This window comes from Melanerpes formicivorus, unplaced genomic scaffold, assembly GCF_026170545.1.
Source record: "Melanerpes formicivorus ecotype bairdi unplaced genomic scaffold, bMelFor1.0.p_v2 SCAF_46, whole genome shotgun sequence".
Taxonomy (NCBI): Eukaryota; Metazoa; Chordata; class Aves; order Piciformes; family Picidae; genus Melanerpes; species Melanerpes formicivorus.
The window spans coordinates 626,767-890,938 of NW_027142398.1; the positions used below are offsets into that span (position 1 = coordinate 626,767).

At 46.7% G+C, this 264,172-nt stretch overlaps 11 protein-coding genes and 1 long non-coding RNA gene across 31 annotated transcripts; 10 read left to right on the forward strand and 2 right to left on the reverse strand.

Moving 5' to 3' along the window:
- Window positions 1-16,956: 16,956 nt before the first annotated feature.
- On the forward strand, window positions 16,957-40,160 carry TSPAN2 (tetraspanin 2). The gene is made up of 8 exons (XM_068159503.1): window positions 16,957-17,158; window positions 18,774-18,876; window positions 31,072-31,169; window positions 31,607-31,681; window positions 32,239-32,340; window positions 33,515-33,589; window positions 34,283-34,366; window positions 36,186-40,160. Exons 1-8 carry the CDS (start codon window positions 17,090-17,092, stop codon window positions 36,249-36,251), a joined length of 672 nt encoding a protein of 223 aa, XP_068015604.1. The 5' UTR covers window positions 16,957-17,089; the 3' UTR covers window positions 36,252-40,160.
- Window positions 40,161-41,989: 1,829 nt separating this feature from the next.
- Window positions 41,990-63,041, reverse strand: TSHB (thyroid stimulating hormone subunit beta). Of its 6 annotated transcripts, XM_068159506.1 has the most exons (9): window positions 62,320-62,592; window positions 60,814-60,922; window positions 59,859-59,955; window positions 58,998-59,065; window positions 58,611-58,752; window positions 52,272-52,451; window positions 49,607-49,653; window positions 42,753-42,915; window positions 41,990-42,285 (listed from the first exon to the last, which is right to left on the reverse strand). In XM_068159506.1, the coding sequence occupies exons 5-9, from the start codon at window positions 58,701-58,703 to the stop codon at window positions 42,043-42,045; spliced, it is 726 nt and encodes a 241-aa protein (XP_068015607.1). In that variant the 5' UTR covers window positions 58,704-58,752; window positions 58,998-59,065; window positions 59,859-59,955; window positions 60,814-60,922; window positions 62,320-62,592; the 3' UTR covers window positions 41,990-42,042. The 6 variants fall into 6 exon arrangements, with proteins under 6 accessions (XP_068015607.1, XP_068015608.1, XP_068015610.1 ...); XM_068159507.1 differs by lacking the exons at window positions 60,814-60,922; window positions 62,320-62,592 and adding an exon at window positions 62,599-63,041; XM_068159509.1 differs by lacking the exon at window positions 60,814-60,922.
- Window positions 63,042-64,175: 1,134 nt separating this feature from the next.
- On the reverse strand, window positions 64,176-78,053 carry LOC137451768 (bile acid receptor-like). The gene is made up of 12 exons (XM_068159504.1): window positions 77,772-78,053; window positions 77,329-77,446; window positions 72,423-72,549; window positions 71,739-72,101; window positions 70,887-71,027; window positions 68,879-69,018; window positions 68,681-68,785; window positions 68,484-68,583; window positions 67,520-67,648; window positions 66,162-66,278; window positions 65,809-65,922; window positions 64,176-65,620 (listed from the first exon to the last, which is right to left on the reverse strand). The coding sequence occupies exons 3-12, from the start codon at window positions 72,484-72,486 to the stop codon at window positions 65,382-65,384; spliced, it is 1,512 nt and encodes a 503-aa protein (XP_068015605.1). The 5' UTR covers window positions 72,487-72,549; window positions 77,329-77,446; window positions 77,772-78,053; the 3' UTR covers window positions 64,176-65,381.
- LOC137451770 (uncharacterized) lies at window positions 71,269-81,710 on the forward strand. The gene is made up of 6 exons (XR_010989892.1): window positions 71,269-71,378; window positions 71,667-71,755; window positions 76,105-76,173; window positions 76,757-76,805; window positions 77,257-77,318; window positions 81,304-81,710. It is a non-coding gene; the product is annotated as an uncharacterized lncRNA (long non-coding RNA).
- Window positions 81,711-85,693: 3,983 nt separating this feature from the next.
- On the forward strand, window positions 85,694-89,651 carry SIKE1 (suppressor of IKBKE 1). Of its 2 annotated transcripts, none has more exons than XM_068159513.1 (5): window positions 85,694-85,963; window positions 86,047-86,152; window positions 86,670-86,812; window positions 87,736-87,849; window positions 88,220-88,320. In XM_068159513.1, the coding sequence occupies exons 1-5, from the start codon at window positions 85,805-85,807 to the stop codon at window positions 88,229-88,231; spliced, it is 534 nt and encodes a 177-aa protein (XP_068015614.1). In that variant the 5' UTR covers window positions 85,694-85,804; the 3' UTR covers window positions 88,232-88,320. The 2 variants fall into 2 exon arrangements, with proteins under 2 accessions (XP_068015614.1, XP_068015613.1); XM_068159512.1 differs by having other exon boundaries at window positions 85,695-85,963; window positions 88,240-89,651.
- Window positions 89,652-90,321: 670 nt separating this feature from the next.
- On the forward strand, window positions 90,322-109,874 carry CSDE1 (cold shock domain containing E1). 2 transcript variants are annotated; one of them, XM_068159514.1, is made up of 20 exons: window positions 90,322-90,411; window positions 93,989-94,421; window positions 96,386-96,584; window positions 97,726-97,835; window positions 98,179-98,271; window positions 98,924-99,021; window positions 99,182-99,263; window positions 99,610-99,738; window positions 99,896-100,021; window positions 101,224-101,436; window positions 103,062-103,202; window positions 103,292-103,450; window positions 104,354-104,461; window positions 104,901-105,076; window positions 105,447-105,559; window positions 106,202-106,321; window positions 106,545-106,723; window positions 107,264-107,427; window positions 108,210-108,342; window positions 109,661-109,874. In XM_068159514.1, the coding sequence occupies exons 3-20, from the start codon at window positions 96,386-96,388 to the stop codon at window positions 109,706-109,708; spliced, it is 2,391 nt and encodes a 796-aa protein (XP_068015615.1). In that variant the 5' UTR covers window positions 90,322-90,411; window positions 93,989-94,421; the 3' UTR covers window positions 109,709-109,874. The 2 variants fall into 2 exon arrangements, with proteins under 2 accessions (XP_068015615.1, XP_068015616.1); XM_068159515.1 differs by lacking the exon at window positions 98,179-98,271.
- Window positions 109,875-111,194: 1,320 nt separating this feature from the next.
- Window positions 111,195-117,355, forward strand: NRAS (NRAS proto-oncogene, GTPase). 2 transcript variants are annotated; one of them, XM_068159516.1, is made up of 5 exons: window positions 111,195-111,402; window positions 111,950-112,128; window positions 112,573-112,732; window positions 113,492-113,615; window positions 114,230-117,355. In XM_068159516.1, the coding sequence occupies exons 1-4, from the start codon at window positions 111,292-111,294 to the stop codon at window positions 113,609-113,611; spliced, it is 570 nt and encodes a 189-aa protein (XP_068015617.1). In that variant the 5' UTR covers window positions 111,195-111,291; the 3' UTR covers window positions 113,612-113,615; window positions 114,230-117,355. The 2 variants fall into 2 exon arrangements, with proteins under 2 accessions (XP_068015617.1, XP_068015618.1); XM_068159517.1 differs by lacking the exon at window positions 114,230-117,355 and adding an exon at window positions 113,761-113,849.
- A 3,920-nt stretch (window positions 117,356-121,275) lies between these two features.
- On the forward strand, window positions 121,276-133,397 carry AMPD1 (adenosine monophosphate deaminase 1). The gene is made up of 15 exons (XM_068159518.1): window positions 121,276-121,376; window positions 126,322-126,496; window positions 126,958-127,123; window positions 128,458-128,620; window positions 128,823-129,042; window positions 129,454-129,583; window positions 129,881-130,075; window positions 130,303-130,434; window positions 130,529-130,692; window positions 130,816-130,942; window positions 131,394-131,557; window positions 131,935-132,055; window positions 132,525-132,698; window positions 132,872-132,982; window positions 133,142-133,397. The coding sequence occupies exons 1-15, from the start codon at window positions 121,355-121,357 to the stop codon at window positions 133,295-133,297; spliced, it is 2,220 nt and encodes a 739-aa protein (XP_068015619.1). The 5' UTR covers window positions 121,276-121,354; the 3' UTR covers window positions 133,298-133,397.
- An 89-nt stretch (window positions 133,398-133,486) lies between these two features.
- DENND2C (DENN domain containing 2C) lies at window positions 133,487-156,109 on the forward strand. Of its 6 annotated transcripts, none has more exons than XM_068159521.1 (19): window positions 133,487-133,526; window positions 137,394-138,326; window positions 139,937-140,085; window positions 140,611-140,723; window positions 141,071-141,238; window positions 143,160-143,256; window positions 143,941-143,985; window positions 145,280-145,467; window positions 147,619-147,728; window positions 148,227-148,296; window positions 148,648-148,725; window positions 149,584-149,724; window positions 150,052-150,200; window positions 150,586-150,763; window positions 151,066-151,107; window positions 152,090-152,195; window positions 153,821-154,060; window positions 155,530-155,616; window positions 155,974-156,109. In XM_068159521.1, exons 2-19 carry the CDS (start codon window positions 137,482-137,484, stop codon window positions 156,003-156,005), a joined length of 2,838 nt encoding a protein of 945 aa, XP_068015622.1. In that variant the 5' UTR covers window positions 133,487-133,526; window positions 137,394-137,481; the 3' UTR covers window positions 156,006-156,109. The 6 variants fall into 6 exon arrangements, with proteins under 6 accessions (XP_068015622.1, XP_068015625.1, XP_068015626.1 ...); XM_068159524.1 differs by lacking the exons at window positions 133,487-133,526; window positions 155,974-156,109 and adding exons at window positions 133,640-133,797; window positions 151,692-151,708; XM_068159525.1 differs by lacking the exons at window positions 133,487-133,526; window positions 155,530-155,616; window positions 155,974-156,109 and adding exons at window positions 133,640-133,797; window positions 151,692-151,708; window positions 154,153-154,928.
- Window positions 156,110-156,279: 170 nt separating this feature from the next.
- BCAS2 (BCAS2 pre-mRNA processing factor) lies at window positions 156,280-160,016 on the forward strand. The gene is made up of 7 exons (XM_068159526.1): window positions 156,280-156,402; window positions 156,488-156,580; window positions 156,678-156,748; window positions 156,868-157,029; window positions 157,545-157,595; window positions 158,241-158,321; window positions 159,601-160,016. Exons 1-7 carry the CDS (start codon window positions 156,310-156,312, stop codon window positions 159,728-159,730), a joined length of 681 nt encoding a protein of 226 aa, XP_068015627.1. The 5' UTR covers window positions 156,280-156,309; the 3' UTR covers window positions 159,731-160,016.
- Window positions 160,017-160,868: 852 nt separating this feature from the next.
- Window positions 160,869-200,074, forward strand: TRIM33 (tripartite motif containing 33). 4 transcript variants are annotated; one of them, XM_068159527.1, is made up of 21 exons: window positions 160,869-161,328; window positions 171,698-171,816; window positions 171,920-172,067; window positions 174,271-174,403; window positions 176,806-176,922; window positions 179,476-179,590; window positions 180,250-180,396; window positions 180,759-180,876; window positions 183,517-183,761; window positions 183,998-184,162; window positions 185,018-185,218; window positions 186,920-187,052; window positions 187,855-187,923; window positions 188,499-188,562; window positions 188,854-189,013; window positions 190,281-190,627; window positions 191,083-191,206; window positions 192,103-192,177; window positions 192,898-193,050; window positions 194,750-194,800; window positions 194,883-200,074. In XM_068159527.1, the coding sequence occupies exons 1-21, from the start codon at window positions 160,893-160,895 to the stop codon at window positions 195,093-195,095; spliced, it is 3,333 nt and encodes a 1,110-aa protein (XP_068015628.1). In that variant the 5' UTR covers window positions 160,869-160,892; the 3' UTR covers window positions 195,096-200,074. The 4 variants fall into 4 exon arrangements, with proteins under 4 accessions (XP_068015628.1, XP_068015629.1, XP_068015630.1 ...); XM_068159528.1 differs by lacking the exon at window positions 194,750-194,800; XM_068159529.1 differs by lacking the exon at window positions 187,855-187,923.
- A 13,582-nt stretch (window positions 200,075-213,656) lies between these two features.
- Window positions 213,657-252,331, forward strand: SYT6 (synaptotagmin 6). Of its 4 annotated transcripts, none has more exons than XM_068159532.1 (7): window positions 213,657-214,066; window positions 233,381-233,717; window positions 236,503-237,061; window positions 240,977-241,097; window positions 242,576-242,747; window positions 244,858-245,008; window positions 250,727-252,331. In XM_068159532.1, exons 1-7 carry the CDS (start codon window positions 213,913-213,915, stop codon window positions 250,796-250,798), a joined length of 1,566 nt encoding a protein of 521 aa, XP_068015633.1. In that variant the 5' UTR covers window positions 213,657-213,912; the 3' UTR covers window positions 250,799-252,331. The 4 variants fall into 4 exon arrangements, with proteins under 4 accessions (XP_068015633.1, XP_068015634.1, XP_068015635.1 ...); XM_068159533.1 differs by having other exon boundaries at window positions 244,858-244,987; XM_068159534.1 differs by having other exon boundaries at window positions 213,980-214,066; window positions 233,464-233,717.
- The last annotated feature ends 11,841 nt before the right edge of the window (window positions 252,332-264,172 follow it).

A 264,172-nucleotide genomic window follows, 5' to 3' on the forward strand; every position in this document is an offset into this window, starting at 1 on the left:
CCAACTGACACCAGCATGGCTGGAATGATTTGCAATGGATTGATTACAAGCTAGTGCAGATCATTTTGGCAAACTTCTGTGATGGGAGTGCACAGTTTGTGCAGGACAAACTTCTATGGGGACACGCTCCTACAGCATGGTGCTGGGCTTATTCAGAAGCCTGTGCAGCTGGGAGTTGAAAAATATGGAGCCTGGCTCCAAGCTCCTCTCTCTAAGGGGAGCATCCTTCAGCCAACTGAACTAAGCTGAACACACAAATAGAAGACACTAAAAAATGCATGGATATGTATGGAAAGCAGGGGAAATGGGCAAAGGCAGCTGGAGAGCATCAGGACCAAAAGCAGCCATTTAAATGCAAGGAAAGAACGAGTAACTAAGGGCAAGGAAAGAACGAGTAACTAAGGGCAAGGAAAGAGCGAGTAACTGAGGGCAAGGAAAGAGCGAGTAACTGAGGGCAAGGAAAGAGCGAGTAACTGAGGGCAAGGAAAGAGCGAGTAACTGAGGGCAAGGGAAGAACGAGTAACTGAGGGCAAGGGAAGAACGAGTAACTGAGGGCAAGGGAAGGACGAGTAACTAAGGGCAAGGAAAGAGCGAGTAACTGAGGGCAAGGAAAGAGCGAGTAACTGAGGGCAAGGGAAGGACGAGTAACTGAGGGCAAGGGAAGAACGAGTAACTAAGGGCAAGAAGAATCAAGCAGTGAGAATACTCCACATAAGAGGCACAGGGACGCAATGGGAAGGAGCAGGAGACATTAAAGAGAAAACCGGGAACCAGCCTGGCAGGAAAGGCCTCAGACTGCCCCCAGCACCCAGCCCCGCCAACGCCTACCTGCTGCCTCGGTGGCTGCGGCGCCTGGGCAGACTGCCCCGTGCCACGGCAAACCAGACCGTGCCGGACCAGACCGGACCGGACCAGGCTAGGCTGTGGGCGCGCTCCGCCCGCTCGTTACCAGCTGAGCACAATCACGTGCGCGAGGCGCCAGCGAGGCACAGTCTCACAGCATCACCAAGGTTGGAAGAGACCTCAAAGATCATCGAGTCCAGCCTGTCACCACAGACCTCATGACTAGACCATGGCTCCAAGTGCCACGTCCAATCCCCTCTTGAACACCTCCAGGGACGGTGACTCCACCACCTCCCTGGGCAGCCCGTTCCAATGACGAATGACTCTCTCCGTGGAGAACTTTCTCCTCACAGCAGCCGCAGACCGGCGCGGGCCGGGGCCGAGGTCAAGGGCTGCGGCAGGCTCTGGGGCCCTGGCGGCTGCTGTCACCGTACGGGGGGCGGCAGCTCGCCTGGAAACGGTCAGCGGTTGCACCGGACAAGACGAGGAGCTGAACGCAACCGCCACCTACAGAACCAGAACCAGAACCAGTGCCTTTGAGCTGCCCGAGGGCCAGGCTCGACTTGCGATGCTGTGGTAGAAGTGCTGCAGCACTTCGGGTCTGTGGCTCCCCTACCGCAGCAGGGCAGGGCAGGGCAGGGCAGGGCAGGGCAGGGCAGGGCAGGGCAGGGCAGGGCGGGTGAGAAACCTTCCAGTGGGAGCCCCTGCAAAAGCTGAAAGGAACAAGCAGCGTGTGGTGCTTGTGATAGCAGGGGACTGGCATCTGGCTGAGGAAGAGGATGGAGTTCCAGCTCTGAAGAATAAATGAAATTATCTAGGAAAAGGTGTGAGAAGTACAAGACACAGACTGCTGCAGGGGACTCCATGTGGTGGCAGAAGCAGGACAAGCTGAGTATTAAAAGGTGTAATAGAACGAGATGATAGCAAGGATGAACACGGAGAACAAGAAGATCACTAGGCTGGCCAGTAGCTCTTCTATGACCGAGTGAGGGTGATTGGCAAAAAGTGGATGTTCCACAGTAAATAAGAGGAGTCCTTGCCCTTTGTAGGAAATTTGACTCCACAGAAGGCCTATAAATCGCCCAGAAACTCAATTGCAGCGTGTAGCTTCATTTTGGCAACATCTGTGAGTTGAAGATGCTGTGAACTGGAGTTTAGTTGTGTCTGCTATCAGGGCATAAGAAGAGCTGTTTCAAACTTAGCAGCCAGACATGGCCTGCTTTGGAGGCAGCTGCCAACTCTCAAGACTGTTTGGTTTATACATATATTACAATCATCTGCTGGAAATGAATTTTCAGTTGTGTCATGCAATAACATCTGGAGTCGGATGGCTGCTAACAATGGATCCTACAAACAAGCAGAAAGAAAATGCCCAGGGAGCTGCCCTGCTTTGGGCTGGACCCCTGGACTACAGCCTGAAAATGGCAAGGGCCAGATGCTACACTGGAGAGGTCTTGCTCTCAGAGAGGTGCACATTCAGTTCCTATAGCTGCTAAGTAAACAAAACTGCAGAGAGTGAACTGGAGGGGGGGTTATAAAGTAGAGGGAATGTTATGGGCTCCTGGCAAGTTAGAATCCATTGCCAATAGGACAGTCAGTGGTGTGCTGTGTGCTTTTTATTACAGCCTGATTCATGGAATTTTATGGCAGGGAAATGGGTTGCAGAGAAAATGTCAAAAAAATTGATCTGCATAAGCACTAAATATTCAAAGAATATTAACAAGGCCATGTGTATAAATGATGCCCTGAGTCATTTACTTCAGGACAGTTAGGCTTGGGGCTGTTTCTCAACTAGTTAGACAGTAATTAAGCTCAGAGACTTTGTCTTTGTTGCATGTGTCTGAAGAACAATGAATACTTGAGCCATGATACAAACAAAAGCTCAAATCCTTCCTCGGGCTTCTTTGTGTATTTTCCACACTATAAACCACATCAATATTTTTGCATAGTTTTTAACCAAACCTCTGAAATTCTGAAGTGTTGGGGTCTATGCAGGTCTCTACTACCTTTTCAAGTCTTTGGATTTCATTATGAATGCTTTTTGGAAAGGCTGTCAAATGGTGTTTGTTCCATTTCCACACAAGCAATCCTTTTAGGGTACCACCTGGAGAGGGAACAGAACCAAAGCAAGAGCAATACAGTGGGAGGCAGACTCCAAAGAGCAGCTCAACTCTATTTTCTTTAAGCCCCCCCAAATATCCCACATTTCTGTGCTTGATGCCTGTACAAAACCAAAACGCTGCTGCAATCTCAGCAATCATTACATGTTTTTTCTCCTCATTCCTTACATGAGCCATAAGCAAAAAAAAAGGTCCTGCATCTGGGTCGAGGCAATCCCAGGCACAAATACAGGCTGGGCAGGGACTGGCTGGAAAGTAGCCCTGAGGAGAGAGACTTGGGGGTGCTGGTGGACAAAAAGCTCAACATGAGCTCTCAGTGTGCACTTGCAGCCCGCAAAGCCAATCAGATCTTGGGCTGCATCAGGAGAAGTGTGGCTAGCAGGTCGAGGGAGGTGATCCTCCCCCTCTACTCAGCCCTGGTGAGACCCCACCTGGAGTACTGTGTCCAGTTCTGGAGCCCCTATTACAAGAGGGATCTGGAGGTGCTGGAACGTGTCCAGAGAAGGGCCACAAGGATGAGCAGAGGGCTGGAGCACCTCTCCTATGAGGACAGACTGAAGGAGCTGGGGCTGTTCAGTCTGCAGAAGAGAAGGCTCCAAGGTGACCTAATTGTGGCCTTCCAGTATCTGAAGGGGGCCTACAGGGAGGCTGGGGAAGGACTTCTCAGGATCTCAGGTAGTGATAGGACTAGGGGGAATGGAATGAAGCTGGAGGTGGGGAGATTCAGGCTAGATGTGAGGAGGAGGTTCTTCACCATGAGAGTGGTGAAACCCTGGAATGTGTTGTCCAGGGAGGTGGTCGAGGCCCCGTCCCTGGAGGTGTTTAAGAGCAGGCTGGATGAGGCTCTGTCCAGCCTGATCTAGTGTGGGGTGTCCCTGCCCATGGCAGGGGGGTTGGAACTAGATGATCCTTGTGTTCCCTTCCAACCCTGAATGAAACTATGAAACTATGAAACTATGAAAATTTACACCTGGAAATTTACCTACTCTCCCACAGTAGCCTGTTGGGGAAGATCAGTAACTGTTCTAGCAACCTGGTATCAATAAATCCTGCCAAATCCCTATTCAGCTCTGTCCATTGCTGCTCCAGAGGAAGCATCCTACCCTTCTGACCTTCACCAACTTCGGATGAAACAGCTCAAGTGCCCTCTAGTGTGGTTTCAGAATATCTAGGTCCAGCTTTTCCCACTTCAGTGGAACTAAATGAGAGGGTTTGTATTTGGGTTGAAAGATTTTTAAAGGTCCATAGAATTTTATGACTTAAACCACTGTGAAATATACTTTGACTGGAAAATTGATACTGATTGTGATTATTTTTACTATTGTTATTTTGTGGTTCAATTGCTGAATGATAGTTCTGGCTTATTTCACAAGCATGCTACCTGCTTTATCCCCAAAATGCAAACCAGCCACATTTATTAAATGCATCTGAAGCTTTCATGACAAAAAGGATACTGTTGTTGGCTGGGGTTTTTTTCCCCTCACAGATGGGTTTAGAGCATCACCATTCTGGGAGAAAAAAATAAAAGTATGGTCCTTCTGCCTTGTATTTCCAAGAGAGTTGGTTCTACCTTTTTGCTCTGCTCTTGTGAGACCCCACCTCAAATACTGCATCCAGTTCTGGTATCCCCATCATAACAAGGACACACAGTGAGCCCAGAGGAGGGCCACAAAGATGATCCAAGGGCTGCAGCACCTCCATTATGAGGATAGGCTGAGGGAGCTGGGGGTGTTCAGCTTAAAGATGAGAAGACTCCAGAGGGGCCTTAGAGCTGCCTTCCAATACCTGAAAAGATCCTGCAGGAAAGCTGAAGAGGGACTTTCCATGAGCAATAGGATAAGGGGGAATGATTTGAAGCTGAGGGAGAGCAGGGATAGACTGGATCTTAGGAAGAAGTTCTTCAGTATGAGGATAGGGAGACTTGGGAGTAGGTTGCTCAAGGAGGTTGGGGATGCCTCCTCTTTAGGGGTGTTCAAGGCCAGGTTGGATGAGGCCTTGAGCAGCTGAGTCTAATTGACTCATGGTGGGGAGGTTGGAGTTTATGATCTCTGAGGTCCCCTCCAACCTAAGCCATTCTGTGGTTTATCAGTGCAAATTTTATCTCAATTATGCTTTTAGTACCTTTGGAGCCACAATCAACATTTTCTGAACTGCTCAATTGATTTTTTTTTTTTTTATTTTTCCTATTTGAATTGCTCTCCTGGCTGATTCAACCCTTAGAAATTTGGCCCTTTCAAAGGTATTCACACTCTGAGTAATGAACATGCTTGGATCATCTCAGAGCATGTATTTCTGGAAGCTTTCCTGGCTGTGCTGCAGAGTCTTTGAAACAAGCTCCCTGTTGAAGCTAAGACACTGACTGAAGTTTCAATAGTGTGCACACCAGGAAACAAATAGACTCAGGCACCAACTGGGTTTGGTTTTTTCCAAACTGAAGGTAGAAATGGGAATGGACCAATACCATTGTTTCAGACATCTCTGAGAGCAGTTAAATTCTCAGAACTGACTTGAAAGAAATGCCAAATCTACAAATATTTTTTGCAATCTTTACAAGGGCTTGTAGTGCTAGGATGAGAGGGAATGGGCTTCAGCTTGAGAAGGGGAGATTTAGGCTGGATACTAGGAAGAAATTCTTTACAGTGAGGGTGGGGAGACACTGGAACAGGTTGCCCAGGGAGGTTGTGGATGCCCCCTCCCTGGAGGTGCTCAAGGTCAGGTTGGATGGGGCCTTGAGCGACCTGGGCTGGTGGGAGAACAGTTGAACACCTTTACAAGTTGCCAAATATATCTGAGCTCCTATGAGTACATTTTCTTTGGAAGGACATTTTGTACATCTCTAATGCTAGCAGTTGTTACAGATTAAACAACTTTGTATAAACTGGACAAGAATAGCTTTGGATGTATCGTTTTAAAGAATCCCTCTCTAGTTCATTGCTTCCTAGCAAATTTCCATGGAAGATGCATGCAAAACTCAGCACTATTTCATTTTGAGATGCAAACATTTATATGACAGAATGAAGCTCATAATGGGACCTTTTCCTTTCTGTTTTGTCCTTGCAAAGAAGTAACTCAGAGTAAAACTCAGAGAACCTATTTAGACCCCTCAGTCAGTGACTGAGATTTTGTTCCTCACCAAGAGGAACTGTGCTTAGACTCTGGACCACAATGCTTTCACAACATGCATAGTGCATGTAAAGAAGCTGCCCAGTCAAAGGAGTAGCTTCTTATATCTGCCTGTACCTCCAGAAGACCTACCAAATATCTGCACTCAACATGTAGCCCAGCAGAAAAATGTAGACCCTGAGTAAGGAGGAGAAGGAGAAAAGTATTCCTGTTGCCAGCCCCTCAGATGGCTAACTTGAGTCAGGCTATTGAAAGTGGAGCTCTTACTATTAGGTAGTGTATAGAACAGATTGAATAGCAGAGAAATCTTTCCCCAAAATAATATCATTTACCATAAACTGGCTGAAGATTTCTTGCAACAGATGCCAAAACTACTTCTCCATAACTAAACTCTATGTCCAAAATACTCCTCTGATACAACACAGGCAGAGTTTTCACGTGCCAAGAGAAAAATGATATTTCATAGTGAGGGTATAGCAGGCAGCTGGGTGGTCTCCCAAATAGAACACTAACCAAATTCTACTAATGGTGTAGCTTCTAAACTCCAGGATATTGTCTGCTTCAAAAGCTGTCTTTCTTGATTTAAACCCATCAAGCACTCAGTGAAACAGAAGAAGAAATTTGGCTTACTAGACTTTCCCGGTTCCCTTGTTGGGTTTTGGTTTTGGTTTGGTTTGGGGTTTGTTGTTTTTTCTTTTTTTACTATATAGTAAATAAAAAAACCCCAAATTTTCACAGTTTAAAACAATAGATAATACATGCTCAGATATCTGTCTTGGTTTGTAGTGAGCATTTTTCTGTACTACTGAGCACCTGCTGTAGTTTGTATATTATCTTCTGCTGCTGTCATTATTACATAGTGAACTCAAAAAACAATCAAACCCTCCATCAAGCCTTAGGTTAAATCAATTCTGCAGAAGCAGACACGAATAGAATAGAATAGAATAGAATAGAATAGAATAGAATAGAATAGAATAGAATAGAATAGAATAGAATAGAATAGAATAGAATAGAATAGAATAGACCAGGTTGGAAGAGACCTTTGAGATCATTGAGTCCAACCTATCAGCCAACACCATCTAATCAACTATGGCACCGAGCACCCCATCCAGTCTCTTCCTAAACACTTCCAGTGATGGTGATTCCACCACCTCCCTGCACAGCCAATTCCAATGGCAAATCACTCTTTCTGGGAAGAACTTCTTCCTAACATCCAGCCTAAACCTCCCCTGGCACAGCTTGAGACTGTGTCCTCTTGTTCTGGTGCTGTTTGCCTGGGAGAAGAGACCAATCCCCACCTGGCTACAACCTCCCTTCAGGGAGTTGTAGAGAGCAAGAAGGTCTCCCCTGAGCCTCCTCTTCTCCAGGCTAAGCAACCCCAGCTCCCTCAGCCTCTCCTCACAGGGCTATGCTCCAAACCCCTCAACAACTTTGTTGCCCTTCTCTGGACATGTTCCAGCAAGTCAATGTCTTTCCTAAACTGAGGGGCCCAGAACTGTACACGGTACTCAAGGTTCTTCACTTACGTCTGCTGGGCTACCCCATCCACTGTCATCATGAGATGCAAGCTCTGCAGCTGCTATCCAATCCCTGCTCACAGCCTTCATCTTCCATTGCTGGAATGATTATGCCACATAGAGGTAGATCTGAACGGAAGCTGTATGTGTTGGGGGGAGCATGCCAAGCAATGCCTCACTCATTCACTCCCCAGGAGCTGACCCCACTGACAGAACTCCCTGGTGGAACCGTTAGTTACAAACCACCACTGTCCTTTAGGTCAGCAGAGCGCAATGCACAAACCCCATGGCACGTTTCACCACGCGGTTCTCTTGTTTCACATTCCCGTCTTGACGCATTTCTGAAGGACCACAGAAATGTGGAGTTTAAGACCTGTCTAGTAAACTTCCTTGATCCTGAGGCATACGCTTTGAATTTAAGCAACTTTCATTTTTCCATTGCCCTTTGGAATAGTTTCCTTTTCCTCCTTGGCTCAAACGGTTTTCAGATCTAGACGGCAGCAACAGCACGTTCCATCCTGTGCTGCAGATTGTGAGTCAGAGCTTTTGGGATCTCCGTGCTGACTGGATGAAACTACATGTGCCCCCCAGGCAATTGCTCCAGGGGTATTCCTAGCTGCACAGCTTGCAGTACCATACAGTACCCTGAATTTCTGCTGCTGAGACACAGCACAGGAACCCTGTTACTCTCCAGGCAAAGAGCAGAGCTGCACACCCTCCCCTAGATGATGGCACACAGCACAGGGTTTAGAAGAGCTTTTTATAGGCTTTCCCTAATAAACAGTCCCAGACTACTATGAAAGAACCTTTTTAATTGTCTACAGAGAACAGAATTACATGGGAGTCAACCACAAAGCTGACCCAGGGCAAGTACTCAAGAATTTGTAGTTCTGGGATCACTCCAGCAGCCCAGTCTCTGCAGAAAATCTCCACTTCCATGCTAGGCCTCACACTGGTTGGGATATGTGTCTCACAGACCTGTGAAAGCATCCTGAATCCAGGAAAATGAACCCACAAATCCAGAAGATCTAGAAAACCAGCCTTTTCATGTGTCACTGGGCATTGGGGCCAGGGGGCATTGGCAGTACCTCAAGGCATTCAGTCTGTAGGAATGAGGATTGTAGTGTCAGACCCTCACAAAGAGAAGGCTGTAAGTACAAGAGAAAAGTACCTGTGTAAGTATTCATCCACTTCTTGGTATATGCAGTCCAAGAAGAATTTGCAGAGTCTGTAAAAGACAGTGTTGGAGCCCATGCTACCCTTCCCAGCTGTACTCCAGTACGTATTTGTACTTACATCATAGTCTCCACCATGGCCAGTATAAAAGACTTGAAGAATAAAATGATTTTTTAAGGACTGATGCTTGAGCCACTTTCTTTGTGTTGTCTGAATACTACCTGACTTTGCCACCATCAGAATACATTCTAGGATGTTGTAGTTCTGGAGTATTAAGATCTCATGTTATAATGAGATGTACAGGTGAGGATCTAGCTTTATGCCTTTCCCAGCAGTGCATACAGCAAGGTTGGTGGTTTCTACCTTGTGGCAGTTTCCAAGTGAAAAGCAGCACACTTTGATTTTGGAGGCATGGGGTCCTGATTGAACAGGGCATTCTTATTGGTGATAGAAGGAGTACTAAGGCACAATTATATTTTAACATGCTGTGTGTAAGGGAGCATACTATAAAGCCAAACCTGCACTGGGATCCTCTCCTTTTAGGTCAAAGATAAATGTCTACTACTGCAGACCAGCACATTCTCCACTGCAAAGCAGCATGGTGAAGAAGGCTTCTCATGGAATAATTATCATGAAGAAATCTGCCTCAGCTGCAAAACAGTTGTGATGTGAAAGAGCACACAGGAAATTTTAAAGGAGAACATGGAGAGGGAGTCTAAGGATCACATACAAAAGAGGGAGTAAAAGAGCAGGTAGGCAGCGTCAGAATCTGTCATACTTCAGGGAGAGCATCTCACCTCCTGAATTCAAGGCCCATTAAAGACTCATTCTGCAAAGGCCCTTTTCAAAACGTTTTTTACTTTGTGCATAAAGCTTGCACTGTAACATGATACATGTCCTGGAAAGTGTCAGTGTGTAACAGAAAGGCCTTGTGAAGAAAAAGTATCTCACATCTGATGATTGGTGGCATACTTTTTTTAGGCTATACAAGGGGGGTGTGTTTTAAAGCATGGCAGAAATTTATGTTCAAGAACGTGACATCAGGCTGTCCATAGGCAAATGCCATTCACTGTCGTGGCCTAAGCACTCCCATTCTGCACTCCCATGACTGGCGGCCAGTCAGTAGTGGAGTCAGTAGTCAGTAGTGGAGTCCCCCAGGGATCAGTGCTGGGCCCCATCCTCTTTAACATCTTTATTGATGATCTGGATGAGGGCATTGAGTCTATCATCAGTAGATTTGCTGATGACACCAAGCTGGGGACAGGAGTTGATCTGCTAGAGGGTAGAGAGGCTTTGCAGAGAGACCTCGACAGGCTGGACAGATGGGCAGAGTCCAACGGCATGAGATTTAACGCATCCAAGTGCCGGGTTCTGCACATTGGCCACAACAACCCCATGCAGTGCTACAGGCTGGGGTCAGAGTGGCTGGAGAGCAGCCAGGCAGAGGGGGACCTGGGGGTGCTGGTTGATGGTAGGATGAACATGAGCCTGCAGTGTGCCCAGGCAGCCAAGAGGGCCAATGGCATCCTGGCCTGCATTAAGAACAGTGTGGCCAGCAGGAGCAGGGAGGTCATTCTGCCCCTGTATACTGCACTGGTTAGGCCACACCTCGAGTCCTGTGTCCAGTTCTGGGCCCCTCAGTTTAGGAAGGAGGTTGACTTGCTGGAACGAGTCCAGAGAAGGGCAACAAAGTTAGTGAGGGGCTTGGAACACAGCCCTATGAGGAGAGACTGAGGGAGCTGGGGCTGCTTAGCCTGGAGAGGAGGAGACTCAGGGGTGACCTTATCACTCTCTACAACTACCTGAAGGGAGGTTGTAGACAGGCAGAGGTTGGTCTCTTCTCCCAGGCAGCCAGCACCAGAACAAGAGGACACAGTCTCAGGCTGCGCCAGGGGAAGTTCAGGCTGGAGGTCAGGAGGAAGTTTTACAGAGAGAGAGTGATTGCCCATTGGAATGGACTGCCCGGGGAGGTGGTGGAGTCGCCGTCACTGGAGGTGTTCAGGAGGAGACTTGACAGGGTGCTTGGTTACATGGGTTAGCTGATTAGGTGGTGTTGGGTGATAGGTTGGACGCGATGATCTTGAAGGTCTCTTCCAACCTGGTCTATTCTATTCTATTCTATTCTATTCTATTCTATTCTATTCTATTCTATTCTATTCTATTCTATTCTATTCTATTCAGTACTTACTCACACTGTGATCTACAGCAGAGACTCTTAGGCCTGGGCTAAATAAGTTTATCCCCGTACAGCTGTTCTGGACCTGCTATGACTCATCACAGAACTAGTTCCATATTTCATTTTCCATGCTGACCCAAGCAACTAGATTAGCACAACCTGATCTTAGCCATCATACATAGCAGAAAAAAAATCCTTCTAACTAAACTGTGAGGAACAGTTTTGATACTTTGTTTTTCCTTAGCATTTTCCACTGTTTGACAGATGATAGTACTCTCTAGCCCAGATTTCCTGGGAAGCAAAGCATCTCCTTACTCTTCCAATCTTTCCAGGGAAAGGAAGCCAAATGAAAGCATTTTGTGGGGATTCATTAAAATTTATCATATTCATGGAGCTATCGATGTCAACTGCCCCGAGCATGTGACTGCTTAATGGGTAGCAGATACAACTAAACTTGCTTTTTGTAGCAGTCACTTCTTGTCCAGGAGAAATATTAACCAGGGACAAAGCTTCCTTTCTGGGCAGCGCTTTGTTTCATACCAAGTCAAGGAAACACTCCACTTGGGAGAGCTGCATGTTGCTATGGCAAAAATGCAGGAAAGGAGCCCTTCACAAAGGTGCAAGCCAGCCCCAGCTTCCGTTATGGGTGTTTGTCTCCTTCCATTTTCTGGAGGGGAGCACATTCTTTTAACATAAAGATGACAGCAGATAGTTCAGCTGTGATTTGGAATCTCACTTCTGTTCTTCCTTTGGCTAGGGAAAATTCAGTGGCAATGTGAATTCAGAGCATGGATGGTTGCATCCAAGAGGCTGTGCACACTGCAACTGTTTGTATGAGCCTATGGACTACCTCATCATCAGTCCTTCTGCTGACATGCTCTGATCACCCAACTCACAGTTGGGGTGGTCATTTGTATAATATTAAGGACCACTCATCTGCAGAGGAACTTAAGAAGAGCAGCTGAATCAAAGTGGAAGTGTACAACTCACATAATTGGCAATCTACCCAAGTAGAGAGAAATCAGTCAGTCCCAGAGAGCAGAAGGAATCTGCAAATAGAGCATCTTAACTGGTAACTGGATGAACAACTCACATTTCTTCAGTGGAGAGCTGAGGGGGGACTCGAAATGCCAAACTGGGGCTAAGAGCAGCTTACTGGAAGAGAACAGAGCGAGGAAAAAACGTATTCTTCTGTTCTCATTCCTGTTTTGGCCATTAAGGGGAGATGCTAGAAATAATACCTGGATGATGCTTGCAGCAGAAATTAAGTAGTTTACAGGATTCCATGATTTTACAGACTTGCAATGCTTTTCTGAAAACAGCTTTCAGAGATAAGCCAGGATTTGAAGCACAGAAATGCTGGACACTCCTAAAGAGGAGAAAACCAGGCCAGTGCTTGGGGACCCGATCATAGTTCTCAGCAGCCTTGGATGAGCTTTGCAGACTGATCAGTTGTGCAAATGCCTGCTGCAATATGCTTCAATGAATGTTTCTATTTAATAAATAATTCTATTTGTGAAATGTACTTTTAAGCAATTAAAATATGGGGAAGGAAGCAGAGGAGCAGACTATTTGTTCAGGCAGTTGGAGAAGCACAGTCCATTCTGACCTCCTTTGTAGACCAGGGAGCAATTCCTGAGCTGCATTCTGGGACAGAAGCAGTGTTGCCAGGCCCTAGAATTCTGGCAATGGAAATGGAAACAGCAATGCAGATGCCAACAGTATGATGCAAGTTTCATTGTCCTTGTCAGAATGGGAGTCCATTATGGTTTCTGGGCTCTTTGCTTGCAATTTAAAGTCAGTTGTGGTTCCATGTAAATCACACACTTAAACTGGGAAATAAGATTATATTTTTATGAAGGAGCTCCTTCTCCTTCTCTGGTCTGTGCTTCCCTGAAGGGCTATTTGGGACCCTGAATGAGGAATTTGATCTTAGCATTAATGGAAAGAGCTGAGAAGGAGGAAACTGAAGGGAAGAGGGATAAAGGCTTTAAACTGAAAGAGGGTAAATTTACAATAGATATGGGGAAGAAATTCTTCACTGTGAGGGTGGTGTGACACTGACACAGATTGTCCAGAGAGATTGTAGAGGGATGTCCCATCCCTAGAGGTGTGCAAGGCCAGGCTGGATGGGAATTTGAGCAACCTGGTTTAGTGAAAGGTGTCTCTGCCTATGGCAGGGGGATCAGAGCTAAATGATCTTTAAGGACCTTCCAACACAAACCATTCCATGACTCTATTTTATGGTTCTGTGAAATCTGAACAGTCCTCTGCAGAGCTAATAAACATGCATATGAAAGCTTTGCTGTTCATAAAGCATAAAACTGGAATAATTGTAGGTGCATGCTTGTAAAACACTTAGGAAACTGTTGAACACCTGAAAGAAGTAACAGTATTTTGCCCTCCTCATCTCTCAAAGGTTAATGCTCAAGCAGAGAATTTGGAAGACAATGAAAAACAGAGGAAAAGTAGGTCAGACCTGGAAGAGGAGCAAACTTCAGGCCTGTTGGGTTACATTTTAAATGTTTTCATGCTGAAGTTTAGAGATGATCTTTATGGGATTAAAAACTCAGGCATACTTCTGGTAATTGAAATTAAACAGCACTTGCTCAAGCAAGGAAAGCTTTGTATCCATCTGTCACTACAAGCAAGACCATATGTTTGGCAGCATCTAAATATCTAGGGCTACAGTGAGGAGGTCTCTTCCAACCTTAGTGATACTGTGATAACATTTCTTTCAAAGGTTTCTCAGCATGCTATGGAGTGAGAAAATGACCAAAACTAAATGCTCTTTGCCTCGGGATCTGCATCACTGTAAATCTAACTACAAAGACATTTCCAGGTTAGAGATCTGTTACATATACCCTTATCCTTGTTTCATCTACATTGCATTTGAGGTAGAAATCTACTTGTCTGGTGGCAGCTGCCCTTGTTACAGTCTAGTGTGGGGTGTCCCTGCCCACGGCATGGGGGTTGGAACTAGATGATCCTTGTGGTCCCTTCCAACCCTGAATGATACTATGATACTATGATACAGTATCAACACTCAGCCCTGGGACCTCAAGTGGCTGGAGAGGCCAGGCCAAGCCTCCTCCTCCAGACGCCGCCGCCCCGTGACACAGCGGCCAGCAGAGGGCGCTGTCGCACACGGAATGCGGAGCTGGGCGGAATGCTGGGCTCCCTCCAGCTCCGCGCTGCCCCTGCTCCGGCTCTCCCCAGCTCCGGACCTCCCCGCTCCAGGTCCCTCCCAGCTACAGGCACCCCCGCCACCTCCGGTTTCCCTCTGCTACGGCGCTAACCCCCTCCGGAACCCGCCGTGGTCGTGGGCAGAAGAAGGGTGAGGAGAGAGAGCCGGAGCCCTGCTGAGTCCTGCCCAGGGATTCTGCTTTGTTGTCGGCATCGGTTCCGCACAGAAGACTGCAGAGAGACTTTGGTTTCTGTCCTGTATTTTGTCCTGGCCGTCCAGTGACTGCGGGCCCATCCGCTGTGCCACACTCGGGTCTCAGATCTGGCAGCAAGAGAGCTGCATTCTTGTAAGCTGGACTTTCATGGCTCTTTCAGAGACTTTTTGAGGTCTTATAACATCACTGGCTGTCAGCTCAGCTCAGTTACTTGACCCCTCCGTGCATGACTGTTCACAGAGGTGCTGCAGAAAGGAAGCTGAAATTGTCAAGTGTGGAAGCTAAGGACTATGTGGTGAATGTTTGAATTCAGGTGGGTCAGCGTGGAAGGCTGGGAGAAAAGGAAAGATACAGACCCCACACACTTCCTGCCACTAACTCTCTGAATAATTGGCTCATCCTAATTTGTATCTCTTGTAAAGTGATTGTGCAATCACTTGATTAAATATGCTCATCTGCCAAAATAGGTTTCCTGTGGTGATTCAGGTAGCACCCACTGAATCTAGTCAGGAGACAGCTCTCCCTTTCAAAGTGAAGTGGTCCTGTCTCTATACCTCCTCCCTTGCCTCTCCTTGAATGTTTTACTATCATCAGCTCACAGAAACTGTTCAAACCAAACCAACAAACAAACAAAAGGACTTTTCTGAAAGAAGGTATTTCATTTTAATCCTGGATAGCTCTACCCAAAATAAAGGCACTAAGAAGCAAGACCTTCCTCCTCTTGCCTGAATGCGCATGCAGTAACTGTCTCTGCCCTGAAGAGCATGCACACTAGGTAGATGTGACAAACCAGGGCTCACAGGTTAAGTCAGCTGTCCTGGATCATGCTCAGGATAGCTGATGTGACCCTGCCATGACCCAGTTCATTGTCCACCCAGTAAAGCTGTGGATACTAATTTAGTCAGAGATGCCTTCAGCCTTCCGCTGTTGCTTACTCACCTGTCTGATAGATTAAAAGGTTTTATCAACAGCTAAATTAAACCCCAAATGTACATTTCATTTGTTTCTCTTGGAACCTGGACTGCAATTTGTAATGATACAAAACTGCAAACAGTATTTACTCAAATCCAGGAGGTTGGGTTCAAATTGAAATATAAAGAGAAAGAAATAATAAATCCTTCATGTCTCCCTGTTATTGACAACTGCCTTTAACTCCTAGGGATGGGCTTTGCCAGATCCAGATATTGAGGAGTCTGAAAGTCCTGCCCAGAGCTCTCTGAGAAATTGTGGAGGTCTAAAGGGCAGGTTTCAAAAGATGATCTTTTGATCTGCTTTGAGAAGAGACATTTTGTGCTACAGAACCTCTACAAGAACTTGGGCTTAAGAGACTAAAAAGCTAAAAGACCACTTGTGAAATGCTTCTGAGACAAAATAATCACAAAAGGATTAAATCAAGTCTTGACCTCACATTTCCTGAATACAGTCAAAAGAGACAGACAACAGCTCTTGTCACCACGAATGTCTTAATTCTGGATGCAATGGAATACCAACATAAATGTGTCTGCAACAAATGACCAGACAAGCCCAGCCACAGAGAGGATATCTGATGTCACGATTCACACCACCAGTTGGAAGTGCTAGCTGGAAAGAGCAAAACCTTCCTGATTAGATGAGTGTAGCTGCATTTGAAATAACCAGACATAGGGATCTTTGCCTTTTTGCACACACCTGGGGGAAAAATTATTCACAAAAATGAAAACAATGTGGACAGGCAAAACTGTACACTACTGTAACACACCACAAACCAGGAAAGAGCAGCTTTATTCATTAAACACTGAATGGAAATATTTAACATAGAAAATCCTCCTCTCGGGAGACTCTGCCTTACCTTGTGCTCCCCTGGTGAAGCCCCCACAGGCAGCTTCAGAAAGACTTTCTGAAGACTGTGAAAGAAAATAGCAGGTGTGAGAGGAGAAAGATCTAAGATTTTGACAACAAAGTCAGCATTTTTTGTCATTTTTTTGAGAACAAAACTGGAAGTATTAGTGACTGGATAACGTGCGTTATGGGCCCTTAGTTCATGAAAGTGAGCAAAAGCAGTGTTAAGGGGAGTGGCCCTTTTCCTGCTGTCCTCGGACTTCACACATCAAGTCCCCATCAAGTCCACATCAAGTCTAAGTTTCCTTAGAATTTTGTGGCCACACACCCCACTATCTGCAGAATTTAAGTGTCTAAGGGATAAACATGAGACGCATGCCACGCTCAGAAGGCTGAGAGGGATTTTACGGAGCCCACACGGATGAAATGGTGACAGCGCCTGCCGCCCGTCCCCGACAGCCGCTGCTGTCCGCGGCAGCCGGGCGAGCGAACGGAGCCGGAGCCGGGGCCGCCGCCGTCCCCACAGTAAAAGCCGGGGCCACACCGCCCTTGCTGCCGCTGCCGTCCGAGCCCCGCCCGGGCAGGGCAGCCAGACCCCGCGGGAAAACACCACCCTACGGCGAGCGGCCCCGGCCCCTCAGGACAGCGCCATGGCCCCCGGGCATCGTTCTGGGCACAAAGCCCGGCTGAGCCCTAGCGCCGCGGGTCGCTCCCGCGCACTCCCCAGCCGCCATCCCCGCCGCCTCTCGGGGCGGGTCCAGGCCGGCGGTGCTGCTGACCCCGGCCCGCCCCGCGTCGCACCCAGCCCAGCCCCGCACCTGCCTCCCGGCGCCGCCCCGCTCCCCGCCCCGCGCGGAGCCTCCGCCGAGTTCGGCCGAGCCGCCTGGGGAGCTGCTGCCGGAGCCGGCCCCCGCCATGGGCACCGTGCGCGGGCGGATGCGCTGCATCAAGATCCTGCTGTTCATCTTCAACCTGACCTTCTGGGTGAGCGGCGGGCCGGGCTGGCGGGGCCGGGCGGAGCCGTGCCTGCTGCGGCACCTGCTGCGGAGGCGGCCGGAAAGCCGCGACCCCCGTGGCAGCACTGGGGGCGCCGGGGGGGAGCGCGGGCAGCAGATGCGGCTGGCGGGGCCCGGGGGACCGAGCCCTGGGGAGGGGCGCGGGTGCCTTGCTGGAGCGCTGCGGGACAGGCTTCCCGAGCCTGCCTTGCGGGAGTGCCCTACCCGCGCTCCCGGCTTGGGCTCCTTCGGCAAGGCTGTAACTCTACCCTGGAATGTACGAGCTCGACGTAAGATGCCATTGCTGACAAAAGGCATCTCTCTTAGCTGACAATTCATAGCAGCGGTCGTTTCCTCAACAAACATAACATTTCAAACAACAGGAGGCTGTGAGAGGTTCTTGCAGCATTTCATGCAGTGGAACGCTTCTTCACGATGTTATGATGCCTTTTAGTAATTTCAAATAGCGAGCCAATGGCTGCCACATGTTTACAAGTTCATCCTAAGAGAAAATCCTTGCATAGTATTGCACTTGCTCTGCTGAAAGCTACCCTAATGTCTCAGTGAACAGTGCCTACTGCAGAACCATCAAGTGATTCAGATGAAGCCCTCATTCCTCCTTAGTTTCACAGCACAACTGAATGCCATCTTTTTCCTTTCGCTTTCCCTCATGTCATGCTCTCCCTTCCAGTAGCTTTCCAGTTTTTCACACTGTAAAACAATTAGCAATGTCATCTTCTTAAATGTCTTTTTCTTTATGATCCACTGTTTTCTGAAAAGAAGCCACAGAATAATCCTGTTCAGCCTCTCTGGAGCAGGCATTTTTGGGCTTTTGTCTCCTTTATGCTTGAAGCACAGTTAAACCAAATGCTTTTCCCTCTTGGTGACAGCACTGCAAGCTCCGGGTACACAGTGCTGCTGTGCTCAAGCTGTAGGAGCAGAGTGATGTTGTCCAGCTGCAGCTGCAAGTCAGGAGAGGGACAAAGCTTTGTGTTATGTTGTTTCATAGAAGTGACAATTACTGTGTTTTGTTATCTGCCTTTTTGCTGACACAGGAGAAACCATCTCCTCAGCAGAACTGGGGGCATTCATTTCAGACACATCTCAACTACTAGAAGCACTTAGAAGCCCAGACTAACAGGAGGGGCTCCTCGATTCCAGAGCCTGAGTGGCCACCTCCATACTGCCTGACTACAGTAGAGTTCTGAGGGTTAGGAAGGAGGGCAGAGTGTTCCTCATTGGTTTTGCAGCCTGTTCTTCTCATGGGCACTCGCTTCCCCACACTAGCACAAACACACACACACCACCACCCCATTGCAATGCAGGCCCAGTTTGTGTGACTAAATGAGCTTATTTACAAGGCTTGGAAGTCACTGCTTAAAAGTTCAGAAGCTGAACTTTACACTGAAGAGCTGAAGGAAAGGAAGTACATCTCACTACAACAGGAATTCATTGGTATCAAACACCAGCAAATGCTTCCTGGGTTTTCTGACAGTGTCTTCCTGAGCTGTGGGATTTCGAGAAAGCATAAGGTGCCAATGACATCTCTTTGAGCCTCTCTAGTAATTGTTACTGAAGTATTGACTAGTCTGTTTACCTTCCAGCTGGCAGGATTGGCTGTCATTGCCTTTGGTCTATGGCTGAGGTTTGGTGGAGTTATGGCAGACTTTGCTTCAGATAAAAGGTCTCCAGAGTATTTCTTCATGGGTAAGTTAAAGTGCCTGCAATGACAGTAGCTTTGCCATGGTTTCATCCTGGGGCATGTGACACACATTATGCACTGAATTATCTGAAGGCAAACAATTCCTGGGCTGAACTACACAAAAATGGACATTCTGGTGCTGCGTGTCATGAGCATGATGGCATTGATCATTTCTCTGCTTGCCATCAACTTCCTACCTGAACTCTTCTCTCAGATTTGATGCATTTCTCATGTGTCTTTAGTGAATTGCGCTAATCCTGTTGTACTAGAAGTTGAGATGGGTCAGAGACTCCAGGAACCCTGGATGTGTTTAAAGGTCATTTGGATGTGGTGCTTGGGGATATGGCTTAGGTGTGAACCTTGTAGAGTAGGGTTGTCAGTTGGACTTGGTGATCCTGAGGGTGGTTTCCAACCTGAATGTTTCTGTGATTCTGTGATATCCTTCCAGAGTTTTCTGTGCAGCTGCCAGCCAACAAAACAACAGTGTCGCTTCAGAATGTTTGTCATACCAGTCCAGCAGTAAAACTTTTCCTCACCATTTCTCCCTGTGCCTGCACACAGAGGCTCTCAGTGTGACTTTAAGTATCAGAGCAAATCTTTCCACAGCTGAAAAACAAAACTACACACTGTTCAGTCATCTCAAGAGCTGTTTGTCCAGCCTGTGCAGGAATCAAGCAGTTCCCCAGGCCCACAGAATTGGTATTGGTCATATCTAATTTTAGGCATTTAATATTTTTTTCCCCCTCTCTCCCTAGGATTTCCAGTTGGGTTTTCTGGTCATGCCACCTGTATTACATACCTATAGACATTCTTAAACAGAAGTTGTCTAGGACTGCCAGCAACTGCTTTTCTCTGTCCAAAGACAATTTTAACATGCCTTCACCTCAAAAGAGTCAGATTTTTTTTCTGGTTTAGTCTATCACCCCTGAAGATGGACTCAATAAAATCCAACTGGTGCAAACGTTTTTACCACTTAGAAATGCCAGGTGTGAATGAACACCCAGTCCTGCCTTGTCTATCAAGCCACGCTGACAGGATGGGCTGGAATGGAAGTTCACCCAAGATGTCCTGCAGCAGTCAGTTACCCATCACAGAAATACTGTCTGGACTCTGCAGTTTGTTTAAACACCCCCAGTTCTCTTAGTGGAGATCTTGACTCTGATATACCACAGTCCTAACCACAAACTTCTTTAATATATGCAACCAGGCTAGAGGCACAGAGCCGACTGTACAGTACTGTGGGAATAGATGGATAGAATGTTACATCCAGCAAAGTGTCTGTGGGAGTTTATGAGGCTGAATAAAACCATTCAGTAACCTGAGGGTTACTGTAGAATACCCTGTAGCACCTCCAAGGACATGGAGATCCAGGATATATGATTTACTTTTTCTCTTACATCTGAGCTGATATGTCAGCAGCGTATTAGATCATAAACTTCATTTCCAGATCCAATGTACACCTCCTGAATTTCCTGTGCTGTATTTTGGAACTCTTCCTAGCCTCATTCACTTACTTTTGACCCAGGAGATTCAACAAGACAGAATGATGTTCAGAACCCAGAAAGTAATACATCCTGTGATGTTAGTAAGCACCACAGTCATGTCACAGCTTTGCACTGCACAAAGAACACACTCTTTGGTTCATGTGTATTTAAATCTCTAAAAGATTTAATCTGCTTCAGTCCTGAAGAGGCATTACAGAAGCTGTTCAGGGTTGTCAATTTTGGGAAGTCTTGGAGAATGCTCTTGTAGAAGTGTTGCTGTATACCTTGACACTCAGCTGCTGGGCTGTCACATGTACTTACAGAGCTGTATGCTGTCCTATGTAACTGCTAGCAGAGGATGTGCTGAAGAACAGGGCATAAATATGTTGAGAATTGTTTTAAACTTGCTCTTTTGACTGAATTCTAAAGGGGAGTTTTTAGCCCTTTTTAGTCCATTGTGCTCTGAAGGGAGCATTGTGGTTAAAGGTAAACAAAACATTTTCTGCTGCCCTGCCTCATTACAAATCATGTTAGATGCTGTTGCGGCTTCTGAGCATCTGATGGGGCAGCCATTCAGAAGTCTGATGGTGCTAGTGATCTGTGACTAAGACAGTGGTAACTGAATGGTGACAAGTTCAGTAAAGGTGGGATTGCTGCAGCAGACAAGGCTGTGTCTGGATGGTCCTGCTCCAGACCTTCACCTCCAAGAGATTTCAGCTCTGAGTCCCCCTTGACAGTTGTGTTTTGGGCCCTTCTCACACAGAGTTCAGGAGTGTTGTTTATGTGGCTTTGTGTGTTTGCATTCTGGGGGACAGCCAGAATTTTGCACAGGAATTCTCAAGACGGAACACTTTGCAACACACAATGAGCAGCTTGCCCAGGGGGCTGAAAGAGAAGGCAGATCATCACTAGGACTTGGAGATACAAACAGATGACTATTTATTTAAAAATCATTTCTTTAGCTCTGTTCCACTGACCATTTTTGTAGCTGCCTTGTGATATCCCTCACCCCTGTGATCAAATCAGCTTTGTGTCAGTGCTTGGAACAGTGTAGCTGCATTCAGAGTTTGCTTTGTAGGTTGAAGCACTGTCCAGAATCACCATCTTGTGGAAAACATCTCATTTTCTTGCTTCTAAGCAATACCACATTCTGCTCTTGTTGTACCTGGACTGAGCTGCCAGCTGACTCTAACCAGCTTCTTTCTTGTGCTTCCTCATGAAGTTGATTTTCTTTTTTTTTTCCTGGATCTGAAATGTTGGTTTAGTTTGGAATAATTGATAATTATATCCTTGCATTTTCCATTAAGCTAGGATGAGTCTCCTTAAATAGCCTTGTTCTTTACCAGCAGTCCAGCTGTCTTTTCTGCCCTCTGGAATAGTTTGGGCCATGACTTGGCAACAAGGCCTGTTCATCTTTTCCAGCCACTGAAATGTTTTTGTTGGTTTGAGAACAACTTACAGGCAGCAGTGTTGATGGCAAGCACATATGTGTTCTTAGTTTTCTGTTGCCTGCTTTGTGTCCAGTGATCCATATGCCCCATTGCACCTTACAGTTTTTTAACCTACAACATAACACCTACATACCTACAACATAAAAGGTTGGAATTGGAACTCTTTGACCCATGCAATTTTCATCTATTTTGTTGCCATCACTGGAGGTGTTTAAGAGGAGACTGGATGAGGCACCTGGTGCCATGGTTTAGTTGATAATGGGTTGGACTTGTTGATCTCAGGGGTCTTTTCCAACCTGGTTAATTCTACTCTACTCCACTCCACTCCACTCCACTCCACTCCATTCCACACTGGAGCAGCCTCCTAAAATTGGACATCCTCTCTTTGCATCTCCCTAGCTTTTGGAGTACCCACTGCAGTAGTGGACATGACAACATTTTTATGTTACTCCATCTCATTATACCTTTTTTTGTGACTGTGCTTCAGGTGGTGAGGCAAAACTGTAGCTTTGCTGTTCTATTACAGTTCAGGTCCAGTAGATCTCATATATTCTTAGCTGTACTTGAGAAACAAACAAAGAAGTTATCAAAGGTCAAATCTGGGCAGTTACCTCTTTTATCTGAGCTGTCTGTGACACTGTACTGACCAGAAGAGTCTGTAGATCTGTAGAATAAAGGGAATTCCCTTGGATTTCTTGTTCTTCTTGAGACTCCTGCACCAAGACTCTGTCAAGTTGGGTTTTTACTGGGCAGGAAAGCCTGCAACAATCAGAAGGAAAAGAGAGATGCTCATGTGAACCCAAGATGTCAGCACTGCTGTCTCACAATTAACTGAGCCTTAAATTTTTGTAGTATTGCTGTTCTTAAACATCCCTAAAGCACAGAAGTGAAGACAAAGTGCCTGCTGAGTGCAAGTTGAGCATTTTTAAACTGAAAACTAGCCCAGGGAGTTTTTAAAGGGCAGTTCAAGATACCTGTTCTCCACCTGTTTTGGTGGATGAAGAGGAAATTCTGTCCAGGTTCCTTGGGCAACATGGAGGACAAACTCTCTGTATACCTAATAAATAAAGTGCAGACGGTCCCACCACTGCCAGCAGTAGTAAAAATGCAGTGTATGAACTCAACAGGTCCTATCAGGAATGGTAACAAAACCTGATGAAAGTGAAGGAGTCAATCTGGATGTCTCTTTCTCAAAACTGGCAGCCCTGGAGCATTGCTTCTCCTTCACAGCCAGAGATCACAAAGTTTCTGCTATGTCACATTCTCTTTGCTCCAGTTCCATGATCCAGTCTGTGGTTAAGGCATTCAACAGGGCCAAAACAGCTGTAGAGAGAAGTTTATGGGTGGCTGTGGCTTTTTCTTGGGGTCTGTGAGAGCATGAGTGATCATTCTGGCTTTGAAAGGTACAGTCAGATGGCACATGCCTTAGGATATGAAGTCATGTCTGGAGTTCAAGGATATTAGTAGTTTCTCTCCATAGTAGTGGGTGCCCATACAAACAAGTTGGCCAGCAGTTAAATCCATGTAAACTGCAACTCTCCTGCTCCTGTGCTTCATTTTGTGATATTCATGTATTTTGGAGTTAAGCACTACACTCTTACTCAACAGTATTTTCCTTCCAAAATCCATAGCCTCTCTATCAGCCTTTAAAATGAGAGCTGTTGGCAAAGTAGCCTCTGTGTTGAGATGCAATACCACATGAGGAGCATCAAATGGTCCTGCCATCATGTGCTTTGAAGTAGCTTTTAGTTTGTACTTAAGTCTTAAACAACAAACTTACCCTCGTGTCATCTTGTCTCTTTTTATGCAGCTGAGGAAGAGTGGTTTAGAAAAGGCCAGTCATGGCCCTGAGTGGAAAACAAAAAGTGCTGACTGGAAAACTGATTAAATTACTATGACACCACCACTACCATCTCCCTAAAAAAACCTGACTCAAAATGAAAGTTGTTCAAAAGCCTTTGGTCTCCGTGCTGGATCACAAAACCTAGCAATCAGTCCCCAAGGGTCTGCATTCTGCCTGGCAGAATGAAGGCAAGGCCAGCACAAAGTTAGAATTCTGAGAAAAGCAGCTAATTAAGCCTAATGGAATAACCTGTCCATCTACCTCAGGCTGATGGGTTTATACCTGCAATATGCTGAGATTCAAGAGGATTTTTTCTTTCCTTTTTAACTGATCACTTAAGCATGATAATGCACTTTATGTTATTTGCCTGTTAAACTGTCCTCCTGGGTAGACCTTTCTCCCACCCCACTCTCTTTATGTGTAGCTGCTGTCTATAAGCCAGCCAGTTCCACACAGTAGCTGAACTGGCAGTTGCACCATTTCCTTTGACCCACCCTTTCCTCCTGTCTCTAGGCAGCTGCAAGTCACCCTGGTGCCTGCACACTGATGGCATTGCTGAACTCTGACAGTATTGCTTGCTGAGTACCTGGCGTCTCCCTTGGCCTACCTCAGTGAGTGATGAAGCACTTGCATCTGATTCTGGTCAGGCTGCCCACACACAGGCCAGGGTCCAGCACCACAGATCAACACTTTTACTCTTCCAGAAACAGCCACCTGTAGCAAGAGACACAGATGACTAAGGATAGAGCTGTCACTGATCCTGCATGAAGTAAAAAGACATTAAGATCATAGAATCATAGAATCAATAAGGTTGGAAAAGACCTCAAAGATCATCAAGTCCAACCTGTCACCCAAGACCTCATGACTAACTAAACCATGGCACCAAGTGCCACGTCCAGTCCCCTCTTGAACACCTTCAGGGATGGTGAGTCCAGCACCTCCCTGGGCAGCACATCCCAACGGCTAACAACTCTCTCTGGGAAGAACTTTCTCCTCACCTCCAGCCTAAACTTCCCCTGGTGCAGCTTGAGATTGTGTCCTCTTGTTCTGGTGCTGCTTGCCTGGGAGAAGAGACCAACTCCCTCCTGGCTACAACCACCTCTCAGGTAGTTGTAGACAGCAATAAGGTCTCTCCTGAGCCTCCTCTTCTCCAGGCTAAACAATCCCAGTTCCCTCAGCCTCACCTTGTAGGGCTTGTGCTTGAGGCCTCTCCCCAGCCTTGTTGCCCTTCTCTGGACATGTTCAAGAGTCTCAATGTCCTTAAATTGAGGGGCCAGAACTGGACACAGTACTCAAGGTTTCCTCTTGTTGTAGCAGCACTCTCAGCTCCAGGAAGGCTCAGGCATTTTTCACTCTTATGCTTTGTTCTTCACATATACTCGCTTTAAATGGACTAACTGTGCTCTGGATGCCATTCCCTAAAGTGGTTTTCACTCTGACAGAGTGGAAATACAACAGGACTGTCTGCTATGAAGCTATTAAGAGGAAAGCTTTTTGTCTGCTGGAAAAAAAAATAACAGGGGAAAAAAAGGAAAGAAAGGGAAAAAAAAAAGCCCCTAGCTCCCTTTTGGTTTGTGTCAGTTCAAAATCACCTACAGAGAGGGTTTGGATTGAATTGGCTTCTTGTGATCCAGCACCTACTTTATCTGCACTTGGGTGGGTAAAGAGAGCTATCTGCAGAGTCCTTAACTTTTGCTGCTGTGGGGGTGGCAGAGTTCCATGAATGCACTATGGTCATACTCTCTTTTCTGTTTGGGCTGGCTTGGAGCCTCTGCATTTAACATTAGAAGTGTGTAACTGTTGTTGATATCTGCATGGAAAAATCCTAATCTAGAGAGGATTGCAGAGAATTGTGAAAAGATTGAGAGGCCTCCAGCACAAACTTTATGAGGAGAGGCTGAGGGAGCTGGGGTTGCTTAGCCTGGAGAAGAAGAGACTCCGGGGAGACGTTCTTGCTGTCTACAACTACCTGAAGGGAGGTTGTAGCCAGGTGGGGGTTGGTCTCTTCTCCCAGGCAAGCAGCACCAGAACAAGAGGACACAGTCTCAAACTGCACCAGGGGAGGTTTAGGCTGGAGGTGAGGAGAAAGTTCTTCACAGAGAACTGGAATGTGCTGCCCAGGGAGGTGGTGGAGTCCCCATCCCTGGAGGTGTTCAACAGGGGATTGGATGTGGCACTTGGAGCCATGGTTTAGTTAGTCATGAGGTCTTGGGTGACAGGTTGGACTTGATGATCTTTTAGGTCTTTTCTAACCATATTGATTCTATGATTCTGTGATTCCAGAACACCAAGTGAGTTGAATATTAAAAAGAGAGATAAAATACAGCATTTATAAAGCAAAGTGACCTCAAGTGGTAAGAATTAATCTAAGCAGTATAAGCACTGACAGATTGTAAATTAGCTATAACTACAGAGAAACATGGTCTTAGACTCACTGTCAGTTGCTCTTAGCAGAAGTACCCTGCTCAGCTGCAGTCTATAAGGCATATTAATGGCAGCAATCACAAAGAGAGGAAATTAGAATTCCACTGAAAAGTTTTAAGGTCATTGTGTAAATCTCCAGTGCACTTAGTGCCTTCAATGCTGTGTGTGAGAGGATGCAACAAAACTAGAAAAAGTACTGAGAAGCTTGACAAAGATTATTATCATCCTATGAGCTGTGAACATCTTCCATATTAGGAAGCTTTTTACACTGTTTAAATCATTCAGTTGTAGAATCCACTGCCGCAGGGTTCTGTGAAGTTCAGCTGCAATAGTACAGCTCCACCTCACACAGGCATCTTGCTTACATTGGACACAGTGAAGTTTGCTCTAGGCTTAAGTAGATAAGGACAGAGCCATTGCAGATTACTCAGAAGGTAATAGCTGACATACTTTATCTTCTATGAATTAGGGACATAATTATTTAGGGTAGTGAGATGCATGTGAGCAAGACATGTAACAAGTGCTGGTATTGTGTGGGAAGGGGGAGGCAGTGGACTGGGATGTCACATTACAGTGAGGTTGCTTTTAAATTGAAAGGATTTGTGCATCAGCAGAAGCCTGCAAGCGTGACTGGTATCTGTAATGCCTCTGTGGTTCCAGGAAGATTAACCATGAAATGTCTGTCAAATTCATACAAGACTTGTAATTATGTCTGTGCTTTATGCTCAGACTAAGGAAATGTTCCAGCTCTCCAGAAATTCATCTTCTTTCAGAGCACTCTGCCTCGCTTCTCCACTTTTGTAGATACATTTTATACATAAATATACTAAAAATCTATTAACACAAAGATGGGCATCTCTAGTAAGAAGCCTGTCTCAGAAGCTGGCTCTGCTACCATGTGCAATGTACACAACTGTCCCTGTCTGGCCTGTCATTGCCACCTCCTGCCTGTGCTTCTCATCTTTTCTAATGCTGCATTTGCACTACAGGTTCCTTGGTGCCCTACTGAGGGCTTGACAGCCTCAGTCCTTCTGTGGAGGAGCATTTTTGCCTCCCAGATTGTAATGCACACACAACCTCAGGATCATCTCTTCAAGTCATGTCTGGGTTCTAAGCCTACTCTGGTCACTGCCTCTGGATCCTTTACACCAAGAACAGAGCTTCTTGTTTTCTCCATGGAGGAACTCACACTGAACAAGCTGCCAACTGTTCATATTCCACTGAGAAAACAAGAAGCTCTGTTCTTGGTATAAAAGGAAAAATTAGAACTATTTAAAATGGAAAGTGACCATAGCAGCCAGGTAAACAAGAAACTCATGGCAAGTAAAGCTGGACAGAGAGACAGTGGATGCTTGTCTGCTCCTGCTCTTTGCAGTAGGCTCTAGACAGGGATATGGATCTCAAAGGCCCTGAGTAAGATTAAAAAGCAAAAGAAAAAAAAACCCCAACCCAAACAAAATCAAAATCACAAAACCAAACCAAACACAAAACCCTCACCACCAACCAACCAAACAAAACAGAGTAAAACCAGCCAAACCAACCAACCAACCAACAAAACCCCAACCAAACAATAAACAACTCTGGGAGTGGGTTCTATGCCAGACTCTGAAATTAGATCTCCACCAGCCTAGGCAGCCAGTGGGAGTGTGTCTGGTGGCAGTGATGATGGTTCATGCATGGTCTGAAATAATAATGGGTTCAATGTTCACATCAGTAGATTGCTATCTGCCTATTTTGGGTTGCAGTGTTTCCTTTCTGTTCACAAAACATTGTGCACACTTCTGCCTGCTGTGATTCTTTGCAGTGGGAAGGACTCTGGTTCTAGCAGTACAGATGTTAGTCTCTTCAAGTGATGTGACAGACTAAATGACTGGTACCATTTCCTTTCAGATTAGTGATGTATAGATTTGCATGTTACCTTCAGAGTAGTTTTCAGTTGTTCCAAGGAGCAAAGAACAGATGTCTTGCAGATTTCACACATCATCTTTCTAAAAATGGGGCTCATCCCCCCCTCAGTCTTGCTACACACAAAGACATATTGCAGTCAGCAGCTATAAGATTCATCCTTCTCTTCTACCTAGTCTAAAATGATGAAATTCTGTATTCACTGCTGATCACAACAGTTTCATTCATCCAGAAATGACACACACAATACCATTTATCCTCCTTGAGGTTGCAGATCTACTGTCTACTGTACAGCCCCAGTAGGAGCAATGTGCTTATTCCCAGAGGGAACAGTATCTTATGGAAAACTGTGCCATGAACACAGATCTCTACTGAGCTGTGGATTTGCCATCCTTCACTGTTGGAAGCTACAGGTTGCTCTGAGACTTCCAGGTAACTTTAATTTAGGAACAAGTTCTTTACCATGAGGGTAGTGGAACCCTGGAACAGGTTACCCAGGGAGGTGGTTGGAGCCCCATCCCTGGAGATACTCCAATTGAGGCTCGACAGGGCTCTGGGCAGTCTGATCTAGATGAGGATGTCCCTGCTTACTTCAGTGGGTGCTGGACTAGATGACCTTTGGAAGTCCCTTCCAACCCAGACCATTCTATGATTCTATGAATTCCCCTTGTAAATGCAAAGCAGAGTCTGCTAGAAAATGGGAATCCCTCCTGTTGGAATTTTCAGAGGGAATACCCCTATGTGGCATTTCCATTTCAGGAAGTAATTATTGTCCCCATGGGATGAATCAAACATCAGATACATAGAGAAAAGCTGCTGCTTTGCTGCATTCCAGATCTGTTCTTTGCAGAGGGAAGCAATGGCTGAAGTATGGGCTTCCCTTCTGCTACATGCTCTATTTTTCAGCCAGAAGGGAGATGTTGTTATTAGGTACTGTTGAAGTGCCTCATTCCTGTGTGAAAGCTTATGTGTGTGTGTGTACAGTAGCCAAGTGAAAACATCTTTAGTTGTGTGGACTTTTTCTAAGTGTCATCTCTTTGAGCCCTCTCTGAATAGCAGCAACTGCTAGTCTCTGGCTGAGAAGAGGCAAAGTCTGGAATGAACTCTGTTGAACAGAAGATGGAAGAAGGTGATTTTAAAACTCTGGCTGGCTCAGCTGTGGGGCCAGACACACAGCAAGCTGAGCTTTGTTTAGTGAGTGGTGTGAGTTTTTCCTGTAACACGCCTTAAAAGGGAAGTTCTGATTGAGGTAGCGGTTTAGCTCTGAGTCATGCAAGCGAAATGTTAAGTCTGTTTGTCAGACAAAAGCAAATCCAAATTCCTCAAAGTGGTCTCACCCCTGAGCCTCAGAGAGCTTCATCCCTGCGAGGGCTAAGCAACAAAAAGGAACGGGAAGACTTTTTTCCAGTCTTCTTCATCAGCAAGTCTCTGCTAAGTTGCTTGAGAAGTATTACAGAGACTGGAGTAGGGAGCAACATGCAGAGAAGGGTCCAGGAAACATCTTTGTAATTGCATGCTGTTTGTTACCATGGAGACCTCAGGAAATGGCTGTTTTGGTTGTGCACCAGAGAAGTTGTTTTGTTTTTTTCCGTTTATCTTCCATGAGGGGCTGACCTTTTTCTGTTGAGCCATCTAGATCTTTATATACTCCTCCCTCAGTACAACCCACTCTGTGGTGGATATGTGTACAAACAGTAGCTTGAGGAATGCTCAGTCCTTCTAAGTCCCAAGCTGCTGAAGATTAAAAATGCAGAAAACACAGCACATGAACTGCCAGCCCAGTCAGCAGCAAATCCCATATGTCTGGTGCCACAGGCCTGGCAAAGCCATATTAATTGTAACTGGTTCATGGCTATTTTAGCAGCCTGAGATCCTCAGCAGCAACCCTTGGCACAAGAAAGGTACTGGGACAAGGATGGAGGGGAAGAGAAGGATCACAATAGTCGGGCTCGATATCTGGCTGATAGGCAGTGACTGGACAGTGATGCACCAGTGATGGGCAAGAGGCAGAAGCTTGCCTTCTCCAAGCTGGCTGCATCTAGGTGGCAGAAGACCTAGATGCCCTGCACTTGTACATTGATGATATTGGTTCCTCTTTCCATTTTCCTAGCAATCACTGCAAACTGCCTTTTAATTGCAAACATTGCTTTCTAGTCTAAGTTACACAAATCTTGCTGACAGTAAACGCCAGCAGCTCTGTTAATCCTAAATAATGATAAGGTTTAACCTGGTAACTGAGGATAGGAAAGGCTTCATTAAGGGTTTGTGTAGTCAAAGCCGGGAGCAAGGCTCACTGTGCCCTCTAGTGTCCCCTCAAAGGCAGGAGGGAAATGGCAGATTCCTGCAGGTCCTTCACGCTGCCCACAAGACAAAGACTACAATTAGAAGGCAACTGCACTGAGCCTGTTGTACTTTGGTTGGCATAGTACCCAGAGACAAGGCACAAACACGGTGGTTGTGGTCTGATGGGAGCTGGCACTGCACATGAATGAATATACTGCCTGAGCACAGAGCAAGCATGCAAGTTGGCAGTGAGGCAAGTTTCTGTGCTCTAGTTTCTTTTTGTCTTAGATAAAGCCCATGCAAAACAAACAAACAAACCCACCCCAAAACCCCACAAACAAACAAAACCCTCTGCTGAATGTGAGTATTTCTAGCAGATTTACAGGTGGCAGAGATGAATATTCCCTTTGCCTCTACAGTTCTTGTCAAGTTCTGAACACAGCTAGGGTCCTAGATCTTTAACTCTGTATGGGGCTATACTGACACCCCTAATTTCAACCCAATACATCCCTGAAGCTTTGTAGGGTAGTTCTGGATGGTATATGGTATATGTTCTTCCTGCACTGAGCTGCCCTTGGGACAGTAAACTTGAGAGCTGGAAGTCTTCTCACTTGTCTTCATGAGATGCTCCAAGAATTCTGAAGAAATCCTTGGGCTCCTTTTGTTGCAAGAGAAGCTTTTCTGTGTAACAGGGGTTGTTTGTGAGAGCCAGGGAGCATTGGTACTTACAAATGTGTGGGTTTGACAAACGAGGTAGCAGACTTTGGGAAGAAAGCCCCTGAATTCTTGTCTGATTCTGATTTTTCACAGGACTCTATGTCTTGGTGGGAGCAGGGGCTCTCATGAGCACAGTTGGATTTTTTGGGTGCTGCGGAGCAGCGCGGGAGTCTCAGTGCTTACTTGGAGCAGTAAGTAAAAGGTTTCAAGGGCCTGGGCTGCAGTCATTCAAGAGCATGCTTTGTGTCATTAGTGGAAAGACCTTTACTGCCTTCAAATGTCTTATGTTCTTTCACTGGCTAATCTAAGGTCTCTAGGCATTGTGATATTACAGAGCTTCCATACAGGAAGAAGTTCTATTTCTTGTCTCATGTGGTATGTTTCTTGGAACTACCTTCTGTCTTTTCTGACACTACCACATGAGTCACATCTTTGCCACTGCCACCTGTGTTTCCATATTACAAGAAGTATCACTTGACACCCTTGTTACAAACCCTGCTTACCATCTGTCTTGCAATCACTGTGTGGGCTGTTGAGGCCTGGGCAAGGAGGAGGGACTGACTGACAGTTCATATAAAGCAGAATTGTGCCAGCTGTATTAATGTGACATTCTTTTCTCTCTCTGCAGTTCTTTGCTTGCCTGTTGGTGATATTTGCAGCTGAGGTCACTGCTGGAGTATTTGCCTTTATAGGCAAGAAAGTGGTAAGTAGCAAGCAACTTGTAAGTAGCAAGCAACTTCTAATGTAATGATGGGGCAGCAGTGAATTCCAGTGCCAACAGACCTGCAGCCTGGCTCTGGCATAGGAAAACTCTCCAGCAGACTTCCCAGGAAGACTCTCTGACATTCTTATCTGGAGTCAATGACAGTTTGTGTTATCACAAGTCCAGATCAGATGCAGTGTTTGCTTCCCTCTATTAAAGAAAACCTGTAGGTGTGGTTCAACAGTACACCCCCAAGGAACATCAAATAGAACTATATGATAAGAGGGTATTCCTTGGGAAAAGGGCAAATGCATTCAAGCACTAACCTTGTCCAACTCTTAACCAAAACACAGACTACAGTGTATGTACATTCAGACCCCTGCAGAGTCTCTCTGAACGCAGTCAGGCCATAAAACCCTCCTACCTTTCCAGCTGTGGTACTTCAGTTTACCAGGCCTAATTTTCTGCTCTGGAGTTTGATGACAGAAGCTGGCAATCTGCACTGGACTGGGGGTAAGACTTGTTTGCCACTCACTTGGGAAGTCTAATTTCTGCAGGCAATACAGGAAGCCCAGAAAATCTATGAAGACATTTATGATGACTATATGAAAAACCCAGGCGGGAAGGTCAACAGAACCATCTATCACTTACACGTGGCTGTGAGTAGTCCTCCTGAACTTTAATACCCTGCACTACTGCTCTGCTGTCACATTACCCTTTAAAATTTGGAATGCCTTCCACTGAGGTATGAAATAATAAAACTAGCTGTTACTTAAAACAGAGCCAGAGCCACACAAACCTGTCAGAATCGTGGTTTTTCAGATCCCAAGTGATCCTTACCTTTGAAAGTGAAAATGAGCAGGCTTTTAGATTTCATCTGATGCTTCTGCTCTGTGTTGTGCAGAAGGTATGACTATTGTGGCCCAAGAACTAATATTTACAAATGCAGGGAGAGGTGGAAAGGTCTGAATCTCTCTGCATTTGCTGAGAAAATGAACTGTGACCTGTGTCCCAGGATCTGCAATGTGGGAGATGCTGCTACTGACTGAACCAAGTAGGTAAAGAACCAAAAGCACATAGAATCATAGAATCAACAATGTATGACTCAGCTCAGGCCACCCAAAAAGTTAGTGCCTGAATTAGACCCTGTGACCTCCTGAATCTTATTTGTGCCCATCTTGTATCTAGACTGCCTCCCACAGAGATCAAGCTCAAGCTTTGTTGCTCCTTGCAGCATTCCCACGTTCTTTAGAACAAACATTTCACAACCTCGGACCCTTTTGTCCTTCTCCCATAGCTGTTATTTCTGACCCAAAGAGGAATTCCAAGCATTTTGTGGGAGATAGACAAACAGGAAAAACAAATCCTCTGAAACACTCCTGATTTATTACTGTCTCCCAGCCAGCACTATGTTTTGTCAGAAGTAAAGAATCTAGCATTCTCTGTTGCAGCTTTTGTGCATTGTCAGTAATTCTGTAAGCATTCTTTGAACTTTCTGTCTCTCCTCCTAACAGCTCCTGTTTGCTTGTAAGCCAGGGCTCTGCTTTCCCAAAATCCACTTGTTTGCTTTGTTCTGAGATACTATCATAAAAATCCCTCCTGCAAGTTGTTGTTGCTAATTTCTCTCTTTTCCTGTGCCTTCAGAAAACTGAAACTGATGTTTGACAGGTTTGGCCCACACAGTTGTAATTCTAGCAGAGGTAGCAGTTAATGCAGGGAATTATGACTTGACCTGCATTGTCTCTTTTTCAGTTGTTTATTGTCCCACTTTCAGTATGAAAAAAAATATATCTATGGCTTCCCCTTCTTTTGTTCTTTGTCTCTCTCATTTAGCTCCACTGCTGTGGTAAGGATAACATGGACCAACCAATGGGATTACCCTGCCCAGAGAACATCCAGTTGCCAAAGGCAAGTGTCCTCACTACTGCTTGTTCTACTAACTTTTTGATGTCTGTTGTTTAGTAAAATTGGAAACATTCTGTAAGTAAAGGAAAGGGAAAACTTCCTTTTAACCTTGCAAATTACAGCATGAAATCCATATAAAATGGAGCAGTGGAGGCAGAAGATAAATTGGAGGTCATGTTGAACGTGCTCAGCCCTCATTTCTGAAGCTTGCTTGTGGCAGACCTGGGGTGGCTGAGACAATATTACATCCTCTGAAAAGAAAAAGTGAGAAGGACCTAGCAGAACAGTAGTCCTAAGCGCCTGCCTTAATAATGCATGCAGGCTCCTGGCTAGAAACTTTGTTGGTGTTAAGAAGATACTGTTATTTCTGTCTTGGGTGGAACCTGCTTGTGAGTTACCACGTCAGCCTGCATGGCCAAACTTCCTCATTTGGCATGCCCTAGCACATGAAGGGGCTTCAATTCAGGGAAAACTTATTGTAACAAAATTACTTGTAACTGCCACCCTGTAGAGGCAAGAGGTGCTGCTGTCTCACTAGTAAAATTGCCTAACAGAACACAAGGCATAGATGCAAGCATTAGGACAGTGACTGCAATTGTGTCTTTCAAGCTCATCTGTTGTTTAGTGAGAAGAGCTGACAGAGTTGATGGGAGTGTATTTTTCCAGGAGTAAACCTTTCCATTTTGTTTCTGATAGAACTGCCTGGTTGAAATCCAGAATGTAATTGATGCTAATCTGCATTTACTTGGAATTGTTGGAATTGCAATTGCTGGCATCACAGTGAGTAAATCCATGTTCTTACTCTCAAGTCTGCATTTGAGCCCAATACCCTGTCCCTTACTCACATCTTTGTGGAAAGTGTTTTGCAGGGTGCAGCTATTCTTACCACTTTCAGTGTATTCTCCCTTTGGGAATTGTCCCACACCAGTACAAGCAGACTTGCACGACTTGGTTTCACCAGTTCTTTCTCCTGTCCTTAAACAGAGATCAAAGTATCTAATGGCAGTCTTGTTTTGCTACAACATTAGGAAAGCAGAGTGCACACGAACCAAACTGAAAGCAAAAGGCTGGAGCAACATTTCACCTACTCCAAAACAGCTGCAGACTGATGAGTTAGGCCCTTTGAGGATCTGCTCCCTAGGCTTCATAAGGAATAGAGAGCACCTTCCACTTGTACAGAAATTGCTGTGCAGGAAAATCCTGACTACAGCACCTGGTTCAGTGTGAAGGACAGTTTCTAAGCAGGTTTTCTAGGGCACAGGCGCAGTGATCAGTATGAATGTTGCTAAAGGGACAGGATTTAAACTGCATCGTTTAGAGAAGAGCATTGTTTCCCCCAAACACACAGCCCCTAGCACAGGTGACTGTTTCATCATGTTGTGTCACCAAAGCCTTGATAACCTTTCTTGCAGGCCACTTTCTCCCACAAGAGCGTACTGCTGTCTTCTCAAGGTCTGCTCCTTGAGGACAGAGCTGTGACCAATAGATGTCACCCTGCTGCAAGCATATGACAGGAGTGGGCAGTCTCTATCAAAGACAGGCTTGAACAGAAAGCATTTTTCAGCATGCATGTGCCACTACATCCTTCAGGCTCCAGGCTGAAGCAGCATGAGGAGCCAGAATGTTAGTAAAGAAATGCACCTTGAGCTGCTCTAAAGAGCAGGAGGTTCACAGACTTATGTGAACACTTAAAAGCAGATGAAGAAAAACCATGGATTAAAGACCCCTGTCATGTGTATAAAATGTGAATGTCCTCAGAAATACAGCACAGCAACGTGGGTGGGACAGAGTTCCTGTAACCTCATTGCTCAACAAGGACACAGTAGAAATGTGAACAGTTTTTCTATGGTTTCCCACCTCAGATACAGCAGAAATTATGAAATGATAACCTCTTTAGCAGCAGAAACATGCCTGTGTGGGGTGTGACTGGTCAGCTGTCTCCTTCCTTGGGGAGGGGTGTGGGGAGAGGGTATGAACACCGGGGTACTGCTCATACCCCTTCACAAAGCCTCACGAGATAGCTGCTAACTGCCTTGGAGATTCAACTTAGGGCAAAAAAAAGAACTTTCTGGAGACTCTGGCAACACCCCCAGTTCTCTGCTTGTAACATTCCCTCTAGTTAACTGGCTCCCTAACACACACAGAGTTTTATTTTCGATCCATAATCTTGATCTTGATCTTGAGTAGCAACTGTTAAGAGCTTAGCTTCCTCTGTAAATCCACAATGCTCTTACTCTACTGTGTATACAATACTCCTTGTAGAAGCATTCTGAAACTCAGAACCTTTTGGTGCATAGCAGTAGTCAGAGTTACTGATACCAGTGCAATTTATGGTAATACTGTTAAAGTTTGTGGTTGTTATGGTGGCCTTTAAGATTTAAAACAAAAAGAGGTTAAACTCTGAGTTTGAGCAGATAAAAATCTTAGCTTTGAGTATCAGTGAAATCTTTTTTATGTTACCTGCCTGATATCTTGGGGTTTGTACATGGAGGCAGTCTCTTGCTACTCTGCCACAAGAACCTTCAGATTGTTCTGATATGCAGACTATGTTATACCTGTCTTGTAAGTGGATCCTTAAATTGCATCCCTTCTCTTCTAGATCTTTGGCATGATATTCAGCATGGTTCTGTGCTGTGTGATCCGTAACACAAGAGACATGATCTAAAACTTTCACTGCACAACTATGTTCCAGGAGTTCCAGACTAAGCTTTACAAGAAGTGCTCTTCTACCCAGTTTTAATAACTGTAATGCATTTAATTAGTGTTTTAACATACTGAGAGGAAAATATCCCATTAGATGAGCAGGTGAATTGTATTAGTTGCAGTAAAAACTGACATGAAGGGGGAAAAAAAAAAAAAAGGGTAAAAACTTCCTTTTTAATGAGAAGAAACCAAGGTGCATGTAAGACTAATTTGATTTTTAATGTCTGTATATGTGCAATTAAGAGTTTACATTGTGTGAGCACATGCATATCTCTGCTTACAAATGTATGTGCCCATGACCAGGTACCTGTACATACAGTCCCTTGTTTAGGTGAGTGTGTGTTGTGTGTGCACATTTGCATGCTCAGTTCTTCCAGAGTCTCACTATGCAAGAATGTACACACACCCAGGGGTACAGAGTGCTTGAAACCCTTTTGTACTGAGCCCCTGTTTGCCAAGAATTATCAGAGGAACAAATGCCATTGTAAAAAATTAAGCTCTATAATCCATTTTGTAACTGTTCTTTCCAAAGCCCCAACAGAGTAGAATTAATAAAACTGGACTTTATTTTAAAACATTAATCAATGCCCAAGGGCCTGCTCCAGCCAACTTTTAATTCATGTGAGTAGACCTATTGACTTCACTGTCACACAGAGATTGGATTCGGGGGGGTTTTAGGACTGGACCCTTCATGCACATGCAGAAAGTTCTGGGGGAGAAAGGTAAAGAAAGAGGGGGAAAGAGGTGGGAAGCTGGCAAGATAACGTGGTCATTTGGGAGCAATTGCAGTGTGAAGTGTGCTCAAGCTTGCCAAGCCAGCCTGAGACACACTCCAAAACAAGAATTAAATAGATATATATATGAGTTAAAGGGGCCACTAAAACCTCTGTTCAGAAGTCCCTTTATCCTGCAAGACTCTGTGCTATACATGCTGGTGCAGGAGTGGAGCCTATATCCAGAAAAGCAGCAACTTTGTCAGATCCTCTGTAGAATCTCACTGGCCTGTGGAAGCCAACTGAAGAGCGAAACTGGTCGGGGAAAAGACCACACAGCACTTTAAAATCATCTCCTTCTGCTTCTGTGACTATCACAGCTTCCACGGGACACTTACCTCAACCTCTCACCCTTTCTTGCGGGTGCAAGGCAGGGAAGGAAGAAGAGACCTTTTGACAGAGCCATAAAGTAGATTTTCTTACTGCCACCTTTAGATTGCATGTCAGGAGACAAAAAGAAACGACAGTAATTCACTGTGTGCTTGAAATACCTCAGGGCTTGCGTTTACATCGTTTGTTTCTGTAGTTTTATTTTTCTATTTATCATATTTATTCCTAAGAGAATGTTCCTTTCAAAACCAGCCTAGAAGGGAGAAAGATTGTCCCCCAGAAGGGGGAAAATAAATGACATCAAAGGCTCTGAATATCTTCCTATTTGGCTTACTCAAGATGATTCACCATTTCGGAGAACAGCTCTTTGCTGACACTATCCACGGAGCAGCTCTGTCTCTCTCTCTCACTAGTTCAGATTTCTGTTGCAGTTGTTGCACACACGATGGGGACAAGTTCAGCAAAACTACATGTCTCATGGAAATGGTCCACCATGTCTAACAGGACTTGGCATTTCCAAGCCATGAGGTCTTTATCAATGGAAAGAAATGGGGTTTCAGGAAAGGTGTGCCTTCCAGTATGCTTATTTTTGTGGAAGGGACAGCCCTGATGATATTCCATTCCCCAAAGAAACTCAAACTACCCTAGCTTTTCTGGGATTGGAATGCCTGTTGCTGTTCCATGTATCCAGTTGGACACATCTTGCTGTCTTTCACACAGACTTTTCAAATTGTTCAGCCAGGACCTGTGACACTGAGACAGCTGTGCACTAAATGCTGGGTATGCAGCAGGCACTGCCAGCTGAGCAGCTTCTGAGCCTAGCTTCAGGTGCCCTGCTGAGAGGGAGACATTAGATTGTAAGCCACAGAAGAGTTAGGGTTGTATCATTCCTTTCACAGCCAACTAATGCCACATGAAAGTAGGGCATGGGACTTTATACTGCAAGCATCAGTGCAGGAAATAGGGCCCTGACCTGCTGCTGTCTTTTCCCAAGAAAGGCTTAACTGGGAGAATGACACTGGCAGCACATCCATGAGGGTAAGTTCCTCACAGCAGACACCTGACATAGTCAAAGCAGTTTCCTAGGTCCCAGGTACACTTGAGACTGTCCCTACAACTAGTTCTGCTCTAAATCAATAATGGGATAGTATACATCTGGGGTGTTTTCTGCCTAGGTAATACTGACAGAAAGAAGAAACTGCTGTATAGTGTCATTTTTGCCATCCAGAGCAAGACATCTTTCCATGGAAACCAGTCAAAAGAGCACAGTAGGGAAGCCAGTGGTTAGGGTTTCAAGATTATCACCCTACAGAGAGAGAAATTTACTTAAAGCTCTTTCCTTCTGTTACATTCCCCTTCTTAACAGCAGTACTTTAGTTATCCTTAAAAGCATCTCTGTATAATTGCTTTTATTTCCTCAAATTTGTAGCACCACAATGCAATGACCAGACCAGAGTTTCCTTTCTTTGTTCACTGTTTAAGTTGGAAGATGCCCACTCCTGCTTTTGAGATGCACTGAATAAAAAAAAGGCAGCTTGCAGAAAATTCTGTTGCTTCCCCAGCCCCTCTCTCCCCCAGAAGTGCAAAACCATCTAAGTGCCTTAGGAAACAAACAAAAAAAAGTGGTAAAAAATAATCTTTCTATAAATTCAGCCTCAAACAGCCTTACTTTCTGCTGAGGTGTTTTGGATTTGTGGGTTTGGTTTTTTTTTTTCTTCCTCTGAACAGTGCATTTGTTTTTCTGAGCTTACACTCTTAGGTTTTACTGCTGTCTAGGTATATGGGATACCTGCACTGCGTATCAGGAACAGAATAATACCATTTATTGGTTTAGCTCTCTAAGTTATTGGTGTAATTAAGTGGGGAATCAGCATGTTATGCATCCATTATTGGTTTTAACAGAATCCAGAGACAGAGCCTCTTCTGCTGGTTCCTGCTGTTGTGAGCTACATAAAATATTTGCCATTTTCTCTGCATCTTCGTAATTGAAAGTCTTTAACTTATTCAGGGACAGAAAACACAGCTGTCCATTCCCTGTCAAAGCTGTAAGAATGATTTCCTGCTGCTTTTTGAACATTGCTAGTTTGCAGCTCCAGTTTCCATTCATTAAATGCTCAGATGTCAGATGCAGGGTTATGGTTATCGAAACTGATTTACACAGTGTCCACAGGTTATTGTGCTGCTGCTTTTTCTTTTCAGCTCTTGAAAGTTCAAAACCTTTGCTCTTTATCAGCAGTACAAAGTAATTTCCAGACCACCATATTGTATGTCTTCAGTAAGAAAGCTTTGCAAAAGCAACTAATCCAAACCAATATATAAACTTCCTCAAAGCCAGTTCATACCCCAGAACTGCATGCCAGGGTTTCATTAACAAGCTTCAGTGCTTGTATGTACCAGATACATGACTGCCATGTAAGTCAGCAGCAGTACCCATTTTATTCCTGTTCCTTATGCCTCTTTCAGAGGAAAACAACAAAAGATCAAATCCCTCTGTGTGATAATTCTGAAAGCACATCACACACTTCTCCTGTCAGTTTGTTCTAAAGTATAGATTCAAACTGTTGACTTTCATTGCGACTCTAAGCATCATTATTCACATTGCCCTTGTCCATTGTTTCTAAGTGACTTCAGCAGGAGCTTCATTTGTTACAGGAAAACCTGTAAGCCACTTTTGATACCTTGCAGAGCACACAGGAGCTGATGAAGCACAGCCCTGTAATATCCCTACAACGAAGCTTCATATTTCACTTTTCCTCATGCCAGAAGTGTGAGTTTTATAGCAAAATATATTTCATATGCACTGAAAAAGAAATTGAGCTCTCTCAAGCCTTTAAATGCTACATTTTGCAGCCTTTGGGGGCTACTGATTACCAGCATCAGATGCCATTCAAGGCAAATGTGCATGAATAAAGCTTTCCAAATTTCTTCCTCACTCTTGGTGCTCTAACCACTAGATTCGCCAAACCACAGCCAACTCCCAATACAGCCTATTTGTTTCTATAGCATAAATTCCGATTCCGGACAGAGCTGGCATATCGGTTTATGCTGCAAAGTCTGTAACAGAATTACTTCTATGGCAGCTCGCTTTGAGAGAAAAAGAGAAACCGTAATCCATTGCTGAAATCACTTTTCACCTCCCTTTAGTCTAATGGTTCTGAAGTACTGTTTTATCGGCTTTTCTGTCTTGAATTTCAAACAGCTTTCTAATAAAAATAACCTCAAATAAACGACTACCAGAGAGACCTTGCCTCCGTGCCCGCTTCACCCCGGGGAGGTTCCTCCGCCCCCTCCCGTCCGCTGCTCCCCGCCCAGCAGAGACCCTCCCCGCGCGGCAGGGCTGCCTGCGCCTCACCTCCTGCCTCCTGGCTTCAGCTCATCCCGCGCACCGCCTCCGGGCAGCCCCTGCGGCAGCGACACCCAGGTCCACGGCGGCTCCTCGGGCCCGAGCGAGGCTCGCCCGTCATCCTCGGCTGTGCGATGTCCCCGGCGCCGGGCTGCGGGCAGGCGAGAGCCCGGTAAAGGAGGCGCCAGGCAGGAAGCAGGGCAGGAACCGATCCCCCGGTGGCTGCCACATCGCCGCGGCTCCCCTCAAGGCCCGCGCGGTGGAGCGCATCCGCCCAGCGGACAGGGGAGGGGCGGCGGGCGGCGCTCCTCCTGCCGTGGCTTCGCAGCGCGGATGGGCGCGGAGAGGCCGGAGCGCGGCAGCCGAAGCAGGGGCTGCGGCCCAAGGCGGCAAGGGCGCCGCGGAACCCCAGGATGTAGAGCGGCCGAGGCGGCGGCGGGGCCGAGGCGGCAGCGGGGCCGGGGCCGATTAGGCGGTGATTTGGCGCGCGGGGTGGGCACGAGCTCCGCCCGCGCTCCGGCCTGCGCGGGAGGGCTGCGAGAGACCCCCCCGGCGCCTGGGCGGCGCTGCCCGCCAGCTCGTGGCGAGAGAGGGCTGCGGGCGAGAGTTTGCCGTAAGCCTGTGCCAGAGCCCCAAGCTTTCCGCATACTCCCTGCGTGGTGGAGGTTGGAAGGAACCTGGGCATCATCCAGTCCACCCCTCTCCCCCTCCCGCTAAAGCAGGGGCGCCCGCAGCATCCTGCCCAGCATCAGAATGGCCAGGTGGGTTTGGAATGTCTCCAAAGAAGGAGACTCCACAACCTCACTGGGCAGCCTGCCCCAGGGCTCCAGCACCCTCCCACCGAAGAGATTTTTCCTTATCTTAGGTCGAACCTCTTGGCTTCCAGTTTGTGCCCGTTGCCTTTGGTCCTGTCACTGGGCACCACTGAAGAGTCTGGCCCCATCCTCTTGCCACCACCCTTCAGACATATATTGAAGGTGCAGTTCATAGCAAGGAGCCAGCCCTATCTTGGGTGTAGGAAGAGAAGCACAACCCATCAACTCTGCTTTATCTTCAGTCTTTTCCTCCCCTGGGATTTTATACCTTAACTCTGATCTCAACCAAAGTGACATCTTTGGTGATTTGGGGAGAGTTGAGTAATACACATGTTTAGCATGCACTTTGTTAGGCTCATTACCACATTCAGAGGTGTAACCTTTAGAATAAAACTTTGTGCACACCAATTTGCAAACCTGTTATGGGATACACTTTTATTTATGTTTACTTGTGAGCGGAGATGTACGTTTTGACCACCTTGTGTTGGAAGCTTACATGTTACACAGCTTCTGTGGCTTAGTGCAATAGTTTGTCCTAACCTTCTCATGAACACAGTCACTGTAATCGGTGTTACATTTACCACACTTGCAGCTCACAGCTACAGGGTAGGAATAGTAAGGGATGGTGTGAGGAGGACAGCCTGGAATCAATGCTGTTTGATACAACATCTCTTTGTATGTGCACACGTTCTGAGACAGAGCACTTTTGAGTAGCAGCTTCTTGCCATTGCTGTCCTGCAAGGAAAAAAATGCATTGTTTCACTGAAGTGTACAAGAATGTCAGAAAGCTTCCTTTGATGTTTTCTCAAACATCCAGAAAGCAAACCTCTCTACACTTAGACTGGCTCTGATATTTTCAGTGTACTTCTGATCATGCAGTAAGGATGACTCAATATAATCTGCTTCTCACCTGTTCCATCCCAACCCCACAAACTGACTACAGAGGCTTTGACAGCAGCAGTCAGTTCTCTGCCATGTTATGATGTTATTAACTCCATAGTTCTAGAGGCTTGTCACTTCTTATCCACACCTTTGCAAACAACTAACTTGAAAACACGACCATAGTGGTTTGTTTGGGTTTTTTTCTGTGACAAACATCATTAGCATTGGATCATTTACCAAGTTTCTGGTAGCAATAGGCACTTGTTTTGCAGTGCTGGCATTACAGAAACCCCTGCTAAAATCAGAGTAATGTCTTGTACCCGAGTCATGCAAAATCCAGCGCAGATGGTCGTGTTGATGGCCAGGCAGTAGGCACATTCCCTTTTCTCCACATGGATTGTATACTCCGAGGGAGCACACAGTGATGCTGTTTGGCCAAAAACCAAGCCAAAGAGAAGAGACATCACAAGGAAGGGATTCATGCTAGATGTGGGGAAAGCAAACAAACAAAGCAATCCTAAGCAAAATCAGATTTACCTTCCAGCCTTTTTTCCTCAGAATTTGACAAGGACAGTTACAATAGCCACAGACTAGAAGCAACCTCAAATATTTTATCTACAGCCCAACACCTTTCCAATCTCAGACCTTCAATTGAAACAGTACTCACCACTGAACAGAAAAATAAGGGTAAACAGGCCATTAACATATACTACAAATTAACCTTTTCCCCTCTAAAGCACATTACATATTACATTTTCACTAATGAGTGATAAAATGCTGACACAGAAAAACAACAGGAGCTAAAGGAGTGGAAAATGTGACCTATGTGAGAGAACATGAGCTCTAGAATTAACCAGAGATGCTAAAGTAATCTCACTGGTTTAAAAGAAAGTTTTAAAGAAAGCATCTTATAAAATGCTCAAGAGAGGTGGGGAAAAAAATTAATGAACTGTGATATCAGCCATACCACTGTACTTAGTATCAGAGTATCATAGCATCATAGCATCAGTCAGGGTTGGAAGGGACCACAAGGATCATGTAGTTTTGGGCAGGGACCCCCCATACTAGATCAGGCTGGCCAGAGCCTCATCCAGCCTGGGCTTAAACACCTCTAGGGACGAGGCCTCAACCACCTCCCTGGACAACCCATTCCAGGGCTTCACCACTCTCATGGGGAAGAACTTCCTCCTCACATCCAACTTCATTCCATTCCCCCTAGTCCTTTTTACTCTCCCATTGGCTTAGAGGCATGATGAAATGGGAACACTGACAAGAATTAAATGGATTCAAGTAAATTACAATAAAGAACATCAGCAAATAGTTCAAATCAATGAACCCCCACTTTACCTGTCTGTTGTGCTGACCTCGTTTCTCAGACCTCCTGGGGTTCCCAAGAACAAAGCTTTGATTAGCTCTGAGACAATTCCAGGGGTTACTCTCTAGCCTCTAAACTAGAAATGACAGTGTCTACAAACACATGGACATCACCCCCTAGTCTCCTCCAGCTGTCAGTTGCCTGTCACAAAAGCCAGTCATTACACACTCTAGTTTACCCTGTAGCTGCAACAGTGCAAGTCTGGAAAGACCAACCTCTTGTCAGCTGAATTCTTCCCTATTACAGGAACCTGATCCTGCCTTGAGCTGGGAGAGGCAGTGACCCAGCACAAGCTCTGTGGGTGCTTTATATTCTCCAGGCTAATTCCAGGCTGATCTTACTGTTTACATAATTGGATCTGAATTGCTGCTTTCTTATCGCAAAGTCATCTATTGAAAATTCATACTGAACCACTAAGCAAATGCGATAGGAACAAATGTGTCCATAATATCCTATCCTGGAAACTGGAGCTGGAAAGCTAATTATTTTAACAGTCATTTTCTCCTCAGGCTTTTAAACTAACCACTGCTTCTAAAAAGTTATTATTGATTAACTTAATTGCTACATAGGATAGCAACGGTGCAACAGGAAGGCCAGCACGGAAATGGAGCCATCCTGAATCACATCTGATTCTACACCGATGTTTTGCCAAAGTTAATGAAGTCTGGTTCACTCCACTTGCTCATTACCTGGCAGGCACAACTGAGAGATGCTGCACTAGACACAAAGGAACACATCTCAGATCAAAGCAATTGCTCTACAGTAGGGTAAGGGAGAGCCTGACTTGCCATGGGCAGGACACCCCACACTAGATCAGGCTGACCAGAGCCTCATCCAGCCTGGGCGTAAACACCTCCAGGGATGGAGCCTCAACCACCTCCCTGGGCAACCCATTCCAGGGCTTCACCACTCTCATGGTGAAGAACTTCCTCCTCACCTCCAGCCTGAATCTCCCCACCTCCAGCTGCATTCCATTTCCCTTAGTCCTATCACTACCTGATATCACAGTATCACAGTATCAGTCAGGGTTGGAAGGGACCACAAGGATCATCTAGTTCCAACCCCCCTGCCATGGGCAGGGACACCCCACACTAGATCAGGCTGGACAGAGCCTCATCCAGCCTGGGCTTAAACACCTCCAGGGATGGGGCCTCAACCACCTCCCTGGACAACCCATTCCAGGGCATCACCACTCTCATGGGAAAGAACCTCCTCCTCACATCCAGCCTGAATCTCCCCACCTCCAGCTGCATTCCATTCCCCTTAGTCCTATCACTACCTGATATCCTGAGCAGTCCCTCCCCAGCCTTCTTGTAGGCCCCCTTCAGATACTGGAAGGCCACAATTAGGTCACCTCGGAGCCTTCTCTTCTGCAGACTGAACAGCCCCAACTCCTTCAGTCTGTCCTCATAGGAGAGGTGCTCCAGCCCTCTGATCATCCTCGTGGCCCTTCTCTGGACACCTTCCAGATCCCTCTTGCCATAGGGGCTCCAGAACTGGAGGCAGTACTCCAGGTGGGGTCTCACCAGAGCTGAGCAGAGGGGGAGAATCACCTCCCTTGCCCTGCTGGCCACACTTCTCTTGATGCAGTCCAGGCTCTGATTGGCTTTCTGGGCTGCAAGTGCACACTGAGAGCTCCTGTTGAGCTTCTCATCCACCAGCACCCCCAAGTCTCTCTCCTCAGGGCTGCTTTCCAGCCAGTCCCTGCCCAGCCTGGATTTGTGCCTGGGATTGCCTCGACCCAGCAGCAGGACCCTGCACTTGGTCTTGTTGAACCTCATGGGGTTGGCTTGTGCCCACCTCTCCAGCCTGTCCAGGTCCCTCTGGATGGCCTCCTTTTCCTCCAGCGTATCTGCTGCACCACACAGCTTGGTGTCATCAGCAAACTTGCTGAGGGTGCACTCAATGCCACTGTCCATGGCACCAACAAAGATGCTGAACAAGCCTGGTCCCAGGACTGATCCCTGAGGGACTCCGCTTGTCACTGGCCTCCACTGGGACATGGACCCATTGACAGCCAGGTCTTTATCCATCTAGTGGTCCACCCATCAAATCCATGTTTCACCAGCTTGGAGACCAGGATGTGGTGCGGGACAGTGTTTAAACTGGTAAACTTGGTCACCTTGGGCTATTGGAGAAGTGATCCAGCCAGTCCCAATTGGTGTGCATGAAAAACATTGCTTCTTTTAGCTGTGGTTTTGGACTGCTACACACAGCTTTGTGTTCTGGGCTCATTCTCCAAGGGTTTAGGTTTTTTTTTGGATAACATGATACAGGTGTTTGTCCTATTAAGACTAGCCAAATGCTTTCAATTTCCACGGGGTCTTTAATTCTGGGTTCATTTCCTCCATATAACTTCTCAGGAATTAAATATAACTCTTTCTGGCTCAGGACATGAGCAGAGTATTAATTGTACTCTCAATAACATCTGTCCATCTACACTTAGCAACAGAAGCATAACACTGACAGTTTGCCACTACTCCAATGCATTATTTAACTCTGTATTATTCTGACGTATTTTAAATGCAGTTAAATGTACAGGCTAAGGAGCATACACATCCACACACTCAGATGTAGATATGTGTACACACACACACACTATAGCAGTGCTACAGGCTGGGGTCAGAGTGGCTGGAGAGCAGCCAGGCAGAGGGGGACCTGGGGGTGCTGGTTGATAGTAGGATGAACATGAGCCTGCAGTGTGCCCAGGCGGCCAGGAGGGCCAATGGCATCCTGGCCTGCATTAAGAACAGTGTGGCCAGCAGGAGCAGGGAGGTCATTCTGCCCCTCTACACTGCACTGGTTAGGCCACACCTCGAGTACTGTGTCCAGTTCTGGGCCCCTCAGTTTAGGAAGGAGGTTGACTTGCTGGAATGAGTCCAGAGAAGGGCAACAAAGTTAGTGAGGGGCTTGGAACACAGCCCTGTGAGGAGAGACTGAGGGAGCTGGGGCTGCTTAGCCTGGAGAACAGGAGACTCAGGGGTGACCTTATTGCTCTCTTCAACTACCTGAAGGGGGGTTGTAAACAGGCAGAGGTTGGTCTCTTCTCCCAGGCAGCCAGTACCAGAACAAGAGGACACAGTCTCAGGCTGCACCAGGGGAAGTTCAGGCTGGAGGTTAGGAGGAAGTTTTACACAGAGAGAGTGATTGCCCATTGGAATGGACTGCCCGGGGAGGTGGTGGAGTCGCCGTCACTGGAGGTGTTCAGGAGGAGACTTGATGGGGTGCTTGGTTACATGGGTTAGTTGATTAGGTGGTGTTGGATGATAGGTTGGACACGATGATCTTGAAGGTCTCTTCCAACCTGGTTTATTCTATTCTATTCTATTCTATTCTATTCTATTCTATTCTATTCTATTCTATTCTATTCTATTCTATTCTATTCTATTCTATTCTATTCTATTCTATTCTATTCTATATATAAGCATATATACACTACCTATACATGTTGCTGCTGTTTAAAACCTTAAGCAGGAGCAGGACAGGAACAGGAAACAATTCACAATACTGAATCCTGGAGAGGACAAAATCTGCCCAAAATAAGAATAAAAAAGAACATTCCTTAAGCAAGAATATGCTTATGGTACCCCTGCATGCACAGCTGAGGTAGGAACTAATGATTCTTTTAAGATTTCACAGTGATTTACAGGCACTTTACACAGTTGGAGTTAACACTGATGCTGACAGGAAGACACCCAACATCCAGATTAAAGTATCCCCAACATTACATGTAAGAATATCGGCAGAGGACAGATCAGAATATGACAGAATCCATTGTTTGCTGGTTCAAAGTGCTAATTTCTCTGATTTGAGAAAAATGGCTGTAACTGGATGTGACACAAAATTCAGATTGGGGTAAAAAAGGATGAAGAATTTAACAAGATTTAGGGAAATCTTGTCAGCAAACATCAGTAGTGAAGAAAAAAAATTATCATAACAAAGCTTGAAACTCTATCATAATGAAGATGAAAGAGAAGGCAACAGTAAAAACCACAGCAAGAAGAAAAATGGGAAACAGTCAGTTACTGGCAGAAGTAAGAGAAAATAAAAACCTCACATAGGAAGCTGGAGGTTTACAGAGGTTGACAGTAATGCCAAGAGACAATTCTAGATGAAGGCAAGCTGTTGGTGCAAAGTCTTCAGTAAGTAGCTGTGCATTTGACAAAGCAGTAGCTGAACAAGCAAAATGCACATGTGCAAGAACAAGACTTGAAAAAATTCTATAAGCAATAAATATTTTTAAACCAACATAATCAGCCATCTAATGTTGATTACAACAAGCCTTGGAATACTGAGGCAATCTCAAAACATTACAAAAAATGCTAGCACTATGCCAATATTTAAAGAGAGAATGTTCACCCAGGTAATTCTCCACCTGACATCTATCCCTGAGAGAACAGGTAAAATAACAGAAAGTTGATCCAGGATTTGAGCAATAAAAGAATTAACTGGTAAGAATGTAATTAATGCCCATCAAGGTGGTGTTACATAAAATAGGTCATGCCATATAAACCTGATTTCATTGAGGGGATTACAATTTTGGTTGTTAAGGTAACTACATAGATGCAGTGTTGTTAGTTCCATCTTTCCACAGCCCATGTCATGAAGATATAGCATTGTTACACAACACATAGAACATTAGGGGTTGGAAGTGACCTCAAAATATCATCTAGTCAAACCCCCCTGCCAGGGCAGGATCACCTAGAGTAGGTCACACGGGAAGGCACCCAGGTGGGTTTGAAAGTCTCCAGAGAAGGGAGCAGTTATTGTAATCTCTGCACCATATTTATTCAATGCAGCTCCTTTACCCAGCCTCTGACTGCACTGCATTGCATTACAGAAATATCTGACCAAGTGTTAAGAATGAAAATTAACTTATCTGGAAGCACAATAAATTAGCCTAGGTGAGACTCATGTGACAACTCCTCCTCATACTCAGGTGAGCTCCACACTGGTATGACACAAAACCTCTTCTTTGCTGGCATCACATTAGCCTGCCCATCTGTCAGAGACGCACTAAACATCACCGGAGCGAATACACAGTCACATCTCTTCTCTAATTTACACAAACTATTAAGCTGGTAAAAGAACTTCTCCTTGATTGTCCTCCTGGATGTGACCAGAGAGTTCATTTACTACTGACCTGTCTGAACACTCAAAGGGAGTAAGATCCCTCTGCATACTGGGAGCAGCAAGTTAAAAGCCTGGCAGGACAACGAAATCCAGTGTGGCAATCTGTGAGTACCCAAGGCTTCTTTCATCATTTCCCAAACCCCATAGTTAAAAGCCTGATGCTTATGGATTAATTTCTTTTTTGCCCCCCTACTGACCTGCAGGCTATTCAGTGACAGAAATTTTTTATGTGCTTTTATAGACATCAGCTTTGTAGCCCTGTTCTGCAACAGCCATTTACACTGTTAATTATTTATCTTTAACCTTTCTCTGAATTAAAGCAATCCATTCACTGACATCAGTTGTTTTACACTTTCACTGCATGAAAACTGTACAGTATGTTGATGTTCTGCAACAAGTGTTTTACATGGTCTCTCTAAACAGAATCTAGTAACCATTAAATTCTTGGCTCTCTGTAATGGGCTGGAGAAATTCAGTGCACACCACACCTTAGATGTAGAAGTAATTTAATAGAACTCTCTCCCCCTAACCAATGCCTACCATGGTTGCTATCCACTGTTCCTACAATGAGGAACAACGAGAAGTTTTCTCATGTTATTCCTACTCACCCTTCCCCTGTTCATAGTACAATACAATGAGGACTTTGTGATCTTAGGAGCTGGTTACCTTGTAGGGCAGAGTAAGTCTTGTTTCCACTGTGTGTAGCACTGTGGCTATCAAAATAAAAACATCAGAGAATTAGAAGCTATGCTGATGAAAACCAGACAAAGCCAATCACATTGAGTTCTAAAAGATCTGTATTCTGGTAGGGGAATTATTTCCAACCTGTTGCAGAGTTCCACTGATGATGCAAGATCATCATAAATAAGTGTTTCTGCTACATTTTGCTAATTTTTCAGAGCTAATCTGTCTATTGCAAGTAAGAGCTTGAAATGTAGCTTCCATCTCTTACAGATTCACAGCAAAAAAAGCTTGCAAACAGATTCCAGGATGAATCCAGGGTTTTGATTTTTCATAAAGCTTCAAGATGTCTCTCTAGGTTTTTTTGTCATCTCTAGGCTCTGAAGGACATTGTTGTGAAAGCAAGAATAACGAGGGAGTAATGCAGAAATGTATATTGCTCTAAAGTATTCTTACACTTACATGGCAGAAGCTGTTAGTCTTTAGGAAGGCTGTCTGGTGATTTTTATCTGTGTTCTAATACAGAAAGCAACAACATTTGGTCCCAAACTTTATGTTTCAGATAAACATTTTAATGACATCTTAGCACTGTTTTTACAGTCTTAAAACGTGTGTGCCTATTTTATTCCTTATGGAGCTGATGTTGTTGTCAGCCAAAGTAATTCTATTGAAAATTCAATTTCAAAAGCTTCAAAACTGCTTTAACAGACTGAAATAGTAGCTACTGAAATCTAAAAAAGACAGCTTAGTGTTTACAGTGAATGAAAAAGCAAGATGACATCAGCTAATAGTGCATACACTTTAACAGCCTCAGTATCTTTCATGACACAGTATCCTTTTTGTGGACTACATATTAGGAAAGAGTAAATTTAAAATGAAACTGAATTGCTTTAAAACCAGTATTTCTAAAGCCAGATGTATTTCTTTTTTCCTTTTCTATGTAGTTAACACTTAGTTCAGAATTTTTAAATGGGCTAATGGCTCCCCTGACTTTCTACAGCACAGGAGATGAAATGTAGAATCTGCTCTGCAGGTGGATTGTAGTTGTGTATCTATAGAATGTATGTGTCTATAGGAAATGAATGTAGTGCTAAACATGCTGAGTATGACAGAAACTGTCACCATATCAACTGGCTCTGAAAGAAGAACAATACTGTGGTTGTAATAATCAGTGCTGTAGTACTAGCAGTTTGTAAATTTTAAGTAAGGAGTTTTTCAGCTTCCTTAATTTTTCTTTTCCTGTCCATTTTAGAAACTGCAATCCATCCAGCCTCACACATTTTTCTCATGGTTGAAAGTTTCAGTACAGCGCCTGGAGTTTTTGCACTTGGTGTAGGTGGTTTCTAAGATGAAAACACAAAGCCATTCATTAGTTTCTATAACCAATTTATGGAGCTGTTTTGGTATGAAGGAAGGCTAAGGTACTTTAGTTTCCATAACCAATTTCTTGAGCTGTTTTGGTATGAAGGAAAGCTAAGGTACTTTAGTTTCTATAACCAATTTATGGAGCTATTCTGGTATGAAGGAAAGCTAAGGTACTTTAGTTTCTATAACCAATTTATTGAGCTATTCTGGTATGAAGGAAAGCTAAGGTACTTTAGTTTCTATAACCAATTTATTGAGCTGTTTTGGTATGAAGGAAAGCTAAGGTACTTTAGTTTCTATAACCAATTTATTGAGCTGTTTTGATATGAAGGAAAGCTAAGGTACTTTAGTTTCTATAACCAATTTATTGAGCTGTTTTGGTATGAAGGAAAGCTAAGGTACTTTAGTTTCCATAACCAATTTATTGAGCTGTTTTGGTATAAAGAAAAGCTAAGGTACCTTTTTTGGAGTTGTGGCATAGAACTGTGAAGCTTAAGGACAATCTTTGTACAATTTTTTAAACATTTCTTCCTCTGAGACTATGCTCTGAAGTTAAAAATTTAAAAGTTACTATATCACACTATATTAAAAACATGTATTTTCCTTCCTCCTAGAAATATTAGACTATGAAGAATATAAAAAAGAAAAAGAAACTTGTTATTATGAAACCTCAACAATTCAATAAAAACAGTGTTAAAAATCATGGTGAAAGTTAAGATGCATTTTTGTACCGTGGCACTCTGTCACCTAGTTACTAAATTATGCACATTTACATTCATTCCAGAAAGAACCAATCAAATGAAAATACATAAATATTGTGTTTGGTACAGAACCCCAGGTGCTTTTTATACATTCTTAGATACAGCAGCATGCATAAAGAACTGTTAAAGTACACTACTGGCTCTGTTTTTTACCAGGAGGTCACTGAGTTTGGAGCTGTCTGACTGAGCTTCCAGCTGTAGAAGCACTTTTTGCTTTTCCCTCACACACTGATCTGAATGCAGATTTGTGCTTTCACTTTGCAGTTTATGTCCTGGAGCAGTCTTTATAATATATGTCTAGGAAAGAAACAGAGGCATCTAAACTTGTATTTCCAGTGGTAATTACATCATGCAAACCCAAATTCATAACCCAGTGTACAGACTGAGTATTCAGATCATTAAAGGTGCTATGGAACACCCAATCAAGGAGAATGAACAGGAACCTGTGGAAGAAGAACAGGAAACATCTACAGAGAAGAAATACAGTCACAAAAGAAAACTATTTACTATTATGAGTTACAAACCTTTAACAAAGGACTCCCCAAGGCATTTCCCTCAGGTACTGAAGGAGGCATTTCTTTCTTTCCCATCATGTTGAATTTCATAGGAGCATCTTTTAGGGTCTTTTCATGTTTTACATGAATAGATTCAGAGTCCAAATCTAAATGAGGTTTAGGAGTCTCAGGAAAGCAAGTCTGTATTTTCTAAAAGAACAAAAAAGTTTTAAATGAAAAGTCTTTCAATGTCTTTTGTTGAATGTACATAATTTATCATGAAATGTGACAGTTTTAGGCTATGCCTTTAAGAAGGACAGTTACTGAAACACTCTAGCTGAATGTTTTGGTGTGAAAAGGAAAACCAAAGAGAATTCTAAACGAATTTCATTGGTAGCAATATAACTTTAATTTTAGTCTTAGTTCAGTTTGTGTCTCAGTCTGTCTGTTTCAGTCTGCCTGGGCAGCTGCTGTCTTTCTGTGCTTGGCGCTGTCCTTGGACTAATGAGATAAGAAACTAATTCTTTTTCTTCCCTTAGCATATGCTTTGAACTAACAGAATTTCCCCCTTAATAATTACTCTTCTCTCTCTAACCCTTTTGGGGAAAAAAAGGAGGAAGGGGGAGAAGGAGGTTTTGGGGGGAGACCCTCCTCCAGCAAGGAGGGGCAGGTTTTCTGTGTTATGTTCTTTCCTGTATATTTTTGTATATAGTGTGAATACTGTCTATTGTGTATATATCCATTGCATTTCATCCTGCTAGTACAATATAGCTCTTCTCTATTTTGCTTCTTCGACTGAGTTAGCCTGGTTTCGGGGGGGGAGAACCGAACTTCTTCTCACTACCACATGAAACTTCAGTTAAATTGCACACATATAAATATTACCAAGTTCTAAAATCAAATCATCATTAAGTTGCACTTTCAGGAACTGTATTTTGGGCAAGTTCTTTTGCAAGCTTCTCCTAAAAAAGAGTTACATGGTAGGAAGTATTTCATTTGAATCCAGATGTTGAAAATCTTGGTGTAATTACAGAACATAGTCCACAATCACACTCTCTTACAAAACTTGCATGAATATACAGCCCAGGTTTAGTCAAATTTCACCACTTCACAGCTATCATCATTATAGTGCCTGAGACCAGGCCAAATATGTCACCCATACTGCTACATTTAATACAAACCAAAACAAACACAAAACCCCCAACCTTCTCTTCAATTTCTGCTTTGAGTTGTTCCTTAAGGGCTGACAGTTCACTTTTCAAACATGACAGCTCAATTTCTTAAAACCAATTAGATAACAGATAGGGTTAACTGTGCTTAAGCTGGAAAGAAGCAAACAGTAATTAATAACAGCAATTAATAAGTTACTTACAGTAATTAATAATCATTGTAAACAAAACAAAATTCCATTTGTTCAATACAGCTAGCTTAGCCATAAAGTTAGCATGCTAAGAGGTATCTATAATTCATTTCTAGAATGATTCAATCTCTAGAACAGATGGTCAAAGAAGCAGTTACCAAATGAAAAAAAACCAAAACAAACACAAAACAGATGTAGCCCTGAGTCACATTTCCTTTTACTTCAAAAAATCTAACTGAACAAAAGCTCTATGAAGGGAATTTTCTGGAGGTGGGGAGATTCAGGCTAGATGTGAGGAGGAGGTTCTTCACCATGAGAGTGGTGAAACCCTGGAATGGGTTGTCCAGGGAGGTGGTCGAGGCCTCGTCCCTGGGGGTGTTTAAGAGCAGGCTGGATGAGGCTCTGGGCAGCCTGATCTAGTGTGGGGTGTCCCTGCCCATGGCAGGGGGGTTGGAACTAGATGATCCTTGTGGTCCCTTCCAACCCTGAATGAAACTATGAAACTATGAAACTATGAAATACTGCAGCTGAAGTGGATGCAGTAGAAATACTTTTGTGAAAGTCTGAAGGGGATGTTGGTTCTTAGAACAATCCTCAAACATTCCCAGACAGGAGAGGAAAAAAAGCCAAAACACAAAAGGGCAATAAAACAGTAATGCAACTCTAGACTCAAACTTTTCTTTCAGTTTGTTCTAAAAAAAGCTGAAGTACTAACAAGAACCAGGTACTTGACCAGAACTGTTCAAGATAAGAACTTTAAAAGCCTGTATGAACAGAGAGGTAGAGGGTGGAATCCAACTATTCCAGACAAAACTTTGTTATTCAGACAGTGAGGTTAGAACATGACATAACTCAGGAAAAGACAGAACAGCACAGCTGCTCCAATTTATTTTTAGAAACAACTTGGGGTTTTAATGCACATAATAAAAGCTGGAAGAAAATAACAGTAAGCAGAAAATAGTGGGTTGATCTTTACTGTGCTTATTTGTGGCATTTAAGATATTTGTAAAGCAAGAGAGTCTTCATATGAAAAGCAAATGCCATGAGAATAATAAAAAGAACATCTACCACTGTTTCTGACAGCTCTTCAAGTTGCATTTCTTTGTCACATTTTAGTTCAGTCATCTATTCTACAACACATGCAATGTAAAACTAATTGCACAGAAATAATTTGACATATTCAGCAGGCAGTATAAAGCTTTTACCCCTTTGCAGTGCCCAGTTTTCAAAACTCATTGGATTAAGTTCAGAAATTCTAAAGACAAATGATGACTTCCTGTAGAGCTAAATTATTCAGAAAGCCATTAGCAAATATGTATCTGAAGAGAAACTAAAATTCAGTCTATTATGTTTTCCACAATCATGGTTTGAAATAAACTGCAAGGAGAGAGTAATAGTTTCATAGTTTCATAGTTTCATTCAGGGTTGGAAGGGACCACAAGGATCAGCTAGTTCCAACCCCCCTGCCATGGGCAGGGACACCCCACACTAGATCAGGCTGGACAGAGCCTCATCCAGCTTGGGCTTAAACACCCCCAGGGACGGGGCCTCAACTACCTCCCTGGACAACACATTCCAGGGTCTCACCACTCTCATGGTGAAGAACCTCCTCCTCACATCTAGCCTGAATCTCCCCACCTCCAGCTTCATTCCATTCCCCCTAGTTCTATCACTACCTGTCGTAGTTTGGGCTGGGTGCCCTCTGCTACAGGGCTGCTTCCTGTGTCCAGAAGTCCAGCCCAGTGGGTGGACACAGGAAATTAGGTTATTTCCTACCATGATCCCTTGCACCACTATAAGTTTCGTGGCGGGGTCTGGCACTTCCTCTTTTCTTCCTCCTCCATCAGCCGGTAACATGGGGGAGAGATCTCCTGGCTTTGGGCCTGGCTAGGCCCAAGGCCACGGGGGGATGGGCAGTCTCAGATCTGGCCAGCTGAGACTAGCCTAGCAATGGGAGGGGGAAGAAGGAGCCCTGAGGGTCTTGGGTGTACCCTCAGGTAGGGATGGGTCTCTCTGGGTCTGTTTTTTGGGTTTCTCTCTCTTGTCACTGTACTTTTAGTTTTTTTTTTCCTGCACGCACTCACTGTTCTATTTAAACTTTCCATCATCTTTGCAATCTGTTTGTCTGAGTCGTTATTTCTGCGCGTGGTGGGGAGGGGGGCTTTCCCCAACCCATTACATTTTTGGCGCCCAACGTGGGGCTGGCTGTTGTGCCCACTCTGCAGATCGATTGCAAAGGATGGAGAGTTTAAATTCAGTTCTGGGCGTCGGTTTGGGTTTGGCAGTTGGGGGCTCAAGTGATGTTGCCGGGGCGACCGTGTGAGTTCTTGTGGATTGTGGGGGATGACTGGTGCGCTGCCGGTGGCGCGGACCCTCTGCTATTTCAGGCAGGGGTGGTTCTCGACCATCGGCATCGGGGTACCGCTTGAGAACGCGGAACCTGCCCCTCCTCCGCGGCGGGAAGCGAAGTGGGGGAGGGGCAGCGGCAAGCAGATCAGAGTCAGGTCCGTTCTCGCTGCGGGGATAGAGCCAGCCGCTGCGAGCGGGCGAGCCAGCTCCCGAAGCCCCGGGGGGCCGACGGGGACTCCGGCTGGAAAGCCGTTTTCAAGGGCTCTGAGAACGCGCGCATGGCTTTCGCTGGAGAAGCCGTTTGAGTGTCCGAGGGGTGGAGGTGATTTTGATTCTGCGCCGCGGCGGCAGAGGTGGGCGGAGCCCTGCTGCGGGCGAGCGGCGCCGGCGGACCCGGCCGTACGCTCGGGCTGCGGCGGGCCCGGCCCTAGTCTCTTCCCCGACTTTTTCGGACGAGTTCCGAAACTGGCGCCGAGCACCTGGCTCCACCTCCCTTCTTCTCAGTGAGCTGTGGTGCAGCCCCTCCCTTTCCAAGGGGGGTGTGTGCAGCCGGATGCTGTCTTGCTTTGGTACTGGTACGCCTAGTGGGGGGGCAGAGTACCTTGGACAAGCATCCGTGTGGTTTTGGACCGCAGTTGGAAGCGGTTGGTTGCGGCACCCTGGATGGATTGAAAAAGGCAGTCGTGGGTTGGATGGTTTCGACTGGCCTGCCCCAGGGGTGGAGAATATGCCGCCGAGTGACCATGGGTGAAAAGTAGAGGCTTGGCTGAGAAGTCGTGAGGCTGTTCCAGGTGACCAGGATGCCCAACAGATCCATGGAGAACTTGCACCGCAGGAGAATGTGCTCTGCATCGCCGGGAGGTTCCACTGGATGAAGGAGGAAGAACTGGAATGGACAGACACTAGAGCCTGACTGAGAGACTGTTGGAGTGGACGCCCAGATGAAGACACGGACTTCGCCGGACATGTCATCAGTTTTCTGATTTGATGATGTGTTTGGGTGCAGGCATCATGGTTTGAAATAAAGGGGTGGATCCTGTCGTAGTTTGGGCTGGGTGCCCTCTGCTACAGGGCTGCTTCCTGTGTCCAGAAGTCCAGCCCAGTGGGTGGACACAGGAAATTAGGTTATTTCCTACCATGATCCCTTGCACCACTATAAGTTTCGTGGCGGGGTCTGGCACTTCCTCTTTTCTTCCTCCTCCATCAGCCGGTAACATGGGGGAGAGATCTCCTGGCTTTGGGCCTGGCTAGGCCCAAGGCCACGGGGGGATGGGCAGTCTCAGATCTGGCCAGCTGAGACTAGCCTAGCAATGGGAGGGGGAAGAAGGAGCCCTGAGGGTCTTGGGTGTACCCTCAGGTAGGGATGGGTCTCTCTGGGTCTGTTTTTTGGGTTTCTCTCTCTTGTCACTGTACTTTTAGTTTTTTTTTTCCTGCACGCACTCACTGTTCTATTTAAACTTTCCATCATCTTTGCAATCTGTTTGTCTGAGTCGTTATTTCTGCGCGTGGTGGGGAGGGGGGCTTTCCCCAACCCATTACACTACCTGAGATCCTGAGAAGTCCTTCCCCAACCTTCCTGTAGGCCCCCTTCAGATACTGGAAGGCCACAATTAGGTCACCTGGGAGCCTTCTCTTCTGCAGACTGAACAGCCCCAACTCCTTCAGTCTGTCCTCATAGGAGAGGTGCTCCAGCCCTCTGATCATCCTTGTGGCCCTTCTCTGGACACGCTCCAGCACCTCCACATCCCTCTTGTAATAGGGGCTCCAGAACTGGACACAGTACTCCAGGTGGGGTCTCACCAGAGCTGAGCAGAGGGGGAGAATCACCTCCCTTGCCCTGCTAGCCACACTTCTCCTGATGCAGCCCAGGATCTGATTGGCTTTGCGGGCTGCAAGTGCACATTGAGAGCTCATGTTGAGCTTTTTGTCCACCAGCACCCCCAAGTCTCTCTCCTCAGGGCTACTTTCCAGCCAGTCACTGCCCAGCCTGGATTTGTGCCTGGGATTGCCTCGACCCAGATGCAGGACCCTGCCCTTGCTCTTATTGAACTTCATGAAGTTGGCTTGTGCCCACCTCTCCAGCCTGTCAAGGTCCCTCTGGATGGCCTCCCTTCCCTCCAGCGTGTCTGCTGCACCACACAGCTTGGTGTCATCAGCAAACTTGCTGAGGGTGCACTCAATGCCACTGTCCATGTCACTGACAAAGATGTTGAGGAAGACAGGTCCAACATCTTTAATCACCAAGTATTGATGCATCTGCATATATCCAGAAAAAACCTGTCCTGCTCAAGATATTCACATGGATATGCTGAGAAAGGGAACCACTTATTGGTAACTTCTAAGTGTTTTCTATCTGCACATGCCCTTTACTGGTGCTTTTTGCAAGTACTGGATACCAAACTCATTTTTGCTCTGAAATTCTCACAGGTCACATCTCACTTTGTTCTAGACAAGCATTAGCAGTTGACTTTTGAACACTTTTGTTTAGATGTCCTTGATACTTACAAGGACACCAAATTACCTATTTCTCATCTATCGTATTAGGATTAGAGGCACATGCAGCACACTGGGAAAACAGTGCTAAAGACAGATTCTTACCTGGGGGGCTAGTGCCTATCTACACATCACAGGATATCAAAACAATATTTAAATCTAATCACCATCAGTGTGATTCTACATCCAGCATGGGGAGAGTGGTCTGCAGAAAATCTTAATGCAAGTGTTCTGTCTCTGCTGCAAGACACAGAAGTCATTCCTGGAATCTACTGCTTCCAAACAGGTCTGCAGTGCTATCAGTCCTAACTGAAAGACAGCAAGAGAAATTAAAATGGTTTCCAGGAGGACCCATGTATGTGCAGTCTGCACAGCAATGTCATGCAATTGTTGCCAGCTACAATGACTACCAGACAAAAGGGAGTCAGAGGAGTGAAAATAAATGTAAGCACTCCTGACAGTTACAGGGTACTGTAAAATCATTCCTCTGAGCCATAGGGACAATCCATTTTCAGCAACAGTTAGCTCATTTTCTTTCTTTCTACAAATCTTACCCAGTTCAGCAGACTTATTTCTGAGCTCCATGGCAAGTAGCTTTGCCTCATCTTCAGATTTCTTCAAACTAAAAAAATGGTAATAAAAAAAAAGAAGTGTAGTACAAAGCATTGTATTTGAAACTTAAAGGGCAGCAAGACAAAATCCTAACCACAAGCATTTTAACAACATTTGTCTTTCAACAGGCAGATGATACGTCTGCCTCCAACATGTATCATGTATTTCACCTTTACAGCTTTGGAACAGCAGACATAAAAGTAAGCAAATACATGCATACATAAATCTAGTGGGCTGTTAATGCAAAATCATGAAAGGCACAAAATGAAATGTCAGAGCCACCTTCAAGTGCTAGTAATTCAAACAACCAGACTGGTGAAGGGCTGTTTAAAAAAGTTATTAGTGATTAAAAAACCCCAAACAAGTAATTATGCCAGACCAGATATGAAGATACAAGATTGATGTTTCATTCCCAGATGATGTTTTATTCTCAGTCATACAGTATTTTACCTGTAAGATCATTCTTTAAACTGTGAAATGTACCTATTTTGCTCTTCCTGCAGCAAGCTTCTCAAATTGGAAATGGAAGTCTCAAACTCCTTTATTGTGGATGCATGCATAGCCTTAGTTTTTTCACATTCTTCCACCTGTGCTTCTTTTTCTCCAGTGACCTGAATTAATGCTTGCATTGCAGACTGCAATTCAGTTTCTAAGCTCTTTTGAATAACCTTCAAAAACTGTATGATTTCTAAGCATGTTTTGCAATAAGCAGCTACAATTATTTCACACCTAAAGTATGAGTAATTATTTATGCAACTGCTCATCTAGTCTATTTATACTGGAAAATTGTAAGCCAGCTGTACCTCTTTTTTTTTTGCAATGAAATTTTGGCTTCTTCCAGTTCTTCCCTCAAGAGTTCTCGACTGATCTGGGATTCCTTTAACATTTCTCCTTTGTGTCCTAAGAGTAAAGATACATGCTTATATTAAAAACCCCAGGATTTGTTAAAGAATGCTTGCATTTTCATTTTACAGGGAAATACACTCCTTCAACTTAACCAAGTTACATAATGCACCTGATGGTGATTTTGCAAAACTCAAGCAATGTCTTTTCCCAGTACAGTTTTCAAGAGCATTCACTACTTGACTCACCCTTAAAAAAGAGCCCTTCCAAAACAGTTATGCTTCCAAACACCATTAATCATTTGCCTGTTTGCAAATAAGATTTGTTTTGGGGTGTTATTTGGCAAAGATGTCACACCATCTCTTGCTGAATACAGAACAAGGATACTGATTTTGGACAGCTGAAAAAAATATTAAGACTCTAAAGACCCTTCACTAACTTCATTTGAAACACATCAGTCCAGTAACCAGAAAACACACATTTATCTGTTATCGTGCCATGTTTACTACACAAGTTCAACAGAAGCTGAAAACTGTCCAGAACAGGGGTAGGGTCCTGACAAAATTTACTTCTGTTCCAGGAAAGGAATAATACCTTTACAGTAATATAGCATGTTCACACTAGAGTTTATTGAAAAGAAAAATCCCTCATAATGAAGATGCCATGTTGAAACACAAACAGGGTGTAACCTGAGCCTGAAGAGAAAGCCTTTGTTATGAAGTAAGGACCTAGATTTCATATATAGGGAGATTATGCTACTAATCCTGATTCCCTATCAGCAGCTTCTCTGCCAAATAAAATTTGGCCTGCAAGGCCTCAAAATTCTCCTGCTGCCTAGTAACAGGTTAAAATTATAACGATCCTGTTTCCTATACTTCTACAATTACATTTTAACATAACACAGAGAACTCTTACTTTTTTCTTCTACTAAATCAGCAATCTTATTTTTTGATTCCTGCAGCTGATTCTTGACATCTCTTATTATATGATCTTTTTCATCACTCTGTACAGTAAGAACTGAAATCTAACAAAATTAAGACAGTATTATAATGAAGCCCAGGAAAAAGGACAGGGTCTGTTACATTTCTGTACAACGTATGATTAGCATAGAAACTGCTGTCATTCAAGTTAAATAAGGTGGTTGGGTTTAGCCAAATATTAATGATGTCACAAGACAATGAAGAAACTCTTCAGTTCAAAAACCAAAATGAATTCCAAGAGATGAAAGGAATGCCATGAAAGTTAGCACAATCTGAATCAAATGAAGCTCCAGGTGGAGCATCAGCTTTCTACAGAACTAGTCCATTATTCCATAGATTAATTTCTTATTACAAATATTAAGTAACAAATGTATATGCAGCATAAGTTCAGTATTTCATTTTCTGTAGCTATACATTTAAAGAAACCAATTAAAAAAATAAAAAGTAGTAATCTCTGGAGTCTACCTCACAGACAAAATGTAAGACTTTGAATGACTGTTTGAAAAGCCCCAAATCTGACCCAGTGGAAAAACAAAAGGGCCCTGGCATTTAAAGCAGGCAGCATGAGTAACAGAGGGTCCAGACTGTCACAATGTGAACTGTTCACCATTCCAACACTTCTCATTTTTCTGGCCTGAAACTGTATGCAGTGAAAGCCTGCAGCATAAAACCAAGAACCAGAATTCTCACATTTGAAAGACATTTCCAATCTGTTATTCTCTGCTTGCTCATGAAGCTCTTCAAATGCCATTATCATTCTCTAAAAGTAAAATTCAGTATAAAGTTCATATAATAGTAAGTACTTCCAGTAATGAAGAGCTATGGTTATGGTTTATAAACAAACAGTATTACAAGCTCAGCCATATTTGTAGGAGAATTCAGAGCACATATTTTGAGTTAACAATGTTAGAATATTCAAAGTTGGAAGTTCAAGAATTTCTGTACTCAAGATCCAAACAATTTCAAGGATGAAATATTTTGACTGGCCCTTGTTTGCAGATCCCTAACACAAGAGATGAGATCCTGTACTTTGGTTAGCTGCTATAATGTGCAATCAGTATTTAACCATTATACCATGTACTCTGCTTAACAAGTTCATCACTCCTAAACAACAATGCCTCACATTTCTCTGTTATAAGTATACCAAGATCTTATCTTTCACACCAGAATATTTAATAACAAAAATAGGATGAATTAATTTATTTGGCAAGACTGAAGATTAAAAAGGCAAAAGTTCTGTTAAATCAAGGAATACTCACAGCTTATGCTACTTATTTCACACAGAATCACCCATTTCAATAATGAATTTTCTTGTTCTGTCACTCAAAACTGAAACTGGTTTTTTACTCCTCTTTATTTTATATTGCACTTTGCATTCAATATGAATAACCTTAATATACCCAAAACCTGACTGAACACAGCCCTACGTAACCTGCTATACCTGACCCTGCTTTTAGCAGGGGAAGTTTTCCAGGTGTTCTCCAGAGGGTGCTTCCAACTGGGGTCATTTTGGAGTCATCACCAAATAGGTGAAAGAAAAGTACAAAAGGAAAAGAGTTATAGTAGGCATGAACACTAAAAAGATCACACATATCACACCGATCATATGGATGTACATCCCAAACACCATTGCATTTTATCCAATACACATTCTCTAGACAAAAACTATTCTTGAAAAGGAACAGAAGGCTTACTTCCTGCCTCACATGACAGTACTAACCGTATTATCAGAGATTGTTCTTGCACAAATGTCAACGTATGCATGTAACTTTGGGACTTTTCACAAGCTCCATCACTTAACTCAAGGTTGTTATTAAGTTCTGTGTAGAGTTGTCTTGTTTCTTCCCTTTCACGCTCATCTGTCAAGTAAGAATGTGCCAAAACATTTTCCTCTTCAAAAACAATGTAAGCTGTCCAAGCCATTATGCTTACACAGCACAGGGAAGGATAGAAAGAAAATGACACTTCTGAATTATCCAGGATCAAGTTAGTAGATTTTTAAAGGTTACAAGAACAATTTTGAGTTTCATACAGAAAAAAATCCCAAGTCAAGAATGTATTTTAAAACCTCAAGAATTTAAATGTTGGTAAGTTGTCCAGCTGTCCTGGCTTAGTCAGTGAAGAACATTTGTCACTCAGCATCTCTGGTTTGGACCTTTTTTCCCCACAAATCTGAAACTGCTTTAAACAGGGTAACACCAACTCTGGTAATTTGTTCAAACAAGCTGGAAAAGGTAACTACAGTAGCTTCTATTGCCTAAACACTGCCATGGCCTCATCTGCCTTATCATATTCAAGGCATCTGGATGGGACAGACAAGACACCATGTGTTTTTCACTTGACTCCTATACAAAGCAGGAAGTAAAAACCAACCCTTGAGCTCTTAAAACACACACAAAAGTAAAAAAAAATAGTTCTACTAAAGCAGAAAAATGTTGATAAAGATGCTGTAAGAATGTAAATATTGAGGACAGCCCCCCCCCTAAATCCATTGGTTCCTAGATAAAATAAAGCCAGACAAGGCAATTGGGATAATCTGCTTCAATTTTCCAAATACTCTGCCTCAAATCCTTCTGCCTTTCAACAGACTATTCAGAACCAGTTTCACAAAGTTCTTTCAGAGCCTGAATTTTATTCTGATTAAAAATTCTTGACTTCCCAGACACTTAAAATATATTTAAAAATAAATAAATCAAAATAACTTCATATTTAACCCTTCATCTCCAGTCATATTCAGTGAATTACAAAGCGATTCAGCTTTAAACAGGAGACAGAAAATTGTTATTCCCCTTTGACCACTTCCTTTAGCCCCAATGTATCTGCTGAACACTGCTTTAAGCATTGCTTTGGGAACAAAAGACGACAGCAGAAATTGGATAAGCAGTTTATACTTAGCTGACCTCTTCATCTGCCTCAGAGCAAAGTTTTCCTCGCTGTGAAACTGCATCTGAAATATGAAGAGATTTTGATGAATGTATTTCCAAAAATAGCAAGTGAACCACTGTATTTAGCAGTTGGAGCAATGAAACTCTTAAACTGGCAATGAAAAATGTCAAGAACATGAAAAATTTTAGGGGACGTGCACGGTAAATGCTTATTTTAGCCTTACCTGAATCGGTGATTTCACCAGGGTTTGGTATTACAAACGGCAAATTGAAACCATCACCTGGGCACTTGTTAAAACCCTGCACAGATTAAAAAAATTGGTTTCTTGTGGGTAAATCTATAAAGGGGAAGGAAAAAGGGGGAAAAAAAAAAGAAAGAAGTACAGCTAATGTGAAAAATAGGATTTTCAGTTAATAAACTACCTATCATTTTCAAAGCCCAAGGTATTGGAGATGGCTTTGGAATTCTTTTGCTTCTTACTTCAGAGAGACCTTTCTAACTGTTGGGAAGCTTTGTAGTTTGCTTGACAGACGACCCTGTGATCAAAGTGAGAGCTTTTGATGACAACAACTCAGGAACTATTTCATACCTGCACACAGTTTCAAGGTAAAGAACTCATTAAGCAAATCATTTTCCCAAGTCCAGTACTTGACATTTATTGGTTTTTTTTTTGCCTTATTCCCACGAGTAGCTCTAAAACAGATCAGATTATTATGTTTTAGCGTGAAAATTTCATTTTTACAAGGGGTTTTGGAAAGTCACAGAAATGTGTGGTGTGAATAGCGCCACTCATTTCCCACCGGACTACCGCGATTGAAACGTATTTCACAAGGAGTCAGCGTGGAAAACCCTCTCGTGTTCAATTGGCACAAGCCCCAGCGCAGCGCAGCGCAGCACAGTTTCACTGCGCACTCCGTCTGGTGGGACCGGTAAATCAAAGCCAGTTAAGTGGATCCCAGCGGTGTACTTCCCATGTACTGCTGTGAACTGCCCACGTCAAGCACCTTTATCATCGGTGGTGCACAGTTAAAACACACGGCAAGAGCTGGAGGAGATTATTCTCTTCGGTTTTGATTGGGGGGGGGGGGGGGGGGGAGTAAAAGTCTTATGTTCAGATGTTCCCCCCAGGACCAGTCCGAACGGTTTGCAGAAAAAGAAGGAACGCAGGGCACTTTCCCGCACACTTGTGCGTGTGTGCCTCCCAGGACGCAAGCTCAGCACTTTGCCGGGCTACCCGGGAGGATCGCTCCCCCTCGTGTCTGCGGGGAACGGCCCCCGACCTCTCTCACCACTGTCCCCCGCCGCCTCCAGAGCGACACCACGCGAGGCAGGAGGCTGCGCCATTTACCTGACGCAGCCCCGCCGCCCCGGGTGTTCCGTCTGGGGTTTGACTGCAGGCACCTGCCCACCGCTCAGGCACGGCGGCACGAACAGTTTTAAAGAGTTTTTCATTCTCCATGGCCTCGGAGAAAAGGGGCTGAGAGCCGGCCCCTCATGACGGGCACGCTCACAACGCGGCACTCGCCGGCTGCTGAGGGAAGACAAAAAGGCGGGAGGCGACAGCGCGCGACGGAGACGAGAGGGTAGGGGCGGGAGCGCGGCGATGCGACGGCCCCGTCACTGCAGGTCCCAGGTCCCGAAAAGCAAAGGGGTCAGACGGGGGTCCTTCGTCCTCCACGTCACCAGCACCTCCGCGTGGCTGTGGTTGAGGGTCCGCAGCTCCGTCAGGCGCCCGATCAGGCGGGCGAAGTGTTGTGGGTCTTCGGGATGGTGGATCTTGGAGTACTTGTACAGGATGCCCAGGAGCGGCTCTTGCAGCTCTTCTACGTGCCGCTTATTCCTCAGGAGCGGGCGATCTGTGGGAGCGCGGCGGGATTAGCGGGATGGGCCGCGGAGGGGCGGCGGGCGGGAGCGCGGAGAAGGGGAGCGCGGAGAAGGGGAGCGCGGAGGGCCGCGGAAGGGAACGCGGGGCGCTGCCGTAGCTGCAGGCGCGGTGCGAGGAGACGGACAAGCGCGCCTAAGCGTAAGTCAGCTCCCAGTTTACCTGAAAAAAACACGGTTGTTGCTACGAGGAGGGCATATTCGGTCTCTGTCACTTTGAGTTCCCCCATGCTTCTGTAGAAGTAAAACAGCGCGGTAATAAACTCCTCCGTTATACCTTAAAAAGGACAGAAAATAACCAGACGGTTACTTCATAGAATCAGAAACCAGTTTCGGTTAGAAGAGATCTTTATGATTGAGTCTGAGCATTAACTCAGCACCGACAGGTCACCACTAAACCATGTCTGTGCATGACAGCTTTGGGAATGGGGGACTCCAGCACTGCCCTGCCAAGCCTGTTCAAAGGCCAGCGCAACAAAGCATTCCCCAGTAGTTTGATTCTGAGTCCTCCGTTACCTGTGGTAGTCGTGGAAGTTGGACTGTCTTCATTGTGAGACATTTCCATGGAATAAATGCTTTTGTCCAGGTTTTGCACGTGGCAGCATGTCCCATGATCAGAAAGCCTTACGTGACCTGCAGCAAGGTAAATGACAGCCAACCTCAATGTGACTTTCAATATTTGTCAGCATCTGCTTTGCAAATATGTACCTAAAATTGTATGACTTTTTTTCACCAGATCCATGCAGACAGAAAAAAAAGTTGTTCTTTTTGGCATCTACCGCCTCTTTCATTGGTGGCATTCTAATCAGAGTGTTTTAACACAACGTGTCATATTAATGACACATAATAGCTATATTAATAGCTATTAGTATCTGTCCACCTTACCATGTGTTCACTCAGAAATGTCACTCTTGGGAGTAAAGGGAAGAAAACAGAGATCCAATTCATTTGTGAGGCAGGCATGTTATTTTTTGTAGTAGGGTGTTTGAAGAGATGGTGCATAGGAGGCACATAGGCATTACCAGTGGTATTCTAGAGTACCACTATGCTTGAATAGGAAATTATTTGAATAAACCTTTATTAGAATAAACCAAACCAGGTTGGAAGAGACCTTCAAGATCATCGTGTCCAACCCATCAACCAATCCAACCCACCCAAACAGCTAACCCATGGCACCAAGCACCCTGTCAAGTCTCCTTCTGAACACCTTCAATGACAGCGACTCCACCACCTCCCCGGGCAGCCCATTCCAATGGGCAATCACTCTTTATGTATAGAACTTCTTCCTAACATCCAACCTGAACCTCCCCTGGCGCAGCCTGAGACTGTGTCCTCTTGTTCTGGTACTGGCTGCCTGGGAGAAGAGACCATCATCCGCCTGTCTACAACCTCCCTTCAGGTAGTTGTAGAGAGTGATAAGGTCACCCCTGAGTCTCCTCTTCTCCAGGCTGAGCAACCCCAGCTCCCTCAGCCTCTCCTCACAGGGCTGTGTTCCAAACCCCTCGCCAACTTTGTTGCTCTTCTCTGGACTCATTCCAGCAAGTCCACCTCCTTCCTAAACTGAGGGGCCCAGAACTGGACACAGGACTTGAGGTGTGGCCTAACCAGTGCAGTATACAGGGGCAGAATGACCTCCCTGCTCCTGCTGGCCACACTGTTCCTGATGCAGGCCAGGATGCCATTGGCCCTCTTGGCTGCCTGGGCACACTGCAGGCTCATGTTCAGCCTACCATCGACCAGTAGCCCCAGGTCCCTTTCTGCCTGGCTGCTCTCCAGCCACTCTGACCCCAGCCTGTAGTGAATTAAAGTGCATGGAAGTTGTTCCAACCTAGCCTCCTACTTAGGTTAGCAGAAAGCTTGCTAGTCAAACTTACTTTCACTGGTTGATGGCTGGCATTCACGAATTCTTTGGTTGTATATTTGGGCAGAGCGCAGAAACATTGCCTCAACTGTGGACCCTTTCAGCAGTGCAATCTGATCTTCACTAGCTAAACTTTCAAATCCTGCAGGGAAAGATACTTGTTAAGAATCAGTGAGTACTGTGGCTGCCTTTAAACCCCCTAACATTCATTGATACAATTGTTTTTAACAAATGCCTTCGCTGGAAAGGAGAAGCCATAGTTAAAAGAAAAATGTACCAAAGACTATTGGTACATAGGGATCTTTCTTGCTAGTTGGCAGGTTAGACCCCAAAAAAAGTGCAGTTGCCAGTGTCTAGTGTCACAAGATTCACAGGAAGGTAAAAGTAAAAAATTTGGGTCTAAGCAAGACTTCATCCAAAATTCTTTCCTAATATCTTAATTATATCACATCCTAATACTTTATATTTGCTACATTGCTCCTGTGTTCCAGTTTGTGTCTGTTGCCTCTTATCCTATCACTGGCACATTAAAATGTCGTGAATTTAATTGCATGTTCCCTTCTTTAAGGAAAATATGAGTAATAGCACCTGGTTAGTCCCTTCTCTGCTGCCTTTTCCTTTGAAGGAACATCTGGGGATTTTTATGAGCATGATAAATTGCAAACTGAACTGGCTTTCAGAGGATGTGTTGGGAAAGTAATTCGCTCAAGATGGTATTCTGAAGGCCATGTACTTAAAAAAATGTCCCTACTCCGTGTCAGAAATGGATAAGAAATCTCATATCAAGCTTTTGAAGTGAATGCTTCTAACTTGTCCTCATAACAAGGGAATAGTAACCTTGATAGGGTAGAAAAAACAATCAGTTGAGTGAGAGAGTTTTCTTAAAGCCTGTATTTTTCCTGGTTTCATGCCATCAGATTCTCCCTCTAAAACAAAGCCACACTAGTCTGTAATATTTCCCAAAGGAAGAAACTTACCTGGAAGTCTTTTTGTGAAATCCACTAGCACTTGCACATGGACAACTGCTGTCTCCGAGAGACGGAGAAAACTTTCCTCAGGACTTGCAGTTTCTTGTAGCTGCATGAAAGAGCATTTAGACATCTGATGTAACCAAGGTGCAATGCTTAGGATAATATTAACTTATCAATGCAGGCTGATTGTTCTGTATACGTACAAACTTCTTTGCTTCCTCAAGGGGAATTGTGTATTTTTGGTGTGCTGCCACAATGTGGTCAAGAAGCTGATGTTCCCCTGGAGTCAGTTCCATCTTCTCTAAGATCTGGTAGAAAAATAAACCAATCAAATGACAATGACTTGTGTGTGTATGTGAAAGATAAAAATAGAAATGTTTCACATAGAAAAAATATCCTACTTTTGCAGATCTTGTTGTAGATGACACGTGCTTACTGTTCAGTCCCTCGTCTTCCAGTTTGATGTTGCAAAGAAAACTGCTCTTCTGTTTGAAGTTCTTCCTCAGTCGCTTCGACTTGCACTGTACTTCAGTCAGCAAACCTGCAAAGCACAGCAGTGTGTGTCAAGGTATCTCCAAATATATACAACTGGAAATAAACACTTTTATTATTTCATGTAACACAAACCTTGCATCACAGGAGCCATAACCTATAAGGAACTATGCTTACTGGACAGTATGGCAATGTGTTATTTATTAGCAATGTCAGTGCTCAGTATCCACCAACCTGAGTCTTGCAGTCTTATGTTGAACTTGTGGCTCTGAGACACAACTATGAGAATTTTTCATGCATCATAGCATGGCTTAGGTTGGAAGGGACCTTGGAGATTATCTACTCCACTCTCTTCACCATGGGCAGACACATCTCTCAACTACACTTGTCTGCTCAAGGCCTTTTCCAACCTGGCCTTGAAGTCTCCCAGAAAGGAAGGATCCACAACTTCCCTGGACAACCTTTTCCAGAGTCTCACCACCCATGTACTGAAGAACTTCTTATGATCCAGTCTAAACCTACTCTCCCTCAGCTTCAAACCATTCCCCCTTGTCCTATTGCTAGGTTCCTCATTATGAAAAGTCTCTCTGCAGCCTTCCTGTGGGACCCCTTCAGGTATTGGGAGGCAGCTCTAAGGTCCCCCTGGAGTCTTCTCTGGGCTGAACAACCCCAGCTCCCTCAGCCTATCCTCATAGCAACACTGTGCAATCAGTCAATTTTATTTTTTTTCCAAACCCAAAAGCACATCTGATATGCTCACTGCTGTCCTGTCAAAGTTCAGGACATAATGCTGTCTCTTTTTAGTAGTTTCTTTTGTTTTCTTGTAATGTCTTTGAATAGCAGTTCTCTTAACTTCAGAAAATACTTCCCAAACATTGGTGGGCTTTGCAGATGAAACTGGCTGGAAAGTAGCCCTGAGGAGAGAGACTTGGGGGTGCTGGTGGACAAAAAGCTCAACAGGAGCTCTCAGTGTGCACTTGCAGCCCGCAAAGCCAATCAGATCCTGGGCTGCATCAGGAGAAGTGTGGCTAGCAGGGCAAGGGAGGTGATCCTCCCCCTCTACTCAGCCCTGGTGAGACCCCACCTGGAGTACTGTGTCCAGTTCTGGAGCCCCTATTACAAGAGGGATGTGGAGGTGCTGGAACGTGTCCAGAGAGGGGCCACAAGGATGATCAGAGGGCTGGAGCACCTCTCCTATGAGGACAGACTGAAGGAGTTGGGGCTGTTCAGTCTGCAGAAGAGAAGGCTCTGAGGTGACCTCATTGTGGCCTTCCAGTATCTGAAGGGGCCTACAGGAAGGCTGGGGAAGGACTTCTCAGGATCTCAGGTACTGATAGGACTAGGGGGAATGGAATGAAGCTGGAGGTGGGGAGATTCAGGCTAGATGTGAGGAGGAGGTTCTTCACCACGGGAGTGGTGAGACCCTGGAGTGGGTTGTCCAGGGAGGTGGTCAAGGCCCTGTCCCGGGGGGTGTTTAAGAGCAGGCTGGATGAGGCTCTGTCCAGCCTGATCTAGTGTGGGGTGTCCCTGCCCATGGCAGGGGGGTTGGAACTAGATGATCCTTGTGTTCCCTTCCAACCCTGAATGAAACTATGAAACTATGAAACTATGAAGCAGCTACAAGTGCTACAGACTTGTCTATGTTTACCCTATATCTGGGGCTAAACTATTGTTCTATCATCCAATAACCCCTTCCCAGCTGGGAAGGAAGACTGGGAAAAGGAGGGGAGACCCATGGGTTGAAATGAAAACAGATGTAATGAAACAGCAAAGCTGATGCTAATCGCCATGCAAATACCAAATACGCAAAGTGAGCGTACAGTCAAATATTCCTATAGCTAATTGAAGTTTAGATCAATACCACTGAGGGGCTGACTTTGGAAAAGGTCAAGTAGCCAGCATGGAGGGAGGACTTACATTCTGCGAGCATTCCCACCGCTTTGCACTTCTTCAGGCGGCATTCCTGACACTTCCTCCGCATGTACATGTCCATCTCACAGTGGCCACCGTTCTTGCACCGATACACTGCGTTTTTGGTGATGCTACGGCGAAAGAAGCCTACAGAGAAGGATCAGGTTATGACTGAGGGAGATCTATCATTAAATGGTTTAAAGAATTAAAGTGTCTTTTGAGGTTTTGGGTAGATGTTTTGGTTTTTTACACTGTAAACTTGAGCTTAGTTTTGAATTTTGTTTTTCACAACAGTTACATCTTTTTTCTTTCTGACAAATAATTGATCACCTTTTTCCTTACCTAATCAAGGCAGCTCCCATGCAGCAAGTTAAAATATAAGTGGCAATTAATTATTACTTCACAGAATTACAGAATGTTAGGGGTTGGAAGGGACCTTGAAAGATCACCCTGCCAGAGCAGGATCACCCCGGACAGGTCACAGAGGAACACATCCAGGTGGGTTTTATCTGATTTTATTAGTAAGTAAAAATAATGACAGGGAAGTAAATCTAGAATAAATTGTCATGGGGAAATCAGCACTTGCTTAAATAGACACTGTTCTTGTGAATAATCATTGCAAAAATGAGATACATTAAACACCTGTGTCAAATAGACACTGGGAAAGCATTTCTTCAAAAAACTTTATGAAAACGTGAGTCTGGATAAAGGCTTTCTTGGCTAAATTAAAGTCCTCTGTGGAAACATCAGCTTAAAAGTGATTAAATCTGTTTGCTTAAATTGTAGATATTCAAACATTATGCTGAGCACCGTGGAGCCACAGTCCTGGGCAAGATACAGCTCAGCTTCTCCGCTTACCTTTGCAGCCTTCACAGGTCAGTGCATTGTAGTGATAGCCTGAGGCCTTGTCACCACACACAACACACAGCTCCTCCTGCCCCCTCAGTCTCAAAGAGGAGTGGCTTAATCGTGGCCGTTTTAATCCTTGGTATCCAGCATCGTCAATGTGGGGAGCCATGAGAGGGGGTTTGCTTAGCTCACAGCTGCTGATAGACTGCCCATCGCTGTAGTGAGAGTCCAGGCCATATGTGCTGTACTGGGACTGAGGAGGTTGTGACTGTAACACTGGAGGAGGGATCTGAACTGTGGAGTACTGGCAGTAAGGTGCAGTCTGAAAATCAGTGTCTTGCAGCTGATAGTTGATGTGCTCTGGTAAAACATCTGCATACAGAAGAAATTGAAAAGTAAGTAAAAACCTGACATCAGCTACTTGAAAGTTTTACAGTGTTTTATAGACTGAATATTTAATCACAAATAATAGAGGAACACATTTTCAGAAGGGAAGTCTGAGGTTTTCTTTTAAAAGAATCTACCTGATATGTTTTTAAGTAGAATCTTAGATGTAGTAAAAATGGCCTGGTCACACTTTGGGCAGTGTTGTGTGGGTGCTTGTAAAGACAAATGAAGAAAATGATGGGAATTCCCACAGCTGTCCATTCTACTATACTGTTTTTTCACAGTATGAAGTTTTGCTTTACTCACCATAGTACTGTATGGGCTCAGGAAGACAATACCCATCAGGGACAGTGATGAACGTGTTAGCCATGTTCTGCTCCCAGCTGCACTGTTGTGGTCACTTTGTTGTGTGACTGAGGTTTAAGAAGGCAACCTAGAGAAATGAAAAAGAGAAACACCACATGAGAAAGCATCACTGGATTGGCTTAACTACAGAGCTAAACCCAGAAATCTCCAGAAAATGGCACAGTTTGCACACCTTAAGAAAATCAGAGTCCCATAATGCCAAGTCACATAATGCTTTCAGTGAGGTTGCAAAACGTTTGATTGTCCTAATACTACCCATTCAGGACAGAATCTATTCCTAAGCTTCCAAATTATATTGAGGGCTAGTTTGCTCCAAATTTTACACAGAGCCTTGTGGGGCAATAAAAGTAATCATTGGAATTTTCTCTAATTCAGGAAGAGATTAAAAGGAGCTTCACTGTATAGGAAAAAACTTGCTTTCACAAGGAGTTAGGACACATTTACCCTAATGTGGAAGTGGTGGATGCTCTGTTTCTACACTAAGATGAGCTTTTACTGAATTTGATGGGATGTAGCTTTGGGCAACCTGGTCTAGTGGAAGGTGTCCCAGTCCATGGCAGGGGGGTTGGAACTAGACGATCTTTGAGGTCCCTTTCAGTCCTGAGACTTCTGTGATTCTGTAATTTGCTTCATTCATGCTTTACACAAATTTGAAGCAAATAAATACAGGAAAGCAGTTTGTAAAGGCCAGCATAGGATCTCTCTCTCCCCCATCTAAACACTCTTCTGCAGTAAGAAAGTTCTGTCTCACTGAAGCACTGCCTAGTTTATATTAGGTTCCAAAACTAAGAGTATTCCTTTAAGAGTGCAGTTTCCTGTGAAGACCAAAGAAGTCAATCACATATAGGATGCATTGCCCTCTAGAGAGCTTTTTGCTGTGTCCTGAGATTATTGAAGGAGCCTGGGCTCCTGGATGGATACTTTGATGTTCCCCATAACAAAGTATACGGAGAGTTCACAATACTGCAGTTGTGGCAGGTTAGCTGTTGTGCTTTGAGTTCAAAGCTTTTCCTGGTTTTCAGTAATTTGACTTTATAGGGTGGTTCTGAAAAAGTGGATTCTGAAAGTGCTGGAAAGTTTTATATGAAAAAACAATGACTATATGAACACTAGCATGAGCTGAGTTTGAGTTTACAGATGTGTAGAGACAGCCTCTGGTGTTGCTTAGCAATGGAGTGGTAATTTAACGAGAGCAGTAAGTAGAAAAAAATTTTCTTGCCCCACTCCCCCCCATCCCTCTCCATCTGTGGAATGTACAAGAGGGTCACTGGTCAAAAGTATGTTGTGTCTGATGCCCATTAAGTAAAGACAACTTGCCAATGGACTATTCATGGGTTTTCCCTGAGCAGATAAGAAGGACAGAAAAGATGAAAAAGAAGGCAAGTAAATATTTGGAAAGTGTAGCAAATCAAACCCCTACCTGGATTCTTCGTATATGCCTATTGCAGAATCCACAGTCTTTCCTTGAAAAACTCACTTGTTGGGTTTTTTTTTTTGCATTACCTAGACCTAGCTACAGCTGAGAAAATGAATATCTAATTTCAGGAAATCTGAACTGAAGTCATGCCTGGAAAGACACACTTCCCTTCCCCCCAAACTGGGCATATCTTGGAACAGAACACTTTCTCTTTGTGTTGTCAGCAGAAGGTGAAAAGATGCAGTGAGGCTGGAATGCTGATGTTTTTGTTATCTCTGCTAGTAAATATTTGTTTGAGAGAGAAATGACTCACTGAATCATGAGGTCCTTATCAGTTAGATCAATTTGGCCTGGGCAAAGTCTGCATTTTTCCCCCCAAATGCATATTTGCTGAAGAAATGTCTTTCTGAATTCCAGTCATTTCTTTAAATAGAAGCAATTCACAAAAGCTAAAATAAAATTACACTGATCCAGTCTGATTAAAATATTATATTGGAGTATGAAGTACACATAACCAAATGTAAGGTTGAGTAAACATCTTGGAAGCAGATTTATATTAGGCAGTTTTCTCAGCTCAGATGTTGTATGAGAACAGATTTGAAGACTAAGTCCTTCTTACTCTTTTTTTTGTTATGGCTAATAAAAGTTATAATTTGCAGCCACAGGATTCCCAGCTTAGAGTGAGACTTTGTAAATTGAAGCTCTTTAATTAAGAGAATGTTATAAAAGTATTAATAGTAAATCCAGTCATTTTTTGAGGAATGGGACTTAATGGTCATCCCTGGGCATGAATGGTAACTTTCATTTTCTGACACTTGAGAAGTTAGCATTAACAAGTTTGTTCTTCTGGTATAAAACAGTATTGAGCTTTTTAAAATAAATATAAAGAATAAAATATGTAAAGAGAGAACTTGGACAAGATTGACTATCATAACTATGTGTTACAACCTTTTTTCCCCACTTCACATATGAGTCAGTCAGACAGCAGCAGGGAATAGAATAGAATAGAATAGAATAGAATAGAATAGAATAGAATAGAATAGAATAGAATAGACCAGACCAGGTTGGAAGAGACCTTCAAGATCATCATGTCCAACCTATCATCCAACGCCACCTAATCAACTAAACCATGCAACCAAGCACCCTGTCAAGTCTCCTCCTGAACACCTCCAGTGATGGTGACTCCACCACCTCCACAGGCAGCCCATTCCAATAGGCAATCACTCTCTCTCTGTAAAACTTCCTCCTAACCTCCAGCCTAAACCTCCCCTGGCGCAGCCTGAGACTGTGTCCTCTTGTTCTGGTGCTGGTTGCCTGGGAGAAGAGACCAACCCCCGCTTGTCTACAACCCCTCTTAAGGTAGTTGTAGACAGCAATAAGGTCTCCCCTGAGTCTCCTCCAGGCTAAGCAACCCCAGCTCCCTCAGTCTCTCCTCATAGAGCTTGTGTTCCAAGCCCCTCACCAACTTTGTTGCCCTTTTCTGTCCTCCTCCAAGCTTTAGGAACCACTGAAATTTCCTGATGCATTATATGTTCTCCCAAAAGTTCAGCAGCCATCCCTAAGCTATCACACTTCATAGCAGTGAGCCAAGATGTAAAAGGACACTTCTTCATCACACACATTCATTAACACCTTGCTGTGAAGAAAAGCAAATTCTGCATGCCCACAAAATTTAGCTGCACCCTGTGCAACCAGGGAGTCCATGACAGAATGAGGCATACATCTCCAATGGGAATTTTCAAAGCATAAGAAGTCAAAATATTGCTGTATCTATTGTGGATGTGTGGTTTAAAAAGGCAGCAGAACAAAAAAATCATTCCCAGAGAATATGAGTAAAGGCCTTTAATCTAAAACATACAAATGACCAAAACCAAAAGGTTTTTAATAACAATCATAAGCAGTAAAATCACAAGCAGTAACACGGTTAGGGTGGAAGTCTTTAGTCCTTAGACATGTGGACCTAAAGGAGAACATCATCTGCATAAAGGCACACATGCTGTCCCCTGCTTTTCCTTCTCAGTTAACTTCTGAGGTGCTGTTTCTCATGGGTCATTTTATGGGTGAAATCCTAATCATTGTGGGGGAGGTGGAAGTGTTTGCTTGGTTTGGTTTAATTTTAAAAGCTTACACAAGCTTGAGGTTTAAAAAAATTATTTATTGTATTTGGGTTTGTTGTTGCTTCCTTTTTCTTTTTTTTTTGTCCAGAAGAAGATGGAGGCAACCAGAACAAGAGGACACAGTCTCAAGCTGTACCAGGGGAAGTTTAGGCTGGAGGTGAGGAGAAAGTTCTTCCCAGAAAGAGTAATTGGCCATTGGAACGTGCTGCCCAGGGAGGTAGTGGAGTCTCCATCCCTGGAGGTGTTCAAGAAAGTATTGAACGTGGGAAGCCATGGTTTAGTTAGTCAGGAAGTGTTAGGTAATAGGTTGGACTCGATGATCTCTGAGGTCTTTTCCAACCTGTTTGATTGTATGATTCTATGTTACCTAGACTCTAGGTTGCTTAAGAATACTTGAAAATGTTGCATTTTCGACAATATTCCATCTTCTGAATAGCAACATTCAAATGAGATGGAATGTATGTTGGTTCAAGGGGCTGGTTATCCACCTAATACAGAAATTCAGCAATATTTGGTTATTAGGCCTAACTGAAAGACTTCAGTTTATCAGAGATGGAAGCAAAACCTCCAAGGTGTTAATTGATAAAAGTGAAGTACACAAACCAGTCACTTAACAGAATGTACCCACTCAGGCTAGAGTACATACTGGCTACTTATTTAAGGTGAAAGATGTTGTTGTCATTTTTATTGCTATAAATATCATATACTAACATATTGTCAATTCATATTATCCAATTTAGTAAGATGCAAAACTGCATGTAGAAGAGGGCCCAGGGAGCTCTTCACGAGGTAAGTATTGACAGTACTTGAACTGCTATTGTAAATATTTTGACAATGGAGTCATGGGGAAATTTCTTGTTTACAGGGGAGTTTAGGAACTCAGGCTGAAAATCTTCAACATTTACTTAATGCACCTTGTAGCATGTTCATGATCATGTAGTGGGACTAGACAGCACATTTCAGTCTCAGTGTTAATGGCTGTACCCTTCTTGCTTCTGGAAAGCATACCTGAACTTTGTAACTTGTGACATTTAAGCCAAAAAGTGAAAATAATTGAGCTGAGTAAAATTGGTGGCAGCTATGTGTGATGCCAGGTGATACATTCAGTTTCACTCAAGCAATTCAGCAATCTCTGATTACTACAATTAAAGAATGCTTTTGCAGGGGAAAATGTGGGATCTCTTGGTTGAACCTATATGCAGCTTATATGCAAAACTAAGATTTTATCTGTCCCTCTCAGTTTCAGTGTGCTGAGAAGCTCCCCAAAACTACTGCTTGAAGAAATCCCACTTCTCATTAAAGGTATTCCTACCTTGTCCTATAATAACCACAACAGGAATTGCCTTATTTCAGGAATGGATTGGGTTGCAATTATCTTGAAGCCTTCCTTTGGAATTGTTACCCCATTTCAGAGGTATAAATTATACACACTGAAAAATAAGAGGTTAGAGGTTGTTTGAAACTTAAAAGAGTTTTCCAGGTTCTTTTGGGGAGAAGAAACAAATAATTGAATTTAAAAGGCACTTTACTTCACTCTGCATGTCAGATGAAGTGCTGCTAGGAAAACTGCTTGGCAGTAGGATAGCAAAGTTCAAAGTGCATATGTTCTATTTTCACTTAATCATTTTAAAAGAAAAGGAAAAAAAGAAGAAAAAAATGGAAATGCCTGAAATATTTTCACATGGCAAATTGATTTATGGCTAGAACTACAATTTATAATCCCAGAGCATTCAGAAAAGTAAAGGAAATACTCACGGTAGCTCCTCTCAGAGGGTTTCTTGCTTCCAGAGCTGAGTCCGCTGGGCTGCAGCACTGATCCTAGCTCTGAGTCCAGCTGCAGCAAACTGGGTCTTTTCCCTATTTATCAGTTTCTGTGCATACACAAGGCTCCAGACACTCTGCAGAGCAATGCTGTGGCTCTGAGACACAAACTTCCCACACAGCCTTTTCTGGGGTCGAAGCAAGGGCAGCTGCAAGTCCACATAAATCAAATAATAACTGGGTCATCAGGGACAGAGGCCATGGGGACCCTCACGTCACTGTTTCCCAGAGTTCTCCCTGTCCAATTACTAAATATTCTGCTTTCCTTCTTGGTAGAATTTTAAATTCTCCTCTTTTGCTTGTCTAACATTGACATGTTTGATTGTTGATGGAAAATATTCATTTCCTGAGCAGGGAAAATCGTGCAGTAGCATTATTTGGAGATACCTACATGATACAAAGAATTCATCATAAATGGTTTGGGTTGGAAGGGACCTTAAAGATCACTTAGTTTCAAACCCCCTGCTGTAGGCAAAGGCACCTCCTACTAGACCAGGTTGCTCAAGGCCTCATCCAACCTGGTCTTAAACACTTCCAGGGATGAGGCACCCACAGCCTCTCTGGGCAACCTGTTCCAGTGTCTAAACATAAAGAACTTCTTCCTAATGCCCAATCTAAATCTCTCCTGCTCCGGTTTCAAACCATTGTCCCTTGTCCTATCACTACAAACCCTTGTCAAAAGTCTGTAGCCCCCTTCAGGTACTGGAAGACTTCTCTAAGGTCTCCCCAGAGCCTTCTCCAGGCTGAACAGCCCCAGCTCTCTCAGCCTGTCCCCATATGAGAGGTACTCCAGCCCTCTGATGATTTTTGTGGCCTCTGGACCCTCTCCAACAGTTCAATGTCCTTTTTGTGCTGCAGAACTGGACACAGTGCTCTAGGTGGGGTATCACAAGAGCAAAGCAGAGCTCTGCATTGATAATGCTTAGTGACAGACGGCTGCAAAGTGTAGATTATGCAGTGGAGACAAAGATAATGATCCTGTAAGTTTAATTATGACCAACATGTGTGGTTTTAAGTACAAGTAGCTTTATACAGCAATTACTAGGATGTCAGAAAAACTTCAGTGGTAGAAATGAAAAACTTAAAATTGTTAGAGCTAAGATATTGTTCACAGCAGTATCTCTTTCACATACACCATTGGCATTTTCATTTAGCCTCTCAGCCTTTCCCATGAAAGCTGGAAAAACAAACAGAGCTTTGTAAAATATTGTCTTTAGCTTCTAAATATTACAGACTTTTTTTTCTGGTACCTTTTCTGGGACCTTCACTGGCAAGGTGTTCAAGTCCACCTATGGGATGTGGGTATTTAAAGCCTGTTGAATTCAGGAAATCTTAAGGATGGGTGTTTAGAAGGTGTCTAATCACCTTTCTGTTCAGTGTTATAAAACCCAGTGTATTCAGAGCAAACACACATATGTATACACACACCTAGTCCTGAAACTTAGATGTAGTGGAAATTAATTGCAGTGCAACATTAAGTATTAGCCCATGGTCATGCACTCCAACCTACACACTATCTTTGTATCTGTGGAAATAAAATCTCTTTTGCATAGTCATGCAGTGATTCAGACCAGGTGAGTAATCCATCTTAAATACATACATTTAGATTATTTTAACAGATCACTTCTCATATTCAAAGCTTAGTGTGACAATAAAAATAGGAGACCTGAGAGCTCACTTGAGTCGTGCATAGAACGGCAGAAGAAGAGGGAAATAAACTGCTTTCCATGCTTGTAAAGAATCAGGAAATAAGAAGCTTATTTAATAGTAAGGAAGATTTAAATTAGGTACTAGAGAAAGGAATTATGGTGGTAAAAATAGCACTGGAATAAGCTGCTTGTATAATCTTCACCACTGGATGTTTTGAAGATCAGTTTGGGCAACTTGCTGGAACTTAAGAATCGTTCTCTCTGAGTTAATTTAATCTGTAAAGGAGGAGAAAGGGCTCTTGAGATCTCTTGCAGCTCTATTTTCAGCTGATTTTACTTACATAATGTCAATTTATAGGAAACTGATAAAGTCTCTGATCAGTAACACGCCTAGTGCCATTTTTATGGGCAGAGGAAACAATTATACTTCAAGAAAGCTCTACTAGGCAAGGGTAAACAAAATGTTACTGATAGATACAGCCTGAAAATACTATCTGAACAAGTTCACGTTATGAGCCAAAATGAGAAAGTGCCACAGAAGTGGAGAATAAAGGACATATGTGTTTTCTGTAAAAAATAATCAGATCTGATGACACCTGCCTGACCTTGCCTTCTGCTGCTTTTGCAGCCTCATTTCCATCATCACTGTGAACTGTGAGCTTCTGTGCAATCTGATCTCCTTAGAATGGCTGCCCTTGTGCTGTTAGGTCTGAGAATTTGATGACTGCTAACACTGCAGATCAAGAAAGAGCTTCCCTAGACCTATACCTCTTGAGAGAATGAATTTTTCAAGCTAAGAATTCTTTGTTCATTTGAACTACAGAATCTAGCAACTTGTTTGGTATCATCCCTGTAATTTGTTTGGTATCTGAATAGTTAAAAGGAAATCACATCTACTCCAGCTGGATCTTCTCTCCATAACTGACCCGTTTGGCTTGATCTGGTATTGGATTGTTTATGTAACTTCAGTAATTAACCACTATCAGCCTCATTAATGAAACATAAACCACCTCTTCTGCTCATTTATAAAGCATTTGTCAAACAAAACTTAAACAAAGGGCAGAATCTCAGCAAAGTAACAGTCCTTCAGAAGCTACTGAGACTCCGACTCCGAGGCATTACAGTCACTTTGTTGTTGTTTTTCAGTCAAAATGAAACAGAAGCCTTGGAATTGCCTATTACTTTTGGCTAACTTTTCATAAAAACATCTGAGATCTGTCACATGGAGACAGTGATGCCTGGACAACTATTTTGGCTGTTTCAGTAAAAAAAATACTGATGTTCCAGCTCATTACTATAAATCATTAAATGATGAAAGCAAGAGTCAAATACTAAACAGTTGGGAGCCTTTGGAAAACTAATTGCTGATTACAGTAATTGTTGTTATATATGTGAGTTAAAGGTTGAAATGCAGATTTATTTCATTGTAGGATTAGGTCTCTCCTGTTAGTAAAATATTCTGATACTAAAGGAAGTTGAGTGCTAACAATAGCATCATAGAATGGTCTGGGTTGGAAGGGACCTCCAAAGGTCCAACCCCCTCTGCAGTCATCAGGGACATCCTCAACTAGATCAGGTTGCCCAGAGCCCTGTCGAGCCTCATCTCAAGTATTTCCAGGGATGAGGCCTCGCCCACCTCCCTGGGCAACCTGTTCCAGTGTTCACCACCACCACAGTAAAGAACTTGTTCCTAACATCCAATCTAAACCTACTCTTCTCTGCTTTGAAATACAGCTTATGTATTAAAATGATCTGACTTAAAATTACTTAAATGTAATTTTAAACACTGAGACTTAAATGAGTGTACTTCTTTGTAGGCACAGCAAAGAGAAGCCAAGTCCTGGATGTGATTTCCATAAAGCAAAATCTCCTGACACTGTAGTAAGCATTAAAAAGTTAATGATGGTGGAATCCCTTGGTCAGCATTTTATCAGCAGAGGAGTCTTGCTGCTGAGAGACTTAAATAGCTAAATATATCCATTTATCAATGATAATGTTTCCTGGTTTTCTCCAGCCTGGATTCCATCTTAAGGACATTTGTTTTAACAGTAAAAAGAATATTAGACTCATAAATGTGAATGCTGTGGTGCAGTGGGTGACTCATCAAGATTTATCAAAGCAGGATAATTAAGATGAACAATAAAATGGAGTTTCTGGGTAATAACTTTTGTCGCAGAATGGCTCTGTTTTATGCAACAGCAATCCACTTGGAAATATAGGCTAGGAAGTGCAAGAAGTGGATTCACTTGGCCTCCTTGTCTGTGAGTCTCTGCTACAGATTTTTGTTGAGATTACTGAATTTGTGACAGTAGCTGGATGCTGTGTTAACATCATCACTTCATTTTAAAAAGAAGCAATCAACAAGTGGTGGAGTCTGTCACAGACTCTACCACTCATTCTCTACCATTCTACTCTACTCATTCTCTACCAGTCAGTTCCTCTGTGTTATTATCCATAATTTCCAGTTTCTGGCTAAGTTACAGGTACTACCCAGTGCACATTGTTTTAACATCCCCAGTACTGATGCCTGAACTTGTCTCAGGTTTACAGATACTGTTGTGCTCAAGGACCTGTGCTGTGTCTGTTACCTGTCTCTTCAAGTACTTTTTCTGTACTTCTGGTCTGTCTAGATTTATGATCTTCCAACTTCCCACATCTCCTCAGCTGTACTCAGCAATGCTGTGGATTTATTCCATCCCAGAAATACTATTTATGATTTTGCAAAGATGGCCTAGAAATGGTTTTGGTTCTGTAGCAGCTTTTCTGTTCTGGAGAGCCTCATATGCTTCTATCTAGTGTATACTTCTGCTAGAACAAATCCACATTCTGTTTGACAGAATACAGCCATGTGGTTAAGAGTTATTAAAAGCATTAAAAGCATTAACCTCTTGTAACCTCATTTTTCACTTTGTACACATACACAAGTGTTTAATCGAATTGAAGTTAAACACTAAAAAGTTTGAGAGGCCAAATTTATACATTCTTAGTTTATACAGAGTTGATGTGATAAGCCAAAGGAATTGTAAGACACCACCACTCAGAAAATGCTCATCCGTTGGTTTGTTTAAAGCTCTCTTGCTGCATACTAGAAGTTTTGGTGGCAAGCATTCCCAGCATTTAAATCAAGGAGCTTTGTCCTCCTGGGGTCTGATCTGTGTTCTGGCGCCACACTAGCTTATTCTGCTGTCCTTTGGAAGTTGAACAAATGATTCTGTGTCAAAAGAGCTGCTGGAGAAGGACTGAGCCACATCCTTGAGTGAGAACACGAGACTGGGAGCTGTGCGGTGGCAATGTTGTACTCACTTCTTGTTGTGCAATTTTATTTCAAGCAGCCAGAATCACACAGAGGGACTGCACTGATCCTGAAATGAAAGTCTTGATTAGAATAAACCTTTATTAGAATAAACCAAACCAGGTTGGAAGAGACCTTCAAGATCATCGTGTCCAACCCATCAACCAATCCAACCCACCCAAACAGCTAACCCATGGCACCAAGCACCCCAGCAAGTCTCCTTCTGAACACCTTCAATGACAGCGACTCCACCACCTCCCCAGGCAGCCCATTCCATAGCACAATCACTCTTTCTGTATAGAACTTCTTCCTAACATCCAACCTGAACCTCCCCTGCCGCAGCCTGAGACTGTGTCCTCTTGTTCTGGTACTGGGTGCCTGGGAGAAGAGACCATCATCCGCCTGTCTACAACCTCCCTTCAGGTAGTTGTAGAGAGTGATAAGGTCACCCTTGAGTCTCCTCTTCTCCAGGCTGAGCAACCCCAGCTCCCTCAGCCTCTCCTCATAGGGCTTGTGTTCCAGACCCCTCACCAACTTTGTTGCTCTTCTCTGGACTCGTTCCAGCAAGTCAACCTCCTTCCTAAACTGAGGGGCCCAGAACTGGACACAGGACTTGAGGTGTGGCCTAACCAGTGCAGTATACAGGGGCAGAATGACCTCCCTGCTCCTGCTGGCCACACTGTTCCTGATGCAGGCCAGGATGCCATTGGCCCTCTTGGCTGCCTGGGCACACTGCAGGCTCATGTTCAGCCTACCATCGACCAGTACCCCCAGGTCCCTCTCTGCCTGCTGGCCCTCATCTCCCTTCCTTGGCCCTACTTGGCATGAAATGCCAGGATGTCATCTTTGAAACCAGGGAAAAGTACTAAATTGCAAGTATAAACACAAGGAACAGAACAGGCCAATGATTCAGACATGCAATTCAGGTGCAGCTTTTGCTGAGGTGCAGTGACCCTCCACGTTGCACAAACAGGTTGTTCCTTTAGCTGACTTCTAGTAGATGTAGAACTTCCAGTGTTGCACTTCTAAACAGCTGAGTCCCTCTCTGCTGTAAAGCTGAATTAAGTGGAACTTTGGAGACAGCATGTTTGATTTCACAGAACTTCCTTACATGGAATGAGGTGGAAAATGGAAAGATACTGGACTGCTAGACATAGTGTTCTGTGTAGCTGTATCAGGTCTATTCCTGTGTGGCTGCTTAAAGGCTCACCAGAAGTAGATGTACTGTCAGAGAGCTGGGTGTGCAAGCAGAGAAAAGCACCAGAGGTGCTAAACTGCACTGGTGGGATTGTTTGAGGATATAATGGTGGAGGACAGACAGTGGAAGAGGGGAAACAAGCATTGCTACAACTTGGGGCTGTCATATCTCCCATAGCACAGGGCAACCTTTTGCCAACTTATTCCATAATCCATAGCCTGGAGAAGAGGAGGCTCAGGTGTGACCTCATTGCCCTCTACAACTACCTGAAGGGTGGTTGTAGCCAGGAAGGGGTTGGCCTCTTCTCCCAGGCAACCAGCACCAGAACAAGGGGACACAGTCTCAAGCTCCACCAGGGGAGGTTTAGACTCGAGGTGAGGAGGAAGTTCTTCACCGAGCGAGTCATTCGTCATTGGAACGGGTTGCCCAGGGAGGTGGTTGAGTCACCGTCCCTGGAGGCATTCAAGAGGAGATTGGACGTGGCACTTGGTGCCATGGTCTAGGCATGGGGTCTGTGTTGATAGGTTGGACTCGATGATCCTCGAGGTCCTTTCCAACCTAAGTGATACTGTGATACTGTGATACTGTAACTTTTGTCAGTTTTCCAGGTGTTCATGGCTCAAGTAGTATGAAAAAGGAATTCTAATAATGTGTTGGCTCAACTTTTAGTATTCTCAAGTCAGAAGAAAAATAAGGACCAGAGGGTAAAACATGCTCTAAAGTGTGGTCCAGACCTTCCACACAGATAAAGCAGTAAAGCAGCATTGTTTCCCCATTTTGCAAAATAGATTTCATAGTTTCCTAATTAATTCTGATTAAATACTCCAAATGCAGCTGCTTACTCTGTTCTCTTCTGGGTTGTAGGTATGCTTTGATATTGTTGCTTGTAGGAAATTGTTTTATTCAGCACTTCTGCACTAGGCTTTATCATCTCTGGGCTCATAAAGAAACTCATCTGATAAAGTATCCAAGATTTTTCTTATGTGTCCATCTGAATTAGGATTTATGCCCCCAGTCAAAGGCAGTCCTGTTAAAACAGTTGTTGAAAACATTACTAACCAAGTCCATAATACTGAATAAAAAAGCTCAGTGGCACAAAGTTAACCAAAGAATCAAGGACATCACAGATCACTAACGGTAGCTTAAGTTAGCAAATAAATATCAAAGCAGCAAGTCAGCATTACAAAGCTTGTTTTTTTAACTCGACTAGAGGATGTTTACTGTTAAAAGGGACAAACAAGAATATTAGATAAGATGACAGCTCAACAGATCTCAGCCCGGAATTTATCACACACTGTTGAAGGGAGTATTTAAAAAGATAAGCAGACCCGCCTCGGGTCAAGGGTACGCGCCCTTCTGCAAACAGCGCAGGGCACCGCAGCCTTTCTCTGAACCAGCCTTTCACCGGGGCTTCCTCCGGGAAAGCCGCGTCGTGAAGCACTCGGGACCGTTCTGTGGACGAGCGGGGGCATCCCTGCCGGTGAGAGTTCTCGCAGGGGGAGACGGACAGCGTTAAAAGCCGAGGGCATTCCTCTGCTGCGGGTGGCTGCACAACGCCGCTACCCACGGCCACCGGCAAGGCCGAGCGCAGGGGCTGCGCGCTCCGCGCTCTCGCAAGAGGCGGTGGCACTTTCACGCCGCCAGGGGGCCCCTGCCCACCGCGCGCCACTCGAGCGCCGGAAGCGGCGGGGGCGCGCGCGGTAGGCGTTCCCGATCCCGCGGGCTCGCGGCCGTCCGCGAGCGAGGCGGCGGCGGCGAGCAGGGGCGCGCGCCGCCGAGCATGGGGCCGCGGCGGAGGTGAGGGGCGCCGCTCGCCTCAGCGCTCGCCATGACCTGCACCATCGAGAAGATTCTTACGGACGCGAAGACGCTGCTGGAGCGGCTGAAGGAACATGACACCGCCGCCGAGTCGCTCATCGACCAGTCCGCCGTCCTGCACCAGCGCGTCGCCGCCATGAGAGAGGCAGGCGCGGCGTGGGCCGAGAAGGTGAGAGCGGGCAGGGGGCGAGCGGGCAGGGGGCGAGCGAGCGGGCGGACGGGGCGGCCAGACTGACAGCCGTGTCTCTGCAGGGCCAGGGCACCGCGGCGGAGCGGACAGACCCGTCCCGGCTGCGGCCGCCCGTGCTCCTGTCCCAGGAGAACACGCAGATCCGCGACCTGCAGCAGGAGAACAGGGGTGAGGCTGCCCGGGCGGGGCAGCGGGGGCGGCGTGCCGCGGAACCCCGTGGTGCTGATGGAGGGGTGCGGGGGGAGCGTGTCATGGCGGGGAGCCGGCGGCGGCCCTGAGGGAGCCCCGGAGCTGTGCTGAGTGCGCTGCAGGAACTCGCGGGGTGGGAACTGGTGTGGGGTGCTGGGGGTGGAGGGTGATGTCCAGAGGGCCCAGTAGCTGTGTCGGGGCAGGGTCCTGGGGAGCAGCGCTCTTGGTGCTTCAGGCGGGAGTGGCCTTGTGGAGGGGGCTGGGAAGTGCCTCTGTTTTGCGTTCTGTCAGAGGCATGGATGCCTTGGTGTGAAAGCGACTGCCGGTGTCAGGATGGGAGAGGGGCTTGGGCCGCCGACTGCGCTGGCGAGGGGGGGCAGAGGCACAGCAGGAATCAAGCGAGCTGCCAGTACTCTGTACCTCGGCTACAGCTTCTGCTGTCAGCGCTGTGAAAAACGGCTTGCATTTTGTGGCAACGACACACTGTGTTTTGCAGAGCTGTGGATCTCGCTGGAGGAGCACCAGGACGCGTTAGAACTTATCATGAGCAAATACAGAAAGCAGATGTTACAGCTTTTGCAAGGGAGAAAAAGTGAAAATACAGAACCAGTCTTGAAAATTCATCAGGCTAATTCTTTGGTAAGATGGGATGGGGACAGAAGAGGGCTAAAAACGTTTGTTCCCTATCTCTAGCTTGCTTTCGTGCAACCTTTGTTTCCATTCATGGAATAGCTCTGCTCCAAAATCTGTTTTAACATACTCTTGTCTCTCTGCTGGTTGTTTTTTTCCTCTATTCCTTTTGCAGCACTCAGGTTGTAACAGTCATGAGAGGAGACTGAAAAGCATAACCCATTCATGGCCGAGGTGAAGGCTTGCTCTTTATGCCCTGGGTGCACTTCAGAGTTCCAACAGAGTGTGTTTTCGAAAGGGTTAGGGCTGTATCTAGACAGTTCTGTAAAAAAGTGCTTCAGAAGGCTTTAGTCTTAGTTAGTTTGGCTTCCTTCTGACTTGGGGATGTTTACTTCACACTGTTACTTAGTCTTGAAATCTCTTTTGCTTAATATTTGGCATTCTTAGAAGTCCCATTGGGTTTTTCTAATAATGCAATATGAAATCTGCTCCAAGACTGACTGGTAGAGAATGGCAGCATCTGTGACAGACTCCACCACTTTTTGATTGCTTCTTTTTAAAATGAAGTGATGATGTTAACACAGCATCCAGCTACTGTCACAAACTCAGTGGTATTGCCCTCAACAAAATCTGCTGAGCAAGAACCTGAATTTTTTTGTCCCAGTCCTTACCACTCTTGAAATGATTTCCATCTTAGTAACTGAGTGCCTTACCTTGCTGACTGATGTGATTTCTATTGACTGCTTTCATTGATGACTCATGATAAAGGACAACAAAGTACATGTATTCATCTTTAAAGGTTAACACATCTTAAAAACGATTGCACATGCTTGGGAGGAAAAGATTAAACCAATCCAAAATCAAGAAAGGGATAAATTATTACTGCTGCTTTTGCCTGAAGGTCTTGAATATGTTATTTTTATGTCTTCCAGGAAATTGAAAGTCAAATAGACAGAATATGTGAGATGGGAGAGGTGATGAGGAAAGCTGTTCATGTTGATGATGATCAGTTCTTTAAAGTTCAGGAGAAACTAGCTCAGTTGGAGGTAAGAACAGAGACAACTGCTAAGGATAGATCAAGTCTCCAGATTTGCTTTCTGTGTTTGTGTATCACAGATTATAGCAACCAAAAATTTGGACATGGGTCAGAAAATGCAGAACATGATCTCTTTGGTTTTGAGGTTTTGATGTTTATATATATATATATAATATATATATGAAGCCAGAAGCAGAAGATAAGCTTTAAATGATGTGATTCTGCTCTTGCTAGCACTGTATCAGGGCTTACATGACAGAATTGATGTTTCAATTATCTGTGATGGAGTGGGACCAGTTAAAGCTTCTTGTCCTTTAATTGTGATTCAGCTCATTTCTATTGTAGTCCTTTAATTGTGAATTAGTTCGTTTCTGTTTCAGCAAAAATATTGATTTTGCAGCTTGAAAACAAAGAGCTGCGTGAACTGCTGTCAATCAGCAAAGAGGCTTTTGAAGTGGGGAGAGAAGATCTGCCTGACTGTGAAGCTTAGGTGACACAATAACCTTATCTCCAAATCTTGACTTCAGAGACTATTACCAAACTACCCTACAAGGATGGGTTCTGTGTTGTTTTTCGAGGTGTTTCCTTGTATGTTTATCTTTCTGTGGGCTGTTTGCTCTGTGTTTTTCTGAAGTTGCATACTGTGGATGGCAAAGGCTTTGCACTGCTGCTCTGTCTCAGTACCTATGCTTAATGATGAAGTATTTGATATGTACTCCCTTGTGATAGTTCATTTCCTCTCCCATTTGTGGGTTTTATTTATGAGGTTCAGTTAGTAATTCCAACTGTGCAGATGCCACTTAAATCCACCTTGTTATTAGCTAGAAACCATAATACAGGTCCTGATTGTTTTATTTGATAGAACACTCAAGGGCTTGTTCAAAAATTGCTTTGTAAATGGCAGGTACACATTTTTGTTCTGCCTGCACAGAGAAGGCACATGGAGCTTTTGTTTTGCTCTGAAGAGCTAATTCTCAGTACTTGGCTGGCTTGACGTTGTTACTTGGACAGCTGCTTCGATGAGAGAACAGCAGATAGCCAGAAGATCACTTCAAGTAGTAACTCATACAAGGAGCATAATTCACTGTGAGTTAGGAGTGGAAATCAAGAGTGGATCACCCATTCTGACACCTGGGTGTTTTTGAAGGACATTGCATAACTAGTTCTTTTTTATGGTAGAGCTGTTCCAGCTTTACCAGTGCTCCAAGGTTTGTGGATGCTGGCTAGCACTGGTCTGAAGGCAGCGCACTCAAACCCTGCTCAGAACACAGTGCCTTCAGATTAGAGGTCTTTGACCTCCCACCAATTTGGACTGCAGGAAGCGAGGTGAGGTCTGCCTCAGAACTAAACCAAACCAAACCACGCAAACAGGTTTTTAGTATTACATCACAAGGCAAACCTAGTGACAGACGTTACGCAGTTAATGGAGCATCCTGCATTGAGTGAAGCTAAGAGTTGCAGGTCTTAGTAATTTAGCAATATTGTGGTATTTTACATGACATTTTTTATATAAATATTTATGTGCTCCTTACCTGTGATCAGAGAACAATCTCCCAGAACAGTAACCATCTTATTTTCAATATTAAAAGTTTTATGCCATTTTTTTCCCCCCCGAGTGACAGTTTTGATAGATGCAGAAGATGGTTTACATTCCTGTGCTTAATGAAAAGACATTTTGATGCAACTGTTTGGAATACCTATCAGGATTGTTTGGTAAATGGAAGGGATTTCTGTACAGGAGCATTCTTGTATTAAATTGTTTTCTACTAAAAATTGTTTTAAGAGGGAATAATAAAAGAAAAAAAGTGGGCAGTATTTTCTCAAGTGTATTCTGTTTCCTGGATCCAGGGGGATGTACCCAAGCCTTTCACACCCCCTCTCTAACCCAGTAAGGCTGCCTCATCTCTCAGAAAGGTTACCATCATCTGAAATGCCTCTGAGGATGCACTTCTGCCTTCAGCATCCTAGCGTTGGTTAACACTCCTCGAATTGAAGCCTGAAAAAAACACCAAAAGGAAGCTACACAGCAGCTGTTTTCACTCATGAATTTGTTACTAATTAATAGCAAATCATAATTATCAGAGGACTTTTAAATGCAGCAAATCATTTGCTAAGGTACTGCTCTGGACCCGTGTGTGAACGTCCATAGGATCCCTATGAGCCGACGTGCATTTTCGGACGAGCTTGGCGGGCTCGCGTTGAAAGCCGCCCTGGAGCCTCGGGCCCGAGCGTGCCGCTGCCCGCGCTGGCACCACACGCGGAGGGCCTTGCGCTGTGCCTTGAGCTCGGTGCATCCTTTCCGCAGGCCCTGCCGGCCCCGCGGCCGCCATCTCGTCTCGAGGGCGGGGCGGGTGCGCGCGGGGGGGAGGGTTGAATGGATGCGCGCGCGCGCACCGCCTCTGTGCTTGCGCACGTGATCGGCACGCGCGCATGCGCAGCACGCCCCTACCGGGGGCCTATGTGCGCAGGCGCGGCCCCGCCCCGGCGCTCTCGCGAGAGGCCGGGATTTATTCCTACGTGCTGTGCCGTGCTGCTCATGGCGGCGCTGGAGCGGGGGCGCTGAGCTGTTGGGGTGAGTACGATCGCGGCGGGCTTTGACCGTTCCCGTCGCTGTCCAAGCGGGGCTGGCGCACGTGAGAGGATACTGGAGGCCCTCACAGTCGGCGAAAGGAGTAGAGGACACCTCCAGACCCGCCTCCTATGTATCTCTTATCGTAGCCGCCTCGGCGGAGTAGGGGTTCCTAGAACCTCGGCTGTGCGGATTGCAGTGGCCGGTGGCGGGGACGACACACGCCTGTTAAGTAGACCGCCACTTCTGGGGATGGAATACTGGTGGCCATGGGTCGCTGGGCCGTGGCGGCGTGCGCACTACGCTTCCCGGCGTCCTGCGGGCAGACGCCCCGCTGCCGGGGCTCCTGGGGGTTGGAGTTATCTGCCCGCCCGCGTGGGCGGGGCCAGGCCTCGCTGGAACTCGCTTTCCCGGCGCGCTGCGCGCCTCCACGGGCTGCGGGGCTTGTTGGGGCCTGCAGGCTGATAGGCGCTGGGCCGGCCGCGCTGGGCGCCCAGGGAACTACGGACCCCGGCAGGCCGCGGGCGGGGACCCGACGCTGGGACTCTGGGGGCTGGGCCTGCGCTGCCGCCGTGTAGGAACAGCGGCGGACCGCGGCTCCCGGCGTGCTGCGCGCCAGCCCCACCCGGCGCAGCTACAGGGCCCCCATCCCTTTGTGTGCGGGGGAGCGGCCGCCATCGCCCCCCTTTGTGTGCAGGGAGGGCGGTGGGGCGACCACTCCCTCCGCCACGCCTGCCCTTCCCCCTGGGCCGGGGAGTTAGGGCGTCCGGCGCGGCCTCGCTCGGCCTTTGCGCTGTCATAGCGCAGGCCGCGGCCGGCGCCTCTCGCACACGGCAGCCCCTGCTCGGCGCGCTGCTGGCTGGGGCGCCTGGCACCGCCCCTCGGCCGGGCCCGCCACTCTGCTCCGCGGCCACCATCTTGCTGCAGCGCAGTGAGCAGGGCCGCCGGGAGCGTCGCGCCGGGCCTAGGCCCCTCCTGAAGGCCTTCGAGGAGTGTGCCTCGGTCTGGGTCCCATTTTCTGTTGTCTGGGTTAATAACAAGCACAGGGCTCTTCCCCAACGGCCTACCCATTCCGAAAAACGGCCTTTTTGTTAATTGTTTTCATTTTTTTTGTCCCACTCACTCATTCTAGCTGACAGAGGTACTTGAAAGGTCTTTTTTAACTTCTTTTCAGTTTCCCCATAGATGTATTTTTCAACGTAAAAGTGACTTCACTAACCTGGTGACTTTGGTACCCATCATGTATTGGTTGTGATGATCTAGAGTTAGTATTTACTACTGCCTTCCAACGTTCACCTGAAAAGATAGGGAATAGTTTCTTCGGGTATCTGATAGCTGCCTTGTGCATATATACTGAAGTGATGAAACTTTTATTACATGGATAATCATCTAAGAGGTGCCTGCTTCTAGAAGCATATATTCCAGTCCAGTAAAATGTGTGTTCTTGCACTTACTTCATTTTGTGAGGAAAATGCAATCCAAGAGATTTTTAAGGTGGGGGATTTTTAAGGGGGGTGCTGCTGTTAGGCTGTATAGATGTTTTCTAGCTGTGAGCAGCTTTATGTGACTTGCTGTCGTTGAGCAAAACCCACACCAGAAAGACTTCAAGAGCATGTGTACGGTTTCTTCCCTGTCTTTGCATTAATCCTTTCAGCTGTAGATACACACATGCAGAATCCAGTGTGACTTGGGGGCTGGGCAGCTGCTTAGGGTGTTTACCATTTGGAAGAGTATTTATAGTAGCTGAAGTAAAGTAAGGAATTAAAGACAGAGAGACATACACAAGATTTTGCTTTTTTCCCCTGTCAAGTTATGTTTGCTTGACAGCTTTGTTTTAATAACTTCAGTGCAGTAAACCAGTCTTGTTATTGAATTGAACTTGGTTTGAAGAGAATAGCTTGTACCTTATTCCATTACTTAACAAAATCAGTGTTGGTCATCTTTGGGCAGAAAAGATGTTTTGATTATTCTAGAGAGAAGTACATAAATAAGTTCTAAGTTCCTGTGATACAGAATATACCTGCTTCACTCCTTCTGAGCTTTGTTGGGGGATGCTCATTTGAGATCTGAAATGCTGCTCAAAAAATACTACTGCCCTAGAAGATGTTGTAGTAGCAGTTGCCTAAATCTAATATGCAGGTCTGTGAGAAGCCTGGTGATCATGTTATTTTTGCAGTAGCTTTGCATCTTCTCATTTATACTTTTTATGTAATTGAATCTTGCACTGCAAACCTTTCACAGCAGATACTGCTTTGTGCTGCCCTCATCCACTTCAGTCTCATTTTTGTATGCCCAGTGGTCTGACAAGAAAACTTGGCTCAGCCAAAAGTTTTTCAGGGCTGTGACTAAAGGAAGATGCTTATCTGTAGGACAGGCCATTGAAATACAAACTTCTGTGACAACTGAGTGATGAGTTTGCACACAGCCACCGTGTGCTTTTGGGGTTTAGAATTCATTTGTAATGGCTGGCAGCAGTCAGCATTTCCACTGAGTTAACAGTCTGCCTTCATGTTTCAGTCGCTTAAGTTGGCTCTTCACTAAAGGGAATTCACAGCTCAGTATAACTTGGGAAATTCACTTTCCTGCTGTAGTGAAGGAATGGGCTTTGCCCATATTTTTCCTCACTTGCTGTGGGACTTGTGGAACTACTGAAGAGTTGTGCTGTGATGGTTCATACTTCTAGGTTACTGCATGTCATGGTAATTCATCTATAGAGTCATAGCTGTGGTACTTCTTGGCAGCTTTTGTGCACAGATACCTCCTCCACCATTTTTTTTTTTTTGGTACCTACTACTAAGCAGCAAACTCAAATCAAAACCTGATTTAATTTCTTCTCAAAAAATGTTGTTTCTGTAAGGTTTCAGTTTGCCTGAGCCACTTTGCCATGAAAACAGTGATACTGTAAAACTTCAGTCAGGATTATTGTCCAGTTGGCATTGCTGAGAAGTTCTCTGTTATCTGCACAGATATGATCCATGTGTAATCAACACTTCTCAACCACTGCTTTAGTAGGTCTGGAGAATGTCTCTGCAGATTTCTGTGTGTTTTGTGCAGGGGGTGAGTATGGTGTGTGTAGAACAGGCAGATGTAGAGCATTTGTACATGGAGTTGAGAAGCTTGTCTATTTTTATGTAGGGCTGTAGGTGCTTCAGGTATTGCTGGTTCCTGACTTAACTTTCGGAACAAAATTTACCAGGAAATCCTAATTCTGCCTCACTTCCATATCCTGTTGCTACTTTAAAGGTCTGTGCAAGCCTTTATTCATTTAATTACAAAACTGCACCCATATGAAGGTATTTTTGATAGGAAGACTGAGGCTTGTGTTAAATGACGATGCTGCTGTTCAAAATAAAACTGCTGTTTTAACTGTGCAAAGTGATACCTTCCCTGGAATGTGTAACCACATCTAAAGAGTTTAAAATTGGAAATACCCTGTTGCTGGCTTGGAGGTAGAGTTTATTGGAAGAGATGCCAGCTGTGTCTGCAAAGCAGTGTTTTATAGGATCAAACCTGGGACCGATGTGTAACTTCCCCTAAAGAGATACTTAGTGTGTGGTGTGTTTTTCTTTCCTCTCTTTAGTATGAAGTGGAACAGAACAGAATTTACCACCTGAAACTGCTGCTTCAAGTTCAGATCGGGAAAAGAATCTACCACATTGTAACAACTCAAGACCAAAGAAGAGGAAACTTACACTGAAGATACAAGGCTTGATCTGAAACAAGAAGTTTGTGCCTACTCAACAGCTTCAGAAGAGCACGTCCCAACGCTGCTAGTCGTCTTTGTTTTCTCCAGTGCTGTATTGAAACTGCCCAGGGCAGCAGCACGTGCATCCTCTATTAGCTTGATAGTTTTCTTGCTATCTTTTTTTCATTCTCTCCTTCTCTTTCAATTTTTGTTTGTTTTTTTTTCCTTTTCCTCCTAACAATAGCAGTCTTCATCCTTAGAAACTTGTGCTGAAACAGAAGAATCGGCCAATACTACTGAAAGTGCAATATTTGAATATCACTGCGAGGTTGGTGCCTGTGCTCTAGAAAGAGTTGCATATGTATTTCTATGCTAAGTAGGAGAGAAGTTGTCAACACCAGTTTTAGTGTGGGCTTTTTCAGGTATTTGCTGTTATGTTAGTTTAGTATTAGTTTGACCAAGCTGTAGTGCCTGCAGTATGGTTCTATTTAACACTACTTAGAACCCTGAAGGGGTGATGGTAACGTGTAGTGGGTTCTTTGGTTTTGTTTGGCTTTTATTTGGCTGTTCAGTCATCTTTAAATCTTGATGCACAGGGTTCTTTTCCTTCCTTTGTGTGCCTGTGTTGGTGGGGTTCATAGGTCTTGTAAACTGACAGGTCAGCTGTTGGGAACGAACTGGTGGCGGTGGACAGCACAGCCAGGTAGTCATTGTGGTTTAGAATTTGACCATGATGTTGTAGCTGCAAGCAAGTCTTGTTTGTGCACTCATAATTTGTAGCCCATTACTACAAGTTTCTGAAAGGACAGTTTTGTGACTGTGTTCCTGATGATAGCTATAAGTATTTGCTATATGTATCTGCTTTGTCTATTTTCTTGATGCTGTTGCAGCATGTTTGAGGGGGTGTAGGGATAAAACAAGCATCTGGAGAGACTGCTGCTATTGTAGTGTATCTTTCTCTCTACAGCAAGTTTCAGTACCACTCTTGAGAAGTGTACCTTTGAACTTAAATTGTCAGGCTTTGGATGACAGGCTTATTGATGAGTTTTGTGCTGTGCTACCAATACTCCTTTGAACTCAAAACTGTTCAAATGGTACCATGCAGTGGTAGGTGGTTTTCTAGGCATAGAATGTGCTACTCTGAACTTCACTTCTAGGCAGATTTTTGTCATTTTTCTGTATCTACTGTACCTTTAGTAGTTATTTCCTTTAGCTTATTACTAAATGTCTCTGGTAGTGGTGAGTGTGTGTTTATGTGCTTATGTAGTATAAGGGATGTGAAGTAGCCATTTAGTGACTCACCAAGCATTTGTCACACTCATTTGAGCTTTCAGATTGGGTTAATGGCCTTGCCAATTATTCTCCTGGGAGAAGGTATACTAATCTCTTGCTTTCCCTTCCCCCAGTCACCCTACTTGCAAGACCAATTTATTTTTTAGAAGTATTTCAAACTCTGGGGTGACCTAAAATCAAGCATTTAAGCTATTGCCTTCCCACAAGGGCATCTTCTTGTGTATGGAATGTCCTAGGGGTTTAGCAAAAGGTGAAGGTTCATATGGTGGAGTGATGTTTACAGAACCTAGTCTGTAATTCTTAGCAGCTTTGCATAGTACTTTTTTTTTAATGTGCCCCCTAAACATAATCCACATAGGATGGAGCTCCTGTGGCTTTTGCCCCCTGAGTAGTTCAGGCTGGACATGAGGGAAAACTTTGCCAGGAGAGCAGCACAGCACTGCAGCAGTTAATGCAGAAAGCTGATAGAACCTCTACCATTGGAGATGTTTCAAGACTCAGCTAGACAAAGGTGTGGCAGCCTTTGTCCCTTGTTGTCAGGAGGCCTTGGAGGAGGATGAACTAGAGCTTTCCAGGGGTCTTTGCTGGAGGTCATGTTCTGCAGGACTTTGAACCTGACCTGTTGGTTCATAACTATTGCATTTTCCTGGCTACCAGTTTAAGAACAGATGCCTTGGGTATTTTCAGGCCCTGGCATGAAGTAGGGAGTTTGTTTGGATTTAGTTAGTTTTGAGCTAAGCGAGTTTTATTTTGGTGTAGTATTTCTGGCCTATTTTATAAACACATTGGCTGGCTACGTTTCAAGGATAGTAGTTTTACCAAAGCCCAAATATTTTGGTGTTCTTACTCTACGTTAAAAACAGATAAAATGTGTTGCTTACAGTAACTTCCACAAGCTCTTTGTGTTTGTTACTCTGTGGGCACGGAGGAAAGGAAGCTTATTTCTAAGTAGTGTTTTGTGTCTCTCTTCTTTTCTCCTTGCGACTTTCTGTTAAACAGATGAGCTTTGATCCAAACCTGCTCCACAACAATGGACACAATGGGTACCCCAATGGTACTTCAGCAGCACTGCGTGAGACAGGGGTCATCGAGAAGCTGCTGACCTCCTACGGATTCATTCAGTGCTCTGAGCGGCAGGCGAGGCTCTTCTTCCACTGCTCACAGTACAATGGCAACTTACAGGAGCTCAAAGTAGGAGGTAATTAGGCAACTTTCAGGGCTGCTTGGTTGAGTGTAGATCAGTTTCTTTCACGTGCATAGAGCACCCTTTTATCTTATGGCATGAACAGATGCTTGCTGTTGCTTCTAGTGGGTTAAAGAGACAATTTAATCTCTCTGCTGCTCCTTACGAGAGACCTTGACAGTGCTTCTGCTCTGTACAGCCAAATTAGTGCAGTTGTGGCCATCTGAGAAGGTGTGGTGCTAGGTCAAGCTTGTGTAACTGAGGTGGAAGTAAGTGGAAGAAATACACCTCACTAGGGGGGCGACGGAGATTGGAATCAATATGGCTGACCAATATGATCGAGTATTGTTCCTTTATTGATCCAGTGTTGCAGGCCTATGGAGCAGGCCTGTGGTGCAAGTATAGCACAGTGAAGTGTAGAAGAAGAGGAGAAAGGAAAGGCAGAAGTGCATAGCAAGGGAACTTCTACAACTTACATGAACTCAGAGTGCCTTGTTGGCATGGCTTCATTGGTTCCCTATGAGTGACCACACATGGCACTACTATAGATTATTGGTCCAACTACTAATGACACAACGAGGTTGTTGATGCAGGTGCATGTCCTGTTGTCCCAAGATAACTTCCATGTTTATAGCTACCAGTGCCTTGTTTTAGTTACATGCTGCAGGCACAGCACAGTTTTGCTACACTGCTAGCTGGCTCTGCACTTAGGCTGAGCGTGGCCTACCACCATGTCAGGCTCTAGGCCTGCACTGCCAGATGGCTCACACTGCTCGTCGCTGGCATTGCCACACCTCACCTACTCAGTATTTTTTTATAATTAGAATTAGTTTGAAGAAGGTCAGCCTTTCATAATGGGGAGGCTGCTAATTAATGTGGCAGTGAAGTTTCTAAGCTGTTCAGTGGCAGGGCAGAGGGAGGGAGTTGAGGGACAAACCATTACAACAGAATAGTTCATTAACAACAGAGTGAGCGAGCAGAAATAACCAGAGAAATGTTTACAAACAGTGTCCTTCCTTGGGAACAGTCACATGAGTTTTACTTTGCTGTCTTTGGCTCTAGCAGTGAGTTATTAAATGCAGCCCTTTAGAGGTATTTAAAAAAACCCACCCACCCCAAGCAAACTCTTGATGCCACTGTCATCTTTGTCTTGCAGATGATGTTGAGTTTGAAGTGTCTTCTGATCGCCGAACTGGAAAACCCATTGCTATTAAATTGGTCAAGATAAAACCGGAAATATTACCTGAAGAACGAATAAATGGACAAGTTAGTGCCTGTTTTCCTTCTGTACATAACTTCCATCCTTTGCTTCAGTACAGAAGCTACATTCATTAAGCATGCATATGACTTGCATAGGGTTCTGCAGCACTGTAATGTATCTTTGTTGTCCTGGTAAAAATTGAGAGGTCCAGCGTAAGCTCTTCCTTAGTTCCAAAGAGTTCTAAGAGTCTTCTGTAAGATTTGAGTCTTTGCAGTGTGGCTTTCCCTGTTGAATTACACCACAAGCACGTCCCTGAGTGTGTAGTAGAGGCTACTGAGATTGGTTTTGTATTGAACAATGCTGCTCCTAAAATGACTAGCAATGGATTTCTTGTTTTTTGACTGGTAGGTTGTGTGCGCTGTTCCTCACAATTTAGAGAGTAAATCTCCAGCTGCCCCGGGTCAGAGTCCAACAGGGAGTGTATGCTACGAACGTAATGGGGTAAAGCTTGCCTATTTTACTTGAACTCTTCACTAGTCCATCACTGTGGTCTATCAGCAATTTAGGTGCAATTTAATGTGGACAATAGATTTCGCTAGGTTTTGGCCAAAAATAAGCATGCTTTGGTAATTAACACAAGCGGAAATGTGAATTTGACAGCTTCCTTGCTTTTGTCTATGGAAAGTTTCATCTAGAGCCAAGTAGTTGTTTCTCTCTTTACATAACCCAGCTTCATTGAAGCTCTGAATGCCCATGTATCCATATCTTGAAGTTACAAAGCTTAGAAACAGACGTTTAAAGGTGGCCACATACAAACAGTAGTGATGCCTCCTCCCTGGGGGGGTGTTCAAGGCCAGGTTGGATGAGGCCTTGAGCAGCTGAATCTAGTTGAGGCATCTCTGCCCATGGCAGGGTGGTTGGAGTAGATGATCTCTGAGGTCCCTTCCAACCAAAGGTTTCATAAAACCTTTCAAGTTTGGTTGCTGTAGCAACAGCACAATGGAAAATGAATGTTTGAGTGCCGTGTTTGAACACTTTTATTTCCTGGCTAAATTAATTTCTTTTGTTTCATAACAGTATCTGCTATTAAACTGTCATACTTAGAAACAGTTATTCTACAGATAGAGTAATACTAGTCCTTGTTAATTTGCAGGAAGTATTTTACCTGACATACACCCCAGAGGATGTTGAAGGAAATGTACAGCTGGAAACGGGAGATAAAATCAACTTTGTAATTGATACAAATAAACAGTAAGTTGGGATTGCTTTTCATTCTTCACGCTCTTGTTGTTGTACTCAGGCAGAATTCATGCCTGTTCCAAGAGCTGAAATGACTCTATGAAATATGATCTTTTGCTCCAGTTTTCAGTTGTTCAGGTTTGCTCTGTGTATTTTTGTTTCCCCCCTCTAGTACTGGTGCTGTAAGTGCTCGTAACATTATGCTATTAAAAAAGAAACAAGCCCGCTGTCAAGGAGTAGTCTGTGCCATGAAAGTAAGTGATCCTTTAGCTCTAAAGTTTCATTTGAAAAACCAAATGCTGTTCTAAAAAGTGATGTTGTAAGTAATCAGGGCATTAAAAGCTACTAACAGTTTGGAGCTGTGGGTGTAAACTGGGTGAAATGTTTGGAACAGCTCATCTTTGGTACTAATACTCTTCTTAACAGAGGAAGTCTCATTTATTTCCATCTGTGTATTCCTTGTGGTAGTCTGTTAGCTGTGTGCACTCCTGAGTTGGCTATACTGATATGTCATGGTCTTTCCTTGTTTGATAGAAGATGTAAGATTTTTGTCATGTGAAGAGAATGGACAATTTATCTAACACTTTGTTTTGTTCTTAGGAAGCCTTTGGATTTATTGAGAGGGGTGATGTCGTGAAGGAGATATTCTTTCACTATAGTGAATTTAAAGGTGACCTAGAAGCCTTACAGCCTGGTGATGATGTGGAGTTTACAATCAAAGACAGAAATGTAAGACGAAATCCAGTAAAAACTGAAGACAAGGTCCTAGGGCATAACTGGGCAGCTGTCTTGTTATCTCAACTTGTGCAGAGAAGGGGGGAGGAGCTTCTTTGGGAAATGTCTGTTACTCTACCTTCTCTCTATGTGGCTGGTTTTGTGCTTTTAGGGTAAAGAAGTTGCAACAGATGTTAGACTGCTGCCTCAAGGAACTGTCATTTTTGAAGACATCAGCATTGAACATTTTGAAGGAACTGTAACCAAAGTAATTCCAAAAGCACCCAGTAAAAATCAGGTGACTTTCAAGATTTCATTAGGCCTGTGTTAAATGCTGTATTGATTGTACAGAATTGCAGTCAAACAATAGAAGTGTTCCCCTGTAACACTGCTGCAGAAGTGTAGTCTGGTCAAGGAGCAGAAGCTCAAACTTAGCCTGTCCCAACCATTGACAGCAGTCACAGTGTGCAGTTTTTCTAAAGGTTATGAACAGCAAGAAGTAGGGGAGTATGTGTTTGTTTTTTCTTTAATCTTTCAAATACTTCTTGAATTTTGTGGGTTTAGAATGTATCTTCAAAACAAAAGCATGGGGAGAACATACTTCCTAGAATTAGCCTGATCCATGGCTTCCTGCATGTTGTAACAATCATGAGGGTTTTGACAGAGAGATAAATTGACCTTTAATGTTTGGCTTTGAGGAAACTATACTTGAGCCTTTCCCTTAAAACCTCAAGTGAGTCTCTGTTGTTGTTTGGGGGGGTGGTCTTGTTGTGTTTTAATCAACAAGACAGATACTGATTTTTAGAAGTATCATAGTATCAGTCAGGGTTGGAAGGGACCACAAGGATCATCTAGTTCCAACCCCCCTGCCATGGGCAGGGACACCCCACACTAGATCAGGCTGGACAGAGCCTCATCTAGCCTGGTCTTAAACACCTCCAGGGACGGGGCCTTGACCACCTCCCTGGACAACCCATTCCAGGGTCTCACCACTCTCATGGTGGAGAACCTCCTCCTCACATCTAGCCTGAATCTCCCCACCTCCAGCTTCATTCCATTCCCCCTAGTCCTATCACTACCTGAGATCCTGAGAAGTCCTTCCCCAGCGTTCCTGTAGGCCCCCTTCAGATACTGGAAGGCCACAATGAGGTCACCTCGGAGCCTTCTCTTCTGCAGACTGAACAGCCCCAACTCCTTCGGTCTGTCCTCATAGTGTTGCAAGTATGCTTCTAAACTGAGTTCTTGAAATAGTTTTCATATCTTTGGCAATATGTGCTTGGTGCTTTAAAAAAACCCCAACCAAGAAAGAAAAGCCCTAGCATTTGGGTATGAACAGTAAATTACAGCATGAGGAGTGGTAGAAGTAAAACATGGTCTGAGTCCAGCAGGCACTTGCTGTCAGCCTTGCTTCTGCTAGCATCAGAATTTCAGTGGATCTTGCAGTTTTGCTCAGCCTTGGAGGCAAACTTAGCTTTTTCTCTTGGGTTTTCTCTCTGCTAGAGTGATCCGTTACCTGGCCGCATCAAAGTTGACTTTGTGATTCCTAAAGAACTTCCATTTGGGGACAAAGATACAAAATCCAAGGTGACCTTGCTGGAAAGTGACCACGTTCGATTCAATATTTCGACAGACAGACGTGACAAGCTGGAACGAGCCACCAATATCGAGGTTCTCCCCAACACTTTCCAGTTTACTAATGAAACTAGAGAAATGGCAAGTATCTGTCTTCTGAAAAGTTTTTAATCCCGAGGGGAAATGGAAAGTAGACCATGGGAGTTTTGTCTTAAATGTAACTTCATGCAGAAATCACTAGTCTATTCTGTTGCCTTTTCTGAAATCCAGTCCTCAGATGAACGCTTGAATTGCTTAAATGGTGTACAATTCAGAGTGAATGCTGTCCATCCTTTAAAATAATAAGCTACTGAGTAAATTAAATCATATTAGAGAGTTAGGCCTCAGTTCATAGTATCACAGGATCATAGTATCAGTCAGGGTTGGAAGGGACCACAAGGATCATCTAGTTCCAACCCCCCTGCCATGGGCAGTTAGTTAGGCCTCTTGGAGTGAATTGCAAGCTGGTTATGCACTTAGGAACTATTAGTTTAAAAATTCATATGCTTGAGTCTAAATAGGCAGCAACTCATGTTCCTTAGCAACAGTGGAAGGTCCTGGGGCTGCTCTGGTTCAGGTAGTGAAGAGTCTTAAGTATCAAAAGAGGTACTGTGTGCAGCTTTTGGATGTCCTGTTTTTTTGACCGATCAGTCTCTGTCTGAGGGTCCAGCAGAAGGATGGTGAACAGCTGTGCTCTGTCCCCCACAAAAAACTTTCTGTGGATTACAAGGACTAAGGTGGACGTGCTGATCAATATGAATGTGTTTCCTTCCTGTAGTTTGGAATGTTAGTTCTATTGCAAGTAGGCTGTAAGCTTGCCTTCCTTTCAGTTGGAGTCCAAATAGTGCTATCACATCAGTATGCTGTGAATTGGGGACACTGTGCTTCAAAGAAATTACTGAACCATGACTTCAGCCTCTCAGATTTTGGCATTCTAAATCCTCTAGCCTTCTGATATTTCTTCTCTGGCTAGGTGTGTGTGTGCCTGCCTGAATGGAGCTGTCACCGAGGTGACAAGTACTGGCAGCTTCTAGACAGGTTAGCTTTCACAAGCTCAGGAAAAGCAGCTATGTAGGAGAAGAATGGTTTTAAAGGTGGGGAAGTATCTGCATAGTTTTCAAGTCCTGTCAGCCTTTCCTTGAGACTTGCTAAAGGTTCTGTAGCAACTAAGCTGAACTGAGTATGTTCATTAATTCTGTCTTGCTCAGTGCCTCTGGTGTGGTTATGTAACTTGCTTACCATAATACAGTCATCAAGTCTTGTGTTAATAAACTCCTTGGTAAGAAAGCCTTCTAATGTCTTCATCAGGATCTGAAAATCTGATGATTTTTCTCTTCAAGTTCCCTCTTCCCTCTGATTCTATTTCCTGTTTGCACAGGTTCTTCTGTGTTCCTTTGTGTTTGTTACACTTGTATGGGTTGCTGCATGCATTGGTAAAGTTCCCCCCTTCAAGACTGCATTCTCTGGGTAGTAGTAACCTCAGGTTCTTTAACTGTAGTTCTTTTTGTTGGTGGCTTAAATTTATCTTTCCCTTTTCACTCATCATAAGAAATTTAAGTTGGCAGGTGAGACAAGTATGACTTGTTTGCTTTCCAGCTTGACCACTGCACTTGCATAATCTAGGAAGTGTGTTGTTAGGGTTCAGGCCTTGTGTCCAGAGTCTTACATTTTCCACAGCAAATGTGTACTTGATGTAAAGCTGTAATTGTCCACTTGGCTTTCCTTAGGGTGTGATAGCAGCAATGAGAGATGGCTTTGGCTTCATCAAATGTGTGGACCGGGATGCTCGCATGTTCTTTCACTTCAGTGAAATTATGGATGGAAATCAACTCCATATTTCTGATGAAGTAGAGTTTACAGTCGTTCCTGTAAGTGAAATGAGTATTTTCATGTGAGTTTTAGACAGACTGAACAGAAGCTCTGTAAAAGCTAAAACCTGATTGATCTTGATTTTCAGGATATGTTGTCTGCACAAAGAAATCATGCCATAAGGATTAAGAAACTTCCAAAGGGCACAGTTTCTTTCCACACTCAATCAGATCACCGTTTTGTGGGCACTATAGACAAAGAAGCCACTCCAGCCAAAGCTGCTAGCCCTAATAAAGGCAAAGAGAAGGTAATGTTGCTCTCCTCTGCTTGTGAAGTACCTGTGTTCCTTAAAAATCTGTCTATTCAGCTATTTCATAGTATCATAGTATCATTCAGGGTTGGAAGGGACCACAAGGATCATCTAGTTCCAACCCCCCTGCCATGGGCAGGGACACCCCATCAGGCTGGACAGAGCCTCATCTAGCCTGGGCTTAAACACCTCCAGGGACAGGGCCCCAACCACCTCCCTGGACAACCCATTCCAGGGTTTCACCACTCTCATGGTGAAGAACCTCCTCCTCACATCTAGCCTGAATCTCCCTACCTCCAGCTTCATTCCATTCCCCCTAGTCCTATCACTACCTGAGATCCTGAGAAGTCCTTCCCCAGCCTTCTTGTAGGCCCCCTTCAGATACTGGAAACACTGTTCATCCTGTATGTTTTGAACTACATTGAACAGCTATTGACAGCAGTCAGTGAAAACTAACTTGTGTCAAGACAATAAAAGTATTGGTAATGATCATGTTACTGAGGATACTTCCCAGGAACTTGATAGGAAATTCCTTTCTATCTCCTGCTGCATAAGATGCTAGATAGAATTGGTTAAAAGGAAATTTCTAGGCCTGGAGGAGACACTTGATTGTTTTGTCATGATGTTTTAAATAATGCCAGAATACTTGAACTTCCAATAAATACTTGAGAAATAGTGCAAACACTTTCTTGCCTTCAGAAGTACTGTCTAGTATCAGGTAAAGCTGCTTATTTAGTTGATATTACTGTGGTTTTCAACAGTGACTGAGCAGTTACTGTAAGAACCATTGTGGCTCAAATGAGCAGTGCTGGAATTGTGTGTGGCTAACTTGTTGGCTTTTCCAAATCAGACACTGCTGCATTCTGATGGGGCTTCTCTTTGTTTGGTTTTGTTTTTTAGGAAGCTGAGGATGGAATAATTGTTTATGATGACTGTGGAGTAAAACTGACCATTCCTTACCAGGCCAAGGATGTGGAAGGATCTACTAATCCCCAGATAGGAGATAAGGCAATATAACTAAGTATACTATTGGGGAATATTTTGTCAGTATTCAGAAGCCATGCTAGGAAGTCAGCACTAATCACTGTTCTCGAAAGTCTGAAACAAGTGAGCAAAGCTGGGTACATGCTCAGTACTGGTGAGAAGTAGTGAAAGGAGGCAAATCACAGAGACCCCATCTAGAAGGCTTTAAAAAGCTGGGTGCTAGGGGCTGGTTTGCCTTGCAGATCCCACTGGTGTGACTGCTACTCTTTGGAATGTAGTAAATGACTGACAGATGTTGTTGGGAGAACAGTGGCTAGCAAATTGGCTTCCTGGAGAGCCTAGGTATTGATTAGAGCTACACAGCTTTGACATTTTTTGTTGTTGTTGTTTTTGTCCATGGCTTTTGTTGTAGTTTGTTTTGGGGTTTTTTTCTGTCTAGTATTGACATGCATCTCTTCAACAGGTTGAGTTCTGTGTTTGTGAAGTGAAGAGAACTGGTCTGCAAACAGCTGTTTCTGTCAGGATGCTAGGACGCAACTACAGCTCTAAGAGGCTTTTGGGATATGTGGCAGCCCTGAAAGATAACTTTGGATTTATTGAAACAGCCAATCATGATAAGGAGATCTTTTTCCACTACAGGTGAACTTTATTATGTTTGTATGTGTGAGGATTGTTTGTTTTGTTCAAGGGTGTGGAGTTTGTTGTGCTGATTGTTAAACCCCTCGGACTTCACACATGCACACATATGCTTGGGTGTCTTAAGTTCCACTTACCTCTGTTGAACTGGTTCAGGCTTCTCTGTCAGTCAACAAACTTGGTGTTCTGTGCCTCTGAATCCCTCTGGTCAGGAAGTGTGGTGGTATTGTATAGTTAAAACACTTCATTTCCTTGAAAATGTGAGGCGCTAAAAGCTAGTTAAGTAGTTTCTGATCAACTTAGATAAATGTTGGATGAACCTCACTGTTCTCATGTAACTGAAAGGAAATTGTACCTAATTCTGTTTCTGTAGTGAATACTGTGGTGACATTGATAGCCTGGAACTTGGAGACACTGTTGAATACAGCTTGTCAAAAGGCAAAGGAAACAAAGTTAGTGCAGAAAAGGTGAACAAAACACATGCAGGTAAGACTGTACCTGGTATTTTCTTGGCAGGTAGTGATGGCTAAAGTTCATTACTAATCTGTTTACAACTGGGGCTTAGACCCAAGGGGATGATGGCTAATGTGGTGGGCTCTGGCTTCCTGGAAACTTCTGCCTGTTTCTAGAAAGTAAACAAGTGCAGACCAACAGTCCTGTAGACATTAGTGACTCTGGACCTTTTTTCTGTCCTCAGTTGGAGGGCAGCAAGGACAGTCCTGGTGGCAGAACCAGCCTAACTAGTAATTGTACTAATTGTGCTGTACTTCATAGGAAGCATGCAGATGGGTGTATGAAGGACTTGAGAACAAAAAATGCATGCTTAAACGTTACTAAATCATTACAGTGAACAGGAAGTAGGAATGCAGTGGAAGAGAAGTAAAAGATTTCCATGAGAAGCTGGTGTTTTTCTGCTTCCACTCTTGCACTGTCAGTGTGGCCTTGATCAGGAAAGCTATCATTACTTACTGCTGGGTTAAAGCTGCTCTGGTTTTACTGGGTGGTAGTGTACACCACCTCACGTATCTCCCAGTGCAAGCTGTTGGCTTCTGGCCAATCTGAATCACTTCATTATTTCTAAAATAAAGTATAACTAGAACATCCTGTTCTTCCTCTCTTTCTTCTCAGTGAATGGTATCACTGAAGAAGCTGATCCAACTGTTTACTCTGGTAAAGTAATTCGTCCTTTGAGGAGTGTAGATCCCACACAAACTGAATACCAGGGCATGATTGAGGTCATGGAGGATGGTAAGATTATTTGCTTTTAAATTATAAGTGTTCCTTTCACAGATACACAGGAAGCATAGAAGTTGAATCAACTGGAAATAGGTGTTGAGGGTTCTATTCACACTGTGGGGACTGTAGTCATACTGCTAAGCTGACAGTGAAAGTAGCATTTTCAATACTGGAAATAAATTGTGACAGGCCGGAAGGCAGGCTGCTCAGCTCTGCCTTGTGTTTTACCCTCCAGGTGAGATGAAAGGAGAAGTCTATCCTTTTGGAATTGTTGGAATGGCAAACAAAGGTGACTGTCTGCAAAAGGGAGAGACTGTTAAGTTTCAGCTCTGTGTCCTTGGTCAGAACGGGCAGACAATGGCTGTTAACATCACACCCTTCCGCAGAGCCACGGTGGAATGTGTGAAAGATCAGGTGAGTGCCCACTGCTGAGGACAAGATGTGTGTTAACAGGAAATAGTTGCTTGACTTGGCATAGGGCAGGTAAGAACTAGTTAATTGCATCTCAGAATGGGTAGAAAATCAAGTGCTGTGAAAGCTCTGTCTTTACAGTTACTCTGCAGCACTAAGCTCTAGTCACATGGAGAGGCTAGGTGAGTTTTAGCAGTTCATACAGAAGTAGAATGGTGAAAGGAAATAACTGAGCTCTTACCGGCGACTAAAGAATGGGGTCGGTTTTACTGTGTAGCTTTGAAAGTGGAGTTTTGGGGCACACAGCCATGCTTTCAGAACTTGTTCTGTGCGCTTTAGGCTTTAAATGTGACTTTACAACCCCAAGAAGAGTGTCTCTACAGAAGAGAATGTTCTGTTCAGTGGAGAAATTGCATTCCCACTTCTGTTAGGCACTTCAGAGGGTTTTTTCCTAGAAGTACTTAAACTGCAAGAGTGATTTAAGTCATTGTATCTGTTTGGATCAAGAGGAAAGAAACAAACTTGTGATGTGTTGGTTTTCAGTTTGGTTTCATTAACTATGAAGTGGGTGACAGCAAGAAGCTCTTCTTCCATGTCAAAGAAGTTCAGGATGGTGTGGAGCTGCAGGCTGGGGATGAAGTGGAGTTCTCTGTAATCCTGAATCAGCGCACAGGAAAATGCAGTGCCTGTAACGTCTGGCGTGTCTGGTGAGGATCTAGGATTGAAATCATGTCATCTGGCATGCCCTCTGCATAACCACAGAGGAGCACAAACTGCTCCTAAACTGAGCTCAGCTGCTCTAGTGAAAGCCACTGGCCTGAAAATGGCCAGCACCTGTAGTGCCCAGTGCAGCACAGGAACTTGGGTGCTGCCTTCTGAGTTGAAATTAGTGAATGATTACAAACCTGATGGTATTCTATGTAGTTGCTGGCTTGTCTGGCCAGGGTAGTACTACACAGCATTTCCATCTGTTTCCTCAAGAGCAACTTTCATTTTTAAACAGAAAAGCAGTGTTGTTAGGCACTCTTGCATGCATTTTTGTTAAGGGAGATGGAGAGGGTTGTTTGATTTTGAACTTCTTACACTTGTTGGAGAGAACTGCACAATTTGCACTTCTCCAGCAACAGGAAGCTAATGCTATTTTCTCTCATTAATTCTATGCCATTATACACTGGCAACTCACAAGCTGCTTACTGTTGCAGTTAAAGAGAACAGAGATGTAGGAAATAATTCTTGTGTGTATGAGAGTAAACACAGCCTCTGCTCACTAAAAAAGACCCTCTTGAGAATGCTACTTGAGCTACTGCTAGTTCACAGTCCTGTGGTTAAAGTCCTGGTTTTGAGGTGGATGTTTGTTGTGCTGTCCTGGAGGTCTGCTTCCACGCAGGGCAGGTTGTGCTAGTGGGTTAATGGGGACGGTGACTGTAAGCTGGGCAGCTTAGACCATCCCTGGGAGGCCATCAGCGCTCTGTGTGGTTGCCCCTTACAGCGAAGGTGCGAAGGCCGTGGCCGCCCCGCGCCCCGACAGACTTGTGAACCGTTTAAAGAGCATTAATCTGGACGACGCCAATGCTCCTCGCCTCACAGTCCTTCGTCAGCCCAGGGGACCGGATAACTCAAAGGTAGGAGAGATGAAAATGGGCTGGCTTGCAGAACAACTGCGCTCTGTTTTAACTTGGATAATGGAGCATTGCTTTCTCCTGTTGGAAGCCTGAACTCTTTGGAACGTGGGCTCTGCTTTCATGCCTTAGTGACCTAGGCACCAGCTGTGGGAGATGAGGTTGTGTTGGTGGTAAGTCAGGGGTGCTGTACCCTGTGTCAGTAACCTGTGCACAGAGTACAGAAACAGCCAGTTGCTGCTTGGGTCCTAGCCAGTAATGGCTGTCTATTGTTTTTTCTTCTATAAACCTCCTGCTTCCCTTCTCAGAGATAGCAAGTGAAATACTTCTTCCTAAACTTGGGTTTCACATAAAGTTCTGCCACCACATGCTAAGCGGTAGTAAAGGGTCTGGATGAGACCCTTGGGATGGCATTCAACAAGTCCAAGTGCCGAGTGCTGCGCTTCGGCTACGGCAATCCCATGCAGAGCTATAGGCTGGGGTCAGAGTGGCTGAGAGCTCCCAAACAGAGAGGGACCTGGGGGTGCTGATCGACAGCCACCTGAATATGAGCCAGCAGTGTGCCCAGGTCACCAGGAGGGCCAATGGCATCCTGGCCTGCATTAGGATTAGTGTGGCCAGCAGGAGCAGGGAGGTCATAGTGCCCCTGTACTCTGCTTTGGTTAGGCCGCACCTTGAGTCCTGTGTCCAGTTCTGGGCCCCTCAGTTTAAGAAGGACATCGAAACACTTGAGTGTGTCCAGAGAAGGGCAACAAGGCTGGGGAGAGGCCTTGAACACAGCCCTGTGAGGAGAGGCTGAGGGAGCTGGGATTGTTTAGCCTGGAGAAGAGGAGGCTCAGGGGTGACCTGATTGCCCTCTACAACTACCTGAAGGGAGGTTGTAGCCAGGAAGGGGTTGGCCTCTTCTCCCAGGCAACCAGCACCAGAACAAGGGGACACAGTCTCAAGCTGCACCAGGGGAGGTTTAGACTCGAGGTGAGGAGGAAGTTCTTCACCGAGCGAGTCATTCATCATTGGAACAGGTTGCCCAGGGAGGTGGTTGAGTCATCGACCCTGGAGGCGTTCAAGAGGGAGATTGGATGTGGCACTTGGTGCCATGGTCTAGTCATGGGGTCTGATAGGTTGGACTCAATGATCCTCGAGGTCCTTTCCAACCTAAGTGATACTGTGAATCCAAAGTATCTGGGACTGTAACGAGCAGCCCACAGAACCTGTTTTATTACTGCCTCTCTTTCTGGCTAATGAGAAATGTGGTAATGCTGGACCAAAACAGTTTAAACCACGGTGCTAGAGCTAAAAGTTTCTCTTGTTTTCCTTGCAGGGATTTGGTGCAGAGAGAAAGATCCGTCAAGCTGGCGTTATAGACTGATCCACAGAACCCCTGTACCTGATGTACAACCGAGTGGTGGGGGCTGGTGAAGGGTACCGAGTATCTCCCTGTTCATCCCTTCCTCCAAATTCTAAGAAGCTATTACACCGGTTTTAACACCTTCTCATGTTATGTTTAAAATAAATTTATGAAACCATTTTAAAAATTCTTCACAGTTGCATTCTGGAGAACTTCAAGGTGGCGCCTTATAGTATCACATTTTAGAAGCTTGTTTTGAATGGTGCATTTAACGCAACCGGTAACTGCGAATCTACATTGCCTATGTGAGTAAACATTATAGACAGCTCTACTCTGGTAGACCCTTATGGAATTCTGCACTACAGTTCTCTAGGCTTTTCACCTTTTTTGTTGTTTTGGCCAAGGTATTACTATGCCTTAGCATAGCTCAGTTGTGTTGTCTTGCCTTCCAAGTGGAAGGCTCACGTCAGCTCAAGAGTCCGCTCAAATTGAGGACCATGTGAGGGTGGAATAAGTTCAACTTTATATAAAACCTGTATGAACATTAAAAGAACTTCAGTTGATGGCCAAATTTGCAGTGTTTTCCTGTTTCATTTAACTTGAGTCCTGTAGCCAGCAAAGTTGCTAGAACTCAGTGAACCTCTCTGGAGTAGACTTCTCTTTTGTAGCGTTCTGAAACGCATGCAGTGCAGAATTCCATAAGGCTGAGGTGTGCCATCAGTGTGGTAATTTAAATATATTTAAAACAATGCACAAATTGCTGCTGCTTAGAACACTGCAGCTTCTAAACCCAGTTTCTTTTTCTGATTTAAATTTAAGAAGAAAGAAGTTGTGCCTGAAGTGAATACTTTTTTTTTTTTTGTTTTGGGTTTTTTTTTCTCCTCCTTTTTTTGCAGCCAGCACCCAGTGTACTGTAAAAGAATAAATACTTAGGCTTTCCATAGCTGTATTGAGACTTTCATCAAGGTGAAATAGTTGATGTCTGTGTGCTTTTTTCCCCCCGCCCTCCCCCCTGCCCCCCTCCCTCCGTTTTCCCCAGTCACACCTTATCAAGCAAGAAAACTGAATGATTGGTCTAAGTATTACTTTAACCAAAAAAGATCAGGAGTTACTTTCTTTGAATAGAGGGCAGTACTGTGGTTTTTTGTTTTGTTTTGGGGGCGGGGGGGGGTTGTGTTTGGGGTTTGGTTTTTTTTTTGGTTGGTTTTGTTTTGGTTTTGTTTTTTTTTCTTTGTTTGGTTGTTTTTTTTTCTCATGTTACCTCTATTCTCAATTTAGGGTTTTCTTCTCTGGGAGATGCATTATCTTTGTAAAACAAACATTGCTTTCTCCGATTTTTTCTGTTAATGGCAAAGAATGGAAATAGAATAAAGTTTTACTGATTTTGAAAAAAGCCTCCCCGTGGCCCAGCTCTTCCTTCCCGCGGGGCGCGGCGGGGCCGGGGCCGGGGCGCGGCGGGGCACTTCCGGCGGCGGCTGATGACGCAGCGCCGGGCCGGAAGCCGGAAGGCTCTGGGGAGGGAGTTCCGCGGGAGCGGCGGGCGGGGGCTGGCGGCGGGCTGAGCTGCGCCGCGCCGCGCTCCGCCCGAGGCCGCCGTGGGGGCCATGACCGAGTACAAGCTGGTGGTGGTGGGGGCCGGTGGCGTCGGCAAGAGCGCGCTGACCATCCAGCTCATCCAGAACCACTTCGTGGACGAATACGACCCCACCATCGAGGTGAGCCGGGAGGCCACGGCCCAGCCGCCGCGAGGGTGGGGGAGGTCCCGGGCGGGAGCGGGGTGTGAGGCGAGACTGAGGTTGGTTTAATAGGGCGGGGAGCGGGGGTGGGGCGGAATTAAAAAGCCAGGTGTGAGAGCGCAGGGCAAGAAATTCTGGGGAAATTCTTCCAAAGCTTTCTTGCAGGCACTTGCCTGCGCTCTGCTTTAGCAAGCAGCCAACAATGGCAGCCCGTTTCAAAGACTGGGTTGTAGTCTTGTTGCAGCAACCGTATCTGTAGCTCTTGTTTCTGTTTTTCTGGCTACCGTTTGAGGAACTCCTTGTGAAAAACAGGATTTTTTTTAATTGTTGTTGTTGTCAGGCTGGGGAAGCTCAGAGTTAGCGTTTTAAATGGTGGTACTTCTAGAGAGAGCTTCCTTGTGGGGAGCTGGGCTAGAAAAACTCCTCTGAATCGATCTTACTTTTTATCACGGTATTTGTTTTTCGTTAATAACTCCCAAGGTGGGAAGAAGCAATACAGTGCTGTAATTGGCCTCTGCATTTGCAGGATTCCTACAGAAAGCAGGTTGTCATCGATGGAGAGACATGTCTGTTGGACATCCTGGACACTGCTGGGCAGGAGGAGTACAGTGCCATGCGGGATCAGTACATGAGAACAGGGGAAGGGTTCCTCTGTGTGTTTGCTATTAACAACAGTAAATCCTTTGCTGATATTAACCTCTACAGGTAGGAGCTGGGGTTTTGCCACAGGGAGGGAAGACTGGAAAGGGCATCAGACCCAGTGAAGACTTAACTGATAGACAAATATCCAATCTCCCACTTCTTTCAGGAAGGTTTTTGAGCTTATCTGCACTTTGTGTCAATACTTAACTGTCCCACCCTCCACTGACTGATATTTGGGTTGTGTAAATCAGATGATATTTGGAGCATACAGGACATGATCTAAGTGAATGGATAAGAAGGCAAACCCATCAGAGTAGAGTTATACATGGGCTAGAAGGTGGAGTGTATGAAGTCATTACACATATTGCTGTAGGTTAGAGTGCTTGGGGTCCTGCCCAGCTTTAATACAGGTTTTTAGAGCACAAGGTGGTTCAAATATTGGACTAAAGCAGCTTTACTATGCAGAAAATAGTTTCTAAATTTGTATTATTGTTTGTCTTTTTAAAGAGAACAGATCAAGAGAGTGAAAGATTCAGATGATGTGCCAATGGTGCTAGTTGGGAATAAGTGTGATTTGCCCACAAGAACAGTGGACACAAAACAGGCTCAAGAATTAGCTAAAAGCTATGGAATCCCCTTCATAGAGACATCTGCTAAAACAAGACAGGTAAGATGCTTCTGTTCTTGGTGTGACTACTTCTTGTATACTAAATACATGGCAGTCTAACATTCCCCATGTATTTCTTATCTGCAGAAGTAGGCATTTCTTAATCCACTTGCAATTCCTGGCTTAAGAGTCCTGTTTGTATCAGAGGCCTAGGCCAACAGGCAGAGCCTTTCAGACTTTATCGAGTGGGTTGTGCTTGTAAAAAGAAGAGGGATTTCTCTGCTCTTGCTGAGAAATGGTCATGCTGTGGTTAATCAGCCCAGACCTCTTTGGTTTTCTTGGCTTCTTAATGAAGGCCAATTGTAAGGTTATATTTGAGCAAGAGTTTCCTATGCTGGGCTAATGGATGTTTTGAGAGTTGCATGTAATGTATGGCTCTGTCCAGCTGGCCTGTGTTCTGCCTGCACCTGCAGAATGCAGCAGGAAAGCTGCAGGTATTAAGCAGTAGCCAGAAGACTCTAAAGTAGAGGTGATTGGTTCAGTAGCTCATTTCCTGCAAGGGACCACTCTGCAGTTACAATGTGCCTGGGCTCTTTTAACCACTGTTACCCTGGCTGCTTGCCTCAGAGAGAGAGTCAGGAGTGGAAGTGGAGGGTTTTGAGCACAAGTGCTAGTTTCTTCCTCTAAACTATGGGATAAGCTGGCTGCTGCTCCCCCTGCAGAATTCTTTCAAATGTGTTAAGGGATTTTGTGATAGAAAGAACAGTGACCTCAAAAGCTTCAGGAAAGGAAATACTTTCCTGGATCATTTGCATTCAGGGTGTGGAAGATGCTTTTTACACTCTGGTGCGGGAGATCCGGCAGTACCGGATGAAAAAGCTCAACAGCAACGAAGATGGGAACCAAGGCTGCATGGGACTGTCCTGCGTTGTGATGTGAGAAGGTGAGCTCTCCTTCTTTCCTTGGCTGGATGTCTTTCAGTTGTTAAGTGTGGCTTAAAAACACTAGCTGCTGCAGGTGATTCCCCTCCCTGTTTTACAACCCCCTGATACACAGAATAACAACTTTTCCTAAACTTGTTTAAGTAGGTAGCAAAGCTTAAGAGAAGGAAATTCTGTTCACAGCAACCTTTGGTCTGTAGCCTGTGGCTTTCTGCCGGACTGATAGTTGTGTGACTTCTCCATATCCTCCTTGCCACAGCCTCCTTCCTTTGAAAAATCATTTTGACTATCTGGGAAATGGGTAATTTTTGTCTTGTGCACAAGAAACACCTGGACAGAGGAGCCTGCACAGTTCTGCAGTTGCCATTTGCTGCTGATCAGTTGACTTCTGCACAGCTTGTCCTGAGCTGTGTTCCTCCGGAATATGCCCTGTTTAAACCTTAAATAAAATAGTGTGAGTAATGAAACGTTAGGAGTTCCCCAACTGAGTGAAATTCTTTCCAAGTTACCTAAAGGACGTTGCTCACCACTGTGAAAACAGACTAGATCAGGACATGTACTGCACATCCATCACAGAGTTGGACAGCAGCTAACTGGAGATGCCTTTCTGTTCCAGATGCCAAGAATACCTGGTTCAGATGTAGCTGCTGGACAAGTCTCGATGCTGCTGTATTGCGTCTCATGCTGATGCCCTGCAGTATTTTGGTGCCAGTGACCAGAACCTTGGTACCAGTTAACCAGCACAAGGTCCTTTTCTGTGCTCCATCTGAAGAGAACATCTATGGCATCTACCTCCTTGCTCAGCTGTCGGAGCAGTCACATCTCTTGACAGACTGGGATTCTTCTCTCACTGTGTTATCTGGCTTTGTTCAAGGAGAAAACCAGTCACGAGAAAAGTGAACTATAGAGACTAAATGCTGTGAAAAAGATGACGCTTTACCTCTAGAGTAAAAGCTAGAAGTGATGTTTGTCCCCTCTTTGTTGGATTCTGATTTGTGGTGCTGTCAAAGGAGTGGCAGTAACCATTGCTTGGCAGGGAATGTCAGAAATGGTTTTGCCACCAGGAGTGCTCCTGTCACCTGCGGGATCGGTATCTGCTCTCTGTGCGCCCGTGCAGCGTATTTACGACGTGTCCTTTGTGCCAGGAGTACCACTTCACTTTTCTGTAATAAAAAGGAGATCTCTTTCCTAACTCAAGTGCCTGTTTGCTACGAAGATATCAAGTTGTCCCCTGTTCCCTTGGGTGGAGAAAACCCCCAAGGACTGGAATTTCTTGGGAGCTCATTGTCTTAAGCAGGCAAATCTTGTGTGGATGATCTCTCTACCTGACAGGACACTAAACCAGGAATTTATAGGCTGGAAGATCCAGCAGGCACTTGTAAGACTATTGAACTAGGGAGGGGGACATTCTGCATCTGGTTTTTACTTCTTTTATAGGTGGAACTGTTAATATTCTCTGTTGTTGTTCTGCAGCATTCAGATCTCTTCCAAGTTGGACCAAATGAGTCAGCTGTTCGTTTTTAACATTAACTGCCAACATTTAAGGGCAGCTTCTCAATAGTTAATCTGGTAACTGGAGGTGAGTTAGTTTGAACAGCTGTTACTCAGCTCTGTCTGTAACTTGCAGATAACTTTGTTGTGAATTATTTTCTCACCACCAAACTGTAAACATAGTCTCTTCAAAATATCTCTCTGTAAAACATAGTTGGAGGGTCTCCTTGTCAGGGAAGCAGTGTGGGGTTTCGGGTGACCGCATCCACTGCAGTGGTTGTTAGAACTCAGTGCCCTGACTGAGGGAGGGCTGTGACAGACCTGAGCCAGCTTCTGCTGGTGGCATCCCTGCCCACTGAGGCAGGAAGTGAGTTCCATAAACTGCACAAGTGTGTGACACTGATGACAGTTCTGGGCTTGTTCTGACAGCCTTGGAGTGTGAGAGAATGACTGCATAAGCTGCGTGAGTTCTTCCTGGAGCAGAACATTGCCACCATATGTAATTGGGACATAGAAATGTAGTCACTGTTGCAAAACCTAACAGTGTTCCTTGGAACTGTGTCCTTCCCTAGTTCTCATGCTGCTGGGACTGGATTCTTCTCTGTGTGGTCAGTGTCCCCCCACAGCAAAGCTGAGTTCCCAGTTGCTGTCTGATGGAAGAGTAATGAGCCCTCAGCCAATAGAGGGAGCGTTCAGCCAGGCTGCAGAGCCAGCAGCAGAAGGGTTGCAAGGGGCTTAATTTTGGTTTGGTGGTGTCAAGAGTCAAACATCTTAATTTTAAACTCAGTTTCAAATGGAATTAGAAATCAGTAAGTGTGTGGGGGGGAAAAGTTGTTCACTACTGACATTGTTAATGCCCTTCTTGGAATGAAGAGAACCAATCTGATTCACGTCTTCTTTATCCATGATAACCCTAAGAACGTTTTGTCATTTCTTTGACCTTTGACTGATGTGACACTGATAAAAATATTGTAGGCTTAATTCTCACATAAAACATTCTCCCAGCAGCATACACAGCGATGGGCATGAGTAAGGATAACTATAGATAGCTTCTTCCCTGGCAAGCAGGATTGCAGCGTTCAGAGCATGACTGCCTGCAGCCTGTGGCGATGGGAAGCCTTTTGCAGCTGGCATTTGATGTTTGAAGGTTGCGTGGTCAAGTGTGGAAAATGACTACTCTTGGATGGAGGTTCATGGTAATAACCCTCCCCATTACATGGCGTATTCTGGTTGTCATTAAAAGTGTACTCACTGCAGCTCCAAAGGTGGCGAGTTCTCAGAATTGTGTGGGAACTGACAAATGTGTCTGCATTGTGTTCCCCTTCTCTTGGCCTGTATAAAATCTTAAGAGGGAAGAGGTCCAGGTATGGATAGGTCATGATGTGTGTTGTTATGGCATCTTAGAGGGAGATGCATCAGCTTTTAGGATGCTGCAGAGCTGACCTGCACAGGCAGCTCTCCCATCTGCATGGAGTTTGACATCTAGCAAGTGATACAAACTCACAGGTGGCATGCTAGTCGTGAGGATGAGGTGAATGGTTGTACTTTGTTTCCAGCTGGCTGCATATGAGAACCTTGATTTTTTGGGGTGGCAACTGGAGAGAGAGAATTGTGGAAGGACAAACCCTCAAGAACTTTCTGGGAAAACTTAGAAGATAAGCACAAGTTTTTGCATGAAACAAGTCCCTGGAAAAGGTTGTGTGGATTTAGTCCAAATGTTGTAACGTAGAACTGCCAGCATGACACCGTGTTAGTGCCAAGCTAACTTCACTATCCCGCCTGGGAAGAACAGGCATAACCAGCTTGTTGTTGCTAGAAAACAGCCTTGTTATTGTTATTGTCCCCACTCCATAGTCTTGTTCAAACAACACCACTTGAACGTTCTTGTCACTAGGAGGACTTTGGAGAGCAACAGTGATGCTTAAAATCAGTGCAGTTCAATGATAGAATTGGATTTGGAGCAACTTCAAGCCTATGGGAGGAAGGAGAGGAGTGGAAGCTCAGATTTCCCTTCTGCTCCTGTCTGTGGTCCTCCTTTACTCCACAAGCCTTGAGTGAATGTTTGTGTATAACCTCCAGGATGGTAGGGAACTGTTGGGATCTGGACTTTAAAAACAAGGGCTAATTTGTGGTTACTTTGTATAATTATTTGCTTTCAATAATGCATCTCTTTTGGTTTGAAGTAAATTATTTTGCTTCTTAAATAACTCTTTTTTTTTTTAAAGAATAAACTTTGAATTCTTTTGGTTGCTTCCTTTGTGGCAGTGATCTGGGCCTGGGATCCACAGCTGGCTTGCAGAAAGCTTATCACAGCGATCTCTGCTTTCTCTGTGGGATCTAGATGTACACAGATTGTTACTTCTGTAACAGGGCATGAACTGCTGAATGCTGTATGTTGACTGTGGCATGAACAGGCACTGAGAGTGGCTTTGAGGTGTACCACAGGCTTGCTCCAGGGTCGAGGTCTAATGACTTCACCAGACTGTGCGGTGTCAGGTACCTTGAATTAGTATTGAGTCTATTTGTAGTGGAGCCCCTCATAATAGTTTTGCTGACTTTGCCCATTCAGAGGATGCTTGTCAGGTCAAAATAAAAAAGGTGGAGGGCATATTTCTTCACTTGGTATTCCAAGAATGAAATCAGCTATAAAGTGATTGCTGTGGCAAAATAATTTTCTCTGTTTGGCTTTCAAGTTGCTTCATTCGGTTTTCTGAAATACTTCCCCATTGCCTTTCTTCCTGCAATACAGCAAATGGTGCTGGAGCAGGCAGTCAATGTTTATCCTCAAACAGGCTTCTGGAACTCAGAATCCAATTCTGGTTTCTGTGCAAGGAACTTTAAAAATATACTCTGAGTAAGGGGTATAGAACTCACTGCACTGTGTGGCTGCAGTAGTCGCTGCCTGTTCCAAAGCCATTCCGGATGAGTACAGAGAGGCACTTAGGAGCGAGGGCTTTCTTGGGTCACCAGGAAAACTTTCCCCCACTGTGACTGCTACCCCTAACCATCTCTTCCTACAAACTAGTTCACACCTGAAGGACTTGCTGTATCCTGGAACAGAGCCCTAGAGGAATCTTTGAAGGCAATGACTAACGTGGGGAGAGAAGAACTTGGTGAGGCTCGTTGTGCAGGATGCTGTTGGTAAAGGCACAGACGTCCTCACGCTACTCTGAGTTTGTACATGATACACTCTCAATACTTTTCTTCTTCAGGAATTGAAAACATTTTCTAGCAACACTTGGCCCTAGGCTTCTGTGTGGCCAGCTGCCCCTGTGAGGTGGCTGCTCTGGTAGGTGAACTAGAGGAAGATCAGGCCAAATAGCCTAAGCTGGCAAATTTCTGGCATGTTTTGCCATTTTCCTTTGACTAATCTTAGATGGAATGAAGGCAGCTCAAAGAGTTTGAGCTGGGGAGTTCAGAGCTGCTGTGAATCACTGGTTTTGCAGCTGAGAATGAGTGGGAAGATGGCTTGTTTCTATGCAGTACTTCAGGCTAAAGAGGCTGAGGATCTAACTTTAGCACAGCACACCCACCCTTTACTCGTATTTCTACCATGGACCCAACTCCGTTGACCCTGTGATTTAAAAAGCTAAAGGATCAAGAGACCTTCTGAGGATGATGACCTCTACACTTGAAAGGTTACTCTTGGTTTCATATGTGCATCCTAAGATCTTGATATAACCAGGAAGGTTAAGGGGAGATACAGGACCCTGTGGGAGAGTAAACAAGCAGAAACCAGTTTTTCTTGACCTTAAATGAAATGGTTAAAGTGGTGTGGGGACTCTCAGACCGAGGGTGGTGCTTTGGCCCCTGGCCTGGAGGCCAGATGCCCACCAAAGCCGCTCTATCACTCCCCCTCTGAAACGGACAGGGGGAGAGGGGAAAAAAATACAACAGAAGGCAGTACTAGGAGAGGAGCAACTTTAATGACACTAATAAGCAAAGAGCAACAGACCATGTGGAAGCAAAAAGCAGAGAGATGTTAGTCTCTACTGCCCAGCAGTCGGTCGCAGGAAGCAGGGCTCTCTAAGCTTGGTGGTTACCTGGGAGGACAGACACCGTGGACGAATCCCCACACTTCCTTCTTTCACTTCATTCTTATACCTGAGCTGATGTCATATGGTATGGAATACCTCTTTGGCCAGTCTGAGTCAGCTGGCTCAGCCGTGTCCCTTCCCAAGATCTTGCCCACCCTTCCATCTACTCTTGGGGAAGGAAATGTTGACACAGCCTGGAAACTTATTCAACAGTAGCCAAAACACTGCTATGTTATCAACTACTGCTGGGGAAAAAATCCAAACAAACAAAAAACCCAACACCACACCACTGGAAAGATGCTGGGAGGAGAATTAACTCCAGCTCAGTCCAACCCAATACACCGAGGCATGGGTGGAAACAAGAATCCTTCAGAAACTGAAGAGTAGCAGCATGAGAGAGGAGAGCAAGGCTGTAACAGCATCCCAGCTTTGCCCTGTTTGCTGCACCTCTGCATGTTGTGGAGAGAAACCAACTTTCTGCTCTCAGGCAATAGCTGGGGCATGGGGGGTAAAACACTTAAATTATGGAGAATTTCAGGTTTTAGGGAGAAGTTCAAGTTTTGAACTTGTGCATACCAAATGAAGGTCTTTCAGAGAGAGCTTACAGATCCTCTGGAAATTATCTCTGCTGGAGACGCTGCACCAGGTCTCAGCTCATCCGATTTAATAGAGTACTGCCCCAAGCTTCCAACTCTACAACTTGTTCTTTCCAGCTCTGTACCTTATGCAATGCCTCATTCCAGCCCTCCTCCTGGACAAGGCCTTTTCATAGCTGTTCCTACAAACTATAGCATAGAAAGCCCTTGCCTAGAATCATAGAACAGTTTGGGTTGGAGAAGACCTAAGACCACCAAGTTCAACCATCACCCTAAGACCCCCCATGGCCATTAAACCACCCTCCAAAGTGCTGTGGTCACATGTTTGTTGAACACCTCCAGGGACTGTCATTCCTCATGTCTAACTCCAGACACTGTTGTCTTTTCCAGAGGTGTTGTTTTTCTCTGTTCCCTTCCACATTATGACCAAAGTTACCTTTTAAATCAGCAGCCAGACTGCTGACTTACAGCCTGACTGCAGTCCTTGATTTGTCATGATTTCAGTGCGCTTTTTCAACTCCCCCAAGAAGTGAAGTACAAACAGGAAAAGACTCTTTCAAATCAAAATTATTGCATCCTTCTGACCCGTTTGGGCTTGCTGCTTCCCATCAGGAAGCTGAGTCAGAAGCTCAGTTACCTCTGCAGCGCACAGGCCACTACACATTCTGGGCCATTTTCTCCAGGCAGGAGCTGTTTTCCAGCTTCACATGAGAGATCTGAAGTAGGTGTGAGGAGACCCTAAAGGAGTGGGTGCAGCCCTTGATGCCTGTATACTAGAAAAAGAAGAAATCTATTGAAGAAAAGCCAAGAGGTACTTCCCAAGCCAATACCCTGCTCTGCCAGATCTAAGCCACACCTCAGACTGTATTAAGTGCTGGTCTCTGAGATACCTCCTGGTATGGCTTGCACATACAGGACTGAACATCACCTTACTATTGTGATTAAGTTTTATAAAGGCAGTTCTTGAAAAGCTCAGGAATAAAACACAGCCCCTGGCAGTTTCCTTTTGTTTGCTTGATTCAGAAAGGCTCAGGAATAAAATGCAGGCCCTTACAGTTTCCTTTTGTTTGCTTGATTGAGCTGGGAAGATGAGAGACCTGTGCAGCTCCTTCCTGTTGCTGAAATCTGCCTTTCAAGTAGACACTCTCTCAGGAAAAAAAAGTCTCTGACCATCACCCTGCTTGGTGAGAGCACATCATTTGTACTTATCCACCACGCTGGTTCTGATGACAGCATAGCCCTGTGCCTTGGGGATTTCCTTGAAACCATTGCTTCAGCACACAACACATCAGTTTTGGTCTCTTTCAAAAGGCTGATTTCCACAGTCCACTTTAGACAGGTGCAGTTGTGCTGTAAGGAAGCCTCTGGCCAGAACAGGAGAAGCTCTACTCAAAGTAAAATGAAAGCCTAAGGAAAAGGAGAAAAAAAAGAGAAGTGCCTGTAGTTGCACTTTAAATAGTCTTACAGTTGATCTCCCTTCTCCTTATAGAGTGAGAGAGTCTAATTACAGGGAGGGGAAAGCAGTAAAATTAGTGTTAGGCTGTTGTGCAGTCAGTCAGCTACTTGTGCTCTGTTACTAGCAAGGTGTTATTGAGGCTCCGCAGACTTGCTGCAAAGATGTCACGGGTGAGAATTTCAGGTAGGTCTGAAAAGAGGTAGTGAGACAAGGAGCCACAGGGCAGGTCTGTTAGCCTGCAGCCTCTGAGATTTTGTTGGCATGGTGTCTTTGCAGTCCAGGGGATGTTGCTGGGGACTTGCAGCATTTTTCTTCCTGTTTGGTGACATTTTTGATAGTGCAGCAAAGAAATAGCATTATTGTTTAAATCTTGTGTGGCCTGTACTGAAGAGAAATCACTGTCCCTCCTGCAGTGCAGTGTGTCCTTTAATGATACCAGGAAATCACCGTGGAAGGCAGCAGAGGGATTCCAGGAGTCTCTGGTCAACCTGGCTAAGCTCAGAAGATGTGGGGTGCTGTAGTCCTAAGCAGATGGAGGGCACAAGCTGGGCAGCAGGAGTAAGGACAGCCAGGTTTGCAGGAAACTCCAGAGGGCCACATGACTGCTGTTGCTGAGGCCTGAGGAATATCAGCACCAAACAGCTCTGATAAAGCACATTTAGAGCTGCAGGGCTGTGGTCTGACAGGTGCTATCCTAGCATGTGGAGCCAGTGTTAAAGCCTGGCCCTGCAACATTGGTGGGAGTTTGCTGACCTTCATGATTGCAGTTTTCATCCACTAAAGAGATAAAAAGTCAAGCTGGATGTTTCTGGGATGCATAGTTTACAACTGAATATACAGAGTTCAAATGCCAGGAGCACCTTCTGCAGGCTGGAGTTTGGGAAGTCAGCAGCTGGTGACTTTTGATGCCAGAGCTCTGGTCTGAATTTTCTGTGTCAGGTGGAAAGGGCTTGAATTGCATGCTCAAAATATTGATGCTGCACTCTATGACCTGTGGAACTGCAGTCTCAGCTGTCTGATCCTGTTAGTGAAGAAGTAGAGATGTGATCATAGGGCAGCAGGAGGATGACCATCCATCCTGATCTTCACAGAGGATGACAAGTCATGGGCAAAACCCAGCAAAGCAACCCCAGTGCTCTCAGACACTAAAACTCTGGGGTTTAGTTCAGGCAGGAGAATGCAGTTCTGCCCTCCTACACTATCCCTATTTTCTTCTGCATCCCAGCATCTGGGCCCCTCAGTTTAAGAAGGACATCGAGACACTTGAATGTGTCCAGAGAAGGGCAACAAGGCTGGGGAGAGGCCTTGAGCACAGCCCTGGGAGGAGAGGCTGAGGGAGCTGGGGTTGTTTAGCCGGGAGAAGAGGAGGCTCAGGGGAGACCTCATTGCTCTCTATAACTACCTGAAAGGTGGTTGTAGACAGGAGGGGGTTGTGTCTTCTCTCTAGCAACCAGCACTAGAACAAGAGGACACAGTCTCAAGCTGTGCCAGGGGAGGTTTAGGCTGGAGGTGATGAGAAAGTTCTTCACCGAGAGAGTTGTTCATCATTGGAATGTGCTGCCCAGGGAGGTGGTGGAGTCACCATCCCTGGAGGTGTTCAAGAGGGGATTGGATGTGGCACTTGGTGCCATGGTCTAGTCATGAGGTCTGTGGTGCCAGGTTGGACTTTATGATCTTTGAGATCTCTTCCAACCTTGGTGATACTGTGATACTGTGGACAAAAGCACAGGGAGAAAGGTCTCTCTTCCAAGATAGCTCAGTTTTATTAGACAAGGTGTCTGTTAGTTGCTTGCAGTGTTGACTGAGATGATCTAGGTTCTAGAACATGCTGTTCCCCTTGGACAGCTGCTGGAGGGCACAAGTTCTGCCAAGAGCCTCAGGTTGGATGGCATCTGCAGCCTGCACATGCCATCAAGGCTCTATTGTGGAACAGCCAGCACTGTATCTTGTACAGTGACCAGTGCTGTGCTTTCTTAAGGGGAAGGCTTCGGCTAAACTTCTACTTTACTAATCCCTTTTTTAGTCATTGATGTGAGAATCAGGCAAAAAGGGTCAGATTCTGAGGGGTTGACCACATCTGGTTTTATTCTGTTTCTGTTTTGTCTCAAACAGCACAAGTCAAAGGTGAGTATTGTTCCACTTTTTCTATGCTCTGCTGTTTTACTGCGTGACGACGTGCTGCGCCTTTACCAAGAGCACCCTGCACGACGAGCCTCACCAAGTTCTTCTCTCCCCACGTTAGTCATTGCCTTCAAAGATTCCTCTAGGGCTCTGTTCCAGTATGCAGCAAGTCCTTCAGGTGTGAACTAGTTTGTAGGAAGAGATGGTTAGGGGTAGCAGTCACAGTGGGGGAAAGTTTTCCTGGTGACCCAAGAAAGCCCTCGCTCCTAAGTGCCTCTCTGTACTCATCCGGAATGGCTTTGGAACAGGCAGCGACTACTGCAGCCACACAGTGCAGTGAGTTCTATACCCCTTACTCAGAGTATATTTTTCAAGTTCCTTGCACAGAAACCAGAATTGGATTCTGAGTTCCAGACATGATCACTGGCAACAGCAGTTACATGATCATGGTGATCTTTCAGCAGCTCCAGAAGATGCTGTTCCTCAGCAGTGCCAGCTGTGCCCTGCGGTGTTTCACACACACAGTATCACACAGTATCACTTAGGTTGGAAAGGACCTCGAGGATCATCGAGTCCAACCTATCAACACAGACCCCATGACTAGACCATGGCACCAAGTGCCAAGTCCAATCTCCCCTTGAACGCCTCCAGGGTCGATGACTCAACCACCTCCCTGGGCAACCCGTTCCAATGATGAATTACTCGCTCGGTGAAGAACTTCCTCCTCACCTCAAGTCTGAACCTCCCCTGGCGCAGCTTGAGACTGTGTCCCCTTGTTCTGGTGCTGGTTGCCTGGGAGAAGAGGCCAACCCCCTCCTGGCTACAACCACCCTTCAGGTAGTTGTAGAGGGCAATGAGGTCACCCCTGAGCCTCCTCTTCTCCAGGCTAAACAATCCCAGCTCCCTCAGCCATGGAATGCTTTCAGCTTTTTGGTCCTACGCAAAGCTGCTGTCTGATAAATATTGTCCTAGCACCCCTGAGCTCCTGCCTAGGAGATCAGCTTTTTCTGTCCTCTGTGGCAGGAAGTGAAACATGTTGCAATTTCCCTTGCACCTACTCAGGCCTTTGTTGGCTTTTTTGTTGTTTGTTTTTTTTCTCCTTTCTTCTTCTTTTTTCCTTTTCATGACAGAAAGACAGCCTAAAGTAACTGCTAAAGATGATAGATAAAGTAATTTCTTCTGAAGAAGGTGAATTTGATCCATGAGGGGACAGATCCAATGCTTCAACTCCTTTATTCAAGTCCACAGCATGGTGCCCCTACCTTCTTCCTGCTCGCTGAGGCTTTTTGTGGCAGCAGAAAACACTTGCTGCCGAGACACTTGTCATCTCACAGTGAGCAGTGATGGGGTAGTGCAACCCCCCCTGCATTTTCTCTTTTAAGAGGTATGCAGGGCCCCAGTGATGGTGCTGCAGCTTTTCACCAGTAAGCAACTTTTGTTACTGAAATCCTGGGTTTGTGACATCGCACTGCTGAGAAATGGAGCCAGTGCCAGAATTTCCCCACGTGTAGCTCAGCACAAACCCTTTTGCCTTGCCACATAACAACAGGGAGAGGAAGCCCCTGTGTTATCCTCTCCAAGCCCCATTAAGCCACAGCTAGGACTTTGGAACTGCAAATTCAGAGTTACAGGTTTTGATCCCCTGATACCCTGGTTGGGGGGTGGGGGTGGGGAATAGCCAGGCTCATGAACTGAAAATCTCTCATTGGTCTGGCACACTTCTGCCATGCATGTCATAGTATCACAGTATCAGTCAGGGTTGGAAGGGACCACAAGGATCAGCTAGTTCCAACCCCCCTGCCATGGGCAGGGACACCCCACACTAGATCAGGCTGCCCAGAGCCTCATCCAGCCTGGGTTTAAACACCTCCAGGGATGGGGCCTCAACCACCTCCCTGGACAACCCATTCCAGTGCTTCACCACTCTCATGGTGAAGAACCTCCTCCTCACCTCCAGCCTGAATCTCCCCACCTCCAGCTCCATTCCATTCCCCCTAGTCCTATCGCTACCTGAGATCCTGAGCAGTCCTTCCCCAGCCTTCCTGTAGCCCCCTTCAGATACTGGAAGGCCACAATTAGGTCACCTCAGAGCCTTCTCTTCTCCAGACTGAACAGCCCCAACTCCTTCAGTCACTCCTTTTACTTTGGTCCTTCCCTGCTTGTCTGACTTCACTACTCCTTGCCATGGCCTGTCTGACACGTCAGTGCTGTGGTTCATTGTTCAGCATCAATCCTCACTATACTTCATGCTGATCTGCCAGCTGCTGGGAAAACCTGCTTGCTAGCGTCCATGTGCTGCTATGCAAATGTGTGCTTCCAGGAGATGTTGCCAGAAGAGCTCTTGGGTTCTTGTTGTATGGTATTTTGTTTGCAGTAGAAGGTCTTTTAACTTTCTTTTTCCTACTTCACAAAGCTCCAGCCAGCCTTGTGTCAATGACAACTTTCACAGGACCATACTAGCTGACACCTTTGCAGCATGCTGTACATGATGGGATGAGAGAAGTCTGGTCCACGCCATGGTTCCCTAGCTAGGAGCTCTTCAGCTGCACTGTGATGGCACAGACTAAATGCTTGGGCTCCCAGCTCCATCCATCTCCATATGCACCTCTTTGTCCTGACTGGATGCCCTGTGGACCCAGTGGGTCTTGGGCTTTCTAGAGCTGTAAGGGCTCTGCTAATCTCCTCCTCTTCCCCACAGTACCTGCTCTTGCAAGTGCTCTTACCAAGGACTTGCTTCTTTCTAGGCCTTTTTGCACTGCCCTTGGACTGTGGGGTCTTTGTATGGGGAGTGTTCAGGTATGTCTCCAGTCCACTGTGTGTGGTCCAGGCTATGGAGATTGTTGGAGATTTTGGAGGTTGCTCAGAGTCTTCCAGGCAGCATGGAGGTGTAGGTGTCATAAGGAAATGACATCTAAGCTTTCAGCTGACTGCAAGGGGCACCTGCCTGTTAGAGTGTCTGGGAACCAGATGCCTGTGTGACCCTCTACTCTGCTCCTTCTCCTTGCAGAGCTGGATGAGTCAATTCGCTCCTTCGCAGAGAAGGTCTTTGCCTCTGAGGTGAAAGATGAAGAGGAGAGACAAGAGATCTCTCCTTTTGATGTGGAAGACATCTGCCCCATCACACGTGAGGAAATGAGAGTGCACATGATACTTCAGGACAGCTCTACCACACAAGAAAAGCGGTAAGCAATGACCAGGCCAGTTGGGGAAAGGAGAGGAGCATTGTCTGCACATCCCCAGCTACAGCTGGAGAAATGCAGGGGAACATCAATTAAGGTCTGGGAAAACAGCTCCCCACAACCATGTGATAAGCCCTTGGTAATCCCAGGGCATCTGTCAGGTATTTTGGGGTTTCCTCTCCAAGGAAACCTTTGACCTGTTCCCTCAGGATTAGCATGACACAGGCCAGAGAGCTGTTGGAGAGGGAGACATTGAGGCCTTTCTCTGGAAAGGTGTGACTTCCAAAGACCATGCTCTGTGTGTTGTGGCCACTGCTCCTGGCGGTGTCTGGTTAAGGTGCTCAGAGAGCACCAGTGAGATGATTCATGTTGTGCACAGCTGGAACATGGCTGTGCTCCTGACCCTGCACCTGCATGTGCCCAAGGAGTCAGGGCTCTCTGACTGAGGCTTTCCTCCCTGGCAGGAGGAAGCGCCTGCTCCGAAGCCAGACAATTGCTTTAACAGTCCCTGGGTCTCAGAAGTCTACAACCAAAGTGTCCACTATTGCTGAGGTCGTCTCTACCTCCCCCGAGTATCAGACTGTGCCTGACTTCCAGCGGGTGCAGATCACAGGGGATTATGCCTCTGGGGTAGGTATTGCATGGCTATGCCCTTCCCCGTGCTGACTGCCAACTCATCTAGTCCCTGCCTAGAGTAGTACCCAGCAAGTGTCACAGGAGTCTGTACCAGGTACAGTGGGGACAGTCTGTGTCTCCCAGATGAATCTGTCTCATGGGCATTTGACTGTGCCCTGCTGCATTCCTGGAGGATCTGAGTTGAAGTCCCTTGCAGGAGTCTGTGGGGTGCTGCATGCTTCCCATAGGCTTCTCCAGAGGGCAGAGGGGAGGGCATGACAAGGTAGATTATGTTCATCCTGTGGCAGCCTGCTCCTGTTTGCACACTACTGTATCTGTCTGAGATCTGTGTACAGCACAGATTCCTACAACAGCTGAGGTTGGTGGGGACCTCTGAAGGTCTTGTGGTCCAGCTCCCCTGCTAAAGCAGGGTCACCTAGAGCCAGCTGACCGGGACTATCACATTCTGTGCTAATTCCTCCTCCTCTGCCTCCTCCACAGTCTCCTATTACATTTGTCCTCCTTCTGAGATACTGCTAGCAGCTTGCTCCATCCTGGGCTGAACCAGGTTACTCAGCTGTGTAGTAGAGGAGCAGTTAGGAGAAGCTGAAAGTCTTTCCATGCACAGGCACATTTCTCCTGCCATAACTGTAACTAGCTGCAAGTGCTGCATGGTATTCTCCCATGCTGCTCCAGTATGACTTTGACTGCCCTTGACTCTTGACTGCCCAGAACATGTGTCTGTGCAGTAAATCAAAAATTCTTGACACATTGGCTCAGTGTATATTGTTGGTCCTGCTTCAGTTTCAGCCTGGGCTCCAAAAATAGCTTTTAGTGTTTTGTCCAGGCCTGGCTTCCATTTCAATGCCAGCTACGGTTTGCAACAAGGAATGCAAGAAGGAATGACAGCTGGAATTGATTCTGGTGTGAGGAACTTCCCTTTGCCATGTCTGGGACATCTATCATCCCTTCTTTACCCTGCTCAGGCAGAGTGGTGGGAGGGGCTGATAAAGTATGTGTGGATAGATTTTGACTGGAGATTAGGAAGAAATTCTTCACAGTGAGGGTGGTGAGACACTGAACAGGTTTCCCCAGGGAAGTTGTGGATGCCCCTTCTTGGGAAGTGTTCAAAGCCAGGTTGGATGGCACTTTGAGCAACCTGGACTAGTGGAAGGTGGAGGGGTGGAACAAGATGATCTTCAAGGTCCCTTCTAACCCAAACCATTCTAAGGTTCAACAATCTTGCTGTGAACAGAACTGTTCTCTTCGTGTCTTGGTGCATCAGGGTGTCTCTTGGGAGGGGCTAGGTTCCAGTTGTGCGGTTGCATTCAGCAACAGTCCTCTTGCAGGTGACAATAGAAGATTTTGAAGTTGCCTGCAAAGGCCTGTACCGTGCCCTGTGCATCCGGGAGAAGTACCTGCAGCAGTCTCTGCAGCGGTTCCCCAGGACCACATCGCAGTACCTGCGCACTATCGAAGGCAAGGTCTGGAGGCCAAGTGATGCTGGCCCAGGTACATCTGAGCCCCTGCAGGGTTTTCCCCTCTGGCTTCAGCATGGGGTGGGCAGGGGTCAGCAAAAGGTGGTGGAAGTGCTCCACAAGGGAGTCAGTTGCCCAGACCACCCCTTCAGTGTCAGTGTTGACGCTGTCCCTGCCAGGATTCTGGGGGTCTGGCTGGCAGCCTGTGCCTCATTGGTGCTCTCCTTTTGGTCCAGTGTTCACTCCGCCAATGAAGGATGGACAGGATCCCTTTGAAACTGAGAGTCTCTCAGAGGATTTGGGATACCACATCCAGATGAAGGATGGGGTAGTTCATGTCTATGAAGACAAGGCAGCAGTTGGCAGAAACGAGCCAAAGGACCTGTCCTACCCCAGCCTCGAGAACTTCATTGATGACATGAACTTCCTCTTGGCCCTGATTGCGCAGGGGCCTGTGTAAGTGCACAGCCCAGCACTGCTGGGTGCAGCTGAAGAGGCCCTGCCTCAGCAGGCAGAGGGAGGTCAGAACAGAGCCAGAGTTGCCTTCTCTTGGGAGGAGGGAGGAACCTGCTGATGACATACTTGTAGCCTGCTGGTTACCAAAGTGGTCTTGGTCATCTTGATTGGGATCTTAAGCAAAGTCAGCATTCAGGGACGGGAGACATGCCCTGCAGATATGCTTACATCTGGCCAGGCCTCCCTTTGGAGCTCTGTAATAGAGCCAGGAGGAGCACCTTAGGGAACAAGGTTAGGCCAGTGTGAGCTCCTCCACCTCAGATGAAAGCTGCATTCCTGTGTTGGGCAGACCATGTGTCTGTGTGATGGGCTAAGGACTCCAGTCACAGTTCCTCCCATTGCTTTCACTAGTAAGACCTACACTCATCGGCGCCTGAGGTTCCTCTCATCCAAGTTCCAAGTGCATGAAATGCTGAATGAGATGGAGGAGATGAAAGAGCTGAAGAACAACCCCCACCGGGACTTCTACAACTGCCGGAAGGTAAACAGCAAAGCTTACAGCCCTGGTGACTCCAAAGATGACCTTAGTACCTTCCCCTCCCTGAGAACGGGATATTAGAATCAAGTCTGTGGCATATACATTGTTCCTGCTAATGGGATGGTGCAGACTGGGCTGCTCTTGGCCTTGGCCTATTGTGTTCTTCTGATGGCTTCAGCCTTGCTTCCCACACAACTTGGGTTCATCCCAAGTTTGGGGTTTTGTTAGGTGACCTCCCTGTGATGCTGCTACCTGAACATCCCAACTTGAAGCTAGACAGCTGTCCCTCTGGTTTCTCAGGTGGACACACATATCCATGCTGCAGCCTGCATGAACCAGAAGCATCTTCTGCGTTTTATCAAGAAATCATACTATGTGGATGCTGACCGTGTAGTTTATGATGCCAAGGGCACACAGCTCACCCTCAAACAGCTTTATGAGAAGCTCAAGCTGCACCCTTATGACCTGACAGTGGATTCCCTGGATGTCCATGCTGTAAGTGATAGAACATTTCCTGCAAGACCACTCCTGGGTTACCCTTGTCCACTCCTGCAGGCTTGGTTTTCCCCTCCCTGTGTAGCTATGCTGTGTTAGTCATTTATGGCAGGTTGTTGCAGCTCCTGGCTTTCCCACGTTGGGTTGTTTGGATCAGTCCCTGCTCATAGGTATGCCTGGCCCCTGCCTGCACCTGCAGTGTTTGCCCTCTCTGCTGCGTGCTGCAGGGGCGGCAGACCTTCCACCGCTTTGACAAGTTCAATGCCAAGTACAACCCCGTGGGAGCCAGCGAGCTGCGAGACCTCTATCTGAAGACAGAGAACGCCATCAATGGCGAGTACTTTGCCACCATCATCAAGGTGAGAACACGGGGAGCAGAGAGCAGTTAAGCTGTGATGATGCTTTGCCCATGGGCTGGAGGGTCCCCATGCGACGGTCGGCTCTGGTTTGCAGGAGGTTGGCTCCGATCTGGAGGAGGCCAAGTACCAGTATGCGGAGCCTCGCCTCTCAATCTACGGGAGGTCAGCTGAGGAGTGGCCCAAGCTAGCCAACTGGTTCAGCAGACATCGAGTCTATTCCCCCAACATGAAGTGGATGATCCAAGTACCCAGGATTTAGTATGTGCTGTGGGTCTAAGAGAACAAAGTGCCTTACACCTCACATTTTATCCTAAAGAGTTTTCAGGGACAGTGGGCCATGTTGTATCTCAGCTGGCAACTAAGCCCTGTTTCTGTCCACAGTGATGTGTTCAGGTCTAAGAATTTTCTCCCACACTTTGGGAAGATGCTGGAAAATATCTTTGTTCCTGTGTTTGAGGCAACTGTCAATCCTCAAGCTCACAAAGAGCTCAGTGTCTTCCTACGCCACGTGAGTATCACCTGATGATGTCAGGGTGTGGTGAGCACTCAGATTCCTGTTTGTACACAAGAAAGGGGCTCCTGGCCCTGGCATAGAAAATGTCATCAGTGGGTTTGTGGCCCTACTGCCACATTCTGGGCAAAGGGGTGTGTGTCCAGGGGGGCTGTGTGCTGAGAAGGGTCAGACTCCCTGAGCTGGCTGCTGTGTGGCTGTAAGAAATGCTGCCCACTTGCCCCTGGAAAGGCAGTTTGTTGTGAGATTTCTAGCTCTTGATAGAGCTTGGGAGTTTTGAGAGGAGTAAGGTCTGCAGCCTTGCCTCTGACTCTGCTCTTGGATGGTGCAGGGGTACAGGCTACAGCTGGGCTATGGCAAGCTGCAGTGGGGCAGGGTGAGCCAACCTACCTGGGCATGATCATGTGGGGAGCTTTGAGATGCAGCTTTTTTGTTACTTGCCAAGCAGATCACTGGCTTCGACAGCGTGGATGATGAATCCAAGCATAGTGGACACATGTTCTCCACTAAAAGCCCAAAGCCAGAGCAGTGGACTTCTGAGAAGAACCCATCCTACACCTACTATTTATACTACATGTATGCCAACATCCTGGTGCTTAACAACCTGCGCAGGTAAGGGACAGGATCTGCTAAGGTTGGCAGAAGGGTGGCTGCCTCATGAGCTGTCTTAGCTCTTTGATTGTTGCTGTGGAAGAAGTGGGGCCCTCCTTGCTCTGCCACCAATGTATTTTGGAGCTTCACATCCCAGAGCAATGCAAACGCTCCTCAGTAGGAAGTATGAGGGACTGGAATGAAAACTCTGGAGTTGCAGACATTGCATCTATTGTGTGCACAGAGGAGAAAAGAGAACGAGTCGTGTGCTCCTAAGTCAAGCTGGATTCTTGGGGACCCACTGGTAGAGGCAGAGCTGTACCTGAAGTCAGGGAATCTTGCATTGCGTGGCACCTAACCATGCTGCTTGCCTGCTCTGATTCCTTCTGTGTGTTTAGGCAGCGTGGTATGAACACGTTCCTCTTCCGTCCACACTGTGGAGAAGCTGGGGCCCTCACACATCTGCTTACAGCCTTCATGACAGCAGATAATATCTCCCACGGTCTCAACCTCAAGAAGGTAAGTGAAGCAGTCTTGCCACAGAGCAGCCCAGGCATGGCAGAGGAAGACATGTTCACAGCTGGCCTCCACTGTAGCTGACAGTTAATTGTACCTCTGCTTTAGACTGACACAAACAGCTTGGCTTCAGGCAGATGTTAGAGGATTCTCTGGGTTTCTCCAGGCATGTTTGAGGATGCTGCTGAGAAATATAGTCATATTTCAGGGGTGTTCAGCCTCACAGAACTGTCACTGGCTACGTCTGTTATCACTGAAGCAAACTTGAGTTCTGAAATCACCCAGATTTGGAACTTGCTTGGTCTCTGGTGCTCCATGTGGGCCCTAGTGGATCACTTGCCTATCTCTTCTCTTGTACACAAGCACTGTGCACCAGACTTCCTGGATGGGGTATGGGGCTGAAGCGACCCTGGAGAGGTAGAGGGATGCAGCAACTTCATCCCTAACCCGGCAACTCTGTTCATCTTTGCAGAGTCCAGTGTTGCAGTATCTGTACTTCCTTGCCCAAATTCCCATTGCTATGTCCCCACTCAGCAACAACAGCCTCTTCCTGGAGTATGCAAAGAGTCCATTGCCTGACTTCCACGAGAAGGGTCTCATGGTGTCCCTTTCTACAGATGACCCCATGCAGTTTCATTTCACAAAGGTACAGTGTGAGTTATCACCTCCTGTCTGAAAGCGCCAGGGCTGGGACTGTGTGGTCCTCGTTTTCCAGGGAAGGCAGCAGCATGTGCAGAGGGTCTAGCATTCTGGACCCTGGCAGGGGCATGGGCTGCGCTGGCAGGAGCCGGTGGCCGCTAATACAGCCTGTGGCTACAGGAGCCCCTGATGGAGGAGTACGCCATTGCTGCTCAGGTCTTCAAGCTCAGCACCTGTGACATGTGTGAAATTGCCAGGAACAGTGTCCTGCAGTGCGGCCTGTCCCATGAGGTAGGAGCTCTTTTGGGCAGGGCGAGTCGGCCCTGCCCGCCGTAGTGCCTCCTGCGCCAGCGGCCAGCGCAGCGGCTGGGACAGGGCTCCTGGGCCGGGCCCCGGGGGTGCTGCACGCAGGACTCCTGAGGTCTGCGGCGCCGTCCTTGTTCCGGGCAGGAGAAAGCCAGGTTCCTGGGTGAAAACTACCAGGAAGAGGGGCCAGAAGGCAACGATATCCGGAAGACAAACGTGGCTCAGATCCGCGTCGCCTACCGCTACGAGACGTGGTGCTACGAGCTCAACCTCATCGCCGAGGGCCTGAAAAACGACTAGGAGTGGGGGTGGACTCTGGGGTCTCGGGCCAGCAGCCGGGGGCGGCGCTGGAAGCCGGGCTGGCGGCGGCGGGCGCACAGTAAAAGGCAGTGTACGAGCAGCCGGGAGCCTGCGGCGGGGCGGGGCTGCGCCTGAGGGGCGGCCGCGACAGCCAATGGGGGCGGCACGGGGCGCGCCGCGAGCGTTCTGTGGGAGCGGGGCCGGGCACGAGCCCGGGGAACGGCACCGGGTGAGGCGGGGCGGGGAGAGCGGCACCGGGCGGCGCGGCACCGGGCGGCGCGGCACAGGGCGGCGCGGCACAGGGCGGCGCGGCGGGGCCCTGGCCAGAGGGGGGAGGTTCGTGCTTGCCGTGGGGTCGCTGAGGCGCAGTCGCGGCTGGGCTTGGGACGTCCGGAGTGGACGCTGGCGGCGGAGCCGGCCGGGCCCGGGGGACTGCTGGTCTCGGCGCGAGGCTGCGCTCGCTGGCAGCCCCGGCGGGAGCTCGGCCCCGCTGCGATCAGGTGAGGGAGCCCTGCGGCGCCGATTCCCCATCCTGATCCGCCTGCGGGCGCCCGGCCGGCGCTCGCCGGTCCCTGGTGCGGCTGCAGGGTTCCGGAGGGCTTGTGGCGGAGCCGGCTGCTCCGTCCCAGGTGTCGCCGTGGGCCGATTCCCAGAGCGGCAGGGAAGAGCGAGCGGGCGGTGGTCCCACGGGGTCGGTGGGCGCTTGTTGGAGCCCGGCCGCAGCCGCAGCTCAGCCGCCAGCCTCCTCCGCACCACCGCGGCGCCTCGGCCTGTCCCGCCCGCGCCGGGCGCCCGTTCCCATGAACGGAAACACTTGCGGGGGGCTGCGGAGAGGAGCCAGCCAGGCTCTTCCCAGCGGTGCTCGGGGACGGGAGCAGAGGGGATGGGTGCAAACTGACACACGGCAGGTTCTTCAACATCGGGAAACACTTTTCCACTTTGAGAGTGACCGAGCACAGTCACAGGTTGCCCGGGGAGGTTGTGGGGTCTTCAAACATAGTCCTGGGCAACTTGAGCAGGTGTTTGGACAAGGTAACCTCCAAAGATCCTTTCCCACTTCGACCAGTCTCCAATTCTATATATTTTTTATTTTTAGTAGGCTGTAACATTTCAGGTAGTGCTCGATATTTGTGCATTGCTGCACTGAAGTATAGAGACCTGAGTCATTCCAGAAGCCCTTCCTGGAAGTGCTGTCTAAGGGCACAGGGTGCAGCCTGGCATGCTGGACCAGTCTCCCCTTGGCTTTCCTGGTTCACTGTGTAGTTCCAGTTGCCATGGTTGAATACAGCCTGTCTGAGCACACCTGGCTGCCACAACTGCCCTAGCAGTGGTGGGAGCTCTTCTTGACAGCTAGGACCTGCATCAGCCCTAATGAGAGGAAAAAAAACTAGAAGAGGAGCCCCAAGAAATGGATGTGCTTGGACATGCTGTTTGGGGAATGGTGGCTGTGGTTTCTGCTGTCCCTGTTGTGTCAGTTACAGGAGGTAGGATGAGGAGTGAGCATGGAAAGAAAAGGTGGAACAGAGAGTTAGCTGCTGAACAAGGCCCTGAAAGGGCCCTGTCAACTGGAGGGAGGTGCTGGGGTTTGGTCCAGCTGTTCACTCAGTTGCAGATGGGGTAGGTGAGGAAAAGGCCTTAAGCAGGGTATTTACTAGAGTAATGGAAATGTCCTGACTGCTTCACAGGAGTGTGATGTGTCTTTCCATCACAAGGAATGAAAGGACCTTTGTTGTGGTCACACACAGCCTATCTGTGGTGGTCACTGTAGTGTGAAAGCAGTCATGGCTTTATGGTGATGTCAGCCCTAGGGGATGCCTCTGACAGTTGTACTGAGAATGGCTCCATGTTAACTCACATTTGAATGTAATTGTTTCTCTGTCTCCACCTTGAGTGTTAGTTCTTGTGTGAAGCTGCAGCATTCCTGGGGCATGCAGCCAGCCTGTGGTGTGCTAACCCGAGCCTTCAGATAGTGTGAGTCAGGCTAGACCCCCATGATTTAAAAACCAGTACATCCTGGCTTCTGTTTGTGTGTCCTCGGGTATAAATACCTTCAGGGCTTGCATATTTGAAGCACTGGGGTTTTTTAGTATGGGTAGAAACTTACTTTGAAGAGGTTGGATTTCATCACTTCAGAAAAAGACTGAAAGTGCAAAGATCTAGATACATCTTTTGCAGCAGTACAAAAGTTAGGAACCGTGTCAAAGGTCAGGTTTAACCTCTTTTTGCCGTGTAATTAGGATTAACACCACATTTCCTGTGTCCAGGGGCTGTGCTCTGCATGGCCGTGTACCTGAGGAGGTGGAACTCTGTTCCTCAGAGTGATATGCAGAAGCTTTGAATGAGTTAATAACTCGAGTTACTTTGCATTGTGATGGAAGTGACTAAGCACACTGCATTCCTGAAGCATTACTGATTTTGAAATAAAATCTGCTTGTTTAGTACTGCCCATGTCTCAGCATGGCAGAGTTTTGTTCAGAAGAACTTTAGGGTTGTTCCAGAGCTGAACAGAATGGGAGTAGCTGAGAACTCTGGAAGAACTTCTTGCTGCTGTGCTGGCTGTCCCCTCATTCCTCCAGGACTGGGCTGGCAGCTTCCCTATGCCTCAGAAGATTAGGAAGTATTTTGTGTTTGGCTACCAACACAGGAGACTTGGTGACAAGAGGTGGTTTAGAGCTGCATGGGTCTCATAAACGGAGTGAAAGATTGCTTCAGAGCTGCATGGGCTTGCCAAGTCAGTGATGTGCATGTTCTCATGCCTGTTGTGCAGCAGGATAAGGTAAGGTGATGGGTTAGTGCCTTCCTTTAGCTAATCAGCTGCTGATGTGAGTGTGGGAAAGGGACTTGGGGTGTGTGTGGGGGTACCAGCAGCACCTGTGAAGGCGGGGTTTGAGCTCAGCACTGAAGTATTTTGATGTTGAACAACACTAGCAACATTCTCTCCTTGAGTATGTGGTTTCAGGAAATGAAATTGTCTTGAGACTTTGTATGGAAAGTGCTTAGTGTGCTCTCTGGCTTTCAGAAAGAACTGGAAAAAGAGGGCTACCTATCACATGCTATGAATGTGCCTTGTTCTTCTGCTGTGGATAAAGAGATGGAAGCTGGTTTGCCCCTGTCCCAGCCTACCTTTCCTCATCAGAGCCTTTGCTTTGCTAGTTTGTGCTTTAGGTTCTCAGCAGTGGCCCTGAGCATTGTTGCTGTAGAGTAGCTAAAATGGCATAGGAAAGGGGAAAGCTGCTTTCCTGTCCTGCTAATCAGGGCTGTGCAGACAGGGACTGAGGAAGGATGGCTCTGCTCTGGCTCAGGATGTTTCAGAAACAATGCCTGTTTATACGACAGGACAGGGGCCCCTTGCTGCCTGCAGCAGCAGGAGAGCAGAGTGGCCATGTGGGCAGAGGTCTCCCACTAGGGCACTCCAGGGTTTCTGATGGCAAATATAGGTCAGATGTTGACAAGCAGAACATCAGACAGGTTTTTACTTGCATGTGCAGAAGGAGAGCACTGCAGGGAGGAGGAGTGCACTTGGGCTCTTACCCAAGTGTCACAACTGTCCTGTGTGAAGCAGCAGCTGCTGTCCTACTGCTCTGCAGATGCAGCTGTGGTTGCCTTTCTATAGAGTATTTTGTATCTTGCTGTGCCTCTGCTGCATTCAGAGCTCTGGTAGAGACATCGTGCTGCAGTGGTTTGGCTATGTGCTGCCTGAGGTGAGCAGTCCACAGCATCAGGAGAAACTGAGTACTGCTGCCTGGCCTGCATTGGCACAAGCCAGCAGCAGAGGGGCTGGCTGAGAGCTCTGCTGCTGAGAGACCACTGTGCTGTTAAATAATTTCCTTGAGCTTGGACTCTTGGCATCCCTAGCTGGGTTTTGTTCCGGTTGTGGTATTTTATTTCTTGATTTCTTTTTAAGTCAGTGAGACCTCTGCTTCCTTTTGGTATCCCTCCCAGATGTGTGCTACAGAAACAGGCTCTGTGGGGAAGCCAGTCCTGAGCAGGTGGTTTGGGGAGCAGTGTTCTTCAGCAACAGGCAGAGAGCAGCTGGGAGTGCCTGGTGCTGGCTGGGGTGCAGCTGATTGTTTGGTTTTTTCCCCTTTGTCCACAGGTCCTGCTAGCAGTTAGTCCTTGAAGAGCTGACTTCTGGGACTCTTGGACACCACTGGGTGCTTTGGAGCCTCATGCCAGCCTGATGTATGCAGAGCAAGGCTGGAGATGGGGTGTTTGTAAGCACATTGGCACTTGCCATGCACCCAACAGGATCAGGGGACAGCAGCTTCTCTCGCTCTGCTGTGCAGACCCTCTCCCGGAGCCACTGCCGCAACATCAAACAGAAGATCTCCCAGTGGGAGGGGAGGACACGAGGGTGCTCCAGCAAGGAGAAGCAGCAGCTGAAAGACTTTGGAGTAAGGTATGACCCCAGCTGTGATGTTCCACCTAAAGTGAAGCCAGAACTTACAGAGAATGGCAGAAAGACTGGATCCAAAGATCTAAAGAGCCTGGGTTTGGACTTCAGGGAAGATGCACAGAGCTACTTGCAGACTGATGACAGTAGTGACCTTAAGCCCTGTGCACACAGCCTAGCTTCCCAAGCCAAGGAAAAAGGCGAATGGCATGCAGGCTTCCTGGATCCAGGGACTGCACTGCCCCCAGGGAACTCCTATACCTCACAGGCTCTGTGGAATGGAGTAGGTCCCCCTGTGCCTGGCAAAGCTTCACCAGCTTCCTTGGATCTTCAGAGGAAGCAAGGGAGCTGTAGCTCCACAGAAAGAGAACTTAAGATCAAAGGAGTTAAGTGTCTCTGCAGGGCAGAGAGAAGCTTGAAAAACATTTACTCTGAGGCTGAGGGGCATGAGAAGTCAGCTGCTGTCCCACCACCCAAGCCCCAGAGGACCTTCCGCTACCTTGCAGAAAAGGGTGTTGGTAGCTGTGCCGCCAGGGAAGCTCCCCAGCGGAAGCAGCGTGGAGGAAACTTGGTGTCATGCTCTAACAATCCTGAGAAGAAAGTAGCCAGCAGGAGGATCAGAGGGAGAGCCCAGAGGTACATTGATTCATCTCTCAAGTCTGAAACATGTTTCCTTAAATCAGTTTCTAGATGGGTTTAAACGGCTTGCCATGATATCCTTGTGGAAGTGCTAGTACTGGTGATGGGGAGAGGATGTCTCTGCATCAAATATCTCCTTTCCAGCACTGCTTATGCACTGCTTTTGCTGCTGATGATCTTGCAAAGGTAGCTAAAATCTCCAAACATGTCAGTCCCACACCTAACACAGAACTGAGTAACAATATGCTGGCCCCAGGAGAAGTGCTGCCTGCTTCTTGCCCTGAGCTGGTCTGCAGCTGCATTTATGGATGGCAGAATAGCTTTCTCTTGAGGCAGGGTGGCTGCTGAATGTTCTGGCTTTCCTCTCAGTGTAAGATTCTCTCGCTGCTTAAAGTTGGAGGCTGTCACTTGTAGGTGCCTCTGTTGCTATTCTTCCCTCTTTCCTGTACTTGGGTGCCTATAGCAGAGTAAAGAAAACCTCAGAGCTAGCTTGCTACTCGTTCTACTCGCAGATGAGCTGCCTAGGGCAGCTGTGCTAGAGAGCAGGGAGCGTCGCAAGTGGAGCTGTGGCTGGGACTGCTCAAACCTTTCACCGTTGCACAGCATACAGCGATAAGCCAAATTTTATGATGAGCTAAATCCCTGCCAGCTCCTTGGTGACCTCTGTGGCATGCTTTGGAAATGGAGGCCAAGTGTGTGAAAATGCAAAAGTTGCAACTGCACTAACACCCTTGCCACGAGTTGTAGGAGAAGTCCAGTAGAAAGCAGTTCCCTAATTGTGAGTTCTGCTGCAAGTGCTTAGTCTGCAAAACGCGTTTTGGGTCCTTTCCCTGTGACAGGATGGGTGTCTCATGCTGCTTGCAGTGTGCTTGGCCATGGAGAGTGAGTAGGACTTGCTTGGTGTGCTGGTTTTGGCTGGGATAGAGTTGTTTTTGTTTCAATAGTAGCTTGTCTGGTGCTGTGTTTTGGATTTGTGGTGGGAGCAGTGGTGATACCACAGCAGTGGTTTAGGTACTGCTGAGCAGTACTTACAGAGTCAAGGCTTTTTCTGCTCCTCATAGCCCCCCACCAGTTAACAGGCTAGGGTGCACAAGAAGTTGGGAAGGGACACAGCCAGGACAGCTGGCCAAAGAGATGTTCCAAGCCACATAATGTCACAGGAGTTCAGCAATAAAAATGCAGGGAAGAAGGAGGAAGCGAGACACCTCTTGAGTTATGGCATTTGTCTTTCCAAGTTACTACTGCCTGTGCTGGAGCTCTGCTTTCCTGGAGATGGCTGAGCAGCTGCCTGCCAGGGGCAATAGGGAATGAATCCCTTATTTTGCTTTTCTTGCCTGTGCAGCTTTTGCTTTACCTATTCAACTGCCTTTATCTCAACCTTTTGATTCTCTCCCCCATCCAATGGAGGGGAGGGTGAGTGAGGGAGTGGATATGTGGGGCTCAGCTGCTGGCTGGGATTAGACCTCAGCACTTGGAAATCAGAGTCCAGAGTGGAGAATCCATGTGTCTGATGGTCCCAAAGAGGACCATCCTTGTGTGAACTGGAGACAGCAACTCACTGGTACATGCAGGTGCCTTTAGAAGAAGTTGCACTGGTTTTCCTCTAGGAAATCTTTTGAGTTTGAGGACATCCAGGGCTTCCGCAACCATATGGCAACCAGCAGCTGCCACAGGCTTCGAGGAGAGACAAATGACACTTCAGGATCCAGGCTCATCCACACACAGTCAGAAGACAACATCTACGAGGACATTATCTGTATGTGCCTGTGCTTCTGGGGCTGCACCCCCTTTATTCAAGGGTAGCAGATTTGCTGGGGAGGGAGGAATGAGACTGAGAATGTATTGAGGCCCTTTGCAGCTCTGTGGATTTTAAGGTCTTCCCCATCTGGGGTTTTTTGTTGGTATTATTAACTGTCTGCAATCCTGCCTGATTTCAGATGTCATGGAAGGTCACTAGTGTTGGCCTGTGCTGATTTCTTTGTTACCTCTTCAAGTGCTTCGCGTGAGTGCTGCACACAGATCAGTGAGAACACTGAATAATTAGCTGCTTTGCCATAGAGCTACTTTGTCTGCAGTGGGAGAAGTGCTTTGTTTTGCTGAGTCTGTGTACAGGTTTTCCAAGCTGACTTCAAGTCGGGGGAACATACTCCATCTTAAAAAGGTTTTTCTCAGACCCTGTTAAAGCTTGGTGGACAGCTGCACACTCTCCCTGCTTATCTCCCTTGCAAGAATGCAGGACTTTATCTCATTTCATAAATCCCCCATCCACTGCTTTTTCCAGGCCCTGCAAAAGAGAACCCATATGAAGATATTGGAGTGCTGCCCTTACCCCTGTGGAAGGTCCCATCAGTCTGGAAGCTACCACCCCCCCGGGGAATCAGCAGGGCTCCCAAGGTAGGGTGAGAGGATGGAATTGTCATGAGTTCAGAGAGTCATCACCACAAGTGCCCTGTTTGTGCTCCCCTGTGGCCTCACTTTCCACATTATTGCTTCACTGATTTTTCCTTAGTTTTTATTTATTAATATAGATTATAATGAGCAGCCATAGCAGTGGCAGACAGTTAAGCTGCTAAGGAGCAAAAGACCAGGAACAAGAGGGTGTTGATGCCATGCTTGAATATGTGGTGGGATGTAGAGCTTGGTAGAGCAGGAGGCTGCAGGAAGTTTGTAATCTAATTTTTTTGACCTTGGACCAAAGCTTAATCACATCCTTAACCATCTCTTCTGATTCTGTTTTCTAGCCTCCCCCAAAACCTCCCTTCCTTAGTCGCAAGACTCTTGAGGCAAAGTCCTCCCAGACAAGCTTCCAAGGGAAGATGGTGAAGGACACAACCCTGCCTGTCACACTGACTGAGTGGAAGCTATTCCGAGCAGTAGAGGCTGCTAGCAGGAGAAAGAACTTGCCCTGGGTGAGATTTAAGCATGAAACACTACTAACTGTTGCATGGCATTTCAAACTCTTGGCAGCTCGTGTCTCTCAGTGATAAAATGCAGCATGTGCTCTAGGACAGCTGCAGCTAACAACTTAGTGGCACCTTGTCCACAGGACTCAAATTCCAGCTGTAGTAGTGGGGGCAACTTAATTTTGCTGTGGTAAAATCAATTAACTTCTGTAGATCTTTCTTTCTCCTGAAAATTAGGCTCATTGTTCAAATTGCACAAGACTGAGGTAGACTTGACCAGCTGCAAAACACTTCCCAAACCTTGAGTTCTTGAGGGTAACAAGCAACTCCTGAATGTGTTTTTAAACAAACTGTAGGACTGGAAAATCAGGAAGGAGATGGCAGGGTTATAAAAATGATGTGGAGTGTCTTTCATCTGGAAGGGGAAAAGAAAACATTCTCCCAAAGCAAACCTGTTCCAAAAGATCTGGAACAATTTGCATGCAGGAATCACACTTCACTCTTTTTGCTCACAAGGAATAGAACCAGGATTGCTTGAGAAGGTGAGAAGAATTGGGAGTCTAAAAAGCAGAAAAAGCTTAGTTAGTGCTTAAGAAATGCATAGCTGCTTTAAACACACCCAGTGTCTTTCACTGGTGACTCAGCTGCACAAAAACCAGCACAGAAATGGAAATCCTCTAGGTAAGGATGATAGAGGAGAGGGCTGGGTGATAGAGGAGAGGGCAAAGAAGGCAGATTCTGCTTTCTTCCTTGCAGCCTCATAGTGCTAGCAACACTGGGTACCCCAGAAAATGGGGAGAAATAGATCTGAAAAGATGAGACTAAGCCTAGTTTGCTGAGCTGGGGATGAAGGCTTGAGCTGCAAAACAGGTTCTCTCGCTGAATATCTGCCTTTTTTATGCAGTATTTGTGGTGACAAATGGCTGGGCCCCACCCTCCTACATTCAGTGGGAGCATTTAATGAATTCTTATCTTGAGACAAGAATGAACTTGACCTGCTCACTGCATTTAGCGAGGTGCTAGCTGGCTTTGACGTGCAAGGAGCCACCTGCAGCACTGAATAACTGGCAGCTGAGGGGAGAGTCCAGAGGGGCTTGTGGCAGGAGTGCAGAAAGCATTATGACCTTGGTTTTAAGGCCATTGTTACCAGTGGAAATAAGGTTAAGAGAGTGTCTGACTTCTTCCCTGTCTGTAGCTGAGTCTGCATTGGGCTATGGTTTTTCCAATTTTTTTCTTCCAGTGGACCATGTCTGTGCTATCCCTGCAGCACAGACCAGTTATTCTATCCCACTGTCTTTCCTCACCTCTGCAAAATGGAAGTACATCATTCATAGCAAACTACCCTGGGAGAAGGACTGTGCTTAGAGCAGCCTTGTTCTGTGCCAGACGTTGTACTTTGGAGAATTTACTGTCTGACATCCAGCTACAGCAGGAAACTGAAATGAAAACAAACTCTAAGCTACACTGACAGAGCTCTGCTTTTTCTGGGCACCCTATGAATTGGGATGCTTGAGAGCATGTGGAGTTCAGAGTCCTTTGTGGTGGAGGATTTGTAAGATGTTCTTGCAAGCACCTTTACAGTTGGCCTCTCTAGTAGAAAACAGAGATCCAGTGCCAGACAGTTTCTTTGTCTCTTTGGTCAGCAAGGTGTAACTTGCAGAGTGCTTGTAGGGTCTGGTGTCAGCTCTGTGCTGTGCTAACAGTGACCTCTCTCTCATAGCAGAACTTCTGTGTATGTTTGTTATCCAGTGAGCTGTGCTGAAAGTACTCGGGCAAACAGGCTCTGAGCCAGGTTTCCTGATGGGATGTGGGCAGCTTTTCCCCAGTGTTGTGCTGCTAGATGATAGCTGTTGTGCTGCAGTCCTGTGGGCACCAGGACCTTTTTCTGGACCCCCACATTAACCTCTGCTTCTGCTCTGGATTTCAGCTGGTACTCAAAATACAGGAGATCTTTGATTCTAAGCGTGGAAAGAAACGGTTGAAGTTGCTCAGTCCAGCTGGGAGAGAAGCACCTCCTGTGAAAGGTATAAGGTCTCCAGCACCACTCTCTTTACTCTAAACCTCTTGAGGAGCACAGTTCCTGTACAACCTGGGGTACTGCTGGCAGGCCAGGCACCATCATTTCCTGCAGCTGGTGCTGGGCTGATGTGACAGTGCTAAACCCCATGTCCTGCAACCGGAATTGTTGAGCTTTCAGCACCACTGGGATTGCAGTGCTTGCCTAACCCAAATTTCACACTGTCACAAATGGAAGGTGGTGCTGTGATCTGAGCCTGAAGAGCTGGGCTGCTGCTTCAAAGTGCTTGTTCAGAAAAACAGAACAAACCTAAAAATGCCTCACTACTCTGCTCATTACTTTTGTGCCTCTGAAGTGATGTCCTTGCAGCTGTGGTATGGGCTTTATTTGTAGTACACTGTGCTCAGCAACTCTGTTAACTTCTACAGCAGCATTGAATAACCACCTGGTTTCTGTTCTTTGTCTGTGTTCAGCTGGTGGTTTATTTGAAACACTGACTTGATATCAACCTCACATTTGAACTTTGTTGTTGTAGCACATTTGCCAGTACTGGCTGGTCTTAGAGCAGTATAGGTGGGCAGCCCTGAGTAATGTTCATCTGATGAGTTTAAAGGTCTCTTTCTTTCCCAACTTTGGGTGTTGCCCATCTCCCTTCAGCATAGCTAATAAGTGAAAACTCTGTGTGTTTCAGGTGAAACCAGTGGGAATGAAAGTGATACGGAAAAGCAGCCAAAAAGTGAGTGAATCACAGGGGCTGGTCCTGTCCCCATAGCACTGTGCATTGGGCTGAGGCTCTAATGGGATAAGCACACTGACTAGGTGTGACTTCTGCTGAGGCAGAGAAAGAGGACATCTAAGAGGCAGCATGGCAGAGGTTGGGAGCTGTTGCTGTTACAAATCAGCCTTTATTTCTGCCACTTCTCCTGAGCCCTTCAGGTTTAATTTGCCAGTTGCTAGAAGTGGATTTATTTTGGGGATGGTAGAATCACACTTAACTAAAATATGTCTGTCCCTGGATCACCTTTGCTGATAACACCTGAGATTATTTCCCCCACCACCACTTTCTTCCCTTGGTTCTGTTTTACAAACCTAATGCTGTGAAATGTCCTTTTCTCTTGGGAGAAAACAGGTGGTTGTCTGGTTTCACAGTCCTGACTTAGATGCTGGGCCCAAACAACAGACTTGAAATACCTGCTTTGTTTGAGCTGGTCTGGGAAGGCCAAAGAAGTTATAGTTTCTCCATTGTTAGGGTTTGAATGCAACATGGTCATGATTGGCCAGTGGTGCCCCTGAGTGACTCTGTCATGTGTCTCAGCAACCATCTAGAAAAAAAGACCAATGGAGTTGTTTGAGATGTTTCATTTACTTGGATGGAAAGAGGCAGAGTGCCTTACCTTGGAGCAAATAGGGAGTTCCACTTTTTTATATTAATGAGAGTAATGGAGAGTGAAGAAACTGCAGAAATACACCAACTGAGTCACTGCCTGACTTAAGAGTTGTTTCCAAAGAGTCCAGAATGTGTCATAGTGCCTGGGCCACAGGAATTTGTTACATCAGAGTGCTGTGCCTGTGCTTGTGAGTTTATACTGTCTGTCAAGACATCCCAGCCTGAAGGTTTCTTGGCCAGGAAACTGGCTCTGCCTTTCTTGAATGCCCATGCTGCCTGACAGAGTAGCTGCCTGAGTCCTGGCAATTACTGAACTGATGGAGCTGGGCTTCTCACAGCTGGGTTTCCCTCATCCTTACCATGGTGTGTTGCTCTGAGATGCATGGGGAATATGTCAGGACAGCAGCAGAATGCTAGCTACTGGTCAACAGAAGCTTGCAGATCTACTGCAGGGCCAATGCTTCCCTATCTGGAGCAGCAGTGCTTGAGGAGCTGACACAAGAGTCCAAGTCTTGCAGTGCTGTTAGGCAAATGCACTCATCTCTCTTCCTCTTCTGAAGGTAGTGATGAGTCCTATTGTGTGACCTCTAGGTGTGTGGCAGTGATAGCCACACTCTGGTTTTGGATTTGTCTCTTTCTTCAGGTCGACACAAATGCCTACTGCAGGTGCAGTCCATCTCCAAGAGGAACCCACACTACCAGACTTTGGAGAGGGATTTGATAGAGCTTCAGGAGCAGCAGCTATTTGAGCTGTTTGTGGTGGTATCACTGCACAAGAAGGCATCTGACCTGACATACACACCACAGATCATACAGCAGTTTCCCAGCAAGGTAGGAGCTGCATTGAAACTGTTTATTTCCTCAGTGTGTATCCATTGCTAAACACTGTACTAGTAAAGCTGCTTACTGGGCAGGACACAGGCTTGGAATAGAATATTAACTACCTTGCTCTGTGGCAGGCCTGAAGTATGGTGTTGGGCAGTTGTTGAGTATCTTTTCTGATAATGAGTTTATGGTCTTTCTTTTTCCTTTGAGCTAGGAAGGCTCCTGCTCTAATTCTGATTGCCTGGAAATACCATAAAGCCATCCTGTATTGTGATACACTGCTGAGGCAGCCTGCAGGAGAGGAGAGGGAGTGCACTGCTCTGGCCCCAGAGCTGGCATTATCTCATCTTGGTAGTCTGTGATTTATGAACAAGGAGTGAAGCAAATTGACTGAGGGTGCAGAGGAACTAGAATCACAGGGCTTTTACTCGTATTGTTCTGGGGGAAAAAAATAGTGAAAATGGCAAAGCCATGTGTACTAGCCCCCCAAAAAGTAGAGGGGAACTGTGGAAGTTCAAGTGCTGTAGCTAGAACAAGCCATTTGAAATAAGCTTGATTTCTGCCTGCTCAGCCCAAGTGCAGGACAAGCTCAGCGTGTGATCTGAGCTGTGGCTCAGTGTGCACAGCAGCTACTGTGAAGCTGAGAGGATGGAGCCTTGGTGCTTGCTTCTGTGATGGTTCCAGATGGAAATGAATATTCAGTTGCCATCATGGAGGCTTGTATCTGCTGCCTATCAGCCAAAGCCAGAACACAACTAGCTGTGCTATTGGGAGTAAGATAGATTGTTACTGGATCTGCATGCCATCCAAATAGGGAGGGAGATGGCAGAATCAGTAAGGGAGGGTGTGTGGGACTCCAGCAGGACCCATAGCATCCAGCCACATAAGAGATTGGTGTGCAGATAGCTCCAGTGTCTTAAATGTGTAAATGCTTTGGATTCACAAAATGAATAAGGGACTACAGGCAGGCAGAGTGCATAGTCTTGTTTTAGTGGGTAAAACTGAACATAGCTGAATGATAGCTGCTAAAACTGCACACTTTAGGGTGTTAGGAGGAAAGGAATGTAACCAGATTTAGTTTTTCCCTGATGCAACCACTCAGTCTGTTCACTGCCTTTGGGGAGGGCAGTGCATTGTTCTTTTCTTGCTGCTCCAGCAGATAATCAGACCCCACTGTACCATGTGGCTTTTTACTATCCTTTCTAAATGCACTAACAAAGCAAATTATTTTCTCAGTGTTTATTCATCCTCTACTCAAATGAAAATGTTTTGGTGAGTGACTTTGGGACAGTCTGTCACGTTGGGATTTTGCAGGAAACGTTGCCCAGTAATTATGGAGGTGTTCTGGTTACAGATTTGTCTCACTTCTTAAAATAGCCTTGCTTCCAAGTAATCTGTTTGTCACCCTCTTCTTTGGGCTGCATGCCAGAGGATATGGAAGTTTTTGTACAACTGTTACTGTGTGAAAATGCTATACTGTTTTCCTAACCACTCCTTTATGCTGTCACAGCTTGGGACAGTGGAATAGCTTAGGTGGCCTGACTGAGAGTACCGTGTCTCAAATCAGCTTTGTGCAATAAACTTTCCTCTTCCCAGGTGCATTCCCTATTTAAATGGGATCTCTCTTACTTGAAAACTTTCCTTTTGCCCCTTCATGGCAGTTTTGAGCTTAACTTGTCCTGTAGTCTTTGAAGGATATGGCTTGAGCCCACACATGGTGATTTGAACATGTGAATCAGATATGCTGTTTTGGCAGCTCCATGGTGAGTGATCTGCCCATCACAAACTGAACACATTCCTGTTCCTCTTAGTGTCTCTTCAACACTCCAAGGAGCAGACCCAGGGCAAGCTGACACAACCATCATCTGGAGGGTCAGTTATAGCTTTGTTCCCCAGTAAACCAGGCTGTGTTTGTAAACTCATGTTCAGTTTGTCCCAGGCCAGCTGGATAATTTTACAAAGGTCCAATTAGCAGGAAAGATGCAAGAGGAAACTGGAAATCTCCTACAGTCAGAATACATTCTCCTATGCTTGTATGATAGCTATCTGATGGCTCAGCATTTGCAAGTGTCAGGAAGATGCTGTCTGGCATTGTTTTAAGTGCTGCAGCTATACATCACACTTCAGTGACTTCAAATGTATGGCTTACCCCTCCAGCCTGACCATCCCTTCAAACAGTCAAAGGATACAGAAGAGAGGCTAAAGGTCATTCCCAAATTCTGCTTTCCAGATCCCAAAGATTGGTTTCCTGCATCAGACCTTAAAAGGTAAAGACTTTTTTCTGAATATGCATGCCCAAAACAGGCAATGATGAAAGCTTAGGTATGTCCCAGTTCTCTGGTCCAGAGGAACTGCAGCCTGAGCAAGGAAGAAGTGGGAAAGGCTTAATCCCTAACCCTTGTGATAGGGGAAGATGAGATACGGAGGTGGACTCAGGAGTCCTGCTTCTGTCCAAGCCCCATCTTTCCTCTAAGAAGGAAGTTTGTAATATCTATTCAAAGCTTGGTCCCCAGGCTGGCAAGTGCTCCTGTTGCTCCTTGGCAGAATGGAGAAGCAGCTGGGAAGGAAGATTGCTGTTGTAGTTCAGTCAGAGTCTGTGGGCTGCAGGGTTTTACACTGAATAGAGCCTGAAGTAGCTTGCTAAGTACAGCAAGAGGTCTTCAGCATGACAAGGAAAAGAATGGCTTGCAGTGCATGCTTTGTCTGCCAGCCTCTTCTCTCAACTGTGTGGTGGATTTAACTCTAACTCTTCTTTGGTTCCCCAGTGAAACATTTTCTTTTGTGTTGACCGGTGAGGATGGCAGCCGCTGGTTTGGGTACTGCAAGAAGCTCCTGGTAAGCATCTGTGCATTGGGTGGAGAGCAAAGAATGTGCTGCTAAATGTAGTCAAGTGCAGGACGTGAATCAGCAGCTGTTCCTGTATGGGTTACGTGGTGCCTGTGCTGCTGCTGGGGTTTCCAGCCCACTGAATGCCTAAGGGAAGGAACAGGATGATCTCCAGCACTGCAGTGATGTGGGCTCTGGGGGTGGAAGAGCTTCTGGAACTTCTCACTCCTCAGGAATCTTTTAAGTCAGAACTGTGGAGGGAACTCCAGCAAAAGGAATTCTGTGAATCAGCTACAGTGAAGGTGCTGGGTTCTCTATTGCACCCCTGTTCTCTCCATAACTGTTCCTGTTGCCTTTCAGCCAGAAGGGAAGGGGAAGCGCCTTCCTGAGGTGTACTGCATTGTGAGCCGCCTGGGCTGCTTCAACCTCTTCTCCAAGGTGAAGTGGGGAGAGCTTCTTACTTATTGAACTGCTTGGACTCAATTATCTTGAAGGTCTTTTCCAACATAAATGATTCTATGAGCTCAAGTCTCTATCAGCCTGCAGGCTGCAGAAAGTAACTGGACACTTCTGTCCAGTCTAGAATTGCTCAGCAACTGTAACTCATCCCAGGACAGTGCTGCTTTCCTGCTGCCTTCAAGGCCAATAAAATGATCCTAGGGACTTGTCAGCCCTTACATGGGCAACTGTTCCTTCAGAAACCTGTCAGAAAGTGGCTTCTAGTACCTGATACTACTGATGGTGCCCTTCATCCTCTTCTTCCATGACTTGGAAATAGAAAATCAGTTTAAGGGGTGGGGGGAGGGAGGAAATCTCAGCTTGGTTCTCATAGCACCATGAGGAGAGCAGATAAAGAGGTAAAGAATGGAGAAAGGTACTGTGGGTAAAGTGCAACCACTGCAGAAGTATACAGGGGCAGACTTCTCATGACAGCTGATTTGTAATTGTTGGAGCACTGAGTCTCTTTGACAGTGTGTCAGAAAGATTTCTGGGGGAGGAGAATGGGGTCATCTTATTCCTCTAACTAGTTGTGAGAATTTGATTACCACATACAAGACATTTCTTTGCAGTAGCAGGAGTCTGGATTTGAGAATGGAGAGTTGTACTCACAGGTGCCATTTGATTGTTCAGACATTAGAGAGGAACTTTCACAGGGATCCCAAGTGAGAAAGGAGAGGGCTGTGTGTGTGCTGGAGCCTTCACATGTAGCCATGGCACACAATACTCTCTTAGAGGCTCATCTCTCCTCTGGCTCACCAGCAGATGTTGAACCACTGCCTGCTGTATTTCTCACAGATTCTAGATGAAGTGGAGAAGAGGAGAGAGATGTCCCCAGCCCTGGTGCACCCTTTCATGCGCAGTGTGATGGAGGCACCTTTTCCTGCACCTGGACGCACAATTGCTGTCAGGAGCTTCCTGCCAGGAGCAGGAGATGAGGTGAGGAGAACCAGGGCTGGCTTTCCACTGTTGGTGGTGTCTCTGGGCCATAGGTGGCACTCTGCAGACTGCACTGTAGAGTGATGTTCCTGTAAACAATCTGAAGGTAGTGTCCTACAGTCCAAAAGGTGTCTGTCCTGGTGAATCATCTGCTGTGGAAGTGATTCCCTGCTTCTGAAGGAACCTGTTTCTTAAAAAGTCCTCTGTGATGCCCTGCATGGACTGCCCAGGCTATGGGCTCCACTCATGAGGAGCCACCAGCTTGGTGCTGCTCCAGTCAGGCTGCCCCTTGTCCAGCCTGGCTCTGCATCTCTTCTTGCCTCTCAGGTGATGGAACTCTGCCGTCCGCTGGATTCTCGACTGGAACACGTCGACTTTGAATGCCTGCTGAAGTGCCTAAGCGTCTCTCACACAGTTCGGGTGTTTGCCTCTCTCCTGCTGGAAAGGAGGGTGATCTTTGTTGCTGACAACTTAAGGTAAAAACCAAACCTGAGTGATCAGTTCTTTCTGAGGGATGCTATCTTCTCTTCTGCATTTAGGCCTCCCTCGTGTGCAAGCTCAGTTTTTGTAAGTAGTTACATTTAAAAGCTTTCTGCAGGCTTTCCACACAATATCTGCATGCTTAGAATTTGGAGTGTGCTATTTGCCCAAGAGGAGACAAGGGAATGTTCCCTGTTAGTCTGGGTTGATGTTATTCCTGGCTCTCTATAACTGACTTTAAGAGTGGATGCATGTGGCTCTTGCTGATGCATAAACCACGTACGTGAACTCCGTTTTCCCTGAGCATTCCTAACCTGCCTCTGTAGCTGAGTTCTGAGCAGGACACTGACTGTCCACCCTGTGCTTCTCTTGCCTTCCCAGCACTCTGTCTAAATGTGGTCACGCTGCAGTGGCAACGCTTTATCCCTTCACTTGGCAACACACCTACATACCAGTCCTGCCAGCTTCTATGATTGACATTGTGTGCTCTCCGACCCCGTTCCTAATTGGCATTCTCTCCTGCTCGTTACCACAGCTCCAGGACCTGCCTGTAGAAGAGGTGAGAACTGAGTGAAGCACAGTGGTAGGACGATGTCAGTGGTACAAGAGTGACCTATCTAGAATAATCTCTGTGGATTCTGTCTTAGTCTAAACTCTTAAACTTCTCTGAGGCAGTTGGTGAACTCGCCAGGTACATGTCAGGGTGTTCCATTGTTACCAAGGATAAATAATGTCCCTGTGTGATATCCCCTGTCACTGAGGGTATTTAGAAAAATGAAATAGAAGTGTTTGAGTTTGGTGGTGTTCTTTTTTCTGTACAGCAACACACCTGGTTATTGTGTTTTGTACATCTTTCCCCAGGTACTGATTGTTGATCTTTGTGCTGACAAGTTCTTGCAAGAGGTGAGTGAAATACCAAAACCAGTCACCCAGGGTTATATGCCAGGGAAAGGTATCAGTGAAACATAATGAAAAACAGAACTCCGCAAAAGCTGGCACTCATATGTAGACTCTAGTGACTGAGGAAATATCCTGCATTCCTTTTTGATCAATGGAGGAAGGAACAGGCTCCCTTGTTGCAGCATTGAGGCTGAGTGAGGTACAGAGCTTTGTGAAGTCGGAGATGCTGCTTATCTGAGCTGAATTTCAAAGCAGGTCCTTAGTTCATTTTATGTGAAGTGGACCACTAAGGTTCTCTGCTGCTTTCTGGCTGTCTTTCCATGTACTTGTTCTCTACAGGGCTTTCTCCTCTCTCATGTAGCTGGGGTGTTTGTTGGTTTGGATTTGGGTTTAGCTTTTCTTCCAGGAGTGATAGTCTAAGAGACAAATTATCACAGTTCCCTTGCAGTTCTCTGCTGAATTTTACTTAGTGTGTTTCTATGTCACCAGACAAGTAGCTATACACATAGTACTCTGGAGTAACACCAGTTCCAGGAGGGGATCTGCATCTCCTTTCCCTTGCCTTACTCTTCTGTTTTGCATTGCAGCCTGCAACTGGAGAAAGGTATTAAAGGATTGATGCTTTTTAACTGTAATATTGAGACTTGTCATATTTTCTCATAGACTTTGGTTGTTCTTTGTTTTATTGCTTGGTATAACGAGCCTGATTTTATGCTGTGGATATAGCACATCTTCTGTGTTGGCCACTTGTGTGTGACTCCAGTAGGCTGTTGTTGGAGGGTGCTTAGCAGATGTTTTTAATTTCTGTTGCTACAAGACAAATGGTTGGTTGGTCTCTCCACCAAGATGCACCACGTCACACAGGAACTTCCCTCTTAATTGTTTTAGGCATGTTATGAATATTTCTCATCTGTTCATAATGAGGAGATTCTGCTGCTGACAGATCAACAACACAGAAATACTTTCCTGGCCATTTTCTCTTTAGGTATCAGATGAAGATGAGATCCTGCCTCATAAACTCCAGGCTGCTCTTGTACAAGTTCTGGAAGAAAGAAGTGAAATCTTGGCACGTGAGCAGAGTGATGCACAAGGTGCTTCTAGGGGAAAGTGTTTTCACCTTAGCAAATCTCTGCAGCTTCTGTGTAGTTGATAGAAAAAAATGAGCAAGTGGAAATGAAGATCAGGAAGGGACATTTCAGAAAGCTATTTTTCTGGTGACTGTGTTAAGAGGTTTGGAATCCTAACAGTGATTCCTCCTTCCAGTCAGTGTGTGCAGAGCTCTATCACAGTATCACAGTTCTATCTAGTTCTCCTTGGGCCAGGTACACCAGTTCCCAGGCTTTGAGCTTTCTCTGCTTATTTTCTTTTAAGTGGCAGAGAGAATGTTTGTCTGAAACAGAGAGCATGGGACGTTTCTGTACTTTAGAGGGTAGTCTGACAGATCACTTTCAAAGTTGAACTGCTAACAATAATCCATCAGATCAGTGTGAGGATTTTAGAAAGCATTGACTAGCCTGAGAGAATGGCTTCTGCAAATGTTGTGATTCCCATGCATGTCAACAAAGTTAGCTTTCCAGTGGGTTTGTGTTCTGTAATGTGCCTAATTAGTTAAGAAAATTAAACCTTGACTGCTGTGAGCTTAAAGCTTATTAGACAACAGATGTTTGACAGGAAAAGAAGTGATGAATGCTCTAACTACTGGAAAAGGTTTAGGGTAGAACCTGCCTCAGCTGCAGCAGAAAGCTGACATAAGAACAGATCTTCATATTTGAGCTGTGGCTGAAACATATATCAAAGTGTTTGATACCAAGCAGTCATCTGAATTTTCAGTCTGAGACAGCTAGCCCAAACAGTAACTGCTACTCCTCGTTTAGGAGAGGAATGACCCAAGTGCCAGGTTCTGCACATTGGCCACAGCAACCCCATGCAGTGCTACAGGTTGGGGTCAGAGTGGCTGAGAGCAGCCAGGCAGAGAGGGACCTGGGGGTACTGGTCGATGGTAGGCTGAACATGAGCCTGCAGTGTGCCCAGGCAGCCAAGAGGGCCAATGGCATCCTGGCCTGCATCAGGAACAGTGTGGCCAGCAGGAGCAGGGAGGTCATTCTGCCCCTGTATACTGCACTGGTTAGGCCACACCTCGAGTACTGTGTCCAGTTCTGGGCCCCTCAGTTTAGGAAGGAGGTTGACTTGCTGGAACGAGTCCAGAGAAGAGCAGCAAAGTTGGTGAGGGGTTTGGAACACAAGCCCTATGAGGAGAGGCTGAGGGAGCTGGGGTTGCTCAGCTTGGAGAAGAGGAGACTCAGGGGTGACCTTATCACTCTCTACAACTACCTGAAGGGAGGTTGTAGACAGGCGGATGATGGTCTCTTCTCCCAGGCAGCCAGTACCAGAACAAGAGGACACAGTCTCAGGCTGCGCCAGGGGAGGTTCAGGTTGGATGTTAGGAAGAAGTTCTATACAGAAAGAGTGATTGAGCTATGGAATGGGCTGCCCGGGGAGGTGGTGGAGTCGCCGTCATTGAAGGTGTTCAGAAGGAGACTTGCTGGGGTGCTTGGTGCCATGGGTTAGCTGTTTGGGTGGGTTGGATTGGTTGATGGGTTGGACAGGATGATCTTGAAGGTCTCTTCCAACCTGGTTTGGTTTATTCTAATAAAGGTTTATTCTAATAAAGTGATGGATGCAGAGGGCAATTTCTCCTTGGTTGTCCTTTTCACAGGTAACACGCCCCTCAACTCCCTGGTCTCTGAAGCCTTTGTACAGTTCTTTGTGGAGATTGTTGGGCACTACTCCCTGCACATGGATGTCACAGAAAAGGGGGAGCGTGTGTTTCAGCGGGAGCCGTTCCGAAAGTCCCACGCCTCGCGCAACGTGCGCCACTTCCTGCACTTCTTCATGGAAACGCAGATGTTTGCAGGCTTCATACAGGACCGGGAGCTAAGCAAGAACGTGGCCAAAGGTGAGGTTTGATCTTACTTTCCTGGTTTACAAACTCACCTTAGAAGCATAAAGTCGTGGGACACTGGCTCTTATGAAGCTTTTTCCTCGTAGGTTAGCATTTTAGCCCGTGGGATAGCTCTGTCTCCTCCTAATTACTCAACAGAATTCATCTTACGAAGCAAAGAAGTTTTGCATCTCTCCTTTCTGGACTTGAATCATAGAATCAATAAGGTTGGGAAAGACCTCAGAGATCATCAAGTCCAACCTATCACCAACACCTCATGACTAACTAAACCATGTCCAATCAAGTGCCATGTCCAATCCATGTCCAGGGACAGTGACTCCACCACCTCCCTGGGCAGCACATTTCAATGGCCAATTACTCTTTATGTGAAGAACTTTCTCCTCACCTCAAGCCTAAACTTCCTCTGGTGCAGCTTGAGACTCTGTTGTCTTGTTCTGTTGCTGGTTGCCTGGGAGAAGAGACCAACCCCCACCTGGCTACAACCTCCCTCCAGGTAGTTGTAGAGAGCAATAATGTCTCCTCTGAGCCTCCTCATCTCCAAGCTAAACACCCCCAGCTCCCTCAGCCTTTCCTCATAGGGCTTGTGATTGAGACCTCTCACCAGCCTTGCTGCCCTTCTCTGGACACATAAAAAAGTAAACCCTCACTGCTAACTAGGAAGTGAGGCAATAAAGCTATAAATATTTTATTGCAACTTGACAGTAAATGTGTATGTTAAAAGCTGTTCTTACATTCTTTTGACAGCTCTTCATAGAAGTTTCTTTTTTTGGGAACATTTAACTAATTGCAAACCTAGCTCAACATCAAGCAAAGAGGCAGAAATCAATAGCAAATCAGACAGGTGCAAAGAGCAAAATCATAGTATAGTATCAGTGAGAGTTGGAAGGGACCACAAGGATCATCTAGTTCCAACCCCCCTGCCATGGGCAGGGACACCCCACACTAGATCAGCCTGGCCAGAGCCTCATCCAGCCTGGGCTTAAACACCTCCAGGGACAGGGCTCCAACCACCTCCCTGGACAACCCATTCCAGGGCTTCACCACTCTCATGGTGAAGAACTTCTTCCTCACCTCCAGTCTGAATCTCCCCACCTCCAGCTTCATTCCATTCCCCCTAGTCCTATCACTACCTGAGATCCTGAGAAGTCCTTCCCCAGCCTTCCTGTAGCCCCCTTCAGATACTGGAAGGCCACAATTAGGTCACCTCGGAGCCTTCTCTTCTGCAGACTGAACAGCCCCAACTCCTTCAGTCTGTCTTCATAGGGGAGGTGCTCCAGCCCTCTGCTCATCCTCGTGGCCCTTCTCTGGACACCTTCCAGCAACAGGTTCAGCACAAACCAGTTACTTGAACCTGCAGCTTACATCCCATCTGTGATTTCATTTTTGCAAATTTGTTGTTCAAGGTGTCACATGCTAAGACATGAAACAACTCATCTGAGTGTTTCCTTTTTTCCTCTTCACAGGCCTCTTCGAGATCCGTGCCTTGGAATATTTGGAGAGCATTCCAGAGGCAGAGCCAAGTGGAATGAACAAAATCCTTCGCAGCCTTGGTAAAGGGACACTCCTGCTGATTTGTTTGAAAATGACTTTATTGAACAAATAATTGCATGCAGAAGAGAGCAGGGCCTATTCTTAGCACACCTGTGCTCCTGTTGTTTACATTTGCCCCTTCAGGGGATGCCAAGCGCTTCCTAAGTGTTTAGTTTTGGTTTATTTCTAAGCTTTTGCACAGTTATCTAATAAAGTTTATGGAAGTTGCCTAATCTTAGAGCTGTCAAAACTCGTTTCTTAATGTTGGTGAGGGCTGAGAACACAGGGGGCTGAGATCGTGTCTGTCAGCATGAATTCCTCAGCCAGGTGTCTCCTGCAATGGCTTCAGCTCCTGATGCTGTTTTTTTTCTCTGCAGGGAGTAAAATGCGATTTCGGCAGAAGAAGTGACTGCGCCCAGCTGCGGGACAGCGGAGCGGAGCTGGACTCCTTCGCATCCCCGCGGGGCACTGCGTGCTGCTGCTGCTACCGACGCTAATAACTGATGGCCCGAACTCCTCTGTGTCTCCGTTCCTCACTGGGGCTGCGTCCGCGCCGCCGGGGCCGGGGGTGGGGCTAGAGCCGGGAGGGGCGGGGTTGCGTCGCCGCGTCTGAGGCCAAGTCCCGTTAGCCGCGAGGGGGCGCACTGCGATTGAGGCGGCAGCGCCGCCAGGCGGAGGGGCGGAGTTGGCGCAGGCGCAGAGCGGGACCGACCATGGCGGGGCCGGGGCTGGTGGCTGGAGACGTGGTCGTGGACGCGCTGCCCTACTTCGACCAGGGCTATGAGGCACCGGGCGTCCGGGAGGCGGTGAGTGTGGGCCAAAGGGGTGCGGTACGGCACGGTGGGCCGGGAGGGCGGGCGGTGCTCGTGCCTGACGCCCCATGTGCGCTAGGCCGCGGCGCTGGTGGAAGAGGAGACGCGGCGATACCGGCCGACGAAGAACTACCTCAGCTACCTCCCGGCGCACGACTACAGCGCCTTCGAGGTGAGGCGACGCGGCCGGTCCTCCCCTCCCTTCCTCTGGCCGGTCCTCTTCTCACCTGGCCGGCCCCGGCAGGCGCCTCATTGCCGCATCCCCGCAGACGGAGATCATGCGGAACGAGTTCGAGCGGCTGGCGGCTCGGCAGCCCCTGGAGCTGCTTAGCATGAAGAGGTGAGCTCCGGCGGCCCCAGCTGGTCCCCATCACTGTGGCTGCGGTATCCTCGGGGAGCACCGCCGCTGCCCGGTGCCTGCAGCGCACTTTCCTAAGGCGGGCTGGCGGCGTGTTCCAGGTACGAGCTGCCGGCCCCGTCCTCTGGCCAGAAGAACGACATCACGGCGTGGCAGGAGTGCGTCAACAACTCCATGGCGCAGCTGGAGCACCAGGCAGTCCGCATCGAGAACCTGGAATTAATGTCGCAGCATGGTTGTAACGCGTGGAAGGTGTACAACGAGTAAGGCTTTCATTCGCTTTGCTGAACCTAGGTGAAGTTCTGACTCCAGCTTCTGTGTATTTCTCACGTTGCCCTGTCTAAGTCCAGTGGTGACCTTTAGAACACACCCTGGGACAACTGAGCCGATTTGAGAGAGCTGTATATGGAAGAGGAGGAGGCTGATATGAATGAAGAGCAGCTGTCTCTGGCCAAGAAGTAGCCTGTGTCTCAAAACATCCTAGTCTTGAGTTTTATGGGTTGATGTTTGGGTAGCAGTTGGTGATAATGGGCTTTAATGCAGGATAACTGAACACATTAATGACAGCCTGAGGAGTGATAGCTCAGTAGTTGAAATGAAGATGATTTACTGCTGATCCTGCTCAGCATGGAGCAGTTATGAATAAAGCTGATGCAAAAGCCAAAGAAAGTTGTAGGCTTGTCGTGCCTATGACTTTGAAGAGTTACATTGCAGGGTAAATGGGGCTGGTCGAGCAATTGCAGGTTTTCCTAATGCTTTGCTTGCATTCTGCTATTAGACATCTGGTTCACATGATAGAACAAGCCCAGAAGGAGCTTCAGAAGTTGAGGTGAGTCCATGTTTTCCATATTTTTGTACTGAAATTGGAAGGACAGTGCTGCCCTTTTCCCTCCTTCCCCCCAATAACGAAGAAATCTGCCCCTGCCCTCCCCAAGCGGTTGTATTCATGATGCCTATTCGACTCCATTTTCTGTTTTGTCAAAACCTTTGCTTTGAACAGAATGGCTAGTGGTGGAATCACAAAACTGATTGCCTGTGTTAGGCACTTGACCATCTGGAATGTTTGAAGTTTTACCTTGTAGAGTGGAAGGAGTGGTTGCTTGCTTTTTATTGATCGCAGGGTTCCATGCGCAGCACTGTGCTGGGATTTGTCCCTCTGTGCTGTAGTTATGGTTCTGGCTACATGAGTGTTTCCTGGTAGTACTTCTATGCATTTGGTGAGACACTGGAACAGGTTGCCCAGGGAGGTGGTAGAAGCCTCATCCCTGGAGGTTCTTAAGGCCAGGCTGGATGTGGCTCTGAGCAACCTGCTGTAGTGTGAGGTGTCCCTGCCCATGGCAGGGGGTTGGAACTAGATGATCCTTGAGGTCCCTTCCAACCCTAACAACTCTATGACTGGGTGGATTTCAAAGTTAGCAGCAGGTATTACATATTTTAAAGAGACAAACATTTTATATTGCTCTTTTCTCCCCAGGAAAAACATCCAAGACCTGAACTGGCAGCGAAAGAACATGCAGCTCACAGCTGGGGCTAAGCTACGAGAAATGGAATCTACGTGAGTATCTGGAATTCTTCTGGTAGATTTTCCTTCACTATCTCTTGTGCTTGAAATTCTGCACACAGGTCTTTGGTGATCTGCAGAGTGTTGCCTTGGGAATGGCGGAGTGTTGCCTTGGGAATTGTTACTTGGCGAAAAGTGTCTTTCCACCATCTGTAATTCAGGTCTTGGCAATGGTGGCTGAGTGAATTGATGAGTGAGTGACAGGTGAAAAGAGGACACATCAGTTAGTTGAAATTGCCTGTTCACATTGCATCTTAAAGCTAGCAGATTTAAATCCAGTAAATAAGAGCAAGTGCAGGGTCCTGCATCTGGGTCGAGGCAATCCCAGGCACAAATCCAGGCTGGGCAGTGACTGGCTGGAAAGTAGCCCTGAGGAGAGAGACTTGGGGGTGCTGGTGGACAAAAAGCTCAACATGAGCTCTCAATGTGCACTTGCAGCCTGCAAAGCCAATCAGATCCTGTGCTGCATCAGGAGAAGTGTGGCCAGCAGGTCGAGGGAGGTGATCCTCCCCCTCTACTCAGCCCTGGTGAGACCCCACCTGGAGTACTGTGTCCAGTTCTGGAGCCCCTATTACAAGAGGGATCTGGAGGTGCTGGAATGGGTCCAGAGAAGGGCCACAAGGATGATCAGAGGGCTGGAGCACCTCTCCTGTGAGGACAGACTGAAGGAGTTGGGGCTGTTCAGTCTGGAGAAGAGAAGGCTCCGAGGTGACCTAATTGTGGCCTTCCAGTATCTGAAGGGGGCCTACAGGAAGGCTGGGGAAGGACTTCTCAGGATCTCAGGTAGTGACAGGACTAGGGGGGATGGAATGAAGCTGGAGGTGGGGAGATTCAGGCTAGATGTGAGGAGGAAGTTCTTCCCCATGAGAGTGGTGAAGCCTTGGAATGTGTTGTCCAGGGAGGTGGTCGAGGCCCTGTCCCTGGAGGTGTTTAAGCCCAGGCTGGATGAGGCTCTGTCCAGCCTGATCTAGTGTGGGGTGTCCCTGCCCATGGCAGGGGGGTTGGAACTAGATGATCCTTGTGGTCCCTTCCAACCCTGAATAAAACTATGAAACTAAATGTATATGAAGGGTTAACTGGTTTAAAAACTATTCTTCATCCCTTTGGTTGCCCAAATTGTTGTTGGTGTCAACTGAGGTTTGTAATGTAAGGAGAAATTCTCTTTTATTTGGTATCTTTGTGCTTTCTTCAGGGGAAAGTTTGCTGTGGATTTTGAAACAAAGGATGGCTAAGTAAAGCTTTAAAGCTTTTCAAAATTTCTTTTCCCTTCCAGATGGGTATCTCTGGTCAGCAAAAATTATGAGATTGAACGAACTATTGTGCAGCTAGAAAATGAAATTTCACAGATCAAGCAGCAGCATGGGGAAGCAAACAAGGAAAACATCCAGCAAGACTTCCAGTGACTTAACCCTGTTTGACTGCAGCATGTGTTAAAAAAGGTGAAACAAAAAGCTTTGGTGATGCTTGGTTGTAGACACCTCTAGCTACAGTTGTATACAAAAAGGTATTTTGTTTCTTTTCGTTGTTTCTTTTCCTTGTTTTAAATCTAGGAGGTGGTACAAACCTGTTAAGGGCACAGTTCAATGTACTGTGAGCTGTTTCAATTATGTCTCTAAAGTAGAAGCTCTTAGAAAATGTGTTTTGTAGTTTTGCATCTCCCCTGTGCCTTTAATAAAGGTTGTTTTGGTATCTGTGGGCCTTTTACTGCACATGCAAAGCAGACTGTGCTGCAGGCTGCTGCCACCCCACAGCCCTGCAGAGGGGCACAGACAGGTCTCTGTATGGGGCTGGGGAAGGGGTTCGTTTGGGCCCAGGAGCAAAGTCTGGACATGCTGACCAGACCTGCCAAGGTAGAGCCTTGCTGGTGTGCCAAGCACCCAGCCCTTTTGAAGGGGTTATACCCTATGCTGCAGGGCTGGGACAGCACTTCCCCATCCAGTTACCCTCTGCTGCCAGGTCCTAGTCACCCACCCAAAGTGTGGTACCCCGGCCCCTGGAGCATTGTAGGTGTCGCAGTGTCTCATTGCATCAGCATCCTCGCGGCTTATCTGCCCAGCCAGACGCTCCTGGTGTCAACTTTTGCAGTGGCCGCCGGCCCTCACGACGCCTCTTGCTCCGTCGGTTATGGCTGTAAGGCCGAAGGGCTCCGAGGCTCTCCCAGTGATGACAAAACCTTGACACCGTTCTTGGCTCCTGCCTACACCAAAACCACAACCGACAGGGCTTCGGGAGGGCCGTGACGACCTCCATCGCGGCACCACGTTCAGGGTCTCGGTTCCCGGAAGCGCAGGGCTCTCTCCAGCTTCCGTCTTCCGGCCGTGTTCAGACGTTTCCGTGGTCGGGGACCCTGCCCCCTACTGGTGATTGGTGGGAAAGCTACAACGCCAACCAATGGCGAGTCACTCCAGCGGGTACATCACGTCCTGTCATTTTGGACGCGCCCTCACCGTGCCGTACCGAGTACGCCTGCGTGAGTCTGGGGCCCGCCTCCCTGCTGGGCGCGCGCACGGCGCGTGGTGACGGCGAGCGTGCGCGGAGCGGGGAGTCGGGTTCAAAGGAGGAAACATGGCGGAAAACAAAGGAGGCGGCGGCGGCGGGGAGGGGGCTGCTGAGACCGGGCCGGGCGCCGGCAGTGGCCTAGAGCCTACGGTGGCGTCCCCCGTCGCTGCCGCGCCGCCCGAGGAGAGGGAGAGCCCGGGCGCGGCGGCGGCAGCAGCGGTGGAGCGCGGTCTCGGGGAGGCCGAGGCCGAGGCGGCGGCAGGGCCCGGTGTCGTTCCAGGGCCGGGCCCCAGCCCCGTGCCCCCGCTGACACCGGCGGCTCCGGGGCCTTTCTCGCTGCTGGACACCTGCGCCGTTTGCGCGCAGAGCCTGCAGAGCCGGCGCGAAGCCGAGCCCAAGCTGCTCCCCTGCCTCCACTCCTTCTGCCGGCGCTGCCTGCCCGAGCCCGAGCGGCAGCTCAGCGTGCCCGTGCCCGGCGGCGCCAACGGCGACGTCCAGCAAGGTGAGCGGGGGGCGGCCAGGGAGCCTTCTGCCAAGGCTTTCTCCGCCTTGCTGGCGTGGTTCTCCTTTCTGGCTTGGTTCTCCTTTCTGTCGAGTGAGCGTTCGACTGCAACTTCCCCTGGGCTTGAGCCGGTAGTTCTTCCGGCCTTGGTCGGTAGCTCTACCCGGAGCGGTTGCGTACGTGACCGCCGGTGCCCTAATCCTCCAGGGTCTGTTTTACAAGGCCCATCAGCAGCTCCCTTCGTGTTTCCAAACGCCGGCTGTAACTTGGAAGTTCTTGGGATTATAGCATGAATTGCGTGGTGCATTTTGCTGTCGCTTCTGGGGTGCCCCAGCAGAGGCGTGGCTATGAGGTGTCCAGCTGCTCACTTCTACAGCACTCCGAAACAGACCTGTCAAAGAGAAATCTGGCTCTTAAGAGCATTGCCGAGTTAGTTGGAAGCGGTGTGAACGGTGCACCTGCTTTCCCACCCGTTTGGCTGCGTTCCTGTTGTGACCTGCACCAGATTATGCGGTCCTGCTCTGGCAGGGGGGGTTGGACTTGGTGATCTCCGGAGGTCCCTTCCAACCCCTAACATGCTGCGATCCTGTGTCCTGTAGACTGCCTTGAAATGTTGCAGTGCCGTTTGACACTAGACTGGCTGTGCCTGTTGGCTCTACACACAACTTTGGTACCCTGGAACAAGTGCAGCCTGCTCCTTCCAGGTGTTCTTACAGGGATCACAGCTTGGGTTTTATTTCTGATTTTATGTATTCAGGGAAGGAATCGAAAAGCTTCTGGAGCTTTTAATGGAGTGACTCACAGGCTGTGGTCTATGGACCAAACTAGGGCCCTGGTAAGTGGTTTTGCAGTTCTTAACTGGGCCCTGTGTTCACAGAGACCTTGTGTGGTGACACCTTACTGGTTTTAGCAAGCTCTTGAACCTTTCGTGTGTTCAACTGTGAAGGAATTAACCTGGCTTCGTAGTGGATCTTTCATCCAAACTGTTCAGAAGCATTTCACTAGGGTGTGATCTTAGAAGGTCCATCAGTTTGAAAAAGATGACGGAAAGTAGTTCATAAATGCACTAGATAAAGCAGTCAGTTGATCTCGTTATTCTTCCTGTTAAATTCTAGGTTCCACAATTTTTGCTACGTGTGCTAGTGGCAGATGCAGGACTTGGAAGGCTGTTTCACTGGCAAGCAGCAGGATTGTCTGAACCCTGCTGTATTTCTTAGGCTGCAAGTGTGGGAACAGTATGAAGTGTAACTTTTTGAGTATGTAGAAACAGGAACATGAGTTTTGGTTATGCACATTTGAAGAGTGCTTCATTGTGTGCTGTGGTGAAGTAAGAATTCATCTTGGGATTGTTGCATCAAAAACTTTCAGGTGATGTGAGCAAGATGTGTGTGGAGGTTCCAGGAGACTGTACCAGTAGAGGAGTGCATGAGCCATCTGTATCTGTGTGTAAGTTTGAGTGACCAAGGGTATGAGCCCCACAGGTCAGTTGAGGAGACATTGACCAGCCAGAAGATGCAGTTTTGTGAGGTGCAGCTCTCTCTGCACTTGGTAAATGGAATGAGTTGAATGGCTCATGAAGTGCTCACCAGTAAACTGAGTGCAGAATGCACATTGCCAACACACACAGAGTTACCATGTTGCTTAGCTGTGCAGGTTCCTTCCCTATTGGCATAGTCAGGAAGTGTTGCTTCCACTTCTGCTGCTTAACCGTGAGCAGGTGTTTTTTCATGAAGAATTAATGGGAAGTGGTACCCATAACTACACTTAGAGCAAGTTGCACTGAGAACTGCAGCACTGTATGCTGCACCATTTTATGTGCATTTCCATTTGCCTGATAGTTTTGAGTGTTTCTGCAGCTAGAGAAGGGAACTACCAGTTCTATGGGGGGAAGAAAAAAGAAGGGTTTTTCTTTGGCATTTTCCGGGTTGCTTTCTCAGCTTCAGATTCTGCTCTGTAACAGAAGTCAATAATTAAAATAGTAAATATGTGTATTTATTGGGTAGTAACTGTGGAAGCAACTTCCCAGGGTTTGAGTGTGAGGTCAGTGACTACAGCACGGATGGCAGTAGCCTCTCCTGATGAAAGCATGCTGTTGCTCTCAGAGAAAGCAGTAGGGGTGCTTGAAGGTAAGAGTTTGTGGTCTATATCAGCATCTCCTCTTCTTCCCTGCTGCCACTCCCTTGAGAGACAGTGTTGGTCAAGACAGAAGAAAGATCTTGGTGCCTAAAAGTCTGGGAAACACTAAAGTGTAAAACAGTGATCTGAAGTTATGGCTTGCTCTATTGCACTGCTCTAAGAATTGGTTGTGTTGTTGTTGTTGGGGGGAAAATAAGGAGGTTTTGCTTTTATGTATTTGAAATGTGCATTTTTGTGTCATTTGAACATAAAAGGTAGCATTTCATGCTCAGTTTAATGACTTAATAGGTGGTTGGCCTGGACATTTTGTTTGCTGGAGAGGTGGTTTCTTCATGCCTGGTGTTTCAGCTGTCGAAGTGGACTTGTCCTTTCAGGTTGAATCAGCTACAGAGATTGATGTATTTGTATTACAGCAGTCTGAAGGAGTTTTCTAAGCTGGAGATTTCGGAGGGTAACACATACTGAAACCCCCCCCCAAAACTTTATGCACCCACTGCTGCTTCTGTTCCTGGCAAGACAGGTTGGTTGGAGGTTTCAGTGCTGCACTGAGATATTTACAATCTCTCTTAAGAAGATTATCTCAATAGAGCAAACGTGTGTCTCTCCCAGCTCCTTGGGAGTGTCACAGTCTTCATTGGGCTGAAAAACTAAACAGCTGCAAGATGCTTTCAGAGAGCCTAAGAGAAGCATCCACAATGGGTTGATGTGCATGTATATGTGATTGGAGGAAGAAGACATTCAGTGCTGAGTGCTATAAACTGTTTTCTATCATAAATTGTGTTGAGAGGCTGAATTCAACTTCTGTACCCTGTGTTTGTGTATTTAGAAACCAGGTTTTAATCACACCTTAAATTACTCAGTAGCTATTTTTAGTTTGTTTGGGAAGGGGGAACGTTAACCTGGTAGATTTATTAGACTATGACATACCACTTAGACCGAGTTGGGTGGTAGTTACTGTCCTTTCAGTCTGGAATGGTAAAAATTCCTGCATCAAATAAACTGCTTAAGCTCTGTAAATGCAGGTCGACTTCCTCCAGGGGGTGTGAGTACAGGTCACCTGTGCTCCCTTGATTCCTTAGGTTTCTCCTGTGGTGAAGAGTGAGGGTCACTGAATGTGTGCTGGAGCCCAGCAAGGGCCAAGTCCTGGGAAATGTTCAGTTCACGCTTAGTAAAAATCTTGGTCTGAAACTTAAATTTCAGTCTAGATGGATATGTATTTTAAAATATTGCTCTTGTCTGAGGGCATTCTAGATGCTTTTCTAAGGATTGATGTCTGTGACTGCTATACATTCATTTTCCTCATTAAATGTAAGCTGTGGAGGGGTTTGGAGCACAAGCCCTATGAGGAGAGGCTGAGGGAGCTGGGGTTGTTTAGCCTGGAGATGAGGATGCTCAGAGGAGACCTTCTTGCTCTCTGCAACTCCCTGAAGGGAGGTTGTAGCCAGGTGGGGGTTGGGCTCTTTTCCCAGGCAAGCAGCACCAGAACAAGAGGACACAGATACAAGCTGCACCAGAGGAGGTTCAGGCTGGAGGGGAGGAAGAAGTTCTTCACAGAGAAAGAGATTGGCCTTTGGGATGTGCTGCCCAGGGAGGTGGTGGAGTCCCCATCACTGGAGGTGTTTAGGAAGAGCCTGGATGAGGCACTTGGTGCCATGGTTTAGTTGATCACATGGTGTTGGAAGATAGGTTGGACTCGATGATCTCAAAGGTCTCTTCCAACCTGTTCTGTTCTATTCTGTTCTGTTCTATTCTGTTCTGTTCTATTCTGTTCTGTTCTATTCTGTTCTTAGCTCTGTGCATGACAGTTGTGAAAACAAGGAATTTTTTTTTGGTCAAAAATTAAAAAATTACTTAGGAGTGGACTTTGAAAGCAAATTTTGGTTTTGGGTTTTTTTGCTTGCTTTAAAAAAATGTATTTATATGCTGATAGATTTCAGTTTGTGTCACTCACTTGACCTGTGAGGGTTTATTTCAGGGTCTAATCACTGAAACTGGAGATTTTGGTGCATGGCTATGCAGGAACTTGTTTGGACCCTTTTATTTCTGAGGAAAGTAAATATTATGCAGTACCTGCTGTTGGTATTCCCAACCAATAAATGAAACCTGGCAGAGATTCATTCCTTAGAGGGCTGTGTACATGCCAAGATTGAGCCTGAAGCGGAAGTTTGAGTTACTAGATTGCATGAGTGCCTGCAAATATTTCCTGAACTGTGAAGCCCTGTCATCATTTCAACAATACAGTACCAATATAGTACAATAGTTCTGGGCCCCTCAGTTTAGGAAAGATAGAATAGAATATAGAATAGAATAAACCAGGTTGGAAGAGACCTTCAAGATCATCACGTCCAACCTATCACCCAACAAAACCGAGAAGCCAGACGGACCCCTGCCCAGCCGCCTGGCGGGTGGCTTGGAGCAGCCGCTTGGCAGCGCTGCCATGGGAGTGCTCGGCGTTACTCACTCCCTCAATGTTGACTCCCAAGATGTTGACTTGCTGGAAGGTGTCCAGAGAAAGGCAACAAAGCTGGGGAGGGGTTTGGAGCACAGCCCTGGGAGGAGAAGCTGAGGGAGCTGGGGTTGCTTAGCCTGCAGAAGAGGAGGCTCAGGGGAGACCTTCTTGCTCTCTGCAACTCCCTGAAGGGAGGTTGTAGCCAGGTGGGGGTTGGTTTCTTCTCTCAGGCACCCAGCACCAGAACAAGATGACACAGTCTCAAGCTGCACCAGAGGAGGTTTAGGCTGGATGCTAGGAAGAAGTTCTTCCCAGAAAGAGAGATTGGCCATTGGGATGTGCTGCCCAGGGAGGTGTTGGAGTCACCATCCCTGGAGGTGTTTAGGAAGAGACTGGACGGGGTGCTCGGTGCCATGGCTTAGTTGATTAGATGGTGTTGGAAGATAGGTTGGACTCGATCTCAAAGGTCTTTTCCAACCTGGTTAATTCTCTATTCTAATATAAGCATCTGAAAGGATTTTGAATTCTTAGATTCACTTAGCATTCTTGTGTTGGGAATCAACCTGACACACTTCAACCCAACCCAAACACATGTATTTTAAACCAGATGTCTAAAGTGATGCTGTTCACTCAACAGTAATTAGAGTTGTTGATGACTTGATTGTCAGTCAATGATATGGTAAGAGTTTTGGGCTAGTGCTCATTGTGGTCTCATATGCATCAACAGAAAACTGAAGTAATTTCTTTTAAAATGAATGTTCTTGAAGGAGCACAGCACGGCAGAAGTTGTCAGGGACTTGTGGATATGCCCAGCTCCGCCTCTGGCTCAAAGCAGGTCTGCTTAGAGGAGGTTCTTTAGGCCATGTCCAGTCGTGATGGCAACTTCACAACTTCTCTAAGCCTCTGTTTCAGTGTTTGCCCATCCTTGGTTGTAAATGTGTGAAGTGTTGCCTCGTGCGAATGCTCCTTTTGGTGAGCACCTCCAGGCAGAGCCTGGCTGTGCCCTGCCGGCAGGTGAGGGCTCCCCAACTCAGGCCGAGTGCTGTTCTCTCACATGGTGTGTTCCAGCCCTCATCACCTGGGTTGCTACCACTGAGTTTGCCCCAGTTTGTCCTGTACTGGAGAGTCCCAGTCTGGGCCCAGTATCCAGTTGTGGTCTCCTAGAATGCTGAGCAGGGGAAGGATCCCTGTCCTGGACCTGCTGGCAGGACCTGCTAGTGCAGCCTGTGATGCTGAAGGGTGTGTGTCACCAAGGAGTAGGTCTGACAGAGTTGTCATTTAACAGCAATTCAAAAGCTATTCATAGCATGAGGTAAATCAAAAGGTTGAGTTGTAGCAGCACTTAATGATTAACTGACTTAAAGACTAACGAGTAATTCAGTGAAATAGGTTGTAATCAAGCAGTGAGTTAATTACAGATTTGAGAATGACAGGATTCAGGCTAACTTTGTAGTAAGGGGATCCTAAATAAAATAGTTATGTATGTATAAACACCAAACATGGGCACAGGTGGGCAGGCAGAAATATTTGGATCCAGTGGAGTATCAACAAACACCCACACCATGAAGGTTGCTGTGCACAGTCACGTTGGTAGTGAGGTGTCTGGAGGGGGTGGGAGAGGCCTGTGGTGAAAATTCCCTCTTTGAGTTTGGAGCAAATACAATGCATTGGCATTCTCAGCAGGGGGATTGATTTGCCTTGGCCTTCCATTGGCTTTGCTGGCAGATGGTCCTGAGAGGTGGCCCAGCTCGGGGCGGGGAGGGGGGCATGCTGGTCACAGCCTGATGCCATCCAAGAGAGCTCCAAGGTCTCACTTGGGATTGCTCTTTATAGGGCCCAAGAGAACTGACTTTTGTCAGGTGCTTTTCCTTTGTGACCCATCTTGGGTGATTGGATATTCTGGTATTCTTCACCAGCCATGCATGCCCAGAACTTGCTAGATTTTGGGGTTCTGGTGTCCCCTTCCTTGGGCCGTGACTCAAGTACAGGAGGTGGTTGATTGTTGTTGTTCCCAAAGGGAAGCAGGAACCAGGTATGTTGAAGGGACACCTTAATGCTCTGGTCTACTGCTTGCAGCCTACCAGGTTGTCAGAAGGTAAGAGATTGTCATTATTGTCCCCAAAAGAACAGGAGAGGCAGGAGCCAGGTATGTGAAGGGGGTGTCTCAGCCCTCTGGTACATGGCCTTTCACAGTCCACAGCTGGCTTGCCAGTGGCTTGCTATGTGTCCCAGGGAGACAAGTCATACCTGGGACTGAGTGGCCCAAAGCAGGGGAGAATTGTCCCACTGAGCCATGTTGTTGACTCCTGTTCAACTTCTTGTCCATCAGCTACTTCAAACATTGCATTTTAAGGCATTGAAGTGAGGACAGAGTGACTTTCTTATACTTGTGCCTTAGGGTGTTAGTACTCTGGAGTGTCATGAAGCAACTGCAGAGCTGATAAAGGTTTTTGTGTTACAGACCAGAGCTTATGTTAAAGGAGTTGGGTCTTAGCAAAATACAAATTTTAGTAGGTAAGCAGGGGTATTTAGGAATGCAAATATTTGGGTTCAGTATTTGAATAATGGAGAGAGACTTTGAATTTATGGGTTTGAATTAGAGGAAGGATTAGTCCAGCGATGGAGGAGATCCAGTGGTGAGCAGTGCTGCTGAAGTTTAAAGTGCTTTTTGTAGCATCTTATCCCTTGATCAAGTGCATTGTGTGCATGCCATGCCCTCCATTCAGATCATTGATCTCCTCACCCTCAGCAGTGCCCTTCATTTTGCTGCCAAGGGCTGTCTTGCAGCTGGAACTACAGCGACTTGACTTCCCATCGTTGCTTTTGTTCTCTGCAAGGCTTAAGAAGTGGTTGGTTCAGCTATAACTTCATTTTCAGCTGACTGAAGTTAACTTGGAAGTCAACAAGTGAATGTATGGATCCTTTACAGTAGAAGCTGTTTTACTTGGCTAGTGTGTAGGGAGTAGGTAGGTTTCCATGGATAGTTGTAGCTGTGCTCCCTTTTGCTTCTTCCCCTCTCCCCCTTTCTTCAGCACCAGGGCTACAGCGCTGGAGGCTCCCAGCCAGCTTCTCTCTGGTGTTTGTAAACAAAAGCTAGAAAATTATATGGAGGGGATTGGCTGTACCTGGGCTTGGGAAGCAGGTTAACTCTTACTGTTTCAGGCAGGTTTGCTCTTCTACAGGTGGTCTCTGAAACATACAGTGGCATTCCAGAAGGGAATTGCTAGAGGCATTGATAGAGAATGCAAAATAAGATTCAGAAACTCCTGTTTTGTTTTTTTTCTCCTTGTGCAAAAGTAGTAGATATGAGTTGAAAACATTGTCTTGGTGGGCAGTGTGTCTTGCCTAGCAAAGATGAACTGGGGCAGATCAGTACCTTTCAGCTTGATGTGGGATGCCTCTGGGGCTGATGCCTCTGGGGCTGATGCCTCTGGGGCTGATGCCTCTGGGGCTGATGCCTCTGGGGCTGATGCCTCTGGGGCTGATGCCTCTGGGGCTGATGCCTCTGGGGCTGATGCCTCTGGGGCTGATGCCTCTGGTTTGATCTGACAAGTCTGGAAGTAAAGAGAGTGAGATCTTTCCTATTCTGTAGCTCTCAAGCATTTGTACAATTTGGAAGACCATTTTAGTGTTGTCAGGCTGTGCTGGGTTACACCACCGTGGGGGGGAAGAGGATTGCGAGAGCCCCGCTTCTCCCAGGGGACAAAAGAAACCTGATCGAGGTGGACTGTGGTTTCTTCCTCCTGGGAGGGGGGGTCCCCCAAGACTAAGCTGCTCTGTTCTGCTCCCCCTTCCTGTCCAGCAAGGCTATAAAGGGGAGGGTGTGGCAGACGTTCTTGCTCTTTGCTCCTGCCTCGCCTGTTTGAAAGGAGCCAACTCTGCTGCTGGCCTCCTGGCTCTGCCACGCGGCCGGGCCTGATCTTCTCCCTGCTGCATCCACCCTTCTCTGAAGGACTGCAATCCACATCCATCGAGGGAGATACAAGGGCCATCCAAATTTGCTTTTGCTTATTCTCCTATTCATCCTTATCCCTTCCCCCTGTTACTGCTATATGTATGTATTGTTAAGAAATTGAATTCTACTTCCAAACCGACTCCAGGTTATTTTTTGGTAGCTGAAACTCCAGTTAAGGCTTAAACCACCACACAGGTTTAAGGTTTCAGACTGGAGAAATGAGTTCTAGGTAGGGTTTTTTTTTAATACATTTCCTGCTGAAACTGGTTCAAGGTGAAGCAGTTTCAGAGTCACATTAACCTGCTGGAAAAAAGACAAACCCCATTGCCTGCTTTGAAATGCATGCAAACAGCCATCAGAGAAATGGTGTTACCCTTGGGAGATTTTAAACAAATCTATGCAAGATCTCCTCATAATTCAGAGTCACAATTAAGACAAATGCTTTGGTTGCAGCTTTAGCTGTATGCTGGCAGTGGCAGATTAAAAGCATCTTGAAATGTTCCAGTATGGTTTGCTGCTGGATTGTGTTGCGGAGTTGTTGTTTTTTTTAGCAGTCTTTTCTGTTTCCATAAAAACCAAATCACTTTTTCTCCTGGATTTCCTTGGGTTTTGTGCTTTCTGACATCTTTTGTCTGTGGTCTGCTTCAGTGTGCTTTGTCTAAATCATAAGCAGTTAAAAGGATTACATAGATGCTACTCTCATTAGTGTTCTTAATAAGGTCTTTGACAAATAAGAACATCTAATGTGCAGTGCAAGGAAGATGTGACTTGCAGTAGTTGTGTAACCAGGAGTTAGACAGCATCTTGGCTTTGTAGAATTTGTGCTCCTTGCCTCTCTCTGCTCTGACAAAACTCTTCACCTGCTGTCAACTTCTGGTTTTTGGTGTTAGCCTTCCCTGCAGAGCTCTCTAAACTTCAGATAGTTGGTATTGCTGCATCTGCCTCATGGGAACAGGTTAGAGGACATCCTCTGGGGTGTCAGGGGAGACCTTCTTGCCATCTACAACTACCTGAAGGGAGGTTGTAGCCAGGTGGAGGTTGGTCTCTTCTCCCAGGCAACCTGTGACAGAATGAGAGCACACAGTCTCAAGCTGCACCAGAGGAGGTTCAGGCTGGAGGTGAGGAAGAAATTCTTCCCAGAAAGAGAGATTGGCCATTGGAATGGGCTGCCCAGGGAGGTGGTGGAGTCACCATCACTGGAAGTGTTTGAAAAGAGCCTGGATGAGGCACTGGGTGCCATGGTTTAGTTGATTAGATGGTGTTGGGTGATAGATTGGACTCAATGATCTCAAAGGTCTTTTCCAACCTTGTTAATTCTGTATTCTGTCTGGGAGAATGCTATGACACTGCTTGGACATTTTCATGAGCATCACACTTGGCTGTCCAGGCACAGACAGACTGGGCAATAGCTATAAAAAGTAATTAACAGATGTCTTTAGCTTAACAGACAAAAAGAGGGGGAGGGGGGAGATGAAATGACTCGGGTAAAAATACATCACTAAGAGAAACTGAGTATGATATAAATTGTCACAGCTCTCTTCTAGGTAAGGAACCTTTTCTGAAGAGCTGTATATGGTTTGTTGGTGCTTTTTCTCCTTGTGTTTTGTTGTTGAGGTGATTTATTTTGGGGGTGGGGATCTGTTACACAGCTGTTCTGCAGCTGGTTTTTAAGGGGTAATGTCACCAGCGGAATCTGTTGGTTTACCCAAGCGAAATGAGCGGTCTGAGGATTTTGTGTTGTCATCTTTTGACTCTGGGCATGTTGATTTTTCATATTCTTTTTCTTAAATCTGAGAAACCTTTTTTTGTTTTTCCCCCCTGGCTTGCAGTTGGTGTAATCAGATGTCCAATCTGCCGCCAGGAATGCAGACAGATCGATCTGGTGGATAACTACTTTGTGAAAGACACATCCGAAACGCCGAGCAGCTCCGATGAGAAGTCAGAACAGGTATGGCACTTCCCTCCTTGCCTGGGATTCAGATGGGGCTTTTGTTTCTGTCCACCTTAATGCTAACCAGGAAACTGGTGCTAACTGCCCAATCCCTTTGCAGGTGTGTACAAGCTGTGAAGATAACGCTAGTGCTGTTGGATTTTGTGTGGAGTGTGGGGAATGGTTGTGCAAGACTTGCATAGAAGCTCACCAGCGAGTCAAATTTACTAAAGATCACATGATCAGAAAAAAAGAGGATGTATCTTCAGGTGAGTGTTTTGTTTGTCACTTAGTCCTGCCTGTAGTAAGAGAGTTTTCAGGTGAAAAGAGAGAGGGAGGTTTACTTTGATAGTAACCGGCCGTATAGCTTGCTTCAGAGAGTTTAGTAGAAGGCTGCCAATGCAAAGTTGGCAGCTCTAAAACTAGAAGAGAAAAGACATTTTAAACTAAAGTGGGTTATTTGCTCAAACTTTGTACAGTTTAATTTCCAGTAAAAAAAAAATCATCTTAATTACAGAAGAAACTGAGACTGCAGACTTGGGGAAGGATTTAAATCCGTACTTAACAATCTTTTTACTCAGTAGAACAATGAAGTGGAGGAGTGAAATCTAGAGAGCACTGATACTTTGGTATAGCTATTGGCCCTGGAAGTTCGATTACACAATTTGCTCTAGTTGATTATAAGGAGCTTACTGTAGTTCTCCCAGTAGACAAGTATCTCCAGATAAACTCACAGTCATATCCAGTGTAGTGTTACTGTTGTGTTGAAATTACTGAGGAAATGGGGAATTTGAATCTCTTTTAGGTTCAGTATCTTTTTCAGTTAGCAAAGTTTAACATGGGGAGCGTGTGTACAGTTTGTTTAGCCACGCAGCTTTATTAGCAGTTAATCCTTGAACTGTCATTTGACCTTGTTTTGTTTGAGGTAGTGTGAAAAAAGTTCTCAAAACTTGGTAGAAGGAGTTTAGCCTACAGGAATTCATTTGAAAATGGGATTAGAAGTTCTGATTAAAAGATCTCTCGGCTCTACACAGCCTGGATGTAGATTAAGATTGATCATATTGAAGAGGAGTGATCTTGACATTGTGCTCTCTCTGTAGTTAAAATAAGGTCTTAAGGATTGATTCTTTGTGCCATTTCAAAGGAGTAACACTGCTGTGCTCTTTGCCAGCTCTGGTCACAATCATATAAATAAGTAAGAAGGTTGTTGCTGAGCTTAGTTCTCTTAGCCAGCTGATCTAATTTCACTTGCTTGGTCAAGTATAAACTCCATTTTTTTGGAGAGGTTTCTCTGTGTGTCTTAATAGATATTGTTTAATAAGGAATATTACCTATCTAAATGTGTTAATCCTAGTAGTCATGAAACCCTTAAGGTGAAATCAAATTACAGGGCTCTAGAAAGAGTTACAAAAGTTGTTCATTAAGGGTGCTATACTGTAACTGGCAAGGTGATACTGTAGCTCCCTTTCCCCTTCAGTAACCTGAGTGGGGAGTCACTGAAAAATGGCTGTTCCAATAAAGTAAAGTTTCTATCAGACCTTTAGGTGGTGTTTCTGAAGGTGGGAGCCCATGTGTAGTCAAGTATGGGAGCGAGCGGTAAGAATATTGCCTTCCTTTGACTTACATACAGCAGTCCTTACTAGCTCTTGGGTGTGGGGAGAGACTGGTCATTATTTCCTCAGAGGAGCTTGTTCTTGTTAGTCTAAGATGTACCCTGTACATTTGAAATGTCTTACCAGTGAGTGTCAGCTGTAGGCTCCTGAGCTTTCTATCTTTACAATAATAACTTGCATGATATAACAAGCTGCAGAAATGTTGGAAGCTGAGGAAGGCATTCATGTTTTATACCTTACCTGCTGTATCTTCCAAAGGCTGCTTTCCTCTGTGCTAAGCTCAAAGTAGAAGACTGTGCAGGACTGCTTAGTAAACTCAGAACTAATTTTTGACATTAGCTGTTGGTGGAGAAGTTAAGCAGTTTAGCTGGGGTTTATGTAACTCCTAACACAGACAACATTTGTTTTGCCTTTACCACTTCAGTTACGAAGGATTTAATGAGGTTTATAAAGGTTTTGAAGTGATAATTTAGAAAACCTCTGGATGTTTGACAGTGTTGAGGTTTGATTCATCCTTCAGTGTGTCAGAGGTGAAATGGAAAGCAATTTAATCTTCAAACAGGTGTACATGATCCTGTTGTCTGTGTACACATTGTACCTTCTCACAAGTGCCAGTGTTTGTGATCAGAGAGAATTCCTTCTTCCCTCTGCATCCAGTGAAGCAGAAACAGCTGTAAACCACTGGCAGTGTAAATATCTCAATGGGAATTCATTTACAGTAACTTTAGGGTGAGAACAGGTCTGCAGTTGACTTTGTCCCAGTTCTTGGTCCTTACTTGGTGTGGAAGTTAGTTGTTTTGCTCTGCAGATTGTCTACACTTTATTTTAAAATGCAAAAATGGTTTATTTTTGAAAACAGAGGCCGTGGGAGCATCTGGTCAACGTCCTGTTTTCTGTCCTGTCCACAAACAAGAGCAGTTAAAACTTTTCTGTGAAACATGTGACAGGCTGACATGCAGAGACTGTCAGTTACTGGAACACAAAGAACACAGGTACAAACATTACCGTCTCTTAATTCCTGTGGTGCACTTTCTGAGAGGATGAAATAGCGCTGATTTCAAACAGTTGTCTCATTGAATACTGTTGTGTTTACTCTTCCTGTGGTGCACTTTCTGAGAGGATGAAATAGCACTGATTTCAAGCAGTTGTGTCATTGAATACTGTTGTATTTACACTTCCTTGGACCGAAAGGATCCTTTGCAAAGGAGAACCTGTGAGGAGCGCTGAAAACCTTGAGCCGTCAGTTGGTTGAGCTTTGTCAAGAATCTTAAGCACATGGTATGAGGGAATTTGGTGTGGTTGAGGTGCTGACTGTCCTGTTGTTGTATCAGGGCTGTCACTCTGTTCAGCACTGGAATAGAAATTGCTACAGCTCTGCAGGATTAGAGCTGTAAAGCAGCAAAAGTGATTTAGTGAGTCACAGAGGAGGTTAACTTTGTGCAGGGCGTCTTCTATTATGCAGCAGTCTTTCAGTTCAGGGTGATTTTGTGAAGGAAAGGTATAAGCTTTGCCCTGTAGATTTTAATATATTGTTTTTCTAGTACAGAGAGGAAAATAGGTTGGGTTTAGTTGGTTAAAGGTTGCTTCATTCCAAGTAAAAAGAAATGAGGAGCTTTGTCTCCAGAGCCTGCTTTTCTCTTGGCTGCTAGGAAAGTGTTGAAACCTCTTACACATGAAAGCTTCCTGCTCTCTAGCAGCTTTGTCATACAGCTGTTTGAATGTTTGAAAAAGTGTTTTGCAGCATTGTAACAGAGAAGCTGGGGATAAGTTTATTTATCAGCCACTACAGCACTGCTTTTCCTAGTCAGTCTACAAGTGACACTTGTCTGGGAAGGTGTTTGAGAGTACCTTGCAATATGGAATTGAGCTCTTGTTTTGTTTCTCTCAGAGCAGTGGCTGCTCTCACAGGCTGCTCCAGCAGCCTAATGGAGAGCTTCTACTTCAGAAATTAGCACTGGTAAAATATCAACAACCTCGAATATTCCTGCTCTGTTCATTCATAGCCTTGATGATGACTACCCTGAAGTGCACTAGTCCAGGAAGTGTTTCCCTAGGGTGTGCCCACTAACTTGTTCTAGTTGGTTTCTTTGCTCCTGCTTTGCGCATGATGCTGATTAACAGATGTGTCTTGCTCCACTTACCAGTTCTCTGCCAGTAAGAGAATACTTTGCTGTTAACAGCCTTCATTGCAGGATATTCTTTTAAAACTGTTGTCTGCAGGTGATAGTTAGAGAGGATTCATAGAACGGCTTAGGTTGGAAGGGACCTCATTGATCGTCTACTCCAACCTCCCCACCGTAGGCTGGGACACCTCTCAACTAGACTCAGCTGTTCAAGGCCTCATCCAACCTTGAACGCCCCTGGGGAGGAGATATTCACAACCTCCCTGGGCAGCCTGTTCCAGAGTCTCACCAGCCTCATACTGAAGAACTTCTTCCTCAGCTTCAGTCTAACCCTGCTCTCCCTCAGCTTTAAACCATTCCCCCTTGTCCTGTCTCTAGACACCCTCAGAAAAAGTCCCTCTGCAGCCTTCCTGTAGGATCTGGTCTGGTATTGGAAGGCAGCACTAAGGTTCCCTTGGAGTTGTCTCTTCTCCAGGCTGAACAGCATGAAGTTTAGTTGCTGCAAAAACAAGAAGTGTCAAGAGACTGATAGGAGTCCTGGGGTTTGGGGGAAATCTATTAATATTTGAGCAGCTGAGCAGATGAAAACTCTTCAAGTTACTTCATTCCCCTTGGCATTTTCCTGCTGTTGCATTGTTAATTCCTCTTGTGGCACATAGTGTGTTAGGAAAATGCAACAAATTCCATTACTTTCCTTCATGATGGCTGCTTGCACTCTTTTCAGCCCATACTTTGGTGCAATAGCTGCTTGGTTGAAGGGCTTGGGAGGGGATGAGATGTTCTCAATTGGAAGTACCAAAAATTCTTAACAGGAATATTTTCTTTTGGATTACATTTAATTCAGCCAAATGTGAGCAGTATAAGCTCAGCTGAAACAAGATATATTTTGTTTTTCTTTCTACTTTTGAATGTGTGTTTAAGCTCTTAGTGCCTTTTCCTCATCTTACCTTAAAATGATTGGTCCAACTGAAGTTTCTGGTATCTCCTTTATCTGGTATTCCATAATTTGCTGTCATGTGAAACTATTTAGTGCATTGTCTCCCTCTATAACTGGAATAAGTGACCCAGTGAGGTTCAGTCTTCTGGATACTTAGGATTTGATCAGTGCTGACACATTTGGCACTCTGGCATACCTGTACTTTGAGTTTTCTGTGCTTTGTTAATTTTTTTTCCTCCAAGTTTTATGTCTTTAAGTATAACTTGACATCTGAAACCGCAGTTTCAGCATGATGCTCCTTGGTAATTGATATCTTCTTTTGCATGTTGAAAAGGTATCAGTTTCTGGAAGAAGCTTTTCAGAACCAGAAGGGTGCCATTGAGAACCTATTGGCCAAACTTCTTGAGAAGAAGAATTATGTAAATTTTGCAGCTACTCAAGTTCAGAATAGGTGAGTACCTCAAAATGATTAATTGTTTCTATTACTTTTCATTTTTAATGAGTCATGATGAGACCTTATTTCGGAAAGCATGCACGGATGCTTTCCTACAACCTTACATTGTAATTGGCTCTCTACCTTTAGTTGTATTGGACTGAATTACCATAGAATGGCTTAGGTTGGAAGGGACCTCAGAGATCATCCCCTCCAACCTCCCTGCCATGGGCAGAGATGCTTCACAAGTAGACCTGGCTGCTCAAGGCCTAGCATTAAACACCCCCAGGGAGGAAGCATCCACAACTTCCCTGGGCAACCTGTTCTGGAGTCTCACCATCCTCATACTGAAGAACTTCTTCCTCAGCTCCAGTCTAGCCCTACTCTGCCTCAGCTTCAAACCATTCCCTCACATCCTATCTCTAGACACTCTTATGAAAAGTCACTCTGCAGCCTTCCTGCAGGATCCCTTCAGGTATAGGAAGGTAGCTCTAAGGTTCCCTCAGAGTCTTCTCTAGGCTGAACAACCTCAGCTCCCTCAGCCTATCCTCATAGTAGAGGTGCTCCAGCCCTTGGATCATCTCTGCTTGAATTACTTTTTGTAATGTTTTCTTCCCTACAATCCTGTGGATCTGTTGGAACTTATTCCAAGGAACCAGTGTCAAAGATGATGTCTTTTGTGGCAGCTTCAGCTATAACCAAAAATGTGACACTTTTATTACACTTGGGGAAGGAGGAATTAAAAAAAAACAAACAGTGAAGGCAAGGCAGAACTGTCATGGTTTCTGCTAAGCTCAGCTCTAGATGACAGAAATGTTGGCTGTAGAGATAAACAGATTCACCTTGAAATGTTGTTGTTCCATATGAATGCCTCTGGTAACGAAAACTTGTTTTGGGAGTGAATAGAAGGATGTTTGTTTTAAGCAAGCAAAACTTAGTGTAATGACTTGAAAGGAAGACAAGCTTTTCCTTAGGTAATTTTAAGAATTGCAGAGCTACCTTCAGTTCAGCATTCTGTGGAATATTGAGTATAGAGACAGCACAAATGGTGACTGCTGGCCTTTCACCCTCTCATGTTGATGTGGTGTGCTGGGGGTTAGGGAATTCCACTGTGATTCTTGGTGGTTTTGTGAGCCTTCTGCAACTGAAGTCATTTGCAAAATGACAGATTATCTGGAGATGCAAAGTACAAGGGTAGAAGGAAGTGTGCCCAAGATGTGAGAAGTTCTGGTGCAAATTGTTAACCCTTAGTGGTGCCGTGTACATGGCAGAGGCAAATGTGTGAAGATGGGAGCAGTGAAAATGGAGATTTTTATCACAGAACGTTAGGAAGTGGAAGGGACCTCTAGGGATCGAGTCCAACCCCACTGCCAAAGCAGAATCACCCAGGGCAGTCCACGCAGGAACACATGCTGGTGGGTCTTGCAAGTCTCCAGATGAGACTACAACCTTCCTGAGCAGCCTGCCTCAGTGCTCCATCACCATCCAGAACTGTCTCCTTGTGTTGAAGTGGAACCTTCTGTGTTCTAGCTTGTACCCATTGTTCCTTGTGCTGTCACTGGGCACCACCAAAAAGAGCCTGGCACCTTCATCTTGACAGCCCCCCCTTAGACAGTTATTAATTAATAATATCACAGTATAACTAAGGTTGGAAGAGACCTCAAGGATCATTGAGTCCAACCTATCACCACAGACCCCGTGACTAGACCATGGCACCAAGTGCCACATCCAATCCCCTCTTGAACACCTCCAGGGACGGTGACTCCACCACCTCCCTGGGCAGCACATTCCAATGATGAACCATTCTTACATTAATAAGATATAATAAAGGCTAATAATATTAACTAATATTAATGTTAATTTTAAATATTAATATAATATTAATTAATAAGGTCCCCTCTCAGCCTTCTCTTCTCCAGACTAAACAGCCCCAGACTAAAACCCCCCAGACTAAACCCCTGTCTGTCTTCATAGCAGAGATGTCAAAGTCTTCCAGTCATCCTTGTAGCTGTCCACTGGGCTCTCTCCAGCAGATCCCTGTCCCTCTTGACCTGGGGAGCCCAAAACTGGATACAGCATTGCTGATGGAGGATGGAACTCTTTGGAGGCACCTTTCTACTTAATATACAATTGCATGAGAGTTCAGGGGCATCAAATATAAAGTCTTCACAGTGAAAGAGTCATGGTCTGGAGATAAGTGTATGTGTGTACATAACACACATGGCCTTGGCTGGGAATGTTTCGCTGTGTGCAAGCATACAAAGTGTGTGGATCACAAGGACTGTTTCATATGAATTAAAATACAGGTTGTTAATTGAGATCCCATCTTCATCTCAGATTGTTTAATTATTATTTCTTTTTTCCAGACCTGAGATTTTAGATGGCTTCTTTGAAAAGGCTGATTAGACACAGCACACTGTGTTAGAAATGAAACAATCTGTAGGGTTTGTGCTTACTGGAAGGTCTTCAGTACAGAAATTGCTCCTTCACTCTTGAAGGGTGGGAAAGTGCCTGTGGTGTTTATTGTCAGCATGGAGTGACTGCCTAACAAAATAGATCTCTCATTTCTAGGATAAAAGAAGTAAATGAAACCAACAAACGAGTGGAACAGGAAATCAAAGTGGCTATATTCACCCTCATCAATGAAATCAATAAGAAAGGAAAATCTCTCTTACAGCACCTTGAGGTACAGTTAAGATTTAACATAAGTGTTATTGACTGTTTACAGTCTGCTATTGAGAACTCAAGATTCCATGTTTGAGAAGAGTTTGTTTGGTGGGACTGGGAGTTTACAGCTGGCAGGTTATCAAAGGCTGAAGGCTTCTCAGAGATGGGGCTGCTGAGTTTACTTGCCATGCTCAGGAGGTGTTCAGAGGCAGTTTCTGGTTGGCACAGGAGCTGATGTTCAGAGTACCTGTCCCACCACTGTAGCTGTCTCTTCCAGTTGCTGCTCCTGTGGTGGAAGCAGCAGGAATGCCAGGGCACCACCCAGCACAGAGCTGCCAGTTCTGATGGGCTCCAGTCTGAGTTGTTCCCCCAGTTCTTCATTGTGCTGCTGTGCCTCCAGCGATGTGAGGAAGAGAACTGCTCTTGGTTTAGTAGCTGATGCTTTCCTGGGATAAAGCAGAGGCTCTTCTCTGAGCCTGCTCTTTTCCTGGCACTGATATCTCTGGAAGAGTGGTGGATTGGAGTAACACAGGACTGTTGTTGGTGCTTCTGGCCTCTCTGAATGTGAGCGTCAATGAAAGCTGCTTTGCTTGCCACGGTTTTCTGTTGCTCCAAGAACTGCAGCAGTTGTTTACATTTTCCTCACAGCATTGTAATAAAGTTTTTGTTTCTTTGTAGAATGTAACAAAGGAGAGACAGATGAAGTTAATACAACAACAAAATGACATCACTGGTCTTTCACGTCAAGTGAAGCATGTAATGAACTTTACTAACTGGGCTATTGCAAGTGGCAGCAGTACTGCTTTGCTCTACAGTAAACGGCTGGTAAGGAAAGATTCCTGAACTCATCTTACAGCACAGAAATACTTAGTCAAAAGGATTGTCTATGTATTGAGTAGCTTCACTAGATCATGTCCAGGAAAGAGACAATGCTAAAGGCTACTCAGTCTTTGATTGGAGTCATTGCAGAAGCAGTATGATTGCAGTACTTTCCTGGACTCCTTAGAGCTGAGTTAAAAACTGGTTGCATGGTGGGTGATTTTCCTAGTGAGCTGAGGGCTTTCCAGGCTACCAACTGAAGATGGTATTGGCAGTCCTTGCTGGTGATTCAGCAGTCTAAACTTGTTTCTTAACATTCTCATTCTTGTTTCTTTGTCATCAACAGTCTTGTTTTTGCTTTCCATTAGATAACATTCCAGTTACGCCACATTTTAAAGGCACGTTGCGATCCCGTTCCCGCTGCCAACGGAGCCATACGCTTCCATTGCGACCCTACCTTCTGGGCCAAGAACGTTGTCAATTTAGGTGAGAAAAGGCTGTTTGTTTATTCTGTGCTGCCTGAAAAACTAGAGTGAGTTGGGGGTGCAAATCATCTCTTCATGCAGAAGACCAAAATTCCCTTGATTGAACCCTCTGGTTCTGATTACCCTCCAAATCTGCTCAGTCCTTTCTGCTAGCAAAGCTTTCTCCACAGGTTTTGTTTTCCAGTGGGAATGGTTCTAGGCACAGCCTTTTTTTTTTTTTTGGGTGCTTCAGTTTCTGGAGTAAGGTTTGGTTTTTTTTTTTGGCAAGTAAATCAGTTTTGCCTATTCTGAGCCTCCAATTTAGCTGCATGTGGACTAATATTGGAACTCTTAATGTGTTGGAAGATGCATGGACAAGCATAATTAAGAGGATTGTTGATATGAGCTAAGTTCCTGGCTAAGTACCAAGCCAGTCCAGTGCCTTGGAAAGGTTAGTGAAAATGTTTAATTTGTTTTGGATTCTAAGATGCCAGACACATTTATAAAGGTTAACAAAAAAAAAGCCCAGAGGCTCACAACAGGAGATCTGCTGCTGCTCTTCTGCATGCATTGGTTCAGCTGCCACTGCTTACAGCACCATAGCTGTAACCTTTTGTATCTTAACTAGTTCTTTTCAGTGCAGCTGTTCAGTCCTCCTTTGCCCTAAAGCATGAGGTGCTGTGGGAGTTTGTGTGGTGAGATGGGAGCTTGGAGAGCTTGAAGCTTAGTGAGGTAGGAGCATGGAGAGCTCATGTTGTGCATGAGCATTTGACATGGCTGGGATTGCAGGACATGCAGTTAGGATTGCAGCACGTTGCTGGCTGTTGCCAGATGCAGTACTAGCATGTAATAATAATATGTGCCTTTTGAAGGATGTAAGGTGTTTCATATCTTAGCTACTTTATTATTGCCTCATCCTGCAGCAGTGTAGTGCCACATTTTTTTCTTGCACATTAATCCCCTAATCACTTACATTTCTCAAAGACTGGGTTTTGAATGAGCAGAGAGGGGACGAGAGGTACAGTGTGGAGAGCACAGTGAGGCAGAGAGGAGAGGTGAGGTACAGTGTGGAGCGCACAGTGAGGCAGAGAGGAGAGGTGAGGTACAGTGTGGAGAGCACAGTGAGGCAGAGAGGAGAGGTGAGGTACAGTGTGGAGAGCACAGTGAGGCAGAAGTGTCTGTTAGAACATGCTTGGGAACTTTTCTCTGAAATAAGAATCTGATAGAAGAGCTGATACAAGTGTCAACTCCTCTTGGTGTTTTATGCGTGCTCACTTGTTGCTCTAAGTCTACTAGCCAAGTTTTGGTGTTCCTCTCTTTAGTCAAGTGCATGGTAACCAAACTTCTCATTGTGGTTTCAGATTGACACTATTCCCTCATGGGCAGTTCCTCAAGCAGTTTTTAAGTGCTCTTATTCTTGGTCATTAGTTCAGAAGGAAAAACCAAAGCTTTCCAGAGCAGACCTTCAATTTTTTTTCTACTAGGAACTCCAAGTAGATGGGGGAAGCTGTATAGGGAACAGAAACTGGCCTCTTCCATTAAAAGACATGCAGATTCCAGTGAGTGCATTTTCAAAGTAAAGAAATCAACATTTTGCCTTTTCTCTTTGAAAACAGAACTGGAGATAGCTGGAGAGGCATTGTGGCCAATCTCATTGTCATGTATCGTAGTTGTATGAGCTGTTCTTAGTCACTCAGTGTTGAGACACGCTCTGCTGTCCTCCCAAATATCTTTTCCTGAGCTTAGTTTCTTTGGGTGTAGAAACTTTATGCTCAGTGTGTGGTGTTCCTATTTTATTTCTTATTTTCCCTCTTTATTGTGACCACAGACAACAGTTATCTCTTGTCATTTAGGCTGTACAGTTCCAGTTCATTCATGCATTCCTCACACATAGTATCATAGTATCAGTCAGGGTTGGAAGGGACCACAAGGATCATCTAGTTCCAACCCCCCTGCCATGGGCAGGGACACCCCACACTAGAGCAGGCCTGGCCATAGCCTCATCCAGTCTGGGCTTAAACACCTCCAGGGACGGGGCCCCAACTACCTCCCTGGACAACCCATTCCAGGGTTTCACCACTCTCATGGTGAGGAACTTCCTTCTCCCCTCCAGCCTGAATCTCCCCACCTCCAGCTTCATTCCATTCCCCCTAGTCCTATCACTACCTGAGATCCTGAGAAGTCCCTCCCCAGCCTTCCTGGAGCCCCCTTCAGATACTGGAAGGCCACAATGAGGTCACCTTGGAGCCTTCTCTTCTGCAGACTGAACAGCCCCAACTCCTTCAGTCTGTCCTCACAGGAGAGGTGCTCCAGCCCTCTGCTCATCCTTGTGGCCCTTCTCTGGACACCTTCCAGCACCTCCAGATCCCTCTTGCCATAGGGGCTCCAGAACTGGACGCAGTTCTCCAGGTGGGGTCTCCCCAGAGCTGAGTAGAGGGGCTTTAGATTTGTGATTTCTTCTACTAGTCTGAGGGTTGTTGGGGTTTTTTTTCCCCTTCTCATAAATGGTTATGAAAACTTGAAGAAGATTTCAACTTTAAATTGCTTTGTTACTGCTTCTGAGGAAACTGAATTAGAAACATCTGAGTATCCTGCATTTATCAAAGCTTAGATGATGGTGGAGATTCAACTCTTTACTTGTTCTTTTCTTTGTTTTGTTTAGGTAACCTTGTCATTGAAAATAAACCAACTCCTAGTTACACTCCTAATGTGGTGGTTGGACAGGCTCCTCCAGGAACAAACCACATCAACAAAACTCCTGGGCAAATCAATCTGGCACAGCTTCGACTTCAGCATATGCAGCAGCAAGTGTATGCACAAAAGCATCAGCAGCTGCAGCAGATGAGGATGGCACAGCCAACTGCATCAGTTCCCAGGCAGACAAGTCCACAAGTCATACAGCAGCAGGTAGGAGCCTATCTCAGCACTGAGACTTACAATTGTCCTAGCAAATAGAAACTTAGAGAGCCGTTTATAAACATGAAAGTCTTTGGGAGTTTGACGTACTTTAAACCGTGACAGCTGTTGACTTTTCTTGATGTTGTGTAACTAGTAAACCTACTGCTGTGGAAAGAGGTTGGCTTCTTGTTTTTTTTTTCCCCATGTTAAAAGCAAAAGTTTTTAAAAAACACAAACCCTTGCAGCCTCCCAGGTTGATCAGCATGCAGACCATGCAGAGGGGTAACATGAACTGTGGGGCTTTCCAAGCACATCAGATGAGAATGGCTCAGAATGCTGCTCGTATACCAGGAATACCACGCCACAATGGACCACAGTACTCCATGATGCAGCCTCACCTTCAAAGACAAGTATATCCTGTGTACACGCTTCATTTGTGCCATTGTGCCAGCCTTTCATACCTCCAGCTGTAGATGTGTCTTCCTGTAGCGCTTGTAGCTCGCAGCCGCGCACATTGATCTGCTTTGTCCATCTTGCGTACTCTGCTGTGACACTTTCGCTGTGACGCAAAATCCAGACCCCGAGAGTGCAAATGAACCCTGATGCTTGCATTGCATTTTAGTTCTGGGAGGCAAACCATTTGCTTTTACACTTGTCAGTGATATTCAGCTATTGGATTTCATAGGGAGTAGTTGAAGGAGCAGTGAAGTTCAGTGTGATGCAGTTGAGGGTTTGTAATGAAACTGAATTCTTAAGTGTCTTTAAATTCGAACCTGAAGCACGATGCAGAGCTCTGCCTGCCACTGAGAAGAAAAATTCTTGACTATGAATGTCAGTGGGACTGGAAAACCAAGAATGACTTATAATACTTGAAACAGCAACTAGTTACAGTTAATAAATAACAAATAAATGTATAGGCAGACACATGGACTGTAAAGTTGTCTTTGGATGAAGTAATGGATTTAAGAAAGAGAACTATATTAACTATAGAACTATAGAACTATAAAAAAAGTCAATTTGGTGGAAGGTGTGCTATGTATTTAAGTATCTAGCCTCATAAAGAGCTTTTTCTTTCCAAGTAAATACAACTAGCAGTTGCCTTGCATTCAGTGTTGTCAGGTTATGTTGGTAGAAGTGTGAGTTTGTGTTCCTCCCCCTGTTTTTTTTCTGAGGCCTGCCATTCCAATGCACGTGTTGCCGTTTTACATGCAGTGGCTGTCTGATCTGTCCATAATGCACTCATGGTCTCTTCTCTTTTCCCACAGCATTCTAACCCTGGCCATGCAGGGCCTTTTCCAGTTGTTTCTGTGCACAACACCACTATTAATCCAACTAGTCCTACGACAGCAACAATGGCAAGTGCAAACCGTGGTCCCACAAGCCCATCCATTTCAGCAATTGAGCTCATCCCCTCTGTCACAAACCCAGAGAATTTACCTTCCCTGCCGGACATCCCACCCATCCAGGTCAGTGGACACCAAGCACTTGCACTGGGGTGAAGCAATCACTGCTTTTCTTTCTGTGTCTTTTGAATTGGGCTCCTGGTACTAGTCTGTGAATGGTGTAGTTAATTTCCAACTTAAGTTGAAGGACTGAAATCTTCAGCCCTTGCCTTGGGTGTGCCGCTGTCACATGGCACTGACCAGGCCTGTGTTAACCTCTAGAGTAATCAGTATTTAATGGCTGTTCTGCAGTCAAACTGATAGTTAATCCCAAGTCCTGCATGCCTTTGTTTCACAGGAAGATCATATGGGAAGGTGTCACTAGAGTAGTCATGGACCTTGACTGCCCTGAATGGTGGTGTATTCAGAATTAAAATTGCCTGGAACTTCTGTGTGATCTTCCTAAATATCCCAACCAAGTACTGACAAAAGGTGTCCCACTGCCCTACTTTCCCCTCTCCTCACATTTCCTCTGCACCCCAGGAGCGTGGCTCTAACTATTTATCCTGGAAGGTGGATCCTGGAAGGTGCTGCAGAACATGCTGGCCTCTGTGGTTAGTCTTGAGCTCTTGTGGATCTGCCTGGAGGTTCCTGCTGGCACAGAGTGACTGTGGTTACTTCTGTAGTTCTTGGTTCTTCTGCACACCACAGAAATGCCCTTATAAAGCACAGGGGACTCAGTCATTACTGGAAACAGTTGCCTTAGAAACAAAACCTAAATTTGATCCAAGCAGATGATCTGCTGTAGTACCAATGGCAACTTTTCAACTCTTTAGTCACGTTCAAGGGTTGTGTGCTCAGTTTGCTCATGAGGCTGCAGGTAGTTTGCCAACATGAGAAAAGCAGGGGGAAAAAGGATCACACCTCTGAATGTGATTGATCTGCAGTGCTGAAGTTTTGTTTAGCAGTTAGAACAAAACACAGCTGGTTATGTCTGATTCAGCTACGTAAAGGTCTAAAGTTCATGGTACACTAAGTTAGAAGCAGTTTTTAGTGGAATCATCCAAAACATAAACATGCAACTCCTAGATGCACTGGAAATGCAGATTTCTGTTCAGATGCTCTTTTTTATACCTGTTCATGCAATAGCTGGTAAGGATTTTACTTGATGAAAGAGCTGGGTGGAAGGCTATTAGTTTTCCAGGTTGCTTGCAGAGTCATAAACCCCTCCTTGGAATACAGTGTCCCAAGCACATCATTTGCAATTAAGCTGCTGCCTTGCAGTTAATAGCTTTAAGCAGTTAAAGTAATAAGGTGCTTGTCTCCTTGTTTTTAATGGATACTAAAACCTGTGTAAAAAGTGAATGAGAGGGAAGGAGATTTCACTTTGCACTGAGGGAAAAAAGTTCATGGTTTCCCTTCACATCTTAATTGTTGAGTAGCTCTTGCAGCATTAATGATCTGGTAGTTCATATGACCATTTGTAGCACTGACAGTGAACATCTGGGAACCAAAGTCTGGAATGACCTAGAGTGAGTGCAGCCTGTGAAGAACCCAAATGCCTAGGAGCTTTTGAGAAAGCACTTTGCAGTTTCTGACTGTGGGTTTCTGTTGTGAAAGACTGATCTCTCTGTGAAACTGATAAAAGTATTTGCTGATGTCCTGAATCTTTGAAGGGATAGTGGACAACTCTGGTAAAAATCCTAATCACAGTTGAAAGATGTGGAACTGTTAATAAACCTTAGTTAGGCCTCTCTGATTCAGATTTCTGGTTTTGCTTCTTAGCTTGAAGATGCTGGCTCAAGTAGTCTAGATAACCTTCTAAGCAGATACATTACAAGCAGCCACCTACCCCCTCAACCTACAAGTACCATGAATCCCTCCCCAGGACCTTCAGCTCTCTCTCCAGGGTCATCAGGTAAATGTACTGGGTACTTTAATGACTTTAGAAAGTGATGGGTATTTCTGGTATTTAAGTTGAAAATCAATTGCCTGCTGTTTCCTGCCAAAAAGGGAATGATGCTTTGTTTGAAATTAATCTTACTCGAGATAAATTCTTGTGTAAATTGAAATCTTGCCCTTGAAAAATACCTTCATAGTAACAAACTGCCAGCACATGGATGTAGTATTCCAGATCACAGAATGTTAGGGGTTGGAAGGGACCTCCAGAGATCATCCAGTCCAACCTCCCTTGCCAGAGCAGGATCACCCAGGGCAGGTCACACAGGAACACATCCAGGTGGGTTTTGAATGTCTGCATAGAAGGAGGCTCCACAACCTCTCTGGGCAGCCTGCTCCAGGGCTCTGTCACTCTGGGTGAAAAAGCTTTTCCTTCTGTTCCTGTGGAACCTCCTCTGCTCCAGATTACCCCCACTGCCCCTTGTCCTATCATTGGGCATCACTTAGCGGAGCCTGGCTTCATCCTCCCAACAGTGCCCTGTGCATCTTTATCAACAGAAATGAGGTTGCCCCTCAGTCTCCTCCATGCTAAAGAGCCCCAGCTCCCTCAGCCTTTCCTCACAAGAGAGATTTTTTTCCCACTGCCTTCAGCAGCTTTGTGGCTCTGTGCTGGACTCTATCAAGCAGTTCCCTGAGGTTCTTCTTGAACTGAGAGGCCCAGAACTGGACACAATATTCCAGATGTGGCCTCACCAGGGTAGAGTAGAGGAGGAGGAGAACCTCTCTGACCTACTAACCACACCCCTTCTAATACATCCTAGGATGCCATTGGCCTTCTTGGTCACAAGGGCACATTGCTGGTTCATGGTCATCCTGTTGTCCACCAGGAAGTAAGTTTATAGAAGATCTTGATGACAGAAATACACCCACCAACATTTGAGCAAGTTCATTCTGAGTGCAGCCAGTTGATGATAGAGCTTTTGTTATGCATGTGACCAAATGAAGGTATCAACACCTGCTGTTGAATTGCTTAAACATTGAAAGTGTCCATTTCTATTCAGAAGAAGTTGATTTCAGTCATTTCTTAAGCTTTTCTCTTAGTCTGCAAGATTGTTGTAAAATTCTGAGAGTCAGTGGTTGCAGCCCTGGAACTTTTTATGTTTCTGAAAGTCCTCATGCTGAGCACTCTGAGTCTGCTTTTCCTGGCTTGATTGGTGTCTGTCAGTGGATAAAATTTGAGGACTATAGCTCTGTTTGGATTGTATGAAATAATGAATGTTGGCTGTGTTTTGTAGTGTGGTGTGCCAGACCTTTGATCTGATCAAACAACTGAGAATAGCTTACATAAATTAGTTATCCAGTAGGATATTCTGTCAGCTCCTCTGGTGTCACTGAGCACCACTCATTCCTATTACTGCAGAATGTAGGTTTGTACCAAGTCAACATCTATGCTTCTTCCTTGCAGGTTTATCCAATTCCCACACTCCTGTGAGGCCACCTAGTACCTCCAGCACAGGTAGCAGAGGAAGGTAAGTCTGTTATGTTTGCTCTGCTGGCTGAGAAGTTAGACATGAGGAATTAAATAACTGAATCAATAACACTTTGCTGTAACTGTGACTCAGTAATGAGAGAATGCTTACATGAAGAAAATGTCCTTTATTTCTTTATCTTATGTTTCATTATGATTCTGTGCTGTCTTGGAAGCTTGGCAGTAAATGTTCTAACGTGCTTAGTCTTTTGGAAATGTTCAGGGAAGGATCGCTTACGTTTCATTGGTCTGATGGATTTTTCTCTTCATTTACATGCTGCTGTCTTTCTAGTTGTGGCTCCTCAGGCAGAACTGCTGAGAAAACTAGTGTTAACTTCAAATCTGACCAAGTGAGAGTCAAGCAAGAACCAGGGACAGAGGAAGAGACATGCAGCTTCTCAGGAACAGTGAAGCAGGAGAAGACAGAGGACGGCAGAAGGAGTGCTTGCATGGTAAAGTTAGTTTGTGCGTCAGTGTGTTACCCTTTTCCTAGCAGCAGGGTTCACAATTTGGAAATAATTAAGCAGTTTTAAGCCTCATACTCTGTTAAAGCCCTGAAGACTGAGATATTTACCGCCCTGGCAGTATGTCTCAGCTAAGTGTGGGCCAGTTCAAGGGTTGAGCTCTTTGGTTTTGCGGTACTGCTAACTACTGGGAGTTTGTGACACAAGTACCAGTCAGCTGGCAAAGGGACTTGGACAGTAACTTGCTGTCTTATGTTGAAGAAATAAACATTAAACAATGCCAGATGTTTCCCTTCCTGATTTGGAAGGATGTGACCTAGTGATGGGGATGCAAAACACACCCAGCCCTTGTCAGTTTTGTATATTCATAGAATCAGTAAGGTTGGAAGAGACCTCAAAGATCATCATGTTCAACCTGTCACCCAAGACCTCATGACTACTAAACCATGGCTTCAAGTGCCACATCCAATCCCTTTTTGAACACCTCCAGGGACGCTGACTCCACCACCTCCCTGGGAAAGTGTGATTGGTAGTTGCATGTTGAAAGTAGTCTGATAGAAAACATCACTTATCTAAGCTCAGTTCATGTTGAGAACTTTATTGTAGCCTTTAACACTTTGCTTTGCCAGACACAGGACAGCCTGTTGTGTACATTTTATCTTTAGCTGCTAAATGAAATATCCCCAGCAGTGAGCCTGTTGGCTATTTTTAATCTCTTAACTAACAGAAGCTGAAGGGGGCCTACAAGAAGGCTGCAGAGGGACTGTTTCCAAAGGCCTTCAGTGATAGGACCAGGGGCAATGGTTTGAAATGAGAGAAGAGGAGGTTTGGGTTGGATGTTAGGAGGAAGTTCTTTTACTGTGAGAAGGTGGAACACTGCAATGTGGGGTTAGTTGAGGCCCCATCCTTGGAGATATTCAAGGTCAGATTCAACAGGGCTCTGGGCAACCTGATCTAATGGAGGATGTCCCTATCACTGCAGGGGTGTTGGGCTGGATGAGCTTTGGAGGTGCCTTCCAACCCAAACCATTCTGTGATTCTGTGGTGGGTAGAAATGAGCCTGTTCTTGAAAAGATGGACTTAGGAAAAGGCATTTTCAATACTGTGTGCAGCTCAGATCTTCATGATGATTTGTCTCATACTTTGGGAATGAGTGAAGTACCTTTAAATGCTGGCTGGCTTTTCACTTCCAACATGTGAAGAAGGATGCCCTTGTAAAACTGACTCTGATTTCCATGTGCTGCTTTCATTTCAGCTTAGCAGTCCTGAGAGCAGCTTGACACCACCACTGTCCACTAACTTGCATCTGGAAAGTGAATTAGAAGCATTGGGAAGCCTTGAAAACCATGTAAAAACTGAACCAGCAGATTTAAGTGAAAGCTGCAAACAGTCAGGACACAGCCTGGTAAATGGAAAATCCCCGGTGAGGAGCCTCATGCACCGATCAGCTAGAATTGGAGGAGAAGGCAGTAACAAAGATGATGATCCCAACGAAGACTGGTGTGCTGTATGCCAAAATGGAGGGGATCTCTTATGTTGTGAAAAGTGCCCAAAGGTGTTTCACCTGACTTGTCATGTACCAACACTCCTCAGCTTCCCAAGGTACCAGAAACAGCTTAATGGCTCCTGAGAACAGCTCTGTGGTCTCGCTCATGTGATAGATTTCAACACAGTACCAAAACTGATGTTCCATCGTCAACATCATCTGGTTCTGGATGATTTCTTGTCAGTAAAAACACCCCCCAACATTTCAGAGGTCTGCCTGAATTGTGCCTGGCTGATGTTTGTCTGATAAATATACAGTCTGTCAAGGTGTCACTTTGTTATGTAAAGTTCATTTAAAAGTCACAGTGATAAATGTTGGGAGGGGAATATGAGGGCAGGAAAAATGGCTGTGCCTGGCAGAATTATCTTGGGCACTGAGTGTTTTGCCTTTTCAAATCTTCACTGCAATACAATGTGAATCTGTAAGAGCTAATGGAAAAAAAAACCTGCAGTCATTACTGATGAGACTTTGTCTATGGATTTCTACAATAATTGTGTTTATTTCTGTTTAGTGGGGAGTGGATATGTACATTCTGCAGAGACCTGAGCAAACCTGAAGTAGAATATGATTGTGACAATTCACAGCACAGCAAGAAGGGGAAAACAGCACAAGGCCTGAGTCCTGTGGACCAAAGGGTATGTCTGAAATTTGTGGGAGTCTTGTTTCCTAGGAAAAAGGGCTTTCTTACATTGGCTGTTGCCCACTGCTTCTTGAAGATGCTTTTGCTGTGGCTGCAGCAAATGAGAATTAAGTAATGAGTTTTTTTGTGTTGCTTGTGACCACATATCCAGGTGTTGGTCACTGTGTGGGAAGTGCCACACATTCCATATTTAACTGCATCCTTTAACATGCTTTAACCTCTTCAGTCTTCTTATTAAGGAGTTCTTTGCATTTAACATTGATAAAACCCTCATAAAATAGTTCTGTAAGTTTGGTGTGTGAAGTTCATGGGGTGAGAGGCGCCAAAAGTATTCAGGTGCATTCTTGTGGAAGGTTTAATGGCCTTGGCAGCCAGAATTACTTTTAGCTTTGTCAATCAGCCTGTGCATGAAGTGTTAGAGTATTATCAAATCAGATTCCTCCACAGGATTTACAAGCAAAGCAAAGACAAAAATTTCACCAGGGAGTTCAGAGAAACACTCTGGCTTTGGATTCAAATTGTTGAGTTTTGTCTTGTGGAGAGAAGAATGAAAGCTTGCAGCTCAGTCCTTTCCTGTTCCAAGCAGTTATGGGTGGACAAAAGCAGTTGTAGTTTGTGTGTCAGCATGGCTCTCATGTTTGACTTTAGCCCCTAGGCTTTTGTTTAGGAAGAAGAAAGCAACAAGGGAGTGCATTTCTGCTGTGTGAGCAGGAAGGTGTTCTGCCCTCTCAGTGTCCTCTGAAGAACTTTACATTGTGTAGTGAAGCTTGTAAGGATTGTATTTAAATTGTCTAGTGCTAAGCCAGTACAAACCCGTTTAAAACAGGGAGTTATGCACTTGGTGAGGATAAATTAAGAATATTAATGTGAAGCTGTTTATTTCTTTGCAAGAAATGTGAACGTCTCCTGCTTTACCTGTATTGTCATGAGCTGAGCATTGAATTTCAAGAGCCAGTCCCAGCCTCGGTGAGTCTCCTGAAAAAGAGTGATTGAGTTTTGCATAACATCTGTATGAGTCTGGAGCTTAGTTTGGGAAGGAACTGACTGCTTTTATTTGAAGCACCTCCCTTTTGATCAATAAAAGTTCTGGCAGTCATGCAGTATTTCATGAGTCTGAGGGACAGAAGCTGATTCTGTAGCTTCTCTGTGCAGAGGCTCTGCTCTGTCTCAGACCCAGATAGTTAAAAATGCTTTCAGTGAGCAGTTGTTGAATTGGAAGAGGATGTCTCAGGATACCATAATACTCAGAATGTTTGAGGAGAGCTGGTTTTTTGATAATCTTTTAACTGAAAGGAGGAGAGAACCTGCTTTGCCTGGTCTTGTTTTCAGCTGCAAAAGAAGTAGCTGTAGTGAGAAGCTTTGCTGTGCTCTGATGAGCTGAAGGCTAGAAAGAACTTTTTGAGTTCTTTCAAAACAGTTTGATGAAAGATGATAATTCTCACTTACTGGACCAGCTCTTTATGATGAGGGTGATGGAGCACTGGAACTATCCAGAGAGGTTGTGCAGTCTCCTTCTGTGGAGACTTTCAAACCCACCTGGATGCGTTCTTGTGTGACCTGCTGTGGCATTGGGGGGTTGGACTGGATAACTTCTGGAGGTCCCTTCCAAACCCTGGCATTCTGTGATTCAACTGCCTCTGTGAAGTCTGTAGTCACTGCAGTGATAAATCACTTTGTTTTTTACAGATACCAAACTACTATAAAATTATAAAGAAACCAATGGATTTATCTACAGTGAAAAAGAAACTGCAGAAGAAGCATTCCCAACACTACCAAACTCCAGAGGATTTTGTGGCAGATGTCCGGTTGATCTTCAAGAACTGTGAAAGGTTTAATGAAGTATGTTAACTTCCAATCTGTACACATTTCCTTAGGTCAAGTTCCATTTCAACCTGGCTGTGCAGCTTCTCCAGCTAAAGGCTCTGCTTCCAGTCTTAACTTCTGCTTATGGAGCAGACGCTGAGCCAGACGCTTAAAGTCTAAACCAAACAAAAGCATTTGCAGAGCTGCCTCTCAGTTTTAGCCAGGCTTTGATAGAGGGAACCTTTAAAATGCTTTCACTGGTGTGGATATGTGACTGAGGAGCTGGGTGAACTTTTTACTGGGAGATTGTGGAAGGGCTTAGGCAGTTGTGGTAATTGAGACAATCAAGTAGTCCTTAAAACTGTCTCAAGCTCTGTTCATAATTGTTCTTACACTCATGAAACATGGCAGACTTCTACTGAGGAAACTGCCTCTGCCAAGGAAAAGTGCTCTTCTGAGCTATTGTTCAGAATGCAGTACCTGGTACTGGATGCAGTACCTCATGCAGGCTGAATCCAGGAAAGCATTGCCCTTGTGGCTGGTATTACACTTAGTGCTTTAGCTCTGTGTAGGACTCTCAAACATAAGCTTGCAGTAGACACCTTGTATGGAGTCAGATTTTTGATCAGTGTGGAAATTTGACTTCTTGTCCAGTGAACCTATCTGTAATGAAATACTTGCACCTTACATGTGAAAGATGATTTGGGAGGGGATTAAGTACCGAGGTGGTATTGCTAGGTGGAGCAACAGAGAAAATACTGTGGATATCAAAACTAAATCATTGTGGAGGCGTGCTGAACCAGGAGCTGGGCTAAGAGGGCATCCTTATTTCTGAGATGCCTTAAAGCAAGAACAATACAAAGCCCTGGGGAGAAGGCATGGCAGGGAATGGCTTTATACTGACCTTAAATGTATCAAACAGCCTATATTTTCCTACAAAATGTAATGAGTGTTGCAATATTTGGGCTGCCTTTCGGGCTCTGTGAGGAAGTAAATTGAAGTACATAAACCTACAATCAAAATCTTAACTGTTTCACAAGTCCACTAGTAAAAATCAGAGTTGGTGCTCTAATGCTGTAGATGCTCACAAGCATTTGGGGCTTTTAACACCCTTATATCCTCTGTATTAGGTGGAGGTTAATGAGCACTGTGGAAGAAGCTGCAATTAAGTGAACTTCTTAATCAGGGGAATTAATGAAGCATCTACCGCAGAGGAAAGCTTGCTGCAGCTCTTAGGGACATGAGTAAACCAAGGGAGCAAGGACTGATGGATGTGGTGTTTTGGATTTTAAAATGCTGGCTCGTGGCACAGATGAGTCACCTTGACCTCTCCTAACAGCATCGTGTCTGGTGTCTCAGCCACCTGCTTTTAAAGAGTAGAAATCATAGTGGGGGGAGACCCCCAAGAAAGTCATCTCGTGGAGCACTTTTCTCTCAAGTGAGACTCTTCCACAGTGATGTCCAGTCCACTGAAATTTATAAGTCATGAGTAGAGGGCAGTTTTGGAAATGACTGGGAGACACTTGTGGTACAAAAGTTGTATGTTTTGCTGAAGGTTTATTTACCTCATGACTGTTTGCAACCTGCTTCCCCTAAGTTTTGAGAAGTAAAGAGCTGTAGCCCATAACAAGCTGTTCTGTTGTTATGGCTGACTTTAGTCATCCAATCCTGTGCAATCTCATAACTTTAGAAAGGATTATAATTTCATTTTTTTTGACTCTGGTATCCTTTTTAGATGATGAAAGTTGTTCAAGTTTATGCAGAAACACAAGAGATTAATTTGAAGGTAAGCGTTTCAGCCCATGCACACTTGGTGAAGGGATGTGCATTTCCAGGAGGTGAATGTTCCTGTCTTCTTTTGTTTGCAGGCTGATTCAGAAGTAGCACAGGCAGGGAAGGCAGTTGCATTATACTTTGAAGATAAACTTACAGAGATCTACCCAGACAGGACCTTCCAGCCTTTGCCTGAATTTGAGCAGGAAGAGGATGACGGTGAAATAACTGAGGACTCCGATGAAGATTTTATACAGCCACGTAGAAAACGCCTAAAATCAGATGAGAGACCAGTGCACATAAAGTAATCTAATAATATGGACCTGAAATTTATTGTAAAAACTGTTATTTAAGTGTTCTGGAATATTATCATGCCTACAGTGGCCAACCTGAAGAAGCTGATAGCTTTTTAACAGTATTAGATTACAAAAAAAATCCCCACTTGTACAGAAAAGCATTCTCATCACAAGGGGAATGATGTATTGTAATATTTTGGTGGTTTGTTTGTTTGTTTCCCCTCCCCCCCTCCTCCCCTTTATTATTTGCTATATTCTTTCTTTTCCTGGTGGAGGGGGCAGACTCATCCTGGTCTCACAGAAAGAGGATGAATACTGAAGAGAAGCAGGTCTGATATGTTCCATGTACAGATAAGACTGCTTAGTGGGGCTGCTCTGTGGGGCTGGAGCAGCTGGTTCTGGTGTCTCACATTCCCACTGGCCTGCAGTGTCAGCTGTCAGCGCTGTCCTGGAGTCCCCTCCTGGTGTGAGCTTAGTGCGTGTTGGTCACCGCTTCCGTCATCTCCTTTAAGTGGTGTTGTGAAGAGCTGTGTTGATCCAATTACCTGCAGTTTGCTTTCTTTACTACATTTTATGTGTAGCAAAAGTAAAACCAAACCCAAAACCAACCTCATTAAAGTGTTCTGAATTGGCAAGTGCAGGAGTGTGAGTTCTTGACAGATGAAAAACTCGAGCTGGTGGCAGCAGTCTCTTCTCTGTAGGCTTGGGTCTGCTTGGTCCTGTACACAGAACATTTTAATGGCCTTCATGGCAGAAGTCTCAGCGTTGTCTCATCTGTCCCTGACCCCCTTAATGAGGCAGAATGTTATCTCCAGTATTCATTGTCCAATTTTCTGTACTTAAAGTATAGACTGAAGAGGTAACAACTGGTTGGGATGTTTTTCCAGTCTTCCTAAGTATCAGTTTCTAACAGACCACTCGGCAACCAATAACCTGTTAACTACCAAATGTGTAAAATTTCCTGTATTCACTTTGTCTTATTTGTAAATAGTGAATTGAGATTCTTGCAGCTCAGCAACATTTGCTGAGCTGTTTTTAAGCTAATATGTATTCTTATTAATTGTTCCTATCAAGAGAAGATTTGTAATATATGCTATTTCTAACATTGCATTCATTTGGAGGTTCTCTCTTATTTTTATTAGAGTACTTACTCAGAACTTTCTTCAGAAGCAGCTTATGAGCAAAATGTCTAGGAAAAGATTGGGATAATTCTGTTGAGATTGGGTTACTTGTTCATCCATTGAACAAAGTACTTGCACAGACCAGGATTTGGCTTGGAGTGGGTTTCTGGTCAAATACTGAAAACAGAACAATTTCCCCATTTCCCTGAACCCTGTGGCAGGCACTTCTGCAGTGCCTCCTGTTGCACACTGCCTTCATTCCAGCGTTTCTGGTTAGAAATGAGGTCATCACCAAGTCACTGTAGTTTGAGCAGTTGTTTTCCTTTACTGGCAGAAATCAGTGCTAGAAATAATCAGAGGACTTTCTGGCTTTCATGTAGATCCTGTTAAAATAAGGTGAAGAAATCACACATTCAGAGGAGGTCGATTTGACGGACCACGACTTTGCCGTGAGGTGTTGTGTGAATGCAGCAATTCTGTGGTGAATCACTGGGCTTTGCTCTACTCAAAGAGAGCAATTCCTGTGCCGTTGTATACACTTTACCATGATGGTAAAGAGGAGTCTTTTAGCAGAGTGTGTCAACCTGAGGTATGCTCTCAGCAGCTTTTATGCAAATCACTTCAGATTTGATTTCTTTTTCGAAGAACCAAGTCTGTGTTTCATTGTGACTTTGCCTCCCTGATGGCAAAGGAAGGGGCTGAAGGGGTTTCCAACTTGGAGCTCACTTCTTTAGGTTGCACAAATACTACACTTAAACCCCAAACTGGACTTTTCTTCGTTTCTCAGATCTGAACAGAGTGCCAGTTTAAATGTCTTTTCTTTTTTAAGCAGTTTGTGTGAGAAAGGGGAAGTAAATTCTGCTTAACCATACCACACTGACAACCAGCAAAAGCTCTGCCATAGGAAGGATGCCATATGTGAATAGGACATGGATAGCATCAAGGGATCGTGTAATGGCTCTGTGTATTGCCTGTTTATGCATTTCTAGTTTCTCAGCTTCATTTTGCAAAGGAATATTATTAAAATTATCATGAAAATAAGGTTTTTTTTGTGAATTCTCTTCAATTGGGGTTGCTATTTTTATGGCACTTAAGCACTCTAGGTTCTGTACCTTTAGACTTCAACTTTTTGCCTGTTCACTGTCAGGTACTGCAGAGGCTCACTGCCTGAGCTGGAGCATGGCATGAGCTGGTAGCTTGCCAGGCTGGGTCAGAGTTGGCGAAGGACCACACTGCAGAGCTGCAGGCCAGGGGCCACACATGCTCCCTGGCTATGGCAGGAATGGTATCTTGTGCTCTCCACCCAGCCCACAGAAGCAGGTGTCAGAATGTCTGGGGAGGCCTCTGTGGTTGAGCCACTCCCACTGACAGCCAGAAAAATGGTCAAGCTCTGTAGGCTAGCGCCAGCCTGTGTCTACCAGTTCATCTGCAAGCCACCAGTGATGCTGAGCTTTGGCCTTGGTGAAAGTTCAAGCTCTGCTCTTGCACATAACCTCTGAACTTCCAGAACTGGTCCTTCCAGTTAGCTCATCAGGGCTCAGTAGTATTGTGAAATGTTGACTGGGGTGCTTGAAATCTGAAGTGTGTCTTTGTTATATAAAGAAACAAAATTTTTCTTTCCCTCCTTCCTTTTGGGGCTCTCAGTACAACAATTCAGTGATAGTTTTGAAATGAGCTCAATTCTGTTAAAAATTAATTGAAAGCTAAGCTCTGCTAATCCATCTCCTGATCCTCTATCTGTCAATGTTCATCATAGGCCTGGTAAGGGTTTGCTCGGTCAGCACAGCTTTTGGTGCCACGCTGTATGAAACTGGCTCCAGAGCAGCTTCATGGGGTTTGTGTGGATGGCTGCTGTGTGAGTTCTCTGTGCCTGGTGATGTGTGTGAGTGCCTGAGAACTGCAGCAGAGCTTGCATCAGCAGAAGTTCTGCAGACAGGGGCTGTGGTGGGCGCGCTCTGCCTGCCAGCTCCTCCGCACCGTTGCAGCGTTCCCACGCGACAGCAGGAAGGTAGCCTTGGCACTTGGTGGGACTTTGTGCTCTCGTTTAAGATACTTGTAAAAGCCACCATTTGTCTCTCCCATTTTTGTTGGCAATGGCCCTGAAGGTTTTAAGTTAATCCAAAGAAGTAAAAGGCAACTTGCTTTTGAAATAGGAGTGAAAAGTGCACAGGATGCTAACCTGTGGGCTTCTCGATTACCTCAGCAGGTATCCTGCCATGTAATTACTAGTGATTAGTGGTAGTCTAACCAGCCAAATAGGTTCAGGTCTTTTGTTTGACTGTGCCCTGGAATGGAGTGGCCTATAGCATAATGAGCAAAACAAAAAAGGGTGGTCCCCAAACTTCTGAAAACAGAAATGCTGTGTTGAATGTGGGGAGGTTCTTGGTGTGGAATGGCAGCACTGCTCGTGACGTGCAGCGGTGTTGGCACGCTGGATCACTGGAATGTTTTATAAACACTTCTGCAAGCCACTGGAACAAAACTCCTTAAAATCAGCCCAATTGCATCATTCTCCACGACCTCCTTTATTGGCTGGCCTCTAGGCAACGGCAGCAGCGTTTTGAAGCAGAGTGTGCGACGTACTGGCTGGCTTTTCCTTGTTTTTCCTTAACTCCTTTCCTTGGAAAAAGCAATAAATCTGCTTTGTCTGCTGCCTGTTGGCAGGTCAGGAATCCTTTCCTCTGGGCAGTGATTTTATAGGGGAGTTTGTACGCGTCTTGCCGTGTCCAGCTTTTAAAAACCAAGGGTTGCAGGAGTCCTGGACAACCCAGCGTGGCATTGGGTTTTAACAGTCGGAGAGAGCTGCGTATTTTTGTACCCAGTGGGGGTGTGAGGGGAAAAAAAACACACCACCTGAGACCCCCTTTTTTAAAAGAATTGTGTGTGTGTGCCAGAGTTTCCACATTTCAGAGGGGACATTCGTGTTGTAGCTTTGGGTATGGTGTGTGTGTGTGTGTGTGTACAGCAACTCTTCCACCTAGCTCCTGTGTTTGCTCCTCGGGGCTCCTCCTTTGTACGCTTCCTACCGTGTCTCGATTGGTTCGTTACAGAAGTTGCAGTTGATTTGGGTGTCTTTTATTAGGAGTGAGGCATTCAACCTATGAAATGCAGTTTTTCTGTTGAGTGATCTTACAGCTCAAGGCTGCTTTCTGTGGAATTTCTACAGGGAGAGGTGCTGAACTCCTTCCTAAGCGCCACTCGTTGCAGAGTGAGCTGCGTCCCAGGAGCGCATGTCTGCTGCCGGCCTGCAAGTGCTGGGGGGGTGTGTGGTGCGTCTTCGGTTCAGAACACCATGAAACATGTATATAAGCCTTTAAAAGAGTTGTGCAGTCCAAAGCCTTTTGTTTTCCACGTGAACGTGCTCCTGGAAGGGTTCCATTCATGGCGTTCTTTGACGATTTCTTGCTTCCAGCAACCGAACTTGAGTCTCTGGGGGTCTGGGGTTTGTTTTTTGCACATAGGAAACCGCTCACCTTTAATAGGACTCTTCAAAGGGGGGGGAAAAAAAATTATATTCAAAAGTGCTGTTTCTGTGGTATTGTATGATCTGAATTATCATATTTAACTCTTTTTATTTTGTTTGTTTGTTTTTTAAAGGAAAAAAAAACCCAACCAACCTACAAACAAGGTTACAGTTTCTAATTGTTCTGTTCCTGTGTTTTTTGCTGGTGTGTAATAAAAGAGAACAAAAAAAAACCACAAACAAGAGGTTTTCTTTACTTGGTTATTTAATACATTAGCTGCCTGTAAATATTTCTTGTTACATGCTCTGGAATGTGCTGTAGAAGTTGTATTAGCTCAGTTGAAAGCATTGTTTGACAACCATTTTGTTTGGGTTATTTCTATTAAATTAGAAAAATTCCTCTTTCAGTTTGAGTTTCTTATTCTTTTATATGGGGTTTGGTTTGGTTTGGTTTTGCATGTCTGTGTTAGGTCCTTAGGTTCTGGTCCCTGGCTGGCAAAAGACTTTTCCTGATGCTTGCAGTGTGGGAGTGCCTCAGTGAAGCTTGAACGTGTCCAGAGAAGGGCAACAAGGCTGGGGAGAGGCCTTGAGCACAAGCCCTATGAGGAGAGGCTGAGGGAGCTGGGATTGTTTAGCCTGGAGAAGAGGAGGCTCAGGGGTGACCTCATTGCCCTCTACAACTACCTGAAAGGTGGTTGTAGCCAGGAAGGGGTTGGCCTCTTCACCCAGACAACCAGCACCAGAACAAGGGGACACAGTCTCAAGCTGCGCCAGGGGAGGTTTAGACTCGAGGTGAGGAGGAAATTCTTCACCGAGCGAGTCATTCGGCATTGGAACTGCCCAGGGAGGTGGTTGAGTCATCGACCCTGGAGGCGTTCAAGGGGAGATTGGATGTGGCACTTGGTGCCATGGTCTAGTCATGAGGTCTGTGTTGATAGGTTGGACTCGATGATCCTCGAGGTCCTTTCCAACCTAAGTGATACTGTGATACTGTGAAATTGTAACTGCAGTAGATAAAGTAGAAGCACCTGAGGCTGCATCATCTGCAGCAGCTGGGAATTCCAAGAGAAAATACTGCAGTCTAAACTCGAGTCAGAGGTTGGGGCTGCTGTGATCTCACCACTCTGCACTCTCCCATTTGACTTTGGCACATCTCTGTACCTAGTGCAGTGCTGTTGTGGTCATTCACCTAACTGCCACTCAGTGCAGGTGTTTTGAGCTGCTGCTTCCTACTGATAAATCCTTGTGTGTGTGTGCTGATGTTGCTAGTGGAGCAGCCTCATGGCACCATATCGGAACTAAAGGCAGAATTGAGCTCACCTAACGAGGTACAGCCTGGTTCAACTACAGCTGTACAGTTTGGAGTAGGAACTAGAACAGAATTCTATTCTAAACTAGTCAGGTTTGTTTTTGACAGCAGACAGTTAAATGATTGCAGGCCCTTCCAGGCACAAATATCAATTGCTGACCATGCAGAGCTGCCAGAAGAGAGTGAAGTGAGCAAGCACATAAGCTGAAATTACCTCTGAATAATTTTCCTACAAGCAGTGGGAGCTCTAATAACCTGCAGTGCCAACCATCACGAAGGCAACTTTGTACTTCCATAACCTTCACAGCTGGTGAAGGCTCTGATCCAAGGGTCTCTGCTGTTATGTATCAGAGCACTAACTTCAGGCTGTGGTTCATAAAGGACAAGAGACCTGTTTTCTGGTATAAGGCTTAGTTAATACCACTAAAGCCCCCACTTATTCTTGCTGCATTTGCAAGTGGTTTGCTTGCCCTTTGCAGTGTGCAGCAAAAGAATAGATGGAGATTGTTTCAACCTAAACCATTGCACTTCAGACAGATTTTGCTGCTAGACCAAATACTGCCTGTGTGAGGTGAGGCTTGCGCTGAGTGTGCTTGAAACCAGTGGATGGCTGGATGCCCTCCTGACCCTTCTGACTCCTCCTGGAGCTTGGTGTTCTGCTGGCAGAGGAACAATGAGGAGTTCTCTGGGTGGCTGCTTCATTTGCCAGGCAGTGCAGCACTGTCTCTCTATGTCCAGAGCACTCTCAGCCTTGCCAGCCCATCTGCTCCAGCTTTTGACAGCCCACCTGCCTCCAGCTCCTGTGGCATTCGTCTTGGCTCCTTTGTGGCAGGACAGTGATCTGACATTTTCAGGACCTCTCTTTGACTTCACTCAGTCCCCTGGATTCCCTCAGCAGGCCTGCTTGATTTTTTCCTTTTGGTATCCTTGCTAAACTTCTGGCTTGCTTCAGCCTGGCAGTGATGCCCTTCATCTGCTGACAGCCCTTTGTGCCTTGTGTGGCTTTGACAAAACCCATTGCTCACAGCAAGATCTGGCTGCTACATGTGCAGCTTAGCCCCTACAGTCCCCTGGGAGGAACCAGAGACACCTGTGCTGCCAGAGGCTGGCCAGCTAGAGAGATCACTGAGACCTGCTGGATGCTGTCACTTCCTTCACAGAACCTGTAGAGCAACTGGCTTGTGGAGAGCATCTTACAAGAAAGCTGGGGAGAGGCAGTGGTTTTAAACCTACAGAAGGGTAGATTTAGGTTGGACAGTAGGAAGCTCTTTACTGTGAGGGTGGTAGAACCCTGGAACAGGTTGCCCTGGCAGGTGCCCCATCCCTGAAGGCATTCAAGGTCAGCCTTGCTGGGGTTCTGAGCAACCTGATCTAGTTGGGGATGTCCCTGCTCACTGCAGAGGGGGTTGGATTGGACTGGATGACTTCTAGAGGTCCCTTCCAACCCAGTGCATTCTATGATTCCATGTCAAACACAAAAGCTTTTCATGACAGAAGACTAACTCAGCAAACACTGGCTGGCAGGTGAGTGACAAGTGGTCCCTTCTGTCATGGCTCTGGCAACTAGAAGTGTTTGGAAACCTCATCTGAAGAGTCCAGCACTGCAGGGCATATGGGGCTGGGATGCACCCAGGGTGTGCCAGGTCTGTGAATTTGAGGCTGGGCTGTGCATGGCAGTGTGTGTGTGTTTCAGGTTGCTTTCCTATGAGGAAGCAGTTAGCTCTGAAACTGGCTGAAAGCTCCATTCATTTGAGATGGTGCTCAGAGCCACATTCAGCACAGTTCTGCAGCTGTCTCAGGGTCTGTGGCATGGATCTGAGCAGTGGCTTTGCAGCTGACTGCAGGGCAAGATGCAAAATGCCAAACCAGTCTCTTTTCCTCTTGAACATCATCTGTGTCTCCAGGCAATCCCAAATTTGTTTATCTGCTCTATTTGCCTTAGTGTATATTCAAAGGAAGCAGAGCTTGCAGCAATGAGTTCCTTCTGACTTTGCTTAGCAAAGACTTCTGCTTGGTAAAAGGAGAGAGGTAGGGAAGGTCTTGCCTGTAATTGAGACCTACAGCAACCTGTGTTAGGAAGCACGGAGGGGTCTGTGAATCATCAGCCTCCTGAAGACAGCCCTGCGTGGGAGCAGAGATCACCAGCTGTAAGTTGTGCACCAGGCTGCTGAGAGTTTATAAACTAACCCTTCTCCAGAACTCTTTCACGGATTGTGTCACCAGATGGTGCTCTGAACACGGCTGGTACGTGCTGCTCTCGGAGCAAGCAAAGAAATTTGTCTTTGGGAAGAAATTCTCAGGCAGGGGCTTTGGTTTCTGCAGGGCTGAGAGGGTCCTGCTGAGGACCTGCCTCTTGCTGGGAGTGAGGTGTGGGTGGTGGCTGTGATCTGCGCATGGTGCCTCCTACCCCAGGTCTGCGTTGGTGTTTAAGTGGAATCTGGCACCCCGGGGACTTCATCTCTCTCTCCATCAGCCTGAGGGGAGAGCTCTGCGTCCTGACCGGCTGTGCGAGCTGGGAGCTGTCCCATTGGAAACAACTACAGAGGGCACAGCTGGCTGGAACAGCCACCCCCCACCTCCTGCCATGGGGAAACTGTGAACCATGCCGGGGAGGAGGAACCTAAGAACAGTCACAGCTGCCAGCCAGCCTTGTCGGCCCTCTCTTCATCTAGCACTGAGAGGCACACAGTTCTCAGGGAAGCTTTCAGCAAGCTGGAGCTGCTGTGATGGTAACCAGCTTTGTTCCCCTGCCTCTGGTCGTTGCTTGGGGCATTGTTGGTGCTTTTCATTTCAGTCAGGTGTGTAGCACAGGCTCTGCTAAAACCCCTCCAGGAAGGAGATGCTCCTCAGTATGTCTTTGTTTCTAAAAGCTGTGTCTCAGGGTCATTTTCATGAGCAGAGTGAGTGACCATGCTGGGAGCCACTACCAGCAGCTCAGGCCTGCTGTGTGTGCGTGAATGAGGCAAGGGCTCAGCATCACATGTAGGCAGGAGCCTGGTGCTCTGGCTCTGCATCTGGTGCTGTCTGTTAGGCTTGTGTGTTTTTGATGCTGAACAAAGGCTTGGAATTGGTGAGATCTGATGCTGCCATTGCTGCTGGCCCTGGATGTTTGTGCTGAATCAGGTCATGCAGCAGATGCTGGGTCTGTTCAGCCTGCTTTGAGCTCAGACACAGCTGTGCTGGAACAATGAGTATTAATAATGGCCATGGTGTACAGCACTCAGGTCACCATTCCTGCTGCCCTGCATCTGATGGAAAAGAGGAATTATAATATCCCTGAATGAGTTAAGGAGTAGTATTCAATGCTGGGAAGACAGACAGTGCCCAAGTTGGTAATACTGAGGCATTTGGTGTTTTCTTTAGGTAAGTGGAAGAGCTGACTGGGGCTGGAGAAGAGCTGTGCATGCTCTGTGTCTCCTGCTGAAGCTGCAGGACGTTCCTGGGTTTACCACCCTTGTGCAATGCTGGAAAACATTAATCAGAAAGTGGTGTCAGCATTCAATACTCTGCTTTGTGATTTGGAAGTTTTCTTTCCCTAGCTTGGTGTCCAGAGCTGCAGCGTGATCTTTGCTAGCTCTGCAAGTTCTCAGTTCCCTCTGCCAGCAACTGATCTGATACTCAGCATGCTGCTGGCTCATGGGGGGACTGTGGACATGTCAGATTTAATCTTCTGCCCAATTATCATCAGTCTCATTTTCTTCCATAAACATGCTGATCCTTTAATGTCTGAGCAGAACATGATTGTGTCCAAGGCATCTTTTTCACTGCTGGCATTTGAAAACTGAATTCTGTAGAAAGCAAACCAGTGATGCTGCTGCTGGCCCTGGAGTCACTGCCCTGTTCTGTCCTCCTAAGCCCTGTCTCTTCCTTACCTTTACTGTATGGTGAGCACAGTGGCTTCACAAGGCAGGCTTTCTGTCAGGGTCTATGGGGCCATGTTTGTCGGTGGGGTGTGAGTTTCATCGAAGTCAGTGGAAGATCTCTACCCTCATTTACTTGAGGAGCTGCTGCTTCCTTTAAACCAAACAATGCCATTTCTTCTTGTTGGTTCCTGAGCTCTAGTGACAGCATGAGGAGATGACATTTGCAGTGTGACCTGAGCCAGGAGGGTTCTGGCAGGGCATTCATGAGGGTCTGGACAATGTCTGGGGCTGGGAGCTCTGGCATCCTGGGAGCATGTACCTCCTGGGGACAGGGTGGTGAAGGCGTTGGGACTGTCACCCTCTCTGTGTCTGGGCTGTCCATGACTGGAGTTATTGTCTTGACAGCACTTTGCTGTGGTGATGGGAGGGCACTTCAGTGGCTGGGAGCAGTGGTTGGGGGGATGTTTGTCGATTATCTAAGCAGATCTACTAAGTAAGAAACTTGTTGTCAGTGCTAGTGGCTCTCTGGCCTTGCCTCTTGTCATGTTAGAGCCTTGGGAAATATGTTAGCAGCGAGTGAATAGGTTTGAAAAAAACAAGCAGCCCATGAAATCTTTTGGCCCTGAGATGTGATGCCAGCAGCAGCAAATGCTCTGCAATGAGGCAGACACCATCCTTTATTCCCCTGTCTCAGCCATTTCCCTAGGCTGAGTTCTTGGCGGGGGGGGACACCCTGGGAGGGGGCCTAGGAGAGACCAGGGGTGATGGAATCTAGTGGCCAAAGACCTGATGGGAGGCTCAGTTGAGATGGGCTGCACACTGCAGAACAGGTGAGGAGCCACCAGTCCTTGCAGGGCGAGGATGTGGGCCACAATGTGGAGCTGTGCATGGTTTGAAAGGAGACCACTGGTGTCCTCTGGGGTGTAGGAGGGGGGGAGGCAGAGCCTGTCCTTTGGTGATGCTCTCTGGAGGCTGATGGAGCAGGTTAATCAAAGAGCTCTCAGGTTTCGTTCCATCTGTTAATTTTCTCCTGAAATGAAAACTCTACGACATTTTCTCTCCCAGGCACAATTGTGCACCACTGCTTTTGCTTTCTCTGTTGTAGAAATTCTGCTATTGCTGTTGCTTCCATTTCCACTGGGAGGGATAAAAATAACTAGAATATGGCAAATACTTTGTAAGCACACTGGTGGGAAAAAAAACAGCTTATACCTCCTTGTTTTCCTTTACAAATATCAGCTTAGTTTGTTTCTTCCAGAAGGTTGAGATTAAATCTGCTCTGCTTTGCTTTTCTCTTTCCACAGAACCAGTTGTGGTTTAAGGCTTGTGCTAATTTCAAGGAGGGTTGGGCTTGCAATCCAGGTGTCCTTGCCTACAGTGCAGGGGAAAGGGCTCTGCAGATGGATGTGTTCAGCCTCTTACTGCGCTCTGCAGACACAAGAGATTTTTCCAGCAGTGAGGTCCAGGGCCTCTTCAACTCTGACCCCTCTCACAGCTGCTAGAGCTCACAGCATCACAGTATCGCTTAGGTTGGAAAGGACCTCGAGGATCATCGAGTCCAACCTATCAACACAGACCCCATGACTAGACCATGGCACCAAGTGCCACGTCCAATCTCCCCTTGAACGCCTCCAGGGTCGATGACTCCACCACCTCCCTGGGCAACCTGTTCCAATGACGAACGACTCGCTTGGTGAAGAACTTCCTCCTCACCTCGAGTCTAAACCTCCCCTGGCGCAGCTTGAGACTGTGTCCTCTTGTTCTGGTGCTGGTTACCTGGGAGAAGAGGCCAACCCCTTCCTGGCTACAACCTCCCTTCAGGTAGTTGTAGAGGGCAATGAGGTCACCCCTGAGCCTCCTCTTCTCCAGGCTAAACAATCTAAGCTCCCTCAGCCTCTCCTCATAGGGCTTGTGTTCAAGGCCTCTCCCCAGCCTTGTTGCCCTTCTCTGGACACGTTCAAGTGTTTCGATGTCCTTCTTAAACTGAGGGGCCCAGAACTGGACACAGGACTCAAGGTGCAGCCTAACCAAAGCAGAGTCCAGGGGCACTATGACCTCCCTGCTCCTGCTGGCCACACTGTTCCTAATGCAGGCCAGGATGCTATTGGCCCTCCTGGCCACCTGGGCACACTGCTGGCTCATATTCAGGTGGCTGTCAATCAGCACACCCAGGTCCCTCTCTGTTTGGGAGCTCTCCAGCCACTCCGACCCCAGCCTGTAGCTCTGCATGGGATTGCCGTAGCCAAAGTGCAGCCCCTGGCACTTGGACTTGTTGAATGCCATCCCACTGGACTCTGTCCATCTGTCCAGTCGGTCGAGGTCCCTCTGCAGAGCCTTTCTACCCTCTAACTGACTAACATCTGCCCCTAACTTTGTGTCATCTGCAAACTTGCTGATGACTGACTCTACCCCTTCATCCAGATCATCGATGAAGATGTTGAAGAGGACAGGGCCCAGAACTGCTCCCTGGGGGACACCACTGGTGACTGGCCGCCAGCTGGATGTGGCACCGTTCACTACCACTCTCTGGGCTCGGCCCTCCAGCCAGTTCCTAACCCAGCACAGAGTGTAATGGTCCAATCCACAGGCTGACAGCTTAGCCAGCAGTTTGCTGTGGGGGACGGTGTCAAAGGCCTTGCTGAAGTCCGGGTAGACCACATCCACAGCCTGCCCCACATCCACCAGGCGGGTCACCTGGTCATAGAAAGAGATCAAGTTGGAGAGGCAGGATCTGTCCTTCCTGAATCCATGCTGGCTGCGTGTGTACATGGGCTGGAAAGTGTCACATGAACTGGTGGAACTCACTGGCCAAACCCTCCTGCTGCTCTGGAAACACTTAGTGCCACCAGGGAAGACTTGGAGACCAGTTGAGTTTAAAAGGAGATTTTTTTCTGCTTTCCTGAATTACAGTGGCTGAGGAGTGCATGGGAGCAAAGTGTCTTTAGCACATTAGTGCCAAAGACAAATTTCAACCTGTCTTCTGGGTTCTGACAGCAGCATTTTATTGGCCTTCGAGGAAAGTGCAGTGTTTTAAAAATAAATTATGCAGCACTGCTGATAACAGTGCCCATGGCAGCGAGGCCTGGAAGCAGACCCTAAAAGCAGCAGTTTTTCATCTCTTCTCAGAAAAAGGATGTGTTAACATCAGTCATTAACATTTATGAAGGGGCCAGCTTAATCCCTCTCAGAGCTGTGCCAGGAACAGCCACGGTTTGGCTTTTCACAGCCTTGCAGAAACGTGGATTTGACCTCGGGGAGACAGTGACTCCCTTCATAAATCAGGCTGAGGAGCTGAAGTGGGTCTCAGCCCAGCCCAGCCCACAGTATCACAGTATCACTTAGGTTGGAAAGGACCTCGAGTATCATCGAGTCCAACCTATCAACACAGAGCCCATGACTAGGCCATGGCACCAAGTGCCACGTCCAATCTCCCCTTGAACACCTCCAGGGTCGATGACTCAACCACCTCCCTGGGCAGCCCGTTCCAATGCCGAATGACTCGCTCGGTGAAGAACTTCCTCCTCACCTCGAGTCTAAACCTCCCCTGGCGCAGCTTGAGACTGTGTCCCCTTGTTCTGGTGCTGGTTGCCTGGGAGAAAAGGCCAACCCCTTCCTGGCTACAACCACCCTTCAGGTAGTTGTAGCCCCATTCTTGTGAGGGGTTGCTGTTCAGGTGATGGCATCTCCTGCCAAAACCTTCCTATAATTTAGGTCCTAAATTAGGTCCTTGCTTGTCAAACTGACACGGGGCTGACAGGCAACCCCCTGGATGGACCTTCATCTACTTCCTCCATAGCCTGGCCCTCCAGTTCCAGAGCCTCTTACCTGTTGTAAGGGCAAGTGGGAAGGTGATGGAGGCTGGGAGGGGATTCGCCGTCTCCCCAGGCAGGGGCCTGTTTCCACTCTGCCCTGTATTTCAGGTCTCCTCCTGCTGCCTGGTGTCAGGAGGGGAGGAGATCCTCTGCTTTGTGATGAATCTCAACCTCTGCTGCCTTTGTCTCAGCGTGTGGCTCCACCAGTCTGTTTCTCTCTCGCCCTCTCTGATACTCCCCAGCCTTTCCAATTTCTCTTCCAGCTCTGCCACAGAGCAGAAAAGGCTTTTTAGAGCGTCCAGCCCTGCCAAATCATATTGTGACTGCTCACCTTGAGGATATGCAAAGATTCCAGATCAATGAATTCCAGAAGTCACATCATTAGAAACCAATATTTGGTGGCAGCCCTGCCCCTAGAAGGCTTCTTGCCTGGATGCACTTGGCTTCAAAGAAGTCTGCCTTTGGTGTCCATTTCTGTGTGGAATCAGAGCTCTTCAGGACACCAGGCCACACTTCCTTGCCATTAAACCAGAGCAGCTGGCACTACAGAGCAGCACCTCGCTGACATTTGAGGACAGGAGCTTGCTGCAGGTCCTGCTTACCCCTTGCCGTGATGACCTTTTTGCTGTGCAGGTTCCTTGTGTCCTGTGTTGGGGAAGTGAATGAGTTGTTTGTCTTTAAACTTCACAGCTTGGGGTTCTCTTGCAGTGCAGGCTTGGGGCTGTCACTTTAGGCTACAAATTCAGGAGGATTTTTCCTTCCTTCTTCCTAGTGGTGCCAGGATATTCAAGGAGAGGTGTGTCTAGAATTGAGTAACTGCTCCCAGGAAAGCAGGACGTGAGCAGCCGCTGCGCAGCCAGGAGAGGCTGGGCACACACGAGTGGGGAAGCAGCAATGCCTTCATGTTTCTTGTGTTGCTTTGTGCAATAAAGGGAGCCTTGGCGAGTTTTATTGCTAACAGTATGAGGGAGCAGGGTCCTGGGGACCTTTGCACTGGCAGACATTTCTGCTGGAGATGAGCAGAGGAGAGGCCTGTGCTTTTTGTGCAAAGCAATGTAAATCATTGCTCTCTGGGGAGAGCACAGCCCTGCCTGACTAACCCCTCCATCGTGGGAGGTGCTTCTCTTTTTGCTGCCCTGCTACCAGGAGAAAGGCAAAGCTCTGGCTGCTCCACATGCTCCCAGGGGCAGAGGCAGGAGCCTGCTGCTGGCTGGAAGCTCTGGACTGCAGTCTGGATCAGATTTGAGACTTAGTGCTGAGCTGGTTTAAATATGCTTTTTTCCTGAAGTCAGTTTGAACTCAGTTCTTGCTGCTAGTGTTGGATTTAAACTGATTCCTAAAGCTCTGTCTCTGTTAGGATAAGCAGGATAATCTCTCTGTGCACACAGGGGTGAGGATGCTGTTTGCTCGCTGCTTGCACACTGTCTGCCCCCACAGCAGAGCTGCATCTCAAAGGGTCTGCGAAGGTGCACAGGGTGCATGCCACATTTACACACAGATGGCACACTGACGTTGCCAAAGGATCCAGATCAGCCTTGGTTTTTTTTCCTGGCAAGAAGCTCTGAATAATTTTTTGAGCTGTTTCCAGTTATCACATTAAGAGGGAGAATAAATAATACCTTCCTATTAATTAGAGCTGACATCAATAAATGCTGCTGCTCCCTCTCCAGACTTGGTGGTTGTGTAAGGGAAATAAATAAATAAATATTACCAAATTAATCACCTTCCAATGGATCTGAATCCAAATTAAATAAACAGCATGTTGTGTCTCAGCTGGACAAACACATTTGTGATGCCACCTCAGCAGAGCCCGTTGCTGTAGGTGTGAGCTGATATGCTGAATAGAGAACAAATGTGTACACAGAGTTTAGCTGTGTTTGGACTCCAGACACAAACAGCCCACAGTTAGGTACATATTGAACGTGCTCTCATTAATCCAGCTGCAGTGTGCTGCAAAGCTGCCCAGTTCCTCAGACCTTTGTGGTAATAAATGGTCTTCTGTGCTTGCCTTCTGCTGAAGGAAAAATTGTCACCCTTGCTCACTCTCGAGTTAGGAATTCTACCACTTCCAGCCTCAGTTTCTGAGCAGCACATGCAGCCAGTACCTGGTACCAGCTATGGCCAATATTTGCCCTCATTTTGTATCACACAGTATAACTTAGGTTGGAAAGGACCTCGAGGATCGTCGAGTCCAACCTATCAACACAGACCCCATGACTAGACCATGACACCAAGTGCCACGTCCAATCTCCTCTTGAATGCCTCCAGGGACGGTGACTCCACCACCTCCCTGGGCAGCACATTCCAATGCCGAATGACTCGCTCGGTGAAGAACTTCCTCCTCACCTCGAGTCTAAACCTCCCCTGGCACAGCTTGAGACTGTGTCCCCTTGTGGTCTTGTCTGAAGAGTCTCTTTCAACAGTAACTCCAGAGCTCCATTGTTGCACATTTCTCTGTGCAGTCCAAGCTGATTGAACCATTTCCTCCTAACTTTTATTCAGGTCTAAGCCCTTTTGGACTAGCTACAGCAGCAGCCTTTTCAGCCGAGCTGTGAGCTCTGCCTCTCTAAATGTAACATCAGGCCACTGGATGGGGAGAAGATAAATGTGAGAGGAAGACAAGCCATGATTCCCTAAATGCCATCTGAATGCAGCTGCAGGGCAGAGCTGCCAGACACAGGAAGTCCAAAATGCCAGGGTGGGTGTGGGCAAGACAAAGCTGCTGAACCCCTTCAGAGAGCATCAGCTCTGACCGGGTCCCTGGCAGCATCAGGGGGACACTTGTTCCCACTGGAGGGAGCACATACAGATTAGGGGAGGAATTTGCCCACCAAATACAAATTCAGTCTAGGGCAGGGTGCAAACAAAAGCTGCTCTCCAGCCTGGAACCCTCTGATATATAAACGAAGGTGAATAATTGACCCTGGGTGCCTATAGATTTCAAAGTAAAAAGTTCTTGATATTACCTTGGAAATAAAATCAGCTTTTGGCCAAATAATTGCATTTTATTATTGATTTCTCTGTTACAAGCTCTCAATTGGGCATTAACCTTTTTCTAAGGGTTTGATTGGGACTTGTTTTTTTGTCTCTCGAAATCTCTCTAAGGTAAATTCAAATTTCAAATGCAGTACTTGACTGATGTATCCCAGGAATTCCTCTCTTGGTGTCAATTTTGGTGTCTCTGGCAAAAGATGTGGCTGTGCTGGGGAGAAATGGTGGTGGCACCATTAGCCAGGGGCTCACTTGGATCCCCTTGGGTCTTCCTGTGCTTTGGTTTTGGGAATCCGGGCAGCAGGTGCCCAGAGGGGGCAAGGAAAGGAGCAGCAAAGAGGTGCTGCCCCCTCACCAGGTCTTGCTCAGGTCCTTTCTTGCCTGGCTGTCAGCACCATCCTCACTAGGTGATATTTATGGTCCCTTCCAACCCCAACGATTCTGTGATTCTATGATAAATGTAATTCAAACTATTCCTGAGCTTGAGCTCCTGGCAAATCACTGCTTTAGCTTCCAGTCCTGCAAAGTCTGTAACCTCTGCTCAGTGAACACAGACCTGTGCAAGCCATGGTGCTGCCAGCAAGCAGCTGGTGATGTTGGTGTTTGCTTGCATGTGGTAAACACTTGCAGAAATGCTTCCTGAGCTGCAGGGCTGCCTCTAACTGTTTGCAGCAGCAGATTACCCAGCACTGACCAGGAGGTGGTAGCCTCTAATTAGAAGTGTCTTTTTGTGAACAGTTGTAGGATATTTCTGTGCTAATGAAAGGTTTCACTCATGTTGTCCTGGCAACAGAAGTTTTTGGAGGGACAAGTGCAAGGCAAGTTGTTCTTGCCAGGCAGGGGTTGCCACACTGGATCCAGCACTGTGGCAGAAGCTTGTGCTCAGCTGGGATAGTAAGGACTGATGTGACCAAAAGAGTCCTGTTTGGAGCTGCACAGGGATGTTGGAGCATTTTACCAGCCAGTGAGGGGCTGCAGTGGGGTGGAAGGGCACCTTGGTCACACTGATCTGTGGGACAGTGCTGGAGCAACAGCAGTTCACTGCTGCCCATCCCCAGGCTGGTCCAAGACAGGGAAAACAGGCAGGGACCAGGCAGGAGGAGGCAACATGAGAGGAACCTAGGGAGTTTGCATCCTGAGAGGTTTGCTGCCTCAAGGAGCCTGTGTGGAAGTGCTGGAGGGTTGTTAGAAGACATGCTCCAGGAGAGCCTGGTGCTGCATTGGGTGCTTGTGTGACTCCTGGGACTCATAGGTTGTGATAGCTCCAAGTGCTTCAGCAGGCAATTAACAGACTGAATAAACACAGTGGCACGAATCTAAACATCCTCTGTTGAGATGTGGGGCTGAGGGACCTGTGGAGCTTCAGCCCTGGCTCATTATATCTGCACTGGCTTCTCTGCTTCAGGAACTGCAGAAACCCTTCTGCTGCACATAATTTTAATTGCTTGTTATACAATTGCTTCTTTTCCTGTGTCTGTCAAATGTATTCTCTGTTCAAAAGTGCAGCTCTGTCATGTGGTGTGCCCTGTCTGCCAAATTTCAACAGGAATAAAACAAATACTGCAGAAATGGGAAATAAAAGGGGGGGAAAAAAAAAGGAATAATCATAAAATAATGTAATGGTGAAATAAAATGTCAATATAGGATGCCAGTCTCTGGTGCCATCTGCAGCCTGTTGTGTTAGGACCAGGACAAACAAATCAATACAACCTGCTGCTTTTCTTATGTTGTCTTTGGCAGTTGCAAGCAGTGTGTGCAGTGCTGGTGAGAGCCCTCCTGCCTCTTCTCCGGGGATGTCGCCGGCCGCAGGCTTCAGCCTCCACTTGTCCTGCAAAACTGCCCCGGGGCTGCGATTTGAAACCGCACCTGGAGAACGGAGAGAGGGCAGCAGTGAAAGGGTTAAAAGAGAATTATCTGGGCTGCAGCTTTGGCGACGTTGCCTGGAGGGCACGAAACTGAATTTGGTAGGAGGTTCTTTGTCTGGAACACGCCTTGGCAGTGCCCAGATCTCTGATCTAAGAAGCAACAAGGCACCGGCAGCGCTGGCAGGGCTGCAGCGAGCTGTGGCTGACTTGAGGCTCCCCGCTCTGGATGCTGAGGAGGGTTTGTGAAGCTGGAGCATTGCCTAGCTCAGGGATGTCCCTCAGGGTGCTGCCATGCCAGAGGGTGGCACTGGTGTGAGTCTGTGTGACTAAAACCAAATCAACCCTCTCTTCCCAGTTGGACTTTCCTAGAGAGCAGAAGGGGCTAGCAGAGGATGCGTGTGGGAGATGAGTGGTACCAAGGATGACAGCCGCTGTCAGAGGGCAGTGCACATTGTCACCGAGCTCTGCCGGAAGAAAAGCCTGCCTGGCTTGGACCTGGACACTTGCAGGGAGTTCCTCCTGCTGCCTTCTGACCAGAGCCTGATAATCTCCGAGCCAGGTACAGTACTCTGGTCCTGCCTGCCCCAGGTTTGCCCGCATGGCCGCAGCTGGAGGAAGGCAGGAGGACTCTGCAGGGGGAGGGAAGCGTTTGCAAGCCCTGTGCCAGGCTCGGGGGGCTGCCCTGGGCTCACCTCGCTGCCTGGTGGCTTTCCTTTACTCGTGTTCTGCTGTGAAGTCCTGCCTCACCTGTTGATGTGAAATGGTGTAGCCCGTGGGGACAGCTGCAGGGAGGGGACAGGTGGGGTGGGGTGTGCTTGTGAGGAGGTGGTTCAGGAGATAAAGTTTCTGTGAAAGTTGCTAATTTGGTTAAAATCATAGACTCCTGTCCCACAGAAAACAAAGAAGCAGTAAAAAACCTGTTTAAAGTAACTCAGATGGCAGGAGCTGATTGCTGTTATCCCAGTGTGAGAAAAGGAGGCACTTCCATGGGGTTTTGTTCAGCAATAAATGGTCCTAGTGTACCTCTCATGTATTTGTTGTACTTCCCCTAAGAAGTGCCTGGAGTTCTTCCTCATCAGCTTCTAGAGCCAGGCAGCCCTGTTATGCCCACAGTGCATTGAGAGCAAGCTCCAAGAGCACTTAAGCTGCTGTACACTTCTGCTCACAGCTCCTTCCAGCAAGGTTGTCTTCTGCTGTCACTTCAGAAGGCACTGGCAGGGGAGCCAACATCCCAGGCTCACAGGCTGAGCAGCAAACCCCAAATCCCACTCTTTTTAGCACGTGCAGTAGGCTGTGTATCAGAGCATTTGCACACAGTGCTTCCCTTGAGCTTCCTGTGGGCAATGCCCAGCCTCCTTTCAGTGTTTTCAGAACCTTTTCTTTCTCTCATTCTGAGAATATCTGTGTGGAGCCCCTGCCCAAGGCCTTCTATTCATCTTGCTTCAAGTTTTCCTGCCCCTCTCTGCCAGGGTCTCACACTGGGGTGTGACTGGCACCCAGGGTGCACTGGCAGCTCTCCACTTTCCCTGGGATTCTGCCACCCCTTTGCTTGCAGCAGTGACTGCATGCCCTGTGTGTCCAGCCTAACACCTTCCTTTCACATCCCTCTCTTTCACTCTGCTTCTACCTTGTCACCTTAAAAGTAGCTTTGCTCTATATGTGCTTGTTCTGAAGGCCTCTTACCACTGCTGGCTCTATCCTTACACAGTGCATCCAGCACAGCTTTTTTTTCCTGTTGCAAATAACTTCCTGTGTTGCTTCACAATCTTTTGCCTTGGCACCAAATGTTTTCCTGCCTCTCTACTGCAGGAATACCTTCCCTGTCCACCCTGATATGACAGAGTGGCATTTGTTTGTGCAGCTTGTTCAGAACTTCATTTTTGGGTCATCCCCACATGCCTTTAACATCTGAGATATTTGTCTGCCTTGGTCCCTGGGTTTTGTGTCAGCCTCGACCCCAGCACCCTGGGCAAGTTGTGCTGGGCTGGCTGCCTTCACTGGGTGCATTTACAGCTCTGACCACTGTCTCTGCTCTGCATGATTGGGCCCATTTTTATGTCTAGACAGCACTGAGGACACCATTTGGGCCAGTGAGTGCTAATATTTCTCAAATGCCTGGAGGCAAACCTGCTCCAGCAAAGGAAACAAATCTGTTTGCATTAAGTGTCGACTAATGGAGCAGTCACGGTGGTAAGGACCTTTCCCATTTGTGTCTAGCTGTTTACCTAATTACCTGCATTTATGTTTTGTCCATTTTACACTGAAGAATTACATGAAGCATTTTTTGCTCTCAGCTACCAGGAGGCCTGTGCTCAGGTCTGGTAAGTCCTTCCTCATAAGGAGGTGCACATCAAAAGTGAGGTTGTATGAGGCAGAGCAGTGGCATGGCTCTGGGACAGGATGCTGTGTTGGTACTGAAAGGAGGGGTGGTGAGTGCTGGGTTCCTGCCCATGTCAGCTGTGCTGGGCAGCACAGCCTTGCAGCCTGGATGCAAAGTTTGCTGGAGTAAAATTGGCCCCATTTATCATCATCATCATCATCATGTGAACTCAACAGCTTCTCTGTCAGTTTGTTGCCTCCTGGATAAATCTATTAGCTAATGGTTGCAGCAGCTTGGCTTGTCAGCTGTCCTGATGGAGCTGAGGTCTTTAGTGAGCCAGCAGACAGAGCTCTGGTGATGCCAGAGCTGGGAGCCAGGGCTGCTCCTGCATGACTCTTCTTGCCGTTGGACCTTGAGAGGGGCTTGGCTTGGTCTGGTGTTTCCTGTGTTGCTGGAGAGCAGAGTCTCCTGGGGATGCTGTGGGGTTGCAAAGAAATTAGCCAGGTATGAAATTAGCCAGGTATCACTGGACTTCTTGAAGTGCATCTGATAGTGGAAAACCCCTGTGAAAAGAGACACATTACTGAGTAGTTTGTGGAAGGGTGTGTTAGACTTTGGCTTCATGCAGTGATTATTTCTTTGTTTAAACCGTTTTGGGCTGAATGCAGGAAGTGCTCCAGTGTCTAAAGTCGCTGCTCCTCTGCTCTGCACTTTGGGTTATGTAACAGCTGATTCCCCTCGGTGGAGCCATGCAGAGCTGCAGCCTTCCTCCAAACCCACACGTTCCTGTGCACCCAGCACAGGGGCGCTGCGGGCTGCTGCTGCCGGCAGTCGGCAGCTCCGTGTGTCAGAAAAAATCAGGGGTTTGGATGAGGAGGGGTTGGCAGCTATGTGTCAGCGGGGGAGCTTTGCCTGCAGTTTGGCCCGTGGTGGTGCCAGGAATAGAACTGATCGCTTGGCTGTGGGCCCTGAGAGGGAGCAAGATGCAGCATCCTTTTGTTGTGCCTATCTAAAATCCTCCCCCGTAGCTCTCTTTGTCTGATAGCTCCTTTCTCTGCCAGTCCTCAGCTGCTGTGCAGTGATGCTGTCAGTGTGAGCAGGACACAGGCATAAGCTGTGACACTGGAAAAGCCTGTGGTACAGGGACAATATTTACCACTGCAGTGATGTGCCTTAAATAAATGGATACATCACTTCTCTGCCCTGGAGGTGCAGTGAGGGCTTAGGCTGAGGCTGAGAGAATCCATGGACAATCTCTACTGAAGTGCAAAGTACCTGGCAGGCGATGCTGGGGAGCCCACGCTGCCAGACTCTCCTGGGAGGGCTTTGCTGGGCACAGTGAGTCACCCCCTGTCACCTCATCCCTTACCCACAGAAGGGGAGCTGCTTGTGGAGAGAAACTGGCTGCAGGGTCTTTGGGAAACAAGGTGACAAATCCTGCTCCCCAGGGCAGCTGCAAGCTGTTGCCTGGGGTTGCTCCCAAGGCTATGGAGTCTGTGCTCCTTGCTGTGGGCAGCTTGGCTACAGCCTGCCAGCATCCCTGCGTGCTGAGCACTGTGCCATGCCCTGCATAGCTCTCACCACCACGAGGCCTGTTGTGTGCTTGCCTGCATGGTCATATTTTTGCTCAGTTTGGACCAAATTGCACTAACAACTCACTCCCAACCTTTGCCTGAACCAGGTCCTGCTCCTCATGGATACGCAGTGCTGGGTCTGGCTGCAAGCAGAAGCTGCCAGCCAGTCCTGGGAGGTAGTGCCAAGCAGGTGATGGAAGCTTGGTGCCACAGGCAGATTTAAAACCAAAAGACTCATTCTGAAATGAATGTGCAGAGTTGGTGGAACGTGGCTGAACTTGTGATGCTTGACAGCTTTAAAGGAAGGTGCCTGGCAAGTCACACCAGGATCAGAGCACACCCAGGTGCAAACCTTTGGCCTTGGTTTCTAGCTCCAGCATTACTGTGTTACAACTTTCTTTAAGGAGTGGTTTTCTTGTCTCGCTGTATCCATTAGTAAAAAAAGCTTCTCTGCCCTGTAGAGTAAATAGAGCACAGGACAGATGATGGGCAGAGGAGCTGCACTTTTTACCTAGGGTCCCTACTGGACAGTGTTCACAGCAATCCCTGTTGATCTCAGCCCAGTTTGTGTGCCCTCCTCAGACCCTTCCTCTTGCACTGATTCACCCAGCAAAATGCTGTTGTGCTTTCCTAGGGCAGGCTGTGAAAGCTGAAGTGAGAGGAAGAAAAAGGGACACTTTGTCAGCTATCCTTCTGCTCTCTAATCCCACAATAATTCAGAGCACATTCAGTGTTTCTGCCCTTCGTGTGAACTGTTCTTTTTAAACTTCATGATGCAGGCAGAACACTGTGTACAGTGCTGGACACCTTCCTGGCACTTCACAAACGCTATTGAAATGTTAAACCCACAAGCAGCTCAGTGTTCGTGCTGCAGGCAGGGAAAAAAAAAGGGTGAAATTTGGTGCCACAAGATGCTTTTGGCATTGAACCTTTCAGGTGGGGGAATTGGCATTGAACCTTTCAGATGGGGGAATTGCTTCTGGAGTGTTTTTCTTGGCAAATAATTATCCCCTCGACTCGTGGGAAAACTGATGACCTGTGCCCGTTCACCGATCCAGGATGCATACAGCCATTCCCTGTGAGAGGGAATGGCCTCAAAGTTGCACCAGGGGAGGTTTAGATTGGATATTAGGAAAAATTCCTTCACTGAAAGGGTCATCAGGCTGCTCAGTGAGGTGGTGGAGTTGCCATCCCTGGAGGTGTTTAAAAGACGTTTAGATGAAGAGCTTAAGGACACGGTCTAACAGCTGTGTACAGGGAGATGCTAGGCTATGGTTGGACTCAATGATCTTAAGATCTTTTCCAGCCAGGTGATTCTATAAAAGTAGCAGCAAACCTTGAATTTACCTCCCAGCTCTAATAACACTTTTCTGGATCACCATTCAAGTGCATTTTAAGTAAATATAACAGTAAATATGTTGAAAGCCACCCAGGCAAAACTAATCTTAACCACTGAAGCCTGAGTTTCCAGAGGCCAGGCATATGAGTAGTAGCACCTTGGGGCAAAGATCTTTCTTATCATGGAGTAATGCACTTGCAAAATGGATCTTGCCTTCCTCTGTGAGTGTCTGGTCCACCAGCAGGAGAAGAGACAGCTCAGAACTGTGTGCAGCAGATTTTCCCTTTGGCTCAAGTAACACAGGTTTTATTAAACCTGATCTGGATGGTATCTGGCTCAAACCTTGGTACCAGAGGAAGATTTGCAAAACTATATTACAATAAGGTTAAAACCAGCAGCATAAACCTAGGAAAATTTGGTTCTATAACCTGTCTATGAAGATGTCTCTGCTTGTGTGTTGTGTGTGGATCTGTGACGCTACAGCTGCCTCTGGCTATGCACTGTGATGGTCATGGTAAATAACCTGCACATATGGATCTCTGTGGAGTCTGTGTGCTTAGGAGCTTTGCAAGTACCACTCTGCATAGATGCAGGCTTGCATCTGCCTAAGTGCTGTTGGTTGACTCATTCCTGAGGCAGTGCAGGGAGCTGATCATGTTTGTAGCTTTTTTTGCGGACCTTGGAGCCTCTTCCAGTGCAGCTGCAGTAGCCTCATGCATAGTCAGGGATCAGCATCTCAAACTCCATAGAAACAGGCAGCCAGATTGCTGCTGGTGTTAATTGAGTGCGTGAGCAGGCTGAGGACACTGCCCAGAGACTGAGCTGAGGAGCAGATACCTCTTCGGTAAGTCCACATTTCTGAAGTTACTTGGTTTATTTGTTGCCTTTTCAATGAAACAGAGTCTCCTTTCCTTGGCAATCATTTTGCTTCAGCAGTTTCTGTCTTTGCCTTTGAAGCATTTTCTTTTGCTTTCAGTATTCTCCCCTGCCTTTCACCCAGCCCAAGCATGTGCTTTTAGCTAGTTCAAACCAGGGCACAGCCTGACCCTGATCCTCTCCCTTGTTTTGGGGGGTGACTCTGAGGAGCTGGGGTTTTGGTGTTTGCAGGTGTTTGCTGCTTGGCATCTTTGCTGTGCTGAAGTCCTAGCGGTGCGCTGCACACAGCCTGCTGCACGCACCATGCATTCACTAACAGGCACAGCCTCTCACATGTGTGCATTCATTGTTCAGAGGTAAACCAGAACCTTCACTGCATCTCGTGCTGAAGCCATTGGTTATTTACCTACAGTTTCAGCTAGCCTTGTTTTTTCTGACCTGTTTCTTCTTCTTGCTGTTCACATTTCCAGGTACAGTCGCATGTTCTTCCTTAGGACCCTGGGTTTCCATCTCCTGTTAGTGAGGCAGCTTTTTCTAGCTCTACTATGTGTTGTTTCTTTTTTCTTGTCTTTCCCCCTTTTATTTCCAGGGATGATAATGTATTTTCCCTCCCTTTCTTATCTCTATATTGCAAAAGCAGGAAGCTTGCCTGGAACAGCCCTATTTCAGCCCAGCGAACTCACTAACCTAACAGTCACTTAGGTTGGCACTTGTTTGGGAGATGTGGTTTGTCTCTCTGCCATGCATTGTCTTTAATTATACTTGTGCCTTGCAAAATGGCATCCTAGAGGGACACAGAGGGGATATTTGGAGTGACTGTATGCTCACTCTACATTTTCCACGTCTGTGGAAAAAAAGGAAAGTTATCCTGCAGGGTGTCTTGCTCGCTGTGGAGCTGCAGATGCTGATGAAGGCTGCCTCCCTGTTCAGTCCAGTTTGTTGTGCTGTAGCAGGTTGGTGGTTGACAGCATCACAGCAAACTGTGCAGCAAAGACTAGAGACAGGATGCCAGGAGCTCAGCTCATACCAGCCTTTTCAAAACCATAATTAAGATGTAGAGTCCTAGAGTGTGTGCTTCCGTGGAATAATAACTGCCCAGCAATTCTAGCCACCAGTGCCTCTGGCATGTGAGTATGACTCTGATTTTCTGTGCATGTCTGTAGCTGCTGTGAAGAGCTGCATGTGCTCTTGTACCAGCACGGTGCTGGGTGAGCACCTCCTCGAATGCCATACGCAGTACTTCATCTCTTGGAGGTCTGCAGGCATTTGCTCTGAGTTACCTGAGCTCAGTTCTCAGCCTGGTCTGTGGTCAAAATGTGCTGAAAGGATTCTGAGCAGCACGGTCTGGAGTGATAGGAGGCACTGGGAAAGGGAGAAAGGAATCTCAGAATCTGTGTAACGAATCTGTGGGGTCAGACAGCCCAGCCTGCACACATGGCTGCTATGTCCTACGTTTCAGGGGTTAAAGAGCTGTCTTTGTTACGAGCTAATGTAAGCGGCGGCAGCAGCTGCTGACAGGAGCAGAGCCGTGCAGGGAGGAAGTTCCGCGACCATCCAGCGGAGCCTGAACAAAGAGATGCTTTTTTCACAAGTGCTGCATTCCAGCGCAGGGGCTGCACCGAGCTGCGCTCCCAGGCAGGTGGGTGCCCGGGCATCGCTCCCGGCTGCTTGGCACCCATCGGTGCTGCTTTGCTGTGCGGATCACGCTGTCTGCTGTGAGCCAGGCATTACCAGCACGGCAAGTTGAGAGGGAGAGAAAGAGAGCTTGATATGGGTCGAGACGTCTGTCTAAGGGTCTGGATGGCTTTAACCGGCAACCCGACCTCCTGAGGCTCAGGATACCACTCAGTCTTTGCAGCATCTGGAGCCAGGGGAGTTCTGGACAAAACCTGCATCTCTTGGTTTGGGTTTCTGTGGGGCAGGTCCAGGCAGTAAAGCTCTTCTGGCATGTTTTCATGTAGTTACAGACCCCACCTTGTGCTGGAGGATCTCCGTGTCCCTGGGTGAGGAGCACTCAGCCAAAAAAAGACTCGAGAAAGCTTCTGGGCCACCTTATCCCATGTTTGGGGCCATCTGCCCTCCTCTGGCTGAGCTCTGCTTTTTTTAGGTTCTGGTAGTGTCCTCTCGTGTAACCCCAGATTGCAGGGCTGGAGGCTGCCCAGCACTCCTGCTGGGGTGAGGATCAGCACCTGCAGCAGGGTCACCCCCAGAGCTGTTGGCTGGGATGGGAAGAGACCTTGGTTCTGCTCACAGTCAAGCTTTATCCTAAGATTTTGTTAGGGCATCCCAATTTTAGACTTTTTAGAACCAAAATGAAGTCAGAGAGCAATGGGAAAACTCTAGGAAGAGAAGGGCAGGGAGACTGGGGAATGTTTCCTTCAGATAGGGAACCTGTTTTGTTTTGGTCACTTCTGATAACACAAATGCTGCATTGCTGACAGCACAAAGTTCCCTTCTGGTTGCAAAAGTTTGAGGAACAAATGTGGCTTTGATGCAGCCTGGGGAGAACTGACAGGTGAGTTGATATCTACTGAACACCAACACTTTGGGGCTTTGGAAGCCTTTGGTCAGGCTCCTCCACTCCAGCTCTGCTCCCTGGGCTGGGGAGCCCCGGACAAGGACAGGTTAGGGATTGTCCACCAACAGAGCCAGCTTTGGAGCAGGAGGCTGGGGTGGCATTGCTGAGGATGCCCAGGTGCCTGCTGCTGTGCCAGCACCACTGTGTCTGTGCCTGGCATTGTGCTGGTCCCCTGCTCAGCTCTGTACATGGTTTCATGATTGTGTTTTGGTTGTCCAGAACTTGGTGTGGAGGAAGCTTCTAGTGGGTGTAGCAGGCCTGCAGATGTCTTTTGCTTCTCAGCTATTCACCTTCACAACCTCTACAACCTTCACTTGGGTTTGGTTTTGGCAATTCAGCCTTTCTCCATTCTATTTCAGTGAGCAAAGCACAAGCTCCAGGCTGCTGAGGTCTCCCCTTGCATTGCATTGCTTTGCTCAGTGTGTTCATTTTTACATCTATGTGCTTATTTTCCTTTTTTTTAAAGTTAGCTATATGTACCTGTGTGTAAAGCACCTCACTGGTGACTCTGCAGTTGAAAATCACCTCGGGTGTTTCCCTCTGAATTACTCTGTTCGGATTTTCTCCTGCGTCTGCCTCCTCCACGCCAAGACGTGGCAGAAGCTTTGCCTGTCACCTGGATGTGAGAGCAAAACCAGAACCAGCTCTCTTTTCTTCTTCCAGGCAGTGCACAATGCATGGCACTGCTCAGGGGCAGCCCAGGACGCCCCCGTTTTGCAGCAATGAGATGCCACGGCCTCCAGCGCAGCGTGGGGGAACAGAGCTGGGGTTCCCACCTGCACCCGCACCCAGGCTGCTCCTCAGCTCTGGCTGGAGTTAGTGGAATAGCATTTTAGTCCTTGGGCAAAAGTGTTGTTTAAAGGTTTTCTCCTTAATGAGCCTTTGAACCGGAGCTCATCAAATTAGGTGATTTGCAAGGACTGTCCCTCACGAGCTGATAGCTGGTTTCCAGGACAACAGATTAAGCAACTGTTAAAGGACAAAACTTTGCATGAAGTTGTCCATGCCTCCTGTTCCAAAGGATTGCAGTACTTGGTGTGAGGAGCCCTGGTATTGCTGCACGAAGAAAGTTTTGTCTGGTCAGGAGTTAAGAGGTTGCTGTTTGCACTCGGACCATGGCTCACAGTCACTTGAAACGCTGGAGCCCTGCAGGGTCTCCTATGAAGCAGGTTTTCTTCACCCCTAACGTGCAGTAATGAGATGGTTTGGATTTTATAATCTTATATAATTACTCTCAAAATAGCTTCTGATTCATCCTTCCCTTTGAAGCTTATAGTTTGTGTTCCAATAAGCCCCTGCATGGCAGGAACCCTGTGGTAGCAGCAAATTAATTTTTAAGAAGTTTTTCTCCAGCTAACTGAAACTTTGGCACAGCCAGTCTGGGAATTCAAGCCTTCACCTCCCTATAATCTGTCACAGATCTGGGTGTGCTCAGGAGACCAGGAGGCTCTGTCTGAGCTCCTGCAGAGCCTGTGCTGGCAGGAAGAAGCTGGTGGGAGCTGATAGTGCCAGACTCAGTGTCCAAGTACTGAAGAAGCACTTGAATAGGCTAAATCTCTGCTTAGCTTTGTGCAGGAGGAAGGTTGAGTTTGCAGAGCTTCAAAGGGGATATTTCAGAGACTCTGTAAATGTCTCCTTTTGGAACACCTGCAGTATTCACCCAGGGAGGATTTCCACCTCTCCGCTGAGTTGAGAGAGGAGTTTGCTGTCACGCTACATATGATGAGCTCTGGAAGCACTCTTCATGCAAAACAACCTGTGGAAAGTCTTCCTTCTTTCCTGTTGTTTCATCATGCTGTCTCCTGTGGAATTGTTTGTGGTTGACATCGAATAATACCCAGAAAATGTGGGCATGCTGCACAGCAGAAAGCAGCTGGAACTGCTGCTTGCCTTCACCTGGAGACACTGTTAAGTGTGCCAGGGCCATGGGGGTGTGCCCAGTGCAGGGGTTTCTCAGGGTCTTGGGGGATATTTTGTACCCTCATGCTGTGCTGGACAGCTGAGAGGAATGATCAGAGAATTTACACTTGCAGCACCAAGAGGCACCCAACACACCTCCATGATTTTCTTTCTGGATGGTCATGGTACCAAATGTTTCTGTGCCTTTATTTTCCTCTCTCACATGCTCTAAGACTGCAGCACTGTCCTTGGCTAGATGATGCTCCCTGTTGCCTCTCAAGGGAACCTGACAAGCAGCTGAACTCCTGTTGGGCTGAGCTGGGTGTCAGTAGGTACAGGTAGAGGCACAAGTGACAGCTGACTCTTGCTCCAGTCGCTCAGATCACTGGTTGAATGGGGCAGTTTTGGAGGGTCTAAGAAAACTTGGGGGGCTCATGACTTGTGGATTTGCAGGTGACAGATGTCCCTCTCTGGGTCTTGTTGCCTGACTTCTTGCTAGCTGGGGGCTGTTCTGCAACGCTTATAGCACCCACAGCATGAGATAATGTCTGAGGGACTACAGAGGCTCTGCTCAGTCTATAATTGTTTTCTGACCTGGTCCTTTAACATCTACTGAGAACCTGATGAAATGTTTTCTCCTCATTACTGACCCAAGCCTCTGTGATCCTGTCTGAGCAGCAGCCCCTGCTGCAGTGCTTCATGGTACATCCAGCTCCTGTGCTGCCAGGCTGCTTCTGAAAAGCAGATTGACTCAAGTTAGACTTTGAAGTGACAGCTGCTAATTACTTGTCTAGCTCAAGAATATTTCAGGTTATATTCCTGTAGTTCATAGCTGCCTAGGGAGCACAATCAGTAAATCAAGAAGACAAGTGTTGCTAAAGTTTCAAACGGCAACCAAATGGGGGTGAGCAGGCCTGAAGATGTGACAATGAAGGACCTCAGCAGAGTGGCATAATCCCAGCATCAGAGGCAATTATTGAGCAGGCTTGCAGTGCTTCCATGTTCTCTGCAGACCCCAGAGCCCACTTAGCTGTGGGCTCTGCTAAACACAGCTGCTCGCTGGCATGAGAGCTTGAGGCTATGTTGGGTGTCAGGGACAATCTGATCTGTGCTGTCAGCTCTGTTATCAGCCCACAGCTGTGGCTGTGTCATGCTTGGGGAGGGGATAAGTAGCTGGCTGGGACCTGCAGCTGCACTGCAGCTCACCTTCATCCAAGGCAGCATTTCATCATTTATTAGACAAGTGATTTCCTTTTCACAGTCCCTGTGGTGAGTGCTCTGATTGCTGCTGTGCTCCATGGTTCCTCACAGAGTTGGCTCTGACCTGTGCTCCCAAAGAGGGGACTCCCTTGCTCTGCTGTGGTGCCTGGATTGGTTTTGGCTGTGCTGCTGCTGGGTGCTTTATTGTTTGGTTTCTGTTCCCTGCAGTCCCTGCTTCTTCCTCTGTAAAGCTTCAAAGCCAAACAGCATTGCTAAACAGACACATCTACAGCTAGGATTTAATGGAAACCTCTTCCTTTTCCCCTGCTGTTGTCCTGTGCTCCTCTCTGCCCTCGCCCCGGGCGTCCGAGATTCACCACAGTTTCTCATGCCCAATTTCCAGCTCTCAGCTAATCAGACTTACATTGCTGATGCCTCTCAATTGAGAGAAAATTAGATCAGCAGTTGGTGGGTGCCTCACGTGGTCTTTTGTAGCCCCAGAGCTGCCTGTCTTCTCCTCCAGCAATAACTCTTGTAGTAATCCATCATCTGAATGCATGTTCTCTACAAAGCCCTGCAGAAATAGAACAATGTAGTCTCAAAAGCTCTCTTGCAATAGAATAATGTAGCAAAAAATGGACAGAGAAGACTGGAAATATTTCCCAACATGGTCTGAGTGAGGGCTGGTGAATTACTCTGGGAAACCACTCACTCAGCCAGTACAACTGAGGGTAAAGTACATCACCATCACCCCCTGCTACTGAGCTCTCTCATCTCCTGTGATTGCTCCTCCAGGTGCATTTGCCATGGAAAGGTCTTCCATGCTCCAAGTCAGAGCTCAGAGTAGCTGGGAGCTGCTCTTTCAGCTGGAAGAAACCTGGTGGGGAACAAACCATCCAGAGCTCTCCCTGATGCTAAAATTTTCCATTGGCCACCAGAAACCTTACCAGTAAGAACCTCTCACAGGGAAGATATCCATTTGCTCCTGACAGCACCAGGGCAGAGTCTTTGGCTGGACCTGTACACTTTGATGAAGCTGTGGGGCCAAACGTGCTGCCATTGCCAACCTCAGAAAGTCAGGTCAAAGAGCTGCTTTGGTGAGGGGGCTGTGCTGAGGGTGCCCCAAGGCCTGCAGAAGCTCATCTGCCCTCTTGCAGGTGCTGAGGGGCTCCAGGAAGGGGAGTGCTGGGTCAGTGGCACAGGTCCTGGTGGCTGGTGACCACTGCACCTGAGCTCTTCCAGCGTAAGCCTGGTCCCATTCTGGGTCTCTGCCTATAAGCATCTCATTTTTTTTGTCCTCCTTGAACTTCCACTCCTGGTATTTGAACCTTGTTTAAATGCAGAAGTAGCTGGAATGATTAATAGATGCTGGAGTACCGAGTGGATTGTGTTTTCTCTGTGGGGAGTGGGTGGAAGGAAAGCTAAATTACATCTTCAAGGTATTAAATATAACTCTTCACATTAAACTCAGGGTTGTCCATGAATCTCCTTAATGATAGTACAAGCTACTTCCCAGTAATGAAAGTCAATGTTGCCATAATTAGACCCATATTGTCTTGCAGTTAATAGACTGTTGTAATCATGGCTTTGTCATGGTATTAATCGTTTTCTGTTTGGACTTTGCTAATTATCCCCTTTGGTAACTCAGTTTGGGTATTATGAAGTCATCAGGGACATAAAGCTGAAAGGTAGTTCCACCATATTCTCTTAATTAGTTCCCATCCAAGCTGGAACAAAAGGGTCAGTTGTACTGGTGAGCTGCTGTCAGGGGAGGGGCTGGGCCAACCAAGAAATGATCCCTCTCACCTAAAACTGCTCCCTCTTACCTGAAACTGCTCCCTCTTACCTGAAACTGCTCCCTCTCACCTAAAACTGCTCCCTCTCACCTAAAACTGCTCCCTCTTACCTAAAACTGCTTTTGGCTTTACAGTTTGAAATTGCTCCACTGTCCCTGTGCCCTACCCTGAACCATTATAGTTTCATAGTTTCATTCATTCAGGGTTGGAAGGGACCACAAGGATCATCGAGTCCCAACCCCCCTGCCATGGGCAGGGACACCCCACACTAGATCAGGCTGGACAGAGCCTCATCCAGCCTGGCCTTAAACACCCCCAGGGACGGGGCCCCAACCACCTCCCTGGACAACCCATTCCAGGGTTTCACCACTCTCATGGGGAAGAACTTCCTCCTCACATCTAGCCTGAATCTCCCCACCTCCAGCTTCATTCCATTCCCCCTAGTCCTATCACTACCTGAGATCCTGAGAAGTCCTTCCCCAGCCTTCCTGTAGGCCCCCTTCAGATACTGGAAGGCCACAATTAGGTCACCTGGGAGCCTTCTCTTCTGCAGACTGAACAGCCCCAACTCCTTCAGTCTGTCCTCACAGGAGAGGTGCTCCAGCCCTCTGCTCATCCTTGTGGCCCTTCTCTGGACACGTTCCAGCACCTCCACATCCCTCTTGTAATAGGAACTCCAGAACTGGACACAGTACTCCAGGTGGAGTCTCACCAGGGCTGAGTAGAGGGGGAGGATCACCTCCCTCGACCTGCTAGCCACACTTCTCTTTCCTTTGAAAGGCAGTAGAAAGGAGTGACCTTCTCAAAGTTCAATAGTCTTGAGCCATTCTCTGAGTTTTGCTGGAAGATTCAGCAGCAGGATTGAGATGCTACAAAACCAGGGAAAAGAGAAGGCAAGTCAAAAGGGAAAGGCAGCTGTTTTCTGTTGGAGTCATTAGATATCAGACCTTTGTCCCCCTGGGATCCCCATTGTTTGCTGCTGACTTCAGGAGTTTCTGCAGTGAGGTTGTTCAGTGCTTGAGTCCCCCACCAAACATTCTTGGTCATGAACCTGCTTTGGATTTCAGTGCTTGAATATAACCTGGTCTCTCCTCTGTGTCCCCTGCCACTGACTTGAGGTGTCCCTGCACGTCCCTGGTGGTGTGCTGGTCTCACCACTGCTCCTGATGACTCTGGGAGCATGGTGCTGCCTGTGCCACCCTTCACCATGGGAGAGGAACGGTCCTGGGCATCAGCCAACCAGCTTTCTACCACCCTTCTCCCTGTTTCCTTTGTAGACACACAACTGCTCCTGCTGCAGGGAAGCCAGGCACAGTGTTGTGTTTCTAACTATTTGGTCTAAGCTCTCTGTACTGTCTCTACAGACCTTGATTCATTGGTTTCCCTTCTTCTGGGCTGCAGGGGCGGGAGTTCAGCCTCTCTGTTGACTCAGTTTTGATGTTTTTACCTCCTACTGCATAAGTGCTGATAAATGATCATTCATCACTAGCCTCTGGGGCGCAGCTTGCTTTCTCCTGCTCACTAAAGGGAAGCAGAGCAAAGACCATGATTCAAGAGCCTTCCCATGGATGTGCTACTGTCTGACCTGGCAGCAAGTGGCTTTCTGGAAGCTCTGTTTCTCTCTCCATCAGCTGCTCTGATGGGGAAGCTATGGTACCACTCAGCAAAAGGTATTCCTGGCTGAGAGGAGCCTTTCCCTGGTTCTCCTGGTGCTGAAATGCTTTTGGTGAAGGTCCTGGCTTTGCAGCAAAGGACAAGACTGTGGGTGGTGGTTGTCCATGGTCACTGCTGGGGCACCACTGCAGGGTTTTGTGTCTGTAGGGAGTGGGACAAAGTCTCTGTTTCCAGCTGAGGGTTCCTCTGGGAAGAGGCTCTCGCTCCCAGAGGGGAGGGAGACTGGAACACAGGCATGTTGCTTTGCATTGGCCTCCTCCTTCTTCCAAGCTTTAGCTTTTTAATTAAAAGTTGTAACAAAATCCATTTTCCAACATGGCAATTCTTGCTGTGTGAGGGTGAGGAACCAGCACCTAGTTTGGTAGGAGAGGAATGGAGGAAGCTGCTCTGCATTTCTGCAGCTCTGCTGACCTGAGAACAAAGCCACTAATAACTCACTGATGTCTTCTTAGAGAAGAATAGAATAGAGACATCATCCTTGTGCTCCTTCTCGAGTGGGACCTTTCCGAGAGTGGCAAGGTGCTGCTGTCCCTTGCTGGGAATAGCAATGCCACAAGCAGCTAGGAAGCTCCCAGGTGCTGGCTGGCTGTGGTGCAGGAAAGGTTGGCTCAAGCAGAGGCTGGACTATTCCTGTGTCATTCCATGCTGGATGGAGCAATTCCTGTCTCTCTCCCCTCCACACAGCAAGCCTTGGCTCTGTGGGATAGCATAAACACACCAGCAAATCTCTGCCCAGGGCTGAGGTGTCCTTTTGGTCTGTTCTGTCCTTGGAGGAGTCTTTGGGGGATCAGGCCTCACTTCTATCCATGCCAGCAATGCCCAAGCAATCTCTGGCCCTCTTAGATGAGGAATGATCTTGGTTTTCAGGGCTTTTTTTGCAAGTTGAAGGACATCTAAACTGTAACAGTTTGAACAGTGGATGGTTTTAAAAGTAACTGATATTTTCAAAAGAAAGCTCATTAAGTCAATTAAGGTCAGCTCAGTCCAAGTGATATTTCAGTTTAATAAGTCATGAAAAAAAAAGTCTTGGGGAACTCAATGTCATCTTCAGACAAACCAATATTCTCCACAGGCAGATGCTTAAAAAATGTCTGTAAAATCCTGATCCCTTTTACTTGTGTTTTATGTGAGCTGTCAGAGGAAAGAGTAGGAGGTCATGCATAAAAGTAGCTGTGAATCCTGTCAAAGACATTGGCAGTGCCAGCTCAGCAAGAAGGGACACCAACCAAGATCTTCCTCAAGCTGGCAACAGGTTTTCAAAATGGATATCTGATTAGTTCTGAGGTTTCCTGTTGAGGAGTCTGGTGTGCAAGCAGGGTCAGGTGTCTGGAGAAGTTCCTGGAATGGGCAGAAGCATCCTAAGTGATAGATAGATAGATAGATAGATAGGTAGGGAGATAGATAGGGAGATAGATAGATAGATAGATAGATAGATAGATAGATAGATAGATAGATAGATAGATAGGGAGATAGGTAGGGAGATAGATAGGTAGGGAGATAGGTAGGGAGATAGATAGGAAGATAGATAGATAGATAGATAGATAGATAGATAGATAGATAGATAGATAGATAGATAGATAGATAGGTAGGGATATAGATAGGTAGGGAGATAGGTAGGGAGATAGATAGGGAGATAGATAGATAGATAGATAGATAGATAGATAGATAGATAGATAGATAGATAGATAGATAGGTAGGGAGATAGATAGATAGATAGATAGGGAGATAGATAGGGAGATAGATAGGTAGGGAGATAGATAGATAGGTAGGGAGATAGATAGGTAGGGAGATAGATAGATAGATAGATAGATAGATAGATAGATAGATAGATAGAAAGAAGTGATAGACTCTGCACTGCACCCATTCCTTTGTAACAACAAAGACTGCTTGCAGCAAGTCCAGGTCCTGAAGTTTTCTTATGAAACTGGCAGTGAGCTTCCTGGGCACAGTTCCAAGACTGAACTCAAAGTATAGGAAAGTGGTAGCTCTGCGCTCTCTGCTTTGGTGAGAATTCATTTAGCCAAGTCTCTAAGGAAGCTCCACTGCTGACTTGTACAATCCTATTTATTATTGATTAAGACAGGGCCTATTTGTTCACCCCAGCAGTGATCAGTATGTCCACTTTGGAGCTACAGCAGAGAATAAATGGTGCAGCCTGACCTGTGCAGCAGGCTGGTGAGGGAGAGGAAAAGTTGCAAAAGCTTCTGGATGGCCTTTACTCTGCCAGCTTCCAGCCCTTCCTCTTGAGTCAAGGAAGCTGTGGGCAGTCAGGAAGGTTTGACTCAAGCTCTTAGTGACTTTGCTACACTGGGTGGTTTTGTGGAAGAGCAGAGCATTTTCTCTGGGGTATCAGAAACAACAGATGGTTTCCCAGGTGTTCAGCAGAGCTGCTTTGTTGTGGTGGAGATGTCACACCTTGTGCCTGATGCTTCCTTGAGATTTCACTTATGAGAACTGATGCAAAAATCCCAGGTGTATAGTAGCTGTTGCATTCCCAGCCAGCATGCTGGCAAAGATCATACAAATGGGTTCATTTGCTGGGGTGGTTCATCAGTGGTGCTGAGGTTGGGGTATTTTCATTGTTATTGAGTTGGGTTTGTATTTTGTCAAGAGAAAAACTTGGCCTTTCCTCATGTTTCATTAAACATTAAATGTCTTACTACAACTGCACTGAATAACAGAATCACAGAATCACCAAGGTTGGAAGACACCTCAAAGATCATCAAGTCCAACCTGGCACCACAGACCTCATGACTAAACCATGGCACCAAGTGCCACATCCAATCCCCTCTTGAGCACCTCCAGGGATGGTGACTCCACCACCTCCAGGGATGGTGACTCCACCACCTCCCTGGGCAGCACATTCCAATGGTCAACAACTCTCTCTGTGAAGAACTTTCTCCTCACCTTCAACCTAAACTTCCCCTGGCACAGCTTGAGGCTGTGTCCTCTTGTTCTGGTGCTGGTTGCCTGGGAGAAGAGACCAACCCCCACCTGGCTACAACATCCCTTCAGGGAGTTGTAGACAGCAAGAAGGTCTCCCCTGAGCCTCCTCTTCTCCAGGCTAAGCAACCCCAGCTCCCTCAGCCTCTCCTCACAGGGCTGTGCTCAAGGCCTCTCCCCAGCCTTGTTGCCCTTCTCTGGATGTGTTCAAGTGTCTCAATGTCCTTCTTAAACTGATGGGCCCAGAACTGGACACAGTAACTGGTCACAGAACTGGTCACTGCATGACCAAAGGAAACAGAAGGTGGTCTTACAACTTCTGTTTAAGGTAAAGCATATGTCAGGGACCCCATTTACAGCAGCTGTGATGAAGCACAGGTCTGAGCTTCCCAGTTTATCTCCTAAGAGCTAAAGTGCCTGGTCAGGATGGATTTTCACAGAATCCCCAAATCCCAGCATGACAGAAGTGACCTCTGGTTTGTGGTCCAAGCATACTAGTGAGAGGCAGTGGTTATTTGTGTCTAACCTGCTGGAGTGTTTGGTATTTTCTTGCCTGCCTTTCTGCCCTGACTTGCACTTTGGTGATTTAAGGAGTGTGGCTTTATGGCCACTACAAAGAACACAGCAGGAAATCAAGGGACTGTCCATGAACTCACAGTGATCTGTGACTGAATCACCTGAACTCCTGACACTGCAGACTGAACTCCAGAGCCAAAACCTGTCTTCATCCTCAGGGACTGGCATTCTTTGTGGTTCTAAACTACTGGAATTCTGGGTTTGGTGGGAATCTGGGAATTAATACACTGTTAGAAAGGAACTCAAAATAGTCAGTGTTTTCTCTTATGAAGTGCTGTGAATCATTTCACAGTCTGGATCACATTTATCTATCTATAGATAGATATTTTCCTTCTTTCCTGATTCTTCAGCCATAGTCATGGAAGCTCTTGCCTCTCTAGAAGAAGATCAAAATGCTGAAATGCATCACATGTGAGGTAAAAGGGACTCAGTTTCTGTGCTATTCAGGATAAGGAAGAATGTGTAGCACTTGCTGTACAGCCTCCTTCTATGTTTGGTTTCACTGCATCAGCAGCTTGTGATTTGGGGGTTTTAAATTTGTGCTGGCATTTACTTTCTGTTCCCTGTGGGCACATCTGGATAAGATGTGAGTGTTGATAGTACAACAGCAATCTGCTTCCAGGAGCAGGGTTGATAGATTTATTTTTAAATGCAGGGTCTGAGCACCTGTGGTATGAAGCAAAAAGGAAAGGCAGTTTGTGTGGGTAAGCACTGGAGCTTGTTTCTGTTATGTAGTTCTGCAGTTCTTCTTGATTTCAGACTCTGCAGTCTGCTGAAGTCACATAACAGAGCAGGGATGATGTTTCATAGCCAGTCTAAGCATCATGGTGCAGACCTTCCTAGCTCTGGCCGTCTGGAGACACCCATTTCTCCTCACATGTGTTTGGGGCAGGGAGCAGTCCCGAACCTCTCAGGGAGTGCTCACCTGGATTTGACTCTTGGCTGCAGAACCTGCTAAGAGCTCTCCATTAGCGGTGATGCAAATCAGTTTGCACTGTTTCTTCCCTTTACTTATGGCTTTCTCACCATATTTCTTTTCTCTTCTCCTTTCCCATTCCTCCCCTCTCCCTGTCGCTGTTGCCTTCTCTCCCTCTGTAGAGCTCTCCGTCAGCCTCCTTGCAGTGATAGTTATTGTGTGTGGACTGGCCCTGGTGGCAGTTTTTCTGTTTCTCTTTTGGAAGCTGTGCTGGGTTCCCTGGAGGAACAAGGCCGTTTCTTCTAACCTGGCCGTCCTGCAGAGCGAGGCGGGCTGCAGTAAGGACAGCATGGCAGACAAGCTCAAGGACGCGGGGGCTGTGAGTTTCCTGGAGGCAGCAGTGAAGATCAGCCACACGTCGCCTGACATCCCTGCAGAGGTCCAGATGTCCATGAAGGACCACATCATGCGGCGCACGCGGATCCAGCGGCAAACCACCGAGCCTGCGTCTTCCACCAGGTGAGTGGACACAGCTCCTCTGGATGCTGCTCCTCTGGACACAGCTCCTCTGGATGCTGCTTCTCTGGACACAGCTCCTCTGGACACTGCTCCTCTGGACGCTGCTCCTCTGGATGCTGCTCCTCTGGATGCTGCTCCTCTGGACACAGCTCCTCTGGATGCTGCTCCTCAGGACACAGCTCCTCTGGACACAGCTCCTCTGGACACAGCTCCTCTGGATGCTGCTCCTCTGGACATAGCTCCTCTGGACACAGCTCCTCTGGACGCTGCTCCTCTGGATGCTGCTCCTCTGGACACTGCTCCTCTGGACACAGCTCCTCTGGATGCTGCTCCTCTGGACACTGCTCCTCTGGACACAGCTCCTCTGGATGCTGCTCCTCTGGACACAGCTCCTCTGGACACAGCTCCTCTGGATGCTGCTCCTCTGGATGCTGCTCCTCTGGACACAGCTCCTCTGGACACTGCTCCTCTGGACACTGCTACTCTGGACGCTGCTCATCTGGACGCTGCTCCTCTGGACGCTGCTCCTCTGGATGCTGCTCCTCTGGACACAGCTCCTCCGGATGCTGCTCCTCTGGATGCTGCTCCCCTGGACACAGCTCCTCTGGATGCTGCTCCCCTGGACACAGCTCCTCTGGATGCTGCTCCCCTGGACACAGCTCCCCTGGATGCTGCTCCCCTGGATGCTGCTCCTCTGGATGCTGCTCCTCTGGATGCTGCTCCCCTGGACACAGCTCCTCTGGATGCTGCTCCTCTGGACACAGCTCCTCTGGACGCTGCTCCTCTGGATGCTGCTCCTCTGGACACTGCTCCTCTGGATGCTGCTCCTCTGGACACAGCTCCTCTGGACGCTGCTCCTCTGGATGCTGCTCCTCTGGACACAGCTCCTCTGGACGCTGCTCCTCTGGACACTGCTCCTCTGGATGCAGCTCCTCTGGACACTGATCCTCTGAAAACAGCCCCTCAGGGAGCTGGGAGAGGCATTCAGTGGAGTCCCAGGTTCAGATACCTGCAGGGAGACTAAAGAAAGTGCTGCCACCTGCATGCTGGATTACCAGAGCCTGGTCATTACCCAACTGCTGTGTCTGGGGCTGGCTTACTGTGGGTCCTCTTAACACAATCAAGGATTCAAGCCCTATTATTGTGACTTGACCTCATTGTGTCAAGCCATTGGTGTGCTTTGGAGGCTTTAATTTGGTTCCCACATGAGAGGCAGGCTGAGGTATTGATGATGGTTGGCTGTCAGACAGAATTAGTCCTCTCTGCTCTCTCTTGCTGTTGTGGCTCCCAGCAGGAACAGTCGGATAAGCAGAACTGATGCTCGCTGGCTGCACAGCTCGGAACCAGCTGTGCCAGGGCTTGTGCTCTGCATGTCTCTGCTTCAGCTGGGGACAGGCCTCTGAACATCTCACTCAGGAGATCAGGAACAGGCTCCACAAACCTTGGGACACCTTGGCAACAATACTGAGAAATACGGTACCTCGTCCTTGGCACAGAAGGCTGTGAAACTAGGACAGGAGAGGGGGATGGCAGGGTCCTGGCTGTGTCCCAGCACTCCTGCTCTCTTTGCTGGCCGTGGCCATGGTGTGTGCAGGACTGCCCCTGCCAAAGAAGGCATTGCTCAGAAAATCAGCTGCAGTCTTGCAGGATTAATAAGGCACTGATCTCAGCCTTCTGTTTGAAGAAATTGGAGTTAAAATCAACTTGGTGACAACTGCAATTGTGCCACACACTCCTCTATTTAACTGCTCTGCTTTTTGGACAGCTGGTGGCCTCTCTGCCATGAACACACTCATTCTGCTGTCATTACACCTTTCCAACAGAGGAGAAAGCAAAAGCTCAGCCTGTCTGAATTAGGACAAACAAAATAGGACTTGGTTGTACGTGGGAAGGTTTCAAATCCATTTTCTCGAGTGAAAGAGCCCAGCATGAAACAGGCAGGCAGCCAGGTCCAGGGACTCTGGGGAACAACCTCAGCCATTTGGGATCTCTGACTCACAGCCTAGACTAGCCCAGGCCAAAATGCCTTTGAGGAAAGAAGTGAGGTCTCAGAGCACCACTTATCACCAAAAGTTAGTGCTCTGGCTGTGCAAGTTCTTAGTATGGTTGAATAACTCCATGTTCTGCTCTTGTAAACAAAAGATAATCTCCAATAATGCTGGGAGTCCACAGAAAGCTTTTATGCTTTGCTTAGATAAAGCTTTGCTTGCACACAGTGCCCCTCGTGCTGGAGGGGAGCTTAAGGCTAGAGGCAGCTCCCACATGAGGCTCTGTTCTCCTCCCTGGCAGGAATTATCTACCAGTTTCTGATGAGAGGCTGTTGGAGAAGTTTGGAAGCACCAATACCCAGAATAAAACCCTAACTTTCTGAGCTGCTTGTGGTTGTGTCTCACTTTATTATTCTTTTTTCCTTTTCTTCTTTCTGCCTGAGGGAAGCTTAGTGCCAGGGTCTTGGAACTGCAAGGATAGTGGGTGGGAAAAATTCTCCACACTGGGTTGTCTATGGCCTGGTTAAGGAGTTGTTTGGTCTCATATATTTAGCTGTGGGGTATTATTTGCATAACAGGTGAAAAAGTGAAGCTTGCCACTTGGAAAATTAGGAAATTTGCTGGCAGTGTTCCCTTCGGTGTTCATTTCCATACTGGAGATGGTTCCTGTAGAGGCCAGGAGCACCTGGTACGTTCATTCTTGTGCTCTCTGTGCTTCCTAGCGTCAGTAGTCCAGCAGAGAAAAAGGAGAGAAATGTCCTGGGAATGGCAAACACTGTTGTGTCTTCCTCCTGCAGGCACATCTCCTTCAAGAGGCACCTGCCTCGGCAGATGCACGTGTCCAGCATGGACTACGGCATGGACTCACCGGAGGTGGCTGAGCAGCCGACCAGCATCGGTCGCATCAAGCCTGAGCTCTATAAGCAAAAATCTGTTGACTCTGAGGACCCTAAGAAAGAGGCATCAAAAACTTGTGGGAAAATTAACTTCACTCTCAAGTATGACTATGAGACCGAGACGCTGACCGTCCGAATTCTCAGGGCTTTTGACTTGCCAGCCAAAGACTTCTGCGGCAGCTCAGATCCCTACGTGAAGATCTACCTCCTGCCTGATAGAAAGCGCAAGTTCCAGACACGAGTCCACAGGAAGACTCTGAATCCCACCTTCGATGAGTCCTTCCACTTCCCTGTGCCCCATGAGGAGCTGGTGAGCAGGAAGCTCCACCTGAGCGTCTTTGACTTCGACAGGTTCTCCAGACACGACATGATAGGAGAAGTTATCTTGGAGAACTTGTTTGAGGACTCAGACCTTTCCCGGGAGACTTCCATCTGGAAGGACATTCAGTACGCAACAACAGTGAGTATTTGCTGTGGTGGGTCCTGCCTGCTCTGTGGTGCTGTGGCACATGGTACCTGTTGGTGTGGAGGACAGGCATTGAGTATGTCCAGAGCTTGTTGGGGGCAGGGTGTGGGTTGCATTCCCTCTGAAAGCGAAGCCAAACATCAGAGAGGGAAAAGTCTCAGCCACTTCCAGTGTTGCAGGGAGCTGGCAGGAGTCACCTTGTCCCATCGATCGCCGAGCACAGAAGCAATGACATTAACCTCTACATAATAGCTGCCTGCTCCTCCACTGTCCTCCCAGGAGGACCTGGCTGATTCTGAGGGCAAACAAATGATTGAACTGCTTTAGTTGGATTCCAAGTCAGTTGTCATCTTCGTCATTTCATGTTATTTCTGAAACCGGGTTATGAGATCTCCTCACCCCTGTGGCTCAGAGCACAGGCCCTGACAGATCTTTCCTAGTGATTGATGTGACCCCCATGACTTAGAATCATAGGATTGTTTTGGTTGGAAGAGATGTTTAAGATCATTCAGTCCAGCCATTAACCCAGCCCTGCCAGATCACCACTGAACCATGCCCCACATGGAGGCTTTTAAACCCTCCAAGGCATGGTGACTCTGCCACTTCCTTGGGCAGCCTATTCCAGGGCTTCACAATCCTTTGGGGGAACAAATCTTTGTTACATGGTAGGAATTAAATTGGAAAGGGGTAACACTTGGTCTCACCAGAGTAAAAGCACATAGACCATGAAGTGGCAGGAGAAGATTATGGAGTTTTTAACCTGTGTGTGGTGTGTGTTTCACTGGGAGGGTTCTGCAAGAAACAGTGGATATTTTCCTAGCTAAGTAAACTAATTTAATGGGAAAGAAAAACCAACACACACAAAGATGGAGAGGCACCAACAGGAGGGTTATTAAAGGAAAAGCCTCCAGAGATGGTGTGAGAGGAGCAGAACCACCATCATGGCCAAGACACGTTGTGCACCCACAGAACGTCAAGGGCATCATTTGGTGCCATGCCCTCATTCTCTCTGGGCCGTTCTTTGGGAAATGGTACGTCTCAGTCAGCTGGAACACACCCAAGGACACTTCTGTTTAATTAAAAATGAGAAGGGTAAATACAGTTTTCATAATAGCCAAGGAAAGCTCTGGGTGACTAAGAATACATCAGATCAATCGTGTGGGCACGGAGAGAGGAGCGCACTTAAGGGACGATCGGAGCTGTTCAGGTGGCTAGCACTCCACTGCTTAATTAATGACTGTGCAGCTTGTGAATCAGGGAAGCATTTTTGGTTTCAGGTCTGCAGAGGTTATTGATTCAGAGCTTCCATTATTTCCTAAGAGGTACTGCTAGGAATTTTGGAAGTGTCCCAATGTCTGCAAGCTACGAGAAGATAATGTACCCGCAGGACGCCACTTACGCTCCTGCGTGCCTGGTTGCAAGGAACAATCTCTTAACAGTGGTTCATTAAGGCAAGCAGGAGATCAGAGTGGGAACTCTGAGTGGGTGAGAGTCTGAAACTCTTTATCCACCAGCAAGCAGCCACCTTCTAAGACAACATTTGCTGAGACACTTACAAGTTTGTTGTGCTGTCCAGAAAACGTTTGGCTGCTGCTGCTGCTTCTTTCATCCACGCTGTGCTTGAGGACATTCACAATTTATTTCCAAGCAAAGTCTTGTCAAGAATCAAGACTTTTGTCTAAGGCTCATTAGTATTCTGAGTGGCTAAGTGCAATAAATATCTAATCTTTGCCTTACCAGAGGACAAGAAGGAAATCATTTGGCAAAAATCTCATCTATCAACAAGATCTATTCTCCTAACACTTAGCAAAGCTGTAAGGGCCTAATGCATTTACTCCTCTTTCTAGTTCCATCATTCTATTCCTAACAGCTACCATTCCTTTTCAGCAGATCATTAGATCAGATTGATACAAATCCAACACTCCCTTTCTAAAAACAAACAGGCTGTTTGCTCTACAGATGTAGGGCCTGTATGTAGAAAATATGATTATTATTTTTTTTCATTTAAACCCATTTTTTGGAAGTGTTTCATAGTTTCATAATTTCATAGTTTCATTCAGGGTTGGAAGGGACCACAAGGATCATCTAGTTCCAACCCCCCTGCCATGGGCAGGGACACCCCACACTAGATCAGGCTGGACAGAGCCTCATCCAGCCTGGGCTTAAACACCTCCAGGGACGGGGCCTCGACCACCTCCCTGGACAACCCATTCCAGGGTTTCACCACTCTCATGGGGAAGAACCTCCTCCTCACATCTAGCCTGAATCTCCCCACCTCCAGCTTCATTCCATTCCCCCTAGTCCTATCACTACCTGAGATCCTGAGAAGTCCTTCCCCAACCTTTCTGTAGCCCCCTTCAGATACTGGAAGGCCACAATGAGGTCACCTCAGAGCCTTCTCTTCTGCAGACTGAACAGCCCCAACTCGTTCAGTCTGTCCTCATAGGAGAGGTGCTCCAGCCCTCTGCTCATCCTTGTGGCCCTTCTCTGGACACCTTCCAGCACCTCCACATCCCTCTTGTAATAGGGGCTCCAGAACTGGACACAGTACTCCAGGTGGGGTCTCACCAGAGCTGAGTAGAGGGGGAGGATCACCTCCCTCGACCTGCTGGCCACACTTCTCCTGCTGCAGCCCAGGATCTGATTGGCCTTGCAGGCTGCAAGTGCACATTGAGAGCTCCTGTTGAGCTTTTTGTCCACCAGTACCCCCAAGTCTCTCTCCTCAGGGCTACTTTCCAGCCAGTCACTGCCCAGCCTGTATTTGTGCCTGGGATTGCCTCGATCCAGATGCAGGACCCTGCATTTGCTCTTATAAGTGTTTGGAAACCTTTCTGCTGACTTCAGAGGAGAGTGTTTTCTAGTTTAAACAATACTCTTGGTTTGCTTATTTTCTTTGTCCTGAACTCCTGTGAGCAAGGCACTGATAGCCTGAGCTTTCAGGAGGTGTAGTAGATAAGGCTGCATGTGCAAGAGGGGCTGAGAATGAGGTGTGATAGCTGTATTATGGAGCATTAAAGGAGTAAATTGTATTGACCTCTGTAGTCCAGAAGCTACCAAATGTTTCTGAGTGCCATCTACTGGTTAATTCACTGTTGATATACATATACACACCTGTGCTTGTTAGCTCTTTGATGGCATCTCAGAGGGATTGTTTGTCCAAATGATAATAGTATGCCACAGCCTACAAGTTCAGCTGCCACTGAGTAGTTAACCACTTCATGAGTCTCTTCTGTTTTAAAGCTGTGGTCTGTAACCACCTTGTAATTCATGCTCAGCTTCAGAGAAAATCACCCTGTTACTGAGAGCCATCTGCACTCTCTGCCAGAGCATTTAGTACCAGCAAAGTCCCTCAGCCCTGTTACTGATCAATGGCTGTACCAGAAAGTCAGCTGTGGAACTTGCACAGCCAGAGCACACAGCCCTGCTGCCTGTGCACGTCTCAGCTCCCTGTGACCTCACTCTGTTTGTGCTACATTCCTTCACTTGAGGAAACAGATGTTGGTGTCACACACATGGCACTGGGAGATACACACTGTACATTCAAACAAAACTTGCTACTGATCTGATGTCCTTAATGTCCTGATTTCACTTGGCTCTGCCTAAGCAATGGAGCAGATGTAGAAGAACATGAGCTGTAACTGTGCAGCAGGGAGCTCAAACCCTGCTGAGGAAGTGATTCGAAGCAGCAACATTAGGGGACACATTTTTTTCCCCTGTTCCCTTCATTCACTTTTAGCCAAAGAATGTTGGGATTCACTGGAAGCACCACCACACAGCAAAGGGCTGAGAGTGAGAGAGCAGAGCAGAGCAGAGCCTGTTTGAGTGCACGAAGCATGGTGGTGGAGGCTGGAGGCAGCCTGGCTGGTTCTTGCATGTTTCCAATACGATGTCTCCTCTGTTTTATTGAAGGAAAGCGTGGACCTGGGAGAGATCATGTTTTCCCTTTGTTATTTGCCAACTGCAGGTCGCCTCACCTTAACAGTCATTAAATGCAGGAACCTCAAAGCTATGGATATCACTGGATACTCAGGTAGGTGCTCAACGGCTGAGAAGGGCCACACTGCATCCCCGCTTTCTCCTCCTCTCTCAAGGTAGCCTCAAAGGTTAGCAGGCATAAGTCTTGGTGCCAAGGCTGTAGCATCATGGGCACACCTGACAGAGCTTTGTCTGTGTGTTAGCTATAAACCAATAATGTAAAGTAGCTTTATCTTTTAAACCCATTCCTAAGGGGATGAATCCATGGAAGGTGACTACATCCATGAAGGAGACTGCCAGCTGTTCCCCTTCCCACTGAAGAGTTTGCAGGGGCAAAGCTCTGATCCATCTTTTGGGCTGGATACCTCAGATCTGTTGCAGATACTGGCTCCAGCAGTTTTATGTGAGCAGGGACTTTTCCACCAGAAAATCTCCTCCAGCCAGAATCAGTCATTTCATCCCAGGATTAGGAAAGCCTCATGGGCCACCTGGGCAAATCCCCGTTGAAGTACATCCTTCATTTCAGTGGCCAGTACTCAAACATTAGGCTCAAAGCCACCTGAAGACCTCATGCATTCACAGCTCCAAAGAGCTGGTTTTCAAACTCAGCATGCACAAATTCTGGGTTTCAAGATAAAAAGCAGTTTCTTTGCCAGAGCTCAGCATCAGAGTATTTGAACTTCACTCCTGACTTGTACAGAAGTCAGTCACACTACAGCAAAAGGTCTTTGCAGAAAACATTTCTGCTCAGTTGGAGCTTGATGCCATATGAAATGTCTGAGAACTGAGGCTGCAGAGGAAGCTGGGAAAGCATTTCTGCAACCACACATTGCATGTTTACTGTCACTGGAAAATGTGTTGAAATCACCTGGGCAGCCCTTGCAGCAAACAGAGGCTGCTTGCAGCTTGAGGGCATTGTGCTGTGTTCAGCCAGGGAAGCAGAGCTCTCCCCTGGTGCCTTTTCTTTCTGCTGCTCTCTGATGTTGGGAAAACAGGTTTCAAAATTCCCCTGTCACTGTAACTGCCACGTGGTGTTAGCAATTGATAGTTTGGGGGGCAGCGCAGTGCAAAACATCCCTCCTGCCTGTCTGGATTCTCCAGATGCTGTGTTACAGTTTGCTCTCTTAGGCAAATTGTGAAAACTGCAGGGGTTTGCTGTCTGTGACATGCTGGAATGCCTGAGCACCCAGTGCCCATTCTCATCTTCTGATATCATTATCTTCACTGGGCTCTTGGTTTGGAATGTGTCTTCTTATGCCTGCAAACCCTTAGCACAGAAAACCTGGTGGAAACATCTGCTCTTCTCCTCTGAAGAGGCTGTGGTGCTGGTCTTCCATGTCAGCACTCACACCAGTATGAGAAATGGTGGATTCCACTGGTACACAGACATCCCTCTTTCTAAAAGTACCTTTGAGAAGTGCCTTTGGCTCATGGTACCTTGCAGTACATCCTTCAGTGATGGTTTCTGTACGGTGAGGGTAACAAAATGAGCCTCCATATATAGAAGACCTTTTCCTCTCTCTCCCTCTCCAGACCCATATGTCAAAGTGTCTTTGCTCTGTGATGGGCGAAGACTGAAAAAGAAGAAAACCACCATCAAGAAAAACACACTTAATCCCACTTACAATGAAGCAATAATCTTTGACATTCCCCCAGAAAACATGGATCAAGTCAGTCTGCTGATCTCCGTCATGGATTACGATAGGTAGGTAGGAGGCTCTGGAGAGCTGGAAGGGAAAACAACTTTTGGGTGCTGGTTGGGTGCTCAGCAGCCACCTTCCCCAGTGTCAGGGCTTGGATTGCACAGCTCTCTTGAATCAATCTGTCCCTAGTGATTTACTGTTCAAGTGGTATTTGTGGTTATGGAAAACTACCTGCTAGGACAGGAGGTATGGTTAAAAAATACCCTTTATAGACTTATAGAATGTTCTGGGTTGGAAGGGACCTCCAAGGCCCCTCTGCAGTAATCAGGGGCATCCTTAACTAGATCAGGTTGCTCAGAGCTTTAGGGTAATGCTTTGCTTTATGACATTTTCCTGAGTGTCCCCATTCACTGTTTGCTTGTCCTGAAAGCCATCATCACATTTTAGACAGCTGATGGTCTCGCTCTGAGCAGCAATTGGTGTCTGAAGTATCCATTGCTGAATGTATACCTGATCTTTCTGGGCTCAGCTACATCACACATGCCTCCAGCTTCTACCCCTGGACTGATCCACAGTTCAAATGATTTTAAAGCAGCCATGGTTATTTCTGGGGATGGTGGTGCCTCCCTGTGCTGGCCACACAGGCAAGCCCAGGCTGTTGTGCAGCTGCGAGAGCACACCTTCACCAGACCTGCGTCTAGTGGTGTGGGGATTGCTAATCTTGGTAACCTTTATGGAGGACTGTAAGGATGGGGTTTACAGTTGGCAAAATTTGGTTTGGAATGGTTGTTAATTTTGCCTCATATTTTGATCTGCATTCCTTGCCTGGTGTGTTGTGTGCAAGCAATAGTTAATCGTGCTTTGAAGCAGGCTCTTTTTATATATATATAAAAGGGGGAGATGTGGGGATTGAAGGAGTCAAATTAATCACTTTTGAGCCTGAAACACAACTTTCTGATAAAGAAACAGACACACTCATTAAAATGAAACTTTGGGAGGTGGTAGGGTAGAGAGCAGACAAGATAAAGGACATCTATTGTTGGCCTCTGTGGCGCAAATGTTTGAAACGCTTGACAATGACCATTTAGATGACTTTTGCCTGGCTAAAGGGGAAAAGTACTGCTAGGAACAGGATTGCTTTCAACTGCTGTGTGTGTCCTTGCAATAAACTGATCATTTCTGAGCTATCTACAGGGGTCAAGTCGCCAACATCTCTGGGGTCCATGCCCTTAATATGCTGCACAGTGGCACTGATGGTGTGGGGTCACTTGTGGCTAAACAGTGCAGGGGCAGTCTAAGCCAGAGGTGATTGTGTTGTCCAGTTCTGTGGCTAGTTCTGGGCCCCTCAATTTAAGAAGGACATTGAGACACTTGAATGTGTCCAGAGAAGGGCAACAAGGCTGGGGAGATGCCTTGAGCACCAGCCCTACGAGGAGAGGCTGAGGGAGCTGGGGTTGCTTAGCCTGGAGGAAGCTCAGGGAGACCTTCTTGCCCTCTACAACTCCCTGAAGGGAGGCTGTAGCTGGGTGGGGGTTGGTCTCTTCTCCCAGGCAAGCAGCACTAGAACAAGAGGACACAGTCTCAAGATGCGCCAGGGGAAGTTTAGGCTGCAGGTGAGGAGAATGTTCTTCCCAGAGAGAGCTGTTAGCCATTGGAATGTGCTGCCCAGGGAGGTGGTGGAGTCCCCATCCCTGGAGGTGTTCAAGAGGGGATTGGATGTGGCAATTGGTGCTATGGTTTAGTTGTCATGAGGTCTGTGGTGACAGGTTGGACTTGATGATCCTCTACAACTACCTGAAGGATGGTTGTAGCCAGGAAGGGGTTGGCCTCTTCTCCCAGGCAACCAGCACCAGAACAAGGGGACACAGTCTCAAGCTGTGCCAGGGGAGGTTTAGACTCGAGGTGAGGAGGAAGTTCTTCACCGAGCGAGTCATTCGGCATTGGAACGGGTTGCCCAGGGAGGTGGTTGAGTCATCGACCCTGGAGGCGTTCAAGGGGAGATTGGACGTGGCACTTGGTGCCATGGTCTAGTCATGGGGTCTGTGTTGATAGGTTGGACTCGATGATCCTCGAGGTCCTTTCCAACCTAAGTGATACTGTGATACTGTGATCTCTGAGGTCTTTTCCATCCTCACTGATTCTATGATTCTATGATTTTCTGTTGTTCTTCAGAGTAGGTCACAATGAGATCATTGGGGTCTGCCGTGTGGGGGTCAACGCTGAAGGCCTGGGCAGAGACCACTGGAACGAGATGCTGGCGTACCCACGCAAGCCCATCGCCCACTGGCATCCATTAGTGGAGGTAAAGAAGTCTCTCAAAGAGGTGTGTGGAGCTATTCTTCCCTTTTTTTTTTTTCCTAATGCATGAGCTGTGCATGAGTGATCTGTTTGAAGGCTTTCAGAGAGCTTCGACTAGCACTGGGGATTTTCTGACAAGAGCTGAGGGAATTTTTCTCACCAGAAATGAACTCTAGAAAATAAGCAGCTCTGTTGGTCTCAAAATAGCTCCTTGAACTTGCAAGCAAGAATGAAACAAAACAACTGTATTTACAGATGTGACTGTTACCAGACTGGGTTTTTTTTCCCCCTTTTCCTCTATTTTAATTGTCTTTTATTTTTCCTTCCCCCCTCCCCCCATTTTTTTACTAGAGATTGAGAGCAGTGAGGAAGGAGAATGCTCATCTGATTGCAGAACAAATTGTCCAGGGATATTGCCTATTTCAAGTTTCAATTTGTTTTTTGTTGGGTTTTTTTTTTTTCCTTCACCCTTAAAGATTTTCCTGTTGACTCATCTCCAAGGCTTTGAGGGAGAATAAATAGACCAAATGCAATTGCTCAAAGCATCTCCAGAGAAAGATACAGCCCCAGATGATAGAATGGGGCTGAAACGCCTGGGTAGCATTTTGACCATCTCTAGCATTTTCTTCCTCCTGGCACTCCCTTTTCTCACACTCCTATAGAGCTCTTTAATTTTTGACCAGTTTAGGTCATCAATTCTGAAGGCTTGAGATGTGGAAAAAGGCACAAATGCTATTGACACTCCAGGCTTGACAAGAGAGCCAGCATTTGTGGCCAGTGATAGTACAATTAAGGCAATAAACCTTCCCACTCTATCTGCAGCTAAGAAGGCATTTTCCCTCAAAGCCACAAAGTAAAAATCTTTTCAAACCAGAGAATCTTATTTTCCTCTAGAAGCTCAGACACTGAGCTCTGCTGAAAGGCAGATATGAAGTTTGGTGATCCTCCACTGTAGTCTGAATCAGTATGCAGCAAAACCTGTGTTCCTCTGAAATCTGCTCTTTCCTCTAGCCAGGATGCAGCCCCAGCTCCTTGCTCTTCTCCCAGCTCACATTCATCAGGCTGGGTTCTGAAGCTCAGATGTGCCCCTCACTGCTGTGAGGCATTTTGTGATCCCACACTGCTTCAGTGGAGGTCAGGACACCTGTGTGGAGCTGGTGTAAATCAAACCAGAATTAAACCACTGTGCCACTGTAATGGCGGTAAGCAGTAGCAGGCTGTCACCAGCCTGGCCATGCTAAACCCTGGCATGACCCACATGAGCCATCACTGGTTGGGCAGGCAGCATATGCCATCTCCCACTGCCACAGAGAGCTGGGCACCAGTGACCACTGAGTTCCAGCCCAAACCCTTTGTGATCTGCCGTTTGATCATCAGCTCCATGTCTGTGTCTTCACAGCATGATGCCTGCTGCTAGCTCTGACCCAGGGGCAGGAGCTTCTTCTCCAGTCTAACTTTACTAGAGTGTTTTTCAGATGCAGGTGGGAGTTTGAAAGAAAGGCTCATGTAAAGTTTTTGGTAATCAATAGGGAGAAAAAAAAGAAAGAAGAAGATGTAATTATTGTGACAAAACTCAGAGAAATCAAGGCAGGCATGGAGGATGACTCACCTTCTAAAATGTACTTTGAAAAGTGCTCCTGAGCCCCCCAAGACTTTGGAAAAAAAACGTCAGTGAATCATTTCATCCCCCAGTGCACAGGTCAGGAGCTCTGCTTGAAAGGAAAGGGAAAAACAAGGCCTCTGATCATCTGCTCTGGTATTTCTGGTGCACAGAGCCAGCAAGCAAATGGTGCCTGTGTTTATTTGCCCTTTTAAGTTCCAGCTCTGCTGTCTGCAAATCCCTAGTGCAGCTTAAAAACAACAAGCAGAGAAGGCACAGGCTCCTGGAGAGAAGCTGATGGGAAATGGTCTTTGCTGGCTACAAGTAACCACATCATCTTTTCCACAGGTGTTTGTGCACTTTTGAAAAGCAATTTGGCCTTTGCATCCTGTGTCATCAGTGCCAGGTCCCCGTGCACAAGGTGGCTGCCCAGGCCAGGGTGGTATCACTGGGTGGTGGTGCCATGGGCAGAGCCCCCTGCCAGCCCCTTGGTTCAGGCCGATGGGCTGCCAGCTCCCTAGGGCATACACCCTGCACCACAGGTGCTGAGTGAGAGGCTGCTGGCCCTCCATTCCTTTTTCACTCTTGTATCTTTGTGTGGTGAGCTCAGGCTGTGCTACCATCCTGAACAGTCATCTTCATCGTCTTCATGTTCAAGAGCATTTGCAGCTGGGCACCAGCAAATGGAGCATTTCCTTTCTAGCTGATCCTCATGCTCTGCTCTGTTTGCTCTGTTGATCAGTAGCAGCCTCTGCACTACTTCAGTGTCTTTCCTGATTGAGTGCTTGATCTTCGACTGGAAGCAAGAGAGTTGGGGTTGATTTGTCTCTCTGAATGTGTAAATGGAGCAATGGATGACTTGAGCTGTTAGCCCAGGAGCACAGAGCTGCTCCTGCCTGCTGCTTTCTCCCCATGCTGCCTGCAAGCTGCCCCCTCCTTGCGCAGCTCAGCACCACAGATGGGTGAAGACCAGGGTGTGGGAACCTGCAGTTTCTTCATGACACACACAAGCTGCCTGGCCTGGTGTGCTGTGAAAAAACTCTGGCCAAAAAAAAAAGGAGCTTATGCCATATTTTTACAGCTCAGAATCTCAGCCAGTGTTGCTCTTTCGTTTCTCTCATTGCTGGAGTCTTTAGGGAACTTGCTTCTGTTACATTTCATGTCTCTGGTTGCTCCCTATTTATCAACAGAGAGCAACACACTGTAATGATTGTGCTTCTTTAATGACTGTCATCATTAAAACCAGGCCATGTGTGAGTGAATCATTAATTACAGGCTTCTAAGTAGTGACCTCCTCACACAGCCATTCAGAAGGAGAGTTTGTAAGCAGGAGATGAGAATCCCACTTGCTGTTGCATTCTTCTGACAGTGACCTCTTGCTCTTGGCACAAACCTTGTTCCCAGTTTTAGCCCCAAGGTCCTGCTCGCACTGCCTGCTGTGGCCTCAGCCTCTCAGGTGTGCCTCAACCTCTCAGGTGTGCCTTAACCTCTCAGGTGTGCCTCAGCCTCTCAGGTGTGCCTCAGCCTCTCAGGTGTGCCTCAGCCTCAAGTGTGCCTCAGCCTCTCAGGTGTGCCTCAACCTCTCAGGTGTGCCTTAACCTCTCAGGTGTGCCTCAGCCTCTCAGGTGTGCCTCAGCCTCTCAGGTGTGCCTCAGCCTCAAGTGTGCCTCAGCCTCTCAGGTGTGCCTCAGCCTCTCAGGTGTGCCTTAACCTCTCAGGTGTGCCTCAACCTCTCAGGTGTGCCTCAACCTCTCAGGTGTGCCTCAGCCTCTCAAGTGTGCCTCAGCCTCTCAGGTGTGCCTCAGCCTCTCAAGTGTGCCTCAGCCTCTCAAGTGTGCCTCAGCCTCTCAGGTGTGCCTCAACCTCTCAGGTGTGCCTCAGCCTCTCAGGTGTGCCTTAACCTCTCAAGTGTGCCTCAGCCTCTCAGGTGTGCCTCAACCTCTCAGGTGTGCCTCAGCCTCTCAAGTGTGCCTCAGCCTCTCAGGTGTGCCTCAGCCTCTCAGGTGTGCCTCAACCTCTCAGGTGTGCCTTAACCTCTCAGGTGTGCCTTAACCTCTCAGGTGTGCCTCAGCCTCTCAGGTGTGCCTCAGCCTCTCAAGTGTGCCTCAGCCTCTCAGGTGTGCCTTAACCTCTCAGGTGTGCCTCAGCCTCTCAGGTGTGCCTTAACCTCTCAAGTGTGCCTCAGCCTCTCAGGTGTGCCTCAAACTCTCAGGTGTGCCTCAGCCTCTCAGGTGTGCCTCAGTCTCAGGTGTGCCTCAGCCTCTCAGGTGTGCCTTAACCTCTCAGGTGTGCCTTAACCTCTCAGGTGTGCCTCAGCCTCTCAGGTGTGCCTCAGCCTCTCAGGTGTGCCTTAACCTCTCAGGTGTGCCTTAACCTCTCAGGTGTGCCTCAGCCTCTCAGGTGTGCCTCAACCTCTCAGGTGTGCCTCAGCCATCCCACCCATTGCCATTTCTTCTGCATTTCTTGCCACATCCCTCAGCCAGGTTAAGTGATGTGTCTGTAAAAAGAAATCTAAAATTAGAGTGAGTCTTTGCAGACTTTTCAAGGGGCCCTCTGAAAACTGGGAATGTCTCTGTTATCTGGGAAAGACAAACCCTGTCCTATATTGTAGAGCAGCAGCAGCAGTGCAGTGCAGAAGGGGTCTTTGATGTTGCCAAAGTCCCTCTGACATTCAGCATGGGAGCATTTATTTGTTTAAACTATTTCTCCAGATAAAACCTAATAACTCTGCTGAGAGCTAATTCATGTCCCTAATGAAGACCAGTCATTTATCTTTAAAGATATGCAAAACCAGCCTCTTCCAGACTTTGGGGCATGTTTGACTTTCACTGAACTCTTTCCAGTTTCTGCCTGTTAATTACACAACGATGGTTCACCTTTTCTAATTAACTGAAGGAGAAGTATCTCCGAGTTCCTCATGGCACACTGGCCACTTGCACCTAGTCCTGGAAGAGTTTTGCATCACATTTTTGGAGTGGCAAATATAACTGCAGGCAGGACAAGGCAAGCAGCCTGCTGAGGACTCTGCCAAAAGCCCATTTCTATTGCAATTTCGGCTTATCTGCTCTTTTATTGGCGATTCTCACGGGGATTTGCACCCACATTATCAGTTCCTCAAGGATGTTAGCAAATACATTTGTCATGAGAAACAGAAGAAACTGCTTTCTTACCTCAAGGTAGCCTGTTTGGAAGAACAACCTTACAGCTCCTTCATTCACTAACTTCTGCTCAGCCCTGATGAAATATGGTGAGTTACTCTACCCTGACTGGTCTCTTTGGGGAAGGAAACTGGACTGAATTCTTGGTCATCAAAACACACCCTTGTGAAGAGAGTGATGATACCCAGGGTGAAGTTTGATTTGCCAAATGAGTTTCCCCCCCACAGAAGTGAAATTCATACATGCTAGAGCATTAATATTAGTTAGCAAAGAGCTTCTGCTTATGTAAGAGAAGAGGGAATTGATCCAGGGAGGGGAGGATGAAGCAGTGGAAGCACCATGCCTCCTGTTGTCTCTGGGAGATGTCTATCATTTGTCATTTTAGTTTAATAAAAGAAGATGGTGAGCTGGGCAAGTACTCAAAATGAGGAATAATGGGTTTGAGTTACAATAATGGCCCTCAAGGCAGATGAATGATTCATGATCCCATAAGTATGGCAAAAACCCCACATTGTTTGGTACATCCACCGCCTCTCTGATCTGATTGTCTCTTTGAGGAAGTGGAAAATGTGGCAGTGTGGACACAGCTTCTGTGTGGTCAGGTTACCAGACTGGAGAGACTTGAGTAGTTGTGCAATTAGGCAGAAAAGAGACAGCAGCAGACCGGGAAAGAGCAGAAAGCTAAACTTGGTGTTCACAGCACACACAGATCTTGTTTATCCTTCCTTTCATTTTCTTTGTGTGTGTGTGTGTGAGAGAGAGAGAGCAACCCTGTGAACTGTGAACTGATTTACAAAGCAACCAAATGAATGGTTCAGCAATCCTCCCCCCCGTGGTTAAACGCCGGCGACCAATAAGCTGAAACAGGGCAAAGCAGGGGAGAGGCCCTCGGAGCCGCAGCCGGCACCGCGCTGAGGGGCTTGAAGGGCTTCCAACAGCCTCTCCCATCTGCTCAGGCTCCCTCTTTTTTCCTTCTCCCACCCAGTGGCACGGCCGGGCGGCGAGCTTCGACAGCCAGGGCTCCTGTCCCTCCCCCAAACCACCACCCACGCCGTGATGCGGAGCGCAGCCAGCGGAACGGGACTGAACCAAGTTATTTTTGCACACTTGGCCCAGAGTCTCAGTGGTTTGTTGCTGAGTGGCAGCAGCAGCAGCAGCAGCAGCCAGACTTTTCCAGTCTAGTTGTTCTGCGTAAGTAAAGGCAGAAACCTGTTTTGTGGTCAAATTTGTCTGTGTCTAATTCGTCTCCCAAGGTGATGTTTGGTTTGTTTTGGGGTGTGTGTGGGGTTGTTTTTTTATTGTGGCTTTTATTGTATGGATCTGTTTCCAGAGGAAGAAGGTGGACTGAGATGAGGGCTGGATGTTTGGTCTGTAAAATAATGATGTAAAATAGTTTTTAGTGTGTGTGTGTGAAGGCTGGAAAAGTTGCCAAGATGCTCTGAAGGTCTACTGACAGCGTGGGTGGCAGCGAGGGACACGGGGACTGGCCCTGCTGCCTGCACCGGCGTGGAAGAGCTGCAGCAAAAGATGCTTCTCCTGGCCTTCAACAGCCCTGTCCTTGTGCTCAGCCCAGGGCCAACAGCGTGTCCACAGGTTTCTGTCCGTGTAGAGGTGTTCATGAGCTGTTAGAAGTTTGTGCAGTGTGTATCCCAAATTCCTTTGGTCATATATAAAAAAAAAGTGCTCTCAGTCGCCTCAGGGGTGTGTGTGGGGGGGGAAACCTGGGGTGGTTTTTTTTCCCTGTATTTGAAGTGTCCCTAGAGCTCCTTGCATGAACAGTTTCTGAAGCCCCCTTTGTAGCTGCTGCTCATTCATCCTCCCTGCGCATCACTGCCTTGTCCAAGTGGAGAGAATTCTGTTGCCACAAGAGGGGTGTGAACATAAAAGGTGTTACAGAAATAGGTGACACCCTTGCATGGACACTAGATCTTTATTCCTTACATCATCCTTACTAGCAAAGGGTGAACATAAAGGGGAAAGAGAAATAGAGAAACACGAACAGTGCTAAAAAACCACCTTCCAGACATTTGTCTTGACCTATCAGCACTTCCTTCATAAAAGTAATTTCTGAGCTGCAAACCCTAGAGGAAGCTCAAGTTTTGAAAGAAATGAAGCTTTGCTGGCTCCTTGGCTGCAGAGGCCAAAACTGGAGTAATGGCACCCCAAATACGAGCTGAATCAGCTGATCCTTATCAGGCAGCTGTGAATTTTGGGCACTTGCTCACAGTGGATTTCCTCTGAGTTAAAAAGAACATCAGTGCTGTTTGTTCCACTGTGATTAAGTAAATGCAAATATTTTGGCTTCCTCTTAAAAATAGAGTTTGCTAGCAAGGCAGCCATTCCTCCTCACATGGGGTTAGCAGAGCAGCCACAGTCTCCAGGTCAGCTTCAGTTTCCATCTCCCTAAATGTCACAGCATCAGCCTTCACTGAACGTTACGACTGGCAGAAGAGGGCATTTGTTGGCATCACTTTTTGTGGGTAAGAGGAATCCTTTCTTCAGTGAAGGCCAAACACATAATTTCTCATCACACCTCGTGTCTTCAGTTTATGTGCCATGTGCTATAGAGGCAGAAACTCAATAAAAATCAAAATCTCCTTTTATTTGTAAGTCTTGCCTTGTCTGGTGAAATGCCTCCTGTCGGGAAAGCGGCGACTGTGTGTGGTGTGATTTTGCAGTAATCACAGTGGAAGCTCTAAAATGTGCTAATAACAGCCCCTGGCGTGGTGTGAGGGCAGGCTGTGTGAGCTGGAGCACACACTTTTAGGCCATAAACCCTGCAGATCCTGGCTGTCCTGGGGCACTGAGCGCACAGCCCTTGGGGAACTGCTGAGCACCAGTCACAGAGGAAAATAAATGTATGAGGAGAGGCTGAGGGAGCTGGGGTTGCTTAGCCTGGAGAAGAGGAGGCTCAGGGGAGACCTTATTGCTGTCTACAACGACCTGAAGGGAGGTTGTAGCCAGGAAGGGGTTGGTCTCTTCTCCCAGGCAAGCAGCACCAGAACAAGAGGACACAGCCTCAAGCTGCACCAGGGGAAGTTTAGGGTGGAGGTGAGGAGAAAGTTCTTCCCAGAGAGAGTTGTTGGCCATTGGAATGTGCTGCCCAGGGAGGTGGTGGAGTCCCCATCCCTGGAGGTGTTCAAGAGGGGATTGGATGTGGCACTTGGTGCCATGGTTTAGTCATGAGGTCTGTGGTGCCAGGTTGGACTTGCTGATCTTTGAGGTCTCTTCCAACCTTAGTGATTCTGTGATTCTGTATTAGAAATGCTTACAGCTGATTGAAACAAAAAGGTGGTAAAGCTGCATCAGCTCTCCAGCAATAGGCACTGTAGACATCTACAGAGGGAAATAGCTGAGGAAAACCCTTGTCAGGACACCCTACAGAGGGAAATAGCTGAGGAAACCCTTGTCAGGACAGACTACAGAGGGAAATAGCTGAGGAAAACCCATGTCAGGACAGCCTACAGAGGGAAATAGCTGAGGAAAACCCTTGTCAGGACAGCCTACAGAGGGAAATAGCTGAGGAAAACCCTTGTCAGGACAGCATACAGAGGGAAATAGCTGAGGAAACCCTTGTCAGGACAGCCTACAGAGGGAAATAGCTGAGGAAAACTCTTGTCAGGACAGCCTACAGAGGGAAATAGCTGAGGAAAACCCTTGTCAGGACAGCCTACAGAGGGAAATAGCTGAGGAAAACCCTTGTCAGGACAGCCCATCCTTTCTGGGAATGTTCCAGGTGTTGTTGTGGGAAAGGATTTCTAACCAGCTGACTTACAGTGGTGGATGGGTCAGATACTGACTTCAAGCCCCTGCAACCTTGACCTGAGCTGAATGGAGCTTCCTGAGATAGCACCAGGAGCTGGAAGTGCCTGTGACGAAAGAGATTCCTAAGAGATGCCACAGTAGTCGCTGCTGGGATGCAGGATGGCACTTGGCAGTCATTAATTGCACTAACCCACTCAAATCCTTTATCTTCTTTAATCCTGGCTTCTTGGGTTTTGGTGTTCTTTGTATAATCTCTGTCTTTCCCCCATTCTTCTTGTTAGCGAGGATTTAGTCAAAACATACATGGGGTTTGACACAAAGTTTCTATTTTTAATCCTCCCTTCACACCGATAATCAATTTCCACTCACTGCTGACTGTCACTTGCATTGCTGGAAAACTGGATCTCACGCTAGTGAATAACACCCACGCCGGGATGGCTCAGACCCCCCTACACTTACGTCTTAAATGCTGAGATTTTGCCACATCTCTTGGGGAGGGGATAATGGAACCATTGTGTGTGTGTCACCGCTTCAGCGCCGCCACTCAAGAGCATTGGTCACACCAACGGAACCAAGATGAGCTGTACAAGTGCAAATATTTCACTTTCATCTAGGGAGGGATTATAGCTCTGACAAGGAGCTGAGCCTGGTGTAAGTGCCACCCCAGGATTAGTTAAGTTGCTTGCCTTCTCCTCGCTTGCCACGCCACACTTACCCGCGACAGTAACCCACAGGGCAGTTTACACTAACAGGCAAAATCCAGAGGTCCACCACAAGGCTCAAAGGGGAGCCTTGGGAGTCCTGTGGGAGAATTTGCCATCGTGCTCCTTTGAGCCCCACTGCAAAGGGGAATTTGCCTTGCTGGGAAGGATGGTGCTGCCGTGGGTCCTTGTGTGCCATGCCAGCCTGCTGGCAGCGTGCTGGGATGAGTGGTGCTGGGTGGCCAATGGCACCTCCTGATGCGTTGCTGCTGGGCACATGGGCCAGGGAAGGAGGTGGTCACAAACCATGTGCTGGTCACTGCTGACATTGTAAAGTCTGCAAGCAGCCACAAATGAAAGGCCTATTTTATTTTGAGCACTGCAAACAAAATCAACACACACGAGCATTCCCAGACCTTCCATTTGTTTTTCTTCCCCCTTTCTTTTATTTGTTTTAGTTTCAGAGTCTCCAATTTCACAGGCTGACTGCAGGAAGAGTAAGAGACACTGGCGTGCTGTGCCTCGATGAGTGCTGGTTTAAGCATGGGGACATGGGGAGAAGGGAAATCCCATGGGTCCCTTGCACTGCTCCTTACCAGGGGCCTGAGGGCTGAGGAACTGTCCCAGCCAGGCACCCTCCCACTGACCTGAGAATGGTACACGAGAAAAAAGTGAGAAAATGCACATGGAGAGTGAATCTTAGCTACAGTGAGGCTCTGCTCTTTGTGCTGTGTAGGAAGCAGGGATGGGAATGGAGTGACTGCTCCCCCCCTCCCCCAGTGACAGTCTCAGCTGTCAGTCTTTAGTCCAAGTATCTTCAGTCCAGGTACTTTTGTCTTCATTTATGGGGTAATAAATTAGACAGCAAAACTGTAACTCATTTGAGAGAAGTACAGCCCTGTTCCTTCAGATCCTTGTCTCTGTTCTCTGCTCTTCATTTTCTCTACTCAGTTTGTTTGCCCTCTTAGCCACCTCTCTAACCCAGCAGTCCTGGACTCCTCGGTCGCATTATGCTGGAGGTTTTCCCCCCCAGGGCCCTGATCATTCTTCCTGCCATTAAGATCCTGCACAGCAGTACAGCTGCTCAGTTATTTAAATGCCAGGTCAGGGATCTAATTTCTAGCCATAATGCATCATGCTGGGGTGACCTCTCTGGGACTAGAAACTCTGCTTGTCATTTATATAGAGTCACAGCTCCCAGCTGCACAAACCCAACTGCTTCACTCCAGACTCTGCTGGGACTGAGTGCACAACCAGGGCTGAGGCCATCCCACCCCAGCTCCAGCCCTCATGGTCCCAGGGATCCCCAGCACACAGTGCCCAGGAAAACTGGAGCACCTCTCCTATGAGGACAGACTGAAGGAGTTGGGGCTGTTCAGTCTGCAGAAGAGAAGGCTCCGAGGTGACCTAATTGTGGCCTTCCAGTATCTGAAGGGGGCTACAGGAAGGCTGGGGAAGGACTTCTCAGGATCTCAGGTAGTGATAGGACTAGGGGGAATGGAATGAAGCTGGAGGTAGGGAGATTCAGGCTAGATGTGAGGAGGAAGTTCTTCCCCATGAGAGTGGTGAAAGCCTGGAATGGGTTGTCCAGGGAGGTGGTCGAGACCCCGTCCCTGGGGGTGTTTAAGGCCAGGCTGGATGAGGCTCTGTCCAGGCTGATCTAGTGTGGGGTGTCCCTGCCCATGGCAGGGGGGTTGGAACTAGATGATCCTTGTGGTCCCTTCCAACCCTGACTGATACTATGATACTATGATACTATGATATTAGATCCAGTGTGGTGGGTGTCCATGGGGGTCTGGCTTCCAGGTGATGTCTCTGCTTCACAGGCACAGCACCAGAGCTGCTGGTTGTGTCCTGAGACATGACACTTGGACCAAAGGTCTCATGGTGAATGCAAATAATGAAAGCAAATACATCCAGCACCAGGCCACTACAAACAGATAGGGAGGAGCTGGTTTTTTTCTTTCATGTTGGTGGTTGGGGTTTTGGTTTTTTTTCCTTTTCAGATGTCTCCACAGCAAAAAAAAATCTCTAGTCTTCATTTTGCAACAGAAAGTAGCACAGCCTGCTTTTGGCCAGGGTGAACATGACCCCAAAGTCAGGGTTGAATCATTGAACCCAGGGCAGCGGAGGAGCCACCATCCCTCGAGGTGTTCAAGTGTCATGAGGACCCGGTGCTTAGGGACATGGTTTAGTGTCAACCCTTCAGTACTGGTTGGGCTGGATGACCTTTGAGGTCTCTTCCAACTGGATATATTCTGTGATTCTGTTGTGAAGAGAGCAGTGCTTCAGGTGAGCCTGGGAGAAGTTTGGCTTCTCTTTGCAAAGGCACAGCCTTGGAAGATCTGGATCTCTGCCCTGGTGCCAGAGGCATTGCAGCAGCCCTGCTTGATTTACAAAGCCTTGCAGGCAGCCCTCAGTGGAAATGCTGCTTGAATGTTAAGAAATATTGCTCTCTCTTTTTTTGTTTTTTTTCCTTCCCTGGACTTTCCTCCAAGATAATTTGCAATTACATTTTACAGCTTTGCATGTATGTATTTTTAATGCAGGGCATTAGTCATGCAAATATAATTATGTATCTTACAGTCTCGTGTCATTTGTAATTAAAAACAAGGAATTTAAGGCACATACATTGTGAACATTCAGGGTAGGCTTCTATTAAAATTGCAGTTCATTAAAGCTAATGAAGCACCTTAGAATGGGTCAAGGCAAATCCAGAGCGTGTTCTGTTGCCGTGGGAACAGCTGGCACCAAAGCCAAGCGCGGGACTTGGTAACCTGCGACATCAGAAAGACGATGAGGAGAGACATGTCCCAAACGTCAAGTGGCATCTTCCCATCTGCGGTGCCTGCCGAGCTGAGATCCCACCCCAGATCCTGGCCTGCAGCAGGAACAGTGTGGCCAGCAGGAGCAGGGAGGTCATTCTGCCCCTGTATACTGCACTGGTTAGGCCACACCTCGAGTCCTGTGTCTGGTTCTGGGCTCCTCAGTTTAGGAAGGAGGTTGACTTGCTGGAACGAGTCCAGAGAAGAGCAACAAAGTTGGTGAGGGGCTTGGAACACAGCCCTGTGAGGAGAGGCTGAGGGAGCTGGGGTTGCTCAGCCTGGAGAAGAGGAGACTTAGGGGTGACCTTATCACTCTCTACAACTACCTGAAGGGAGGTTGTAGACAGGCAGATGATGGTCTCTTCTCCCAGGCAGCCAGTACCAGAACAAGAGGACACAGTCTCAGGCTGCGCCAGGGGAGGTTCAGGTTGGATGTTAGGAAGAAGTTCTATACAGAGAGAGTGATTGCCCATTGGAATGGGCTGCCCGGGGAGGTGGTGGAGTCGCCGTCATTGAAGGTGTTCAGAAGGAGACTTGCTGGGGTGCTTGGTGCCATGGGTTAGCTGTTTGGGTGGGTTGGATTGGTTGATGGGTTGGACATGATGATCTTGAAGGTCTCTTCCAACCTGGTTTGGTTTATTCTAATACAGGTTTATTCTAATCCCGCCCCGGCTGGAGGAGGAGCCGTAGCGAGCGGCTGGCTCAGGGCAGAGTGTGTGGGGAAGGGGCTGCTCCCCTAAAGAGGTATCCCGTGGGGACAGGGTGGGGGTCAGTCTGGAAGGCATCGTCGGTTTGCCCGGGCAGCAGTGCTGGAGACAGGCAGAGAAACGTCCCACAGCAGAGCGGTGTCTGAGAAGCCTGACCCAGCCGCAAGCTCACCTCTGCAAATGCTTTCTGGGTTGTTAATTACTTCCAAAGTAGAAGACTTTCTCCTAATCTCTCATTAGCGACTGCACATCCCTCTCCATTTCAAGCTGCTCTAGATGATGATGTTTCTTTGCTGCCATGAGGGACTGAGTGGAGGAGCAGTAATTTTTTAATTAAGTCAGTTTGCTGGTAGCTTACAGAAACGAAGAAGGATTTTGCTTATTGCTCTGCTGATTCCCCCCGGACACTTAAGACCACCCTGCCTACCCTTCCAGGCCCTCTGCCCTGAGCTGTGGATACTCCACCAAGTCTCCCAGCTCTGGCACTCTGCTCTCTGCTCCAGCCTGCTGGGGGCTCTGGTCCCACTGGTCTGGTCCTGCACCGCAGGACCCCCAGCTGGCTCGGTGATGCACAGTGGGGTACTGTGCAAACCCCCTGAGACTCCTGCTCTGAGGGGAAGGCTCAGCTGCAGGTACAGCCCCTGCTGGAGATGGATTAATGCAGCCTTTCTAGGACATAACAGTGATAGAAACCAGGAGGATCTTTCTGCCTGTTGCATAACCTCAGCTTTATCTAATGAACCTCTAATTGCTGCATGCTGTGCGAGCTCTGCAGGGCTGCTGAGCCGATGGAGCAGGGATGTGCTGCTCTGGCTCTTGTGCCAGGAGCACAGAGGGAATTTTCCTGCCTTGTCCCAGCGGGATCCTGCTGCAGGGCCGAGTGGAGGGACCATGCTGCAGCCCTGGGTGATGGATGCAGAGGACTGTGCTGCTCGGGACTGTAAGCATCCCCAGTGCCCCTGGAGAGGTTACACACTGTCCTGGGAGTGGAGACACAGCTGTGCCAGCCTTCTGTGTGCAGACACAGCTGCCTTCCAGCACGGTGCCAGCCACCCAAAGCCTCCCCAGGCTTCACAAATCCACGGGGGGATGAGGCAGCAGGAATAGCTCATCCCTGTCCCCACCTTTCTGGCATCGTGCTGTGCCCTGCCTGGCCCCAGTACGAGGGCAGCGCTTCTGCCTCCTGCCGCCAAGCCCCAGACAATATTGTGTGAACAGCAGCTGAGGTGTTCCAGGCAAAGGGGCTGGTGCTGGCATGGGAGAGGATCCTTCCAAGCTCATCTTTCCGAGGTGGGGGTTGTGCCACTTTGGGGTTCTTGGTCACTGCTGCACCAAGGGAGCATCTAAGATTGATGCCCAAAACAAGAGTTCCTGGCTGCAGGAGTGGAAATGATGCTACAAAAATGTTTCCTAAAATTGTGCTGCTTCTCTGAGCCTGTGAAAAGGGCTTTGCAATGAAGCAGAAAATGGAAGAGCCAACAATGCAAGCCAGTGGCACATAATTGCCTGGATTGCCTGCAGACAGCTGAACAGCTCACCGGGAGCTGCACAGCGGACGCGCGGCACGGCTGCACCGCACCCCAGCTGTGCAAAATGTCATGGGATTTATTGGCACTGATGTCTCTTGATTAAATTAGATTTCTTTCTTATTTATTCTGTAACAAGCTGAACATTTCAATTTCTGAGGCAAGCTCGGATCAGGAATGGCAGGGAGCAGGAGATGGCAGATGACACTGACATGGGAGGTGACTCAGTTGGGGGAAACTGCTTCTCATTTAGAAGCCTGCGTTCCTGGAAAACTGCACTCAAGGAAGAATTGGCAATTTAGAGCAAACTGTGAGGAGCAATCTCCTGCAGGAGCCAGTTACAAAGCACAGCTCTGGTCTGTGGCCTGCATGCCAGGCTGTTGTGCCCTCCAGGTTGTAGGGCTTGAAGCAATTTTTAGGTTAAAAGGGAATGAAAACGAAAAGCTGAGAAGGACTGTAAAAGATGTGGGCTGGGCTCCAACACCTGATGAGCAGAGGCTACCTGAAGGTCAGAGACTGGGCTTCCACTGCAGATAAATTGAGGAGTTAACATTTATTGCTTTCTTCCATTCTCTCCTTACTGGCATATCTAATTACCTACTAAAAATCTTGTTTCCACCCTGCAGGACACCAGCCTTGCTGTCAGGTGGGCTCCTGCCTGCCCTGCCAGGAACCCTTGTTCTGCTGCACTCCCTGCCCTGCCCCTCCTCATGGTCCTGAGGCCCAGATCTCTCCACACTCCCCAGCAGCACTTCATCTCCATGTGCTCAGAGCCCTGCATCTCCTGTGCTGGCCCAGGCCTGGGCAATCTGAAAAGTGCCATTGCTCTAAATGCAGACTAAAATGTCTGCAGCCATGGCCAGTTCTAGGTTCAGTGAAGAGCTAACAAGCCTCTGAGCTCTACTTCTTGGCACAGGATGAGGGACAAAGCCTGCAGCTTTGGGGGCTGACAGATCAGAGGCAGCCAAGTGCTCTGGGATCAGAGACAGGGATGGTGCAGGGATGTGGGTGCCTGTGGGCTCTCACAAGTGGGTCTGGGAAGGACCCAGCAGGAGGGGCTGCACCATGCACCCACCCACGCTGCTGCTGGTGCCCTCAAAACCAGTCCCTGTACCCTGATGTTTGCCCTCTGCTCCCTGCCCCTCCACACCAGACATCTGGTCTCCTTGGACAGATGCTCCTCCAGTGGCTTTGCCTCACAGATCAGACCTTTTGTTTTTCCTTGTCTGAACAATGTCCCAGAAGCATTAATCTTTGCAGCATTTTCATTCAGGAGGGTTAGTAGGTAATCTTGGAGACATCCACTTAACTGAGTAACTGGTGAGTCAACAATACAATTCTGTGTTTTGTTAGAAACAGAAAAATTGGTCATTTGTGTTTGCTTTGACCCTACCTCTGTAGCAATGGCAGCAATTTTCCATAATGATCACAGTTACCATGGTTATAGCTCGCTCCAGGCTGTCAGACACCTGCAGGACACCGTTTCTGCAGGAGCACAGGCAGGGGTGAGGCACAGGGTGGGGGCAGCTGCTCCAGCCACCCACAGGCTCCACGTCTTTGTGCCACCCCAGCGATGCTAAAGCTATGGGTGCTGGAACCCCGGGCAGAGCAGGGACCTGCCCTGCCGGCCCTGCTCACCCTTCCTGGGCTGGGACCTCAAACTTGGCCTTTCACTGAGGCTCAAGCTGGAGTGAGGGAGCTGGAAGCAAGCAGAGAAACCTTCATCTCCTGTTTCTTGGAGCTGATCCAGGATCCCCAGGCTGTGGGCAGTGCCTGGGCAAAGTGTTGGGGAGGGAAGCCCAAGCCCTCCTTTGAACAGGGAGAGCCACTGCATCCCTCAGCACTTCTGCCTCAGGAAGATGGATTAAGTAGAAAGTGTGGATCTATTCCAGAAAGGCTCTGGGGAGCTGATTTTCCGAGAGGAAAGAAATTAAAGAAGTGCTCAGCTGAAGAGCTGAGATAGGATTTTTCTGTCCTCAGGAAAGAACTTTCATAATAATAGCATTAGTAATAATAACACCCCAAAGAAAATCCTGGAGAAGTCATGTAGCCTTCAGGATGTGTGAAATCCCTGGGACTGTGTGAGGTGCCTGTCCTGGTCCTCCTCCTGTCACTCCTGTCCTTACTGCCTGCAGACAGATGTGTTCCCCCCAGATGAGAGCCCCCTCCACAGTCACCCAGCTTGATCCAAGCACTGGGAGAGCTGCAAATGCTGTTAGTAAATGAAACTGTCCAGAAAATAATGAAACTTCCTGTGTGTCTCACATCACAACTCTCCTGGCAGGGATCTGAGTGCTGAATTTGAAGACTTCATTTTTAATCTTCCTGTCAAGAGGAAGAGAAGGAACAGACATGGCAGCACCGGGAGGGATGGAAGGAGCCCAGACATCTCCTGCAGCCAGGCTGGCTGGGCTGGGTGGGAAGCCAGCTCTGCAGGGACCCCATCCTTTGGCAGAATCTGCCCTTTAAAAGAAAATGTCAGTCTCTGTCCCTTCCTTCCAGCTACAGCACAGCTCCCCCGACACAGCACAGTGGAGGTGCGAGTGTGGTGGAGGGTTTTGGGTGCCAGCAGTGGGAGGTGTGGGGGACAAAGGGGGGGTCTGTGTTGCAGAGGGTATGGCAGGAGCCATACTCGGGGGCTGAGGAGCAAGACCAGGGCTGGAGGAAGTGGGGGCAAGCTGAATACAGCTGCAGTCCAATGTATTCATCCTCAGATTTCAGCACCAGCATCTCTCCCCTGGCCCCCAAGCAGAACAGGCTACGGATGAGGGCCCGAGGGACTCTCCTCCAGCTCTGCCGTAGTTGGACCTGCCAGTGTCAGGCTTGGCAGCACTGCAGGCAAGGGTCTTCCCTGAGGATGGACAAACATCCCAGGAAACCTCCCCCAGCACCTCATGGTTCCTGTCCCTACAGACCTGCCACTGAACCCACACTGTCAGGGCTCTCCTCTCCCCAAAGCCGCAAAACTGCTTTGTAAATCCCCAGGTTCTCTGATGATGCAAAAATCAGACTTAGGACTGAGCTGTGATTGAGCACACACCTCCACACCCCTGCTGTTAGGCAGAAGATCACTCTTTCAGATGAAGGAGGCTATCTCCACGGCAGGGTCAGCACATCTGGCTGGGCACCAGCAGCACACAGCAGGGGTGGGTTCAGCCCCAGCCCCAGCCCAGCCCATGCTGACATGGAACCAACAGGGCTGAGCTCTCCCGCTCTGCAGCAAAGCCCCAGGGGAATATTTCTGGTGAATTTGGTTTTGCTTATTCTGTCAGAAAGTGCAGAGAACCATAAACAAGCTGCTGCCACTTCCTGTCCCTCTTGGTAGGTCCAAGATCATCCCAAGCTCTCCTGTCCTCCCACTTCTGCTGGAAGGCCTCGATAGGGTGCTTTGTTGCCTCCCAATTCATGTGTGATGAGCTAGAGCTCAGGCAGCTGTTCCGTGGGCAGAAACACCTATCTGATGTTAACAGCCTGTGATTACCCTCGCCAGCCAGCCATTAAGAAAGTATTAAATGGAGGAATTATCCCCCCCTCTTGTTTCAATACAATGGCTTCTTTATGATACACTTGTTTAAGTTGCCCACTTTTAATTTTAGCTCCCTTGGTTCTAATACTCCGTGCAGAACTGTGTCACTTTATCAATAGCTCCTGTGAGCTGGAAAAGAGTCAGGGAGGGAAAGAAAAGAGAGAGGGGAAAAAAAAAAGTCAATATCTTTGAGAATTAGACAAAGGGAAAGAAATTAACCAGAAGATCTTCCTTCCTCCTTCCTGCTGTTTGTTAACTTCTCAATTTTATCAGATTGCCTTCCAACAAGAAGGCTTTTTCAAGAGGAGCAGAGATGAAAGGGTTCATTACTTACAGAGGCTCATCTTTAACAAGATAAAATATTTGGCAATTACAGCACAGGGCACTGCAGGCTCAGAAGGGAAGTGGGGACCTCACTGGAGCACTCACTTTGGCATGATCTCCACCAAGCCCTTGGTATGGAGAGCTACGATCCAGCTGTGCAGCACTGCTGAGGGAACACGGGAGTGGGACAGCCCTTGTGCCACAGCCAGCTCCATCAGAAGGCTGAATGGGGCTGCATGCTGGGAAGTGAAGGCTTTTAACACTCTCCTGGGGGACAGAGGGTCTGGTTGTCTGTGAAGGCTGCAAGTAACCTGCCCATGGCTGTTGTCCAGGGAGGTTGTTGAGGCCCCGTCCCTGGGGGTGTTTAAGAGCAGGCTGGATGAGGCTCTGGCCAGCCTGATCTAGTGTGGGGTGTCCCTGCCCATGGCAGGGGGGTTGGAACCCTGAATGAAACTATGAAACTATGAAACTATGAACTGGAACACAGAGACCATGGTGAGCTGCCATTCCTCACCCAAGCTGCCTTCAGCCAGCTGGGAGTTGAAACACTTCTAATGATCCAATGTGATTTTTGTCTCAGTGTTTGTCAGCAAAGGGAGATGCTGCTGCTCTGCTTTGCAGGGCTGTTCCAAGGATTAATTAGTTGATGCTTCTTGAAGTACTTTGAAGATGTGGAGTGCTAGATAAGTGCTGTGCTTCAGAAGCCCATCAGGCTCTGCAGCTATTTTTCTATTTTGCTTCTCATTGCCAAAGTGTTTGCACAAAACAAATTCCACAGTGTGTTGTGGGGTGCAGCACATCCCACTCCTCCCACCCCCACCAGCTGCTACTTGCTCTCAGTAAATGAGTCCCAAAGGAGAGAGCCAGACCCCTCTGGCACTTGCAGGGGTCCTGCTCTGGCCCTGCTTCCTCATTCTGGTCCCTGGGACAAAAGCTGCTGGCAAAGGTGGCAGCAGCCACCCCAAGACACTTCCCTAACCCTGCTTGCAGAGCTGAGAGCTGGTGGGGGGCTGCATCTTGGGCAGCCCATGCAGAGAGAAATCAGCTCTCCTCCTGT

Bases quoted from the DNA above. Each gene is read 5' to 3' on its own strand.
- TSPAN2 (XM_068159503.1), top strand. From the start codon at position 17,090: ATGGGCACCGTGCGCGGGCGGATGCGCTGCATCAAGATCCTGCTGTTC. The intron at 31,682-32,238 runs GTAAGTAGCAAG...TAATTTCTGCAG, and splicing joins CCTTTATAGGCAAGAAAGTG to GCAATACAGGAAGCCCAGAA. The intron at 33,590-34,282 runs GCAAGTGTCCTC...TGTTTCTGATAG, and splicing joins AGAACATCCAGTTGCCAAAG to AACTGCCTGGTTGAAATCCA.
- TSHB (XM_068159507.1), bottom strand. From the start codon at position 58,703: ATGACTTCTGTGTCTTGCAGCAGAGACAGAACACTTGCATTAAGATTT. The intron at 49,654-52,271 runs GTTTGTAACTCA...TTATTTTGATAG, and splicing joins TGGGGAGTCCTTTGTTAAAG to CCACAGTGCTACACACAGTG. The intron at 42,286-42,752 runs GTACAAGACATT...TTTTCCTTGCAG, and splicing joins CTGGATTTTGCATGACTCGG to GACAGCAATGGCAAGAAGCT.
- LOC137451768 (XM_068159504.1), bottom strand. From the start codon at position 72,486: ATGGCTAACACGTTCATCACTGTCCCTGATGGGTATTGTCTTCCTGAG. The intron at 72,102-72,422 runs GTGAGTAAAGCA...TTCTGTATGCAG, and splicing joins TGAGCCCATACAGTACTATG to ATGTTTTACCAGAGCACATC. The intron at 68,584-68,680 runs GTACGTATACAG...TCTTTCATGCAG, and splicing joins TTGAGGAAGCAAAGAAGTTT to CTACAAGAAACTGCAAGTCC.
- SIKE1 (XM_068159512.1), top strand. From the start codon at position 85,805: ATGACCTGCACCATCGAGAAGATTCTTACGGACGCGAAGACGCTGCTG. The intron at 86,153-86,669 runs GTGAGGCTGCCC...TGTGTTTTGCAG, and splicing joins CCTGCAGCAGGAGAACAGGG to AGCTGTGGATCTCGCTGGAG. The intron at 86,813-87,735 runs GTAAGATGGGAT...TATGTCTTCCAG, and splicing joins TTCATCAGGCTAATTCTTTG to GAAATTGAAAGTCAAATAGA.
- CSDE1 (XM_068159514.1), top strand. From the start codon at position 96,386: ATGAGCTTTGATCCAAACCTGCTCCACAACAATGGACACAATGGGTAC. The intron at 104,462-104,900 runs GCAATATAACTA...TCTCTTCAACAG, and splicing joins ATCCCCAGATAGGAGATAAG to GTTGAGTTCTGTGTTTGTGA. The intron at 106,724-107,263 runs GTGAGTGCCCAC...GTTGGTTTTCAG, and splicing joins TGGAATGTGTGAAAGATCAG to TTTGGTTTCATTAACTATGA.
- NRAS (XM_068159516.1), top strand. From the start codon at position 111,292: ATGACCGAGTACAAGCTGGTGGTGGTGGGGGCCGGTGGCGTCGGCAAG. The intron at 111,403-111,949 runs GTGAGCCGGGAG...CTGCATTTGCAG, and splicing joins AATACGACCCCACCATCGAG to GATTCCTACAGAAAGCAGGT. The intron at 112,733-113,491 runs GTAAGATGCTTC...ATTTGCATTCAG, and splicing joins CATCTGCTAAAACAAGACAG to GGTGTGGAAGATGCTTTTTA.
- AMPD1 (XM_068159518.1), top strand. From the start codon at position 121,355: ATGTCACGGGTGAGAATTTCAG. The intron at 130,943-131,393 runs GTGAGTATCACC...CTTGCCAAGCAG, and splicing joins TCAGTGTCTTCCTACGCCAC to ATCACTGGCTTCGACAGCGT. The intron at 131,558-131,934 runs GTAAGGGACAGG...CTGTGTGTTTAG, and splicing joins GTGCTTAACAACCTGCGCAG to GCAGCGTGGTATGAACACGT.
- DENND2C (XM_068159521.1), top strand. From the start codon at position 137,482: ATGCAGAGCAAGGCTGGAGATGGGGTGTTTGTAAGCACATTGGCACTT. The intron at 148,726-149,583 runs GTGAAGTGGGGA...TATTTCTCACAG, and splicing joins GCTTCAACCTCTTCTCCAAG to ATTCTAGATGAAGTGGAGAA. The intron at 149,725-150,051 runs GTGAGGAGAACC...CTTGCCTCTCAG, and splicing joins TGCCAGGAGCAGGAGATGAG to GTGATGGAACTCTGCCGTCC.
- BCAS2 (XM_068159526.1), top strand. From the start codon at position 156,310: ATGGCGGGGCCGGGGCTGGTGGCTGGAGACGTGGTCGTGGACGCGCTG. The intron at 156,749-156,867 runs GTGAGCTCCGGC...GGCGTGTTCCAG, and splicing joins GAGCTGCTTAGCATGAAGAG to GTACGAGCTGCCGGCCCCGT. The intron at 158,322-159,600 runs GTGAGTATCTGG...TTTCCCTTCCAG, and splicing joins CTACGAGAAATGGAATCTAC to ATGGGTATCTCTGGTCAGCA.
- TRIM33 (XM_068159527.1), top strand. From the start codon at position 160,893: ATGGCGGAAAACAAAGGAGGCGGCGGCGGCGGGGAGGGGGCTGCTGAG. The intron at 171,817-171,919 runs GTATGGCACTTC...ATCCCTTTGCAG, and splicing joins CCGATGAGAAGTCAGAACAG to GTGTGTACAAGCTGTGAAGA. The intron at 190,628-191,082 runs GTACCAGAAACA...ATTTCTGTTTAG, and splicing joins ACACTCCTCAGCTTCCCAAG to TGGGGAGTGGATATGTACAT.
- SYT6 (XM_068159532.1), top strand. From the start codon at position 213,913: ATGAGTGGTACCAAGGATGACAGCCGCTGTCAGAGGGCAGTGCACATT. The intron at 214,067-233,380 runs GTACAGTACTCT...CTCCCTCTGTAG, and splicing joins CCTGATAATCTCCGAGCCAG to AGCTCTCCGTCAGCCTCCTT. The intron at 237,062-240,976 runs GTGAGTATTTGC...GTTTTATTGAAG, and splicing joins ACATTCAGTACGCAACAACA to GAAAGCGTGGACCTGGGAGA.